The sequence below is a fragment of the Arvicola amphibius genome, chromosome 1, assembly GCF_903992535.2.
Source record: "Arvicola amphibius chromosome 1, mArvAmp1.2, whole genome shotgun sequence".
NCBI classification, from domain to species: Eukaryota; Metazoa; Chordata; class Mammalia; order Rodentia; family Cricetidae; genus Arvicola; species Arvicola amphibius.
In genome coordinates this window covers 141,445,827-141,693,028 of record NC_052047.1, presented here as the reverse complement: position 1 = coordinate 141,693,028, position 247,202 = coordinate 141,445,827, and the positions used below count along the sequence as shown (strand labels likewise).

At 48.2% G+C, this 247,202-nt stretch overlaps 2 protein-coding genes across 2 annotated transcripts; one reads left to right on the top strand and one right to left on the bottom strand.

Annotated features, from left to right (window-relative positions):
* The first annotated feature begins 19,221 nt into the window (after window positions 1-19,221).
* On the top strand, window positions 19,222-20,325 carry Nkx6-2 (NK6 homeobox 2). Its single transcript, XM_038315292.1, has 3 exons — window positions 19,222-19,627; window positions 19,708-19,880; window positions 20,071-20,325. The coding sequence occupies exons 1-3, from the start codon at window positions 19,222-19,224 to the stop codon at window positions 20,323-20,325; spliced, it is 834 nt and encodes a 277-aa protein (XP_038171220.1).
* A 1,861-nt stretch (window positions 20,326-22,186) lies between these two features.
* Window positions 22,187-214,245, bottom strand: Inpp5a (inositol polyphosphate-5-phosphatase A). Its single transcript, XM_038334393.1, has 16 exons — window positions 214,084-214,245; window positions 159,127-159,168; window positions 129,986-130,086; window positions 125,894-125,981; window positions 95,444-95,507; window positions 89,841-89,944; window positions 82,527-82,579; window positions 79,924-80,043; window positions 62,880-62,964; window positions 45,047-45,142; window positions 44,880-44,954; window positions 37,934-38,007; window positions 26,888-26,999; window positions 24,414-24,482; window positions 23,552-23,639; window positions 22,187-23,468 (listed from the first exon to the last, which is right to left on the bottom strand). Exons 1-15 carry the CDS (start codon window positions 214,156-214,158, stop codon window positions 23,559-23,561), a joined length of 1,239 nt encoding a protein of 412 aa, XP_038190321.1. The 5' UTR covers window positions 214,159-214,245; the 3' UTR covers window positions 22,187-23,468; window positions 23,552-23,558.
* Window positions 214,246-247,202: the final 32,957 nt, after the last annotated feature.

Sequence of the window (247,202 nt, the reverse complement as noted above, 5' to 3'; positions counted from 1 at the left end):
TAAACTTTACACATAACTAAATGTGTGGTGTGTTTCTGGAGGTCCAGGACAGGAACTGGGGTGTCTGGCTATGATCACCAGCACATTCGGATGCCGTCAAAGCTGACAGGAGGACATCATCCTTGTGTGAGCTAAGGGCTGCCACACTCACCCCACACGCCTCTGGAGACATGTGTGGTCCTCCTGCCCCCTGCTGTCCTGGCTGCTGTGTCATGACTCTTGGGAAAATACCCATCCTCTACGTGATCCTTCTACAGTTCCCAACAGGCTTTCCCCGATATGGTCATCAAGAGTGGTCCATGAGGTCCCGGAGGGCGCTTTCAGCCATGGACTACAAAGCTTAGCTGTGGGGCCTCTTTGCCCATTCTGGCTCTCTGGCCAGGAAAGGGAGGGGGGGAGAGCAAAGAACAGTCTACAGGGCAGAAGCTCGAAGTCCCAATATTTTTCATGAGCTTCCCTGACTGCTACCTCTGCTAAGGGGTCAGGGTTGAGCTATTTCCCATTTTCTCTGCTAATGACACATGCTACAGAGGGTCATTTCACCTCATAGTTCTTGTGGCCCAGGGGATCGCATCCAGCAATGGCATTCCTGCTGATAAGAGTTCCGTGTCCCAAGGTGCTCCACACATCTGACAGTGAGAGGCAGGGAGTTCACCTTCCCTGGTCTCTGTCCTTCCTTTTGTTAATCCACTAGGATCCAGTCATAGGGTCTACACCATGACCCTGTTAAATCTCAGTCACTTCCCAAGCTGAGCCCCAAACACCCACCTTTTCAAAACTCACAACAGGTGCTGACTTCTGGATACCAGCTCTTGGGGGTGGGGGGCACACAGACCATCTCAGAAGTGGGGCTCTTTCTTCGTTCTGAACTAGAGCAGTGAAAGCAAGGGGTGCAGGGCTGACTGACAGCTGTTCCTCGTCCTAAGCCTAGTGGGGCCCAGAGCTGTCTCCATAGAACTGGTGTCAGATGGATCTCCCTGGGGGAAATATCGCCTCAGGGAATGACAGGGTCTGAAGAAGGCATTCTTGACAGCTGGGTGCATCTCCAGAGCACCACACCTGCTCAGTGCCCCTGTACCTTGCTAGTGTGTGTTCATCTCTCCTTGCCCCTGGCTGTGCACAGAGGGACTTCCTAGGTCAGGCAGGACACATGTGGTCAAAAATTGTGTTTAACAAAGCACAAGTTATTATCTACTAACACCTAGGACTGGTGCCACCATCTCTGTTTGTTATGCAAAGTGTCACCACGGGGGAAGGAGGGGAAGGGACTGAAGGCCTTTTATCCTGAAGGCTGGGATTAAAAGAAAACCACCAAACCCCAGAGGGGAATGTGGGAGACCGGCAAGAGTTGTTGCCAGAGAATACCAAAATCAGCCTCTGCTGGAGATGGGCTCCCTTTTATGTCCTCCTCCCTCTTCGGCGCCACAGATTTGTGCTTTGTTCTATTAGCTGATAGAACAAGTCTTGAGATTCCAGGACAGTGAATCTGACACCCGAGATGGTGGCCCAAGCCTAGCAGGCAGGTAGCATATAGCGAGAGCCACCTTGGTGGGACGCTATGGCGTCATACCTCATGACAGTGACCACATTCAAGGCTACACAGAACAGTGTGCAGTCTCAAGCTGCTGAGCTGTGGGCCTTTCCCCTCGTTATTCCCAGGCTCACTTGAAGTCAGGAGCCTGAAACCATCCACAGTGCCGGATGGGCATGGGGACTGCACACTGTTTTCTGGCTTCAGTGGATCTAAATTTAACCCAGCACATAAATATGTCAAATGAACATCTTCGATGGCGTTGGAGGGTTATGTGCGATTCTCCTCTATTTTGTTTGATTCTTTTCCTTTTAAAAACAAATATGCGGGGCTGGAGAGATGGCTCAGTGGTTAAGAGCACTGACTACTCTTCCCGAGGACCCAGGTTCAATTCCCAGCACCCACATGGCAGCTCACAACTGTCTGAAAATCCAGTTCCAGGGGATCTGACACCTTCACACCAATGCACATAAAATAAAGTTAAATAAACCATAATTTAAAAAAAAAAACAAATATGCATACTTGTTCCAGAATTAGAAAAAATACGCAGAGCTAGCTAATGACCAGGGGATAAATTCAAATCTGAGCTGTACTGGAAATATGAGCTTTCCTCTACAAAGACGTTGGCACGCACCCAAACAACAAGAATAAAAGCTTCTGAAAATATTTCATCTGCAGTATCACATTCTTCACCTCACACCGTGTCTGCTCATGTGAGAAATATTAAACAGTGAGTGCTATTCCATGTATCAAAGGCGTTAAAATAACTTTCTGAATTATGTCCCAGCAACATAACAAATCACATTATCAATTAGCTCCCGCGGCAGAAGTGGCATTCTGTAATATATTCAAGCATGAAAAAATTGCACAGGTGAAATTTATGTAACCCTAAAAACTATGAGGAGAAAAAAGATTGCTTGGGATTTATTGGTCATAATGGGAGACAGGATGTAATTCCAGCGGTGGATGGCCTCCGAGTTAGGCACCCAGCCCTGCCTCTTAAGATGCCTCTCCTGGAGGTAATAGACAGGAGGGGAGGCAGGGGCATCGGACACAAGGGTGATGGCTACGGTCCACATCCAGCTTGGACTTCCCTGATGTCAGGTGACCCTGGCACAGGTGGGTAAGGTAGGGATGGATCCATCTGCAGGCTACTGTCACCTCTGAGCCAGCATGGTGAGAAAGGGGCCAGGCTGGATGGTCTTTACCTCAACCTTAAGCAGGTCACTCAGTAGTCCCACCTTCTCCTCTGGGAAATTCCCAGAAGCAGGAGCCAGGAGTTACCTGTATAGGGCTAAGAAGAGTAGGGGGCCAAAGATCTGACTCTAGTCAGCCCCTTGACAATAGTGAAGGGTGTTGTCCACATAACCATCAGCCCACCATCCACTGTGGATTCTCTGTAAGTGTCTACACCAGGCCAGCCTTCTCCACTACAGCTTGTCAATTAGCTTTTTAAATGTCCCTCTAGTCTCTTACGTGGTGAAATTTTCCAATTTTTAAAATAAATATTTTTGTTCACTGTTTATAGAAGAAAATTTGGAAAAATAAAAAAAAAAAGCATGCATGGGGGTAAAAACCCTCTCGTAGTCCATACCAAAGCTGCATCAAGGCTTGGTGAGCACGTTCCTCCCCGGCCTTGTCTCACCTCCCCCAGAGTCTTCACTTTAGGAGAAGTATACTGTATCCCGTGGTTTTTAACCAAAATCCCATTTAAAACATCCTTTCTTCCAACGTGAGGCAGCCAAAGCTGGGAATAGGCCAGAGGTCCCCAGCAAACCTTTCTACTGACGCTGTAGCCCTTATCTCCTAGGGACTAGATCCCAGTACCTAGAGTTATCTAGGCACAGAGCTTGGGGCTACCTGGTGGACCACCTAAGAGAGGGGCAAGAGGACATGGGGGACAGTGGAGACTACAGTCAAGTGGACTGCAGTCCTGGGCAGAGACACAGATAGGCACATCCCGTGTCTTTGACTTAAGTGTGACCCCAGCAGCCATCTTGCCTCCCTTGTGCCTGGTGCCCCTTGCTCACACTCCTTGTCTATTACTCCCGCCCAAGGAATTTTGAAAGGCAGAGCTGGGTGCCTTCCTCTGGGAAGTTTTAACCCAGCATGAGAGCCAGGCCTTTGGAGATCAGGCCCCCACTCTGCTCCCATCCACTCGAGCCACCCCTGGTTTCTGAAGGGGAGTCACCAGAGTTGAGGCCCACATACTGTACCAACACTTCTCGACCATTTCTCATTATGTTCTCCAGAACATCATTCTTGGGGGTCACCCTGCTTAAGATAGCACTCAGATGGTGGCCCGAGGCCCTTGCTCTGTGGCCTGCTCAACCTAAGGTCACCATCGACTACACAGGAAACCATAACCTCTTCGGCCAAGGTCTGGTTCCTCCAGGTCATTGCATGCAACACACAGAGCTGCTGGTGGAACTTTTGGGGCTCCCTGAATTGCCCCTGGAATTCCAAGTTTAAGACTCCCCTACTTCCGCATGGCCAGACTGCCCATTCACCAGCAGCTTCCCAGAAACCTGCCTGCCCCTGCCCTGCCCATCCTCTCTGCCCTGCCCAACTTCCTCCTGTCCAGTCAATCCAAGCAGTGAAGTTGCAGCCACAGCTAAGGTAGCCTCTGGCTGGTCTGGATTAAGGAATTAGGCAGGTTAATAAAACTAAAATGTTCGTAGACACTTGTATATAAATTTCTATTAAGTTGCCTTGTCCAGCATTGGTCTGTAATAGTTTAATTTCTGTATTAAATAATTAAAACCCTATTTTCAATTGCTGTGAACAATTGTTTGCCTTAATGATCTTCCTAGAGCAGCCAGTAATTTTATATCTTGTAAAAATGATTAAATGGCATCATTATCCCATATCTCTGAAATATAACTCAGCAACTCCCAGAAAGGCCATTTGTATTCAATTAATGCTCCCTCGCATTAAGCCAGCACAATATTACTTCATGCCACACATAACCTCACTGTCCTCTCGTTTTATTATGACGATGATGAAGAGAGAAACAACCGGTTTAATTATCCCATTTCCAACAGAGAAATCAATTTCAATACGTCTTCACCCCTTGTAAAAGAGGCTGCCTGGTCCCTGGGACGGGCAGGGCAGGTGGGTGTGTTCAGGTGACTGCTACAAGCTTGAACGCAGACACAGGGAGCTGACCCCAGCGGGGGCTGAGAAAAGCAGACCCAAGGCTACCCTCCTCAGTGACCTTGGAGATTACCCTTCTCTACGATCAAGGTCAGCAGCCTCTCCAATGTGGGTTATCCTCACGTTTCTTGGCTGTCTTCCACCTATACAATCCCAGGGCCCTATAGTTTCCAGAGATGGGATCTGAGGAACCCCGGGGGCGGCAAGCTTCCAAAGGACACCCCCACTCATTCACTCATTGAGATGGATACCACCCTCACTCCTCAGCTCCCTGCCAAGGTCCTGTGGGGGTTTACCGCCACACAGAGCCGGCTCTCTTGGTCCGGGTGATCAAGGGCTGCTCCCTGCCTGCCATTCAATCACTACAGCGCTGTGACTGGAGTAGTCTAATCATCGGACACTTTGATCACAACTCACAGGAACCCGAGCAATGACCAGATTAATACCCTGGTGCCACCGGCTAATGACCGAGATAGAGCTGATGACCAAATTACAGGGAGTTCTTAAATGTCCTTATTATAGATCTTAATCTTTGTGACAAGAGGTGAGAGACAGAGTTGCCTTGACTAGGAGGAAGCCATCGCCCTCTGCCTGCTGTCCCATCCCCCACTGTCTGCTTTGAGCCAGACTGATGAGGGGAATGGAAACACCGTTGACTTGAGCAGCCAGGCAGAGACCAGGGACGACCCTGCCTGAGTTCTACAGTCTGAGCCTAGAGCGGAGCCTGCAGGGGCTGCTGTCAAGTCTGAGCCAGGATTAAATTGCACGGGGCAAATCGAGTTATATGGGTGTTTTCAATGACTTTAGGGCTTTTCCTTGAGCAGCCAAATCCCTGAACATCCTGCCCATTGGTGAGCTCAGTGATTCCAGACCCTAAACCTTAATGATGGACAGTATGCAGAGAGGCAGCTCAACCCTAGCACCTGGATGCCCATCTTCTGCCAAACCTAGTGTTCCAGGGAAGCCAGGCACACATTGTACTTGCTGCAGCAGGGACAGAGCAGAGGCACTTCAGGGTCCCTGGGCTGCAACCCAGCTTTGTAGGGTTGTAGGAACCAATGAGACTCAGAAGATTCCTCAGTAGCAGAGACAGCATAGCACACTTCTGCCGGACAACAAATATGGCCACTTTACCAAGTTCCTGCAGAGGGCCGCCCCTTTCTACAGGCTGAAGTGAAACCTGGCAGCTGGCGCTTGGCAGTTCTTCATGCAATGAGACAGAATTCACATGCTGAGGATGATAGAGCTATAGAGAGGAACTTGGGCGTCGGAGGCCCTTAGGATTCCCTCTCCCTCCTGAGCATCTCACTAAGGACGACAAAATGACAGTATTCTCTTTCGTTACATCACTAACTAGAACCTTGAAGGCTGTGTCCAAGAGTAGGAGCTTGCCTTCCTTTCTGTTTGTTCGGATCCAAAGTCACTTGAGAGCAGGATATGTATTTGGCTTTAGCCAAGGATTCTACCCAGATGAGAACCGTGAGGGGTGGACAGGGTGTGTGGGAGCTGGCTGGGCTGGGAGGAGGCCCAAGGCCAGGGAGGCCAGGTCTCTGCTCCATTGTTTTGGCGCTCTTCAACTCCCCGCCTCCCATAGCGGACAGCCAGCAGAGATGCTGAGTTCTTGAGCAGCTTCTCAAGACCTACAGAGTCCAGACTCAAGCCTTCAGGGACCCCAGAGCAGTCCTCCTCTCCCTTTGTTTTCAGGGGTCAACTGAGGCTCCTCCTCCTCTTCTGTCCCCAGGCCTGGTTCTTGGCTTCTAAAGGAGTCAAGTATATCTTGCCCCATGGACTCTCAGGCCTGTATCACCCAGAAGAAGGGCTGAGAGTGGACAGCAAGGTGCCTCCCAGCAACACAGGACATATTCGCTGGACACACAGAACAGGTCAGAGTGGATCCTAGGGGCATTCTTTGCTATTTCCCCGGGGACTTAACTGCTCTTACAATTATCGTAAGTAATGTTTTCCATTACCTCCCTTGGTGGCACTACCATTACAAAGAAATGCTGATGGTTTTCTTTCTCCAACCCGTTTACTCAGAAACTTGATGGAATGTTGCATCAGTTCCAACTAGAAGCTACCTAACATCACTGACGAGTAATGACAATATATCTCTCTCCTTCGGTCCCGTGTATTTCATTTTCTTTTCTTGTCCTGTTGGGATGCCCAGGATTCCCATGGCCACATTAGGTAGCATTAGTGTCAGCAGGCATTTAAGTCTCAACCCAAGCCCTAAAATTCCCTTATAAAAAGTGTGGTTTCCCTGGAGACTTATGGGGGACAGGTTAGAGAGGGTTGAGAAAGGGTCTCTTGATGTAGCCCAGGCGATTTTCAACTCACAATCCTCCTGCCTCTACTTCCTGAGTTATGCATCACAATACTTGGCTTACCTTGGGGGTGGGGATTAAAATAAGCTCTATCAATGTAAGAAGGTTCCTTTCTGCTCCTGCTTTTGAAATGAATATAAAAGTCATAAGCAGTCCAGTGCTCCAATGTGGGGCTCAGTCACCTTCCCCATCTGTCGCCAGCTGGAGGTTCCCTCACGGTCCTGACTTTCTTTCTCATGTTCTCTCTCCTTCTGCTCCTCATCAGGACCTTGGGAGCTCAGTCCGGTGCTCCAAGGTGGGGCTCTGTCATTTTCTTCATCTATCGTCAGGTGGAGGTTCTATGGTGATATGCAAGAAATTCATCAGTATGGCTATAGGAACTGGCCTTTTCAGGCTCCCTCTCCTCAGCTGCCCAAGGAACTAACTGGGGGCGTCTCCCTGGAAACCTGGGAACCCCTCTAGGGTCAAGTCTCTTGACAACCCTCAGGTAGCTCCTTAAATTCAGATATATGCTTCCCTGCTCTCATATCCACCCTTCCTATATCCCAAGCACCCCATTCCTCCGAGCTCCCCCCGCTCTCCCCTTCACACTTTTCTCTCCCCATCTTCCCTTGGCCCAGTCTTGCCCAACCCTCAAGGTCCCGATGAGGAGCAGAAGGAGCGAGAACATGAGGGAGAAAGTCAGGAACGAGAGGGGTGCGTTCACTCATGGAGACGGTGGGACAGAACTAATGGGAGATCACCAACTCCAGTTGGAATGGGACTGATGGATCATGCGACCAAACCCGTCTCTCTGAGTGTGGCCAACAGCGGGGGCTGACTGAGAAGCAAAGGACAATGGCTCTGGGCTCTGATTCTTCTTCATGGACGGGCTCTGTGGGAGCCTTCTCAGCTTGGTCGATCACCTTCCTGGACCTGGGGGGAGTTGGGAGGACCTTGGTCTTAGCATAGAGTGGGGAACCCTGATGGCTCCTTGGCCTTGAGAGGGAGGGAGGGGAGGTATGGGTGGAGGGGAGGGGAGGGAAGGGGGAGATGGAGGGGAGAGAAAGGGGAGAAGGAGGGGAGGGAGGGGGGAGGAGGAGGGAAGGAGATGGAAATTTTTAAATATATAAAAAAAATAATAAACCATGAGAAAAAAAAAAAGAAAAAAAAAAAAGAAGTCATAAGCAGGCTACTCCATCATCAAATGCCTTTGGTGAAGTGCTTTTAAAATCTTGTGTGGGTTTTTCTTCCTTTCAGGCCATTAATGTGGCAAATTCATTGAAAGATTTCTGTTGTTGAGTCACGTTGCTGTTCCTGAGTCAAACCGACTAGAGTATTGTGAGATGCTGGTCCCATTTCTACTTTTTTTTTTTATAATTATCAAGCAAGTCTACAACTTGGTTTCCTGACGTACAATACTCTTGTCCCCCATCAGCTCCTTCCTCACAGAGATGATTCACCAGACAGCTACCCCAGATTTCTGATTCCCTCCTTCGGTCCTGTTTTCTCCTCCCCTCCCCCTCAATCCTCTCCTCTTCTCTCCTTCCCTTTCCTAATCACTTTTGCCTCTAACTAGCAAAGGCATGGGAGCAGTCACATGTCGCTTAGCAGGGAAAGGCTTAAATAAAGTAAGGCTGGACTTTGACGGTGGGCGGAGACCTGAGGCTAACCCAGGGGCACGCAGCAGGCTTCCCTCTATGTGAAGCATGATTGACTTTAGGCCACATTGATGTTTGCTTGTGTCTCTGTGGGAAAGCGCCACAGCTTCCCGAGACTCCCCCCTTGAACCCTTCAAGGCAGGGGTAGGCCAAGACTGTAAGGAAACATCTCACCTTTCGGTCACAAAAATTGGAGTCAATTACAATTGTCAGACTTCTCTCTGCCTTGGTTTTCTCACTCTGTAAGGCAACAGTTCCCCTATAAGATCTGATTGAGCCACAAAGTTAAATTGGAAAATGTAGACAGAAAGAAACATGCCTATAATTTACTTCACCTTCTCTCTGCGTGTATTCTGAATCAGGATTTAGCTCTTACATCGGAACAAGGCTCCATTACCCATGAGAGGGTTCAGTAATCTCTTCTCAATCCCTCGGGTGGTTGCCCCCGATGTTATCTACTGCCCACACCCCCTCTCATGGCCTCTATAGGAATAGCCTGCTGTGCTGTCCCCATGGGCCCTTAGGCCTGAATGAACTGTGCAGAGGTGCCCCGGTGATACGCTTAGTCCTGCAGGACCCACGGAGCTTAGGTCCACTGTAAACCCACCAATGAGAACTTCGGGGACGATTATGTGGTGTCTGGACCCTCACCAAGGCCTTCTCACAGACCCATCTTCCTCTAGCCTGCAGGGCAGCACACCGGAGGAAAACCACTGCCCTGGAACTGGGTTGCCTAAAAAAACGAGCTGGTTTAAGCTAATTTAAGGAACCAGAATGTTTGGGTGACAAGGGGGTTTGACTGCTCTGGGATGCTGTTCCTTTCAGTTTGTGTATTTCAGGTGTGACACATTGATCAGTCACATTGTCAGGCTGACTTTTCACTGCCACCTGGAGGCCACATTTGGAATAGCTTCTGGACTCACTACTGCGGTGGGTGGGCCATCCTGAAGCTGTGCCGTGAAACCTGGACTTGGGCAAGTGATGGTGAGAATAATAAGCACAAGGCATTTGGGAAGTGAGAACAGAGCTGGCCAGAAGAGCAGTGTGACAGCAGGTGCTACTAGCCACCAACTCATACATCGGGCTAAACACCGGGTCCCCTGCTTCAGACTGCCTGCCTCCAGGATCTCTGCCCAGTGCCTGGCTATCACCTTCTTCTCCAAGGTCAGCGGTTGCTGAGTGCACACAGTAGAGTCTGAACTGAAGCCTCATCACCTACCTGGAAAGTAGAGACAGATTCTTCTGCTGCGGCCAGATAGTGGTCATCGGGGTTTGGGCCTTGTGAACCACAGCCTGACTTAGACAGACTTCTCCTAGGGCAGCTGCTGGTAGAGACCCAGCCTTTCGATTCTGCTTACTAATTGTTGTGATTGCTATAAAGTAATCTACAGAGTTAGTGGCCTCTGGACCTGGTTTTGATTTGTGAACAGAGGTTTTGATGGGGCTCAAGTCAGGGGGTCAAGCCTGGTTGGCTCAAACCTAGGATTTGGCTCCCAAAGGGCATGAAGGGAGGTCCTGATGGATCCTTTCTGCTCCTCCTGCTCCTCTCAGTACCATCTCCCATGCCTCCCCACCTCCTGGCAGCTCCCTTTCCCTGGAGTCTAGAGGAGGGCTTTGTATAGCTGCTGCTGTGTGGTCAAATGTACACACGATTCCTCAATTTGAGATTTACAAGGACATTGCCCAGAGAAGCCTCTTCTGATTCATCATCCCATAAACAATGGATGGCAGCTGAGGGGCATTTGAATGGGACCTCAGACCTCTCTCAGAGCAGAACATTATAGAACTCCCAGGGACGCAATTTGGGACGTAAAGGATAAGTTCAATGGTGCTCCCAGGGTAAGTGCTCAAGAGTATAACCCACCAAGTGAAGCTCACTTACACCAAAATCCCAGCTCACAGCAGACCCAGGCCCCATGAGTACTCGCCACACTTCCCTACAGGGGACAATCTGGGTGAAGTCCTCTGCTACAGACCAAAGCTATTAGGGAAAAATGCAGGTGTCAGAGAACAACTTTATTCACTCTCTTCCCCGTGAATTGAGAAAATGACGGTCAAAAATAATGCCAAGAACACAGCTGACTCTGTAGGGTCAGCTCTGTGGGGTAGGCAGGATGATCAGGAGTATGGGGATGTGCCAGGGATCCCATGAGACTGACCTGTCAGGGGCTAGAGTTAGAGGTGTAAAGGGTCCCCCAGTTTAACTTTACTACATGCACAGTTTCTTAGTCCTGCATCTGGCCACTGCACCCCCATCCCTCTCAGACACCCGTTCAGGGCCCATAATTCATTCTTTCTCCATCTGATTATGTGCTTACACACAGGTCAGAAATATTCTGTGTGTCCTTCATTTTACGTGTGCATTTTCTTCTTTTCTGTATAGACACAGAGATACACAGACGCGCGTGCGCGCACACACACACACACACACACACACAGAGCACATGCTCACAAGTGCATAGAGTCATCTTTGGCTACAGCAATTGGGTCTGTTTGAACTTAACCTCACTCAAATAAGTCTTTGAGCTTAAACAAACGCAATGCTTCCAGGAACACTCAGAGACTGATCTGTCAGAGAGAAAGAGCCACTTGTCTTCCACTCCCTTCTGAAGACCTGAACTCTCATTGTTTTTTGTTAATGGGAGTGATATGGGCTCTCAGGAAGAAAGCCCTGTGCTAAGCAGCAAAGGCAGCATTGGGCTGTCTGTCCACTAGTCCTGCATGGTACCTTCCTGAGTGTGTGGTGCCCTCAGGGGTTTCCAAGCCTTAACAGAGTAAATGCTGTCTATTTCACAATGACGTATCATAAACCTATTTAAGGAAATATTGAGCGTATTTTTAGAATTGGTTCATCAGACCTGCAATTCTGCCGCCCCCACTTGGCACGTTTGTGGGCACTTCCTGTTCACGCTTGGCCCTCTCCTATGATGGTGGTCACCAAATATGAGCAAGTGTGTCCACTTTGCATTAGTTGGGGCGTCTTCCTTGAGGACATCATGCAGTCTGCTCTAGTAACTGTCACGGTGTTCACACAGTGTCTCAGGACAGAGAGTCTAACATCTTGACCGTTTCCTCCACAATTGATGGGAGCACACGGGCAGGGCAGGGCAGGGCAGGGCAGGGCAGGGGCAGTTCATGACCACAGGGTTTCTGTTCACTAACTATGCTTTCTTGTCATTTCCACCTTTAATGTTATGGTGCCACGCTAGTCCTCAGAACAAGCAGCACCTCTCCCACCAGCATCCACAGGAACAAAACACTACCCCTGTGGTATAATTCTACGGTACATGGTAGTCGGCCTCCATCCTACTATTAGCTTAGTGTCCATCAAAACACCCAGCACAGTTCCCACCCTCCATCTAATCAGATAGGGAGGTGGACAAAAGCCTGGGGGCTGTGGATAAAATGATTACAAGCCAGAACACTCAGACCACACACCTCAGGGGTGATTGTTGCTGGTCCTCCCCATCCCTGACGTGGACAGCTGGGGCTGCAGGGAACCCTGGGCCAGGGCTTTGTGCAAGGTTGCCCAGAAAAAGCATTCCCAAGATACTTGGAGGTTGCCTGCTTCAGAAGGTACAGACTTGGACACCAATTGAATCTCTCATCATCAGAAAAATACCTCCACTCGCAGAGGGCCCTGCTCCTGCCTGAAGCATGCCAAGAGCTCCTCTGGGCACACACACACACACACACACACACACACACACACACACACACACACTTTACCATTTCCCCCAGCCGGTGTGGTCCAATACCATCCCTGTATCACAACAGTGATAGCCAGAGCAGCCTTAACACAAATCTTTTACCAGGCTCAGCACTCAATTAGCTCCTGTGGCACGTGGTCAGACCCCCTGGAGGCCCCAAGAGAGAGCTCATTACAAGCAATTGCACATCTGTGCCTGAGAGGCCCTGGGGAATTAGCTCTGCCCTGTGATTTACAGTCTCTTCTCTTTGTCCTTCCCTGAAGGAGACAAGATTCTTAGACCCCCGGGAAGACTGCACCTTGGGTGGCATGTTACTATCCCCTAGAAAGCCTTAGCTCTCTCCACCTTTTGCCCACTTTCTCCTACGGCAGGTCCTCCTGTGACTTAGGCAGTTCTGTTCCCTGGCCCCCACCTTGCCTCCCACTCAGGTTTCCAGCACATGGGAGAGGGTTGGGAGAGTTCTGCTGCCCAACTTGCTTGGACACAGACAGCTGTGGAGGAGGAAGATGCCCGGGTCTCCAAATGAGAGCCAGGTACTTTCCAACAAATCACAGCAGTGGAAGGAACTGGATACCCAAAGGCAGAGGAGAGAGGGGGCCAGCCCAGGAGATGAGGTCAGAGCTCAGATTTGTTTGGAACAGAACACCTCATCAAACACCACATCCTCAAGTATTCAACTGCCACCTTGGCAGGGTCATTAGCCATTGGTTCATCCAAGCTCCTTGAAACTTGGTACCTGGTAGTCTCAGTGCTAGCTGGGACTAAAGAATCAACTGGATGGGACCAAAACCCAAGCACAGCAGCCCAGGAAAGTTGGAAGCACCAAAGATTTTCATTCTCCCAGAAAAGGGCATCCATAAGGAGGAGTGAAGCCTTTGTCTGGGAACCTTGTGGCAGCTACAGGAACCTGAGGACTAGGGTCCCCAGTGCTGAGCATGTAAGTCAGCCACACAGTGTAAATGATGTATACCCAGCATTATTCTTGGAGACTACAGAAATGGAAGTCTCCTAGCAGGGCTGAGGCTGAGCAAAAGGAGGCCTTTAGATATTTCTGTGTCAGTGGGGTAGTTGGAATGTAATTGGCCCCCCCTAAGCACTATTAGGTATGGCCTTGTTGGAGTGGGTGTGGCCTTGTTGGAGGAAGTGTGTCACTGTAAGGGCAGGAGGTCTCCTATGCTCAAGCTACCCCCAGTGTGGATACAGACTCCCTCTACTGCCTGCGGATCATTGTAGAATTCTCAGTTCTTCTCTAGCACCATGTCTGCCTGTGTGCCACCATGACACACCATGATGATAATGGTCTCAATGTCTGAAACTGTAGGCCATCCCAGTGAAATATTATCCTTTATAAGAGCTGCCATGGTCATGGTGTGTCTTAACAGCAATAGAAACCCTAACTAAGACAGCCAGACAGGCTCCCGGAAGCCACCTGCCCTGACCACAAGTCAGGCCTGAACAGTGTCACAAAAGCCATCTAAACTGAGGCGTTCTAGCCTCTTCTTTGCCCACAGATAGGATCTTTCCTGGTTCTTGAATGACATACAGGACATACAGAGGCAGTGTAATGGAAACGGGTCCCACACATCCTTGTGAGGACCTTCCCTTATCTGTGACTGTCTGACCATCTGCCTCCTTGGTCATTGATCAGTCTGTGGACCACGCTAGCATCCTAGGCATCTTAATGAGGTAGCCTTGGGGTCACCGTAGCCTCTTCCCCATCTAATACCCATCAAGGCAAAGCTAACTCCCTGGCACAGTTGCCCCTCTTTGAGGTCACCCCTATGCAGGGCAAGCAGGGATCTGTCAATCTGGGAATCTGAATCTCTGGGAAAGTAGGAAGACAGACTCTCCTGCCCTGTGCTAGTTATGCCAGCTCTCAGAGGCTCTTCACTGCCCTCGGAGAGTAAGGGCAGTTTCTTCTCCCAGGATCTCAGTGGAAACATTGGAAAGAACTTCCCAGTTCAAGATTCCCTCCTCACCCCTCCTTCTGGAGATGCTGCTCCTGACAGCCTGGGTTGACCTTAATACCCAGAGAGCTACAGGAAAATAGGCTTGAGATAGAGACCAACTCCTCCCGCATTCATGTGGCTGGAAGACTGTGCTGCAGAACAGGCTCCCGGATGCTGCTGGCAGCATTTCCCCTGGAGAAGGTAGTCGGTTCCGCCGAACCATGAAAGAAACTAGGTGGCACAATCTTTAGTTCATTACATTTCCCTGGAAGATGCCGCACATACAAATGCAAACGGCGTGTAAAGGAGAGAACTGGAGTCAGGAGGTGGGAGGGAGTCCGCTGTGGGGCTCACAGGGCAGAAGACACCCGGCCAGGCTCAGCAAAGCCCGAAGGTCTGGGGAAAGAACAAGGGACCCCAATCTCCATGACCAATCTCAGGGGGCTCACCTTTCACTGACACCTGGACCCCTCCAGCCCTTCCTGCTGCTCAGGTGGTTTCCTGTCAAGAGGCAGAGGGCAGACGTCCATCCTGCCTTGGGCCCTCTTTCTAGCTCATCTTCAGCTTCCTCTGGTTCTTGAGTCCCAGAGCCACATGTGCTATTCAAACAAACAGAGGCCCGACTCAGAGCTTCCCTTCCTGGCCCAGCTGTATACTTGGGCCTCTTGTTGGGGGGCGCTGCCACCCTGCTCCCCATCCTCTTTTTCACTTCTCTCTCACCAGCTGTTGGCGGCAGGAAGGTCTCAAATGAAACCTCCACGTGCTGTTTTGTTTTCATCTTGAGACAGTGTCTTCTTTGTAGCCCCCTGCCCTGGCTAGCCTTGAAGTCATGAGAATCTACCTACCTCTGCCTCGTGGCTGCTGAGATTAAAACGATGGACCACCACCTAGCCTCTGGAACACTTTGAAACCCACTGTTCTGGCATATGTTTTGTTTATTTAATCTTTTTTTCTTTTTTCTTTACAGTCCCCGAGTACACAGAACCCGGGGCCCTTCATCAACAAGGGACCTGGGGCGGGCAGCATGGGCCCCAGCCTGTTCTAACTGACCTCTACTGGAAAAGGAGTCAGGCAGGTAGCAGCAATTGAGCAGATGGGAGGTGAAAAGGCCTCTGCCTCAGGCAGGACCTGTAGCCGCCTCCATGGGCCGATGCCCTTCTCCCAGAGCTTCTGCCCGTGCCTGGGGTCTATAACACCCTTAGTCCTCTGCTGCCCGGGTAGGGTTAGGGCACTAGAGGGCGCTGGAGAAAGGAGCGCCCATTTTCTCTTTTGTTGACTTTAAGCAACCCCAGAGCTTCCTGGTTGGCCTCTACAAAAATCCCCCAAATAGTGAAAGGGGGCTCTAGCTTAGGGAATCCTTCGGGGCCTTTGTACCCCACCTCTTCCCTCTTATCCCGAGCCCGGTGAGTGTGGTCAGGAAGTTCAACAGCTGTAGTGACTCAGCGATCGTTTTGCACCCCCAACTCCCCGCACCGGTGAAAGTATCCCAGCCCTGAAGCTAGAACCCTGCTTGCTGGGTCACTCACAGACATTTTGGGAAGTGTTCACACCTGTGCAAAGGACAAAGCCTACCGAAGGGCTGCCAAAACTCCCACCCAGAATGGGCGAGCCCAAAGGCAGGACAACAAGCAACTGCCAAGTTCTAGTCTATCGCTTCAAGGCTAGGGTCTCACCGGCGAGTCTGGCTTCCTTAAAGCATAGTGTCCACAGTGTCTGGGCGCCTCTCATGCTTGCAAGGTCACTGTGACAAGTTGTTCCCTTCCACGAACCCTCTGACAAGGCGATTTCCGGGAGACTCCCACTCTAGGTGGGTCACCTATTCTCCAGGCCTGCACTACTCCGGAATTAAGTTCCATTCACCTCTCCCGTAGCGGAAGGAGACTTGGAAGCCTTAATTAGCTACCTTCGGGGCACTCACCCAGGACACACTAGGCACACGCGGGTGCACGACAAACGTAGACTAATTGAAGTATTGAACGGCGAACAAATGGTCTTCCAATCCGAGCTAAATTTGCTCAGAAAGAGCCAGCAGTCTTCCTCATCAGACATTTTCTTCAAGACCAGGAGATGGCGAACCTCTCCAGAGCCACAGGGAAGGAGCCCCCAGGGATCGCGTCTCCGTGGGCAGGCTGAAGGCTCTTGCACCTTCGGACCGGTTGGAGTGAGCGGGAACGGGAGTTGGGAGGGGAGGGGCATCGTCTTTGGCCCAACCCAGAGGGCAGAGCCTGGGGGTACTGGAGGAGCTCCCGTAGTGGGAACTCTGTGGGGAAGAGGGAGTTTAGTCCCTCTATTCTGACCGGTTGCGCTGGGGGAAGGTGAATTTTGTGCCCAATCCTTTCAGGGGTATGAAGCGCCCCCACGAGTTAGGTAAGACAGCGCCTACAGAGAGCAACACAACTCACTCCACTCCTCAGCCCGTACTCCCGTGCTCCAGCTTCATTCATCGGGCACACTGACCTCACCGCACCCCGAGTCTCTGATCCCAGAGAGAACAACGCAATGTGTATTCAGACAGAACGCGGGTGTCAGACTCAGTGGAGCAAGCCAGGAGGTGTACACAGATCCAGGGCCGCTGAATTTCTCGATTCCTAGGTTTAACGAGGCTAGGACTTGCCTGTGAAAAAAATCAGAGAGTGGAACTGCGGCACTCCTCCTGCCTCACAACCGGGGGCACCGCGTGCATGCGAAAGGTCAGCGCACACCAGCCCTGTCTTGCGGTGCGCCTTTCCGAATACTTTTTCCGAGGACCCACGGTCTTCCTAGCTCGCTTCTATGTGCAGTCTGCTTGAAGTAGGGTAGGAGGTTTCAACACCTCCCACTCGGCCCGCCCTGCATTCTCCCGCCCCATCCCCACGCTGCTCCCAGCTCTGGGTCCCTCTTCGCAAGACCTGGAGTGTCTGGATTCCCTCGTTGTCTCCCGCGAGCCCAGCAAAGTCCGCACTCAACCACCGACTGTCCTTCCGCTCGGAGAGCACCGAGATACTAACCAAAGTGGAGCAAAAGTGAGGCAAAGGGCCGGTCTAAAGGCTGGGTACCATCAGCAGCCCAGGGGGCTAGAGGGCGGCGTGCTCTGCGCCTGTGCGCCGGAGGCAACTCAGCTCCCGCTGATCGCTAGCGCTCAATCCGATCCTGAGAGTGCAGATTCAGCCTAGGAATCCACTACACTGAAACCTCTAGGCGCTAGGGGCCACGAGCCAAGTCTTTCAGTTGCCAGGTTGTGTAGGAGTCAGGGGCCACCACAGAGCTTAGTTCCAGTTCCCATCATAGAATGACTTTCTAAGCCTTGACCTGTTGGAGACCCGTAGCGTCAAGACCCTGGCACAAACTGTAAGAAAACGAAAACGAACTTGTAAGAGGAGCAGCGGGAATGGACGTTAGGCCCCGACGTGGAGCCACTGGGATCATTTTCTTCCATGACAAAGAAACCCTGGAGACCAGGACAAAAAGGGGAAATCGTTATTAGCAATCTGCCCCACAAAGGCACAGGGCCTCCAGATCCCAGGACAGGATCTGTGGCTCTGTGTCCACAGGTTGTGTCACAATCACTAGTAGTTATTACACGGTTCACCGGAAGTGCCACCCAAGAGGACGAAAGAAAGTGTCAGTGTGCATCCTTCTCATAGCCTGCCTGGCTCTGCTCTAGCCCGCTACAATTTCGTTCACCCCAGCAATTCTATGGGGGTGAGAGGCCGCTCTACTAGAAAACGACTTAGAGCCAAGTGAACCCCACAGGCCAGTCTATAGTCCGTGCTCTGCCCTCTAGACTGCAAGCGCACACCCATCTTATGTCACTGAGTGTGGTGATTTTTTTCATCTTGGATCTTGAATTCCGAGGTCGCTGCCTGCATCCTGGGCCTGATCAACTCGCTGGAAACCCACAGGCAGGCGAATCCTAGCCCTGAATCTCAAGTTCTGGCTCAAGTAATCTCCCAGGTGAATGCCTAATAATCAGAAAACCTCGAAGGGAAGTCCGATTTCCCCACCCAACTACAAGGAGTTCGGACCCGCGCTGGGCAATGTATACACTAACAGGCACGTGCATAGTACCAGGGCCACCGGCCTTGCCCGGACGTTACCTGGAGCCAGTGTCAGTTGGAGGATTTTGGTAGATCTGAGAGAGTCAAATATAACCATTTGGTCACTAAGACTCCACCCATTGCGTTCAGAAAAGTGATACCCACAAGTTCACTCCAGTTGACACCACCACAAGTTGGGGAGGCTAAGGAACTGCAGTACGGGGCTTGGGCTCTGGTCCAGGATGGAGCCCCGTGGACCTGTGGCATCCAGCCCTCCCAGGCTTTTCCCTGAGCTGGGCGTACTGAGCTTGCGGAGTGGATCTTGAAATCTACATTCTTTCGGTTGATAAAATATGTTCTCGTATTTTTTCCTGATTTTCTCATTAAAACCTTTGCCTAACTAAACTCCCATCCAACGGGATTTATTTCATCTCTGGGGAGATAAATCAGGGGACAAATTTACAGCCCCTGAGGCACCTGCCGCGCTAATGGGCCCTTCATGGAGTGCACGGCCGGCGGGGGCGCGCGCAGACGGGCGGGACTTTGGCCAATGGCTTGGTCGCCAGTGCTTACAGCCAATCAGCGCGCGCGCCGCGCCCAGGCCCAGCGGTTATCAGTGCGTCCGTCCGGTGCAGCGCTGCTCCGACCTGCCCCGGAGCAGCCGCCGCCGCCGATCCTAGTACCCCTGCCTTCTTTCTGTCCGCTGTCCGTTCCGCGCTGCAGCCGTCGGTCCTCCTGCTTTGCCGCGGGGGCCGTCGGCGTCCGTCTGAACGCGTTCCACGCGTCCCAGTGCAGCCGGCGCCCGTCGGCGCTGCGCTCAAACTTCCCGAATCGGAGGGCGCGGGCGGTGGCAGCGGGGCCCGGATGGGAGCCCGGGTCGGCTGCGGCGGCGCCCATGGACGCTAACCGCCCGGGCGCGTTCGTGCTGAGCAGCGCGCCTCTGGCTGCGCTGCACAACATGGCTGAGATGAAGACGTCGCTGTTCCCCTATGCGCTGCAGGGTCCGGCGGGCTTCAAGGCGCCCACCCTAAGCAGCCTTGGTGCGCAGTTGCCTCTAGGCACTCCGCACGGCATCAGCGACATCCTGGGGCGGCCGGTGGGTGCAACGGGTGGTGGCCTCCTGGGAGGTCTGCCCCGCCTCAACGGGCTCGCCTCGTCGGCAGGTGTTTACTTCGGGCCCGCGGCAGCCGTGGCACGGGGCTACCCCAAGCCGCTGGCGGAATTGCCTGGGCGCCCGCCCATCTTCTGGCCCGGAGTGGTGCAGGGCTCTCCCTGGAGGGACCCGCGCCTGACTGGCTCGGGTAAGTGACCCGCGAGGGTTGCGGTGAGGAGCGGGGCTGGGCGCGGGCCGTGGACGGCGCTCATCGGCTCTTCTTCGCAGCCCAAGCCGGAGGGGTCCTGGACAAGGACGGCAAGAAGAAACACTCGCGGCCGACGTTCTCGGGCCAGCAGATCTTCGCGCTGGAGAAGACTTTCGAGCAGACCAAGTACCTGGCAGGCCCAGAGCGCGCGCGGCTTGCCTACTCTCTGGGAATGACCGAGAGCCAGGTGAAGGTGAGCTCGAATGGGCCGGGGTCCAGCAGTATTGTGGCGGGGCCATGAGCCCGCGTCCTGCGAACGGCGGGAGAGCGGCGGTTCTTCTGCGGCCTGACCGCGGAAAGCGCTGGTGCCAGGCGGGTCCGGAGTGCTGGTCTGGTGTGGTGAGCCTCAGTGCCCGCTTCATGGTCCCTCCCCAACCCCCCAGGTGTGGTTCCAGAATCGGCGGACCAAGTGGCGCAAGCGACACGCGGCAGAGATGGCGTCGGCTAAAAAGAAGCAGGACTCGGATGCCGAGAAGCTGAAGGTGGGTGGCTCAGACGCGGAGGACGATGACGAGTACAACCGGCCCCTGGACCCCAACTCCGACGACGAGAAGATCACGCGGCTACTCAAAAAGCACAAACCCTCGAACTTGGCGCTGGTTAGCCCGTGCGGCGGCAGCGCGGGGGACGCCTTGTGAGGATGCGGCCTGGCCAGAGAACCCGGGAACCGGGTCGCGCGGCATGCCCCGACGCCAGCCGCCCAGCCGCAGTGTGTATATATATATTTTTACAGAATAAGTTATAAAGCGGACATTGGCGCGGCCTCGGCGTGAGGTGCGGAGTGCGGGGTTTGGGCCGGTCACTTTGTATAATCAATAAATTATTTAACACGTCCCCGTCGGAGTTGTGGCTCCCAAGGCTGCACATCGTGTTTCTTCCTTATGGAGCTGGCGCCAGCGGGCGGGCAGGCGGCAGGACCCTCCGGATCCCACCTGTTCCCCATGTGGGCGCCAGGGCCTGGCGCAGTGGGGCACGACAGTGCTTGATGATGACCCTGGGCCCGTGTGCGCCTTGGGTTCAGAGGCTGAGCTCATGGTGACGGTCCCAGAGCGCACAGTGATGGCAGCTTACAGGAGAATGGACCTGGTGAGACTTGAGCGTCTGGAGCCCAGGCCAAGCAAAGGCAGTTTTCGTCGCCCCCGGAAGGGAAGGACACGGCAGCTCAGTGCTTGAACGAGCCGGACCAGCAGGGAACTCGGTGGAAGAGACCCCAAAGCAGGTATGATTTCTATTTCCTGTGGCCAGAAGTATGGCATCCGCTGCACCCCTACCGGAGATGTTCAATGCTGACTCAAATGGATGAAGTTGGGACAGACATTCAATTACACTTGAAGGGGGCCCCAAAGTCCAGCAAGGCTTGCCCACATAGCAAGCAGCGGGCACCCTTGCGCTACTTTTTAATTTTTTTTTCTTTTTGTGCAAGCTGGGGCAATGAGTGTGCCGTTTTTCAGTGCCCTTGTCCTGGTTTGGGCCAAATCAGCACTGCTCAAGCATGGGCTGCGTTCTATCACAAGTATTTCATAATGATTATCATATTATTTAGCCAGAATTCTAAATATTTTGAATATAAGTACTTACTAAAATCCAGCTGCAGGTAATAAGGCCTGAGGCTCTGCGCTCCGCAGGGCCCCAGGCTATCAGTCTTAACAGACTCTAACTGGGGCTTTAAGCAGGGCTGCAGAGCTGGTGAGAATCCCTGCCTGCCGGCCCACCCGGGCAGCTCAAAGCCTTCAGCCTGTTTTAGCCGCCCTGACACCGCCACTGGTTTCTCAGAGGGCCCTCAGCGAGGGTCACTCCTGACTAGCAGCCTGCTTACTGTCACTCCTACCTGAGCTAGCGTGTAAAGCAGCTCTTGCCCAGCCAGGGAAGAGCCTGGCTCCCCTCCACGGTAGACCCTTTCAGGGTTACAATTGTCTGTAGTGGGGAAAATACCCCACCTTCAGCTTTGGTTCTCTCCGCCCTGCACAGCTGCACCTTTTAATGCACTGATCATCAACTGTGTAATTTCAACATGAGCTATTCACGACAATATTTCTATTGCACTGCATTTAAAAGATATTTATTAGAATCACGAGAAGCTAATGTTTTGCCTTTTGTGCTGTGGCTCCATCAACTAAAGTCAAACGCTTCTTTCGATCCACTGGCTGGCTTTCTTTAAAAGGAACCCAAAGATTTTGTTTTCTTAAATGGGGCAGTGTGTTGTTTCTGTGTTGCTTCTCGACCAACGTTCAGAGCAGAGAAATTTTGTTGAAGGTTTTGTTCAAAGCAAAAGAAAAGCATTTGTATAATTCCATTTAAAACAGTGAGGGACCGGGCTTTTTACACTACAGTAAAAAGTCTGAGGTGATTTTTCTGAGGGCTTGGTGCCCTGTGGCAGAAGGGGACACTGAGATTCCCAGAATGAGAATGGGCCAGAGCAAACAGGGCACAAAGGAGCCGGCTCTGGCACTTAGCATTTCAAAGCCACGGGAGAGTGAAGCAAGAGACAGGGCCAAGAACTATTTCACCATGATCAATTTTATTGCTTAGGAACCGAGCAGTCACTTCCGGAGGCCTTCAGAGGAAGGACCCACAGCCGGGACCCACAGACAACCGCTGCGGACATGGCACATTGGTCACAGACCCGACCCTGGCATCAAGGACACAGGCCGGCTTTCGGTGATTTCTAGGGAAACCGACATTAACTCGCGCCTCCGCCCCATCCAGGAACTGTAGTGTTCAGAAGTAAATCAATAAAAGCACGCTGTGTTTCCTCAGCAGGCTCCGCAGGCGCCTTCCGCGGTACTCAGTGCTGGGTGCGAGTAAGGGCAACAGGCTGTGCCCAGTATCACCCATCGCTTCTCTGCCACGTTTACACACAGCCCATGCTAGAAGCGATCTGTGGGAAGTGGACGAGGCTACTTCTAATTCTCCCACGAGATTATGGTTTTAATGTAGGATACTTGGCACCATAAAACGGTAACAAAAGACAGACAAAACGGTTTACAAAATTCTTAAAAGGTACACCCAGGCTAGCTATAAACTTCACATTCAGTTCTCAGTATTACACAGAAAAAGGCAGGAGAGTGACAAGCTGCTAGTGCAGGCATGCCGCAGGAACCCTCTCCCCTGGGCACTCGCTAGGCCCTGTCTCAGGAACCTGTGCTGACTGCGGTTGGACTCGCCATTCAACTAGACTGCGGTTCTGCCTGCTTAGGACACTCGTGCACTCATACTGGAAAGTATATTCAGCGTAAGTTTTGGTAAGATTTATAAATTATTTTTAAAAAGTATATATTTATATGTATTTATATATATAAAAATGGAAAGCAGCTGCAGTGTGATTCAGACGCCATGGAACATGGCAGTAGAGTCAGACCTCGGGGCCTCGGCTTGAGCACACATGGCAGCCTTGCTGCCTGGGCTAATGCCCGGCACACTCCTCCTGGCAGAGAGGGACGCTGGACACCTGGGGCTCTAAATGGAGAAGCTTCCTCCACAGACAATCATTAAAAATGGAAAACTGTGAAGTCTAAAATACAGGCGCTCGGCTGTCTGTTAGAGTTTTGGCAATAGGACTGTGGCTTGATTAAACCCAATATGTCTACAATGTCACGTGACAGACACGACAGTGAGGTATGTGAGGCTTTCCGGAGGTCCGGAGGCTGAAGCGAAGTGTGGGGCCGGCCGTCTAGCAGGTGATGCTTGGGCGGGTTCCGATGCAGCTGTTAGGAGGATGAGTTCGATACACTGCTACAGGGAGGTCTCTCCAGGATCCTCGCATGGCGCTGGCACCTCTTCCCTGGAGTGGAATTAGTAATTTGTTAAAGAATCAAACACACCAGGAAAGCTGCAGAAAAGAGAGCAAGGAGGAGCCATATTTACCACCACGTCACTGCACGACACAACACTTGTGCACATGGGCGTGAGGTTTACCTGCCCCAGGTGCGATTCGGAAGGCCAGGAACACCGGCTGCAGTGGGAGAAAAGGGGGATGTCAGCATGCACAGCTTGCTGTCCACCGTTCCCAGACTCTGGGCCCTCATGTCTCCTGAGCTTCTGGAACTCAGTCTAGAGGAGATGAAGGCAGTCCATGCATATGAAGCAGGGATTGAGACAGCCTGGACCTGGGAGCTAAGAGCTGAGCCATGAAAGGACCCACAGGAACTCTTTGTGCTTATAAGGAGGGTAGGGTTCCAGAGAGGAATCAGTGTAAGGGATTGTGGAGTAAGTTCCAAATGCAGAGGGGTGTATGCACCCGTGACCAGGGTATGCAGTGTCCCTCCCTCAGAGCCCTTAGATATGGAGGATGTGGACTTGTCTAATTTGGCTGAGATTTGTCACCTGGCCTCATGCCACTGGGGTGGTGGGCCACTCTGGGTTCAGGGCAGCCATGCACGGGAAATCTGTGCAGATGGTCAATGCACACACACCTGGTCTGTAACCTCACTCTGACAGGAGCCTAGCAGAGGAAGGAACACAGTCCCAAGTATACTCAAGAATCAGCCTTCAATCATAACCAGCTGACACGATGTTTCCCACACAGTGAGATTATCTTCTGTTATGACTGATCATGTCTTCTGCTTACTCATCCACACATCCTTTGGTATTTTATTAAAATAAAATTAACTCAGGTCAACTTTGCTTGCTTGGTAAAGTCAGACTAAAGGAAATGATATGATGCCCACACACTACCCACCCACAGGGGTTCAGCCCATGGACCTCAGCGGCACACTGCACACATCACCTTGTGGTCTCCCATGCAGACATTAGGCCCGATGTGGTCGTATGTGGCAACTTTCTCCTCGCTCTCTGACTGGAAGCAAACAGAGAGAGGGGGTGTAAGAGGGCTGATGCAATCTGCAGTCCTGCCAGGAGGGGACAGGCAGGGGCTTTTGGGTATCCTTGGGCTAAGAGAGGAGGGGCTGTTGCAAGAAGGCTTGAGGGGGGGCTAGGCTGGCTGGCTATGTGGCTGGCTCTTCTGCTCAGAGGAACCCTGCCTCTAGAGAAGAGGGGTGGCTGGTCAGCCTAGGGGTTGGAACGCCCCAGGTCTCCTCTGCCTGTCTACTGGCAGGCACACTGTCCATAGCCCTGCAACAGTGCCACTTGGAGCTTCCTTCCTAAGGGTGTGTCCTTATCTGAGTAGCTCATCTGTTTCCCATTTTCCCTATTTACACTTGCTTCTGAAAGCCTGCTTTATTAACCTAGCGCAGGCCACGTACGCATATTAATGGACTGCTCCCTGTACTTCCTGGCAGACCCTTGGCTTTGGGTTGGAAAGCAGAGGTTTTGTCAATGCTAATCAGTCAGTCAACTCTGACCAGGCTGGAGTTTTATACCCACAGTTGAAGCATCTACAACGATAAAGTTAAAACTGACTTATCTTTAATGCAGTAGGAAGCTTAAGGTCAGATTTACTCTCCAGCACGATCGCCTGCCAGAAAGTATGAAAACATAACCTTCAGCACCGCATGCATGAGCACTTGCCCATCTTTCAGGAGCATGTGGCCGACTCCTCGGAAGTGGAGGAACATCCATCAAACGCTGCATGGTAATTTACAAAGGCAGCATAAAATCGTGGGTTTTCAGCTGCATAATCTTTGGACAGATAAACAAATTACAGAGGGGCTCAGACAGGACACAGGCACACCTCACTGAGCATTCGTCACCGAGGCTCCCAGGCACCATGCCGCCTCACGTTTTAGGACTCAGGAGGCAGAACAGAACATGATGAGGGCACCAGCGCATGGCGTGATGGATGGTATGGGGAGGCGGGCTGAGCCACTCTGGAGGTGCCTTACTGTGAGCCCCAGGGACTCCAGCCCCCACAGGCGGAAACTCTCCTAAAGGCTGTACTCTCAGTTTAGATAAAGGGCAGAGCTGGTTCTGCCAATGTGGCTTTGAATTATGAATCCGGGGTCTGGAGATGGGAGATGTGAGCGCATGTAAACAAGCTCCATGGCTGCCTTCCCGAAGCTGTACATGCAGGGCGCTGCCTGACCTCACAGGTTCCTGGCAGCCTTTCGGTCACTAACCAGAGTGCACTTATCTTAGGGACGTTACCACAAGGTGCACTTTTTATGATCTTATGTTTTCTCGGTGGATGACATCAGTTTCTTCTGTCCACCCCAGTCCCATGGAGAGGCTGAGGCTGCCGCTGTGGAAAAGCGGGTGACTCTACTGCATGCCTAATTCTTGTGCTCCATGGCTCAAGGGAGCCAATAAACAGGCCCAGGTTACAGATAATGTAGCTTTGGGTTGCCGAGTGGGCTTTCCACAGAGAGGGCATATTGGGGCACAGGACCCGCCCATGAGGCTAGAAGGTAGGGCTGTGTGCTAAGGCTGCTGCAGATCCAAGAGGCTTCTGCCCACCACCCTTGGTTCTGGCATACCTGCCTGCAAACTCCTCTCCACGGCCAAGGCCTGCACACCAGCTGCACCCATGTGTTCTGGAACACAGCAGTGGTGAAAAGCCTGGGACCTGGGCGACAGTGGCTACACAGCAAAGACCAGCATCCTCAGGTAGAGGATGGCAGGCCTATCCCACAAACTTGGGGGAGGACCAAAAGTGTGTATGTGGGTGTTTGGCACAGGGATAGCCAGTGGCAGCTCATGGGGACTACAGTGCAATCCAGCAGCACAGCGAAGGTACGAATCCTCCCTCCCCAGCACAGGACTCCAGCAGTAGGGTCGGAGCAGCAGAACACCAATGCCCCAGTTCACTGTAGGTCCTCCTCTCACTTCCTCCTCACCAAGGGCCCACACCTTGGTCTGACTGTGGCTCTGCACACACTCAGCCCCCAACTGCTGTCCCTGCATGAGTTTGCCCTTTTCACTATGAGATTTACATGGATGGGGCTGTGAGCTAATTCAGATATTGATACTTTTCAAAACATGCAATTTACGTATAAAATATGGGGAGTGAAAATAATAGGAAATCTGAAAACCCTCCCTATCTATGACTCGAGCACATTACCCCTTCATCCTAATCCTGCTGAGCCAAATGGCAACTTGTTTTGCTTTATATAACTTGTAGGTGTTCCTGCGAACCCCCACAAAAACACAGAACACCATACAATAAACTATGGCTAGACTCTGCTGTGAGTAGGGTCTCTGTGCTTCTACTAAGATGACAGCGGCACCTACAGGGGCCTGAGTGCTCTACTCATGTCCCCAGGCTGTGCAGTCCTTCTCCATGGCCAGCTCAGGGTTCCCTCCTACCTTAAGGACCAACTCCTTGGCAGACAGGGACATGAGGATTCGATCACACCATGCAGGGCATCTTGTGTTCATATACTGCTCTCCCTGGCTGGAGTCCTCGCTGTACGGGTAGCTGTGGAGACAAAGGAACAAAGCGTCAACTGTACTCTAGTCCCAGAAATCTTCCAAGTTATGAAGGAAAGGGTGTGTTGCTATCCAGGAAAGAATGCACACAGTGAGGTTTCTAGAATATGAAGCCAAACTTGAAACTCAAGTGTCCCCATCAAACTTAGTTCTCCCTTTCCCTGCATATACCTATAGATTGCATGGGTCAGGCTGGCTGGTTCCTATATACCCATTACTCACACAGAGACCTCACACTCACGGCCTGAGCCTTGTGAAGAGGCCACCTGCCTCCTGTACCTGCCACCCAGGGGACCTACCAATTTACCATAGCTGCAAAACAATAACTCTACAACACATGGGCACACATGCTGGACTGTGCTGCAGAATGAATTCCATGTAGAACTGGCAAGGGGAGAGCCTTTCTCAGAATTTGGGTGGCCCAAGTGTTTGCATATCCACACTCTATATGGTTTTCAGACCATAAAGACTGTCTTTCAGAGTGCAACATGTTTCCTCATGTCAATTCCAGAGCACTGGGTTTATGCTCCAATACTCCTGTTGACTTCAGCTAAGAGAATGTGACTGGCTTTCCAGTCTGTGGCTGTCAGGCCGCTTACCAGCTGGTTCATGGCACCAGCAGGCCTGGCCCCACTCCCACTACCCTAAGGAAGCTGGGAAGCTAATATCTCTGGACCTCAACCATCTAAAACTGGCAGATGCTGCATGAAACATGTATCCTTCATAGAAACCATGACTTATGACCCTTGTCTTCTATAGTAACTACCACTTTACCTGATTAAATTTACCTCAAATTAGGCTAAAAACAAAGTCTATGTAATTCTTGCACATAACATAATCATTTTGAAGAATGTAAAATTTCCCATACTTTCATTTTCAGGAAGAGCAAAAAGGCCAATGGCCAATCCCATTTCTGTCCATCACAGTGACAATGACCTTGTTCAAGTGCTCCTCAGTCCACACCCATGACACAGCCAGAGTCAGAAGGGACATCTCACTGTGAGCACACACATGTTAACATGGTCACCCCGAGCAGAGTTGTAAACTGCAAGATGGGACCACATGGCCTTTCTGGCTTCCATGATGGTGAACAGACATGGCGGTCTCTTTCATAGGGAGAAAGCCTCACAGTGAACATAACCAAGTGGTAAAGGCTAAAATGAGAAAAGCGAGGGTCCAGACAGAGTGGGGCTGAGAAAGCCACAGGCCTGTATGGTTCAATCCTCTTGTGACTCTGTTAGAACAGGAAGCTGGTTGCTTTGGCCAGGTGCTGGGCATCCTAACGCGAGACCCCTTTCTAACTTGCACATGCACTGCAATGGAGTCTCCTTGGAAACAGAGTACTTACTCACTGGCCTTTCCCATGGTCTGGCAGGGTGATGGCCGGCTGGCTCTTCTACAGGGGCTATGTGGTTTCAGGAGTGAGACCTCAGCAGGCGGAGTGCCTTTGTTTGTGCCTACTGCTATAGTTGGCCTTGATCCTGTCTTCAGATGGGAGGTCCAGTGTTCAGCTAAATGCCCAACAGTAGCCCAGTGAGGCCTAACTTGAAAAGCATCGCTGGGAGGTGCCAACTTGGAAACAGGATTGAACAGAACATGCTATTGATTTAAAATAAAAATTAAAACTACATTTATTAGTACGGGACATATGCAATGGTATGTGTGTTTAGGCCCGAGGACAACTTGTAGGAGTTGGTTCTCTCCTGGGAACTGAACTCAGGTCACCAGGCTTGGCAGCCGTGCTCCTATCTGCTGCTCATTTCACTGGTCCTCTGAGGTTTGTTTTTCCTTTTTTGAGGCAGGGCATTCTGTGTCCCAGGCTTCCCTTGAACTGTGTAGTCAAGGATGACCTTGAACTCCTGCTTCTACCTCCTAAGTGTTGGGATTACAAGTATCCATTACCATGTCGTGTACTTAGCATGCTCTTAGAAGTCATCATCTCATGTCTGACATCAGCCCTGACACGGTTCTTAAGCACAGGTCACCATCCCTGGAGAACCTGCTGTCCTGGAGATCTTGCTGGAAGTTCTACTGCTAGCCCAGGACCGGAGTCCAGTGGAAACACTGAGGTCTGGATTTGGACATGACAGGTGACCTGCCAGCGAGTCTGTCCCCCAGGCACAGCAAACAGCATGAGAGCTCACAGACCTAGAAAGCCAGAACAGGCGGGAGGCAAGGAAAAACCCTTACGCCACCAGGGATAGGATCTCCCTGAGTTATAGAAGGGAACAGTGGGAAAGACAGGGATTGATGCTCTCTGTATCCCCCAATACGGTCTACATTTAACAAGTTCTGTGGAGGGTTCTATGTACTACAGGACTCAGGGCAAACTCTGCTGCTGGAGAGGGTTGAGAGGGAGTGCCCTCAGCTCCATAGCCTGAGGTGCTCTACAACACCCAAAATACAAAAGCAGGAAGTTCTGATCTAGGAAGGCCTGGATAGGCCAACTCTGGGTATGGAGTCATTCATTCCATCTTCTATTCATGGGCTAGGGGCTGCTCAGCTGAGTGAAAGGCCTGGATGTGGCCGCATGTAGATGATTAATGCAAGCAGAGCTGTGCATGCAGACTTATCTGGAAGCAAACCCAAAAGGGGTGGGAGCAGGGCAAACCAACCCTATCTCGGCTCCATACAGCTCCAGGAATAATCGTCATAATTAATTGCAGTGCTGATAAAATTAACAATTGCCCACCTGTGCTGCCTCCACGCTGCCTCCCTTCCTCTTCGCCCCTCGAACTTGGTCAGGATGTGGGCAGCGGCCCTTTGCTGGCTGTTTGCTTGCAGCCTGCCTGGCTCTGGTGACAAGGCTAGGCTCAAGATCTGGGCGGGCTAGGCTTGGATAGTGTTGCCATGGCCCCCATGACCACACTATGGGAAGCACAAAGCCTGTTGTGTTTGAGAGTCCTACAGTGCAGGCCTAGGGTGGTGGGGAGAGGAAACCAGTGTAACTCATGCCTTTGCTTCACTTCTTGGCCCTTCTTGGACCATAGGAAAACAAGCATAAGAAGGTCATTAGGTAGACAATAGGGAGAGTGGAAGGGCTGAACCCCATTTTGCCAGGCAGGGAGCCTCTGCTTTCACCTGGCAAAAGGTCATCTGTTCTCAGTCCCTGCACTACTTCTGATGTTGGTTACACAGCACATCGAAGGCCCTGGAGCATGTGCACCGCAGAAGGAATGTCACTAGGGACACGTCTACATGCTCCGAGATCGAGACGCCATGAGCAGACATAGGTTGCAAAGATACTAGCTGCTATTAAAATGTCTGAAAAGGGAGGAACACGTGAGCTAGAGCCAAAGAAAATGAACAGACCACAAGGATTCTGAGCAATGAAGTGCCTAAGTAGAAGATCCTAGCTGCCGAGGTGCCCACAAGTGTCCTGGAGGCTGGAGGTGTGAGGCTGGAGCCTGCCCTGGTTCCCTTTGCTACGGCGTCAGGAACAACTTGCTCATACTGGATCTCAGGTGACCACAGCTTGCAGACATGGCTTTGTTGTCCACTGGTTCACTGACTGTCCCAAGTTGCATGCACAGACTTTGTGCAACCAGGACCCAGTGACAGACCAGTCCCATGGCCTCTTTGCTCCCTGACTGGGTTCTAAGTCACGGATATGTTTGATTTCTGGATTTTTGGCAAACGTGACCAATGCTACTTCCAATGTTGAAGTTACTGGAGGTGAAACATCCATGTTATAAACATAGATGTCATTTAAAAATACTGATCTTATGCCAAGTTTGTCCACTGATGAGGGTGGAGCTCTTCCCATTCAGTGTTCCCTGAGGAAAGGTTCTGGTCTGCATAGCACTTAAACTGCCCTTTCTAAGTTAAGCTTTGTATTAGGCAAAGTGCACACGGGATGGAAATGCATCAGCAGATCCTGCCGAAGGTGGAGGATGTGGAGCTCAGTGCCTCAGCAGGTATGGCTGGTAGTGAAGTGCATACAGGACCCCAAAGGGTCCAATTCACGTGGGATGGCTCATGCACGCTTTGATTGTGGATTTCCTGAAGGTGGTTGCTTATACTCCAAATGTCCATTCCACAGGTCTTGGCATTTTGGTTATTGCTGCTTCGGGGCTACATGGAATCTGGTGTGTGAGCCTCAGGGTGAAGGAACCCTGGATCCTTCCAAGATCCAGGAGGTAAAACCACTCACCACGGCACCAAGATGACAATGGCTTCCATGGTGCTCCTCCTGCACAGATGAGGCAAAGACGACTACGGGAAGAGCAGAGGTGCCTGGGCAAGAAGTGGGCAATGCTCCACATCAGCACCCTCAGTGCTGCAGTCACAGCAGGGCAGATCCTGTGCAGAATAAAGACTTACCCTCCCAACCCCAACCCTGGGAAACATGGTTCCTGGGAGTGAAAGCTGCGAAATGTGAGCATCCAGGCACTTGGTGCCACAGGCCAGGCAGACAGGAGCTCAGGCCAAACATACAGCTGTGCTACTGGACAGCTGCCTGCGTTTGGGCAGTGCCACTTCTGAGGCAGGCTGACAGACAAGTTCAGAGCCTTCACAAGGATGCACAAAAAGAGATGTCTCCCTGGGGTTGGATCTGATGGTGTTTGTTGCCAACCACAAAATTCAGGTGCCCAATGAGCCTGACAGCCCTCCCCTGAGGACGTGTCTGCTGAGATCCATTTGGTCTAGCTCAGTATCCAATACACACTACCACTAAACCCCACGGGGCAGGTCCAATCTGAGCCCAGAGTATGTTCTCAATACAGCACTGTGGTGAGGGGCTAGGTAATCACCACTTCTACAAGTCAGCAGAAAGAAAGCAAAGTACCCATAGCCAGGGGGCGGGTGCTCCCCTGCCACATTCCTGTCACTTGTCTAGTCAAACTTCTATGTAAACTTTTAAATGTGAGACATTGCCATTCTTTTAACATTACTTTTGTTTGAAAAATATTTAATTATAGTGTCACTTAGTTAACATGCAATAAATTTATTATTATTATTTTAAAATAAAGTAATAAATATTTAGGGATCAGAAAGATTAGCATGAAAATGTACTTGCCACCAAGACTGAAAACCCGAGTTTGGTCCCAGAACCCACATGGTAGGGGTTGTGTTCCTCGAGATAAAGCCAAAATAGAAAGAGCTTGGAAAATGGAAGTGAAAATGAAAACCACGGGATAAGGCAGAGCCCTGGGTGGTGGGCAGGAATGCATGTTATGTGGACGCTTCCTAGCTGCCCAGTGTGGCCTGTGCCCTCAAGGATGCATGGAAGCTGGCTGGCTCCTGACACATGCAATCCAGGTACTCAGGAGCACCTTGTTCTACATGAGGGTGGCCACATCTCAAATGGCAGTGATCCTCACTGGTTCCTGGCCATAGAAAAACAGAGCTGAGATGGGAGTTATAGGCCTCAAAAGCTGCTTTTAAAGGTAAGCAGTTTTACTCAGCCACAGTGGTTCTAGTGTTAGCAGAGTAAGAACGTATACTTAGGATTCATTCTGGGCATCTCCGTGATGGGAACACAGGGACTCTGGGGCACCCCAGGGTAGTTGTATGTCAATCAGTCAGACACTAGGCCTAAGTGGTGGCACTAGTCCTTCAACTGAGGGGGACCCAGGCTTCCTGCATGGGCACAGAGTGTGTGGTGGTGGAGTTATTATGAGTCTCCCATATGCTGGCCCACCATACCTGGTGATAAGATGCAGGCAGAAGCCTAGGATGGGAAAGAACTCATAGGGAGAATAGGTACTTCAAGCACTGTTGTCTCCCAGGAAGGCTTCTCCCAGTCCATTTGAAGACCTCCACAGATAACACAGTGATCAGGCTATAGTGCAGTCTCTTGTCTATGGAACAGGGCTACAGCAAAGCTCACATTTCCATTTTCCCTAGACAGTATCCTGTGGTCCACTTCTCTGCTGCAAGTGGAGTGAGTTCTGGATGGACAGGCTGAAGTCCCAATGCATCAGTGACAGGCTGCTGTGTTAGCAACTATACACACACACAACCATACTCACACAGATACATGTGCTTACTTATATACATGCACATTCATGAATTCACTCCTCCCACATCTAAACCTTGTACATGTACCTACATACACATGCCCACGATTTACACATTTATGCACATATGTACACACTTACACAGGCCCTGACGTGTATACATACACACACTGATACACATGTGTGAATACCCATTTTCCAGCAGAAAGGTCTATGCACATATGGACAGACTATATATGCATATACTATACTATACTATACTATACTATACTCATGTATACAAATAGTTCATCATATACAAACATCCTATATATCACATATTCAAACTCCATACAGTGTATGCACATGCACATATATGAGTAAAATATGAACAGCACTTTCTATGCAAACATCATCACCCACGGATATCTACAAACATACACACACTCACTCACACACACACACATACACACACATATTTTTATGCATACAGTATGCCTAAGGTTAGCTTTTTTATTTTTTTATTTTTTTGAGGCAGGGTCTCACTATGTCACTGTGAAGCCCTGGCTGACCTGGAACTCACTGTGTAGATCTAGCTAGCCTCAAACTCAGAGAATGTACTGCCTCTGTCTCACAAGTATTAAATTAAAGATGTGCACCATCACACCTAGGCCAAGACTACCTATTTTATTATAGACTAAGAATGTATCTGGTACATACTGTTAGGTTTAAAACCTGGGACAAGTGGGTGGGGTGTCTACTTAATATATCAAAGCAAACCTGGCTTCCTAGTTCTCCTGGCATCCCTCAGTCCCTACCTGGTACAGGGTTCTCCTAGCTGGCACATCCTGGCCACTACCCTAAACTTCTCCAGCCCAGGGTCTGCGCTTCCCTTCCCTATACAATCCAACCATTTCATTGCTCCATTCCCTTTGAGCCTCCTGGCGGCTGCACCTGGCTCCTCTCTCTCTTGCCCTCCCCTCTCCTCACATGGCTCCTCCTGGCGGCTGCACCTGGCTCCTCTCTCTCTTGCCCTCCCCTCTCCTCACATGGCTCACAGTCATGTCCTCTCTGGACTCTCCCAGATGCCTCCCTTCTGTCTGCACTAAACTCTCTCTCACCACAGCCAGAAACACTCAGGCCTTTCCTTTTTCCTTTGTCATTCACACACCACTTCAGTCACCTGCTCCTTCCCAGCTTACACGTCTGCTTCTGTTCACACTGGAACGGCTCTCCAAACCGCACATGACAACACCACAGGGATGGCGAACTGTTTGATCATCTTAGGTGTTTTGAGACAAGGTCTTCCATGTATTCTTCAGGCTGGCTCCAACTCCTGATCTTCCCAAGTAACTGAGATTACAACCACGGGCCACCATTCCCAGCTTGTCACAGTTTTAAAATGTAGTAGAACCAAATGGAGAAGGAACATCAGTGCTCTCTGGGCATGAGGGGCATCACCCATGAAGTGGTGATGGAGGACACTATGTGCATCCTGAGTTCTGGGGACATGTCTCAGGAGCCTTTGGTGAAGCCCATGCTGAAGAAGCATGTTATGACTGGAAGAGAGCCCAAAGGCCTCTCAGAATGTGAACTAGAGCACACACTGGACATAACAGTTCAATTTAGATCATCTCCTCTTTCTCCCTATCCATTGTGAAAACTTGAATGCTATTTCTAAATAAAGGGAAATATGTGTAAGACTAGCCAACAGGAACTGGTGCCTCCCGTGTGTTCAGTATATAATACTGAACATGTTCAGTTCATGTGGTCTCCATGGAGTATGCCTGCTGGGCTGGCAGCTGGCCTGGGCACACACACCCTCTGATGTGAGATGGTGAAGCCTGAGAGGCAAGATATCCACAGATGCCAGGGAGGGCAACTTACTCAGGCTTCAGGGGCATGAGGGTCTATATGTTCTGTGTCTGGATCCTGCAAGGTAGTAACTGACATAGATAGGTAGGTACCCAACTCCAAGGGGTGGGAGGCAGAGCAGGACCCTGACCACAGTGCAAAGCTCAGTCTCATGACCAAAACAGACAAGGGCCACAAGATGGGAGTATGAGGCTTGCAAGGCAGGTTGCTTCTAAGATAACTGTGACCACTGAGGTAGATGAAGCTTGCTGGTGGGAGCCTCTGTGATCTGACATGGATACAGATGCTCTCACAGCAAACACTCCAAATCCTCCACTAACTTCACCGCTGGCGTCTGTCAGTCTAGCAGACTACCAGTTCACAGAGCAGACTGCCCCTAAGTCTCCCTGGGCTGGGACTACCAGTTCACAGAGCAGACTGCCCCTAAGTCTCCCTGGGCTGGGACTACCAGTTCACAGAGCAGACTGCCCCTAAGTCTCCCTGGGCTGGGACTACCAGTTCACAGAGCAGACTGCCCCTAAGTCTCCCTGGGCTGGGTGCCTGGCTGGACCCAGCTCAGGGTCTCAAAGCCTAAAGAAGAGGCAATAACCCTGTCATGCCTAAGAGTGCCTCTGCCCACTGGGTTGATGGCACATGATTCCATTTCATTACTGGCCTTCCATTGGGTGACTATTGGTTCTCTTCACCTTACAGGCTAGTATGACATGTAAATTCTCTTCACAACTCAGAATGTGACACCCTCACCAAAGAAGCCCTGCTTTTGAGGGCTCACATTATTTGCCTAGCTCTACTCTAATATCCAAGATGCTACCATATTTTAAGGGTATCTTCCTCAGTTGTCTCTGAACATCCCCTATGGTGAGTCACTTAACTAACTCAGTTCTGGAATAAGAATACGGTCATCTTGCTGGGTGGTGGTGGTGCACGCCTTTAATCCCAGAATTTGGGAGGCAGGGACAGGTGGATCTCTGTGAGTTCAATGCTAGCCTGGTCTACAAGAGCTAGTTCCAGGACAGGCTCTAAAGCTACAGAGAAACCCTGTCTTGAAAAACAAAACAAAACAACAACACTACAACAAAAATACGGTCATCTCAGGGGTACTCTGCATAACCAATCTTCCCTGAGTGGGAATATGGGAATCCTGGGCATTGTGCTGTACAAACCTCTCCCCATCTCTGAACACAGGGATGGCTCTTACATTCTTTCCTGTTTATGCCAAAGATTCTGCCTTAAAAATCTATTGCTGTCTTTGCTTCCCACTCTCTACTTCCCTGAGTTTGTCAGGGAATTTGATCCTGACAAACAGGCTGGAGGGGGTGGGCCTACCCCCCACTAGCCTCCGCTTGGCATGGGAATGTTCCTGGGAGGCTTGTGTCTCCAGGTGCTGGGGTCATTGTTTAGGGCCCCTTCTTGATAACATAACATTCAATTGACTAGAACATGCCAGTATGTCAAGATGGCTTCAACCCTGCTCCTGACAGGTGGGGAAAGCAGGTCCCTTGGTTGTCATGTGGGTCAAGGGCTCTCTCTTAGCTGCTTGGGCTTAGACTACAAGGCCCTCTGGGTTTTCAGCCTGGCCAGGTCCTGGTGTTTAGGTGTTTCAAGACTGCAACACTGAGAGAAAAATCTCAAGACAGATGCTAAATTCAGTGCAGAAGTCTTGAGGGGCAGGCATGTCCCCATCCTACTGTAGACCCTGGACTTCTCAGCTCTTGGCCAGGCATATGTATGTTTCCATGAACACCCATGATTCATGGGGGATATTCAGAGAGTCTGAGAGTCACATGAGGGTCAGAGCAGTTCCCTCAAAGCTTGATAGGATGTACCTGGCGAGTCACTTGGTTGCCTATGAATGTGATCCAGGGTTATGCTGGTTACCACTGGCTGTAGGGCCAGGTATTCTGGTCAGAGTCTCATGAGGTTACCTCCTGGAGCCATGCTGCTAAGAACCAATATGTTAAGTGTCTAATATCTTGGCCTGGGCACTAACTAGATGTCTGGGAATTACAAGGGCCTGTGGCCCTGTTTCCCCATCCCCAAAACTCTATCCAGTCCCCTCACCTTAGTCTTCTAGGTCGGGGGTATGGGCTGGCAGCTGAAAAGGAAGGAACCATAGGAGTCTAGTCTGTGCAGGGATGGGTCTCCCCACTGCATGTTTGATTATGTCCAGTTGGCACAGAGATAGAGGATACTGGCAGAGAGGAGAATAGCTGTCTGGCTGTCAGACGCATTGGACGCAGGACCCTCATTCTGAAAAAAAGATCCCCAGTATTTCCTGCCAGACAGGTGTGAAACAGTTACCAGCAGCATGATCAAGTCGCTGGCATAATTCAGTCTGTTGGAAAATTCCCTCAGCACTTTAGGTCACAAGTCTTGGGATCTGACACAATCAAAGGGCTGGGAGGCCGTGCCTGCAACAATCCCTTGTCCTCAGAAGCCACCTTCTGTAGACTGTTTCCAGGAAGATGCAAAGCCTGAGAGGCAAGGCACAGCTGCAGCAGATGGAGGGTAAGCCTGCAGCTTACTTGGGTCCACCACATACCACACACTATGTTCTGTTAGGTCTTTCCCCTTGCTTTACACTACAGCACTCCGAGACCCTGGATGTCTCAAGGGAACCAGTGCCATTGTTGCAGATATCAAGATTCCAGGAGCACCGGACTGAAACACTGAGTACTTATCTGCTTCAGAAAGGTGGATTCAGAACTCCCTGCCACACATGGTGAGTCTAGGTTTCCAGAGATCCTGTGCCTGCAAATCTACAACTTTATTTTTTCACATTGGAAAGGGTTTTTTTTTTTTTTTTTTAAAAAAAATAGAATCATTTATTACTCACAGCCAGTCCTTTCTTCCGGCCATAGAAAAGATGGAAGGAGGTGTAACTGACACACATGGGTATATGCATGCAAACAGATGCACACAACACAGGGACATACATGCAGACAGACACACATGCAAGATGCCATGGTGATATGTACAGAGGACACATACAGATAGATACATGAGCACACATGCACATGGAAGCACACACAGACACTGACACACAGGCACACCTGAGGAGATGCTGGGAAAGTTGCCTGTTCTTGACAGGTACAGGGCTCCTTACCTGGGGGGGAATGAGATGTCCAGTTCATACAGTCTGTCCTTAAAGACAGACAACTCCTTGTCAAATTCCAAGAGCTAAAGAAAAGAAAGAGGAAAACAGAATCACTTGATTTCCTCACTGGAAGGTGGTACTCTGTGTGTACCTGGGTTGTGTGCAAATTCCTAAAAGCAGGAATGACTCAAGAGTCTAGCGTGATCTTGCCCTACTCAGAGAAGATCCATCACTACTGAGACTCTGGGGAGCCAGCCTGGCTCTACCATCCAGCTGCCTCTGCTGTGAGCAGTGCAAAAACAATGCTCAGACTGCCTGGTCCTGCTCACATGAGACACATGAATATGTTTCAGAAAGCATGCACCCGAGTGGGACCTGGATATCCTTTCCAGAGTGAGGGGAAACTGTCCAAAACTGAAAGTGACCCTCAGAGTGATCACAATCAACTCAGCGCATCAGAAGCTGCGGCTGAGCCTGCACACTGGTGAGAGTCTAGAAGCCAGCAGGGTGGAAATATTCACTTCGGCATGCAGGAAAAGTGGCAGGCAGCCTGACTCCCTCAGGAGGCTTCCATCAGAGTCCTATGCCTGCTGGAAGGAGAGATCCCCACAGCCATGGCTCTGTCCAGTCACCATGAACACCCTGTGGGACACTATCCATTAATCATGTCCTACGCCACAGCTGTGTGTAGCCATGGCATCGTGCTGGGGCTCCCCTCAGAACCACACCGTGTCTCCACTTCTTTCTACCACCTCATCCATCATTCTTGAATGCGCAATTACCAGCATGTGTACACTGTAATTACTTGTGTGCCAGTCTGCTACCTGCTCACTGGCATGGCTCTTCTGCCTGCCTGCCCCTTGCAGAGCTGCCTTCATTAGATCAGCACCAGACTGGGTGCCACTCCTATCAACCAGAGTGACTTGGCCCCGGATAAGGGTCAAGTCAGGGCCATTCGAAATCCCCCTCTGAGGTGATTATGTTTATGCGAGAGGAGAAAGGATAAGCTATCACTCCAGACTGAGCCTCCTTATTTAATATCATAACCTCAGAGCCATGCGGTGGCATGCTGAACATTCATAGACTCAAGCCAGAGGGTCTCAGACCATGTCTGGCCTGGCTCCAACATTGGCTTCCATTTGGCACTACCATGGTCTTGACCATATGAAGAAAACAGGAAGAAACAAGTTTGCTTGGAGGTGCTGCCAGTGTGAGTCAGGAGCCAGTGTTCCCCAAAGGTCTCGGCTAAAGCCTGAGGCAGCTCAGAGTTACAAAGTACAATAAGCAACAGGTGCATTGACCCAAAGCACAGAAACACCTGCTCAGAACAGTTTCAGGAGACTGGGTGGAGCACAGCACCCCACTTAAATCCCTTCTCTTTTTCCATGTTTACTGTGGACTTTTAAGGAGGATATGCAACCTCCTGAGGTCTCCTGAATAAGCTCCTGAGAGGTGACTGGAACTCTACTCTTCAATTAAATGACTTCAATGCTTCTGGTTGCCATGGTTCTGGACTGCCTACTGCCTTTTCACGTATTATATGGCAACTTCTTCAGGTTACTGCAAGATTTCTTCCTCCTGGTCAATGCTCTGTTTCACTTGGTGTCTTAATTTTCCATTCTTTCAGCTCAGGATACACCACTTCTGAGGATTTGTGATGTAGACAGGTGTGAGAATCGGCAGCTGATCTCTTCCTGCTGGAAGGGGCCCTCTGTCCACCCATCTTGTCTCCGCTCCATACCGTCTGCCACACCAAGTTTTAGCGCTGTTTCTGGGCCACTCCTCCACTTAGTCTCTAGTTTTTAAATCCTGTCTTCAGCGATGTCTACTCAGTCTGGATGTTCATCCATTTACTTTCAACAACTACAATCTTAGAAGCTCTATATATCCTCAGCTGTCTGACATTTTCGTGGGTCTTCTGTGCCTCTGGCTGTTGTCTTCAGATCCTTGATCAAAAGTAGAGTGCTTCTCCCATGCTCTGCTGACTGGGGCTGTGAGCTTGTCTTTACTGGTTCAAAGCTTGAGAAAATTTCTAGTTGTGAATGTGGTCTACCATCCAGAAGATTCTAATCCACTCACAGAAAATAAACAAATTTTAGAGTCCTCACAAGGAAGTTGTGGGCTGGACATTCACTGACCTGTGGCCACCTGTTGATCTGAGGCCCACGGTACTAGAATGACACCTGCCTGGGCCACAGATATCATCAGGTCAGAGTCTTCTTGCCTTTGTGGGCTCTCAGTCTGCCCTACCTCCCACCCTGGCTCTGTTCAGACTTCTAGAAGCAGAAGGGGGACACAAAAGCTGGGAACACAGACAAGGACCCTGCAGAGCTGGAATTTAGGCCAACGAGACTTATTTAACCTTGAATAATGAAGTACTGTCTTTGTGCATGGTTAAGTGTTGCTCAGGAGTGGGCAGTCACTGCCTCTGACTGCCAAGGTCCACAGGAGTTTGTGAGCACAAGAGGGGCAGATAAAGCATTTGAATCTTTAGGCCATACTTTTCTCTACCTTGCATATTCCTCCTCTGCACCCACAGGCCAGAAGCCTCCTGGATATGAGAGGGACAGATGAACAGGGCTAGCTAAGGGTCCATGCCCACCCACTAGTCATACAGTCTAGGTTTCCAGTTTTTCAGTTCTGCCATGGCCCTGGTACTAAAGCCATGGAATCAACATTAAAGTTCTTTGACAAGCATTCCAATTACATATACTCATATAAATATATATGTGTGTGTGTGTGTGTGTGTGTGTGTGTGTGTGTGTGTGCGCGTGCGTGTACACAATATACATGACTATGAATATGTACATACACAGCACTATATATAGAAACACACATATATATACAAACACATACACACATATACATACACTCATACACATGTACACATGCCTACACACATACACACACACAAATACTTTGTTTCAAAGCTATGGGCTGGGCTGAGGGAGTACATGGGAGACTACTTATATCAGACCACTAAATGCTGACCAGTTCTGGACACTTCTCCAAAGGTGAAGAAACTATAATTCTTGACATGTACACGAGTGTGTCCATATGTGTGTGAGGATATTGAATACCTGTGACTCTGACCTCATGTGTGAGGGTGGCCTTCATTGTCACTCATCCAACACTCTCTAGTTTTCAATATTCTCAAGGCACTGCAGCACTGTGCCAGGATTTCCTGAGAGCCTCTTCAGGGTTAGCACCTATTTCTGGATGGCCAGGGCCTATCTGTTAGGCTCCTGCCTGAAGACACCAATGTGGACATCATGTATCGCCTTCCATGCAGGGAAAAGTGCTGCTGCAAGGATTTGCCAGAAAGACCCAGCTAATAATGACACATCTAAGCATTAATCCACTGCACACACAGGTATATGCTCCAATAAACACAACCATACACAAGTTTGTGAAAAGAACAGTGTGAAAAAAGCCTGGGCTGGAGGAGTGTGTGTGTGTGTGTGTGTGTGTGTGTGTGTGTGTGTGTGTGTGTGCTGGGGGTTCAGACTGATAGAGATTTGGTCTCCCTAGTAATAATCACGCAGGGTCTGTCTATCCTACCTGGGATATTAGACCTGAGGCACCTACAACCAAGGAACTGAGAAAACTGTCACACCATGGCTTCTATTTTTTTGTTTGTTTGTTTGTTTTTTTGTTTTTCGAGACAGGGTTTCTCTGTAGCTTTGGAGTCTGTCCTGGAACTAGCTCTTGTAGACCAGGCTGGTCTCGAACTCACAGAGATCCGCCTGCCTCTGCCTCCCAAGTGCTGGGATTAAAGGCATGTACCACCACCGCCCGGCATGGCTTCTATTCTAAAAGAACCTTTCCTCAGTTTTGTAATGTTTAAAGGAAAAAATATTGAATTTGGAATTTGAATTTTAAAAACTGCTTACATAGTAAGGGAGATCAGAAACAGATGAAGAACCCCCAAGTCTTCTGTCCTTACTTCTTATGCCCTTCTGTCCATGTCCCCCATTACTCCCACATACCCTAACCCCTGTCCCCAGCCTCATGCTGGAGGAGACACACGTGGACCCTGCCCTGCATCCTCCTGCTGGCTGGAGCTGCCTGTTGATAGATGCTCAGGAGCTCGAATGTGCATGCTCTCTGACCGCACATTCACTCAGCTTCTGCTGTGCAGAGGGTAGGTACGGATGGGAGCCACTGGGTCCCTGCTCAACTAGCTGGTTCCGACAGGTTAGTGAAACCCTGGACCTGTGTGACTGGCTTGCAGAATGCTCGAAGCTCCAGGACTGCCACATCAATAGGATGACGGGGTTTAAAGCTGCCGCCACCACCCACACAGGACATCAACTGTGAGGACTTTCTGATTGGAAATTGCACCACACTGCTGGTGAATTGATAATTTGTATCTCTTTGAGATTTTTCACAAACATGATAACCAATTTCACATGTATCTTAAACGTTCTTCTTGATTACAAAGTGAAAAGCAGCCCCGATGTGTGTGGACAATGATAAAGCAGCTGCTGGCCTCATGCATCTGTCAGGAGCCGTCCCAGCTGCACAAATTCCACTGTTGCTGCGTGGACACCGCGCTGATAAAGAAAAAAGGGCTTGGAAAATCAATGCACCCGGAGCCCGGGCGGTTGCTAAACACACAGAAAACATCTCTATCCAACAGGCCAAGCACCTAGAAAATTCCCAAGCCCTGCCCTGGGACAGCCAAGGAAAATTTAATCTCTCCAAATCCTCACCAGGGCACTCCATCCTGCAGCCCTGACAGCCACACTTATAATTAATTATACAATTTCGATGGGAATATCGACTAAACAAAGCTATAAATCATAGAAAAAGTCAATACGCATGGACACATTCAATCATGTCCCGGCCAATGATTACTACTCTTAAAATACAATAATTATTTTCAGGAGCCAGCTTGAATTAAATTTCTGTCAGACGAGTACAAGACCGGTGGTTGATGAAGGATGCGATGGATTTTGGGGGCTGAGTCCGGCTCGGGCACATCCATCCTGCAGACGGTAGTTTGTTTGTAGTGCTTGTGGCACAGCGTGTTCAACCAGGCCATGAGGATGAGATTATCTCCACTGCTCATTAGGTCGAAGGGACTCAGAGTCTGGCTTGAGTGATGGTGGCCAATTCCTTTGAATATGTGTAATCTGGGCAGAGTCTGGGCATTAGCAGTATGCCCGGGACATTTCTGAAAGTATGTCTCAGATTCGGAATAGCAGCCTTTGGAAGCAGGCACCACTTGAGCTCCAGGAACCTGGCAAACCTGATGACTTCTTGGGTGAGATTCTGGCAGATAGGCATGAGTGCCAAGAACTCGGTGGAAATGCTCCCTACTTCAAAGCTGAATTCTTTTATAAGAGAGTCAAGTTTAAAACATTTCCTGGGTATTCAAACTTTTTTTTTTTAAACAACAACAACGCCTTCAAACCCTTCTCCTACTGGGTTGTCTTGTCAAGCCTTGATATGAGGGTTTATGCCTTGTCTTATTGAATCTTGTTATGCGTGTTCAGTTGATGTCCCTGGGAGGTCTGCTCTTTTCTGAAGGGAAATGAGGAGCACTGGATCTGGGGAGAAGGGAGATGGGGTAATGACTGGGAAAAGTGGAGGAAGGGGAGGCTGCGGTCAGAATGTATTATATGAGAGACTAACAAATAAACAAATAAATAAAAGCAAAATTGAAAAAAAATCAATTAAACAAACAAAGCAGCAGGGCCTTTCTTACTATGCAGCCTTCAGTGGCCTCACACTGTGATCTTCTGTCTCATCTCCCAGGTCTGCGATGAGAGACTTGTACCATGTCTCTATATCTATCTGCACATGCCTAATGCAATTTTTCCTTCTCCTTATTCTTTTCCTCTTCTTTAAAAAATATTTTTGTGTGTGTTCATGTATGTGTGTGCTGGAGTGCTTGTATACATCTGTGTGAATATACATGGCGGCCATGGCTCAGTGTGAAGTGTCTTCTTCAGCCATTCTCTAAGTTATTTTGAGAGAGGATCTATCACTGAACCTGGAGCCCACTGATTCAATTAGACTTGCTGGCCAGGGAGTCCCAAAGAGCCTCCCCTTTCTGCCTTCTCAATGCTGAGATATAGATGGAGCGGCGGGGCTGCGTCCTGCCACCCGGCTAGCTTTACACCCGAAATAATTACACGGAAACTGTATTCTTTTAAACACTGCCTGGCCCATTCGTTTCAGCCTCTTAATGGCTAATTAACCCATATTTAGTAATCCGTGTAGCACCACGAGGTGGTCGCTTACCAGGAAAGATCTTAACCTGCGTCCATCTCGGAGAGGAGAGGCATGGCGACTGCATTTGGCGAATGCCTGAAGCGTCTGCCTTCTCTCTCCCAGAATTCTGTTCTGTCTACTCCGCCTACCTAATTTTCTGTCCTATTAAAGGGCCAAGGCAGTTTCTTTATTAATTAACCAATGAAAGCAACAGATAGATAGAAAACACTCCCACATCATTTCCCCCTTTTCTGTTTAAACAAAAAAGAAAAAGCTCTCACTTTAACATAGTAAAATTACATATAACGAAACAGTTATCAAGCAAGAATTACAGTTACAATATTTAGATCTATTTTATCTTTTACCATAACTAAAGAAGCCCGCAAGGACATGAGGGACTTGCTCACTTCCATCACGTGTGGCATACCTGAGGCCATGGACTGACTCTCTAGTATCCACAGTAGCAGGCAGGGTCTTACTTCTCTCACTCAGGAGACTCCAGTGCTCACAGGTCATAGGAACACTGTGCTGCCCATGGACAGGATGACAATCCTGGCAGCCTAGTCTAGCCTGCCCCAGCCCTGTAAGTCACCTCCTCCAAGTCAGCCTGGAGCTCAAGTTGAACTCTGGGTGGCCTGAACACATGTAGATGTGCTTGTGGTACTCCAGGGCCAGGAGTATCTCATGGGATGGATCCAAGATGACCATGTATATGCCTTAAAATAGAACTCACCGCAGTGCCGTTGTTGTCCCGGAAGACATCCTGGTTGAAGTAGTCGAAGAGCTTCTTTTCCAACTGGAGCACAACCTGCCGGGTCAGAGATGTTTCAGTGCCCTGCACAGTTCCCACTCCTCAGGCTGGGGGTGGCTGGTGGCTGCCCTTAGTCATGAGCCACTTACCTTCCGGTCATTGTCTGACTCCCGAAATATCAACTTTACAACCTCATTGGTATCAGCAGCCCGGACTGTCTGCATTGTGGCCTTTGTACAGAGAGTCTGCAAGAAGACAAGGGTGTTCAGTCCCAGTCTGTCCACCCATTGAACCAGCTGGTTTCACCCAAAGCCCATAATCAATGGTTTCCCAGTATCCAATGGGAAGGGAAGGAGATCAGTGTTCCTTGACACAAGGATTTCACATCCATCCAGGAGACCAGTTAGACAGTCCTTATGGGCTATTGCTCAGAAAGCCCTCCACCAGGCTATCCAAGGTTCTGACTGTGGCTGAGAGTGCAACACAGATGCAAGATGCTCTGCTTCTCCAAGAGGCAAGGTTTTGTTAGCAGTGTCCATGGCAGGCAGCGGGTTGAGCCCTTCAAAGGGCTGACTCCTTGTTGGTGCTGTCTCTCCTGAGCCTCCCCAAGCCCTATGGGGCTAGCTAAGGCTATCAAGCTGCAGTATGGGCCAGGGCATAAGGCACTAAGTCCAGGAGGTCCAGAGGAGGACGGTCAAAAGGTCAGAATCTCAGAATGTAAGTCCTGGGCTCTGGCCAGGAGTCAGGAGAACTGAGGGCGGGTGTAACAGGATATAAGAGCAGCAAGTAACCTGATGAAGTTAGCAAATGCTCAGACAGCCTTTTCCACCAAAGGAAGGCTGGCTGTGGAGCAACCACTAACCTTGTTGCATGCTTGGCTGTGCGGTTTTTGGTGCTCCTGAACCAAAAGCAACCAGCTAGAGCATTGGTTGATAATTAAATTCATGCCTGCTTGAATTAGCCTCAATACATGCAGGAAGGGGTCAAAAAGGTCACTCCCCAAAGGCAGGACAAAGTTGGGGACTGCCCCGCCTGCACAGGAGCCACTAGAAGCAATAGCCCTCCCCCTTTGCTGTGCCCCAATACATACACTACAGGGGCCTGGAGCTGACAGGAGGATGAAAACAAGACACTCACAGACACAAGTGACAACACAACACAAGATGCCTAGAGCCAAACGCAAAAGACCTCTTAGACAAATGAAGGTTCTCAGTAACTGCCTCTTGCCTTAATGGCGAAGATAAAGGGGTGGCTACTTTATCAGCCAACCGTTCACTTACACAAAAATGTGTATAAACAGCTGAGTCAAACAGAAAGCAAGAGCCTTGTCATCTGGGCTGGGGTTATAGGAGGAACTACTTGGGGCTAGTGACAGTCTTCAACGGGGCATATGCAAATGAAACATTTTTAGTTTTTATTTTTTTAAACAAAGAGAATGAGTTTTACTTATAAGGAGATCAGTTTACTGGAAGTATCTGACCTTTTAAGGTCTTTATACTGCAGGATCCCTTGGGGGTCTGTGCTGTGAGGACCCAGAAGAACTGCTTAGGTTCAGGGCTCTGCACCCTCATTCCTGACTGGGACCCACTGAGGTGTCAGATACCCACTGAGCACAAACCTCAGGTGCTCCTAGGCAGCTGTGCCAACACAGCACCCATCCTATAAGGTGCATGAAGACAAGGGATGAGTAGAGTTAGCCAGCCCTATGTGCAGCATTCCAGCCCAGGCTTGCCACTCCCCAAGCACACTTCAGGCCAGGCCATTGACATTCAGGGCACAGATCAGCTAACCCAGCCAAGCCCCCAAAGTGGCTTTTGGACTCTGTGTCACAAATCAGTCTGGCTGCCTTGGAACTGTGGAGGATTAGGACAAGTACCCAAACAACCAGGGGCATCAAGGCCACCCAGCCCCCTGCATCCCATGGAGGTCTTGGCCCATCCTGATGCTAATGCGCTTAAGTGGCTTAAGCTGCTTTCTATGAATGGGGGAAAGGCTCTGGGTGGGGGCACACAGGCAGAGGGCCATTGTGGCCACCGCAAGACGGTTCAGGAAATGCTTGGTCGTGTCTCCTTGAAGGCATCTGCCCTCAACTGTTAAAAACCCTGCTTTATCTCACCAAGCTGGCAGCTCCCAAAGGATCGACATCTGAAGGTCCCCCAGAGCTGTGCAGGAGCCAGCCACCCCGCCCCCTTCTCCCACATCCCTTCTCATGGAACCTCCCCATTCACAGGTTGTAAAGGCTCCATCAGGACTGAGCAGGCAAAGCGGCCTTCTCTTGGCCTTTCAAACCGGGGAAGTTGTGACCACTCATGCAGAAAGCTGCCAGGCCCAGCCTTTCCGGCTCAACCTAAGGAAGGGATTTTACTCTTTTGAAAGGAGAAGAAATACTCCAAATGCTATTTTTAAAAACCATCTAAGATCCATTTTTACCACTAAAGGCTGCATCACAGGGCACTGGAAGGGTTGGTTTAGTCCTTAAATGGCTGTTTTGTCTCCTGGAAGATGCTGGGCTCACCATGTGCCAAGGATATGTTCACCTGCCTTTCCTGGTTTCTTCTTCCTTAGACAGCTACCAAAGCATGATGCCTAGTCTGGCATCCCCAAGCCCAGGACACTGGTGACAACAGCAGACAGCTGTTTTTTGTGCTATCAAATCACACAATTTTTACAGCTCATTAGATTTTCACAAAGCTACCTAGTAATCAGATGCCCTCGTGTGAGTGTAGGCATTGGCCAGCTCATCCCAGAAACTAAATCTGCTCATTTCTTCCACTAAGCTGTCACAAACTACTCGCAGGGATCAAAACTCTATTAAGGGCAAATAACTGTTGGTCCTAACAGCAGACCAAGTCTTTCAGGTGTAATGTGAAAGAGTGCTTAGAAAAGCAAAAACTACTGTGCTTTCTTTTTAAGAAAAAAATCTGTCTGTCTGTCTGTCCGTCCATCCATCCATCCATCCTCCAGACAGGGTCTCTCTATTATGTTGCTCTGGCTATGTAGACAGGCCTGGCCTTGAACTCACAAAGCTCTGCCTACCTTTGCCTCCCCCTGCAAAAAAAAAAACAAAAAAAAAAAAACAAAAAACTTTAAAATGGCATTTACTTGTGTGCATGTGCACATGTGAGTGGATATGTGTGTGTCACCACATGCATGTGGAGACAAGAAAACAATCTGTGGGAGTTAGTTCTCTCTCTCTCTCTCTCTCTCTCTCTCTCTCTCTCTCTCTCTCTCTCTCTCTCTCTCTCTCTCTCTCTCTCTCTCTCTTTCTCTCTTTTTTACCATTTATGTTCCTGGGATGGAACTCAGGTCATCAGCCTTGGTGGCTAAGCAAGCTCACTCACTGAGCTGTCTCATTGGTCCTTATCTGTGCTTTTTGACACACAGGTCTACCTGGGGCTAGAGAGTGACAGTCAGCCTCAACTGGCCTTAAACCTCAGAATAACCAGATTGCAGCTCACTCAAAGGTCCTTACCACACTATCTCCTTATAGGGGCAGGGAGGGTACACCTTCAAATGGCCTCTGGACACTTTGGAATCTGCTTTGGTGACCTGGGAAAGGTTTTAAGCATGCTTGCAAGTTTTGGAGCTACTCTTGATAATGGTGGTTGAGGCACATTGTAAAAATACATAAAGAGATTTTTAAAACTTCCTATCGGCAATGGAATCCAAGCAGGACAGCTCTAAGCTCAGTGTGAGTGTATCTGGCTGGGCTGTCCTCCAGCAGTCCCCCAGCTACTAAGCTGCAAAACAAATCAAGCCACACTGCAGCCTCTTTGTGGTACCCAGCACACCAGCCTCCAAAGCCAGCGACTTCTTAAAAAAGCATATTGGTGCATGCTTGTCAGCAACTGGGAGTCCAAAATGGCCTTCACTGGACAGGTTCCCTCTGTACCTTGCCATGGCAGATGGTGTGCTCCATCAGGTTGGGTTTCCAAAGGACCATATAGCCCTGGGCTAGGCAGACAGGGACTCCTAAGTCAAGCTTTCACCACCATTCTCTACTGGTCTCTGGTGCCAGGGCTGCAGTAGGCACTGCAGCCCTGTGTCCACTGACTACCAGGACATGCTACGTGGGCCTCCTTGCCACGCTGCGGGGTTTTTCAGGAAGCCAGTGGTCTCAGCACCCTTGACACTGGCTGCGTATCAGGCAGGTAACTAATGAGGCTCTTGAAGAGGTGGTTGGAGCAAAGCAGATGGGAAGAAACCACAGCCTGAACAAAGGCAGGCTAGGGTGGGGCAGGAGTCTGAGTACAAAGGGAGGGGCTGCAGGAGCCTTTGGGAAGCATGGAGGTGGTAGTGGATACATGAAGCAATGAGGGTCACAAGAGAACCCTGTCTTTAGGCTAAGCCAGTGGAACCGAGGCAAGGGGTATGGAAATGTGAGAAGGGTTGTGGCCATGGCAGAAAGCGCAGAAAGTAGATGGACCAGGACTAAGCTGAGAAGTGATGAGTAGAACCAAAGGTGGAGCCCAGATGTGGGAGCCAGCCTATGGCTCATGAGGCCAGAATAGAAACAGGGGATACATAGCAGACGAAACCAGGGGTCTTTTCACTCCTCAGAGGCAGAGACAATTCAAATGTGTTTCCAAATTGCCTATATTTAGTTCACCCAGAAAGCATAGCACTCCTCAACAGAGCATTTTTTAATTGAAAATTCATATAATATATTCCCCTTCCCCATTTCCTCTCAGATCCCTTCTACCTCCCTACCTTCTTCTTTAGAAAACAAACAAGAAAATTTAAAAAGCAAACAAATCAGAATAAAAAAATGATAAAGGAACAAGAAACATAAATACACAAAAACAAAATCCATGAAAACATAAAACTGAAAAACATAATATCCAAACAAAAGACCAGTAAGATAAATAATCAAATAAACCAATAAGAGACAAAAAAAAATCTACAAAAATACCATTGAGTTCATTTTGTGTTGGCTATCTACTGCTGGGCATGGGGCCTGCCTTTAAATGTGGTTTATATACTTGGTGAGACTCCATTGGAGAGAATTAATTTTTCCTTTGCAAGTGGTTGTCTTTTGGAGATAGCTTTTTGGTTAAGGATGGGAACTTGAGTCTAATTCTCCCTCTCAACGCTGGGACCTGTATAAACCTGTGCAGGCCCAGTGCATGCTGACCATCAAAGTTTTTGTTTATTTGTTCGCCTGCTTTGAGAAAGGTCTCTCTACACAGCCCTGGCTGGCCCAAACTCACAGAGTTCCACCTGCCTCTGCCTCCCTAGTGCTGGGATTAAAGACATGAGCCACCATACTCCACGACAGCTACATTATGCTTGTCTCTTATTTAGATCAGGATATCTACTGGTAGCTAGATGGATGAATGCCCCAGGATGGGTGCCTTCCCTTCGCGACATCCAGGGTTCCCCTGGCATCTCTGCGGAGGGAGGAAGCATCCCAGGAGTGATTCTGCCAGGGTAGTGAGGGACTCTTTGAGGGGATGGAGGCCCCAGTCCTCAGCCAGGGCTTAAGCCAACAAACCACAAGCTGGCCAGCATCAGCATCTGCAGCTCTCCAAGTACCCCTGAATATCTGGAGGGGAACATGGACTCTTCACTGGGCCTGCTTGTCTGGCCTCTGGCTAGAGCACAGAATCTCAGAATTTGTCCCAGGGGAGACATGGGCAGATTGGTGGACAGCTCTGGACCTTGCAAAGCCACCAGACACTCCATTGTCCAGCCAAGGACTGTGCTCTGGGAGGGGTTGACGCCTCCATTGTCTAAGGTAGCCTGTCACTCACCAGTAGCTGCACAAAGCAGTGGGGGCAAGGTTTAATCCTGACTTTAGTCAGCAGATGAAAACCAGAGGCCAGATGTCCCCAGGCTGTTAAAACCCGGAGCCTCCTGGCCTCACTATTTTTTTTTTCTTTCCTTCAAGAAGGTTTGTGGGGTGAGGGGTGGGTCAAGAGTTAATCACAAAGCAGTGACACCCCCTAACAGACATCACGGGCAGCCATTCTAGGGCAGGATAGGAGTTAAATCACCCCCAAGACGATTAGGCATCCCCTCTACTCCAAGTGGAACCTGAAGAGAACCATGTCTGCAACTCCATTTGCAGAATCCAGGAGACCAGGGACTTCAATGCATGAGTTAGCAGAACCAAAGATTCCAGGGCTCCCTCACTGGAGATGTTGCTTGCTCTGCCAAGCCAACGGTGGAGAGACAGCACTCAGACCTAACCAGGCCACAGAAGCACTTATACTTGAGGGTCACACAAAGAACAAGCAACAGTTCTCGGGGGTAAAACCACCTTACAACTGTAAATGACAAAGCAAGCCTACTCCTAGAAGCCGTGACATCCCCTGGTCTTTCAAGCTACAAGCCTTCCGTGGGAACTCTCCTGACGGAGCATTCCCAGCCTGTCCATGCTTTAGGACCTCGCCTCACTAGCACTTTGTGTTGAGACAGCCTGGATGGAGCACAGGCAGGATGGCAGCAACACCACCTCTGTGGAACCCCATCTCACCAGCTGGACACCACGCAACCAAGACCTACAGCTTCCTGTAGTAAAACCTTATTTGGCACATCTGCTTTTCCCCCTACCCAGACAGAGTCTGTGCCACTAAAAACCAGGCAGTTCTGGTTCCCACAGTGGTGGGGACATCCATCTATTGGCAGGCTCAGGCTAGCGTCTGGCAACCTCATCCCAGGATGGTCATACCAAGTTCCAGAGGCTTCTCCATGGGTAAAGGTATCAGATGGTGGGGTAACCAGTAGAAGTCTGTCTGCACACAGAAAGCAGTTAGTAGAGAATGTCTTGCTCTTGAAAATGTTGCTTGGCTCAGGCACATGAACTGCCTGGCACTCACAGGTTTGGCATGTGTCTGTGGCATGATGGTGGAAGGAAGAAGTGGGGTTGCTGGGAGGAAGGAGTGGAGCTCAGCGTGGACTCACTCCAGGTAGAGTGTGGGGTGCTTGTTCCTCACACGAGCCTGCTTTTACTTGCTACTGGCAACAGCTGGTGGGTGGGCTTAAAGATACATCTTACCAATTTTTCATGCCCATCCTCTAAACATGACCCTGTTCCTGAGCCTTTATTCCTCTGACAACTTCATGCAAGAAAAACATGCAGACCCTCTGATAGCGTGAAATCAGGAACAAAGGCCTGGGGACAAAGGGGTGAGGGGTGGCTGTGGCCGGCCAAATTTCAGCCACACACAGATGTTCCTAGGAATGTCGGAAAGCCGATGTTTTAAAAAGAAATGAGCCTTAAAACAGTGTCTACAGCAGGGAGAAGGGAGGTCTATCCCAGTAGCAGGTAATCGGATTCCATTAGGGCCAGAACAACATCACACATTTTAGTGATGGCTGTACTGGGCCCTCACATCCATCTGAGCTGTGTGTCCCACTGTCTGTTCGCTCTTTCCAAGATGAATTTTTCTTCATAGTACTACATTTGAGCTACAATCTCTAAGACTTCCAACAACAGCGGTGACTCAAGACAGGGCACCTTTATGTAGAAACTCTGGTTTGAGGCAACAACTGGAGCACGTTTAGCAAGAGAGGGGCAGCATCTCAGACCAGGAGGGGCGAGGCTGGGAGTGAAGCCAGAATGGCTGTGCTGTGAATGGAGCGGGAACTCTGAAGGAGGTTTGAACTGCTGGGAAAACTGCTCCCTTTGCATGGTGCTGGCACAGAGTGGGGCTAGAAGACGCAGGGACACAGAAGCACTCTTGCCAAGTGAGGCTCTCCTGACTCTGTCCAAACATGCCATCACTCACAAGACCCCTTCAGCATCCATATTCAGTTACAAATATGGTGGCCATATCCCATCTTATCTGTACACGAATCTATTAATGCCACTCATGAACAGTGCCACTCACGGCTGGGAGACACACACAGGAGGACATGTGCAGGGCTCGCATGCCTTCCTAGTCTCTGCCTGATCTGCAGGTAACTGTGAATCTCTCTGACCACAGCCTCTGTGCAAGGGGCCACTGGGTCAGGAGACACAGTCAGCAGGGCACAGGTCACTAACAATGAAGGTTCTGCTTTCACTATGGGACACTTCTGGGTGTGATGGTCTTTGAGGTCTCCTGAACAAGTAAACCCCCCTCTGGCTTAGATAACTAAAGCCCATGTGATGAACCTGTACTGGTCTAGGCAGCCAGACAGATATCAGCTGGTGTGTGGCAAGAAACTGCTTGCGCTAAGGAGGTCCAGCTTATATGTATAGTTGGCACCTTGATAAGAGCATGTGAGCCTAGGACAGGCTTCTCACTGGAATGCTGATCATGGACAGTGCAGAAGATATTCATCTGGTTCAGTCTTTCTTCTTCCCACCCAAGGCTTTTAGCTAAATTCGGTCAAGAAAATGTACAAAGGTAAAGCTCCACAAGCATCACAGGGCAGAGATGATGGACGGGTAGGACAGAAAGGGACTGGCTATAGACAGTTCCCAGCCAATCTGACATTCTGCTGAAGGAGGGAAGGACTCACAGCAAGTGCTCCTAGACACACTGACAGTTTTACATAGATGTCCTTTGAAACATATCAAAGGACAGTTCTTACCACTAAGCTCACATTATGATGTTTCCAAAATGAAGAATTGACCCAGAGAATTACTATTATATAGGTTAAAAATAGTTCTCTTAGGGCTGGCGAGATGGCTCAGTGGTTAAAAGCACTGACTGCTCTTCCAGAGGACCCAGGTTCAATTCCCAGCACCCTCATGGCAGCTCACAGCTGTCTGTAACTCCAGTTCCAGAGAATCTGACATCGTTATACCAATGTACATGAAATAAAGTTAAATAAAGTTTAAAAAAAATAGTTCTCTTAGAATACTGAACATTAATATAAATTTGGATCTACTACATAATATGTTGCTAATTTAATAGAATGTTTTTTCTAGGAATATTTCCTTGGAAATGCTAATGAAAAGCTCTCCCTCGTTGCTGCTGCTGACGCAGAGTACTGACGCAGAGTACTTAGACACTGTAACCCCCTCAAATCGGGCATCTTGGATCCAGAACATACTTGCCTCAGCCTTAAAATAGTGGATGAAGTTCTAGGTCTGGATGCAGGTCACTGAGAAACAGACACCAGAGATTTAAAAGTTAAAACGTGATAGGCCTCACAGTCTGCCACTGTCCTGCCATAGCCACTTGAATTTTAAAACACAAATAAGCAATGTCTAGCCATTCCTTGATAACTGGTATCAACGGACATTATTTCAAATCATATCGTGAAGGAGACAATAAGGCCGATTGGCAAGTCACTCAAGTGACAGCTCCAAAACGGAAGCAGGTGATTTTAAGACTTGTATATATGAAAATAGAATCCAAACAAATTCCCTGACATGAACTGCAACCGAATCAGAAGTCAGCACACATATAAGAGATGCTCATCTTGACTGCTGGTCTATGCCCTTTGTAGCAGAGACCAGCGTCCTAGATCCAGAGACCATGTGGAGAAGCCACTGCCATCCTTACAGAAGTAAAACACCATCTTGGAGCTGGCAAGGATAATATCACACCAGGAATTGTGTCTGATAAAAACTCGTGACTAAATAGCACATACAAACAGTACTGATTCACCCTGCCAACCTTTCATCCGTTGTGCATGCATATAGACACACATAGCTTCTGCACACCCTCATTTCCCTTGAAACCGAGGTTGGAGTCAGTGGGTGACTTGTCCCACAGGGAAGTTGTCTGTGGCCAGGCTGTAGAGACTATATACATAGATGCCAGCATTTCAACCACTACCTGTGGTTGTGGCACTCAGGCCCAAAACATCACATCTGTGGTCTCTCAGGGGCCCCACAAGGCACAGCACATAAAACATTCTCATTGATCCAAACGCTGGGTGTCCCAGAGCTCCTCAATTAGCTCAAGTGTGCTTCACTGGGTGGGGAGGCACAGCAGGACAGCCTCACCTAAAACAGGAAGTAGACTGGCTGCAGGAGCAGGACTGTGGTGTCTGACCCGCCTACCCTCAGCAGAGGATTTGACATGATTTCCTGAGCTTTCTGGAATGGGGTTCCATGTGACACAGGAGGCCTGAGAGCAAAGCAGGTCTGGCCACTGGAGCTTCCTTCAGGCAGGCCCCATCCATCACCCCAGTTCAGCTCCTCTGACTTTCCAAACAAATTCAGTCCAGTTGAAGAGCCTCACCATTTTGGAAATCAGAAGATGCTACCAATGATGGTAGAGGAAACACCGGCTGGCCTGATATCCCTGTAGGTCACAGGGCAGAGCACAAAGGCCTGCAGTGCAAAGTTCACAATACACAAGTGCATCAGCGATGGATGCTGTTTGGGGAACTGTCTATCAGCGGTCACAGAGGCCCATCTTCTGTCCTTCTCCATGCTGGACACTGTCAACCGTGCATATGAAACAGAGTATCATAAAGATCCTGCCATCTCCTGCTTGCAGCAGATGAACAAAGGTGAACATGGCGCTAATGAGCCTGAGTGACTTGTTCGCCTCACCAAGATAGTATGGGACCTACTTTTATAGGAGTATGGGCACAAGCTGAGGCTCACATGTAGCAGGCGCCCATGCCCATGGCCCAGAAGGGTCTCACAAGACTGTGCTGGCCCTGTGGGTCATGTTCTCTGCCTTGGTTGGAGGTATACCTGCAGCAGGACCCCTTCAGGATGTCCCTAGGACCATGAAGCTGGGAAGGATGGACAGAAAGCAGAGCAGAGTGCCCACAGGCTCTTAAGAGCCAGGACAGACCATAAATATGCAGCCAAATCCTTGAGCGGTCTCAGACCAGAGATCTAGCTCCTCTAATAGGGTCTTGGAATAGAAACACAGTAGAAACAGTGGCTAATTAAGCCATGCAAACTGATCTTCGCAGAAGTAAATACTCTAAATATAAAACCCAAACTGTGATATGGATGATACTATCACCCCTATTCAGAAATGGTCCAACTAGGTCTCCTTCTGAGTCATTAAAAATATATCCAATGATTTTAGTTAGGAATTCTGTTACCACCATAACTTTTTAGGGCTCTCAAGTTGGGTGGTACTTTATGTATACCCTATTTGAGGCCCCAGGTCCCAGGCTCCTGCCACCTAAGTGCCCAATCTCCTGCAGGTAAAGGTGGAATGAAATGTCCACTTGGCCCTGTGGGAGGCCTAGCTCAAGAGAAAGAAGGGCTGCTACTATGACTCACTGCAGGGGACGAACTTGAGTGTGCAGAATGTTACAGGAACTGGTGAGAGCCACGGTGCAGATCTGCCTGCACTCTTGACTAGATAGAATTCTGAGGGCTGCTAACCAGGGGAAGCAGGCCCTGAAGAGCTCATGGGAACTCTACTGGACGCTGACACAGCAGTGCCCACTTCACATGAAGGCCAGGTCTTAATGCCTACTCTCCATTAGACAGGGAAAGCTCTGTATCACAAAGGGCTGCTAAGGCTCACCAGGTAAGGTCATGGCCAATCACTGAAACGCTGAGAAACAGGACTTAGTTTTGGCCAATTCACACAGCTGTACAAACACAGCAGGGTGGGCACAGCTACCCCTGTTCAAGTCACACAGCTGTATACACAGCAAGTGGACACGGCTACCCCAGCTACCCCTGTTCAATTCACACAGTTGTACACACACAGCAGGGTGGGCACAGCTACCCCTGTTCAATTCACACAGTTGTACACACACAGCAGGGTGGACACAGCTACCCCAGCTACCCCTGTTCAATTCACACAGTTGTACACACACAGCAGGGTGGACACGGCTACCCCTGTGCATACCCTGGGGATATTCTGGTTAACACCTAGGTCCAAGCTCCTCTTACTATGGTCTGGAACATGCCCACAGTACTCGTAGGCAGTGCACACAGGGGCTCAGCAGAGGATTTGCCAAACAAGAACCCAATGATCACAGGTAGCCAGTACTTCAGCTGGACCCCACACAAAAATAGCCTCCTGGCTAGGGCAAAGGGCTCTCAGAGGGGGTCCTGTGGAGTCACCAAAAGTAATGAGGTGCAATATTACCTCACTGGCTGACTTTCAGGAGCCCCTGAATATCAGTAGTGTCTGGACATCAGGCAGCCTGTACTGGCTTACTGTTGCAATGGTCTTCATCACATTGTGGGTGTGACACTGGGGATCCTCTGAAGTGTTCTTCACAGCTGGCACAGCCACCACTGAGATCACCTCAGTGCCACTCTGTACTGTGTCCCAGGAGTGGGGCCCTCTGGAAGGCTTGTGCTGAGACTGGTGCCTTCACCGGGCCCTGCTCTACAACAGGTACAGTTGGCACCTAAGCACATAGCTGTCAGCAACTGGCAGCAGGACTGTGAAAGACGACCAGCTTCCAAAATGCATCTATCACCACCACTGATAGGGAGGTGATAGACAGCAGGTGTGGTGAGCCCAGACCATGCAGAGACAGGCGCGGCTGTCACCGCTGTCACCCTGCGTCACCGTGGCCAGCTGAACACCCCAGCTGTCAGTTGCCACTGTGCAAGGCATAAAACATACCCTCCAAGCAATCCCAGCAGCAAGACTGCTGGAGGCTGCATTATTAATTAGAGTAATGGCGCGTGGTCCTGTTACACGGCAGGATAATCGTGTTTAATTTGTGTATGTTTTAATTATGGCTTAAGCGGTGCCAAATTTGATCAGAGTATCATCTTTTCAGTTCTGCTCTGCAAGCATGTTTGCATACATTTGCATCTGAAACATAAGAAGCTGCTCTTCCTGGGGGCAGTGCCTCGCAGCTCTGTACACAGAGCCTCTTTCACAGGCCACCCATCCCATCCCCACACTCCTCCCTCGCTGCAAGTGACAAGCAGGTCTCTACTGTGCTCCAAGAGCTCCCAGAGCCTAGAAGCTGGTCCCTTCCTGGATGCACCCCAGAGCCTAAGCCCGCCCTCCCTGCAGGATGAACAATGGCTGCATTTTATACATTTAATTTACTGAGATTGGGCTTAGCTCATTGGCCTTTCATTGTTTTGGAGACGGATTTAATTAACCTCTGATGAATCTTGCCAGCCAGTGTGATGGCATGAGACCCCAAGGGGCAGGGCTATCAAATGAGCCCTATTCCCTGAAAGACGGGAATCTCCTTGCCTGTCTAGGATGGCAGGACAACTGAGAGGGGCTCTGTTCTGAGTGGGGATCCAGTGGCCTAAGAAAACAAAGCAAAAGTCTAGGCTGGGCCAGGCACTAAAAATCAACTGTACTTTCATTTTAGGAGGCGAGCCACCTGTAGATAAACTACTTGTATGTGTCGGGTACCTCAGGCACCAGCCTTCCCTCGGCCCCAGGACTGCTTTTCCAGAAGACACCTTCCTGCAGGGAGGGCATCCTGCATCTGGAGCAGCATACCTTTCTATTCACAACTACATCTGTCTGTGACTCTTCTGATTTCTTACTCTTCTTATTCTTTACTCTGCCTTTCAGAAATATAAAAGTCACTTGGAGGTGATCTGTCAGAAATGAGGGTACAGAAATCCCTAAGAGTACTTGGGCCTCAGCTGGTCTGCAGGTGTGCACACTGAGGTATCCGAGGTCCTTCCTGGAAGGACAAGCACAGAGAGGAGAAGTGAAGATAGGAAAGGCTTGGCACTCCAAGCAGCCATCTCTATGAACTGGTGTCCCAGTCAGAGGCCCCCAGAAGCCATCATAGGCAATGCTCCAGTCAGCATGGGTTGGCTGGGCTGCATGGTTTGTATGGGTATTCAGGCAGTCCTAGGTGTGTGCGTGTGGGGGGGGAGCTTTGCCTTCTTTCTTGGTAGAGTGTGACAGCAGACAGAGCAGTGTGAGTCTGGGAGATGCAGTGGGACAGGCTTCTCAAGGTGGGTCGTGGGACTATGTGCCATGGAATTTTCATAGTGGCATAGTGGATTGGTAATAGTAAAATCATAAGGATATGGGGTCTTTAATCTCAGAGCTACAACCTTTGCTTCACTAAATGGGCTTTTAAAACCTACACTAATAAATTGTTTTCCACTTTTTTTTACCGTTTGCTTTACTTACGTGATAAAGTATATATAGAAGGTAAAGCTAAGCTTTACTGTTTGAATGAACAGCAGCTATCCACAGGCCTTAAAGAGCCTGAAAAGCCCTCCAAGAATTAATGTACAGATCTAAGATATATTCATTTATTTATTGAGCAAATAATCCAGTTTAAAAACTATTGATTTTCCTCCCACTCCTCTGTACGTGCCAGAATGACAGCAGCAGAGACAGGAGTTCCAGGCTTCTAAAGTGGGAAGGGATGTACACGAGAATTAGTGATAGAGGGAAGTGCCACAGCCATCAGGCAGCATACCAGGTCAGCAAGAGCCGGGTGCCAATTGCCCTGCTGTGAGGGCCTCCCTGAGGAGGAGGCTTCCTTGGGGGTGTTACAGCCATGTAGGTCATGCTGTCCCATCCCAATGGCTTTGAGAAGAGCCCAGCAGAACTGATATGACCACAGCACAGCAGTGCCAGGAGCCCTCATGTGGGGACATACAAGCCAAGCTGTGCATGGGGAAAGCACCCACAGAGATGACAAATGGCTGCAGTGGTCCCTCCTCAGGCAAGGCCCAGAGCCCACAGTGGGCACAGTGCATATAGCCCTGTTACTGTGTCATGCAATACCTGGAGGTGGGTGGCACGAAGACAGTGGTGTTTAAAAGACCTGACACTGCGAGTGCCTCACTTATGGCTGAAAGGGTTCCTCCTCTACACTTTTGGGTCCTCTCCCCATTACTGGAGACACTGTCTGTCCCTTCTGTGGGAATCTGTACAGCAGCATGATAGCAAGACCATGGGGACATTTTCTCAAATACAAATGTTCTTGAATTAGTGCTAAAACTTCATCCAGACCTGCCACTGGGGAGCCCAACCACTTGGCTCTATAAAACTTGGGAAAAATGACCCTTGAACTCTAACTGCTTAGCTGCCTGGTATTCCAGGCCATGCATTCTAGAAGGGGTGGTGCAGGCAAAGTCGGTCAACACCACCTGCTCAGGCATGAACGTGGACAGTGTAGGTAAAAGGGGCTAGCAGCAGGCTGGAAGCAGTGAGAGTTCCAGGGACACAGGAACTTTACTTAAGAAACTTAGAGTCCTCTCCCAAAAGCCACCCCTCCTCTTGGAAAACCTCTCTCCAAACAGTGAGGACTGCAGGAGACCTGGATGGCTTTGCAGATGCATCCATCAACCATCAGGTGACATAAACTCACCATCCACAGGGCCAGTGCAATGAGGTCAGAGCTCCAGATACATCTAACACTTAGCAGATTACCATAAAGGCCAACAGTGCTCTAACAGACCAGGAGGTGACACTCATTTTGACGGGTTTCCTAACGACTCACAGAGGTAGACAGCAGCCATGAGACACAAAACCATTCACACCTTGAGAAAAGGGGACTGTGCAGCTAGGTGAGATCTCCTGGTGCTTTCTCTAATTCCCCACAGTTCCATTCTCCAGTCCCCCACCATGGTCTGACCTACAGCAAAGGAGAGGTAGCTGGAAGACAGGGTGTTCCAGTCTCACCATCACTTGGCCTCCCCAGTATCCCTGCTTCCAGCTTAGCAAAGTAGCCAACACAGCTCTGGCTAGAAGCTAATAGGAAGCTATGTGGTACAGGGCAAGCTGAAGACCCCCTGGGCACTTACTAGCTTCCTTAGGGAACACACAAATGCAGAATGCTTCATTTCTATGATAACTAAAGCTGCCCAACTCTGCCCAAGCACTATAAGGAGGCAAAGGGCAGGCAGCAAAGCTAATGGCCGTGGTGAGCTCCTTGCTGACTTTGCATACAGCCCTATTGTATGGAACAACCACGTGTCCACTCACCCACATAGCCAAAGTGTCCTCCCACAGAAACACATCCTGAAGGACAGAATCAGAGAGTGCCCATTAGCCACTCTGAATCTGTTCAGATGGGCTGCTTTCTCTTATGGCCTGTGTTCCACCCAGAAGGAAAAGTCTACTGTGAAGAAGCTCTCTGACTTTCACCAACCACGGGCAGCTTTAGGCTGACCAGCACTGGCCTGATAAGAGTCCTTTCCCTTCACAGTGGCTACTCTGCTCCAAGTGGAAGCCTCTGGGGAGGCAGGGAAACCACCGTGTGCAGCAGAATTGCTGGTCTCCAGCAAGCTGGCAACTCAGGACAGAAGCTTGGGAACAAGAAAGTGGAGGTCTGGGCAGTCTTTAATCTGATTGTTTTAGAAACTGCCCATGCTCTTAGGTATTCCTTCTTCCTTCATGCCTCAGTTAAGGTGCACTGCTACTTCAAGGAAACTGACAATCACGGTTCCTGTACGGGTCTAAGCTAGGTCCTCTGCATATGCTTTATGGTTGTGCAGGTAGGTGTTTTTGTGGGACTCCTAACAGTGGGAGTTGGGGGTATCTCTGACTCTTCTGCCTTCTCTTAGGACCTTTTCTTCCTACTGAGTTGCCTCGTCCAGCCTTGATATAAGGGTTTGTGCCTGGTTTCATTGTAACTTGTTATGCTATGTTTGGTTGATATCCCTGGGAGGCCTGCTCTTTCTTTGATGAGAAATGGAGGAGGAGTGGGTCAGGGGAGAGGGGAGATGCAGAAGTGGGAAGAGGGGGTGGGAAGAGTTGGGGGAGGAGAAACTGCAGTCGGGATGTAATGTATGAGAGAAAAATAAAAGAAAAAATGATGTATTGCTACCAGGAGTCACTGAACACCCGGGATCTCCTTCCCACTACCCACTGAACACCCAGCCAGGAAGACCCCTGCACCCACTGGGCATCTAGAGAGACCCCGTGCACTACAAAGTTCAAATTGTACCCCACGGGCCTGCCCTGATGAGGTACCACCAGCTTAATTAAACACACATGATGTTAACGGCATATCACTCATTTCTATCAACCAAATGGAGACACCTGCTCAACTCTGTCTTTAAAAAATAATTTTCTACTGAGGATGGAAGATTAATGTGTGACAAGATTTGGAACTAATGAGAAGATAGTAATCCAAGGTGCTGCGTGACTTCATGCTGTCTTCACTGGACCCCTGCATATGAATTACCGAGTGCTGAACATGCTTTAAAGAGCCCAGGCAGGGTGGGTATGGAAGGCGAGAGGGGAAGTCTCTAACTTTTTGGCACCTCCAGTTTTCCGCCACCAGAGAAGGTGGTACGTCCTAATCACATAAGAACCACGAAAGAGCTGAAAGAAGCCAGGCACCCAGTTATCTATGCCAGGACTCTGGATGCCTGAGCACTTACCTGGTGGCAGGTATGGCTCTCACTATAGAGAAATCTGAAGCCAACACCACAGACCTGCTTTCCTTGGCAGCACACCCTAGCCACATAGCTTCCTCCCAATCTCAGAGGTTGCATCACTTGTCTTGGTGTCAAAGTGTGCCAGCTGCAGTCACTCAAGGGACTCCAGGACCCTGGCCCCCAGCCCAGAGTCCCCATAGTAGTCAGCTCTAGAGTTCCCTGAACCAAGAGAACTTCAGTGAATTAAATCAAGTAGAACAACCAGTTTCTTGGTGTTTGATGAGGATTAAGCAGTGGAAATCCCAGCGCGAAACAGCCAGAGATCAAGGGTACCCAGCTCTGCAGGTGCCAGAGCAGCAACACACAGTGGTTTACCCCAGGCTGTTGTCTAGAGGGACACTGAGCCAGCAGGACACAGGGAGGCCTTTGTTTTGTTCTGTTTTGTTTTTTTCTGAGAGAGGGTTTCTCTGTTTAGCCCTGGCTGTCCTGGAATGGAGCTAAAGTTGTAGATCAGGCTGGCCTTGAACTCACAGATAATCTGCCTGCCTCGGCCTCCCGAGTGCTGGGACTAAGGGCATGTACCACCACTGACCCGCCGGGATGCCTATTCTTAAAGCCAGTACTGGCTGACTGGCTAAATAACTATACAGACCCCTCCCTCCCCGCCGGGCAAAAATTTTAACTTAAAAAACAAAAAATAAAAAATCACAATCTATAAAAAGGGTGACAATGGAAGTTGCCGAAACAGCATTTCTCTACCATTATTAGTTCTGCCGCAAGGGAATTCAATGCCCAGGCAGAGGAGGAAACCCATGCCTACTTACCTCTACAACAGATTTGGAATCCAGGCGGAAGTTGAAGTCACCAAAGACAAAGTAGGAAACTTTCTCAAATCGCTGGTCGATGATTCTGGGAAGAGAAAAGGAGACAGTGTTGACCTGATGCTGCAATGCTGACCAGCCCCACTGGGCCTGGACCAGCTACTCCTCCATGCTCCCCAAATGTTTCCTGCTATAAAGACACTATGGTGATTGCTTCTTGCAGTCCAAAATCTAGTGCAAAGGCTACCATCAAGCACACTGCAACCAACAGCATTCAACTGTCCTTATTGGCTGGCCAGGAAGATGTGGAAATCTGCAGTGCAGACAGGATCAGACAGACACTTAGTGAGAACAGCATTCAGAAGAAACAAGAAGTGGAGAGCTTGTCCCAGGGAACAGGAATGCTTATGTCTGCATGTGGGACCCTGTGCCCACAGCAGGACCCTGCCTCAGCGCCCACAGCTGCCCTCCTTCTACAGCGTGAGCTCACTTTTACTCTGCAATGTTACTGTGGAGGACTCCTGTAATAATACATGGGCTGAAAGATTTCTATACAAATTCTCTACCAATCACAACCACTTTATGAAGAATTTTCCCATTAAGAGATACAAACACAAACATTTGGCAGAAGGACACACAGCAGCTTCCCTTACAGAGAAGCCGAGTCTCTCAATGGCCCCACTGGGCAGCAAAATATCAACCATTTCCCTGCTCCTGAGGCAGGGTAAGTGATCTTTGTTTCTGATTTGAAAGTGAAGCGAGGACCATTTACAGCACAGATACACTAACCAGATGCAGGAGGACAAAAGTGTGCCTTCTGTTCAGAGGCAGATGACATCCAGTAGTTATTCCAGAACTCAGTGGCCACTTCAGTCTTATCCGTGCTACCTGCTGTGACAAGGTTCAAGGCAGAAAAGAAACAGGCTCATGCTTAATACAAACTAAACTTAATGGACTGTGGAGATGGTTCACTTGCTTGCTCTACAAGCATGAAGACCTGAGTTTGAATCCCCAGCATCCACTTAAAAAGCCACATGTGGCTATGTGTGCATTTAGTTGAAATGGAGAGGTAAAGACAGGCAGAAAGACCCTGAGAGCTTGCTCCCTGGCCAGCCAGCCACACCTAAATGACCAACTTCCAGTTCCATGAGAGACTTTGTCTCCGGGCAACAGGTATACAAGGACAGAGGAAGACACTCAACGCCTTGCTCTGCCTTCAACATGTGTGCTCACACTCACATCCATGTATCACACACATATGCGATACATACAACACACATGAAACAGAAGAGGAGGAGGAATGGGGAGAAAAAAGAAGGGGAGGAAGAGGAGGAAGGAGTGGAGGAGAAATTTGATTACTAGGCAGCGATCAGACAGACTTTCTCAATCACATTGACTCGAATGTCCTTAGGGCCACCAGGAAGCCCAATGGGTCATGCTGTGGCCTGGTTATTGCTACCCCGTTATAGATGTGCTACTGAGTGCCAACAGGTGTAGCCTGGGGGGGGGGCGTGGCTAGAGCTGAAGCTGGACTCCTGTTGCAAAGGAAACCTGGAAGGCAGCAGCCAATGAAGCCCTTGTTCATCAGAAAGTCCATCTCCTATATGAAATGTATATGGCTTGGTGTTACACCGGTTACAAAGGGAAAGTATAAAGGGTGTGCAAACCCTGAGCTGACAGAATGAAGTCACTGGGAGGAAGTCAGTTGCCCTGGAGAGGAAGGTGAAAAGTTCCATGGGTCAGGCCTTCTGAGGGGCTGGAGAACTCTGCTCACTGGCCCAGGCTGAGAACTGGAATCTGATCTTTTGCTTTTATGTCTGTGGAGTACTGTGCTTGGCTATGGCTGTGGTGCCGTCTTGTGGCTCCTTTCTTTCCACGCATAACTTGAACATCTCTGCTTTTACCATGCTGTCTTTCCCAGCGCTGTGTGTAATAGTCTCTGCTCTAAGTCTCCTACAAGGCTGACTGGTCTGTCAGTAACTATTCTACCCACTTCCTATGCAAGCTATCTCACCTCACACAGTACATGGGTCAGCATGGGGCTTTTTGGAGACTATCTACTATTTTCCACAGATTTTAAAATAAACATCTATTCCTATATACTTTAATTCATATGACTTTCAATAAAGATGTTTTGACTTTTTTCTCTCTTTTTTTTTTTTTTTTTTTTTTTTTTTTGGTTTTTCAACACGGGGTTTCTCTGTGTAACAGCCTAGCTGTCCTAGAACTCACTCTGTAGATCAGGGTGGCCTTGAACTTACAAAGATCCACCTACCTGCCTCTGCCTCCCAAAAGCTGGGATTAAAGGCCTACACCACCATGGCCCTGCTTGACATTCTTTTTAAAATTCCTATAGCTCTTTTCATATTCCTCTTATGTGAAATTTGCTGTATCCTTTGGCCAAATTACACACACACACACACACACACACACACACACACACACTCCTGTGTTCCCTCTAATTGTAATTGTATTTAATTTAAATGTTAATTTACAGAGAATGCATATCTTCAGCAGTGTAGCTGGCCAGCAGTTTATCTCCCATTTCCAAGTGTTTCTGTGAGGGAGGTGGCTGAGGAGTGCTGCTCTTTCACAGCAGGGAGGTTGAGTCTGGCTGGCCCACAGGCTGTGCTCAGCTTTGTCCCTTCTGCTCTTCTTCCTGCTAACCCAGTAGGTGCCAGCACTGCTTGGAGTAGTAAGGGGAACTGGACCCATCCCGACAGGACCCTGTTTGTCTCTCAGAGGGAATGTACCCGAATCACCTCTAGGAACTGGCTTTTCTTTTTAACTGAAAAACTACGCCCCCTACACACAGTATACTCTGATCATAGTTCCCCTCCCCCAACTCCTTCTAGATCCTCCCCACTCCCCACCCACCCAACTCCAAGCCCTTTCCTGTCTTTTTAAAAAACAGACAATTTAAAACAAAGAAAATACACATACAAAACCCGTAAAAACACAAAATTGGAAACCATAGTACATGAGCAAAAAATGCCCAAACAAAGCAGTAAGAGACAAAGTCTACAAAAATATCATTGTTTTCTGTTGGTCATCTACTGCTGGGCATGAGCCCTGCCCACATAGTTAATATACCCAGTGAGACTCCACTGGAGCGAAAGAGCTTTTCCTTTGCAAATAGGTACCAAATGGGGATAGGTTCTGTGTTAGGGCTGGGACTTCGTGCCCACTTCCCCTCCTCAGCACTGGAATCCCATCTGTGAACCTGAGCATGCTCTGTGCGTGCTGCCACAGTCTCTGTGAGTTCAGATGTGAATTGGTCTTGTATCTGGAAGAAACTGTTTCCTTGGTGATCTCTCTAAAAGAAAAGGAAAACTATCCCAGACAACCAGTGTGGGTTTTACAAGATAATGCCCATCAAGATCCAGGCCCACAGGCTTTATGGTTATTTCCCTGGAGGGATCGAGGTCCAGGTCCTCCATATTGAAGCCCCAATGGGAAAGGACCAGTCTGTACTTCACCTTTATGAAACCTCAGGGGAACATTCTTTGGAGCCTCAACTCCAGCAGTACAGCTACAATCTCTGCACCAGAATGTAGCAAAGAAACTGTCCCTACGGTATGCCACATTGTTCTTTTTTTGTTTTGTTTTGTTTTTTGTTTTTTGAGACGGTTTCTCTGTAGCTTTGGAGCCTGTCCTGGAACTAGCTCTTGTAGACTAGGCTGACCTCGAACTCAAAGAGATCCGCCTGCCTCTGCCTCCTGAGTGCTGGGATTAAAGGTGTGAGCCACCACTGCCCGGCGCCACATTGTTCTTATACTTATATAAACCTAGAACTTTGTACAAGGAGTACCGTACAATGAGTACACACCAAAACCAAACAAAACCCACAAGATCTGGAAAACATGAGATAACATGGGCCCAGAAAGATAAATGCCACATGTTGTTTCACATGAATTTTAAGATTTGTGAGTTTAACATAAGAATATCTATAGAAATTAGAAAGCCAGAAAAGGCCCATGAGAAGAACAAGGGGAAAAGTCCTAAAGGGGAGAAGGGACAGCCAACATACCTGACAGACAAGGGAAGGAATACTAGGAATTAATGGTTTAATGGAGGATAGCAGCAGTGATGGAGGAGCAGGGTGTGGGTGAAACTCGCTACTTTGTAGGCTAATTTAAAAATACTATAATAATTTAAAAAGAAGTTTAAATAGTGGCACTCTAACGGGTGGACACCACTGCTCCCAGAAAACATAGACTATTAAATGAAAATCTCAGTGTCAAGCATAGGATAGCACTCTACAACTTACTGATCAGGGTGACTCCAGAGTTCTCCCAAACAATATAGACTATTATCTATGCCCTTGATTGCTCACCATAACTACATGACTACATGGTAAAACCCTATTGTCCTATTGTTGCACTTTGGTTGTGGGACAGTGGCCCTTTCACGGGGGTCACTGAAGAAGTGACCATCAGACAACACAGACATTTACATTATGGCTTATAACAGTAGCAAAATTACAGCTATGAAGTAACAACAAAAATAACTATATTGTTGGGGTCACCACTACATGAGGAACTGTATTAAAGGGTTGCAGAATTAGGAAGGATGAGAAGCACTGTTGTAGAACATAGAGAAATCAATCTGCAAATGACCAGGAAAATCCAACCTGTTTCACAGTGCCTCAAAGGTGATATTCAGGTTGCTGGGTTTATCTAGTGCTGGACCCTGCATTGTTACAATAAAACAACAACAACAAAAAAAGCTACTATTAGACCAGCAAGATATGCCCAGTGGTATACAAGTGGCATGATTGTTATGGGAATAACCAATTTTCCCCTTCTAACGAGCCCCAAGCCAAGCCAAACATTTTCTGATGGCATTTGAGGTTGCTCTACAGGGGAAATTCATGCCTGCCACTGTAAACCTGGTCACAAGCCCTCAGCTGTGGAGGTCTTAAGCTCTTGGGGGAACCTTCTACTGTTGTTTGCTCAATGCGCATGTTATCAACCCGCGTTCCAATTAGGTATGTTTATACCCACAGACTGTTCTGCGCTCAACCTTTGTCAGAGAAGCTTCTGTCTGCAGTGGGCAGTGATTAACACAGAGACTCAGGGCTAGTCAAAGACCCGAAGATAAGTAACTGTTGAGTGCTCAGCCCCGAATGGACCGTCTTTATCAACACCAACACCACCCCTGCCCATCAAAACTTGGGAACAGTGTAGAAGGGAAGTTGGGAAGAATAAGATCTGGAGGATGGGGAACAGTGCTGTACAACACTGTCTCCTGGACACGACACATCTGCCATACTCGCGAACCCACATCAGCGGGGGTTACCAGCACAAGATTAAGCCATCTAACAGCTGAGTGAAGATGGAGATGGCCCTCATTACACTCACTAAAGAGCTGCTGGTAACTAATAGCTAGTGGGGAAGGGAGAGTCAATTTTCTTACAAGTGTGGCCCCTGATAGGGTGCCCATGTTCCAGGGGATGACCCCATGCCCACACGCAGGGAGGCAGCCCTAACTGGACTTAGTGAGTTATATTTTGTAAAGGACATGAAGGTGAAGGTGGGAGGGGATGTGGTGGCGTTGGAGGAAGGGACTGTGGAGGATAGATGTATGAAATAAAAATATTTTTATTTTTATTTATTTATTTATTTATTTATTTTTTGGTTTTTCGAGACAGGGTTTCTCTGAAGCTTTTTTAGAGCCTGTCCTGGAACTAGCTCTTGTAGACCAGGTTGGCCTCGAACTCAGAGATCCGCCTGCCTCTGCCTCCCGAGTGCTGGGATTAAAGGCGTGCGCCACCACCGCCCGGCTTGAAATAAAAATATTTTTAATAAACACAAACCACCAACAACAAAACCACTGATTCAAATCGCGACGCTGACTTAGGGTGAGGACACCAGTGCCTCTGCAGGGACACAAGAGTGCTGAGTCATGGGTCCCAAGCTCTGCCAGGAGTCAGGAGGAAGCGGAGAGCCATTCTGACAGTACGCCAGAACCCAGAGGCCTGATGCCCTCCCCCTTTCCCTGCTTGCCTCCTCCTCACCTACTCTCCAAAGGCTGTGGCCTGGCTTGTAACCGGCTCTGTCTCCACACAGTTCCACTGTTCCCATCGCCTCACTCTTGGTTCTGGAGCTCTAGACCACCTTCCCTGACTGTGACCGGCCTGCCCTCCTCCTGGGGGTTGGATGGGGAGCAGGCACTTGAGGCAGGCAGCTTGGGGCTAGTACAGCTGTGAGACTCCCATGGTCTGGACATAGTGATGGGCTCTTTGAAGATGGGCCTGGGCCTCTCTTCCAAGAGAGTGCCGTGTCTATGGCGTTGTGCCATTCATACCCACTTCCTCCTGTCTCTTCTCTTCCTTCTTGTCTGTCCCTCTTCTTCCTGACTCCGTGTTTTAGAAGAAAACCAAAGCAAAGCAAACCTCCAGCTTGAGTAGCTGCAGGGATGGCTGAAAGAAGGAATGATATCACATTCTGGACAGAAACACTTTTTATGTCTGAACATTTACTATTTTATCTTGTAAGCAAAAATATCTACCGTGAGAAAGCAAAAGAACAGAGCTGGTGAGATGTCCCAGCAGTTGAGAGTGTTTGCTGTGCAAGCTTGGAGACCCGAGTTTAATACTTAGGACCGACATAAATGTGGAATGAGAGAACTGACTCCATGTCCTCCCTATGCTCATCATGGAACTCGTGTACCTTAGGAAATCCAGTATCCATAACAATAAAGACTCCCGGGTTAACCAAGTTTACTAGTGTTTTTCCTGTTGTTGTTTGTTTTCTGGTTTGGAGAGTCTTGTTACAAAGACCAGCTTGTCCTAGAACACCTGTCTCAGCCCCAGACTGCAAGAATTGCAGACACACGATTCTTCCTTTACTTACACTTTTCTACCCCTCTTTTCTCCTTTTTGCTTTTGTTTTTTTAATTGCTTTATAAATAATACCATTCAAAATTTCCACTTCCTCCCCCCACTCCCATTTCCCTCCAGCTCCCCCACTCACCCTCCCCCTTTCCTTCCAGTCCTAAGAGGGTATCCTGCCCTGTGGGAAGTCCAAGGCCCTCCCCACTCCATCCAGGCTTAGGAAGGTGTTTGTTTTTGTTTTTTGAGACAGGGTTTCTCTGTGTTGTAGTCCTGGCTGTCCTAGAACTTACTCTGTAGAGCAGGATAGTCTTAAACTCAGAGATCCACCTGCCTCTGCCTCTTGAGTGCCGGTATTAAACGTGTGCACTATCACTGCCTGGCTACTTACACTTCTCTTAATGGGAATGAACATTACAGATGATCTGAACTTTTCATTGTCATGAATGCCTACACACACATGAATGACATACATACTTCAGAAGCTATGTTTCACAAAGGCATATGCTAAGTACATATCACAGACACATCACTAGTATGTTACGTGCACAGGTTGCAGATACGTATATCCAACTTCACATCTAGAATTCATCTCTACAGATAGGGATGCTTTGAAGGACTCATCAGCAAAGCAGAGAAGAGAGTTAACTTGTGTTCATCAGTACTGATTTCTTGAGCCAAATACATCTGACTACACCTTCACTTCAAGGGTTCCCTCTCTTCTAGTACAATCTGCGCAAACGCCTCAAGTTCTGAGCTGGGAAAAGACACTTTGGCTTTTCCTGTGGTCAAAAACAACTCAGCCGGTGTTTAAAGCTGCCCGGAGGTTATGCTGAGGCATCTTGGGAGGCTAATGGCACTCACAGACCAGAGAATGTGGAACAAGTCAAAGTTGATCTCAGTTTGAGGGCATCACAGGAGGAAGTGAATTCACAGGACACTATTGTGTGTCTATGTGGGCACATGGACCTGCAGGCTCGTGTGTGGGACAGTGGAAGCAGGGTCCTTTTCTGTCTCATCAGCTAGTGTGAGCATCAAACATAATGAACTGCACTAAGTTTTGATGATATGCAGACAAAGGCCTGGAGAGCAACGTAAAGGTATAGTCTAAGAAACTGCCAACAGCAACAGTGCACAGCGACTTGGCTAATCAAATGGCAGAATCCATGTTAAAGTAAATTATTTAAAAAGCCTAGTTCAGATTTTAGCTGAGTGCACTAACTTTAGATGCTGTGTGCTTAGTGAGGGAATGCTGCTTTTGGGCCATTCCTCACACGAGAGGTGCTGATGGGTCCTGGCTGCACCCCATGCTGGGCCTGCGATGACCCAGGAAGGCAATTTCACTAGCATGTCTTGATTCCTGTAAGACTATCATTAAAAACCTAAACTTTATCATGCTTTCCTGCCCTGCTCTTTTTGATATAATAGCCCAAGCCAATTAATAACAACGCCCATCTCTGAAGGTCGCACAGAAGCTGCAAGATAAAGGGGCTGTCAGGGCCGAGGCAATCGCCTGAGTGCCAGGCCGGCGGTCCTCACGGCACTCACTTTTAATTTCTACATAGTGCCATTTGGACCAGAAAAAAAAAGAGTTGTTTTAAAATTAATTACCTTGTCAGTGGCTATTATGATTAAAAAGGAGGCCCACATCAATATCATGTGCCTTATTCAGAAAGAGAATTACAAGAAGAGCCATAAAAATCAATTTTTTAGACCTGGAAATGGTGTCTCTTGTTTGACAGGTGATTCCAGGATGTGACAGCCCCACTGGGGGAAGGGTGACGTTTTTCTATCTGGCCAGGGCCTTGTTCCTGATCTAAGGACATTACCTACGACAATGCAATGGGCTCTGGACTTCAGGAGGAAAGTCACAGTGAAAAGTCACCCTTTCAACTGTAGTCACTTCTATGTCACAGAAGCCCTGAGGTACCCTGGACCTGCTGACGGTCCCTATGGCCACTGAGGCTGTAGAGGGCACCAAGGCAACATCCCACAGGGCATGAGAGATGATAGCCTGCAGGCAGCTTGCTTCCTTTTGTATACCAAGGAGCTGCAAAGGTCTGGAAGGCGGACTGAGCCGTGACTTGTCCATGCCGCCCCTGAAGTGCTCGGCTTTCTCCCCTTTTCACTCTTCAACCAGTGGTCGGGACACTAAATCTTTTGGCACCCTACTTTTAACTGCAGAGTCTATATAAACTTAGAGATCAACGAAGGTTGGTTTTGTTCTCAGCTATGGAAGAAACCATCTTATGTAGCTAAAATACTGATAATATAAAGTGACTAAATTATCCAAAATACTTGAGGGTGATTTAATTTCCTAAGTTTCTTTTCCTCATAAGTCATCCAGTCAGAAAAGCAAATTCAGCCAACAAAATAAATGCACAACCAGTCTGAAACCTCCCAGGCCCTCTGTCCTCAACTAACCCCCGGGAACGTGCTGCTGGAGACAAGATTTATCTCCATGAGGTCTGAAACCCTGGGAACCCTCAGTTCAGAGGATCTGACTGAGATATGAGAGTAACACTTCAGAGGCAAAGGGGCAAAAACCCAGCAGTAGTAGGACCACAGAACACCCAACACAGCTTGAGGTGGCTTGCAGGACCTCAGGCCTAGTCCTAGCAAACCACATTCCTCATTCCTGACTAGTCCAATGACCCCAAGCATAGTGCCCTCGCCACACAGACGTCTTCCCACCTTGACAGCCCATTTCATTCCTCCAGCAGCTGCCATCAAGCCCAGGGCACTCTGAGGCCCCTACCCCCAGCACCATATCTGCTTCCTGCAGAAGAACACTGACAGCCTGGACCAATTGGTTCTTGGCAAGTGAGCTACCTTCCCCATCCTGACCTATGGGAACTGCTACCCCCCACCTGAATGGCAGCCTGTACCTTAGCAGGCTTATGGTCCACGCTTGGTACGTTCCTTCTAGGGAATGAGCCTTCTAGGGAATGAGCCTGGCTTGCTGCCCTTAGCTTGAACTTCAGCCTCCAGAATTACAGGAAATGAATCTCAGTCAAGTCCCTGTCTGAAGCCTTTTGCTGAAGCATCCAGCACTACCTGGAACAGTATCCAGCCCTAGTGCACTAGACAAAAGGACAACAGGACAGGCAGGGAAGACATGGGACATACCTATGTCCATACTGTAAGCTATTGGCCAAGGCTCCTTGTAACTTGGACTCCACCTACTATCCCAGTACTCCAGTAAAGAGTAAAATTATTGGTGGAATTTTGAGAGGTTGGATTTTTCCTCTGGACAGGACAGGTTCTATCTCTCAGCGGCAGTGTGTTGGGCATCCACTATATGCTAGGGGCATTCTGGGCCATAACCACATGGGTCTGTCCCAACCTTGCAAAAGCCAGGCTCCTTGGTGATACATGTCACACTCTGCTGGGGAACTCTGTGCCCACTGTGCACCCCTAGAATGAGGGCTCCAAGCCTCTAATTCACACCTTCTGGCTACAGGGCTGGTCCTTTCCGCCAGTCACCATCTCATCTGTTTCCTAAGCACAGGGTCTAGATAGTGAACGGACTACTCCCCTCCTCACATTTAGACAGCTCCACTGGCTACAAAAGCCCCACGGGCCACATGCAAAAACCTTAGCCTCTTGTGAATGCTGTATATTAGGCATCTAGCAGGAAAAACCACAGCAGAGGTTTCCAGAAACGGAGCAGCCCGTAAGCCTCAGGTGTCCATGAGCACTCAAAGCAACGCTTAGCTTCACCAGCTCCAGGTAAATAAAAATCATGCTGCCTCCTCAAGACTGGTCAGAACTTGGGAAGGCACCATTCAGTAAAATACTGAGACCCTCCAAAGGGGTCTCAACAAAAGCATGGTGAGGCTCCACCAAGGGGAAGCTGATGAGAAGCCACCAGAACAGAAACATGCTGTAGATGGAGGCTGAGTGGGAGGAAACCATTTCCGGCATTCTCTGAGCATTGCTGCTAATATTTATATACATGGTACACACACACACACACACACACACACACACAACACAACGTGACAATCTAAACCTGAGGCATGAAAAATAAAGAAATGCACAACTTGTGAGACAATAGCACGGAGCATGCAAAGAAATCCAGACACTGAACTCAGGTGGCACCGTGCAGTCACAGAGGCTCAGGACACAGACACAGGGTACCAACGGTACCTTACTTTGTTTCATTTCTTCAGAAAAGAGAACAAAGGCAAAATGCACATGCCAGTCCCTGAGAGGAGGTGTGTGATTTTCTCGTCACAGCCTTCTACATGCTTTCGGACACCTGGATCCTACTTAGTAAAATGAAGAACATATTGCTCAGGCCTTGGGGTTTCAGGCTGGTGACACACACAGCAAGTCTGGGCTCCAGGCCCTTCAACTTGCTGCGGGAATTCTGTGCTGTGCAGGGTGAGCTCCAGACAGTGGGTACCCTGAGGCCTCCAAAACTTAGGCTGTAGGAACAGTCCACAGAAACACCTGCACTCCTTCTCCAGGGAAGTGGGCAGCAAATGAGGTGCAAGAAACAGCTCTGTGCCAGCCAGCAGAGCATTCCGGAATGACCCAGATCCTTAGCAGGGAGCTCGCCTTTGCCTAGAGACGCAGTGCTTTTCTTCTGCTCACTGAGCAGCAAGGCGAGTTCTGGGAACGGCCTAAAGAGAAACATTTAGATTGGAGGGGTCTTTGAGCAGCCTGACAGCTGACGGATGACCATCCATAAAGCGACAAAGAGGGGCTGTGTGGCAGCCGGCGTCACATAGCCTCTCCCTGGGAAACTAATTGCTCCGGATTGTCCCAAGGAACATTATTTTTCTGGCAATCATTTCCTTTGAATGCCCAAAATGAGCATGAAACAACTCTTTTCACTGGACATAAAAGTTAAATGTCCCAATGTTGATCAAATTAACTTCAGCACTGTGACAATGGACTGTGTTTGTGAGAAAATAATGGGGGGACAGAGGGGTGCTTTATGCCAGGGTTTCACAGTTGTAATGTAAAAATGTCTCTGTTGAACTAGCCAGGCCACATTTCAAAGGGAACACTGAAGGATCCTGTCACTTGGCAGAAAAAAAATCTCATTTCATGGGCTAAGCACTCGGGAAGGTTTTAGGGCATGCTCACAGTTGCTGCCTCAGGGTCCTGGTTTAGTCACCCTAGATGCCCCCAAAAGCTAACCCCGTGTCAAGAAGAATATCGCACTGAGTATCACAGCAGTGTGACCAGCACAGGCACCTCCTGGAGCCACAAGAAGGTAGAGGCCTTTGACATCCCAGCATCCCCAGGCTCTAACACAGATGCCTTCAAAATCCTGGGCCTCTGAACCTGCCTGAATTTCTCAGAACCTGACACTCTCCACCACCTATGGATTTTCTTTAAAATGTTTTCATAACTGGGTGTGGGAGTATACACCTTTAACCCAAATACTCAGATGGCATAGGCAGGCAGATTTCTGTATATTCAAGGCCAGCCTGGTCTACAAAGCAAGTTTCAGGCAGCTAGGACTACACTGTAAGATGCTGTCTCAGAATAAAACAACACCCCATAAATACATATATACACCCTCCCTCCAGCACCACCAACACACACGCACACACACAAAACTTGGGGCTAAAGAGTAGGCTCAGTGGTTAGGAATACTTCCTCTTACAGAGGACCCAAGTTTGAGTCCCAGAATCTTTATGGCAGCTCAGCCCCAGAAGAGACAATGTTCTCTTTTGTCCTCCATGAGTACCAGGCATATGTGTAGTACACATACACACATGCAGGCAAAGCACTCATACACATAAAATAATAAATAAATCTAAAACATTTTAATTTTTTCATAACTATTTAAGGCTAAAAACCCACAAGTCACACAAAAATAGACACATTATCTGACACAAGAAGTCTTGGCTGGCCAGACAAGGTGGTTCATGAGAGCAATACGAGTACTCAGGCAACTAAGGCAGGAGAATTGCTGTGAGTTCCAGACCAGTCTTGGCTACAGAGTAAGTTCCTTTCTCAAAAAACAAGAAAGAAGAGAAAGGAAAGAAGGAAGGGAGGAAGGGAGGAAGGTAGAAAAACAAAACTCCAAAACAAATCTGCAAAGAAAAAGAAAGAATGCAAAGCAAGTTAATTCTAGTCCCTCATTGGCTCCCAGGTGTCTCAGGGACACATGTCTTTGCATGCAATGGTTCTAGTGCAGACAGGCATGCTGCTCACAGCTGAAGCTCCTAGAGAGTTGAGTCAACACTGGCTCTTGGACTTGTTTCCTTATAACTTATTTTAGTATAATCTTAGATTTGGAGGCAAGTTATGACATACTGGTGACTCTTGGTTTTAACACCATCTTTCTTCCCCTTTTGTGGACAGGGATACAAGACTGTCTATCCCTGAGTCTGATGGGACCTACAGGCTGGACAGGGAGATTAAACCAAAGAAGCCAGCCTCTCCATCCCAGCCTCCTCACTGTCTCCTGCAGCTCAGTGGGGCCTGCAGACAATGCTCACACGGTTCCCAGTGCTGCTGTGAATACAGCGCTGTTGGTGGCGGTGTCCATTCAAAGGCCAGTACAGCATTGTCCTCCCCAATCAGCACAGTAGAATGCAGTCTGCTGGTGGCTGCCAAAAGGTTAGCCTCCCGATGAAAGGGTGGGCCATTATTCACCACTCCTGCAGAGTGCCCCTTTGTGCCCAGTGGCCCAGCCCTACGCTGCGGAGGTCCGGATCTGCGGCTGGCTGAGCTCACCACAGAAGCCATTCATTGGAATGCAAAGATGCAGAAAAATGGCCCCCAGACCCCAAGGCTGCTTTTCTGGAGGCATAGTGGTGTAGGGCAATGACACATTCTAATGCCTTACCACAGTGACAAGCTGACCATGGTCACCAGGACTGATGGACATTTGGTTTCTCCCAGCTCCCAGCTCCCTGGGAGGTCCTAGAAAAAGGGCCATGGAGCAAACAGCAGGAAGAACCACTCAGACAAGGCTCTTGCTACTGGCTGCGGATTCACTAGCCCAGGAAGACGACCCCATGAAGGAACGCACCATCACCACAGAGGAACCTGCCAGGAGGGAGGTTCCAGGGGCACCTACCCAAGACTATAGCGATCTCCTTGAGATGTAGACATGCCCCTGAGGTGAGACACTATTGGTCCAGTACTATTCTCAGGGTCTGGTCTTGATGGGGGCAGCATCAGTTACTTTTCCACTCCAGGAACTAGTGGGCAACATTATCATTGTACCTCCACACAAGCATGGCTGGGCAGGGCACACACCAGAGGTACTTGAAAGTGGGGCTGGTGAAGTACAGGGGTCAGGAAGAATGAGTTGAGGACACCAAAGGATGAAGGCCTCTGGGTTCATAGATTAGGTGGGGAAGACAGAAATGCACAGAAATTGGACACTTTGTTGGGGTCAATCACCTAAACCTATCTCCAATTGCCTGAGCTGTGTCCCATAGTGGGTGCTGAGCTCAGGCTCCATGCTTGGTACGGTACCTGCTCGGGCATCAGTCCCAGATGAACGGGTGTGGCTGCATACAGATTTTAAAGACAAGCCCTCAGACTGGGGAAACAATAGGAAAAATATCAGGCCAGTTTCCCACATTTGTGGTTCTTTTGCAGGGACCTGGATGATACCAGTAGCACCAGGGCCTCCGTTATACTGGAGAGGTCAACGAAGGAAAGGAACCAGTAGAAGGACCATAGGCTGACCTCTCTCACATGATGACATGGTCTCTAGAGGTCACTAGCCTTGTGCCTGTCTAATGGTGGCATGATGTGGGAGAGTCTTCTGTTTGTGTTGATTTCATTCGTTAATAAAGAAACTGCCTTGGCCCATTTATTAGGCCAGCCCTTAGGTGGGTGGAGTAGACAGAACAAGAAGGAGGAAGTGAGGTAGATGGCTCAGACAATTGCCCCGCCTCTGCTCTCTGGGACAGATGTGATGAAGCTCCGGCCCAAGATGGATATACACTAGAATCTTCCCGGTAAGGCAATACTTTGTGGTATTACACAGATTATTAGATATGGGTTAATCAAGATGTGAGTAAGAGGATGAAACTAATGGGCCAGGCAGTGTTTAAATGAATATAGTTTGTGTGTTGTTATTTCGGGGCATAAGCTAGCCAGGCGGCTGGGAGCCGGGCGGCGGGATGCAGCCTGCTGCTCCTCATTACAGTGGCACAGGGGTGAGACACTATCTCCTGACTCCTTGTGTAGAGCACCGCTTCAGATGCACATAATAATAATAATAATAATAATAATAATAATAATAATAATAATAATAAACTCATGGAATAAGCTTCTAATGTGCCACTGAAGAGAGAGATGGTAGGGTGCTCAGTGGTTCCAGTCCCACCCTACAGTGACACCATGGTCCAGAGTCCCAGCTTTGCCCCTTACATTAGGGGCACACTGATTATGGCACAGACATACATGTACAAATTTGGCCAGTACAAGCCCCACAAACATATGTGTGTATTCACATATATAAACATGCCCACACTCATCCACACACTGCATGCGTACACACACACACCCAGACACTGCACACACACACAGACACACACACACAAATTCTTTCAAGGCACAAGGAGGAGATAGGTCTTGTGCTCAAGGCTAACATAAGGACCTCCCTAGCAGCTATTCTTTGGGATGTCATCTGATGCCAGGGACCCTCAACACAGTTCCCTAGGCTGCTGGTCATGCTAGGGCAGAAATTTGCACACTCCCTAGGATCTCCCATCATGGGAGTCTACTAGCTCTGCCCTCAAGAATTTCATGGTGTGGGAACAACATGCTACATGTGACTCGAGATGGCTCCCTGGGAGCTCTGGGGACTGTTTTTCCTTCAGGAGCACACATCTTCTAAGAAGCCTGTATAGGTTCAGTAAATGCCCTGCATCCTGCCACTCTTTTCTTGCTGCCTGGGTCAGGACTTGGCTCATCACAACCAGTGTGTTATCTCTCAGGGACGCAGCAACCATCAATACGACTGTCCCAGGGACAGGTGGTGATTTGGGGATTGCAGAATCCTCTGCTCAGCAAAATGCCTGTACTCATAGATGGCTACTTCAGAGACCAGATAGGAAGTGCTCTGTAAAGGTGTGGGGGATGGAAAAGCATAAGGAGACCAGACGCAGGCTAGAGGAAGGCTAAGATCTGAGTGGAGGTCAGGATGGGATGAGGAAAGGAGAGTAAAGTCAAGCCAGATAGAATCCCATTTTCTCTCCTCTGAGCTCAATGTGTCGCCCTTGCTCTGGGGTGAGGACAGAGCCAGGCCTCCAGGAAACAGTGTGAGGCTCAGGAAGAACCAAGACCATCTGCCCTGGTCTGCAGGAAGTGGCTGGAGTAAACCAGAGTTGATCCTTCCCTATCACAAGGCAAGAGGATCAGTTTGAGGACCATAAGGAAAAGTCTAGAATCAAATGTGCTCCCCAGACTGGGCTTCAGAGAATGCCTATCTGTAAGTCAGATGGATACTGGTACCCAGGTCCAGGTTCATTCTATCAGTCAGGGTCACTGGTGTGGGACATCCTTCTGTATGTGTTGTTTTCTTGGGTTAATAAAACAACAACAACTACTACTACTACTTTGGCCTGTGACAGGGCAGAATAGAGCTAGGCGGGAAATCTAAACTGAATGATGGAAGAAGTAGGTAAAGTCAGAGAGAAGCCATGGAGCCCCGCCGGTAGCCTGCCCCAGCAGGCCACCCTCTTCTCTGGATGACAGCCTGACCCATCCAGGATCACACAGGATATCACAGACAGAGGAGCATGGGGGAGTCCCAGAAGAAGGTTGTGATCACTAAGGTCACCATCCCTTCCTCAGGGATCACCCTGTGTCCAGGAAGCACAACCAGGCCTGCTGGCAGGAAAAAGACAAAAGCAGGAAGAGGGCAGCACCAAGGCTGGGCAGCAGAGCTTCCTTGAGTTAACCAGGCAGAGCACCAGAGGTGCCCGTTCTCAAATCCACAACTAAACACAGCCATGGCAATTCTGAGGCGCCACGTCGTCATTGCATTCCCCTCCTCTTCAAGGCCCAGCTCTCTTCATTTTCCCGTAGAACACGGGAAAGTAATGTGCAGTCATTTGCTCGGGGGCTGCTCGGCCAGTGGATGGAGCTGGAGAATTTACATTCCTTATGGGCTGATATTCCAGAGGGCCACTCTCAAACAGGAAAACAGAAACCACCACAAAGTAGCCTCAGAGCAGCCTCAGCCATGCTCAAAGATGGCTAGGGGACAGCACCTACCTGTCGAGCACATAGCCCAGAGCCTTGTGCCTGACACCCGAGTACACCGAGGGACTTGTCTCCCAGGCCACTAAGTTGGATGCATCATGAAAAAGATGGATGTTCACCAAGTCGAAGGCACTGTAATGAACAAAGAAAGGGACGTTATGACCCTGAACAGATCTATGCCTCTCTGTATCCTACCCTCTTCCTCAGTTTAGGATCAAAGTACTGGGCACCCATCCTTAGTCACTCCAGAGTGAACTACAGCATTGTCTCCCCATGGCCAGAAGGCATGAGGCCTTTCAGTTAGATCTCCAATAAATCATCACTCTGGCCAAGTAAACTAGAGTAATAGTAAAATATTTCCTTTAAATAAGAAGATAGTATTATAGAACTTCCTGTAAGCTGTGGGCCCAGCTTCAAGGAGGAGGATGCTTCTCTCTGAGTGCTCCCAAGAGCAAACAAACCAATAGGGATGAACCACTGTTGGGGACCCTGTAAGATGGGGGTACGAAAACAGGCAGGAAAACTGTCTTTCCACTGTCTGAGCATGCAGCCTGGGACTTGATGAGGCCAGAGTGAAGTCTGCATCAGCCTTTTCCAGGACTGGTGAAGTCCCCAGGCATCTCCAGCTACCACGGACCATCTGCCTTACTAGGTAATGGTTTCACACCATCCCAAAGGTACATACTACCATGCTGCATCTTCTACAGGGCACTGGAACTGGACCTCACCATTTCTCTTCAGCTGCAAGGTGAAGGAGCACCCAATAACTCGGCCACTGGCTCCATGCCTAAATGTCCCTCCCATACTATACAGGGAGAAGTTGGTCCCTGAGAATGAGGACAAAGGGCAGCATGGGTAGCCAGCCACCTCCTGGATTGGGTCATTAGCGCTATCTTAGGAACCCTTTGGCTCCTCTCCCCCATGTTCATTCTGGACATTGCCCTGACCAGCTCTAGGGGCCAGTATAGTATAGTATAGTATAGTATAGTATAGTATAGTATAGTATAGTATAGTATAGGGGCTCAACTATAGAAACCAGGGGTTAGTCAAATGTTTCAGGAGCTGAGAACTGAGCCACGCGTCTGTGGTTCTCAGGTGGACATTACTATGGAGAATGCTCATCCAAAGGAAGAATACACTGGGACAAGTAAGTGAAGCTAGGGACTCTTTTGTCTGTGCCCAATAACCTCAGGCTGTCTTTCAGAGCTTAACTTTGTGGCCTGGGACCTAATGGGAGGCCTTCCTACCAGTTCAACTGTGCAGTGGACTCTCTCACACACAGGTCACACTTGAGGATGGATAAGAGGTCTTCTGGCTTTCATTTGTACACCTTACAGGGAACAGGAAACAACTCTGTGCCGTGTGGCATCACCCACCAATCAAAAGAGGTGTTATCAGGCAGTTTGAGCAGCAGGCCCTGCTCTAAGTGAGTAGAGTCTTTGATAACATGTTTGCAACACATACAAAAGAAGGGTAAAAATCAATGTCAAAACTTTGAAGTGGAGGAGTACTACTCAGTGGTGAAAAACGACATCTTGAAATTAGTAGGGAAACAGATGGAACTAGAAAAAAACATCCTGAGTGAGGTAACCCAGACCCAGAAAGACAAACACAGTATGAATTCACTCATAAGTGGATATTAGACATAAAGCAAAGGATAACTAGTCTATAGTCCATGGCCCTGGAGAAGCTAGGGAACAAGGAGAACCCTAAGAGAGACATATATGGATCCCCTGAGAAGAGGAAATAGACAAGCTCTCCTGAGAAAACTGGGAGATTGGGGCGGGGGCGGAGGGTGGGCGTGTAGGGGAGGGAAGAGGAGAACATGGGGAATGGGATGCCCAAGATGGGGGAAGGATAGAGAGGGAGGGCAAGGAGAGAGCTATCTTAATTGAGGGAGCCATTATGGGACTGGCAAGAAACCTGGCACTAGGGAAATTCCCAGGAATTCACATGGATGACCCCAGCTAAGACCCTAAGCAATAGTGAGAGGGTGCCTGAACTGGCCTTCCCCTGAAATCAATCAGATTGATGACGACCCTAATTGTCATCATAGAACGTTCATCTAGTAACTGATGGAAGCAGTTGAAGAGATCCACAGCTAAGCATTGGGCTTAGCTTCCAGAGTCCAGCTGAAGAGAGAGGCAGGCGTGATAATATGAGCAAAGGGTCAAGACCATAATGGGAATACCCAGAGAAACAGCTGACCTGAGCTAATGGGAGCTCACTGACTCTGGACTGACAGCAGGGAAAGCTGCATAGGACCAAACTATGCCTTCTGAATGTGAGTGACATGTGTGTGACTGAGGTAGTCTGTGGGGCCACTGGCAGTGGAACCAGGATTTATCCCTAGTGTTTGAACTGGCTTTCTGGTGCCCATTCTCTATGGAGGAATACCTTGCTCAGCCTAGATCCAGTGGGAGGAACTTGGTCCTGCCTCAAAGTGATGTGCCAGACTTTGTTGACTCCCCATGGAAAGCCTTACCCTCTCTGAGTAGTGGATGGACGATCAGGGGAGCGGAAGAAGGGAGAAAGTGGGAACTGGGATTGGTATGTTAAAAAGAAAAAAGAAAAATTATGGAGTAAAGACAGTAATCAGATGCCATGGAACATACCAATCAGCAATGCACCACCGCGTCCTGATGAAGCCTTTTCTTGACCATTTGCACTGAAAAGTAAAGGTTACAACGTCAGCAACAGAGAAATGGGAAGTCCCAGGGTTCATCTGTGCTCACGGCACAGATAAGAAGCATCCCATCCTTTGCTTGCTTGTTTGTTTTGGGGACAATGCCTTGCTACACAATCTAGGCTGGCCTCAAACTCATGATCTACTAGCTCTAAGGGTCACTCCTAGCAGTTATATAGCGTGCAGTGTTCATCCACATGTGGGGCAGCTACTAGGCAGGGCTGGAGCTGTGGTCTGAATGGCCCCTAAATCCTGATCTTGTCAGCTGACCTCTGATTTGATGGGGCTGAGAGGCAGGGGCCTCTGAAAGGTGATCCTGTCACCAGGGCTGGGCCTTCTTGCAAAGGGGCTTGATGAAGGGGACCTTTTCATCCCTTGCCTGCTTTCTGCCGCAAGGGAACATGTATTTGGGTTTGTGGCGGGCAAGTAGCCAGGTCCTCTTTGGAAGAGGATGCAGCCCTCACCAGATGTTCTGCGAGCTTCTGGATTCTGCACTTGCTGGGATCCAAAACTGTGGGAAAGAACTTTCTGTGGTTGACAAACTACCTAGTGCTCAAGCTAGAACTACTAACTGAAGGCTGGACTAAAGAAAGGATGTGGTCACTTTTGCCCCGTGCTTTCTCCCTCCAAACAAACAACCACTATTCAGTGCTGTGGGAACTCCTTCAGCCAATAGCCTTTAAGATACCAACCCACGTGGGCGTGGTCTCTTATACTATAAATGCAGCCTTAAAGCTTGCATGTGCTCCACTGCTGGATTCAGTCCCCGTTCCCCGCCATGCAGAGGACTGTGATCTGTAAGTCTATCCCTGAATAAAGGACCCTCTATTGTACTCAATTCTGAGCTACTGTGGGATTACTTTATAACATCCATCTTCAATTCAGAGTTTGGGAAGCCCCTGCTTGGTTCTGAAATGATGAAAAAATAGAAAAAGCAGAGAAAGTCATGGGAAGGGGAGGGAAAAAGAGCAGGGAAGAACCTGGACTCGCTCTTGACTCTAGTCTCAGACACACCGCACATACTGCTGGGCCTCCCGAGCGAGCTTCCAGTCCCAGTGTTGCTGCAGCACTGCTACCAACACTGCCCACGTGCACACAAGGCACATGAGGCCGTCTGCTGAAATTAGACCTGCCTGTGGGACAATGGCCTTACCAGCACTCAATGTATATGAATGAAAGAACTGAACTTTAAGTTCTACTTTACTTTTAATTTACACACCTCTACAGAAGAAAGCCACCTCATGGCCTCTCAGTGTTGGGAACAGAATCCCTGTGGGCAGAGAGGAGGTCCTCCCGCACCCCAGGTCAAACGGGAGGCGGGAGCAAGTGTCTCATCTCCCTAGGGAGAGTGCCTGGTACTCTGTCCTGGGGACAGAGGAGAACGGATGAGTCTGGAGAAGCTCGGGTACTTTGTGGCTGGCAGAGGGCCAGGGAAGAGGGCATCTCCTCCATGGTGCCCAGGAGGGCAGGGTATAAGTGACCACAAGGGAATTAATTAATTTCTAAGACATTATCTGCCTTAAGAGGGATGCAAAGAGGGCTAGAGAGATGGCTCATTGGTTAGGAGTACTTGTACTCTTGTAGAGGACCCACCCAAGTTTGGTTCCAAGCACACACATGGTGGTTCACAACCATTTCTAACTCCAGTTCCCAGGGGTTCAGCATTCTCTTCTGACCTCCTTGGGCACCAGGCACATTCATGGTGCACATACATACATGCAGACAAAATATTCATACACAGAAAATAAGAATAAAAGAAAACAAAATGAGGATCCAGAGATGTAGGATAGGGCAGTTTTGTCTTCAGTCTCTTACTGCTCTACATAACAGAAATAGCTCAGTTTAACTCCATGACACTTGAACCACATCCTGTAAATCATTCTATTAAATCCCCTTGATAGATAGATAGATGGATAGATGAATAGATGGATAGATGGATAGATAAGATAGATAAGATATACAGAGATTCATTTTATAAGTTATGTTCCTCTAAAGAACCCTGACTAATAGTCAGCATCATAACTAATATAGAATCTACACTGGATGTCCTTATGGTACAAAGAGACCTGGCCACCTCTCCCAAGCTCAGGTATCACTCTGTGTGGTCCTACACTCACCACGTTCTCAGCACCTTGGGAGTTCATGCTTGCAGAACAGCATGGGTTCCTCTTCATCCAAGGCCAGGCCTACACTTGTCTTAAGGTCCAGTATGCACAGGCTCTCAACATATAAAGCTGGACATAACACAGGGCAGTGTGCTCCACTGGGAGGGTCAGCCATCCTGGGGTCACCCGTCCCTTCCTAAAGGTTCCCCCAGAGAAGCGGCACGCCCAGTTCTCCTGCACTTATTTCCAAGCTCACACCTGTAGTCATACTTCCAAGCTCTGACCCCAAATTGAATACCTGCACTTTGCCTACAATTATATAGCGGGCAACAGCTTCACTGCCACAGCAAATGAAAGGCATTTATGAATTTCAGAACCAGAAATAATTTTCTCCTTAGTTTTCAAACTTGTGTAAGTTAAGGTACACATGTACATTTGTGTATTTTGAATACACACATGCATATTGTTGTAAAAATTAAATTTGCATAACAGGGCACTGACTTCAACATCAAATTACTAATTGAATACACAACAAAAAGTGTACTTTTTCTGTAACAGATATTGGTAATAACTGCAATTAGGATTCTAACTAGATGTGAGACTTTCCATGAGTTATAGGTGAATCTTACAAAATATACAGTTAATATTTGTAAAACCCGACAGTTTGGTAAAATATTTACAGAACATCTTGCCTCTGAGGCCCACTCATCACTACAACTATAATCACTCAGACTTCACTGTCAACACTGTGACAGAATGGCACCCAAAGTGCCACCCAAAGCACTCTGACACGCCCACAGTGTTTGGCCTTGGCTTTGTCTATGTTCTGGGTCTGAGCGGAGATGCATCTCTCTCCTCCCAAGGGCCAGTGGGCTCTACTGAGCTTCAAAAGACAGCCCTCCTTCAGCATCCCACACTCCCTTCAGTGACCTGACAGAGAGTCCACTCCCTTCATGACCTGAAAGGAGGTCTGCAGAGCAAAGCTCTCCCTTCAGCCAGAAAGAAATGAGCCCCAAACTTCCTCAGACTGCCAGCAACCAGAAGGAAACAGAACTGGATCCACTTCCTTGCTTCTGGACCAAGGTTTTATCTTTCTGACAACTCATCTCCCTTTTGTGGTCAAGGATGAGCACTTGGGTAGTTGCTCCATGGGACTAGCCCACAGGGGTACACCCCATCCCCATCAGTGACCATGGGCTGCCTTTTTGACAAGGAGACTCCTTAGTAGGGCCTCCCTGAGACCTTCTATGTACAGTATACACAAATACATGCAAAGAAACTAACCATGCACATGTAAACACAAACACACACCTACTTATGACTATGTTTGGTATGGAGGGTGGGGAAGGACCACACAGACAGGCATAGAGGCAGGAACCCAGGCTATAGTAAAGGCCTTGGAAGGCCTAGAAATTCCCAGCTACAAAGTCGTCCCCTGGCCACTGCAGATGGGAGCAGTGTGCAGAGGGTAGGTGGGGCTTGACTTTGATGGGCCACTTCCAGGAGACCATGTTCTGGGACTTTCCTCCCACTGCTAACCTTCTGAAAGTTTCCCTTATGAACTCCTCTGAGCCAACGGCAAGGTTCTCATGTCTCTGGGGTGATGGTACTCACATGGCTTCTCCTCTCTTAGAGGGACCATGGTCACAGAAATGGAACCCACACAGGCCTAGGAGGAGGACACAGCGCTCACCTCGTGCGGCCTCTGCTCAGTTCCCTGTTAATGGGGTTCCTTGAGCCGGCAGATGGATTGCGAATCCAGGCAGCTTCATCTACTGAGAGAGCATCAATCGCAGCGGAGAACAGAGGGGCTGCAGGAGGTTATCACCACACGGCCCCACTGAGGAAGGCCTGCTTGGAGCATTAGTGGAATTAATTCATCTTTCATGGGCACATGCAGCAGGGCCTGTGATCTATGGTAACAACCAATTTCTCACCACGGCCAAGAGGAAAAAAATGACTCGGTCCGATCGACTACACAAATCTGCTTTTTAAAAATGGCCTCGCGTTATCTGGAGTGTTGCTCCCAGAGGCGTCATTTGAAATTCATACTGAGCCAGAAGCACCCATAAATCAGCAGAGAAAGTTTTGTTAGTTTTAGAAGCAGAGGGCCGTCATTATTTGGAATTGCATTATGCCTCCATCACAGTAATTACATTTAGATTATCCTTAAGTGATGGCAATAAAAGAAAGAGAGATCAGTCTTCAACTAATTTTCTCCCCTAAATGTGCTGGGTGCAGTGACGGCCTGGCATAAGGCATGAAGGGGCAAGCCCAGGAGGGGATACCGAGGGTCTAAATAGAGCTGCTGCTGGTGATTTCTGCACTGGAGCCCCAGGCCCCACCCTGTGGAACACAACGTGCTCTGTGAGCTTCTGTGCGTTAAGAAGCACCACGGAACTGACAGAAGGTGTTGGAGTTTGTGGCTTTCAGACGAGGCTTTGTCTCTGCTCATTGCTGTGGTGAAAGGACGTGTGAGAGCGCGCTGCACAGACAGACTTAAGGGTGCACTCCCCAGCTGAACACGCATGCTCCCTGCAGGCCCAGGAGCCAGCCACCATGGGGGTCTGAGAACCAGCTGACAATCGTGGACAGCAACTTGTTCTAAGTGAAGATAGGGGTCCACCTAAACACATTCTGTAGCCTTCCCAAGATGAGAGTTCATCCTTCAAAGATATCCTAGGGATGCTGCTGCACCCTTAAATCCCACCATTCATGAGGCAGTCAGATCTCTGCGAAGCCAGACAAGACTACACGATGAAACCCTGACTCAACAAAACAACAGGGATGCATCCTTTTCTCTGCCTGCAGACAACGTGAATGAGGCCCTGACCAGCGGTCTGCTAAGTACAGGAAGGGATGGACCCAGGCAGTGGTCACTTTCCTATGGGAAGGAGTCAGCCTCTCATACTCTGTCCTGATGCAGGTTCCACTTTGTCAGTGCTATGAAGGGACAGAGAATTGGCCTTAAGAGCAAAGGGTATCCTCCCTATATGGGTGGTAGGGCATAGCCAAGCCCCTAGATTTCACAGACTTTGATTCCTGAGGCCACCAGGTTCAGTGAAGCAAGAGAACCATTAGTCAGAGAAGCCCCGAGGCTGCAGGCAGGAACAAGGAGGCCCTTGGAAGAATTCTACAAGCAAGGGCTGAGGCTGCTGGGGACCAGAGGCACATCTCTGCAAGAGCCTTTCATTTGGCATCTACAGCCCCAGCCTTTTCCCTACTCCTGCCCACTCAGGATACACTTTGCTGTGACACACATCTTGAGCCTCTAGTACGGTAGATGAAGCTGTGATGGGATTCCAGCTCTGGAATATAAGGAGTGATGTGAGAAAAGGGCAGCAGGGAGGCCACACACGGCTGTGAGGGATGGTGGCTACACGCTGGTTCTTGTGGAGGACACCACATATCTGCTGGTATGTGCAGAGGTACGGGAGACGCACAGTGCAGCTGCATCCCCAAGAATTAAAACACAGAGCACAGTGCAGGGCTGATCAGAAACTAGGCACACTTGGGGCTTTTAGAGAGAGGGCAGACACCGTCCTCAGGAGAACCTACTAGGGAGTACAGGGTAAGGGCCTCAGTAACAGTCACACACAATACACAGGGAGTGTGTATGGGCACAGCTTCACTCTAGTTGGATGGGGCCCACATGTCTGTCTATTTGCCACACTTCTCAGTATGTGAGACAGTTTAAAGAAGTATTTAAAGGGGGAAAAAGAGATGTATGGTGTGGGGAGGGGATGATCTCAAATACTGCCTCCCCAGGGAACTGGAGCATACACCACAGCTTGTGCCTATGCTCAGCACTACCTTTCAGTGAACGCCACCTGCCCACAAGGGAACACCTCAAAGCCAGAGCCCCAGCACCCATCATTTCTACGAGAGCTCCTCAAGCCCTGGCCATTCTGAATGAGAGATGACATAGTGAGAGAGATCCCAGAGACTTCTGGGTAAAGAAATCCAAAATCAGCAGTAACTAGACTCTAAAGCTGGCATTTTGGGTTCATGGCTTTTTCATGGGAACAACATCCATGGAGTCCTTCCGTGTTTATCAGTAACATTCAGATTCAGGTGTCATTATATACAGACACAGAAGATTGAAATCTTCGCTCCCACCATCCTTCACTCTCAGGATGCCTGAAGCAGAAGGGCCAAGAAACTGAGCCAGGGTAGACTTGAGCCAGCAGAGGACAAGAGACTGGGAACATCTCTGGCCTAGGGACAATGGATGAGGAAGCCAAGCCACAAGCTGACAAGAGGCGGCCATGATCCTTTCAGGCAGGACACAATTACAATGCAAGTTAATAAATTTGTGTGTGGCCTTGCTAAAATCCAGATCTGAGCAAGTGTACTACTACACAGTGCAACCATCTCATAAGAGAGAACCACAGAGCAGTCCTCAAGACTGGTCAGAGCGCCTCCAACATCATGACGAAGGTGACATGTATGAACAGCCAGCATCATCAGGGGCCAATTCTCAGTTCTTCCCACCTCGGCACCTAAAAACCTTCCAGCCAGGGCATCCAACATCTACCGAACTTTAACAGACAATTCAGGGCAGGGTATCAAGATGAAGCCTGAAGGAAGCTACTCATATCTGAGTAGAGAGGCAGAAAGCAGCTTTTGGCTTTTTAATTTCTAAACTCTATCAAGCAGGTACAACTGCTAGCATGTATCATGTACCAATTCTGTGTTAGCTTCTGTGACTTCACTGACTGAGGCAAACCAGAGTTTCCCCTGGGTCTTAGCTCTCACTCCAGCAACCCCCAGGAAGGTGAAGGTGTACCATGTGCATAATTCCTGCACAGTATGGCATATATGATACAGAACACAGTGACTCCCAGTCGCAGTATCAGCCCAAGGAAGAATGAAGACATTTTCCTTGCCTTTGGGGAGTGGTTCTCATGCCCACAAGTGATGATGCTCTAAGTTTAGTAACAACAAAACCTGAGCTCTTAGGTTCACTGTGCCCTATCCAGGGCAGCCCAGATCACCCCCAAACTCCAAGAAAAACAGTCCCACAGTGTGACAGTGCTGTGACTGCTGACAGTGGACGACAGTCCGACCTACAACACTTCTAACTCACTCATTCTGATAATCAGTGTGCTGATGAGGAGACACCAGTCCTCACACACCTCGGGAAAGTAGTCCTGTGGGAACTTCTCCTTCTCCAGCATGGGCGTGCTCTCCAAAGTGTCTGAATAGATCTCTTTGCCAGTGACTTTTTTATACTTCTTAGCTGGAAAAGATAGAAAGATACATGAATTAAGGATTCCGTCACTATACCCTACTGACCAGCCACATGTACTGGGGATGCCATGCCCTACCACAGCAGCCCCTGGGTCAGAGGGATGCCTCCAAGCAGGCAAGGGGCCAACGGCTGCTCCAGAGGCGCCTGTGGCTCATAAATTCTTGTTCCATGACCTGGAACCTGACACTCTACTTCATTATCCCCTAAGAGCTCCCAGCCTGCAGATTTACAGGGGCTAATTGGCACCCTCTTTGAAAGCCGTGAATATATTTAAGAGGGCTGTGGAATTACCATTCACTCAGACCTTCACATGAATTTATTTAATAACATCGATTTCCTCTTCACACACGAATGACATTACTCATATTCCAGGGAACAATTTTTACATGAGATATAGACAGGGACACAGGGCAGGTACTCTTCAGGCTTGCCTTGCTAGCTGCCATCCTACCCTTCCTGGATTGACAGCACTGTGACTGGCCCTGGTTTGAGTCCTTCCACAGGCAGGCCTGAGAGAGGTCCTTTCTATGGACAAGTGTTCCACATTCAGTGGTACATGATAAGCATGAGAATGTATTTCTCATAGCCCTTACAGGCAGGGCAAGAGAACTGCTGGCCTCAGCAAGGTGCCAGAAGGGTCAGGAAACATTTGGTTCCCAAGATCAGAACGTAGCCCAGACAGTCTTGTACCCTGGTTACCAGTCACAACACCCCAAGATCCCTGAGCTAAGAATAGAAAGTTCTTGAGTTGTCAAGCAGGTTCTTAGAGACTAGCCTTGGACCAGCGGCTGCCAGGATTTTAGGGATGTTTTCACATTCTAGGAGGACTTTCCCACTCTGGAGTATTTAATGCCCTTTCCTCAGACCCACGAAGCTAAAATGTTCTTGTCATCACATCCATCCCTTGGTGGCCCTGTGCTCTTGAGATGAAAAAATAATGGCAGGGACCCACTCAGACAGGGAAGCAGTGGACAAGGGGAAAGAACACACACGTTGCTTTCAAACACTCAGTCATATGGCTATTCTTGTGGATCAGCCAAACAGTAAGAACAGCCAGCTACACAGTCAGGAAATGTCACACACCAGTGAGAGAACACACCACTTGAAAGCGTGGCTCACTCTGGGCTCCTCAGCAATTATGGCCGCACTGCGACACCTCTCCTAGCAGCCCATGTCTCCGGTGAAGACATACACCAAGGACGAACACCTCATGAGTACAGCAGGGGCTGTGCTCCACGGCTGAGGGCAAGCGGGTCTACATGTAAACACAGGTGAAGGAATGGCAGGGCCTGCGGGAAGCCACTGAGCTTAGAAGGAATCCAGCGAGCATCTTGTTCCCTGGGGATAAGGAAGACATGGGATGGAAGGGCACATCCAAAAAATTTCATTTTCAGAGGCAGTAGAGACTGCACATATACCTGTTCCACACATCTGCATAGAGTGTGCTACCCACTGAAGTCCAGTGTACTTCAGGCTTTGTTTTTCATGCTGCAGTGCTATGGGTTTTGACAAAAGCACACAACTGTCATGTACCATATGACACCAATTTTTCTGTCCAAAATGTCTTCTGTGCCCAGACATATCACATCACTCCACCTGGCCACATTCTCTACATCTCTAGAGTTCCTCCATCTCCAGACAGTCACAGCTGGGATCCTGCAGTGTAGAGCCATCAGACCAGCATCTCCCACCTGCTCACGTCTCTCGGTGGCTAGCCAGCATCCCTCTGTAATGACACTCTCTGTTCATTTTTCCAGGGGTGTTGCAGCTGATTTTCTTGTCCAGTAGAGGATGGTCATCTCTATTCCTAGGTTGCTGAGAACATTTGCTGGATTCTGCCATACACTTTTTCTGCATCTACTGACCCAGCCGTGAGGTTTTCTGTCTTTAACAGATGGTGTGAACAATTTTATTGGCTGATTTTAGAATGTGATGTCAATTGCATGACTAGAGTAAATTCCAACTGTTCATAGTGCATAATCCTCCTTACACACTGCTAACATCTTCCTGAGAACTCTTGCATTTTGTTTTCATGAAGCAGTCTGTCAATCTCCCTCTTTCCAATGTCTCCGTCTGGTTTGGGGATTCAAGCAGTGCTAGCATGCAGGACAAGCCATGAGATGCTCCTTGGCTTGTACCTGGGAACTTCGTAGAGAATGCTGTGGCTTCCTCAGCAGCTCCCCAGTGTACCTGCTGAGCCTGGCGCTGTTTTTCAGGTTTACCTCTGACTTAGCTTCACTCACAGGTATAGGTATTTTCAACTGCAAAGCCCTTGCACAAATGTTCAGCCTGTGCTGTTCCTGCAGTTGCTCCGCCATATTATTAAACTCATAGGCACAGACTTGTTATAAAATTGTTGTTCCCCTGGTATCAGTGGTGGTCCCTTACTCATTTCTGTTATCAAGACTTTGTATCTTCCTTCTTTTTTGTTCTTGGTTCATGGGGCTAACGGTGTATCAATTTGATAGATCTTTTCTAAGAACCAATTTTCTCTGATTTCCTATACTTCTTTTTTTCTGTTTATTGTGGGTTTCACTTTCTACTTTCCTGCACCTCAGTCCTGGGCATCTTAACCACCTTCACTTTAAATCCCCAGCACAGCTGTTCCAGATCTCTGTCATACTTGAGTCTGTGCCAGAGAACTGGTTCATCTCCTTAACCTGACTTTTAAGTCTTTAGCGTGTTGCTGAGGACAGAACATGAGCCACTGGGTTAAAGAAGCAGACAGATGTGCCGGGCTGGGGCCACGTCCCTGGCTGCTATGTGTCAGACACTCCATCTTCCTTTTCCCATCCTTGTGCTTGCCTCTGCTGCCTGAGGATTTCCAGGGAGACATCTCACAGACTAAGAACGCGCCTGTCTTCCACTACACCTGCCCCAGGCTGTGATCTTCCCACTGATTGGCAGCCCTGCATCTCACAAGAAGTAGGCTAGAAGCTGGGTTGACTATCTCAATTTCTTGGCCAGATGGGTTCTAATGAGAGTCTAGTCATCTGGAGACTTGGTTTCCTTGACAGCAGTCTCTGTGAAGCAGAATACAGTACCTGACCTTGCCTGTGAGATCTCTGTGGGACTCCTAGAAGAAAAACTCAAACACATGGATCCTGAAAGCCTTCCTCCTCAAGCGCAGCCTCCTGGACCCAGTCAAATCCTGTTGCATGTACACACCCAGAGGTGTGCCTGCTCCTGGCAACCATGCCCCTGTAACTACCTGGGGGGGGGGGGATGAGTTTGCCCTATTACCTTATTTCCTGTTGGATACAAAAAAAAAAGCTGTTCTGCTTGCATCTGCGAGAATGGAAACCACATCTTCCAAACAATATATACTGGACCAGAAATTAGAAGTCCCCTCTATCTTTCTCTGCTGCACTTTTAGAGACTCCTTAAATTCCCAATTAGGTTCTTACTTTTACAAATCAGATTACTAATTCTTAAATCTATCAAGATTCCTTGCTGTGACTCCCGTCAATCAGGAGAGTGAGTACTGTGTGCCCATGCCAGCCTGAGATGACCAGGTGGGCTCTATCAGTGCCAGCAGCCACTAGATGTTTGCAGCATTGACTCTCATTCCAGAAAGCATGCTAAGCACATGCCTACAATGGCACTGCTTCAGTGGCAATGGGAGGTTTTGCAGGATGAACTGTGCATTTGCAAGGCACAATATGACTAACTTCATTTAGTAGTAAAATATGTATGCAAATGGTTTCTTATGAAAACTGTTCTATGGATTCAGAACCTCTTGAGTTTGGTGTTCTTTTGTATGGGTGTGTGTGGGGGGGGGGTGTCAAGACAGACGTTCTCAGCTGTCCAGGAACTTACTTTGTTGATTAGGTTGACCTCAATCTCAGAGGTCTGCCTACCTCTGCCTCCCGAGAACTGGGATTTAAAGGCCTGTGCGCCACCACCACTCAGATGTTCATGTTTAAGAGGCTATTCTGTGTCTTACCCTAGCATTGCAGAAAAATGCCCATATCTGAATGTTACTGCTGGAGACATGCTCTGGTACCTGATGCTTATGGAGTCCCAGAAAAGCAGCTCTGGTCACCTCATCCTGGCCACATGCTTGTTGAAAACCACAAGTATGTACTGAAGCTGCAGAAGCAGTGACAAGCACTCTGTTGGCAGGAATCCTGCTCATCATAAGGTTGGACAGGCCACTAAAGCAATTCAGAAAAGACAGCTCCTCCGTCTCCTAGGGGGACTCTCTCTGGGTGAACATCAACAGTGAACCTGAACCAGCTGATGAAGGTGGTCACTGGTTACACATACCTGATAAAAAGTAACCTAAAAGAGGATTATTTTGGCTCAGGGTTTGAGAATACACGCCATCATGGCAGAAAGTCTTAGCAGGGGTGTTGGCAGAGGTGGCTTGAGGCTCTAATGGCAAGAACTTGTTCACATTTGGAGATCAAAAAGCAGAAGTGGGCTATATCTCAATGCTAGACTGTAGTGACCCTGCACCCTCTAGAGAGGCCCCACCGTTTTAAGACTCCACAACTACCAACACAAAATAGAATCACCAGGTGGGAACCAAACACTTAAATGTGTGAGAACATTTTATATAACAGCTACTTTTATAATCATCATGAACTTAGTGACATGATCTGCCCCAGACTGGCATTGAATTCAAGAAAGTTCATATACAACAGAAGTGATAGAAAGGAACAGGCAGTTGGGGCCCTGATGAAATCCCTTTAGGGGAGCAAGTGCTCCCAGAGTCCAGATAAGGGAACTGCAGAAAGGGCCATCTCAGCAGTGACACTCAGGCAAACAGCGCAGGACCAGCACCAGTCACTAAATGACAATCAGCATTTTTCACAGCCACAAATATAGCCACTCTGTTTCTGAAATATGCAACTCTTCTATTCCATTTCATATTATTGCATTCCAAAGGACCATGGGTAGAAAACTACTATCTCTTTCGAGTTCCTTTAAGAAATCTAGAGTTAGAAGGTGTGGTAGTACACACATTTAATCCCAGCACTCAGGAGACAAGGCAGGCAGATCTCTGTGAGTCTGAGGCCAGCCTGGTCTACAAATGAGTTTCAGGACAGTCAAGACCATTAAACAGAGAAACCCTGTCTCGAAAAACCAAGAAAAGAAAGAAAAGGAGAGGAAAAGAAAAAGGAAAGGAAAAAGGAAAGGAAAGGAAAGGAAAGGAAAGGAAAGGAAAGGAAAGGAAAGGAAAGGAAAGGAAAGGAAAGGAAAGGAAAGGAAAGGAAAAAAGGAAAGGAAAGGGAACCTAGAGTTCACTAAGATTAGCGGAAGAGGGGCAGAGGCTTTGGCATTTGACTCAGGACAGGCAGAGCATCAGGTCAGCAGCATCTCCCCCCAGGGAAGCCAGGGTGACAGGTTTTAAAAGAATAAGTGACACCAAATCCAGACCATGCAGGCCTTCTTATGACAACAAAGCCAGGGAGACCTGGAGAGGACAGACCAAGGGATGGGCTGAAGAAACAGATCATGGAAGCCGGCATGGAGTCTTACCTTTAAAGTCAAACTGGTAGATGTTTTTTAAGGATTCGTGAAGAAAATAAAAGCTTCCTAGTGCCTGTAGGAGCAAAGAGAAAGACGGGGTCAGGACAGTACTGGTTCTCTACTATGTGAGATTCTGGACCACAAAAGAAGCTTTGGCAAGGAGGGGAGAGGAGACACACTGTCACTCAGTACCAGCAGCTGAGGCAGAGGAGGCCAGGGGATGTTCAGCACCTCCCACCATCTCCCACTTGCCAGCACGGTACAGTGGTGAACTAGTCAGCTCTGAGCAGCATTAATCAACCAACAAGCAAACAGCCACCGTGTTGCTGTCCCAAGCTGCACAGTCCAGGCCACACATGTTTTCAGGAGTGGAATCCTTGGGAGATCTAGGCTCATCTCTCCAAGGTTCACACATTTTATACCACGCCCACCACCATCTACTCCACGACCACACAACAGACACAGATGAGATTTACTATTATGAAAAGTGGAGTTGGAAAACAAATGACTTCAACAATTATGGACTAAGGTATAGAAGTTAATCAGTTCCCACCTCAAATGTCCACACAGGAATAGTCTGGGACCCCACTAGAGTGACCACACAGTAAAGTGTGGTCCCCCAGCTCGGGGTCTCCATGGGAACAGGTCTGGTCCCCAGCTCAAAGTCCACGTAAAGCTGCTCTGACCACCAACTCAACATCCACACAGGAACAGGCTACTTCCCCTGGCCAGAATACCCACAAAGTCTAAGATTTTGTCCCCCAGCTCAATGTCCACACAAGAATGGGTTTGGGCCGGGCGGTGGTGGCGCACGCCTTTAATCCCAGCACTCGGGAGGCAGAGACAGGCGAATCTCTGAGTTCGAGGCCAGCCTGGTCTACAAGAGCTAGTTCCAGGACAGACTCTAGAAACTACAGGGAAACCCTGTCTCGAAAAAAACAAAAAACAAAAAAACAAAACAAAACAACAACAACAAAAAAGAATGGGTTTGGTATTTCCTCCTCAGAATCTACATAGGAATAGCCTGGTCTTTACTTGCCATCAGACCCCAAGGACAGCACAGCAGAAGGCTGAAACCATGTCTGCTGGCAGCACAAATGGCTTCTTTTGGCCTCTCAAAGGTAAAACTCAAATTCTTTTGCAGTAGTGCTTGGTTTTAATTTCCCCTGGCTATCATATGCCACAAAACTCTGATTGTCAATGCAGGAAACTCCACTCCAGTCTTGCAGTCAAGGTGCCTGGTCTATGTGTTTGTACACATGACATTCTCATGAAGCTGGGCCCCATCTGGTATATGCTTATGTGGAATTCTACACCTCCCTCTACCATATTGGCTACTCCACAGTGGGGTGGGGAAGGCTTTATCCAACCCCTTTCTTCCTTATATCATCTTATGTCCTTATCAATCCCCAGGTATCTCCTGACCATGCCCCAGCCCTCTGGCTTCCCACACCGCTCACCTCCATGCTTTCAGCCCCAGCAACTAGTGTCCCCTGGAGCCCTGCAGTTTTCTTTCACTCTTCCTCCCGCCCACCCACATCCTGCCAGGCACCCATTCACAAGGTGCTCTGGGTATCACATCGACCCTTGCCTCTGGAAGATTCCAGGGCTCTGCTGCCTCTCATCCTCTGTCCCCATTTGCACTGTGGCAGGAAGGCGCTCTGCTCTGTGGATAGTCCAGCCAGACCCATAGTCACATTTTCCTCTGGTCACACTTGTGGAGTGAGGCACCTTCACAGCAGAACTTGGAAGCAGCCAGCTTTCAGTTTGCCTTCTTAAGGTTGCATCAATGAGAGAGAGAGAGACTATGCATCATTAAGATGCAGGGACTGAGCCTCCTCTATGGGCCAGAAGAGAAAATTGCAGGGCTGGGCCCAGCATGAACCTAACACTTGCTCCAGGGCTGACACACAGCTCTGAGTAGGATGCCTCTCTACCTGTTTCAGGAGAAGAGGAACTAGAGAGAGAGTGTACTGAAGACCACTTTGAACACTAAGCTTTGTCTCTTACATGAGCAGGCAGACAAGATAGTATAAGGTTTATGATAAACAAACAGAAATAAGCTGTAGTTTTACATCAAAACTGCAGTTCTAGCCAGAAACTCCATGATTAGCGCTAATGAATACCCAAAGTCAAAGCCCAGCCCAGCTTTCCATCATTCCTGCCGCTGTATCAATACAGCCAGGACCCCGCCATCCACCACAGGGTACGAGATCTTGTGGCAGTGTACTATGGCCTGCCGCCAGAAGACCTCTGAGCACAGCGCGTGTTCATAGAACACATCTTGGAGTATTGATTCCTTGCCTCTCCCACTAAAAACAATTAAAATACATTTTACATATTCATAAACCTGTCACCAGTGCTTATTAGTTTTCTGCTAACGAGCAGCCTCCAGCCTCCACGTGTCTCTGCCATAGCTATGAGTGTGGGGTGAAAGCCCTGACACCCTTGAAGACCAAGGCAACACGCAGAGTCCCTGACAAGCTCAGTGTTGGGATGCTGAGGTTGACCTAGCGTAATGCACTCTGGATTCAGACCCCCAGCAGTGCATACATGACAGGGGGTGTGCAGAGGGGAGCTAGTCTGGCCAGGTGGACTGACATTTCAGCAGCCACACTGGCTAGAAATGAAGAGTTGTCAGGCATGTCTCGGGGGAGTGCAGCCATCCAGGCACACTCGAGCCTCAGGAGTGCGGCCACCTGCACAGCTCCATTGACTGAGTGTTACAGTGGTGGGCCCAGCTTGCACATCGGGAGAGTCAGAACAACAGAGGCCAGATACTAGCGACAAGAGTGATGCAGAGTCAAGGTGAGATGCTCCTTGGTTTACTCCTGCTCCAGCTGCACACAAGCCTGAGAGTTTCCTGGTCTAGAGCAGAAGCCCACACAGAAGCGACATAAAGCGCTTAGTAAGTAGCACCTCTATCACTGTGTATTCTCAAACAAATGTGACAAACAAGTTGGCTTGGCTAATCTATCATTTCCATTGGGATGTTGGCAGCAAAGAGCACACCATTAACCTAGGATCCTGTAAGGGGCTCACTCTTCCAGGAAATGGCTGAGTCCTGAATTTAAGCCAAATCGACTCATCAATAGAGACACACAACAGTGCCATTTATCTCTCAGCTCCTATGCATGAGGGAATCACACAAGCATATCCTACATGTGCCCTGAGGTGGGCTACAGCCACTTTATCTGTGGTCAGATGCCCTATGAAAATGTTGGGCAGCTCCCACAGCACTGTGGACTCAACAGTGAAAGTTCCCAGCATGCCCGTGAGGAGGCCCTCCAGGTGCCAGTGCTAGAGCCACTGCTGGGACAGATGAGTACAGGGCAAAAGGCCATAGTAGGAGGACTAGGGGTGTTTAGTAAAGGCAATACGGAATGGGGCAAGCAATACCTCACAAAAGACTGTACCATACTGGTTTTGTTTCTATGGATAAAGCATTTGCAATTCCAGAGCTTTTTTTTTCTTTAAAAAATGAAATCAATCTACAAGCAGGAAAAAAGCTTTGTAAAACATAATAATAACTAATCTTTAGGCCTGCAACCAGAGATTTTAACTGTTCCAATTCGAACTGACAGAATAATAAACCATGAGTAGCTGAACCACTCACACCTCTCCTCCTCCTCACATACACCTCCCCTTTGCCTGACAGATGCCCCAACCCAAGGGAAGGAGGTGGCCTCGCTCCTCTGTGCTGCCTGCCTTCAAGCGCATACACTCTTACAATCAATCTCTGACAGCACTACTCTCTTGAGAACAAACTTCAAGACATCAGAGGCTGAGGCATTACCACTTCCGCATGGTGACATTTAAGTGCCTGTCTTACATTCTGGGCATAAACCCAACTTGGTCTTATTATATTTCCATATCCTGTGGAATTCTGCTTGCTAACACTGTGCTAAAACATTTGCTTCCAGTCTTTCTGCTCTCACCACCACAATATCAGTCTAGTCCAACTCTTCAGTCTGCAAATCAGACAGGCATGTCCTCAGCTACACAGGACTCCTGCCCTGCCCTCCTGCCCTCCCTTTCTTCTTTTTGAAGACAGGATCTTTTCAGATGGCTCAGGCTTGCCTTCTGCATCAGTCTCCGGAGTGATGGGATGATAGGTCTGCACTTTTACTCCTGGGTACCACACTCTCTTCTCTGGAGTCTCCCCCCCCACCCCAACCCGACCCCCAGTGACAACACAATGGATCCGGATAGAGCACCCAATAAAGCCTTTCTGTCTTTCTCTTCCTCCTTCAAGGATGGCCTCCACCCCACCTTTGGTTGATAAGGTCACATGCATTGCACTGGTCCTTTCTAGAAGGTCCTCTGCTGGCTTTATAATCCTCCTAGATCTCTTAAATTGAATCTCCAAATACAGGATGTATGCTATTTCTCCTCTCCTCTTGCTTCCCTGGGAAGGATGGCCTTTCCCAACTCCCGCAGCATCTTCCCATCACCACGTGTCTCCTCTGCACACCAACTCCACTTCATGTGCAAATCTGACAGACCATAGACCCACTGTCTATCTCTAAATCCCATTCTCTCCTCTGCCAACGTTAGGCCATCATCTCTAAATGGGCACTGCTTCTGCCACTGCTATTGCCCCCTCAGTCTTCTCTAAGCAGTAGTGCACCAGCCGTCTACAAGCGCACACCTTCTGCCCTGTGCTCTCACGCAAGTCAGCACACCTGCCATTCACAGGGCTCCAGCACTGCTGGCCATGACGCATGGGCTGGCCAAGATTTCTGTCTCTGGGATTACAACATGCTTTCTTTCTTCTCTTCCAGGTGATTCTCACAGGAACCCCCTGCTATTCCAAGTCTCCATGGAAACACTATCTCCTCCAAGCAGCATAGGCCAACCTAGCACCCCATTATTCCTGCAATACGCTGCCTACTCCAGCTGCCTGAGACTCGCAGCCTTACAGAGGAAGCTCACTGAGGGCAGGAATGTGACAGGAGTCCTCCAGAACAGATTAGTTCCTGGAGGAATTCCATCAGCACATTGCCCTTAGGGTCCAGCTGGCTGAGCAGCTCTGACTTAACTATCTGCTCAAGTCTCAAAAATTACCTAAAGTACAACTTCTGAGAAGCTGTGTACTCACAGAAAATACTCTTCTGATCAGACCCCAAAGGTAAGCCCTGAAAGGACTGGCTTTAAAACAATTTAACAGATTGAGTAATAAATCAAAGCAAAGTTATTTTAGCATTCATTAGATTATAAACAATAATAAATGAAACAAAGCTTTCGTTTCAATCAATGCAGAGCTTTATTGATCCTTCCCTTTATAATAAACTCACAGGCAGCCAATCTAATTGGATGAGGCAGCATTACCGCCTGTCTCCCTAGCATTACTGGTGGTGGGGGCACGTGGGAAAGGCAGCATTTAGCATGTCGCTGTCACAGGGTGTCCTCCTTTGTAACCAGTACAAACTGAGAGCTGACGCATTTCAGCTCCCAGGGCTGGACAGGAGAGATGGCACAAAGCTGCTCCCTCCCCACCTCCTGACCCTAGCCACCAAGCCCCATCCAGGCTGGCTGGTGGCCCAAGAGATGCACACATAATTTCATTCCATCTCCCATCCAACAGCCGACATTAGAAGTTAATTAAATTGGTTGTCCACTGTATTCATCCACTTACAAAGTTAATGATATTCTGTCCCTGAATTAAGGAGCATTTTATAAAGCGTGCACCATGGGAGCTGGCATGTCGTACATGGGGTGCTGAACTCTGTCACAGCTCCTGGTTGTTGCATCTCCAATTAGGCAGCCTGGGAAGGGCAGGGCCCTGTCTGCCAGGGCAAAGCACAAGTCATCCTGACAGTGAGGGTAAACACTACACACAACAGCCACTTAATATCTCGTGTTGGACTACAATAAATTCCACCAGATTAGTAGGCCTGTTAACATTTCACATTACCATAGTGTGGGGCAGTCAAATCAGAACAAGACAGTCTTCAAGACAGGCTGTGGGAGAGGTACATACCCTGAAGGTATGGAAAGGGAAGGGGTAAGACTGGGTTCCTACATGAGACATATGGACTGTATGTTTCTACTGTCAACTAGACACAACTGGAGTCAACTAGAAGAGGGAACCTTAACTAAAGTCTCGATCAGACCAGCCTATAGGCATGACTGGGGGCATTTTCTTGACTGATAATTGATACAGGAGGACCAAAACCAAGACCACTGGGGGCAGTGCCACCCCCAGGCAGGTGGTGCTAGGCTATTTAAGAATGAATGGAGCCTGAGAACAATCTACAGAGCCTGGTAGCCACAATCACCAGGCCTGAAAATGGGAGAAATGGTCAAGGTGGCTGTCTTAGTTAGGGTCACTACTGCTGTTATGAAACAGTGTGACAAGAGCAAGTTGGGGAGGAGCGGGTTTATTCGGCTTCTGTTTCCACAGCACTGTTCCTCATCACAGGAAGTCAGGACAGGAACTCAAGCAAGGCAGGAACCTGGAGGCAGGAGCTGATGCAGAAGCCATGGTGGAGTGCTGCTCACTAGCTTGCTCCCCATGGCTTGCTCAGTCTGCTTTCTTATAGAACCCAGGACCACCATCCCTGGGATGGTATCACCCATAATGGGTTGGGCCCTCCCCCATCAATCAGTAATTTAAAAAATGCCATACAGCCAAATCTTACGGAGGCATTTTCTCAACTGACATTCCCTCCTTCCAAATAACTCTAACCTATGTCAAGTTGACATAAAAGTATCCAACACAGTGGCCAAATCACAGGCCTGGGTAGCCACTGAGTGTGAGAACATGGACAGTTCTGCCATGAAATGATGAAGTTACCAGCAGGAACTAGGGGTGGAGAAGAGAGCAGGGATAAAGGTCCAGACCCAGGGAGCGTCAGGCAAGAAGGAAAATGAATAGATAGTGGAACAAGGGGGTGGGTAAGGGATGAGAAGTGTGGTGGTGGGGGCACAAAGCAGCCAATAGGGATGAGGAGTGATCAATGGGGACAAGGAGTGGCCACAGAAGACAGGAAGCAACCTAGGGGTAAGCCAGGAGGATGACCACAGGAGTACAAAGTGACTGCCATGCCAAGAGCAACGGGGACAAAACATATGCCCAGAAAGCACAGCATGGAAGCCAGTAGTGACGTAAGCAGCCAAATGCACACAGTTAATTTGAACCATTTTGACCATGCATGGCTTAGCTGTCTTTACACTCTCTTCAAGATGTCGGACGGGCTGGACAACTTCTTGCCAGAAGTCAAAAAAATTACTCATAAAAGGAGGGCAGGAAGGGGTTCTCCACTATGTCCTGCAGCTTTGCACGGACAGTGGTCCTCAGGATGGGCCATTTCTAGCTTGACTGAAGACATCGAGTAAGCATGATGTAGATGAACAAGGTACTCCAGCAGAACTGGGACGTCATGTGCACAAGCCAGCAGGTGCCTCCTTGGAGGCATACAGTCACCTGCTTTGCCCAAGTCCATCTATTTTCTGGGTGGCTGAAGACCACAGATGGGAAAAGCAAGTCCTGCTATCTGTTTCACTGTGGCAGAAGGTGTGTGGACAGGAGAATGCAGCCTTGCAAAATTCATACAGCATGCTGTGTCTATTACATGCCTCTGCCATGATAAGAAAGGATAGCAACCCTGAGACTTTCTGCATAGTTAAAGCTATGAAGACCAAGCTATGTAAGGATGGGGCTTCCCATACAGGCATCTAGACCTTCACTGGCACCCCTGAGGTACCTTCCTTCTCAGACTTAGAGCCTATGCACCCTAGAAGTTTTTTGATAACATAGAGCTTGCAAACTGAATTTTGATAATAATATAAAAATCAAAATAACATCGAGGTTTAATTATTAAATTTATTAAGTTATACTTTTTCCATATCTAAATGGTTTCAGAAGTCAATCAATAGACTTTCATACCAATTAAATTATGTGATGAGTTTACATCCCTACAACAGCCCTGACTTCTCTTTTGGCTTTTAAAAATCATTAGCTTTTCAATTACAATCCCAGTTATGAGCATTATGGATATAGGATAATTAAAGCACAATGCACTTTAAGAGAGGCCAGCACCGAGCAAGGGTTGTTTACAAAATACCTCCCACCATTAGTGAAGTGCAGGACACAGAAAACACTGCAGGAAGGCTTTAATTGATTTTTGTACTTCAATTATATTGGGGAACTGCCGTCTACTTCTGTTCCAATCATTTAACTTAGTTCCAAGCTCGAGGAACTGCTGCTGTGGTGCAGCTCTTCCAAGGGTGTTAGGAGGGAGACTCTAGGTCCTAACGGCCACACTCCGGGTCTGACATTCCTTAACTGTCACTCCTTTAGGCTGCAAGGCCTTGAAGCGAGAATGCCTCTTGCTCCTGTCCTTTGTGATGGACCTCTCTCTCACAGATGATCTATCTTACACACCTGACATCCACTTATGGAGACCCTATTTCCCATCTCATCCCTCTTCCTCCCTCCCTTCCTTCTTCACTTGGGCCGCTGTCTAAAGAGCATCCTTCAACATTTATCTTTCCTGCGGATCTGCTGGTCCTGAGTCTTTTCCGATTTCATGTGAATAAGAATGGATTTCTTACTTTGACTGCCCCTCCCTTTGATCTGGGGAGGGGAAGAATCTTGCTATGCAGGCCCAGGCTGACCTACTTACAGGTCCACACCATGGTCTTGGTTAGGCTTTCTATTGCTTTGATGAGACACCATGACCATAAGCAATGTGGGCAGGAAAGGGTTTGTTTCACTTATATGTTTCCACGTCACAGTCCGTCACTGAAGGAAGACAGGACAAGAACTCAAGCAAGGCAGGAACCTGGAGGCAGGAGCTGATGCAGAAGCCATGGAGGGGTGCTGCTTACTGTGCTTGCTCCTCATGGCTTGCTCAGCCTGTTGTCTTATAGCACTCAAGACCACCAGCCCAACTGTGGCATAGGGATAGGCCTCCCCATATCAATCACCAATTAATAAAATGTATCACAAGCTTGCCCACAGGTTATTCTGGTAAGAACATTTTCTCCATTGAGATTTGCTCTTCCCAAATGACTCGAGCTAGTGTCAAGTTGACATAAACTAGCCAGTACAGCTACCATTCCAGCATCTCCTTCACTCTCAGATGATCCTACGAGACAGAACTCTGTATGCAAGGCTCCCTGTGCCATATTCCCTGCTTCTTTGAGTTGTGCTGGAATATGAGCTGTCAGTTAATGGTTAATTCTTTCTTCTTCTCTGCTTTCAATTGCATTTTAATCTATCTGGTATGGCTTTATTTTTCAATTCTGACAGGAACTCCTTGGGATTGCCAGTTCTGTATAAAGACTTTCCATAACTCTAGAAGTTTGTGACTTATCGCCCCTCCCAAAACAATTTCTGGGGCTAAAGAGATGTCTTGGCGGTTAACAGCATCCACTATTCTTGCAGAGGACTGAGGCTTGTTTCCCAGCATCCACATGTCAGCTCACCACTGTCTCCAGTTCCAGGAGATCCAACACTTTCTGGGTTCTTCAGGCACCAGGTACACATGTGGTACATATACACACATGCAGTCAAAACACACACACAAAACAAAAATAAGTAAATTAAAAAAATATTATCTCTATCCTTCATCCTATCTCTGCTTATTTCCAAGGTTCTCCCTATACCAGCCAACTCTGGGCCATGTGTGCTTCACAAAGTGCGCACCCAGAATGTGGCACGCTCCAGATGGTATTTCCTTCTGTCCTATCTGTACCCCACTGAGTATATTTTCATCCCTGCAGCTTCCAGTAAATGCAAAGCATGAATAAAACTTGTTCTACTTTTAAATTCTGCAGTTGCCAGCAGCCCATGAGCCTACCTCTCCCCACTTAGGAGAGTGATAATGGCCACAGAAGCAGAAAAGGTCAGGTGCTTGTTGGGTGAACAAAATCAGGATGCAAGGCTCTCCTCCTGACTCCTCCACCCAGAGAAGGCTGCTGACAGGTCTCAGTGTGCAGGGGCCTGTCCTCAAGATCTAATGTAGTCCCCTAAATATGTGACAACATGTCACCTCCTAGCCGACAGTTTCACTGCTGGAATCACTCCACCCTATCCTGTTTCTGATCATACAACATAGGTCTAGATCGAGGACTCCCTGTGTAATCCTGTGCCTGCCTCTGTTGGGCTGGGAACTGTCATCAAGCTACTGAGAACTTCTGCCTGTGTTTTTCCTACCACACAGGGGGAGTGAAAACACCACTGGATTCTTCAGATCCCCATGGTCACCAAGCACTATGGGCTGATGTCAGGAGCCAATGGGACCCAATGCTCCTATCAGGAGTGTCACCTCTTTCAAACCTATTCCCTCAACACACAGGAGTGTGATGCCAGAATACAAAGGCCCAGCACAAAGTTTCTGGCCTAGAAGGCTCTCCAGCTCCTCGCTCCCCAGCAATCTCAGTGCTTCCAATTCCTCACCTGAACATGCCTCCCTCGGTCGGAAACATGACCTCTGCCTCAACCAGAAAGAAAGAACCAAGGCTACCCCAGAAGAAAAGGGGCTCCTCATATACTATCCCCAACCTGGTACTGAAAGCAGCAGGGCTTGGGGCTTTAACCATCCGCAAGGAGACCTTCACCTCTTTTCTGAGGCAAATCACGAAGAACTCTTACGGGAAAGATGTCCAAAACAAGCTATCTCCCACTAATGGCCTTGTTATAAATTAGACCTTACTGACAAAGACCAAGGAAAAGTGACACCCATCAAGCGGACCTGATGTTTGCACTTTCCCAGACTCAGCACCACTGTACTGACCTCACACGTGTCTGTCATTCTCATTTAGAGAAAGAAATGGTGCCAGAATGGCAGGACAGAAGCAGGCAAGTACAGGTCAAGGGAGAAGGGCACGCCAGCAACCCCAGGGATGTGCCACTGTGGGGCCTCCTGGAAGGCCATTGAGAATGGCACTGGTGCAGCTGAGTCCTGGAGGTCACTTGTGTCCTTTCTTACTGATCAGTCTCATAGGTGAGTGATGACAAGCCTGGGGGAGGGGAAGGTGGCAGGTAACATGTGGGAGTCTAGTGACACAGAGAACCCAGGCTGCAGTGGAAAATTTATTTCGAAATGTTGGGCATCTAGGTTTTGGTGGAGCCAGAGACAAAGATTTTCTGGAGGAGAGTTGTGAGCAGTGAAAGAAGTAGAGATGAAGAGAAGAAAGGCTGAGGAGTGGCATGGGACATGCAGGGTCACAGAACCGGGAGAGACTGCAGGCTGCAGATGGGATTCCCTGCAGTAGCCAGTATACACAGAGCCAGAGGAAAGGGCACCTTAGGTGAGGGAGAAGTAAGCTAGAGGTATCAAGATGGAACTACCACATAAAGACCGGAACGTGGATGAGCCTTGAATAGAAGGGAAGTTGCCCAAGTAGAATGGACTGAGTTTCTGCCAGGCCAGAAATGAAGCACACAGTTGCTTCATTGTAGAGACCCAAGACTAACAGGGTCTCTACAATCTAAAACAAAGTCAGTGTGCAAACACAAAGAAGACAAAGGAGTGGGGAGAGGAGTTGGTAGAACCAGCTCTTCTAGAAATTAAGCTCTGGGATCCTAATCACATTCACATTATCTCAACCACCCTTGCCTCCTGCATGGAGCAGGAGAGAGGGGAGCTCTACATGGCTCCATACCTATGAAGTCGTACCAGTCTGTTCTCATTAGTGGCATACAGTATTCTACAATGGGACACTGGTTATAACCTATCAACTGAAGGAGAAGAGATTTTGAGAAAAGGCTAACCCATTCACATGTAGCTGCCAGTTCCCCAGGGCATCTGAGTCTTGTTACTTCTGACTTATAATGCGGAACTTGAAGCTTCTTTCCCCTTCCTACTACTGCTAATATTCCCAAAGCTACACAGAGGAGAACATGTATTTCCCCATGTTCCAGTTCAAGTTGGGCCTGGTACACTGGCACCATCAGTGGGCCACTTGCCTGAAATCTACTAGCCAGTGCCACATACTCTACGCTCAGCATCCCAGTTTTGCCCTTGGTGACAATGGACAAGGGTTGAAAACAACACCCAGTAGGTTGGCTGTGCTCAGTGTTCATTGGCTGCCAGGAATCATATGGGATCACAGAGGTGCTCATGAAAGGCTATGGAAATCAACACATGAAAAGTACCATCAAAAAGTACCAACCACAAGCTCTGCAACAAGCCTTAACTTCTCAAGAAGAGAGGTCTCCAGGAATAGGAGGCCTTCTAGCACCCTGTGCACACTAGCAATAAGGAGGCCTTCTAGCACCCCTGTACACTAGCAATAAGGAGGCCTTCTAGCACCCCTGTACACTAGCAATAAGGAGGCCTTCTAGCACCCTGTGCACACTAGCAATAAGGAGGCCTTCTAGCACCCTGTGCACTAGCAATAAGGAGGCCTTCTAGCACCCTGTGCACTAGCAATAAGGAGGCCTTCTAGCACCCTGTGCACTAGCAATAAGGAGGCCTTCTAGCACCCTGTACACTAGCAATAAGGAGGCCTTCTAGCACTCTCGTACCTGTGAAACAATGAAACCTAGTGCCTGTATATGCTCACAGTGATGAGCCCTGCCAGCATCCAGTAAAGAATTTGCAATAATGAGCCCTTCGGGGGGTGGAGGCACATACTTTTAATCCCAGTACTCGGGAGGCAGAGGCAAGCAGATCTCTGTGAGTTCAAGGCCAGCCTGGTCTACAGAGTGAGTTCCAGGACAGCCAAGGCTACAGAGAGACCCTGTATAGGAAAAACAAAAGGCCCTTCTAACACCCCATGCACACTCACGTCCACCTTGAGAAACATCGGCACTCTTTCAGTTCCCTGATTATACTTTAATTCAATCTCCAGCCCACAGTTTAAAATAAAGCCATTATGGATAGTGACCAAGAATTTCATCACTCCCTGGTGAGCATAAAAGTCAATCACTTAAGTTTTTATGATGTAATCTAAGAAAAGCAGACCTTTCTGAGGTTAAAAGATTTGATGGGTTCTCATTTTAGCCAAAAAGAATCCATCAGATACACCTGCTTCTGCGACAGAACTGCCTTCTCCCTTCTCACACTATCTACCTAGCATCTAAATAGTTACAGCAACAGGTCCGCACCAGAAAATTTAAAAACCGGGAAGAGGGACAAATGGCTACCACACAAAAACAAAAATGTGGCATCTCATGGCATCTGTCCATACACAGGGATGTGAGACTAAAGTCAGGACTACCCTTGAAATGTCAACAGTAGTGCAGGGACACCTTCCCCCACCTTCCCTCAGATACCTTGCTCTTACCACTGGACCACCTGCGAGGGCCTGTAGACATGAGAACATCTATAACCTGGAGTCACTCTGTTGGACGCCAATTGGAAACAAGAAAAAATAACAAACACTGATAAAAAGTTGCACCTGAAAAATCTCCACTCTAACTTATGCTCAGTGTACTTAGCAAAAGGTCAGAGCTCCGGAATCTGCTGGATAAATAAACGCCGGTGAGGTGGATGAATCACTGGAGAACTGGCGCATGGCAGCGAATGAATAACCTGCAAATGCGTCCCAAACCCCATTATTTCCCCTTTTCCAGAAGCCCAAGATTCATGTCCTCGCATGCCGCCAGTTCATTACTAAGAACTATCATCCCTCTTCCGGCACACGCCAGGCAGTGTGCACAGCCCCTCGAGGACCCTTTAATGTTTAATTCCCCATCATCCGCTCCGCTGAACAGCTTAATCTCTGCTTGTATGATCAATACTATATCAGTGTAAATTAAAATGACAATTTTAAAGTAATTAAGCCTGTTAATGCTCGATTCAAATGTCATTATTTGCACTGGGGATCGAGGAGAAATCACACCGTGTCTGAGGTGACAGGGAGACGCTTGAGCCTCCTCACCCTGCTGTATAGTGCCACTGGAGGCTTTAGCAAAGCGGATTAACTTCTGCCTCGCCCTGCCAGGGTGCCTATCCAATTTCTAAAGAGGATAACACAATTTGATGAATTTAATTCCAGCTACAAACTCAATTATTGTGATAATAGATGAAAACTGGGAGGGACTCTAACAAGACCACGTTTTACAAATACACTTACCTCCACAATGGGATGCGGCAGCAATGGCCTGATTTGATTTGTCCCCTCTCTTTTGAAAACCCTTTAAATAATTATGACGGTTGGAAGGACAGCCAACATTTATTAAAGAGACTTGCTCCAACCCACAGGGACTGTGGCTTAGATAATATGGGTCACATGAAAGCGCTTGCTGTCCCAAGCTGTACAGCAGCATTTATGAGACAAGCTCCGTGTTATCATTGCATTGCTGGGCTCATAAAGAGATACATAAAACTCGCCAGCCATGGACCAGAACTACCTGAACAATCCTGCTGCCCAGCTCCAGCCCAGGAGCCAGGAGCCAGTCATCTTTTCTGGGTAGACAGTGGGGACAGTAATACAAAGAAAATGAAGGGGGAAAATCACCCCTCTGCTCTGATTCCTAGGAGCCAAGTGTGCAGTGGGAGCAGGATATCTATAGTGTTCACACCAGCACTTCTCCGCCCAAGGGCTGGGGCTGCCTCAGGGACAGTGGCCATCACTGGGCTCTATCCATTACACCAGCAATAAAACTGACAACCAAACATTCACTTCAAGATGAAGAGCAAAGTGTAATAATTTCCGTTTGAGAGATGTTTGCACACTGAATGGCCAATCTTTCAGACCTACTCAGATAATTGCAGGCCCTAATCTGCTATAGGAGTTGGATGGGAGGGGTGCCCATGCCAGGGAAGGATGCACACTTAAACTATCTAAACCTCAAACATTCTGCAAGAAGGGACATGTACACTTAGTTTTCACATGCCCCTGCAGAGCTGAAGGGCTATATCATTTCCTCGTCCCCACATACATAATCCCTGTTCCACATGCTTGTGTCCCCCTCTAACAACCATTGGTAGAAATCAGTTTTAACATGAGTAGAAGTGCAGCACATGTTTAGATGTGTCCTCTTTTCTGCTGAGTGTAAGTACTTTCTAGAGTTTACAGATGAGCAACTAGAGAGGAAGTTACCTTCAGTAAGAAGTTCTCATGCTGTGGAGACAGACCCCGAGATATTCTGTTTTAGGAAAATGTCACACAGGAATGGCATGGTTAAGGCATCCTTAACTCTTAACCAAGGGAAAATGTTACACAGAAAATTCCTTCAAATTTTACCACTACTTTGCCTTGTATAAAATGAGAAACTGGGCTAACAAGATGGCTCAATGGGTAGAAATATATGTACCAAGACTGATGACCTGAATTTGATCCCTAGAGTCCACATGGTGGCAGGAGAGAACCGGGTCCTAAGAGTTGTCCTAACTTCCACTTTCAGTCACCTGCACATGACAGACATATGAACAAATATTATAAAAACAACAACAACAAAACTAAGATCTTCTGAAAAAATACAAGAGACAAGAATGTGGGGAAGCTGGCTTTGTTTTGGGAAGGGCATTTTCATGACTGTCAGGAGTAGCTCCCCATGTCCCAAAGGCTTTGTGGTGCATTGCAGCAACCCTGAGACATTTGGGACGATGCTTTCTGGTGATGGCAGCCTGGCACTCATCCTCAGCCTTTATAAGGATGAGGGACATCTGCAGAGGTGGGGCCTGGTCATGTGAGGTTTAAAAATGGGGGCCCATGCCAGATCGGCTATAGCTTACTCTGGGCTGGCAAGCTGGGGCACCAGCCCCGCCACCCGTTTACCACAGTTCTGGAAAAGGAGGGACAACCTCTGACAGTGCAGTTCCTCCCTATAGTAAACTGTGAACTCCACCACAGACAGCATCGACTGGAGAGTAAGAATCCAGGCACAGAAGTCATGAGCTATGTCCTCCTGCATTAACCTCTTCATGTAAGCAGGATTCTGTTTAAAACTGCAAAACAGTGAGCCCAGTCTAAAGGACATGAATCCAAAACAGATGAGGACTAAGTAGAAAGACTAAAGACCAGAACCCTAACCACCTAGTGGAGGCACAGTGAGAGCCCACTCTTGATCACCACACCCTACAGTTATCATACTGACTTACACCCACATGTGTACATACCTTGGCACTGGAGGCTAACCAGAAACAAGAGACTGCTCAGCAAAACTGACCCTGGCCACCATCTCATGGCTAAAGGGTCAGCAGGGTACAACTCTGAAACATGGTTAGAGTACACACTGGTCTATCAGCTGCCCAGACTGCTGCATCTCAAAAGTGGTCAACTGGCCCACAGACAAGAGCATCTCCCTCTAGCTAGGCCTGGCTTTAGAGACACATGCTACACAGACAGGGGCCAGGTCAGATGCTGAAGTTCCCATCGTCCTTTTCCGCAGACCAGTCAAACCTTTTTCTGGGCACTGAGCTATAGACAAGGAAGTGGTGGAGGACTTGGTGAGAGTGCAGAGACCCAGCCACTGAAGCCACATACAGCTGGCACACATGCAGAGACCTTGACCTGAGCCCACTGCAGGAGACCCAGCCACTGAAGCCACATACAGCTGGCACACATGCAGAGACCTTGACCTGAGCCCACTGCAGGAGACCCAGCCACTGAAGCCACATACAGCTGGCACACATGCAGAGACCTTGACCTGAGCCCACTGCAGGAGACCCAGCCACTGAAGCCACATACAGCTGGCACACATGCAGAGACCTTGACCTGAGCCCACTGCAGGAGACCCAGCTAGCATCTACATGAAAACCTTTGGGTCAGAGGAGAAAAGATCCTAGAGTACCCCACGGAGTGCAATAAGGCACTCAAACTGAACTCTGGAGGACAAGGATCCAGAATGCCTCTGCATCTGAAGTCAAGCTTGTCAGGCAGGACAAAGGGGATACACTGCTACACGAGATGCTTGGTCTCTGTCCACAGCACAAAGATACCTCAGGGAGACCAGGCATGGACAAGGCAGAGGCTAGGGTTTGCTGGAACTCCCAGGGAAAACAGAGTCTAGGCAAGCAGGGCAGGGCTCACAGGGGACCCCAAAGAGAAACGTCACTTGAGGCCAAATAAATAGAATGAGCGGCTACACTGTGAGCACCAGCACTATTTTTTTATGTCCACTGCTTCAGTGATTTTCTGTCAAAAAATGCTAACAAGCATCAAAGTCCTTAAGAGCTTTACAATCTTTCAGTTTGTTCACCAATACATTTCCTGCAGTGTATTTGTTTCCGAGGCTCATGTGACATGGCCCTCCATCATGCCTGTCGGCAGCCTGATGGATCTGCCGCCACCAGGCACCTGGCTCAGCTTCACCAAAGACCTGTTAGAGATTTCTCACCAGTGAGCACAGCACAAAGATAGACATATAGTAACTGAGGCCCTAGGTGGGAAGTTGTCAGGCTGGCCTGGATCTGTAGACCACGAGTATCAAGCCTCTAACACCCCTCCCCATACATGCAGTCAGTTTCCAACTCAACACTGTTCTCCTGCTGACAGAAACCAGGGCCCCAGACTCACAGCTGACTGGCATAGGCACCACCAGCAAGTGACCTATGGGAGCAGGAGGGAAGGCCAGGACAGATTAGAAGCCATGATTACAAACACAGGCCTCTGAAGGCTTTGGGGACAATGACCACAGAACCGGCCTTTAATGCAGACACAATGTCCACAGTTTTGGAAGTGGAGGACACCTGGGGGGACAGGCAGGGTCATGGGACCAGGTATCACAATTATCTGGAGCAGACGGGTGGCAGCACATGGCTCCTTGTTACCCTTGGTTGGATGAGGCATCTTCCTGGTCCTCAACCCCCAGCCCCGCCCCATGGACTCCTGGAGCAAACTTCCTAGTACCAGGTACAGGCTCATGTGTGAGGTCTGAAGCTTTATGCATTACACCTTCGATGACAGGTGGGTCCACCTAAAATTGGAGCAGTCCAGAGTCCGGACGGGAGGGGGTTTCCTCACTTGTAAACAGGACACTGTCAGCACACAGCAGGGACAGTGCTTGGTACTGGAAGTTGGGCTGTTGGTTTGAAGGGGCACTCAGAGACAAGGACACTGCCCTTGTGGCCAGCAGGTAAGCACCTTTCACTCTCACCTGCCATTTTTGCTTCTTACTGATAAGTCTGTTCAGATCTCCCCCCATGTTAAAAACCAGGTCCTTTGCCCTACTTTTATTGATTGATAACAGTTGTTGACATGAAGAACTTCCAGTGAAAATTCTTGATCATGTTGTCCCATGGGCTGTCAACTGTCTCTACTCTTGCAAAACCACTAATGTCTCATTTGATGATGACTGCCTTCTTAACACGCCATGCCTGCCACATTCTGTAATCACTTCTCCCTTGGGTTTGTAACCACACGAAGTTAATTTCCACAGTTTCTGGTGAAAGCTGGGATTCTACTCATGGAAAGTGGTCATGAGTAAGGGTCACTCCTCCCTCATGGCTGAACAGCCTGGACACCTTTGTCAAAACTCAAAGGTCGTATGCCCTTGAAATCCCAGCCCTCAGAGGATTGAGGCCAGCCTAACCCAGACGATCTCCAGGGCCTCCTCTCTAGTCCTTGGACTGTTTTGCTGGTTTTATACTAACACTCCATTGTCTTGCCCACTGTAAATTTGTAGCAAGTCATGACCAGGCAAGATGAGCCCTCCAGCTCCATCCAGTTTCAATGCCGCAGTAGGCGCTGTTGATCCTTTATACTTCCATATAAAATGTAAACCCAAATTTTTGATTTCTACAAAAAAACAACTCGGTTCCAACTTTGATTAGAACGGCACTGAAGCATCATGCCAACCTGCGTAAAAAAGATGCATCTATACTGCTGAGCCTCCACCGAGCCTGGTACAGCTCCATATGCTCAGCTCTCTCTGTCTAGAGCAAGCAGCATGCCATGGGTCTCAGGATATGGGTCTTACATAGCACTGACCTAGTGTAGTCCTGAATGGTCCAGATTTCGGTGTTATTGTAAAAGGTAATTTCAGCTTCCCGCAGAACCATTTACAAACTGATAGCTTGCAAGTCATTGGACATGGGACAAAATGTCAGAGATCTAAACAAAATACTTCATGTTAACAAACCCAGTTCTGGGGGCTGGAGAGATGGCTCAGAGGTTAAGAGCACTGATTGTTCTTCCAGAGGTCCTGAGTTCAATTCCCAGCAACCACATGGTGGTTCACAACCATCTGTAATGAAATCTGGTGTCCTCTTCTGGCCTACAGGCATACAAGCAGACAGAATACTGTAAAACAAAATAAATAAATAAATCTTTTTAAAAAAAAAAAAAAAAAAAGACAGTTCTGGCTGCTGGTACTGCACACTGGTGGCTCACTTGAAGGAACCTTGTTCTCCTCATGCCAATGCAGTCAATTCACGAGGTTGATCCTACACTTCAAGAGGTCTTGTTTGTCTCTGGGTTGAATCCTCAAACCACAGCACAAAAGGTGAAGGTGTGCCCCTAGGGACATAGTGTCGAGTTGGATGGAGGAGCAGAGGGCATGTGGGAAAAGGGACTAAAACACAGCTTCACATCCCACTAGGATACGGGAGTTCCCTACTGGTCTCTACCCACCCAGGTCTGAACTTGCATCTCTTTTTTTGAAAGGCAAAAGAATGAAGTCAAGAAAATGAAAACAAATCAGGTTGGATCACTATTTCTAGTCCACTTTGTGAATTTACTTTACTATGAATTTAAGGCTAGATCAGAGAGACATTTAAGTTAGAAACAACCAATCTGTCCCCAGATGACTGCCCCTTCTTCCCCCAAATCCTGCAGCAATCCCCACTGACCACCTCATCACATAATAATTCTTTCTTTGGCCGGGCGGTGGCGCACACCTTTAATCCCAGCACTCGGGAGGCAGAGGCAGGCGGATCTCTGAGTTCGAGGCCAGCCTGGTCTACAAGAGCTAGCTCCAGGACAGGCTCTAGAAACTACAGGGAAACCCTGTCTCGAAAAACCAAAAAAAAAAAAAAAATAAAATAAAATAATTCTTTCTTTGATGCTTCAAGCATGGCATAACTCTGGCTTCCTCTCTACCTGCCAATCATGTTCAGATATTCTATGTGCCAGTGATGCTTGCCTCTTCCTGAGCTGCTCAATGCAACATCTGCTTTCTGGATGCCAGGTCTCCAAGGCATGCTCTACCTATACCATCATGCCAGGTGCTTCCTTTATGTCCTCATGTGTGTTGGTTTAAGTGTCTGTCTGTTTCTTCAAGTGAGAGCATTAGATGTATTATGTATAACATGTCATGTCACATGTAGTGTGTAACATGCTACATGTTATATGTAGTCAGCTCTGTGGCTCAACAGAAAGCATAGGCTTCCACTGTGCTTGCTCTGGTGAGCTACTAAACTTCTCTTGGATCCACGCTGCTAAGGACAGCCTAATGCTCAGCAGCTGTAAGGACCAAGCTCAGGTAGTGTTTGCCACTAAGGGCTCCTTGGTGACTGCCAGAGTGTGAACACTACCTGTCTGGTGTCTTCTAATGTGGCCTGGGTCACCCATGCCTGCACACCGACGTTAACCTGGGACATCAGCTACTGTACCCAGCAAAACACACAAAATGACGCTACAGAAACCCAGACAGCTCTGCTGGAGTGACTGGCCAGGAGGACCAATAGATGCATCTGGCTACAGCCAAGTGCTAGGGCTTCAAGCTCAGTGGAGGCTTTGGTCTTTCTTCTGTGGTCCACACAACCCTAACTGAACTGCCTGGCAAAGAAAACCCCCCTTTTTTTTTTCACAGAAAACCCTTTGAGCAGAGTTCGCTAGCTAGACGAGCTGAGTGAACAACACTCCATACTGATATTCCCTGTCCCTCTTGATAAGATGCTTCTTCAGCAAACTCCTCACCCAAATGTATTCTCCAAGCTTTAGCCAATGTCTCAACCTCACACTCTGCATTCATCAACCTAGAACACAGGTCCTGAGGGCAGAGGTCAGGGTAGCCATCCTTGTGTCCATATCTCAGGCCGGCAGCAGGTCCAACACACAGGAGCACACCCTGGTTTTCCAAGGCCAATAAGTATTATCACCCTCAGGATAGGGAAGCAGGTCCAAGCTCTTGGCTAAGCCTAGTGAACTTTGGTTCCTGAGAAGAAAACCAACACCCCTGTCCTCTCTGCCCTACAAAGAGATGGCTGTCAGTGTCCCAGAACTCCTTTTTGTGGTTACCTGGTGAGCCTCCCTGTGGCATAGGGCATGTGTACCTGTGCCTCCCTCCGAGACTCATCTGACCATGGCCAGAAGTGAGCTAGGCACCCCACTGTCCAGCAAGGGGCAGTCCCATAAGAAGATGCACCATTCCCATCTAGTCATGGGAATCTGGAATTCAGGAGGTGAGTGCTGCCTGGCAGTCACCATATCATCCCAGGGGAGCCAACCATATGTGTAAAAATGACTTGGGTTCTGATCTTCTCCTATTCTAAACCTGGTATTGGTGGACTGGTAGCTTCTCCACAGTACCACACCTGGGAGAGGTAATGCCAGAATGATGTTGAGGAATTGGGAGCGCATACAACACCCTGCACACCAGCCAGCCATTGCCACCTCCTCTTCAGTCAATGCTCCCTAAACCAGGATGGAGTAAGTAGTAAGTAGGTGTATCTCTGTGAGTTTGAGGCTAGCCTGGTCTACAAGAGCTAGTTCCAGAACAGGCTCCAAAAATCCTGTCTTGAAAAAAAAAAGACCACTCATTCATGGCAAGCAGACAACAATGACTACATGACTGGCCAGGGCTTCTCCATCCTTGTGAGAGACCATAGACTCAATCAAGGATACCCAGCCCTGAGCTGATAGCCCCATCCACCTCCCAGCACTGAGTTTTCTCAGAATCCCTGTGGTGTTCCCTCCCTGTTCAAAAAATCCATCAGTAAATATCTCAACCTCTTGTCCCTGGCTACCTAGCTCCAAATATGAGTGACAATGGAGAGGTAGGCTAGCCATGAGTCACATGAGCTCTCTCAGACACTTGTGGATAAACAGATGAAAGCTCTGGCATGAGGACCATGGTACTATAGCTCTTTGCCCCAAACTCCTCCATCAGAAAGTAGACCAAACATGGAAAACAAAGGCAACTACTTCTCATGGTTGACAGAGAACCCTATGAACACAGTTGAGTCTTCCAGTGTCCACAGGGATACATTTTGTCCTTTCCAACGTTCAAAAGGCAATCTGGATCTCCTGACATGCATAGGAACATAGCTAGGTCTTTTCAACACCTACAGGGGCACATCTGGTGTCCTCAGCATCTACAGAGGTATATCTGAAGGTCCTCAACAAGAGGAACCTTGGGGTCTGTCTGGTATCCACAGGGACTTGTCTGGATCTAATGGACACCCACAGGGGCACATCTGCATCTATCTGATGCCCACAGGGGCATGCCTGGGTCTGCCCCATGCTTACCTGGATACATGGGGGTCTACCTCATTCCAACAGCGGCATATCTGGATCTGGTAGACACATGAGCATGGTGCCCGGTGAGCACATATAAGTCTTCCCAATATCCAAGGGGCACATCTTAGTCTGTCTAATGCCTGTAAGGGTGCATTAGGATTTGCCCAATGCCCACAGACATGAAGCTAAGGCTGCCCAGCACCAAGACCAAGAAGCATGAGATGTATCTGGCAGAGCAGAAAGTACTGGACCTTTACTGAAACTGCTTAAGACCAGGGTTACCTCTTCTTCTCTGCAGGCATTTCTCTAGCATCCAACCTGCCTCGCTTCGACAAACTCAGCATCAACTTTTGAGTGTTAGTGAGTAGGATCCCTCACTCCTCAATACAGCAGGATGAGTGACATAGTCATGTTTTCCACCCAGGAAAACCCAGTGAAGATGGGCCAACACAAGGCTCCCACTGTTCCCCTGTGTGGTGCCTAGAATCTGCCTCTCTGGTCTTCCTGCCAGGCCAGGTGGAGGCATGTCTAGGGGTGTGTCTCAGCTGCCTTCTGAAAAGGAAACTTTGTAAGAGGCATGTCTCAGCTTGTCCTTGAGTTCAGGGAATCAGAGTCAACCACTTGCAAATCCTGGGGTCCCTTCAGGCACCACCCCTCCTGGAGACATGAGACACAGCCTGTTCTAAACATATGTCCTGGTCTAGGTAGACTCCCTCCAGGGCCTGGGTTATAGCCAGGAAAAGTCTCACATCTCCTCAGGATGCATGGAGCCCGCAACAAAATTAACCTCGTGGCAATTGTTTCCCCCAGTTTGATAGCCCAATGTCAGCTCATCTGTTACAGGGAAATAAAAAAGTCAAGCCTAAATGTATAAAAAATTATGATGGAAGTCCTAAATAAAGCGTAGACTGCAAGCTCATTGAGTCAAAAATCAATCAATCAATGAGGGAGTGGGTCAGGAGCACCTCATAAGCCCCAAAGAAATCATTTGCCCAAACACTGGGATTTAACGGTGGAGGACCAAATTCCAACACTTTTAGGAAGTAAATAATGAAAAATCAATTCAGAGGAAAAACAGATCAAGAACCCTGACTCTGACGTGCCGACACATTTATTGCTGAATACCATTCCTCGGCTGACCCGAAAACTTCGGAAGGTGTTTATTTACTTTCAACACCTTCCAGGGATCAATATTTTTAATTTGGATCCGAGTTATTATTTTTCACATCACAGCAGCGGGGAGCGGCGTAAAGTGGCTCATATTTTAGTGCTAAAAAGATCGATACGACAGTTTCACCTTCAGTGCAGCCGGGCTGCTGGGGCTGCACATCATCGCATCCCGAAGGGCCGTGGTACCGAGGCAGGAGGGCAGGTCATCACCCGCCAGGGGTGCAGACAGCCATGATTTAACTGAGCACAGAGCGCTCGGTGCCCTCAGAAAACCAATCTTGCTCCTCTCACTTCATCAGGCCTCAGGTGAGGAGGAGGAGGGCAGGGCCCAGTGCACAGGGGGCCACTGCTGGCAAAGATTAGTCCCTCATCATAAATGCATTTGCCTTCCCTTCCTCTTCCTCAAATCAAAGAAAATCAGCAAACTCCATTAATTTCCCACAAATTCCCCTTAACATCTCAAAGCAGTAGCGGGAAGGGGTCTTCCAGGAAGGGGCACCTTCCACACCTCAGTCACACCCTGAACACCAGCACCAGGGCCTCTGCTGGGGTAGTCAGGCCATGCAGGGCAGGGGCCTTCTGAGCTCACTCAGGGAGTGAAGGGACATATGCACATCACGCTGTGACAGCCCCTTGTCAACCTTCAGCATCTCCTGTCCTCCCTAAACCTAATTTAACCATCATTATCCCACCCAAAAATAAGCCCAGGAAAACCTAAGACACCTGGCAAAAACAGATTCGTGTATCTTATGTCCAAGTGCTCTAATTCATTTCTTAGACCTCCAGGAAGCACCTATTCCCACCAGTGCTGGAAGCTACACAGAGGAGAAAGTAAAGAATGGGATCCTGACCTTGTATGAGGGCAGAAAAAGAACTACCTGCCCACATGTGAGCAGCATCCAGATATCTAGGCAATTCTGACTGGCAGGCCCAAGGCCTTCTGCCAGGTAAGAGACCCAAGTAAGCAGACAGCAGGGCTTTTACACTGACAGAGCTGTCCCTAAACCTGAGGTTGGCTTTGCCTACTGGAGCCACCCTAGGCCTGCTACTGTCCCTGAATCAGACAGGTCATTGGGATCTTCAGTCTCTGGCCTGCCCAGGACCCCATTCAACCACCATCACTCCATGGCCCACACAGACTGCTCATGGATAAGAATCCTAGGGGAATAAATGAGACCAGAATCTCCTTAAGCACTCCAATCACCACTGGTGCTACCCATCCTGGCTACCACATCTGTGCCCCTCACCAGCAGCACAGCATGCAAGGTTTTCTTCAGGCACCTACACCTCAAGAAGCATGTGCAACCTCCAGGAATGCCCTACGTCCAGTTATACAGCCTCCTTCCCTGGCCTGAGAAATTCCAGGTACAGGTGGGGCATGGGACTGAGAAACCTACAGATGTCATCTCTTATTAACTGCCCCAATGGCACATAGTCATTCCTGGGGACCTATTACAGCTAGCCAAGCCTTCTCAGACCTCTCAGGAGCTGTGTCATCCATGCATTAAGCCATTAGTAAGGTATGGCGCCTTCAAACTTGCCCTAGCTGGGCAAGAAAGCCCACAGGGAAAGGGGCTATTCCCTTCTGTACCCTGGCCCTGGGGCATCCTTACTCCAGAAACAAAAGCTTTGGCCAAGTCACACCAGCTCTCAAGGTTCCAGCCAGTGCCCTCTCCTGGGAAGCAAAACCAAAGGACTTTTCCAGGTCCCAGCAGGAATGCTGCTGAATCAGCTGCAGCTTCAAGAGGCCACTCGGGGCTCTGATGCCAGGCAAGGACCATAGCCCTGGACCTGAACTTTCGATCCTATACCAGAACTTTAGCTATCAGGTCACCTGGGATGGGAGGTGATAGACGTGGCTGTCCCCAGGCCATGTCTGCAGTCCACCACAGTGAGCACATCCCCTGGCTTCCCAGGCCAGGTGAGCATCGGCCAAGCGTTGATGAACACCCCATGCGGCAATGCTTTCCTTCAGCAGCAAAACAAGACAGCAGGGGAATTATACGAAAATAAATTCCCAATCTCTTCCTCGCTTTGCCATTTTGAAGCTGGAGTACAAGGAAGTCGTTACCTCCCGTACTCTTATTGATGTGCCAGCTTGTCGGGAGTTAAGCGATGTGTTTTCTATGCTCCTCTGAGTGGCTGGCTAAATCAGACACACGATTTCCATGCTGCTAGAGTGCCTGATCAATAGACATAGCACAGACCTAGAAAACTTCACCCAGGTACTTCCTCAGTGTCCAATCTGCTTGGCTGGCTTACTGTGAACTCAACTGCGTCACACTGTGATGCTGAGTGCCCTGGGGAGTGGCCTTCAAAGTTCATCTCCAACGCTGGAGACGAGAGGTATAAACTTGGGGAGGCAGTTCTATCATCCACACCAGACCAAGGCCACACTTCTAAACTCCATCCACATAGCACAGAGCTCAGTTTCCAGCTGGGAGCCTTCCTCAAAGACCCTCCTTCTTGGGCCCATCTCACCTGGCAGGCCCACGAGGGCCATCGTGTGAATAAGCAACCCAGGGCTCTTACCTGGCACACACAAGAAAAAACCCCAACTCTACTGTGAAGTCCAACTTTGTAAAGGTCAGGTTTATTCTCCATTTTGTTCAAATCACTTTTCTTATGAAGTCATAGCTTCATGTTACATGCCAAACGTTTAACACAGATTTCCATGACTCTTCTACCAACATAAATGGTGCACAGGGGCTATGCTGCACCTCTATACCAGGTGGTAGAGCCCTCCTCTAAAGGCAAAGCACTGTCCTCACTGAGACAGTCTCTGGCAGTGAGGCATGGCCCTGGCTAAGGTGTGCCTACCAGGAGAAGAACACTCATTCTAGAAGCAAGAAGTTTCTCAGGAAGAAGACAGAATACAAGTGTCTGAGAAGAATTGGACAGGCAAGTCAGGGTGAAGGCCAGGTAACAGTAAGAGTCACAGGCTGCTAAAATGACTGAAGGGCCAGGAGAGTGGCAATGCTGGCCCCAGCCCACAGAAGCGTGGCTGAATGGCAAGATTCTTCTTTCAGTGCTTCTCTCTGCAGATGTCCTTCAGGAGCATGCCACTGGCACCTGACATGCTAGGGCCCAACAGCAATGCTCTGGTCTGCAGGAGTATGAGTTCCATGTAACCGTACCTCCCACTCCTACCACAGGTAGTGCCTAGGAAAAACGTAAAAAAGGAGTTGATCAGGAATAGCTAAAGGGGAACTCCTGGCCCCAGAGCAGGAAGGACAGAAACAGCGCAGTAGCCTGGATGCCCAGCAGAATTCTCCCACTTGGGGAGCACATCTTTTGCTCCTTTATTCCTGCTACAGGCAACTAACTACAGAGCCACACGCAACCCTTCAACAGTATGTCTCACTTACCTCATGGATGTTTAAACAGGTGGCACCTTGTTCTTTGGGGTTAATACAAAGCATGGGCAGAACACTAACACATGACCAAATATGAAATGTACCTACCATTCTCTGGATGGCACAGGTCTCACAGCCACCACTCCTGCAGTCTCGGCAATGCCAGCTTCCACACACTACACAGACCCCAGGGCCCTCCTACCTGCATGTTGTACGTCATTCTTCTCGGGTCTGGCCTGAAAGGGCAGTGTGAAGAGAGATGTGGCCCCTGCCTCCCTGAAAACCTACCTTGGGGAACTCTTTCTCAACTACACTTTGGCTTCTGGCTCTCCATTCCCTATTTCCCTAATGCCTCCCTGAGTTCATCTCTTCGTATCCATGCTCCTTGTAGCTGGGTCAGGGATGTTCTTTAGTCCCTGATATTAAACACACCCACCAACAGCCTCCACTTCTCTCTTCTGCTCGTGACTGCCTTCTCCATTCCATCCAGAGGGGTTGTGGGTATTTACATTTACTCCGCACTACCGGCCCCCCCAGTGCTCTGCCAGAAGACCAGTTCATTCAATGACTAAACGTGTAAGAATAAGCCTCCACGTGTGATTTATTTGGGAGCTGGGTGGCAGACCCCCCCCCCCCCAAAAAAAAGCCCAGAGAGTAAAAGAGTGAAAAGGAAGCAACACCACACCAACCACGGCCGCTGCCCCGGAAGCAAAGCCAGGCGCCCATAGTGTCCCGGACACACTATGTTCATTCCTGCTCTCTCATGTGATCCACAAGTAACCCATGGTGTTAGCCCAAGGCCAACCCCTCTGCTCAAGTGGAAACATCCAAACACAAGAAACAGGGTGGAAACCTAGACCTTCTAGTGGTAACAACCCAACATGCCATTCTGGCAGAACCTCTGGCGACCCAGACTTCTGACACACAAATTTCTAGCTAGCAAGGACCTGGCCATGACAAAGCCCAGACAGAGGGACCACTTTCAGGGTTTCTATACAGCATAGACAGCAGACATCTATCCCACAGAAACAGACACATATGCTAGTCACAGTAAGCACACAAAATTTAATGTCCTCTTTTAAGCATAAAAATCCTCTTAGGAACAATCCCTGCAGGGAGCACTGTGGCTGCAGGTGCTGCACTGGTGCCACCTCCTGGCAGCAAGGGCCATTTGCAAGTCTCCTATTCTAAGTCCCCAGGGTGTCCCCAGCAACAGAAGCGACAGATCTTACCCCAACAGGTCACCCCATCAGCAGGAGCTCCTCCCCACCCCCCACCCCCACAGCAGCTCATAGAGCAGGTACAGTGCATTCAGTTCAGCAGCCTGCTGGAAAGAGGCCACTATTTTCTGATCCCTATTAATGCCCATGACAGCATTTATGTATAAGATAAATTCATCTCAATTTCCTTTTTCAATTAATGGCCTATTATTTGAACCAGACTCAGCTAAAAACACTCAGCTGATACCATCAATCTTACAAAGATTAAATTTCTCTGTCTGAAGCTATAGGGTATCAGACTGGGCAAGAGGATGGCTACCTGGTAGCCAGATGCTGCCAACTATGTTCAGGAACTCGGGGGTGTAGGTCCTTCCTACCAGGACATCCTAAGGCTCCCACTAAAGACCATGACACACTAAGGGATTGCAGTGAGGCATGAGAAATGGAGCCAATGTAGTTACAATCTGGGATAAGTGAGTATGTGGCCTCTACTCTGTGCTACCTACAGATGTGGAGAGTCCTTGATCATCACCACCCAATCTGACATGGAGGCACTGCCTACCACAGTGTGGCTGATAGGGAAACTGGGCACCAGGATAGGAATGCCAATGCATAGTCACCACTTGACAAGCAACGGAGAGCAAACGATGCTCTATCCTCAAGCAGTGGTCTTCTTCCCTTGTCAGTCAAGCTGTGAAGGTTCTTGTAGTGCCAGACCAGCCTTGTTTGTCTGTGCATATGAGGGTTATCCTCCCTTTCCCTGTATTTTTAGATCATTGTTGTCTATATTTAAAGGGGGTTGTGAAGAAAAGGCCCTTCCTACAGATGATGCCTGCAGTGGAGTAAGGCCTTGATGGAAGAAAGATGGAGGAGAGATAGTGATGAGCCTCTTGCAGCACTGGTACCCCACAGTCTGACAGTGATGTACCTTACTGAGATTCTGTCTGGAGGTTCGGCTGGAAATCCCATTGCCACAATCAGATCTATGAGCTTGTAAGTTTAGTGGAACTGTGGAAACCCTCAGTCATTACTTCTCTGAGCATCTGTTTCCTCTGCCCTCAGGAAGGCCCCATGGACATGATGTCAGGCCATGTGACATCATCTCTGAGGGACACTTTATGTGCTGTTTTCTCCATTTCATTTCTAGCAGTTCCCATTGCTTTCTTCATTTATCTGCTCTTCTTCTGTTGCGTCTACTCTCTTGTCCATCCTCACCAATAGATCTTATCATTTGAATCTATGTAGGCCTGACTTAAAAAGACAAGGAGCTGGGTCCTGGCAGAGGATTTTCAGAAGTTTAAGGGGAGGGGCCTGTTTACAAGAAGGGAGGGAGTACAGAGCTGGGGGGAAGCAGCCAGTAGCAGTATGGGCAAAGGGAAGAAGAGGGAGAAGCAGGAGGACCATATTCTGAGCAGGACAGACCTGAAGGCAAAGGTGGATGGAAGGTGGATGTGGAGAAAACATCTTTGAGAGGTAAGAGAAAACAAACATGGCACTAGGTGCCTAAAGCCCAGAGACTGAAACCTTGACTGGTTCTCTGGCCCAAGAGTGACCCCAGAGTCATATACCATGACCACCATGACACACACCCATGTTACTTCTCTCCATATAGCTCCAACAGAAGGCGAGCAGCCCTCAGGCCAGCCCAAGGAAGAAGATGGGCTGAGAGACAAGGGTCACTGGCAGATCTGCCCTCATGGAGAGGAGGAGCAGCACCTACAAATGTGCCAGTGATAGAGGATGGAGTGAAAGGCACTGGGGAAGAGAGAACGAATGTTAACTCAACCCCTGAAGGTCTGGGCACCCCAGAGTTTGGGACACTGTCCTCCAAACCAACAGTTATTAAAGCTTTCAAACATCTCCAAAGAGTCCCTGGGCCTTCCCGCTGCTCCTACCTCCTAAAGCAGCCATCTTGCACTGGGTCCCAGACCAAGGACCCTTGGAGAAGAGGGACAATTCTAATTGAACTGGTGCTCAGGTACACCTGTCCTGAAGCAGATTCTACTCTAGAGATGCTCGTGGCTTACAGAGTGATAGTGAAGCCCAGAACAGGGGCACTGGTAAAGAGGGCTCACCAGAGCAGCCTAGGTTCCAGTCCAATCTGTCATCTAAGCCAGCTTTGAGACCCTGGACATCTCTTATGTCATACATCCCAAAGCCAGCCTCCCCACTGGCCACCCACATCCCAGCTCCTGCCCATGCTTTGTCTGCACCAGCAATTGAAGATGCAATCTTAAGCCTCAGCCAGCAGTACTGCCAGGCTTCAGTGGACTCAGACCACTCGACAGTCAACAGAATGTGAGAAGTTTTTCAAGTTTTTCATAGGACAGTCACACTGCCTTGTGACAGACATGAAGCCAAGACTCAGGTTGGCCTGGCACTCATGCCACAGCTTAAAGAGGACTCACCGTGAAGTGCTCCTGTGACTTGTAGTTTTCATCCAGGTAGACACGAGCCCTGTTGTATTCTTTCATTGCGTCACTTGATAGTAGTTCCCTGGGGGAGAGAGCAAACACAGTAAGCAAAGACCCAAACGCCATGCCTTTTCAAACGGCCGTGCTTGGAAAAATTTTCCATATACCCAGAGTCCCATACAGCCCCCAACGAGGCAAAGTGGGAGGGAGTGGAAGAGAGAGAGGAGGATCCATGCTAGTCAAGGCGAAACCAAAGTTCAGTGTGTCCTCAGCACACAGAGAGCAGCCGACATGGCAGGCTTGGTCTCCACTCAGGCCTACAAAATGCCTACACTCCAAGGCCTCCCCAGAATGAAGACACTGATGAGAACACCTGGGACTCATTTAGGCCACACACCATGTATAGGTGACTTCTAGCATTTGCTGCTCACACCTGGACCTGACAGAAATGGGATCTACAGAGGTAAGAGGCCAACACCTACTGCTATCCAAGAGCCCAGGCAGCTACAGCCCCTCAGTGAGGACAGGGACAGGGACTGGCATTTCCTTAAAGTAAATAGCAGCCTGTGCTCACCAGTCAATGCAGCAGACTCCCACTGCTCCTCCCAAAACAGTTGATTTTATCGCTGCGTCTAGGCTGCTGGAGAGGAAGCATCACACCTCTAGCCTAGAACGTGGGACAAAGGGCCATCCCTCCTCTGCTGCAGTGAGAAGCAGGCACAGCATACAATCCAAAAGTACACGTTAAAGAAGGACCCCAGAGGAAACCGAGAGTCTAGGAAAGGGAAGGACAGCAGATGAGCTCTGACAGGGGATCCTCGGGGTACTGCTGCTGGAGACCTCAAAGTGCTTGGGGGTGTGAAAAAAATGGAGCTAGAGATGACCAGGCACCAACCCTGAGCACTGGGATTCAGGTCACAAGGAATTGGGGAAAGAAATGACTGGACACCGACCCTGAACACCAGGTACATCTGGAATCACATCAGGGCTGCCTGGCAGGATGTAGAATGATGTCTTGAATTCAACCCCCAAGACACACAAGATGGAAGAAGAGAACCGACGCCTGGAAGTTCTTGTCTGACATCCACACACATGCCAATGGGATACTTGTGCCCCCCCCCCACCTACACATACAGATATGTGATTAAAAATTTACCTGACATGGGAAAGAACAACAAGCTGGTATCAAAAATTTTTAAAAATAAGCTACCAACAGATCTAGACCCAGAAAAACAAAAGTAACGGCATTAGCTGAAAGAATCTTAAAATGGTAAATATAAATAAGATCAGAGACCTAAAGGCAAATAGGAACGTAAAGAAGAAAGGAGCTTCTGGTGCTGACACACGAGAACCGGGGTTTCACAGGACGGACTGAGGGCGAGCACCCTGAAAGCAGTGCAGTAGGGGCTCCCACTCCCTGTGGGATGGCGGAGCCTCTCTGGGCAACACTGAGTCTAAGGGAAAGGGAAGGGGGTGCAAAAAGCAGCACCTGCAGATACAGGGGACTAATGTTCTCCAAACTTGGTCAAACCTATAGACACACAGGTCAGAATAAACAATTTTAAACCAGCACACTGAGCTGTGACAAAGCAGCTGCATGAAGACGAAAGCGAGCCGCCGGGAAAGCACATTATACACAAGAAGATGAAGATGGACACAGGGCTGGGCTCTGGTCAGGAACAATGAAACACAGGAGACAATGACACGGCGTCCTTGAAGTAGTGAGGGAACTGACAAGCTCCCATTCATTCCCAATAAACGCAGCTTTTAAAAATGAGAACAATGGCCTTGTTCAAACAAACAAAGGCTGAGAGAATCAGCAGCAGCTGACTTGTACTGGAATAAACAGTACAGAAAGCTCTATAGCTAAGGAAGATGGTCCAGGTAAAAGCTAAAGCCAGCCAAGAGCAAAGGGGACTGTGCAGGAAATGCACAGGAAGGTACCTGGCAGCCTCCAGATTCTCAAAGGACGGCAGCTCTTTAAAGCCAGAGCAACAAGGCACACAACAAGGCTGCCACACACAGCCACTGAAGGGACAGTAGTGGTGGAACCTCCCTCTTGAAGGGCACTGGCCTGCAGGTGCCCAGTGCTCAGCGCCCACTGCACCTCTCCCTTCAGATGCTCGGCTGCTCAGGCCACAAGCTTTTCTTTTCCTTATCAGCGTGCGGTTCTCAGCAGAAACACTGATTTCAGTCAGTGGCGTGTGCTGCAGATGTTTTTCATAAGGTGATTTAGCTCTTCTTTTGCTCAGAATATCTGTAACAATATGGCTCTTCATGACAAACATGTGAATCCTATTTTCTAAGCTGCACATTCTAAGAGAAACCCTCCCTACCTCAAAGCCACAAAGCTACTCTGATGCATCCCCATCTCCAACTGCTACTTTACAACAACTGAATTCATTCTGAGGCAGGGTAGCCACGTGAGACGTTGTGATGCAGGATCTTCCGGACACAGGATGCGGCACTTCTCAGCCTGCAGGCCATGCACCAGGCGCAGGGGGTGGTGCAGTCTGCCCAGACATTCCACCACCATGTCTCTGCCTATCCTTGTTGTTTCACTGCTGCACCCGGAGCTGGTGCTCTGGCCAGCCGAGCGCGGATTTCCCTCTGGACGGCTTCGGCTGTGCTCCACACTATGCTTCTCCATGCGACCAGTATCTGCTTACAGAGTGTTGGGGAGATGCTCTCAACACTTTCTTAAAACTGCCTTGAAGTTAAGTTACAGACTGTTTGGGAGAAATGAGCAGGTTTCTGACACCTGATCAAACTCCAAGAGCTTGAGTGGTGGGTCTGCAGCACACATTGCCGGGGAGACACTTGGCTGTGAACAGGTTGGCTGAGGATCTTTCTACACACAGGGACCTTGCGGTTCCTGGCTGTCACCAGCAGGGGCATTTGAGCACTGAAGGAGCACTTCTCTTTTCTTGTCAAGTGTAGGCCAGGTGCAAACAGGAGTAAAGGGGCAACAAGGCCAGTAAGATGGCTCCGTGGGTAACGGCGCTTATTGTACAGTTCTGCAAACCTGAATTTGATCCCTAAAACTCACATAAAAGTGGGAAAAACTGACTCCAAAAAGTTATCCTCTGACCTCCACATGAGCTCTGTGGCATGTGCACCTCCCCGAGCCCCACAGGGTGGGTAGCACCTTCGGTGCATGCCAGAAAACTGAGGCAAAGCCACGAATTCAGCACCCAGCTGTGTCCATGTCAAGCTGTTCCACCGGAGGGCAGGTCTCAGGAACACCACACGGACATTTCTTCCCTAACATTCCCCATGGTCAAAGCTGTGGCCTAGCCGACTTCTTTCAAAGCCACACAACAGGAAGAACACATGACCCCAAAGCTACCCTGATGCGGTTCTGCAGTCCTTTCATTACTTCATTTCCCCACTGAAAACTACGTCCAGGACTCCCTAAATTCTGACTGTCTCTCTTCATCCCTAGTCACCTTTCTGATCATCGTTAGGATGCCTCTAGAAGACCAAAAGAGGCAAACTGGGTACAATGGTGTCTGAGGGCAAACAGGGACTTCTGAGCTGGGTTCAAAAGTCACAAAAGAGGAAGAAGGGTCCCAATTCCAGACCTGGAACACAGGGTTGTATGCCTGCTTGCTCCTGTTCCCCTCTGTGTCCATTCACAGAGCTGCCTCAAGAGACCCACTGCCCTTCTTCCTGGGCTGAGCCCAGGCACTTCTGTCCTCTAAAGAGCCACAGAGCACATTTGCACTGGCTCCACACATACAGCGCCTCCTGCCTGGATGACATAATGTTACCTCCCAGGCATTCAAAGCACAGAAGCTGCTGTAGAAGTCAGTCCTTGCCCATCATCCATCATCCACTGCAGCAGGCTGACTAGCATCCATCCACCCTAGGTGCTCTAATGGGTTCCCAAGATCTATCCCTCTAGCCTAGCAGCACAGGTGCTTACTCTTTGGAAGCAAGCAGCTGCCAGACTCTGAGCCACACCTCTGGGGAAAACTGTACCTGCCTCAACACGGCCCACAGATGAGTTTCAAAGGGTGGCATTCAAGACCACATCCCATCCAAAGACCTACCCCCAATCCACAGACTCCAGCTGAGACTTACTTGACAAACTTGTCCACGTGAGACATGGAGGCTTCGTAGTTTTTCCCTCCGAATTCTTGGCAGTGCAAGGCCATGAAGTGAGGCTTGTGTGTGTGCATGACCTAGGGAGAAAGCACAGAGTTAGAGCACAAAACCACAACAAAGCAACATGGCACAGCTCACACGTTATCTCCATAGCCAGAGCATCCCCAGACAGCAGGGCAAAGGCCACACATCTATGCCCACAAGTTCTTAACAGATTCTATGAGTTGCCACCTTTATGCTTCCAACAGTTTATTTCTAGCCTCTTTCCTTAGCAAAGATTCAGAATTTCTGAGAACCCTTTTCAGTAACCTAGAGGCATCTTTCTCTAATTACAACAAAGTAATACTTATGGACAAGAGAACATCTATCTAGAAACCCCTCAACACAAGTCACAACCTCATTACATCAACACTGCTAATGCATACCTGTTGAGAGATGAGTCCCGGCAATCATGTGTGTGACAGCATGTTCTCATGTGCACACACCATGCATGAGGATGTGAGTGTCAGCTTGAGTTAGTGTGAGAGCACTGCCCGTGTGCTGGCATGTGGGCATGAATGTATGGAGTTACTATGCCCAGTCTCATTCTTATCAGGAATCACCAAGGCTGGCTTCCAAGTACATGTCTCATGTCTGAAGCACCAGATATGCACATCCTGTGTTCTCTTTAGCCTTACATGGCATTGCTCTATTGTCTAATTCACAGCAGGAGAGGAGTCTAGTGTATGACAGAAAAACATCCATGATCTCATGGGCATTGAGTGGCATGGCCTGAACTTGTCTATAGCTCACAAACCCTACCTGTGTCGTCATCCCCTCCCCATTAAGGTGCCTAGCACATTGCTGAAGTTACCAGCAAGGATTCTGATTTAACTGACCTCCCCTACCACACATACATTGAGTCCTAAATATTTTAGTCAAAGAATGGTACAATAAAGTGTGTCCAGGCAGTAGTATAGGCCTACATCCACCAGTAATGGGCACTACAACACAGGAAGCTCAAGCATCTCCTAGATAGGAAGGTGCTGAGGCACTTGGTTTTGCCCTCCTGGAGCACAGGAAGGGCAGCAGTGGGGAGGGGAGAATCACTAAAGGGAGGCTGAGCCCCAGCAGCCATTGAGGAACTAGCATAGTGGAAAGGAAGGGCTGGAAGGCAGGATTCAGAGAAGGAACCACTAAGTTGGGGTTATTGTCACCACAGGGCCGAGGTGGTAGCAGGAAAACCCACAAGCAAGGCTGGAAGCCAGTGTGCCTAGAGCCAAATATTTAGATGCAATTTGGGTGCAATGAGCACCCCACCCATGGCCCCGCAGCCTCTGCATTTCCCTGCACTCCAGGTCCCATTCCACAATGCTTCAATACGAGCATCATAAGAAGCCTTGCAGTTGTAGAAGCTGTGAGGCAGCAAGTCCAGCAGCTGTTGCGCAGCCTCGGGGCAGGTGCTCCAGGACAGCACCAGAAGGGAGTGACTGGATCTCAGCAACATAGTCATTACAGTGGGGAACTCCCCCAGGGCCCAGGACCAGCATCAGCACATGATGAAGACCATGTCACATGGGCAGTGGCCACCAATGGACAAAAGCCTTTCCTCTCAAAGATAACAGCCACAAGCTGATCTCTCCCATCCCTGTAGCCCCTAGAAGCCACCTGTCCCAGTTGTGGCCTACCCACAATGCACGCTTTCCTCAAAGAGGTGAGGACTGCGGTTCAGGGGCACAGTGCCCCACCTGAAGTTCTCTGTCACCCTGTGGTTTTATCACTGCATTCCTGACACACAGTGTAGCATAAGAAATGGGGGTGAAGGATGAGCTCATATGATGATTTTCATAGACTCATGACTTCAGCTGAGTCCAGCTTCCTAGAACTCCTCAGGATGTTATTACTTAGCTCTATTAAACTAGAGTGAAGGTGGAGTAACGTGACACTCAGACATGGATGCTAGTATCCATGGTGACGCCCCTGCTTTCTATTAAAGATGAATTAACACCAATGCTAGCAGTCTTCAACTCAGCAGGTGAAAGCTGATGGAAACCACTTTAACAGCCTCCTGTCCAAAGCCTGAACATCCTAGGTCCCTTGTGGGCAGGCACCTGTTGGCTTTTCTGCTCTTCCTTTTGACAGCCCCAGGCCCAATCAGGAGGAATGTCCCCAAAAGTCACAACTTTCACTCTATGAACAGAGTTACACAACACCTCTCCTCATGTCTTCATCTAACTTCCAAGTAACATTTTCCCTTTCTAAATGAGTTTTTATTGTTGTCTAAGCAAACAGCCATTAGTAACACAAAGGTCAGTATTTGGATGACTGGAACTCAAGGTTCAACTATGATCCTACAAAAGAGGATCTACCTATGATCTTCAAGAGAGAAGGATCTAAGATGAACAGCTACATGAAGACTCCCCACCACTATGGACTGCGAGAGAAGGAGCTACAGGCTAGCAAGAAAAACCCCAGCCTAATTAAGTCAGGCACGGCATGGCACCAGGCATAGAAATCCCTCCCCAGACACCATGGGCACTACTTAGAAGGAGCTTAAACTCTGCCAAACACTCCAGAAGAAAAGATAAGCTCACCAGGACAGAGAGGACAATGAACAATGGAGGGAGGTAGATCAGGCCATGTCGCGGCCACAAGATAACTTCAGATATCACCTGAAAGAGGGCTATCTTCCACATGACAGAACAATGGACACAGCAAGATCAGACTCAGGGGGAAAGGTCCAGGAGAAGGAGGAACACAGTAGACTGGTGGGTACTCTGAAGGGTCACACCTACCCAGCAGGCTAGTCTGCTCCACTGAAGGTCCCTGGTTAAAAAGGGCAGCTTCTGGTCTTTAATCTCAGCACTCAAAAGGAAAAAGGCAGGCAGATGTCTGAGTTCGAGGCTAGCCTTGTCTACAAAATGAGTTCCAGGACAGTCAGAGCTGTCACACAGAGAAACACTGTTGATGATAGATAGATAGATAGATAGATAGATAGATAGATAGATAGATAGATAGATAGATAGACAGACAGACAGACAGACAAGTAGATAGATAATGAGCTGTGTCTGACAGGCGGCTACAAACTGAAAGCCAGCAAACACAAGATGCTAACCATACACAGCAGATGTCAGCACAGCCACAGGACCATAGCAGTAATGAGTCCACCTGAGCATCAGCCAAAGCTACAGAAAGCACCAGGGCCAGAGAGAGCACAGCCTTGTGTACCACAGACACTTAGGGCATAAGGGCACTGTGTATATCTGAAAGTACAGGCATCACAAAGAGCCCACCAGATTCACCAGGAAGAACCTCAACCCTACTATGACTGCTTCAGAAAGGGGATTAAGAGCTCATCAAAGAAAACCCTAAACAACCCTGAAAGTCTCGGGGTCCTGAACAGCTGGCTTAGGGGCATGGGACATGGAAGCTGAAGCCTCATACAAATCACAAGAACAACTCTAGAAGGATAGGTGGCTGGCTGACAGGGGTCAAGGGGTACTTTAGCTTTTTCCATTGCAATAAAATTTAAAAAAATAAAGTATGACTAATGTTTCTTGTATAATATCAGCAAAGACTTTTAAAGGAAAGAGGAAGTGATGAGAAGATCTGCATAGGAACTATCAGATGTGGGCCAGCACTGACAAATTCTGACCCGACTCAGGCTGGGCAGGAAGCATCCTTCCTCATCTTATTGTAAGTTCCCAAGCACTGCCTCTGCCAGTGGTGTATGTGGCACAGGCTTTGACTTTCCCTGAAAACCAGGGTGCTTTGCAACTTCAAGGACATGGGCCTGATGAGTGGTGACATGTGCCCAAGGATAGCCCCACGAGCCTTGCCTAAGGCCATGAACATCGACGACTTCACTTTGCCCTGGATTCTACTCTTCATCACTGAGATTTGTCTCCACACTGAATTGGTTAACTGGAGATCACCCCATGGCTATCACTGAGTGCCTTGGGGTCAGTTCCTGCCCTGCATAAGTTGTTTCTAGTGATTAAAGATGAGGCTTGTTCCACAGGTGGTAGAAAGAAGCCATGAGCTGGCAAGAGGAAAAGTCATGGGTCACCACCACCTGGCAGGGCTCCTTTGTTTCATTCATGCCTGGACATTTGACTCGGGTCCTAACTTGTTGTACTTGGGAATATGGAGTCCACAATGACAATTACATTATAACACATCCACCATGGCCAGGGAAGCAATGGGCGCTGTTGTCTCCTGAGATCACAATAGTCTGTGTGACTGGGGTATAGATGAAGAGTGGTCACCTCAGAGGGCCAGGCCAGGATGGCCCCACCTGGTCATAGCAGCAGCACCAGGGGCATGCACTAGGTAGACAGATATTCCTTGTAGGTTCCATGCATTGGCCCCAGCTTGGGCCACTCTGCTAACAGCGCATGCTTCTCTCATGAGAACACACACCTAGGACCTGTCTAACAAGAACTCAAACAGGAGTATCATTCAGAGCTCATTCAGGTGCTCTTCCGGTGTGCCTGCTCTCCTCACGGACTAACATCCAGGTGTTTTGTTGGTGTGCCTGTTCTCCTCATGGACTAAGATCCAGGTGTTTTGCTGTGTGCCCGTTCTCCTCATGGACTTACATCCAGGTGTTTTGTTGGTGTGCCCATTCTCCTTACAGACTTACATCCAGGTGTTTTGTTGGTGTGCCTATTCTCTTTATGGACTTACATCCAGTTGTTTTGTTGGTGTGCCTAATCTCCTCATAGACTGAGAGCCAGGAGCTTTGCTGGGGTGCCTGTTCTCCTCATAAATTTATGTCCAGGGGCTTTGTGGTGTGCCCATCTCCTCACAGATGTACATCAAGATGCTTTGCTGTTGGTGTGTCCATTCTCCTCACGGACTGTATTTCAAGAGGTTTTGCAGTATGCTTACCTTCATAACAGATTCATCTGCAGGCCAGTATCATACCCAGAACTTTCCATGTTAAGAAGGACCTTCCAGGTCAAGTGGTGGTGGTGCACACCTTTAATCCCAGCACTCAGGAGGCAGAGATGGGTGGATCTCTGTGAGCTCAAAGCCAGCCTTATCTACACAGCAAGTTCTTGGACTGTCAGGGCTGTTATACAGAGAAACCCTGTCTCGAAAAGCTAACAACAACAATAAGAGGAGGAGGAGGAGGAGGAGGAGGAGGAGGAGGAGGAGGAGGAGGAGGAGGAGGAGGAGGAGGAGAAGGAGGAAGAAGAGGAGGAGGAGGAGGATAAATAAAAGAAAGGCCCCTCCAAGTGCTCTGGTATTTTCAGGCTCTATGAAGAAAGCTGAAGTCCACTTCTGCTCAGCTTCCATGATGCATGTGCTCAGGGTCCTCCTCCCTCTTCTGTATGCACTCTTCTCTTGCTTCTTCAGCTGTACTTTTCTTGAGTTAGAGGAAATTTTTAGCTGCATGACAGCCTATCTACCATGTGGTACACGTGTCCCTCTTGGGAGAAACACGGATGACTGAACCCTTATGTGGCAGAGGACTGTGACTGGAATACGAAGGAAGAGGAGGAAAAGGGCATTTTACACAACCACAGCTAAATGTCTTCCTAGCTTTCTGAGATTCACAGACTCTAGAGAGTCGATGGATTCCTGGCAAGCTAAGCCAGAAAAAAACCAAACACCACCAAACCTATGAAAGCCAAAGACTAAAAAAGTCCTATGTCCATGTAAAGACAAGAAATAAAACACAGACTCAGTGGAGATACTCCAGTCCCCTGATGTCGTGCAGAGAGAAGATTCATATGCTGACAAGAACACAAACCACATCCATCAAGAACAAATGCAAAATAAATACAACTTCATGGAAGATGAAAATTCAGAAAATCTTAACTACAGACCTGCTCTGTCCTGAGCAACACTGGGGCAGAGGTTTCCAAGAGGTCTCTGGGGTCCTTGGAGTGGAAGAAAAGCCCAGGCAATCAGAAACATGGCTTCTTACTGCTTTAGATATGTAGCTTCCAGGATGGCTGAATTTAATCCCCAAAATTTGACCCTCCAAATTTCAGACAGATAGATAGATAGACATATATAAATACATATTTGTGTATATGTACATATTTACATATATTGAACACATGCTACATATGCACAATACCACATACAAATAATACATGTATTTACACATAAGCAGAATAACCTACACCTCAGCCTCAGTGTGACTGAAAACAATATAGCAGCTACCACCCCACCCTGGATCAGGGCTTCTGGATCAGCAAAAGTTAGATTAGGACACGGGAGATGTCCCAAGGACTATAGGGCAGATTCCAGTGTGTGGGCTCACGGGAAATCTCACAGGTCTGCAACTTAAAGTAGGTAAACACAAAGAAAAGAAAACAAGAAGTCACCCCAGGTAACTGGGCAGTAGAGCATGGAGGAAGAACCCACTCCCCTCCCTCCCCCCCAAAAAAGGAAAGCATTTGACAAGACAAAAACCAAGGAGTTCAAGAAGTAACAATCAGGAAATAACCGGCCAGGGTTGTCACTGACAGGACAGGAGAGGGCGCCAGCACACCAGGAATCTCAGAAACTACCGTCGCCACCACCACCACCAGCAGCAGCAGCAGCAGTGAGAAGTTCTAGGAGTTCCTGCAGTTCTAAGAAAACCCTGAAGGCTAAAAGGTCCTGTCTACAGAGAAGCCTCTGCAGAACAACCACGCAGCAGAGTAAGCTACATCCACTGTGCCTAGAGTCAGAGCCAGTCCAATCAGAAACTAAGAGCCAAACAGACTGAGAGATGAGGACCACAGTAACCTCAAGGAAGGAACAAGTCACAAAGGGCAGCACCAGAAAAGAGCAAGTAAAAGAAAAATTCCACAACCAGCAACATAAGCATGTCTGTGAGAAGTGCCTGGCAGTAAGAAAGAGGGAGGGTGGAATGGAGGCAAGGGAGGCATGATGCCAAGCTGGAACAGGAAAGCCAGAGTGGGGCAGAGCAGCACGGACCACCGCCATCAAGGAAACCAAGACTTGAACTTGCCCAGGAACAGGCTCCTGGAGCACCTGAAACAGAGACTCAGAAGCATCAATTCCAAGATTCACAGGCCTCTGGGGCAGAAAACCTACAAACACTAATGGCAAAGACCTAGGCTAGGGCTGGACTCTGTAAAGCAATGACCAAGGAAGGGAACCACAGAATACCTTCAGAGACATCTCAACAACATAAAATACAGACTGGGAGTACTATCAATGCAGGTTCTCAAGAGAAAATGTAGCATCTCTAGGCCATCAGGGTAGGGACTATCTGTTTGGGCTTACCTGTATAAAAGCTGAGCTTTTCAGGGAAAACACAAGACCAACCATAGGCTGGGCCTCATTTCTGAAATCAAATTTGGCTAGTAGGGGTACAGATCTCAGGTTTGAAGCAATGGTAGTGCCTGTTAGGATCTTCAGCACACACAGATGACATTATAAGCCACATATCACTCTAGACAACCTCAGCACTTCCACACAGCACTCAGGTGCAATAGATCAGACAGAGGAGCATTCCTACCTCTCCTGTCACAAACTCAATGTCTCTGTCAGTGACAAGCCGTGTGTATGACAGTGGTCTTGGTCCAAGACCATAATGGACTGGAAATCCTACCACTTCATCATGTTACAGTGTTTGTATCTGTGGTGATACCAGGACACAGCCAATCCTTCACAGCCAGTACTGCACAAACATTATAGAACAGCTGGCCATAAGATGGCTGTCTCTGGTATACGTATTCAGTGTGTTGTTTCTTCACAGACGGGGGTTCTGCTCCTCCTTACTAAAATAAAAGGCTTCCCTAAATTAGTCGGCCTATTGTGCAGCAACAGCCTCCCCCATCTTTAATCACTGTATCTCCTTACTACATCCAGGGGCCACACCGAATGGCTGGAGTACACGCTGGATACTCGCTTGGCAAAAGGTATCTCATGACAAACTTCTCAGAATGAGTCCCTGCTGTTAACTACACATGACCGTGTATCATAAAACCAGAGTAACCACCCAAAAGGTTGGTTTAAAAAAAAAGACAAACATCTAAAACAGAAAGGAGAACAAAATGCAAAACCCAAAACAGAGCAGGAATGGGAAACAAAGAACAAAAAGCAAAGTGTGCACAGAGCAAGAAGGATGGAGGGAAGAGTCAGCCCAGCAGTAGCAGCGCTCACAGTGACAAGGCTGTGTAGCCTGCTCTATATGATGTGGCTGTGTAAAAGGGAACAGTTCAAGATCCTTCCCAGAACCAAGCCCACTGAGTCACCAGCCTCCCAAGGCCTGTGGCAAGGTACCAGATAACCCTGGAGGAGACATATGTGTTCCTATAGTGCCTAGCCTGGACAGCAAGTAAAAGCAGCAAAGTGCAGGGAGGCCAGGGACGCCTCAGGTGTGCTGCCAGCCAGGGCCCCACGTTAGGAAGATACAGGCTTGAAGCAGTCATACAGAGAAAGACCCACTTCACAGTGAGCATATGGAGCACCGGAGAGGGGAGCAGTACTGATGACAGAAAAGGCCTCAGAAGATGAACACTTCAAAGCCATCAGAGAGGAAGAAAGAAAAACAACCTGGGAGAAGGGGCAATGACACAAAGCACACTGGGCCAAAATGACAGTGAAAGCACATGCACATGCAGACTCACATCACCATAGTCTCATGAATATAAACATAATCAGGACACAGGATAGATAATCATAAGCCAAAACCTATGACAAAACAGAACCACACGCTCAGTGCCTGCAGGATGTGAGCTCTTGTCAGGGCATATTCTCTGAAGAAGTCGCTGCTGCCCATAAACCAAGTCTCAATGGATCTTAAAGGATGGAAGTCACAGAAGCTGTCCTCCGACCACAGGAACAAGAGCCACAAGGAAAAGAACATACATTATTAGGGCCTGTTATACAAATGAAAGAATGAATGAATGAAACTAGAAATGCTGGTTCATCATAGAGCAAGCTAGATGCCTGGTGGTAGCAGAGGAAGAGAAGGGATGACAGACCCCATACCTCCACATGGCAATGCACAATCACATCTTGGTCATGCTGAGGGTTTCGTGAATAGACCTCTATCAGAACCCCTCACTAAATATTCCAATCCTATGAAGTGAGCCACATGTGAAGAATATCCCAATAAAGTCACAAAACTTTAGTTTCTACCAGGAGAGCAATCAAGTCTAACAATGACACAAGGAGCAGTAAGACCCTGGGCATCCGGTTCATGGCTGATGTTCACTAGGACTTGCTGCTGTCCTTCACATGAGTGACAAAAGAGCAGGAGACTCCTTCCTGGTCCTTTGCAGATAATCCCAAGAACATTTGTGGATAACTTGTCCCACAGTCCAGTTTTGCTTGAAGATAATGGAAGCAGAAGAGCTGGTGAGAAAATCACAAATCTGCTGGGCTGGAGAGCTGGCTCCGTGGTTAAGAGCATGGCCTGCTTTTCTAGAGACCTGAGTTTGGTTTCAAGTACCTACATGGTGGCTCACAACCCAGTTCCAAGGGATCCAACACATTCTTATAAAGGGCATACATCATGTATGAGGTACACATACATGAATGTAGGCAAAAAAAACCTCCTGCACATTAGACAGAGAGACAGATAGATGGATGATAAACAGATAGATAGTAGATAGATAGATAGATAGATAGATAGATAGATAGATAGATAGATAGATAGATAGATAGATAGGCAGGCAGGCAGGCAGGCAGACGATAGACAGACAGATGATAGACAGACAGACAGATGAACAAAGAAACAGACAAACAAGCAGAGATGGAGTGTGGGGCTGGTGGCCTGGAGTTCATACCATTACCCTCTACATCCACAGGCTTGATACTGACCAGGCAAATGTGCTGAATACACGCATAGTCTAACTGAGTCGAAGCAAAGCCAGAGAGACCCAAGCTTGCATCTCCTTGGCCAGTGACCACACAGTCCCTGCTGGAGCACTGGAAAGGAATTAAAACACTGCCAAGTGTCACAGTGAGCATGTCTGGATGGTAGAAAATTCTGATCTCCTTCAGGATCTCTGTCCTCTTCTAGTTTGCTGATGAGAAGGCAGGTTCCTTACAACTGTCCTGTTGTGACATTCAGCACGGAATTTGCATCCTGCATCCCCAGCTGCCTAAAAGGCTAGCACAAGGGCCAAACTGCACACGCCAATGAAAGCACATTCAAAACTCTCCCCACCACTGTACACAACAAGGAATTCAAAGGAACTTATCAGAAGATGCTAATTTTAGTGACATGCTGTTGGACATTTTTGGATAACATAAAAAAAGAACTATTTCTTTTACGAGGGAATGAAGCCATGTAGTAATTTGTAAGGCACATGTAAACACTATGCTGAGAAAGCAGAAAGTCCCAAGGGCACAAGAATAGGATATTGCCACTCTCTGTGGGAAGACAGGGAGAGAGCCAGCCAGCGCCAGGGGTTCTGAGACAGCTAAGCAATTTAGCTACAATGTCATGAGACAAAGCAGGCTCACAATCTTCTCTCTAAAACATCCCAGGAATCACTGCCCTAGGGAACAAACTTACATCTTCTCAGTGGTCAAATGAGAATGCTTTCTCAACTCACTATGTAGGCAATGGTAAGCTGGAAAGGGTTGGACACAGCACTGACCCCTTTCCCTGTGACCAATTCCCCCAGTCCACTAATACACACCAGCATCCTGGGGATGAAAACACCAGTAATTCATTGCAATGCATCAATTCCAGACTCACAGCACATCAGGTCAACTAGGGCCACAGGCAAAGACAGCACAAGAAAGTCATTAAGAAGAGATGAGCCTGAAGCAATTACTAACTTCAGTTTTACTGTCACTTACTTCATTATGGGTTCAGATAATTTGATTCTTAATAACAGCAATAATGAACGTCTAGTCTAAAAGCTCCTGAGCACTTCTGTAGGCTCCAGTGTGCAAGTCAGCCAGCTGTATCTGCCCATTTAGCAATGGGTAGGGTCAGCAGAGGAAAAGCAAACTCTGTCCAGGAACTACACAGAACTATGATTCTTGCTTTTCCACTTGTTTCATAGGCCCAGGCATCAGTTGAGGGTCTGTAGTGTAATTGCCCTCCTTAGAAAATTGTTGTAGGAACTGATGAAAATATAGGTACCAAGTTGAAGGCTGGTGGTCCTGATGAAAAAGTACAACTACATTTGGCACCCAACCTGGGGCTCAAACGTTCACATAGGGCCTGAGAAAGCCATCTCTCCGGTAGGCTCAGTGTACAGAGGTATGGCTCTTTGAAGAGGCCCTGCTTTGCAGCTGAGCACTTGAGCAGTTGACACTGAATACAAACTCCTGCTTCAGGCAGACATAACAAATTCCCAGTGCTGGGGAGAGTAAATGCAGCTCCAGGGCCAGTACCCACTGGCATGATACATGAGGCTAGTCTCATGAGGGGGGTAGAGGCAGTTGCCAGTACCACTCCACGGCAGTAGCCTAGCAGTTTAAGATTTATCTCCCATGGTCAGAAAATGCTGCAAGGGTATGGCTTTAGATTTGCAAAAAGCCAGATGCAGACACACACACACACATACACACACACACACACACACACACACACACCTCTAAAAAGGTATGATATACTTTAAAAAGTGCTTAGGTACTGAAAAAAAAAGAAAATAGGTATAGACAGTTATAAAACATAATTTAAAAATAATAGTCTTTAAAGAGAAAGTAAAGTAATATAAAAATTAAGCCATGTAAGGATGAAAAATATTGTAACACAGGGAGTTTGGACCTTTTATGGCTGCTTTGTTAATTCTGAATTGTTTAAATGCTAATGAAAAGAGAATGGCAGCTGCTGAGAGACACTGGATTATGAAAGGGGCTGATAAATTAAACCAGTCTATATACGTTAGAGATTCCAAGATATTCTTGGACTCAGAATGGAAGTCAGGAAATGTGTTGCCTTGGGGAAGAGGTTGTGCTTTTGTTTTCACGGGAAACAAAAAGCTATGGATTCTGTCAAAATTAATAAAGATCATGTTTGATCAGGGGAGACCTCCTGGGGATCTTGGCTATAGACATGAGGAAAAAGTCAAGAAAGTCTACAGGACAGGTGACATATATGCTGATCCCTCAATATGGGAGCACTCTAAGACTGGATGAGATATGATAACTCTTGTTGGTTACAGTCTTCATGACGTAAGATATTACAGTTTGGATCTATAATCCAAACGGATTTATAAAGTTGACAGATGCCTTTTACCTATTCAAACATAGAACAAAAAAAATCATCTTTAGCTTGTGACTTGTGCACACCACACATCCCATACTCATGTGTGTGTGTGTATATATATGTATGTATGTATATATATATATATATATATATATATATATATATATATATATCTCAAAAGTTTGTGCATTTTCAGAAAAAAAGGACCAGATACCAAAAAAGACAAGTAGCCCCAGGTGATCCAGCCTCTCAGAATGTCTCTATTGCAGTTTCCTCAAAATTCTGCATCTAGAACAACTTCAAAGTTGCTAGCTGAGATGGTCCAGCCTCACAGACTACTCCAGTCAAGACTTCAGATAAGATACTGAGCTATACTTTACCATCACACAGAGACTAAACAAAAAAATAATACAGTTAGCTTTCCCAGGACTTGACCATTATCCCAATTTTCTCAGGGTCTCACAAAGATACTATCACCCCCAGACAACAGGAAGCAGTCTAGAGAACATAACATCCACATTCCCAAGAGGTGGGGTTTAATGAATTTATCATTGTTTATGGGGTGTTTGTCATTGTATATGGGGTTTGGCTACAAATTGTTATTGGTCATAGTATGGAAGGAAACTAAGCAAAGAAGATTAGATTCAGGGCTCTTGTTCTGAAAAGAAAAGGAATAAAGGAATGATAAGATAAAAGGGTAGATTATTGAATCTACTTTTAAACTAATAAAGCAACTACTAGTCTTAAATATTTTATATTTTATATTGGTATAAGTTTAAGGTTATTTTTATTTTTGTTATACTGTATATATGTTTCTACTCTTGTTTAAGGTATAGTGCCAATGCAGCTCATTTAACAATTTAATGTAAATTTCTAGTCCTTAAGAGTTATTTAACTCCTTGAAACTATTATTTAGGATAAGTGAGAAATATAAGTTAGCAGTTAGTCATCTAACAATCAAATTTGTGACCAGGTTAGGTATGTTTTCAAGGTCAAACAGATATATTTTAGATAAGCAGACAGTCTTAAAATACTTCAAAGACCTACAAAATATGGCATGTAAGGTATTTTAATAACATAGGTTTTTCATGATAGTGAGACATGTCTGCTCCTGGCAGCACCAATTTTCTTCAAAAAAAAAAAAAAAAAAAACGAAAGGCATTAAAGTACCTCTATATAGAGTTTGCTTTCATTGTAACAAATTAACCACTGGTTAAGAAACTGCCCTTGCCTTAAATACTGCAGTATGCTGTCTAAATTGTACAAGCAGAACAAAAAAAGAAGTGACTACCAAACTTTGCTAAGACAAGGCAGAGAAGTCCTTCAAAATTCCAGATTCACAGAAAAGTCTGTCAGATATTCTAGGCCTGTAGATCAAAGATGGATGCCCCAACACTGCAGAAGAATCTTGGGAGAATGTCTAGGCAGTCAGCTGTTTCTGTCGTGTCTACAGTTTTGGAAGTTGCTTGTTCTGACTTCCTATTTACTCAGGTCTTTATCCTTCTCAGGTTTTTGAAAGAGTTGAAGACTAAATAGTTATAGTTACACTTTTCCTTGTTACCAAATTCAAAAAAGAAACTCATAAGAGAGGTGTAAAGTTTAAAAAGTTGAGAGACATAAAAGCTTAAGATGTTTATCTAAGATGTTTTAAGGTTTAAAAAGATATTTTTAGGATGGTAATACAAGTTATGATGAAAAGTAGTTTAGGTATAAAACTTTTAACTCACTAAGATATGATAGATAATAGAGTACTTTCTCCGTATTTACCAAATTCACAAATGGACATTGTGAATTTAATTCTTACCTTATAATTGTCCTTGTTGTATAAAGTTTTACTGTATTAGAATTAAAAACTTTCCTTCTTATTTAGACAATACCTGATAATTGTTCTTATTATATATAATTTTACTCTGTTAGAGTTAAACCTTTTCTATTTAGACAAAAAGGAGGAAATGTTGTGGGATATGTGTACACTGTGTGAAGATGTATTGCTGTGATTGATGTAATAAAGAGCTGAATGGTCAATAGCTAGGCAGGAGGTAAAGGCAGGACTTTGGGCAGAGAAAAAGAATGTGGAGAGGAAGAAAGATGGAGTCATCAGCCAGATGCCAATAAGACTCTGAAGAAGTTAGATATTTGGTACAGAGCTGAGCCACATGACAGAATGTAGATTAATAGAAGGAGGTTAAATTAGTTAGAATAGCTAGTTGGGGACAAGCCTAAGCTAACAACCAAACTTTCATAATTGATAAGTCTGTGTGTCATTATTTGCAGGCTGGCAGTCCCAACAAAAAATGTACAACTACACCAAGTACTCAGAGCACAGGAAGATAAGTGGTATTGCTTTCACCTCAGCATTCATGCCAAAAACTGCATCAAGGGCTAGAGAGATGCCAACATGATGGGCACAGAGCTGCCTCACTCAGGACTAGGGAGGGTGGACACCTCATATAAAGTCTTCACAAGCTACAAGACAATCAACTGGATCCTGGGATGCCCTTAACTGGCCAATGGAAGGAACTCTGTGCCCTTGAAGAACCTGGGCAAGCAATGTAGCTGGCTTGAGAGCAGTAAGATCAGTTTTCTTGGCGAAGCCAGTAGACCTCATAGGCTATCTCATGGCAGGATGTCTGCAGGATAGAGTGTAAAGTCAGCTGGTTACAACACTCAGGAGAACAGGCCCTGCACCTCATTAGGGCAACACAATCGAGCCAACTCTGTTTGTGAAGGGATAGGTTAGCCAACCCCAATAGCTGTTAGCATGAGAGAGATGCTCCCATTTCTCATCTGTCTTGAGGTAGCATGGGCAGGAGAAAGTAGCCCCCCCCCATGCCTCTCAACACCTGGGGCAGGTAGGAGAGCTGGTCATATGGTCATAAGAGTGGAAGAGTTGTTTCTGACTCCCAGCTGCAACACTTGGGAGAACAGGTCCTGAAGCTCAACAGAGTGGCCCAAAAGAGTCAACCCTGTTAGTGCAATGTGAGTGAACCAGGCCTAAAGATGTGATTGTGAGAGAGTGGCCCCATTTCCCATCTGCCTTGTGGCAGCATGGGCAGGGCTAAGAAGCCCTCCCTCCTGCCCACTAATGCCTGGGGTACATGGGAGATCAGGCTCTGCCCCCAACAGGTAGTACAACAGATTCAACCCTGTTAGTGGTGGTGTGAGTGAGCCACCCCTGAAACTGTGAGCATGAGACAGCTGTCCCCATTTCCCATCTGACAGACCAACCCTACAGCTGCCTAGGCCCAGACCCAGGGTTATGACTTGGCCTGCCCCAACTTCCACCCCATCTATGATCTGCTGGAGCATAGGTGACCCACAGACCTGAAGCTGCAGGATATTCACAACTCAGGGCGCCAGCAGATGTTCAAGAAGAGTCCTAGTGGGTGCCCAGTACTGAACGTGTAGAAGAGACCACAGTCCTCAAACCAGACCAATGATTCTTTGTAAAGAACACTTGCAAGTAGAGATGTATTGACCAAAGAGTTACAGTGTGACTTGATCACATAACAGTTTCCATTGTAAGATTTTTAATTCCTCCCCCTTCCTTTTAAAAAAAAAATTTCTCACTTTATTTTCTTCATTTTTTTCTCTTGAATTTTGTTTTATTCTGGGGGAGGGTGCAAGTGTGGAGGGCAGACGCAAAGGGATGGGAAATCAATAGCATCAAGATACATGATGTGAAAACACATAGAATAAATTTTATTAATTAAAAAATGCAAAGTCAGCTGGTATAGAATGTCACATCATGACACCACTGGCAGGAAGCACACTGCAAAACAAACTCCAATCCTCCATAGGGTGTGGCTGTATACTGTATGGAGCTCCATTCAACACTGCCCTTGCCTAACAATGGAACTAACAGGTCTTCTCCAGGAAACAAGAAACTGCTTCTGACTTAAAGATAACACAGTTGGTACAGGGGTTCTAGTGCCATTTCCTTGAACAATATTCTTCAAGGAAAGCTCAAAAATATATTAAATAATATTTGATATTAAATATATTAAAAATATTTTGAAAAGAGTGGACTAGACATTTTGGCTAGAAAAAGCACAGGGAATTAAATACACTGAAGCAGGTTGGTGCACAGCCTTCCAACAATAAGTCCCTTCTCTGTGACACTGTGCAGATGCCCAAACACAGGGCTGTACTTAGTTCCCAGGAAGCTTGCAGTGTGAGCCTGTGGTCACCAACCCTGTACACTGCCAAGAGCAGAGTTAAAAATAGCAACAACCAGGCCTTGTTAGGTAGGTTTCCTCCAAAGAGGAGTGTTGGTGACCTAAAAAGGAATTACATCCTACAGGCCATATCACAGGAGGCTCACCACCAGAATAAGCAGAGGGACAAAGAGCTCACCGGCCCTGCTACAATGCCAGGCTCTAAACACGCACAGCCCTTAGGCTCAGGTGTGGGCTCTCCTACATCCCTGTGGGCTAAGTAACAGGTACCCTGCACTTGGGTCTATGGCTTTCTAGTTTGGGATCCACTAGGTGCAGCTCCTACTTGGCTCCTCTCTCAAGTCCATGCCTAGCACAGGGGGTCATCTGGGATGGAGGTATCTCACTGCTCTGCATAGGACACTGAATTTCCCTGACCTCATGGACAGGCAACATGGATGGCCTTAGAACACAGCCTAAGGCTACTTGATAAGGCCAGGGGCTCTTGCTGTGTTCTTTCCTTATGTGCGGTTCGCCTGGGGACCTGAGAGATGCCTGTAGCCTGTGAAGAGTGGCAGATGAGTCAGCTGGGGATCTAGGGACTGTCCTTGGACCCTCTGCGTAAGGAATTCTAAGCTATAGAGACTGATCCATTTCATATAAAAAGTATGTGCCTCCAACCAAGATAAGGGCAAAATCAAACTGAAAACCAAACAGCACAGCAAGGCTTCCATGTATTTTCCTGGATTCTAGCAGGAAGTCATGGCCTTGTAAGATCAGCCAGAGAAGCAGTGTGACTACTGAACACCTCTCTCGGGAAGCTGCTTACCACACAGAATCTCATAAAATCCTTCTGGCAACTTCTAGCTCACTGGTGTTATAGACACACAGTAGAGAGGGGGCTCCCATATGTGAAGTCCAGAGCCCCTAAGGTCCCCAAGGTCCCTGTCAGCTCCTTGAGCCCTAACTACAGCCTGATCTCCATATCAGTAGTCTCAGCTTCTCCCACCTTGACTCCATCAACACTTTTTAGACCTGGGTCCTCAGAACCAAACTGTACTCTTCCAGGCTCATCTGAGTCACTAGGACAGCTGACACGGGAGAGTTTTCTAAGGGCTGCACAGAGAGTTCTTGGCTAGGTTGTCAGAAACTCATAAGACACTCTGCCCTGGGTCTTGTCTTGGGCTTTCTGTTGCTGCGATGAAACACCAAAAAGCAAGTTGGAAGGAAAGGGCTTATCTGGCTTACACTTCTACAGCACTGACACATCACCAAAGGAAGTCAGGACAGGAACGCAAGGGGGGCAGGAACCTGGAGGCAGGAGCTGATGCAGAGGCCATGGAGAGGAGCTGCTTACTAGCTTGCTCTCCATAGCTTGCTCAGTCTGCTTTGTTATAGAATCCAGGACCACCCAGGACCAACAGTCCAGAGAAGGCACCACCCACAAAGGGCTGGGTCCTCCCCCATCAATCACTAATTAAGAAATTCCTTACAACGAGATTTTATTTTCTCAATTGAGATTCCTATCTGTCAGATGACTTCTAGCCTGTGTCAAGTTGACATAAAGCCATCCAACACAGTCTTCATGGCTCAGTCAACTTTCTTTTTCTTTGTGTCCCACTCTATCCATTTTCCTCTGGCACAACAACCTATGCTGCAGAGAAAGGCTAACAGTGCTATGAGTCTCCCATCTCCTTCTGCTCCACCCAACTATAGGAAGTCACAAGGATCCTCTTCGGCACCTACTTCCCACATCCCGACTCAACTCTGAGAACTTCCACCAGCCCTCCATAGTACCACCAAGCCTCAGTCCTGCACCTCCTCGCTCCAAGTCTTGCTTGCCTCTTCTTTCAATTCTTGCTGCTGGCAAGCATGGCTTTGGGACAGCAGTGACAGGGCTCTTTTCCTGACAACAGATCAGTTTTGTAGCTACATGAACATCTCATAGCCTCTTTAAACCTCAAGTTTCTTATCTATAAAATTGGGTATGAAGAGTGACTCAATCACCAAACTTCTGAGAAAGCTGGAAGGAAGGGCTGAGCACAGCATCAAAACCCAGGGACACCAGGCTTGACAGAGCACAGGAGCACCCAGAGCAGTGCAGCGCAGAGGGACCTAGCACTCTACAGCCCTTGGATACCCAGAGCACTGCAGACAAGGGGCATCCAGCATGTTGCAGCCTATGACACCATTACTGACTTAGGAAATGGGAAACAAAAGGAAGGACAGAGACATAAGAGACTATGAGACCTGCCACCACACCAATCTTTCCAATGTATATGAAGGAACACAGTTGGTGTCCAATAATTTCTCCCAGACAAGTATCTTCACATGTTCATAGTTATATGACTGAGTAATCAACCACCTCAATGGCAGACTGTGTTAGCCTGGGGTTGAGCTGCTGGACCTCTGATCCAGATCACTTGGGTGACCCCACACATCTGGAATTCTGCTAAAGAGTGTGCCCTAAGAGAGGACATGAGCAAACGAAATGTCCTTGATGTAAACCCACATACTCCTTCCAAAAAATACTGTGCTGGCCAATTTTATGTCAACCCAACACAAGCGAAAGCCATTTGAGAGGATGGAAACACCATTAGAATGGGTTCTAGGGAAGCCGGTGGGACATTTTTTAAATTCGTGATGGATGGGAAAGTGCCCAGCCCATTATGGGTGGTGCCATTTCTGAGCTGGTAGTCCTAGATTCTATAAGAAAGCAGGCCAAACAAGCTATGAGGAGCAAGGCAGTAGGCAGCACTCCTCCATGGCCTCTGCATCAGCTTCTTCCCCCTAGGGTCCTGCCCTGTTTGAGTTCTTGCCCTGATTTCCTTCAGGGATGGACTACAGTGTAGAAGTGTAAGCCAAAGAAACTCTTTCCTCCCCAACTTGCTTTGGTCATGGTTTTTCATCACAGCAATAGAAACCATAATAGGACAAATACTGACCACACCCAGCCCTGATATGCCTCATGCTGCTATGGCAACAGGCTCATCAATACAACTCTCAAGTAAAAAAGTAGAAAAAGGAAGCTAAGGGCACATGGAGACACTCGGCAGCCAGCCACCTTTCCTGGTGACTGGCTGTCCTACACAGAGGTACCTTAAGCCTAAAACATACTCGATTCCCGAAATACATAAAGTTTTATTCTAACTATGCTGATCACATGCCAAAGCAATAACAGCTTAGAATTACCGAGTTAAATCCAACATAATATTAAATAAATTCATGCACTCAAAAGGCACAGTCAGGCAGATCTCTGTGAGTTCAAGACAGCCTGGCCTGGTCTATATAGCGAGTTCCAGGTCAACTGTGTAGTAAGGCCCTGCCTCAAAAACAAGAGCAACAGAAACAATCCATTGCATTTTTTCTTTCCATTTTGTTAACTGTGGTCCTGGAAAATTTGAAAGTGCGTTAAATTCCCACATGGTATTTCTAGTGGGGCAGAAGACAGGCCCTGGTCTCCTTGCCAGCAGAGGGCTTAATTGTCTTTCTCCAGAACTGCAAATCCTGAGTGAGCTGATGTCCTTCCAACATGTGCTTGGCCTGTCTTTCAATAACACTGACTCTTTCCAAGACCAGAGGGACCTTGCTAGCTCTGCTAAGTCACACCCAGACCCTTTCTTCTGAGAGCTCTTCAACTACCAGAAGCCCAGGGCGGCCTGTTCCATACAGCGCACACCTACGTTCATCCCACATCACCCAGAGTCCCCGGAACAAATGAGTGACTGAGAAGGGCAGGTGACAGGTGGTGCAGAAAGCACCTTGTCTGTGTCCTCTATGTCCTCACAGAACCGAGCCAGGAAGATTCACAGGTACTTTCTTTGCAATATCTTCACTAATCCTTACTCTAATGGCGTGGGTACCATTACCTTAGGACAGGAGGTGCAGAGAGGTTGCAAAGCTTGCTTCGAGTCACATAGCAAGGATAGCTATGGTGAGAACGGAACATTTCCTGTCCGACTCCTGGGCCTGCATTGGGCTTTGCAGCCATGCCCTGAAGCCTCTTCCTGGTAGGCATGAAAGGGCCTGTGACCTACACTGTGCCAGGAGATCACTTAGGACAGAAACACAACCTTGGCATGCAGGATCACTTCCTTCACAGAAGACATGGTTGGCAGATCTGCTTTCAGGATTTTCTGCTAGAGATAAATTTCTAGAAAAGTATTTATCCACACTCGGGATTACTTCACAAAAGGTGTGTGTGATCACTGCTCAGAGTGAAGCAAGATGGCGGCACCTGTGCTCCTGCTACTCAGGAAGCTGAGGTGGGAAAACCACTTGAGTTCACAAGTTCAAGATCAACCTATGCAACAAAGCAAGACCCCATCCTCAAATAAAAAAGGGCTGTCAATCAGAGCCATGTGCCCTACTTGTCAACAATGGCAACTGAAATAAATCTCTAGCAGTAATGTCTTCAAATTAGACAGACCCATCCATCACCTTCAACTCCTCTCCATGCTTAGAAGGGTCATGTTGCCCAAGAGGGCCATGCTAGCAGGGTACTTCCCATGCTGCCAGCTCCCTTCAACAAGTTTTCCATCCCAACCCACAGTTGTAGCAGATCTGACCCCAGCATTTCCACTGTACTAGGCCTGCCCCCACAGGAAGGGCCAAGCTCTCCATGGTCCCTGAGGCCTCTTCTGCAAGCTTCTGCCCCATCTCCCTATATTCCAAGCTATTCCTTGTCCCAGCCACAAACCGTTTTCAGCACTGTTCATGCTGGAAGTAATTCCAGCCTCAGTAATTTATTCTTTCATTCATCCATTCATCCCTTCCACAGTTATGCAAAGAGAAGGACCAGGATCTTTCCAACAGAGAGGGATAGAGCGAACATAGGCATAAAAAGCCTACTTCTATAAGAGACAAATTGCTTAGCGAGTCAGCCAACAGAGGACAGCAGCATCCTTTGGAGGCATGACACACAATACCTCAATTATGCTGACCCCAGTTTCCCTCCCAAAGCACCCAAGGTTGACTTTCTCAGGACAGGCACAAAGCCAACATTAGCTCCCAGCTTCAGCTCCCCCAAAAGCCTTCTGGCAGCATAGGCAGTACCCTCACCACTCTGCCTTAGCATAGTCAGTTGGACAAAATGCTGCAGAAGGGGCAACTTAAACACACTCACACTTCTGAGGACAGAAGCACAAGGTCAAGATGCCAGTTCATTTGGGGTTGGTGAGGTAGTCCTGCCTCAGCTCAAAACACTACCTTTGTGCCATGCCTTCATGTGTGAGAAACAGATGATCCCTGCTGTCTCCTGTTGACAAGGGCATTAATCCCATTTCAGGCCCATTCTCAAAACCTCATTTAACCCTCATCATCCCCTAGGTCCCATCATTAGTACCCTAACAATGTAGAGTTTGATTTCAAGTGACAGAATCACAGTGAAGACTGAATGCTTGAATCCTCCAGCAACTGTGACCATATAAAGGATCTAAACACAGACCAACAAAAGCTCCCTCAGAACAGGAGCTGCTCGGGAGCCTGGCAGACTCGGATACTTCTTTTTGGCTGTGCCTGCCTATATGCTGCTCTCTTGGGTGGGTACTGCCACAATGAGCCTCCCAGAGTCGGGGAGCAAGAGTGACCAGCCATACCACCACCTGTGGCTTTTCCTAAGGATAGGGCACCCTTACCTGGCTACATTGTTATGGCTTTTGGCACACAGTACTGAAGTGGACTGAGAGGAGTGAGCCCATGTGTTCAAAAAGTCACACTGGCAGTAGAAAAAGACACAGGCAGCTCCTGGACTACCCTCAAGACTGGTACCACCGATTCCAGGACCCCTGTTTTAAGCCAGCAACCAAATCCGCCTCATATCTATTGAGCCATGGCTCATGGCTCTTGCCAAGGCACTTCCGGAACCTCAAAGAGACAATCTGAGAGCAAAGGAGCCTGACCTTATCAGAAACAGAAATATGCAGCTGATATCACTCTAAACATCTATTTGGGAATCGTCATCATCATGATTTTCTAGGTGGTCAGCAATGCCTTCTGCCAGCAGAGGGTTTTGTTTCTTCTGTTTCATTTCTTGCTGCACGGCAGCAACATGGTCCTTCAACACCACAATAAAAAGAGAGACAACACTACCCTACTCCAGTCTTCAGATAAGAAGTCATTATGCAAGCTGGGCAGTGGTGGCACACACCTTTAATTCCAGCACTTAGGAAACAGAGGCTCAAGTCTGTGAGTTCAAGGCCAGCCTGGTCTACAGAGTGAGTTCTGGGACAGCCAGGGCTGCACAGAGAAACTGGTCTCAAAAAAAGTGTTTATACTTGTCACCATTAGATACAAGTGAACTGAGGGGAGTGAACATGCTTCTCACAGTTCTGAGGAGGTTGTTTTCTATATTATTCTATTTATTTGTTCATTTACTTTGAGAGAAGGTTTCACTCTGTAGCCTTTGGCTGGCCCGAACTAGCTATGTAGATTGGGCTAGCCTCAAACTCATTGAGATCCACCGGCCTCTGCCTCCTGATTAAAGGTGTTCACCACCACACCTGGCTGTTTTCTCAGTAGCTTTAGATTTTTAATCAAACACATTACATGATTTTTTTCAAAGGAATTTCTACATTTCTGAAAAAATACGAGTTTTTTTTTCTTCAAACATAGTAAATTATAGTCATTGATACTTGAATGTTAAGCTGGCCTTGAATTCCTAAGTCATTATATATTAACAACATCTGTGTTTCTACCTGCATGGATTCAATCATCCACAAACTGAAAATACCTGGAGGAACTGCCTCTGTACTGAACATATACAGACTTTGTCTTGTTGCTATTCTCTAAACAATATAAATAATAACTATTTATACAGTATCTGCATTGTGTTAGATATTAAACCATGTGGGAAGATGTACACAAATTCTATGAAATATTGAGCCATTTTATAGAGGGATCCATATCCATGGGATGCATCAGAACCCATCCCCCATAGAAACCAAGGAAAAATTATCTTTGTGATGTATGTGTATTTTCATGTTTATAGCTTTGATTTGTTCAATCTTTTAAAAATAGAATACCTTCTACTTAATATATGACAATTTCATACATGTAAGCAATGCACCTTGATCATATGCTCCCCCAATTCTCCCTTCCACTCCCTCCAGGCATCCCCAAAACATCCCTCTCCCTGTTTTATGCCCTCTCCTTTTTTAGGTTAATAATCTGCTTAGTCTAATTAGTTGGACTGTTGGAGTGCTGAGTGATCGTGTGCAGTTAATCACAGCTGCAGGGAGTTCATGGGTGCGATGGCCGTGTCATGTCCTTAAGACAGGGTTGCACGTTCCTCCCCATTTTCCAGCTCTTAGTTCTTCCTGCCCCTCTTCTGTGATGTCCCTGATCATGGGGGGTGAGAACTGCTATGAAGTCTCACTTAGGGCTGAGCATTCACTAGACACCAGTCCTAGCCCCCTGATTAGCTGCTGACCCTGCAAAGAGAAGCTTCTCTGGCGAATGTGGAGCACGGCAGTTTAGAAGACGTCCTGGCAACACGTCATTCTGATTACTGAACCTTTAAGGATCGCTGTACTTGTTCCCAGGGTGGATACTGATATGTGTTTTTCTTGTCATGTAATGTCTGTCTACTTTGGGTGCCAGGATAATTAGTGTTCATGTCACAGGCTGAGTTAGGAAGCAAACTGTGACTCAGTTTTCTTGGAAAGTTCCTGTAGAACTGCTATTGCTTCTTGCTGAAATGTTGGACAGAACTCACCAGTGAAGCCATCTGGACCTGGAGGGTTTGAGGGAAATATATGAGCAAAATTTTAATCTAATGAGTACAGGACCAAGATCATTTACTATAGGGCCACATTCATTTACTGTCTCTAAAGTAAACACTGACACTATGTTTTTCCAAGAATTTGCTCACTTCACATAAAATTTCAAATCTGTTGGCATAAAGGTTCAGTGCTGTTCCCTATAATATCTTTTACTTCCCATAGGATCTTGAGTGTAATATTTCATGCTGCATTCTGATTTTTTTTTTCATTTTGTCTTCCATCTTCAGAAACTAGATATAAAAGAACAGAATGAACCCAGAGTAAGGAAAAGAAAGAGCAAAAATTAGTGAAATGAGGAAGTAGGCAACAATGAGGAAAGCTAAGGCAGGATCTTCAGAGTTGACACAAATGGCAGCCCCAGACCACATTAATGGCTGCTTTTCCTCACTGCAGACCATGCTCTCCTGCATCTTCCCCTGCTGAGTAATTTGTGACTGGTTGTTAAACTCTCTTTAAGAGGCTGTTAGCTGCTGCCATGGAAATTCTCTCTACTACAGGCTAAGTGAGCAAAGTGCTTTTCTCATGCTCTCCCTCCCACAGGGACCACTGTCCAAGGATGTGTGCTGTCTAGTGCTTGAACATGACTGCATACACCTTGCCCAGTTCTGGTTTTCTTAAGGCAGGAGGATAAACTGACAACTGTTCTTTTGTGTTCGCTGGACACAGCTATGACCCATCACATCATTCTCTAAACTCCTGTGAGGAAAGGCCTGGGAAGACCTTTAAGATGGCTCTCAGCATCTGTTTAGCTCATCTTTTGCTATCTCACCTTTGGTATCTGTGACTGTTTTAGAAGTCTGTGTAGTTGAAGACACAGCAATGCACATGCCCCACAATCATAGAAAGGCCTGCTGTGAGGGATGCAGGAGGGGAGGGATGTAGGAGGGAGGGGATGCAGGAGGGGAGGGATGCAGGAGGGGAGGGATGCAGGAGGGGAGGGATGCAGGAGGGGAAGGATGCAGGAGGGGAGGGATGCAGGAGGGATGCTCGTGATGACTGCCCTGCTGTAGATACTGGTTCTTTCCACATAGATTAACCTAGTTCACTTCAGAACTGTTGAGGGGAGGAAATCTGTGTACTGGCTTCTTTTCTGAATCATTTTACATCTTTTTGGTTCTTCTTAATAAATACAAAATAGCTCTCATATCAATCTTAAAATCTTTAATACCTGGGTGGTGGCTTGAATGAGAATGCCCCCCACCATCCTTAGAGGTGCATATCTTTAATACTTAGGCCCAAGTGGGTGGAACTATTTGGGAAGAATTGTAGTCTTGTTGGAGGAAGTGTGTCACTGGGAGTGGGCTTTGAGGGTTCAAAAGACTTGCACCATTCTCAATGTGTGCACGCATGTGCACGTGTGGTGTGTCTGTATCCTTCCTGTGGATCAAGATGTGAACTCTCAGCTATTCCTATCTCAGTGCCTTTGTTCCACCATCAAAACCCTTTGAAATTGTAAGCGCCAAATTAAATGCTTTCTTTTATAAGTTGCCTTGGTTGTGGTATTTTATTAAAACAATAAAAAAGAAACTAAGTCAACCCTCTTGCTTTATATTTGTAAAAAAACATTATATCCTGTTTTGTTTAAAATTATCCTTATACTGCTACCAAATTCAAACAACCTAAGAGCTCTGTTAATAGAAAAATGATTTCAAAAACTCAAAATATATCCTATAAGGAAATACCTCTAAGCTACTGAGACAGTTCTGAATATTAATTTACAGAAAAGGATTTATCTGTGAACCACTTATGGAAGATATAATGTATTCCCCTGTAGCCCCACATAGACAGACACATACATATTAAGGTGCATGTGTGTATATCAAATTGAATGTAGAATGTAGGAGAGAAAGCATAGGAAATATTTTTTAACCTTTTTATCTTTGTTCAATCTCTTCAGAATATTTGACTAACAACCGCCCTCCCCTTGACTCTCTCTTTCTCTCTCTGTCTCTCTCTATCTCTGTCTCTCTCTCTCTATCACACACACACACACACACACACACACACACACTATGTGTCTGGCAAGCAACTGCTTGGGCACACCAACACACAAGGCAAGAGTCCCCTTATTCCTGAGAGCTCAACACTAAGGTTGAGCCTTAACAGTAAAACTGAAGCTAATTTTCTACCTACCTCACCTATAAGGGTGGAAGAAACAAAATCAGCACAAGGCCAGCAAGGGCTCCTCCTAATCCCTCAGGTTTCAATCTGTGACTACACTAAGAAAAAGGCTCCTCATCCCCCACCATGATGCATGGATGCTCAAGAGTGCAATGGGTGCCCTGTTTGTGCTGGTGCCTCTCAGATGAATGAAATTCATATGAATGACTGATGAATGAACAAATAAACTAATGAATGAGTGGGCTGAGGCAATGGCTCTGAAATTTACTATGGTATGTACATTTGGCACTATAATTGCAATGACAAGCTTAAATATGTAGAAGAGGCTTTATTTCTCATTCTCCCCAGTTTTTACAACACAAACCCTTTGTCCTCACCATACATTCGGAGCACAAGCTGCAAGCCCATTCATGCTCCCTCCTAAAAGGGTGAGGGCCCAGGGTTCCCAGAACATAAGGGCATGGCCAAACAGTCAGTGGTGAGTGAGGATAAGAATGCAACACCAGCAAGACCCCTCAGATCACAGTGAGAGCCTGCCTTTGAAGGCAGGTAGCCAGAGGAAATTCATCAAATAGACATGGTTCAAGCCAGACCTAGCTCTCGTCACACAGCTCCTGTACTGGCTTTCTCTGGTGAGTACCCCAGAACCAAGCTCATATGCACCACCTCTGTACTCAGGCCTAGCCCCAGATTCACAGTTCTGGCTTCATATGATGGCATCCTGGAACAGCACCGACCAGTGTTATCCTCAGATACCCATACCTAACTCCCACTTGTTCTTGTTGCTGCTAAGCAGGACTTCTGTTCTCCCAGAAAAGTCCTGGCCTCACCTTGCAGGAGTCTATCACTTCACCGCTTCATGCCTTCATCGCTCACCAAGAAACCAGGAACAGAGACTCAGAGGGCCAGGTGAGCCATCTGGGGCCCTAGTGAAGGCTGCATCTTCCACCCAACCAAATACCTGGGGAAGGTACAGACAGCTATTTTCCATAAGCCAATCCCTATTCCTAGATAGCAAGACCAAGACCCTTCTACAGGGGAGACAAACTCAGGCAGAATCTTTCTGTATCACATGTAACACCAGCTAGACAGTGTGCCATCAAATCTGGGACCAAAGTTTCAGGAGAGCCCTGTATCCATGCTGTTCCTTATGCCTCTCCCCCCACCCCAAACCATATCCCTCTATCAACCCATCTATGCTGACACCATGGCATGCTGGGAACTCTGTTCCCTTGTACCTCGGAGTAATCCTAGATATGGCCCTCCCTGCACCAATCACTCTTAGAACTGGTTATAACCAAGAGAGTGATGTCATCTGTACTGTGGCCATCCACCCATACCAAGGTCCATCAGCTCCCTGGTCTAACCTAAGAACATGTACCACATGATACAGAGACTATGAGAACAGGAGGAACACATGTCAACCACCTTGTGGGTATCCACGCAATCATATGCGCTCATAAAACAATCTCAAGGCAACACCACACCATCTTCACAGGACCCAGGCCTGGCACTCCAGAGCCAAGGTTCATGGATTTCAGACCCTAACCCCAACTGGTCCCTCACAACCTACAATCATCCTCTGACATGGCTCTCCTTTGCTTACTCACTGACGTCTTCTTCTGACAGAGGCCTCCACATTCTCTTACCACCTCAGAACCTTCCATGGAAGGTCTCTTGCCCTGTCTTTGCTACCTTCTATGCAAGACCCTCCCATGACAGGGTCCTGACCAGCCCCTCACTAAATCAGGCCCTCCTATGGCAAAGCCCATTCCCTTACTCCTTAGATCTTTAAATGGCAAGGCCCTGATCCTTACTGTCTTGGGCCCTCCCCTGACTATCAAGTCCTTATCTATCCCAACCCCAAATCAGGGCCTTTCCTTCCTTGACCTTAAAAACACACCAAACATCTGCCTTACATCACTAACCAGAACCAAGTGTAAAACCTGGACAATGGGAAGCTCACATATGCTAGATTCTGAGTGAATGACCCCACTTCCAAATGCCTCGCAGACATATGTGGTGGCCAGCAGGACAGGAGAGTTGCCAAAGGTTGTATGGGTTCAAAAGACTCAGTCCCAGAAGATGCACATCATCATACCCAGGATGACCAGCAAGAACTGTGATTCCCCAACCCTGTCCCCACCCAGCCTACAGCTCCAGCAAGCTGCAGAGTACACCATGGGCCCTGGGATATCTATAATCCCCTGCCTATTTGACTCCTTCATGGCTTGGGGCCCACCCTTGTTTGCCTCCACCCAACAAATAAGCAAAGCTGAGAGAATTAAACACCGCAGTCCTGGCCTAACCCTGTGAAAACCTCATGGGAACTTTTGTGTGCATATGCAGCATGTCTTGCTGTCCTCTGGGCTGTAGCTACTTACCCATTTACCTTGGTTTACCCTTCTTGGCTGCTCAGCCCTTCTCATACTCCAGATCCACATATCATCTGCTCAGAGATCTGTCATTCACCCAGAGCCAACTGTAGAACCAGGAGGCTGCTTGCTACATCCTACTAGGATGCGCGCAGAGACTGCTGCCTGTCTATCTATTCAGAGTGACACCCGCATTGGCTTTCCACCCAGACCTATAGCAGGCCCTGTGTGGTCATGCCACCTGTATGGGTCTGTCCATGCTTCATGCTACAGCTAGGGGAACCCTCCTGAAAAGCACTATTCATTATAGTACAGATGCCCAACCTCAAAAAGCCCCAACCAGGTCCTCTGTTCTCTGTTTCCCTCCCTTCCAGGTGGGAGCCAAAGAGCAAATCATTAGGAGATGATAAGTGCTTCCTAGGTCTGACCTAATGACAGCCTTTTCTGCTCTCCATGTAGCCAAGATGTAACTTTCACATAAAAATGCCACAATGAGAAGAGATACCCACCACCCAAGTGGCTACTCGCAAAGTGCTTGCTCACAGGCTCTTACCTGGTAAAATTCGCGAAGCCAGTTCTTCTGCAGGTTTTCTGGCTGTAAATGAAGAGGAAAAAGTAAATTAGAGCACAGCCACTACACCAAACAGGGAGAACAGGCTCCAGTGAGGAAACCTAAGGGCGGGTCTCACAGTGGGGAACAGGGGCTGTGCATGGGGGACCTCTCTCCACATGGGGTCTGTATTCCTCAGAGGGAGACCATGGGATATATGGAATGCCCGTGATACAAAACTGAGCAATCGTCACCTAGCCAGAGTCAGGCGCACAGCACCTACGTCCCGCTGACCCACATCCTTGTTCTGTCCCCAGCTGGGCTGTAGGAAAGGAGACAGGAAGATCACCTTATATCTGCTTCCAAAGGCAACAAGAAGGGCAGCAGCACCCCTGCCTGAGCCAGAGCCACTCTGCAGAGCTATATGAGCATACACCATCAGACGCCACGAGGCTCTTCTATGTGCTGAGGCAGGAGAGGATGGTGTAGGGAGGGATTTGGAGAATCAGTCCCAATGTTTGGAACTTTCAAGAAACAAAGCACAGATAGAAACCCCACACCATGTGTGTACATGTGCTCCCAAACTAGAAGCAGGACTAGAAGAGTCAAGTGTGAGCCATGACAAGCCCTGCTCAGAGAAGCAAGAAGGAGCTGTGGCCACACTTAAAGGCCCCCAAACCTTGACCCTGCTCCCTTACACTCTGTGTCAGTCATGTCCAGGGCAGTGTAGCCCAACCAAGTGTGGGACTCAGCCATAGCCTGGTGTGAGGAAGCATGATTTGCCCTGGGTAGGACCTCATCGAATGCTGGCATAGAGAGAGAGCCAGAGTCTCAGGAGCTGACTAATGCTGCCCCAGGAGTGTCACACCATCCAATAACGCAGATGTAAATTGAAAAAGACTATAAACACACTGGTGTATGCTTATCTGTCTGTCAGTTGGTTGGTTAGGTTTTTAACAAGGTATTCATTCCTCTTCCACTAAAACTGAAGCTGCTTCCAGATAGGCAGAACTCGAACACCCACAAGCAAGGCTCAGAAGAGCAAAGCCCAGGCTGCCTATCCACGGCTAGGCCCTAAACTACTCCTAGCACATTGCCCACTGAGTGTCCTGAAAATCATGGAGAGAAAACTGTAGAAAAATTAATGATGAGACCATACAAGGTGCACAGAGGAAACCAGACATCCACCAACCTTGAAACAGATGCCTTAGTAGGACTTCCAGATTGGTTTCACACACACAGGAGACACTACCTCCCTGCCTTATCCCCACAGAAGGCAGGAACAGGGCACGACAAAGACAAGTCAGAGCTGGGCAAGGACATGAACAGAATAGCCAAGCACAGGCAAAGAAGCTCAGCACCATTTGCCTCTAGAGAAATGCCAATCCAAACTACAGAGGATCCTGGGATGGTAGGGTACACTGTAATCCTAGCATTAGAAAGCAGAGGCAGGGGCGTCACTGCAAGTATGATGGTAGCCTCATTCACGAATGAGTTCTAGGCCTGCAGGGGCTACATAGACAGAGTCGGTCTTAAAAAAAAAATTGGGGGCTGAAGAGAAGGCTCAGAGGTTAAGAGCACTGCCTGCTCTTCCTAAAGGTCCTGAGTTCAATTCCCAGCAACCACATGGTGGCTCGCAACCACCTGTAATAAGGTCTGGTGCCCTCTTCTGGCCTGCAGACATACAGACAGAATATTGTATACATAATAAATAAATATTTTTTTTGTTTTTCGAGACAGGGTTTCCCTGTAGTTTCTAGAGTCTGTCCCAGAACTAGCTCTAGTAGACCAGGCTGGCCTTGAACTCAGAGATCCGCCTGCCTCTGCCTCCCGAGTGCTGGGATTAAAGGCGTGCGCCACCACCGCCCGGCTTAAATAAATATTTTTTAAAAAAAATCAAAAGCAAATAATCAACCGATCAAGGCAGATTACATAATCTAATGCTAAAACAGTAAACTCTCTCCAATGCTGGAGGGAACAGGAAGGCTGGTCCTTGAAAGTCAAATCTGCACCACCATTTAAGGAGCAAGTCCTCAGCATAGTCTCCAGATAAGTTTAAAAAAAATGCTTTCCACATGGAAATACATGTTGAGAGCAGCCATGAGGCAGAATGGGGCAGGAAACGGGGCATCTGCACAAAGAGGAAGACCTCAGCAGCCCTGGCCCTCAGGCCTCACTGTTCCTCTGGGCCTATGTAGTCGAAGCTGAGTCATGACGGGCAGCCCTGGCCAGGCCTCTAAGCAGAGTCTCGGTGGGTCTGTGGATGGTGAGGATTACGGGCAGGGAGAAGGCAAGAGCAGGGGGGCCTCCGAACCTCTCGGGGCAACATCATCACTGCACCGTCTCTACAGCAGCCAGTTTCCAGGACAGTAACCCTGCTGTTTCTTTCCTAAGTAGCCACCAATTCCAGCACATGACACAGCTAGGGGTCCCACCTGCCACACTTTCTCCTTATTCTCACCCAGGGAGCTCCCTGTCAACACCCCAAGTGCCCTTCAGTATTAGAAGCAGGAACATCATGAAACAAAATGTAAAGTCCTCTAACCAAATCTTCAGTCTGATCATAGGCAAGGCCCAGCTATGATCTCTCAGGCTCTGCTACCTAGTCCAAGAGCCCCCACCCAGATAACCTCTGCAAAGGGGCTCCGTGGTGCAGAGCCCTGCTAAACATGGACTTCCACTGAGCTTACTGCCAGTCTCTCAGTGGGGACACTGGCAACCCAGTACAATCCTCTCCAAGCTGTTTGTGGTAGGAGCCACAACCCACATAGCCCCATTTGCCCAATACTTCCACCTCTCACACAAATGGCCACATGTGTCATTAGGCTTCAGAACCAGAGAATGGGATCCTTAAGTGGGGACAAGAGGAAATGCCGCACTTCAGGCCAGGCCAGCAGGAATGGTCTGAACAGAGCAAGGACAAGGGAAGCCCAGGTTCCAGACTCAGTTCTTATTTCAATAGCACCTGAGCACGCTGTCATCTCTGCACTGCCTCTTCAGAAGAAGTAAATGAGAAGCTGGCTGGAGGGTACTTTCCCCAGCCTGAAGCATATAGCACTGAGCTCTTCTGTCACTCACACACATGAGCTTGGCATATAACAATGGCACTGAGGGACACCTGCCTAGGAACATGGGGTGATGATACCAGTCCTAGCGCAAGCCTGTACTGCCAGAGCTCTGGCATGGTGACACATGTGCACCTGTGTCTCACGACTACTCAGTTAACTAGACATGGATTCGGCATGGCTAGACACTAACATGGCACACCTTTAAGCCTGAGACCCCCACCCCTTCTGTGTAAAAGAAAATGCACTTTTCAGTCTCCATGAGAAGCAGCTGAGCACCTCCACAACCAGCACCTTCCCCTTGTGTCTGCATCTCAGTGCCTCACTATCCACAGAAGCCAGAGATCCCAACACCCACTCAGCCTCCACCTTTGCTCATCTCCTCACATGAGCATAAAACCACCCAGAAAGAAGTGGAGGGGAGGGGAGGCAAGCAATACTCGGCGCAACTTGGATCTGCCACGGTGACACACCCACAGGCCCAAATGCTCCCTAGTTCTGGCTCACACAAGGAAGTCCAGCCATGTAAGACATGGACCCCACGGCCACTTCAGCTGCTCTGTCAGTGCGGCACCTGCCTCATTTGGAAATGGATCAGAACCAGAGTGATATTGCCAGAGATCCAGTTTTATCCTGTATAGAGCCTGCAAGTCCCTCCAAAGGGGCCTTGGCAGGAGTCTGCTCAAGGCCTCATGGCTGTGAGAGCATGTGCTGGCATCTCGGGAAGAGCTCTGGAACTGCAGGACCCTCCAATCCAGTGTTTGGATCATGGCCTTGTTGAGAACATTAATCTTTTCCCCAACTTTCGCTGTAGATCCACAAGAACTATGAACCAGACAATACCAAGAAAATGCTTTAGACCAAGGTAACCCCTTGGTTTACTATCTGTAGGATGTCACCCGCAGTTGTGAAGAATTAGACATGACTGAAAATACTCTAACTTGAAAAGGACAAGGTCAGCACCACAAGCCACAGGAAGTGCCCACCAGGTTCCTCTGGGCAGGCCCCCTCACCCGTGGCCAACCTCCTCTGGGTCCTCTTTCCTGCTCTCCTTCACACACTCTCACAGGCGCCATACACAGTGCCACGCATGCGCACTCTTACCAGCGCTACACTCCTTTGTGCCCACACTCAGGCACACACATGCTCACTCTCACAGCTCCACACTCACCCGTCTGTGCCCACACTCACTCTCACACATGTGTGCTCTCACAGGCTCACACTTACCCACGCCCATGCCCACTCTCACAAACTCCATGCTCACCTGTGCCCATATGCTGTCTCACCTACTCAAATGTTTGTTCTATCATACCACCATATAGTCGCTTCTCTCAAACCATCACACTCACACAACCTTTCCCCTCAGGTGACCATCACTGAAGTGGTGTCCCATTCCTCAGTTCATCATGGATCTTCCCATGTGCAGCCCTTTCCCATGTCCTCTGCTTTCACCATGGAAGCAGGCCGAGCACCATGCCGGCTACACTGCCCAGCCCCACGCTGCTACATTTCTCCCTCCAAAGCACCGCCTTCCTGCTCTTCCCTCTCATCCTGTTCTGCTACAGCACAGTAGCCTCCAGAAGACAGTCTGTCAGCCCTCCAGAGCACAGTGCCTCTCGTCCCTAAGTAAAAGACAACCTCAGATCTTCAGAGCCACCAGGCCTAAGCTCCTGACCCTCAGTCCATATCACATAGTGCACACCCTGCTTCTCTAACATCAGGGCCTCTACATTTTGTCCTCAGAGTCTTAGAAGCTCAACACTGCTGCCATGCATGACCACAGGCCATCTCCTCCCCTCGCATGCCATCCCGAGGCTCCCCGACCAACTGTCAATCAATCCTGAGCCTGTATTTTTCCATTCCAAGCAAGCAAGCTCCATAATATTCCTGCCCTGCCTTCCTTCAGGGACTGCCAACTCCTAGCTCCTACACATTTCTTCCTAGCCCCACATAAGCTATAAGATTTAGTATGACAGTAATTTCAACCATTATCAAGTTCTGAGACAGAGACAACCAATCAGAGCTAGGTTGAGAGACGGCTGTACTTGAAACAATAAAATAGTAGTGGGGGCACCTTCCTGCCTCACCTGGGAGAGTGCAGTCAAGGAGTAGGGAGAAGGTGCTACTGGGAGGGGTCCCTGACAAACACAACAGCCAAGGGGTGAAGACACCAGGGCAAATGCAGGAGGCAGAAAACTGCAGAACAAATACCACGTCAAAATGTCCTGGAGGGAAAAGAAACCAACCAGGCCAGGTAGAGGATAGTGACCCTAAAATGCTGGAGTAGAAAGATGGCAGCAGACCACCAAGCCCATCAGCATAAAGAGCCCCAAGCTGTGGTAAAGCACCATGTGACTGAGAACAGTCACAGAGGGCACAGGGCGTGAGCTAGTGCAAGCACTAGTGACAGCAAGCATATGAGAAAGCTGAGAGGAGGAGGCTGGCTTCAAGTGGTCACCACCCAGCACACGGGCATTCACAAACATGGCCCAAGATGAAAATGCGGTTCAAAACTCCGTTTCCAGCTGACTGTTAGAAGAACTGTAGAGGTTTCTCTCAAATTCAGCAATTCCTCTGCCTTAGTTCTGTGCTCTTCCCTGTGATCCCAGAAAAGCAGAATCTAACCCTTTGTGTTGGGGTCAGAGGACACTGTCAGGTAACCTGTTGCCCACCTGTGATGTCAGCCATCACAAAGATGGAGATTTCTCAGAGGAGGAATCTGTAGGTGATTGGCAGTTTTCTGTGAGGCTTTTTCTAAGGAAGGAAAGAGGACCTGCACGAAGTGGTTTCATTTTAATGGGGAACATGTAAGAGTTGAGACTGGCCTTTTAGCATGTTTATCACATATCCCTAGCAGAAAACATGTGCAAATGCCAAGGCAGTCTGACGACACTGTCCCCAGAAGACCTAGGGAGTGAAAGCTGGCAGAAGGAACCGCGTACTTCTCACTGGTGACATCAAGCAACAGACAAGGATACCAGGTCAGTGGACAAGTGCTTTTCCCAGAATGACAGACAGACAGACAGACAGACAGACAGACACACACACACACACACACACACACAGAGAGACAGAGTCAAAAGCACAAGCTCATGCTGGTGCTGGGGTATGGCTCAGTAGTGTTGAAGTCCTGGGTTCAATTTCCAGTACTACAATAACAATACTTTAATTTTTTTTAATAGAGGGACAATTCTTTCTGAATACAAAAAGCAAAGAGACTGGAGAGATGGCTCAGCAGTTAAAAGCACTGACTTCACCGGGTGGTGTTGGTGGTGCACGCCTTTAATCCCAGCACTTGGGAGGCAGAGGCAGGAGGATCTCTGTGAGTTCGAGGCCAGCTTGGTCTACTAGAGCTAGTTACAGGACAGGCTCCAAAACTACAAAAAAACTCTATCTCGAAAAAACAAAAATAAAAAAAAAAAAGAGCACTGACTGCTTTTCCAGAGGACCAAGGTTCAATTCCCAGCACCCACATGGCAGCTAAAAACTGTAACTCCAATCCCAGGACATCTGATACCCTCTTCTATCCTCTGCAGACACTGCATACATGTGCTGCACAGAGATGTATGTCAGGAAAAATACTCATACACATAAAAATAAATAAAATGTAATAAAGTTTTAATTACAAAAAGCAAAGATAAGATGCTGAGGAACTGTCCATAATTTCACCATCCAACACCCTAAAGATCCACAGCAAAGCATACCAACCACAGAAAGAGTTGTTCTGCTGAGGCCAGGAATGAGCAAATATGCCCACACCCTTCTGTACAACCCAGCAATTTGTGCCCCAGTAAGAAAAGTCAAGCAAGAAAAAGAAAAATGTCTAACTAAAAAGGGAAAGAGAAATGATCTCACCTCAAAGACAACATGATCTTGGATATACAAAATTCAAAAATTATACACAAACAGAAAACTCTTAGAACCAATACATTTAGCAAAACAGCAAGATAAAGAATCAACACACGCACACACACACACTGTATTTCTTATACCCATAATAAACAATCCAAAAATCAAGCTAAAAAACCATTTCACTTAGGATAACATCATAAGGAACAAACAGGAAGTAAACAAGGAAGCCACAGTGCAAAATACCACCCAAAGAACCTAAATACACAGCAACAGCTGCACAGGCTGGTGATAACTGCGTAAGCTGGGAGACCATGAATAAGCCAATGAGGCCCAAAGGGGTCCACGGCCAGTGCAGCAGGCAGCAAAAGCCCCATAGTATTTTTCACAAAAATAGAAAACTCCATTCTATCATTCACATGGAACTCTCAAGGAACCCCAAATATCCAAAATAATCTTTAAAAAATAAATAAGAACAAATTGTGTCAGGCATGGTAGCATACACCTATAATCCTGGTTCTATGGAGTCTGAGAAAGGAGATGGAGAAGGAGAAGGTGAAGGGGGAGAAGAAGGATGAGGAGTAAGGAAGGGGCACGGGGAAAGGAAGGATGAGGAGGAAGGGGGAAGGAAGAAAGAGAGGGAAATGAAAAGAGGAAGAGGGAGAAGGGAGGAGAAGAAGCAGCAGCAAGAAGTTGGCATTCTCACTACTTAGTGTCAACTTTCTTTAGTCCTACAGAACACAAGTTGGCATGGACTGGCACAAAAGACGACCGCAGATTAACTGCACAGACCAGAGAGCCTAAGAACAAGCCCTGACTGACACTGCCCTGGAAGTTTAACGAGGGTACCAAAGCCACTCAGCGGGGAAAGTGGTAACTTACTCAGTGCACACTGACTACAATAAAGCCGGTAGGGAGACACAAATAGCAGTAATGTTACCAAAACGCTCTCCCCTGTGCTGTGCAGGTAGGGCCAGGTCAGCTAAGCTGTTTCTAGTCTCGACTACAGTTTATTCTCATTTTATAAAAACTAGGGGGAGGAGGTTTCAGGGCCAGCAATAACAAGAGTCCCCATAAATTCAACTCAATAAAGGTGAAGAGAATTCTGGGTCCAAGATAAAGTACATTTGTAACCTCGGAACTCAGGAGGCTGCGGCAAAAGGATTGACAGCCAGCAGACAGCTACTGCTACATTGCAGTCCCTATCTCAGAGAGGGGTGATAAGGAGAGAAAGGGGGAAATCTGGACTAGAACAGCAAAGCCCGCCTGCAGCAACCTTACACACACAGCAAAAGCGGGATAAGCCGGAAATAAACACAGGAATAAGGAGACATACCACAATTCCACAGTTACAGACTTGAATACAGTCTTGAATCCTTAAAGTCCCTTAATGGGGCTGGGCATGGTGGCATACTCTTTTGATCCTAGCGCTAAGGGAGGCAGAGACAGACAGATTTCTGAAATTCAAGGCCAGCTGGTCTATATAGCAAGTTCCAAGCCAGCCAGGAGTGAAACCCTGTCTTACAAAAGCAAAATACAAAATAAAATAAAATAAAACCCTGCATAAAGGACCAGCAAGTTGGTTCTCTGAGTTCTCAGGTCACTGAGTTCAATCCCTGGAACCCATGTAAAGGCAGACAGAGAGAAGCAACTCCACAGAGCTGTCCTCTCGCCTCCATGTCTGTACTACAGCATGTCCATATTACACACACAGATAATCTTTTTAAAAAATGAAAAACTCTGTATAAAAAGATAGTCCCACAACCCTACTATTTTCCCATGTTCCTACAGATGTATGGGAGACACGATCTCCTGAAGGTCACAGCAGAAAGCACCATTCAACACCCTCACATTTGCCTCTAATCTCCTCCCACCAAATATAAGGGTTGTAATAGCACAGACAAGAAAATCCCAGCTCCTGTGGAGTGGGGCAGGCACTCTGAAGCTCTGCTGAGTCCTCTCTCGTCACACCTGGACAGGAAGCCCTCCCAAGGCTGGGGGGAGCAGGAGGAGAAAGGCAGGGCTCAGAGGAATGGCACACATTTCTACCTCTTAAACCCTGGAGAACATAAAATAATGGTTTATGATAGCACCCATCAACATGGAAGTCTCCATCTTAAAGAAGCCAACAAAATCCCAGTACTTGGGAGGTAAAGGCAAGAGAGTTACAAATTTGAGGTCAGCCTGGGCTACAGAGCCAGAGAAAGGGAAGGAGGAAGTAAGGGAGGGAAGGTGGGCAAAATATACCTTGCCTTCAGATTAAGTCCCAGCAGCAAGGCTCAGGCAGCAAGCTCCTTCCCACCCCACCCCAGGATCCTTTCCACCCCATTCTAAATAGGAAAGGAGAAAACACAAATTTTGGAACAGTTGTCCTTTCGGCAGTGGTTACTTCTTTCTCTTTCTTTTATTCTTATAATTACCATGCACTGCTTTCATATTTTTAACTCTTTTCAAGGTCTCAGAAAGAAAACAACTGAAGCATTCAGAATGCTTTAGCCAACACTGTGAATAACTACTAGTGGCTGAAAGGAGCAATAAAAGACAAGAGACGGAGAGGGAAAATATTTGCAGCTTCTGTGAAAGCTGCTGGGCCAATTTCCTGGCTATATAAAAAGCTGCTAAGAATAAGTGAGAAAAAGATCATCAGCTCAGACACACACACGCATACACACACACAGAGAGAGAGAGAGAGAGAGAGACAGAGAGAGAGAGAGAGAGAGAGAGAGAGAGAGAGAGAGAGAGACTATGTGCAAACCCATACACAGCACGTGCATGAGATACATGTCCGTAAGGACAGGAGTTCACATCAACTCAAGCACAGGCTTTGTCTCCCTGTGAGGACAGAAATGTTCTACATCTGCAGGGGCCACATCTGTGGACATGTGCTAGTAGGGCTGAGTATTTTATGCAATATTTATTGTTTAAACCTAATTAGAGGGCTGGAGGCTATGTTCTTAGAAAGGAGGGTTCTAGGTTACAGAAAGAGGAAGCTCTGAGCATCCTATGATACACTAATATATTGACATATAAACATGACAAGCAAAGCACACACAAACAAAAATAACAAACCAATCACATTACAGCTATAACACATATCCAACACACCCAGCAGTAATTACAGCTTCACGTGCCACATTCAGTAGAAAAATCAAGACCACCTGCACAGTTTCCTACTGGGGAAAAAACTAAGCAAACTATCAAAGAAGATCAAGCAATCATCTCCACAGTTCACTCCAACCAAGCTCTACACAGATAGAGTTCAAGGCCCTTGCCCTTCCTTGCTCCTGTCCTCAGGGGAAGGAGTCAACCAAGTGAGTACCAACAGCCCAGGAAAAGCCTCGGGGGCTGGGGAGTTAGAACAGAGACTGAAGACAAGCACACAGAGGAGTCACAGCCAAGAGCAGCTAGCAGGAACAGCCCTGGGAAGCATGGTGGCAGAAGGGTACTGATAGGAATCTGTATAAGCCACTGGAGGCTGGGTGCAGACTAGTGTGATAAAGGGGAAGTCCACGCCACCATGTTTTGGGTGTGTTGGTTACTTTTCCATCGCTGTGACCAAATATCTGACAAGCAACTTGAAGGGAGCTGTTTGTTTTGGCTCGTGGTCACGCAGTATTCAGCTCACAGTTGCTTGGTTCCATGGACTTGGGCAGAACATCATGGCTGCAAGAGCCTGAAGTTCAGAGAGAAGGAGGCAGAAAGGGGCAAGGGACAGGATACCCCCAAAGACCTGCCCCGGTGACCTACTTCCTATAGCTAGATCCTATCACCAGAAGTTTCCAGAACCTCCCCCAAACAGTGCCACAAGCTAGAAATAGGGTTAGCATACAAGCCTGTGGGAGACACTTCATATTTAAAGATGGACTGGGCATTCCACACGCTGTGGGCTTTACCTCCTTCCTGGTTCTCAGTAAAGAGATGGGAAAGATCCTTGCAGGCCCTGAGAGGAAGATGGAAGCAATGTGGTGAAATGCACCCTGAGCACCCCAGAGCCAAAGCCTATCCCAGGGGGTCAAGATTCTAACAGACACCTAGCCCACCTGCAAGGGCTCCTCCCTCACAAAGCCTTCCACCTCACCAGGGAAGAGCAGACAAGAAGCAGAGGACAATCTAGGCACAGGACCACCAGGGCTGAGAGTTAACCACAGACTACAGACCACTCCCCCACACGACAGCAGCACCACCGTGGCTCCTGAAACAGCCTTTCTGAAGACTCGGAGAAACCAAAGGCATCTGAAGAAAAGGAGACAAAGGTATTGGAGAGATTTGAACCCTTTGCGGAGACTCCAACAAACATCAGAAACAGCCAGCCCCAGATGCCAATCCACCTCAACTCGCTCCACCTCACACACCATGTCCGCACTCCAGCAAAACTCACAAGGTATGTGAAAGGCAAGAGCCCAAAGACATAAAACACACTCCACACCAAATTCAGCTACAACGTATGTCGAAAACAGTGGAAACATGCACACTAAGGAGTCTAAAGGGAGAGCGAGAACAGACCATATGACAAAATGATGGAACAGAAATGCACACACTGCAGTGGAAAAAATGCCAGGCCATGGGGACTTCGCCACAGAGGGAACCACCAGTAAGCACAGAGAAATGTCAACAGGAACGTCCCAGACTGAAACACACAGAGAAAAAAGATCTTAAAATAAACAGAGCAGGGCTGGAAGGAGGGGGGGCAGAGGGTAAGCTTATTTGCTAAAATGCTTCCCACACAAACCGGAGGACCCAAGTTCAAGTCCCAGAACCAATGCAACAGCTTAATGTGACTAACTTGTAATCCTAGTGCTGGGGACATTCAGACAGCAGATCCCTTGGGCTCACAAGTCAGACAGCCTAGCTTAATCCTAGAACCCAAGACAGTGAGAGATTCTCTAGCAAAAAAAGAAGGGAGGGGGTGCTGGAGAGATGGCTCAGCAGTAAAGAGTACTAGCTGCTCTTCCAGAAGATCAGGCTTGGCTTCCAGCACCCACATGGTGGTTCACAACTGCAACTCCATTCTCAAAGATCTGACACCCTCTTCTGGTCTCCCTGGACACAAACACGGTGAAGACATACATGCAGACAAAACACCAATATGTATAAAATTTTAATTTTTTTTAGGTAAAAATAAAAGGTAAATGGCTCCTGATGAATAACACCTAAGGCTGACCTCTGGCTGCGAGAGGGAGAAAAAGGAGGCTATCTGGAAATGGGTGATTTCAAAGGCTATGAGTACATAATATACCAAGAGTATCAGGAAGAAAGGATAGCAGAAATATAAAGTAGCAATGACTGAGAAGTTTTTAAGATTAATGACAAGCAGAACAAACCACAGATGTGATAAATTCAGCAAACACCATATATAAATATGAAGACATCCAAACTTGAGTGTGTCTCATTCAAACTTCAGGACAGTAATAATAGGGGAAAGTCTTGAAGGAGGCAAGGAAAAAAACACATCTTAACTACAGAGAACAGTGAAAAGAATTACAGTCAACTTCTCAGCACACCATGCAAATAAAACAGTAAACCACTTTAAGCATTGAAATATTTTTTTACAAAAAATAAAAGCCATCTAGAATTATGTGTGCAGAAAATCACCCTTCAAATGTGGAAGAATGAGAAAGGTTTCTCAGACAAGAACCACCCAGCAAGAAAAAGAAAAGGACTAAAGGAGGGGAACTGCAAAAGCTGAGTGTCCCATGCTCAGAAATGGGGGTGGGGTGGCCAACAAAAACTAACTCTATGGTTTTTCTGGTCGTTTTTTTTTTTCATTTGGGCATTTTTTTCTTATTGGTGTTTGTTTGGTTTTTGTTTTGCTTTGTGGAGTAGGGAGTTTTTGAGTGGGTAGGGAGATAGGGAGGATCTTAGAGGAACTGGGGAAGGGGAAACATGATCAAAATATATGAAAAAATTAATTTAAAAAAAGAGTACTAAGTATTTTTTCAATAATAGCCAACATGTCTGGAGAGATGGCTCAGTGCTTAAGAAAACTGACTGCTCTTCCAGAGGGCCTGGATTCAACTCCCAATATCCACATGGTGACTCAAAGCCATCTCTTAACTCCGGTCTAGGGTCTAATGCCCTCTTCTGGCCTCTGTGGACACTGCATGCATGCAGTGCAAAGAGAGGTATATAGGCAAAATATCCATATACATAAATACACTTTCAAAAATAACAATAAAGGCCAAGAACCATCTGTGATAAGGCTGTGTGCAGAGACTACAGGCACTTCCTGTGTGGGCAGGACGGCAGCAGTGCTCAACCTCTCACGATGGTGTTCTCTCCAGGATAACACTCGCCTACAGCCACGACAGGGCCTGTGAACAGGGAAGAAGCTCCCACAAAGGGCCTCTACAGATGTAAGTAAGCACCCCTGGATGGCTCTTAAGTTGATGGGTGGGAGAAATCCCAGGTAGACTTGGTCTCATCAAATGGCCATTTCTGAGTCTGAAGGCAAGACACTGGAAAGCAAGCACCACAGTAGGTGCCTTCCAGGAATCCCACAGTCAGGGTGTCAGCACAAACCCACCCAGGAACAGAAGTGCAGGCCCCGCCCTGGTGAGAACAACCCCACCTACAGACTGACTGCCTCAAGAGACGCAGGCAGAGGGCCCAGTTGAGTGAAGCCTGACTCCCACCCATAGAAACACGACAATAAATTAGTACTTGTCATATAGCACAGAAAACTGTCATAAATTGTAAGTGTGTATAGCAGAACACAAGAAATATTTCAAGTATTTGTCCCAACCAGGTTTGTTTTGGCATAATGTCTATGGTCAGGATTTAATTTAAAACTTTACCTAATGTTACCCTGCGTGCTATTAAAGGGCAACTACTATCAGACTGTTCATCTGCCTTCTTTCCATCTTGCCAAATACTTGCTGTCCACGTCCTCAAACAAACAACCCTTGACATTTCCTTAACTTATGGTTCTTCTGTCTTTTCAACTCAGGAACACTAGGATCTGTCTCCCTCTTTACACTCCTTCAGGTAAGATGGAGTTCTATATTCTAGCTTTGAATTTGATTATTGATTATTACATTGTGCTTTATAGCAACAACTTTAAACATTGTGAAATATATGTTATAAATATTGTATGCCATGTTTGTCTGTATCTTAAAGTCAGCCCATCCTCAGCAAAACACTAGGGTCAAAATGAGGTTCAGAAGTCTGTTACTTACAGAACAACAAAATGAGGTCAGATAACAAGGCCAAAGAAGCAATACTAGAGCCAGCAATTGGGGTGGAGATATGGCACCTGCAAGCGGGCAAGGACAACATGCACAGAAACCCAGGCATCAGTGGTAAAACTAAAGCAACCTATAATAAAGACAATAAGGAAATGATGAGGACAGCAGTTTCTAAAACATCACACAACATCAGCAGCCATCAGACATACATATGAAAAAAGACAAAACAAACAACAACAAAAAAAAAAAACAGCAGAAAACACCTTGGTAAAGAAAACCTTTTTGAAGGGTAACACACAAACTTTTAAATGTGAAATTTTACATGACAAAAAAGGAAGACTCTTAAAAGCTATTCCTACAAGAGGGAGGAAAAATAACACAAGTCTACAGGATAATTCCTGCTGTCCGTCAAGAATGAACCCCATCAAGCCCCAGCTCTTCCATGTCAGGGAAAGAACACACTCAACACATCTCTTACTCGCCTGACAACCAGGTGGTGCACCCTGGGAGGTAGCACGTATGACAGGACACAGGAGCCCCCACCCTACTGCCTGGCAGGAACCACTGTGCACGAGCAAAGATAAACTGTGACTCAAAGTCCACACAACTTTTAAGAAGGGTACATTTCACTCCCATAGTGCTGTATGGCAAACCAACCATCAGCGGAGTGGAAACACTTACAGTGTGCATCCCAGTGGATCTTCCTTATAACTGAACAGCTTTCAAATGCTAAGGAAAGAAAGGTAGAAAAATAGACAAATATCTATCAGGTATTACAAAAGATCTCAGAGTGACCTTACATGGTGGAAGGGTGTCACCCCATCTTTATGAGACAACGCTGCCTGGCCCACTCCACTGAGTCAATACAAAGCCTATACTCACCCCAGTGGTATTCTTGCCAAAAATGCCTAGCTGGATACCAGGCAATTTCCAGAATGGTCCAAACAATCATACACCCTATAAGATATATATCCAAGACCAGGTATCAGAGAGATGATGAGGGCTGGGATGCAATTCAGTTGGTAGAATGCTTGCCTAGCATGCAGAAAGTCCCGGGTTCAATTCTAGCACCACATAAAATCATGCATAGTGACTCATGTCTACAATCCCAGCACTCAGGAGTTCAAGGTCATCCTTAGCTACACAGCAAGTTCAAGTCCAGCCTGACCTATATAAGACCCTACTTAAGAAAGGAAGGGAGGGAGAGAATAATGCCTGAAGAATATAATACTCCACATACCCCAAATGACCCAGAGTATTCTCTGGGAGGAAGAACACACACAGCAGTTGAGGGCACAGGCAACTGGAAAGACTACATAAACAACATGGTGATGGCTGCATGGGGACAAGGACCACAGCAGTGCTGGCTGTTGGTGTCTCACTATAGGCTGCATGTCCATTTGTAGTTAACTTGCAAACAGAGTCCCCTCTGCATCCTGAGAGGTGACATGTGCAGATGGCCTTCTTGCCAGTTGAGACAGGACACAGTGTATCTCCCACCTTGCTATCATTGGTCAGCAGCTATGCTCAATAGAACCTCAGCTTTTTCCCAGGAGCCTCTATATTCATTCACTTCTCCCCAGGCCCAGGAATGCTTCCTACCCGCAAGCATCACCCACGCTCTACATTCTGCCTGCTGGAAGCCTCCTCACTGCGGATGTAAGCATGAGCATCAACCCCACAGGCCCCTGTTTCTGCAGAAAGGCACTCAGCATTCTGTACCCCTACAGGCAGTCAAGGTGCTGTCTACACACAAGAATGGAGGGCAAAGAAAAGTCATGAGAACTGCCTAGCAAGCAGGCTAAGATCTCCATCAAAGTTCTCCCACAAGGTACTAGGCAGAGTGCTGGCCAACAGGCTTGGATCCCATCTAAGATGAAGGTGACAGCACTGCCTTCTGTAGCCTGGTGTCAGACCATGAGAATGAATGAACCCCTTCCGTGGCACAGAACACCAATCAATACTTGCACCCTCTGATCCTGCCATCCTGGCAGCTACCTCGTGAGCTCACAACTTTTTAGACCCTTTCCTTTCTTGGAAATACTAAATAACAAAAACAGGCACACACACTCTAGAACAGTCTGAGTCGTCTGAGCACTCATAAGGTGGTGCTGCTATCTACTCTTCCAGCTCATTAGTACCAGCACCTGAGTCCTGCTCTGTGACTCCCTGGTATAAGAGCTCCAGGTATTCACCTTCAGAGGCCCCCTCTAAGGCCCCTGAGCCAGGCTGCACTAGCTACTCCCAAGGCCGTGGGTCAGCACAGTGAGTGTGGAGAGAACAGGCCACTCACACTCACCCTTCCTGCCAAGACCCAGGGGGCAGCCATACAGTTCACACCTGACTGACCAAGTGCATAGTTCCACCAATGCAATAACTTCTAAGGAAGCAAACACAGACCAGAGCAGTTTGACTTTACCCAGCTTTGAGGAATATGAGGTAGTGGGACTCTAAGAGGCCTGAGAAGGGGGCCCCAGTTTCACCTCTGTGCAGCCCCCAAAAGGGTCAGGGCTGGCAAAACCTTTAAGGGAAGGAGGACTCTCAGAGAGGGTGGCTGGGCATATGTGTCCAGCTGAGGGAAGTCCAACACCACATTCAAAACAGATAATATCAACACACCCCCAGGGGTCTCACTTTCTCCTAGGCCTCTCAGGCCTGGGGCCATAGTCTCACACTCAGATCCCACCATCTGGTACCTTCCACACTTCCAGGATACCTTCACCTCAAGGATCACCACACCCAGGAAGGAACCGACAGCCACCCTTGTGGCTACTCAGCATATGCAGTGGCATCTTTCAGAGACACCCCTCTGCCTCGACGGAAGAACACTACCTCTCACACAGGAAAGGGGCAGTTTCCAAGGGCTGGAACCCACGCTTAGGACAGACCTGGATACAAACTACAGAAGCCCTTGCACCCAGCACACTGGGCAGTCATACGGCCAGCTGTGGTGAGACCACATCCCACAGCGCAGTCAACAACTGAAAACAGCCATCTTCAGCGTGAATTCATCTCTCCTCAAACACTTCTTCAGATCTTCCACACACAAGCCATAAACTACTGTCATGGGTTCCCAAACCCTGTGGAAGTCACACACCGAGGCTTCCTAAGAACCGGATTGCACCCCACAGCAGCTTAGGGACCCAGGGTGGAGCTGTTGGATTCTTCAGGAAATCCTGCCCCATGACACCCTTATCCCTGCGGAAAACCATTTCCTCTCGTGGGGAACGCAAGCTTGTCTACGCAGTCACGAAAACACTGAAGCTAAAAATAGTTTATAAAAGGAAGTGCTGATTGGGCCTCCCCACACCAATGACAAGTGCAAGCTGTATCCCCATGGATGGGAGAGAAGCTTCTGCTGATTGGGGAAAAGCCAAGAAAGGGAGCCACCAGAGAGTGCTAGGCCCCGGAGCCCTCCTGGATCCAGCTTCCTCTATGACAGCGGTTCTTTGCATGGAGGCCTGACAGCATAGCTGGAAAGACAGCAAGGAGCAGACGCCTTCCTCTGAAAGACAATTAGGAAATCTCTCCTCCTTCATTAAATTAAAGATTAAAGCAGCCTGACTGTCTGTGAAGTGTGCTGAGCTTCCCCAGAGGAAACACAGGCTGAGAACCTTAATCCACTGGGAAAAAAACGCTGGGTAAATTTTAAACCAAATAAAGACTTTATCACAGGAAAAAAAAAAAAGTGCTCTGGACCAAAATTTTAAATGATTATTTTTCATTAGAGAAGGTCAAATCCTATGAAATAAAGTCAAACTATGAAATAGTAGCATACAAAAACTGAGTAAACCAGGGCTGCAAAATGGCTCATCAGAAAAAGGTGTTTCCTGCTCTCTGAGAGAATCCAAGTTCCATCCCCAGCGCCCATAGTTGGCAGTTCAGAACTGCCTGCAACTCTAGCTCTAGAGTATGTGGCACCCTCTTCTGGCCTCTGAAGGCAACACTCACACACACACACACACACACACACACACACACACACACACACACACACACACTACACACACACACACAAATAAAATTTTAAAAATGAATGAAGCCATTTATCTTTTAGGCATAGTACAGGCTCTGGCTGGGCTGAGACCAAAAGCTTGGTCCCACTTCTTACCATCCCTGTCTAGCTAGAGTCCAGGTACCAGACACACAGACGACAGGGTAAAAGACCAGAACACAGGCAGGCATCCTAGTTTGCTTCCTACTGGGGTCACAGACACAGGACTAAAAACAGTCTGTGGAGAAAAGGGTTTATTTCCTCTTACAGCTGATAGTCCATCAAGAAGGGAAGTCAGGGCAGAAACTCACGGCAGGAACCTAGAGGCAGAAACTGATGCAGAGACCATGGAAGAATACCTACCACTTATTGGTTTGGTCTCCATGGCTTGTTCAGCCTGCTTTCTTATACACCCAGGCACACCTGCCCAGGAGTGGTACTGTCCATCGTGGACTGGGACCTCTGACATCAATCATTAATCAAAAAAAGTTCCCACAGACTTTGCTTACAGGCCAATCCAATGGAGGCATTTCCACAATCGAGATTCCCTTTTCCCAGATGACCCTAGCTGTGCCATGTTGACAGAAAAGGGAGAAGGGGGGAGGGGAAAGAGGAGGAGAAAAAAGAGAAAGAAAGGGAAGGAAAAGAAAGAAAAGGGAAAGGAAAGAAAAGAAAAGAAAAAAGAAAAGAAAGCACTACAGCAGGTTGACATAGCAACACTTAAATGTCAGCCGCTCCTCTGATAGTAACATACCCCCAGTTACAGGCCCAATGCCCTTCAGACAAGAGCTTCCCTCACACAGGCCACCTCTGTCTCCAGCTCCTGCCAGCTCCACACAGTGCAGCAGGCGCAGAGGAGGCGGCGTTTGTGTCCTCTTTATTTTCTAAATATGTTCATCTCTTGAAAAATATTGAAAACAAATCATAACAAGCCAGCCATAGCACACTATGTGGCCTTGTGGCGAACAATATGCTCATGGTCCTCTTACTGTAAACAAAGCATGGAGTGAGGATGGGGAAGGGGAACCTTCAAGGGGCAGGGCCAGTTAAGTCATGACAGTCTACAGTCAAAAGATGGTGAGAAGTTAGCCAGAAAACCAAGTTGCCACCTCGTCATTTACATTTGAAAATCAGAACTTGGAAAATGTACAGGGTGGACTAGAGGAGGGGTGTCCAGCAAATTCTCCACATTCTCTGCCACAGCATGAGTAGACACTTCTAGGTCCAACAGCAAATAGACTGTTTTCTAACATGAACTGCACTGATTTTAAAAATTTTTGGAAAGTCATCAAGAGGACAAGAAGAAAGTCTCAACTGTGGTAATGGTGATACCATTGCCCTGGGGTTCTCTGTGACAAACCTTTGTCTACACATCAGAAAACTACCTAGCAGAAATGCACCGGCCTTCCTACACCCTCCCACATCCATGGCAGCCTCCAACCCAATGGGGCCATTCCCATACCATGTGCCTATAGAGACAGCCCTGCCAGCAACCCTTGGAGCCCTATTTGCCAGATGGGAAGCTAGGTGAGAGTCTGACCTTTATGGAGGACAACTGCTTTGTTCTGCTGGGGATAGGCCTGCTGTAGTCAGACACAGAGACTAGGAAAGGACAATGACCCTGACTCTTCTAAAGGAGTACTGGCCTCAACATATGCCTGCCCACGTGGGGTTGGCCTCTACTCTAAAATGTGTCTGGAAAATTCCAGTCATCATTCTAAGCTCTGCAGATGGGCCTGTTCCTCTGTGACCCAAAGAAAAGACCTGGCATAGCAGTGTGACTGCCTCAGCCTACAGTCACACTGACCACTAGGTACCTCAGCTAACAGGTGTTTCCACCTCATGAGCTGGGAAACAATGTCTGTGGAGAATTAGCAAAAGCTGAAGCTTGTTCCTAGGGCTAAAACCCAGCTGTGGGGCTAAATACTTCTTATCCAAAATGCTTGGCCCAGGGTGTTTCTGATTCTGAATCAGAATAAGGGGTAGTTGCATACACATTATGGCCTATCTTGAGATAGGATCCAAATCTAAGCACAGAATTTACCTGTTTCTAGTTCATCTCATACAAATTATCAGAAAGCATGCTACACTATGTAAAAATAGATAGTCCCTGGCAGGCCTGGAACTCATGTAGACCAGGCTGGCTGCAAACTCTCAGAGATCTGCTTATTTTTGCCTCCCAGGTACTGGGATTAAAGGAATGTGCCACTATGCCTGGCAAATAAATATGGGTTTGTTTCATTTTGTTTTGTTTTGCTTTTGTATAATAGAGTAACTTTTTTTCCTATTGAAAACAGACTCTTTCTCATGCATCCTGATTATACTTTACCCTCCCTCTACTCCTCCCAGTTCCTCTCCACCTCTTCTCTCCTCCAAATCCACCCTCTTTCTGTCTCTCATTAGAAAAGAACAGGCTTCTAAAAGGTAACAACCAAATGCGACAAAATTAAATATAATAAGATGAAACAAAACTTTCCTATTGGAGTTGGGCACAGCAACCCAACAGGAGGAAAAGAGTCCCAATGGCAAGCATTAGAGTCAGAGACCCACTCGTTCTCACAGTAAAAACACTAAGCTAATAGCTATCATATGTAAGCAGCAGACCCAGAAGGCCCTTTGCTTGCTCCTTCAGTCTCTGTAAACTCGTATATGTCTTACTTGATTCAGAAGGCCTTGTTCCCCTGTGTCATCCATCCCCACTCTTACAATCTTTCTGCATCTTCTGAAGGATTCCCTGATCTCTGAGGGAAGGGATCTCTTAATGGAGAGCTCCAATGTACACTCTCACTCTGCATAAAGTCTGATCATGGGTCTCTGCATCTATTCCCATCTACTGCCAGAGGAAGCCTCTCTGATGAAGACTGGATGAAGCACTGATACCTGAGTATAGCAGAATATCATTACAAATCATTTTGCAGATTTTTTTTTAAAGATCAGTCATGTTTGGTTTTATCCTAGGCCTCTGTGCTATCTAGTCTATGGTTCTTGGTCACCCAAGCAGTGTCAATATGGGTTCCTTCTCATGGAGTGGGTTTAAGTCAAATCAGAGATCGGTTTGCTACTCCCACAGTTGCCCTAGCGTATTTTGCAAGCAGGATAGACTGTAGGTCAGAGGTTTTGTGGCTAGGTTGGTGTCCATGTTTCTCTTTCAGTAGCCTGTAGAATACCTTCCCACATCAAAAAGACTTGAATAGAACATAGGGATGAAAGCTCCATGTAGGCATCAACTCGACTTCTCCATGTTCAATGAGTTGTGTAGACACTGTCCTCAGCAATGGAGCCCCACTGTCAATTTTTGGAGAGCAACCCTTTGTCTTAGCATCAGCTTGGGATGTTTGAGGATTTCCATGGGACCCCCTTGGCCAACAACTCAAATGAATGCAATCCAGTCCCACTATGCCCAGCAAATAAATGTATTTTTTAATTGAAAATAATCAAAGTTTTCATACTAGAAACAATTCAAATGGTACCTCTATCAGCCAAACACAGAAGGCAACATGGGCTTCCTTCAGATCCTTCATGTGGCAAGTAGCCTCAGGCCAAGAACCCAGATAGACAGAGGCCCTCATTCCATACCCATAAAAGAAACAGACAAGAAAGTAGTGAGCAATGTCAAAGGCTGGTTTCCTGGGCAGAGAAGCTGGTTCCCTAGAGAAGACAACATAGAGAAGGACACAAATGGCCAGCTCAGGACTACAGGGGCCATCACAACAGACATGACAGAGGAACAACTTATGAATTCTTAACAAATGGACATATTATTCCTTTAAAATGTGAATTTTTCATTAAAACTTATTTTTCTAATAAAGTTTGCTAATCATTTGGGGTTTTTTTCCCCTTAAAATATAAAATTTAGGAGATGGAGAGATAGGATGGCTCAGTATTTTTGAGCATACACCTTTCTTCTGTTGGACCTGAGTTCAGATCCCAGCAAACACTAATAACTGCCTGTAACTCTAGCTGCAAGGGATCTGACACATTCTTCTGGCCTCACAAGTACTACATTCAGGTGCACATACCTGCATACTCTCTCTCTCACACACACACCTGCACATGCACACAAATTAATTTTTAACACATAAAACCTAACATGCAATAAAACAGAAAACTCTTATCTTAAAAAAAAATCTCAAATAGTGTCAAAGAAAAAAACTTTGCCACAAAAAAATGGCAGAGATGGCTTCACTGCTGAATACCATAGACACGGAAGGAAGAAAACCGTCGGTCTCACACAGCTCTTTCCAAGTCTGCAATATGAAAGACACCTGAACCAGACAACATAGCTGCCAACGCTGCAAATGCAGGCAGAAAGAAAGCCACAGGCAGAGGTCCCTGCCAAGGGGTCCTCAACTCCAGGGAAAGGAGCAGGAGCAGTGTAGCCAAGGAGTGATTAGCCTGGGATAACTAGAGTATCTAACAGTCAAGATCACTGTGATCCACCGAGTCAGACAGAAGGAAAGCTCCCGACTCCTTTTGATGGACACAGAAAAGCATGTGGCAGCATTCAACACTCCGTAACAAAAACGTTCAGTGTCAGGGGAAACAGGAGGAAATACCCTCTGTTTGATAAGGGACATCAAAACCCCCACAGAGATGCTACATCTTTACTGGTGAGCTACTAAACACAGAAGCACTTCATGTATGTCCAGGGTCCTCGGAGCATGCACTGTTCACAAAGAAACTGGAAGAGCTACACAACACTTGCGATTGCACAAAGGTCAGGGACACAAGAGTAATGTCCTAAAGCTCCTCTTCCTTTCTACACACTAATGAACACAACTGGAAAACGAAGTGAAAAGAGCACTTGCTACCCATGGTAGCTGACTGCATGCATTCCATAGGACAGTGTACAACAAAAGACACACAAGACCAAGGGCTACAGACTACCCGAGGGAGACTGAAGCTGCCTCAACAAACAAAGCAACCTACCACTAGTGTCGATCAGAAGACGGCTCCTTGGACCCTCCTGCTGATCCTCAGATTTAGCACATGTGGATCATGAACTTGAGGCCAGATTGGGTTTAATAGCAAGATTTTGTCTAAGAAAACAATGAGTGACACATTGCTGGTGGTGAAGCATACCTTTAACTCCAGCATTTGGGAGGCAGAGGCAGACAGATCTCTATAAATACTAGGATAGCCTGGTCTACAGAGCAAGTTCCAGGACAGTCAAGGCTACACAGAGAAATCCTGGAGAAAGAGGGGGGAGGAGCATAATCACTGTAAAATAAACACATGCTAAATCTCCCTTCCTCTCTTTTCCACACTGATATTCATTAGTGAGGTGCTGCAGTGGCATCACTAAGCTATGTGCCCTAGCCTACAAAGGAGGGGGAGGGCTACTGGGGCCTATATCCTCAGATGCATGGCAAGACTACAAACCACATGTCTAAGAATGAAATTCAACCCTCAGGTCTCCAGTACCCTGCATCCTACTCTTCCCCGTAAGTTAGGATGCCCAGAGTTCCGCTCCCACACTGTGATGTTATTCAAGTAAACAGATTCCCCAGGTACACTTTCCATGGGGCTAAGGGACCAGCCTCTTCCCACAGGAGGTCAGCTTCCTCTATCCCCCAAACCAAATGGCATCTGAGGGCCTCCCCTTCATACACTCACTCAACCCAATTGTAACTAGAATCCAACTAATTTCCCAGCTCAGCTTCTACATGGAGCCTGCTGCCCAGAAATCAACACAGGTCCAAGAAAAGGGACAAGTAAAGCAAAAGAACCCTGCCTAACTCTGAAGGAAGTAGCAGGGGGACTGGTCCTGCCTTGGTGCTAAATGCCCACTGTCCTGTCTCTTTTTCCCCTAGATCTTGTTCTTGGGATGCACACACAAGTAACTGGGAAAGGCAAGTGTGCCCTCTAGTAAGAGAGAACCAGAGCCTCTGAGTACCCTTCTACCCCAAAGTGACCGTCAGCCATGTGCAGTATTCCTACTGGGGAGCAGTTCCACACAGCCCCAGATCACATAGCCAGTGAGTGAGAGGCTCCGTTGAGAATGCTGGGACATGGCCGGGACCCTGATCACAGCCCACACTGAATCCAAAATTAGGTGAGATCCTGGCTAGCTGGCTACCAGGACCCAGCTGGGAACAGCAGGGGTACAGAGGAGACAACTGTTCTACCGGGAGATATGTGGTAGGCATACTCACAGCAGAGAGCCTGCATCAAAGTCATGAAGGCACCCAAGGGAGAGACATAGGTACCCAAGGGAGAGCAATCTTGGCCCATATAGTACATATCTATTCAGACTTGCAATTGTCCCCCAACTGTGAGGTGAGACAAGAGATGTGTGGTAATGTATATGCTGCACTTCTGACCCATAGGCAGGGCTACAGCATCTTTCCCACCAGGATGGGGCCACCTCCCCCACAACCACCTACCCCAAAGTCTGTGACTGGCTCATGCAAACCAATCTAAAACCATCAAATCAGAGACATATGTAGCACCTACACTCAAGCACTAGGGACATGGCCTCCCTATCCATCTCCTTTAACCAGAGCTCCTGAACTATAGTCAATGTACAATGTAGCTGGAGCCTAGGCTAAGAAGCTGGAGGGACATTAAGAACAGGGCTTCACCGGTATTTGTAGATCAAAGGGCACAGTTACCTGCCCAGTGGGGCCTGCTGTGTGTTAGTCAGGTGCAATGGAGGGCAGAGGTTTCTTTCATTGGCTGCCCCGCCCCTACCCCCAGTCTTCCACAAGGCTCCATGAAAAGTGCCTAGAGAGAAACAGTTCTGCCAAGGGGCTTCTCCATGATGGATAGTGACAAAATTTAATTATTTGATTTTCCTCCTAGAGAGATAGCCCATTTAAAGAGTTCAACATCAAGCCTGCTGCACCAGTGAGCAATGAATGTTACCGGACTGCTGGAAGAGCCACCGGCAGTGTCTCTCAGGATCGCCAAGAGACACACTCAATGTCACAGGTCTCTGAACAGCCCATAGCAGAACCCTCCTTCACAGAACTGAAGCTATCCCAGTCCCAGAGCCAAGCAGAGCTGCCAGACCAAAACCTATGCAATCTGACAGTGCCACCCCATCTGTGCACAGAGCACAGGATCCAGTGCCTCCTACTGTCTGGCCAGCAAAGGCCTCCAGTCCACTGACCTCCCACCATTGCTTATCTTGCTTCTGTACGTGTGAGCACATGTGTAGGTGGGCATGCACACATGCCTACACACATCCCAAAGAAGGCACCTGTAAGGTCTTACCCATCAATCATCCCACATGAGCCCAGAATGAAAACATTTTTTGATGACACATATGCAACCTAGAAACTACCCTGGAACCTGCCAGGCAGCAGGAGAACTCAGAACTCAGAAAGGAGTAAAGCCTCTCCAGCTGGGCTCCTCTGGAAGTCCAGAAACACTTGCAACATCCTTTACTCACCAATTTGTGCTATTCACAGACATCCTGTTTTGAAGTGAGGACAGTTTTCCACCCTGTCCTGAGGAATGCTGCACAGACATCCACATTTCCAAGGCCACTGGGCACTCAGTGCCAGGACTGCAGCCTGTATATAACCCAGTATGGAAGCAAGCCCCACCTCCCCCTTAAGGGAACCAGCACTCACCCATGTCTTCTGGAGCCCCTGAAAGATACCTACCCTTCTGTCTGTATAACTCAGTACAGCCCAGGGGCAGGTGCCTGCTACTAGGAGAAGCCAGGCCTTCTCCAGAAAAACCAGGCCTCTGTCATCCACAAAATAAAGCCACACTATGGGAGCCCATAGAAAGACTATGAACCAAAGCCAGATAGATACCAGGAAAAGGAACCATCTATGCCTCCTCTGTGCCCAGATATCCACCTGCAACCAACACTCCACTGCAAGACTGTGCCATCCCTGTACCTCCCAGGAGCCCTACCTCCTGCCCAGGAGCACCGCTGGGTGTTTAAGAGACTGGGAAATCCAGGCCAGTCTGCTCCATATGTCCCTACCATCTTAGACTCAGCCAGTGGCAATTCTCCCCCTTTTAGCAGCTTCTACCTAAAACCACACCTCTTCATTGCTATGGACTGAATCACACCCTCTAGAATTTATGCTGAGGCTTTAGCCCCAGGTGTGGCTACATGAGGGGACAGGGCCAAGAGGAAGCTAATTAAGGTCAAAGAGGTCCTTAGAGCACAGGGCCAGCTGTCCTTCTAAAAGGAAGAGGTGCCAGCAGAGCGCTCTCTTACATATGCAGGGAGATTAGGTGGGGACACAATGGGGAAGCAGCCAGCAGCAACCCAAGCAGAGGTCTGCAATGCTGGATCCAGGGCTATTAGGAGCCCCTGCTGTGGGACTTGACTTCACAGCTAAGCCACCACTCCTGCCCCCTGCTCAATTCTCCTAAAACTTGCCATCTCACACACTCCACGACCATGGGCCCAGATGAGTCACTGTCCCCTTCCTGCTTCCCTCCCCATTTCTATGATGGCCCCTCCAGGGACAACTGTCCACCCTCACAGTCATATCTGTCCTCTTAAGCCTGAGTCACAATCTGTTCCCAAAAGCTGTCTAGAACAACTCAACGCCAACCTGCCTCGCACAATTCGGCCCTAGCTTCTCTCTACAAAACAGTATGACTTTCTTAGTCACCCAAAAGGGGACCCTCTGACCTTGAGATAAAAGTTGGCAGTCTCCAGAAAGAAGCCAGGGAGGTGACAGTGACTGTCCTGGGAAGGTATTTCACAGTCCACAGAGACTGCAGACAGATATACTATTGATGTGGGAGAGTCTTCTGTTTGAGTTGATTTCATTGGCTAATAAAGAAACTGCCTGGCCCATTTGATAGACCGCCCCTTAGGTGGGTGGAGTAGACAGAACAGGAAGAGGAAGTGAGGTAGAAGGATCAGTCAGATGCTACACCTCTCCTAAGTTAGTCAGACTGCCGTGCCTCTGCTCAGAGAGATGCCAGATGCCATGAAGCCAGCCACCAGGTCAGATGTGCTGAATCTTTCCCGGTAAGACACCACTCGTGGTGTTACAAAGATTATTAGATATGGGTTAGTCAAGATATGAGAATGAGGCTGAAACTAATGAGCCAGGCAGTATTTAAAAGAATACAGTTTGTGTGTTGTTATTTCGGGGCATAAGCTAGCCGGTGGCCGGGAGCCGGGCAGGATGAAAAGCAGCCCTGCCCGCAGCTCTCACTACATACTATGTCAAGCTTCAGTCCACCAATGAGTACACACCATTGAATCCTTTTCAACATGGCTCTACAAGAAAAACATTTAGGGCAGATGGTTTAAAAATATTGAGAAAGGCCAGGCAGTGGTGGTAGATGCCTTTAATCCCAGCACTCAGGAGGCAGAGGCAGGTGGATCTCTGTGAGTTCAAGGCCAACCTAGTCTACAGAGGTAATTCTAGGACAGTCAAGGCTACACAGAAAAACCCTGTTTCAAAAACAAAACAAACCTAAGAAAGCCACCAATATTAACCCCTGCTATTCCCTTGTGCCCCACAGAAAAATATCACAAAAATGAAGCAAGTTAACCCAGGCATTCCGAGTCTGCTACACCCACTTGCAGGCTCTGCTCCAACTCCCTGCTTGAATGGCTGACTGCAAGAGGATGCCTCCTAAGTGGGGCTCACACTGAATGACCACTCTCCTCAAACATGCTGCCATCTGAGAAACTAAAGACAGTGTTCACACTTCCACTTGCTTCTTGAATCTGGTTCTTCCTGACTCCCCATTCTCCTCCATTAAGCCATAATATTCTGGAAGCCAAAGAGTAAGAGCAAGGACCAAAGTATGGCTCAGTAGGAAAGCACCTGCCCATCATGCAAAAGCCTTGGGTTGGAGGCCCAGTACTGTAATAAATGGATAGATAGATGATAGATAGATAGATAGATAGATAGATAGATAGATAGATAGATAGATAGATAGATAGATGTTTAATTAAAAATTTACCAAGCTCACTTACTGGTAAATGTCATCACTTAGGGAGTACCGATAGCCATGACCAGTTGTCCCCACAGAAGATAGAGAGAAGGCTGTGCATCTGTCAGCCTTGCTGAGGGATGCCTGTATCATATCATGATTCTAACTACCCATTCTTCCCCACTGCAAGCCCTTTCCTCTAGGCATCTCCTGCCCTGTTTTTCTCAGAGCAAAGGGCACTTCCCAAAGATTCCAATCCCCATCTTCCCTGAAAGGATCAGACCCTTCTTCTGGCTCACTCTAACCCTGCTTCAACTAAATCTCACAGAACAGGAGCCATGTGTCTATCGTGGCCACATCTTGTTCTTCAGCTCAGTGACAGACAAGTCATAGCGATGTGATAAGCAAAACTCACAAACAAAGGAATTCATGAAACTCAGGTCCATCCCACCTCAGCAACACAGCCTCTAGAGTCAACCAGAACCCTGCAAGAAAGCTTGACAGGAAACACAGAAGACAACAGACATGTCAAAGTAAGGCCCTATGCCTCTGGCTTTGCCTACTGAGCTTTGCTCTGAGTGTAGTGGCCCTGCCAGGGAGTGTCCCTGTACTTTCTACCTCCCCTGTTCTCTTTCCATTGGATCCCTGCCAAAAGTCATTCCACAGCCAGCTACGTCTCTAAGGTCCACTCCAGTTTAAGTTTCTGGGAAGCAAACACGACATCTGCCCTCTAAGATTCTAAGGTGCTCTGGACAGAGATTCTTCTAGATGTGGGTGCAAGTCATAAGATCAGTTGACCAGACTTTAGAGGAAGCAGGAGGAACCAAGTAACACCTATGGAGCAAAGCAGAGGTCTATGTAAGTTATTCTGAAACCAGAGTTCCAAGGTAAGGGTGTGGCAGAACTGGCAGCCAAGCGACAGTTAATTTCTTGTCCCAATCAAGTCTCAGGACAAAGCCTAGGGCCTCCCACGCGTAGGCAGGTACATGGGTACCCACAGGCATCTTTTGGTTTCAGTGAGAGTGGACAAGGTGCCAATTTAAGAACACAAATGTCCAACTGTATGTGCAGGTGAACACCACCCATGTTTATGAGCACTCAGACGATTCCAAACTTCCTCTAATTAGCCAAGGAAAAAGTGATGGTGTATCTTGTGCCCTATAAATTCAAGGAGCGAGGGCTGCAGTTGAAAGATGACCTCCAGCCACGAAACCTCCAACATGATACAGCCTTGGGGGTCACTGTGACCTTTCTTCCCTCTTTCAACATCTAGGACGAGGGATGCCTCACCCCCATGCCAGGACCAAATGAAGAACCCTCTAGAATTTGCATCTGCACACCTAGAAAGAAAAGCAGCATGTGGTCCTACCCAGAACTTCATGGGGCTTCTTCTAAACCCCTTCTCCCTACAAACAAAACCATATCCCACAGGACAGACATGCTGTGATCTGGGGAGAAGCAAAGGGTTCCAGTTCCAAGGTGTTCTCTTGACTTCTATGGGAGCCTGGAAACGCCCATCCAACCATGGCTTCTGGGAGCCACACCAATGTCAGTTCAATACTGGAGCCTGGGACTTGGCCTTCAAAGTCCAAGCACATACACTAAGCAGAGAAGGACAAATCTGGCCTACCAGGCTACCACAACAGTAGTGCAAAAAGCTGTTGCGGGCTGGTGGCATCTGTGGGCAGAGAAATGTGTAGTGAAACCACTTCCTTAAACACTACTTGTGGCCCAGGCATGGACAGGAGCCACAGGCTCTAAAGTGCACACGAGCCACATTGTCAATGACATCAGACACTTTGGCAGAAAATAAGAGGCAGAAAATTACACTAGAAAGAAAAGGCCAGCACGGGTAGCCCTTCTGGACACTCCATGGGCCCCCTGGCCACTGGAATCGCAGCCAGCACAGGAAGGGCGACACTAGCAGAAAGGCCTGTCAGAGAGCTCACCCAAAGCATCCCTGAGCCCTCTGTCCAAGTCCATGCTTGACTCGCCCTTACTAACATAAACATCACACACAGAACTTCAAATAAACAGATTTCTGCAGGAAGAGCCTGAGAGTAAACATTCTCCACAGCCTCAGCAGCTGGGGGAGGTGGGTACCGCTGGGTTTTCTCCGCTTCGCTGGTTTCCAAGTGACTGTGAACGTGGCTAGATGGGTTTGATTACTAGTCTGATGGTTTGTAAACAGACTGAGAATGCTGGTAGGTGGGCTCTACCAGCACCAAGCCTGTCCTCCCCTCCAACCCACTTTTTGGCTCATGGGAACTGGCTAATGTCCATGGCACCAAACGATGGCAAAAGCCAGCCAGCTCTTTCCAGATACGATTTGTATCAGGAAAAAGGACCAACCCACTGAAACAGAAAGTACATGTCACCAACATGCACAGGCCTGTTTTGGAGACCATTCTTCAGGAACGTACAGGTTCTAGGCCACTGAGAAATAGCACAGGCCTTCATATGGTGCACAAAACCCCCAACACAGGACAACAAGCCTGGGAGCGTTAACTCTGCCATGACTTTAGTCACTACTGTTTGGGTCTGAAAATTAACATTAAAACTGCCTAAGGTGCTATTGATATTCCAGGAAACAGAATCTTAGCAGGTGCATGTGCCAGGAATGCTTTGCACACTGCAGAGTCAGCACCACCTGTTTGCCAAGGTACCTGACACCTGAGCCACTATGAAGCCACCCTAGACAGCATGTGCAGAGGTGCTTCACAGCCTCGGCCACCATCGAGATGCAAGGCTGACAGGTAACCAGCTATGACCAGCCAGTCTCCTTACCACCTGATGCCCTTCAGGAAGGACTGGAAATACTGTCCTAAGAACCTCGTTCATTCCACCTCACCCCCAGTGAGAGGCATATATGAATACAAGGAAAACTGTCCACTGGAAGCTCACGGGACGCATACACGTTTCAGTAAAATTTCAGCATGTAACAAGAAGCACGAAAGAAATAAACTCAGCCGAGAATGCCTTCCGAGAGGCACTTTCAGCCAGGTGTGGAGGGCACATACCTGTAATCCCAGCACTGAGGACGCTGAGGCAAAAAGAAAGAGAGGTCAAGGCCAGCCTGGGCATACAATGAGTTCCATCCCAGCACCTTAGTCTCCATTCTAGAGAGAACCAAGACCCAAGGTTCAACCAGCAGCAGAGTGGAAAAACTCTCTGAGGCTGCCTACAAATGGAAGGGCAACATAAGCAACCCAGAAACCAAAAAGCTGCAGCATTCTGCTCAGTCAAAGCTCCTCTGCATTTTCTCTTAGGTCTTAGAAAAAGCTACAAAGAGAAGCTGAAACAAGCATACAAGACCAGTAACAAACAATACTAACACCATTTTGCATAAGCCAGATACATGGTGAAGCATGAATAGAAAACAACACCCCCCCCCCCCCCCCCCCCCGGGCTGGGAACTTGAAACCCTTCAAGCTTGTAAGTCCCTCAAACCCATTGACAAGCTACTTATAGCCCCATTACCCTGAATACCCCAACTCCCAGCCAGAGCCAACAGGACACACAGTGGGCATCAGAGTACTCCTTAGGAGGCTGTTGTCCAATCACCTGCCATGTTGGCTAGACTGTACCCCAGACTAAACACATGAGTCCTGAGTTTTCTGGGTAGATTGTGTTCAGGGTAACTCACAAACTCTAGATCACCTCTATGCTATCTGCATCAGAGAATGTGTCTCTGAGAACCATGCCAAGGCTTGGGCAGAGGCAGGAGAGAGACTTCACCTTGTCTATGGTCTCTATCTTGAGCATTTTCGGTTTCAGATCTTAAAGTCAGATATGTCCAACTCCAACCGATGTAATGTGCAGTGGCTTTTCACACCCTGGGCCTGGCACAGTCGTGAAGAATGCTAGAACTGTGTCTTCCCAGTTTAAGTGTTCTCCTATAAGACACAGCTAGGTGGCCAGCAAGAGGTCCCGTGTGTCCAAAGCACCACGCAGAGCCAAGGGTGCCTCCCACAGTCAGGCTGGGCTTTGAACCACAGCACACACTCCCAGAACACTAACAGCGACCTTGACATAAAAAGTGGTATAACACACCCACTTCCAGAGCTCCAGACTGGCCTAGGAGCAGCAGCCTCTGGCAGAGCCTGGTGTACACAAGAGTCACACTGAGGTCTCCTTTCTCTCCTATCCTTGGCTCTCCATTTGAGTTTAGTCAAGTGTTTGGCCACTTAACATTACTCTGGATGTACACTTCCAAACCACAAGGAAACTTGGAACCAGTATTGAATTCTATGAGCTGTTTCTCAGCTGAGACTCCTGACTGACAGAGGTGAGCTCAGAACCAGGCCACATGCAGCAGGGAGGAGGGATATGTCAAGAAAGCTCTGAGAATATCACTGGCCACCATGCAAGCCTCAAGTCACATGTCCACATGTGCAGACCACAGCACATGGCAGAGGAAACTCAAAACTATCAAGATGCATAATACTGAACCCAGAGGGGAAGTAAGCAATCACCTCTTCAAGACACTAGATCAGTAAAATGAACCTATACAAATCACCATCTTTCCCAATGGCTGGCTGCCGGACAACCAGCCATGGACTCCCACTAATGACAGCCACCAGCCCAGCATAGGAGCCTCTCACCTCATTCCCCAAACATGCAGATGGGGGGCAACAAATGGAAGTCCTAGAGCAGTGAGGAGGGGACAAAGGTAGTATTGCCAGGCGGCAGCTTGTCAGCACCCAGACAGCTGCACTGGTCTTACTGGCAAGGAGTTGCCTGGTCCAGCCCTATTCTGACAAATCAGAAGTATCTTTGGGAGTTCACAAACCTAGTTTCCATCCAGTCTCCCGACCCAATGACAAACCAAGGCCGACCTTAACTACCAATGGGAAACCATCAGTGTAGAGTGGACACAGAGATGTCCAGGAGAAAGAAAAACATTGCTGACAAGTAGATACGTTGTGGCAAGTAAAGGGGGGGGAGGATGATGAGTGTTGTTACTAACAAGTCCCTCAAGAAACATCTGGCCAGCAGTCCCAGTGAAAGCAAGGGGTCCAACCACAAGGCCACTTCCCCTCTTTCCTTTCCCCTCTGGCTTCAGTTTTCCTAGAAGACACCAGTTCACACTTCACCTGCCACAGTTCTCCTGAGAAAAGAGCTCCTTTTAACTTAAAATCACTTAGCAGTTTAGCAGCAGCAATATGACCTTTGCAAATACAAGGATACTGTGTTGGTTTTTTCTACCCTGCACATGTTCCTATCCACTCAACTTCACACCAAACAAAATTCCCCAAAGGGAATGTGCTGGGGTCTACTTTCCTGGTTAAGCAGGTGCAGCTGAAACACCCAATCCTTAGGGAAGAAGGTAGAATCCTTTGCCCCACAAGGCTCCCCTCGCAGGCTGCCCCAGACCAGCAACAACACCAAAACCCAAGCTCTGGGGAAAACAGAGGGTGCGAGTACTCGGGAGGCATCCATGTGGCTGCTGGTTAGGCCAGTCTCACTGTCCTGATTCTAAACAAGGCATCAATCCAGTCTGGCCAGATCCCTGATCACACTATTATCACTGCCAATCCACTTTCACCACAGATTCGGGGGCTAAGAAGGATCTAGATAGAAGAAACAGATCAACACAGACTATCAAAAGGAAAAGGTCAGAGGTCACATGAATCATACCCTACAGCCACGTATCAAGGCCATAGGCCTAAAAGGAAAAGGCAAGGCAGAGCAACAGAGCTGGGGGTAGGGAGTACTTTGAAGAAGAGAAAGGGAAGGAAAGGGAAAGAGGAAGAAGGGGGAGGGTAAGAGTAAGGAGGAAGACAAGGATGCTGAAGGGCAGGATGAGAAGGAACAGGAAGAAGACGGTAAGAAGAGTAAGGAAAAAGAGGAGGAGGAATGGGAGAAGGACCAGGTAGAGAGAAGTCAATCATCTATCCCAACTCCCGACCTCTCCACCCTCCTCCTTTTGTCACACACAGGGAAAACCAAGTTAGACCCATGGAACTGGTGACATCCTATCTGTCATGCCTAGACTCGAGGAAAAGCCACAGCCTCCCTCTGTGATTTACTCAGGTTTCTTCTAGGACAAAGAGCAAGATGCAGCAAAGTCACAGGTCAACATCCAAACTTTCTCTACAGCATGTAAGACTAGTGCCCTCAGGTCCTCCCCCTGGGCTAAAAGTTGTTAGTAGTAGCATGTAAATGGACAGAGCACAGCCAGGTGTGACCACAGTAAGCAGATGTTACGAGCAGACAGGTCAGCAGAAAGACAGATGTCACGACCCAGCCACAATCGTAAGGGCTACAAAGAGCAGAAGAGGCTGGGTGCATGGGACTAAGCTCTGGTGATGTAGAAAATGAAAGAAGAGACGAAGCTAAAGGTAGAAAATGGTATCAATTGGCCAAGAACATGACAGGCAATAGCACATGCTCCAACCCAAGGGGCCCCAAAGGCTCTGGCCCTCAGATGGTCATCCATGACTGATGCACCTAGAATCTCTCACACACCCAGGCTGCAATGGTGAGTGCTGGGCCCCACCATACCCAGATAGCAGCTGGAGGAAAGTCTGGGTCTGTACAGGCTGGGATCTGTACTGGGGACCTGGATCCACATGACAGGGATAAATTCACACAGACCACAATGGTGTCTCCAGCTAGACGAGAGGAATGGCTGAACCAAAAGTCCAATGTGAATCCATTGAGATTCTCAGGGAGGAAGAAGGGAGGGTGGGACATCCTGAGGGATGTGAAAAAAAGGTCTTCAAAGCGTCATGAACAGAATCTAAAGTTGCAAAGGAACACAGTGCAGACTGGAAAGTAGAGAACAAGTGGAAGGTAGTTGAGGCAGGCAATGACCTGAGATCTCTATGTGACTAGTTAGGAGGAAAGGGAAGCAGAGCCTGGGGCTGCAGGGTTGAGGGTTCAGTGCTGGGGTCCCTGTCACCCAGATGCATGCTGCTTCTCTGGGAAGCTCATAGCAAAGCAAATTTTTGGAAAGGTGAAAAAGGAGAAAACACACACACACACTGTCAAGCCTTTAGAATGAGTGTAGCTGCCGAGGACCAGAAAAGGCGCAAGGGCAGCAGACAGTAGGATCAAGAAAGGAAGACGCAATCAGAGAGAAGCAGGGGAAGGATTTGGAGAGAAAAGTCTTGCTCCCATGCCATGGTCTACCTAGAGCAGAGCAAGCCTGGATACTGCCCTACCCTCAGGACTTGAGTATACTCAAATAGGGTAATAGACAGGCCAAAATATGGGGTGAGGGTTACAGAGCCACTAGCACAGAAAGAGGAGGAAATGTTACCCTGAGCCTTCCCTGAGCTCCATCCTGTCTCCTGATCAGCAGCAGCCTGCCATCTCAGATGGCCTCAGTTCTTCCTCTATGGACATCCAACCCTGCAGGCTCTTTGGTCAGGGACTTGGAGCTGCAGAAGCACTTGGCCACTGATCAGGGCACACCCGAGAACCAGCTCTAACTTATCTAGTCCTCAGCTGGCACCATGGCACATCTATAGGACCTCGCAGCAGGGAGCTGAACCAGTCACCGCAATACCCCAAAGTAGTCTCTGCACTCGTAGATGCATGCACGCTGGACATGCAGAGAGCCAGGCCCGCACATCTCACCAGGAACCCCACTAACTGCCCAGATGCAGTATCCAGGTGGAAACCACACATCAAAGGAGCACCCCACATCCTGGTCTGCCTACAGTGTTTCTGCCCCGACTTCAGAACAGATGTGAGGAGCAGGAGCAACATTTCATTTTGTCAATCATCTGGCCTGGTAGCTTTGTGTTCTGAGGAACAGATGGCCCTGAGCTTTGCATTCCCAGGTGCACCACATCCTGGAGCTCTGCATACCTGGCTGCCACATACCTGACAGTCAGACCATACACCTGAAAACTAATCCCAGATTTGCAAGCTGCCATGAACCAAAGAGCTGATCGTGGACATGCAAGCTGATCATGAACCTGAGAGCTAACCATAGACCTACAAGTTGGTCACAGACCTGAGAACCGACAGATCTAAGAGCTGACCACAAACCTGAGAACTGACTATAAATTTAAGTACTGACCATGGACCTGAGACCAGACCACAGACATAAAATGTAGCCATAGATCTAAGGGCTGACCACAGATCTGAGAGCTGATCATAAAGTGGAGAGTGGACCATGGTTGTGAGAGCTGACCATGGGCTTAAGAGCTTACCATGGATGTGAGAAGTTTACCATGGATGTGAAAGCTGACCATATCCACAAGCATAAGACTTTTGCATGTTCACGTTCCTGACATCACATTTCACATCTGGTCCAACAAAGCTCTTAACCTCAAAACACTAGGAAGAGCTTCCTTTAGAATCACTGTGGAGCTCACCTAGACAGTAAAATCTTTACAGGGGTGTCTATCCTCATAGCGTATCACATCAGGATGCCTGCCCAGGGATGCCTTCGGGCACAGTATAAAAGAAAAAAGGCTGAGATGCCATGGTAAGCCATGAAGGTAGCAACTTTTCCCTTGGGGCCTTGCCCCTCACCCTCCCTGTAAAAGTGGGGATGGGCACTGTACCCACCAGGTCAGCCATTCTCCCTGGCCAGTTCTAGAATAAGCTCAGGATCCCCACACAACAGCAGAAACTTCCTTGGGGTATAGGTCAATCCCTGCTGGTGATGAACTCAAAAAAAGACCCAGCGGCTGTCTGAACACAGAGACAGGGTTGGAGCCAGGGTGTTGGCAGGGGTCACACATACATGGTAGCAGCACCTGGGACAAGCAGAGAAACAGAAACTAGGAGTGGGCCCTGGAAGGGGAAGCCATTGCCTCCTGCTACCAGAACTGTGCTCTTGGCTGCAGGACATGTGTCATCTTCCTTGGAAGTATTGCCAGGGTACTGTCCATGACATGAGTGAGTTCACCATAGACCAGAGGTTCTAGACTCCAGCCTACCCACAGAGCCAATCTCTGGACACAGTGGCATGCACAGGTACCCGGCACATCTCAGAAAGAACAGTGGACATAAGAAAGAACAGGAGCTTTCAGCCCTAACGAACAGTAAAAGATGAACACTGAGACTTCCTCACGAGAGGCATGGGGTTTGGTGCAACAAACTAGGTCTCCGGCTTGTCCTAGAAACTATCCAATGGCTTGCTTCTAAACCTCTTCTTTTGCTTAAGCTACCCTTGGGCTGACAGGTAGCTCAGGGATTCTGTACTATATAATCCTTCCAATTACACCCCAGGGCCTGAAGAAGCCCAGTTGTTGTCACTAGGAAATGGAACAGCACCTGCCGTTCACACATAAGATAGAGCCAGCAAATGGGGGTCAACCTGGACAAGAAGACTCACATCTGCGGAGAGCAAGACGACCACGTGACATCGATAACCATGCCCACAACCTGAAAGAAGACACAACACACACCAGAGCCAGATGTATTTTCTACACATTCTTCTGGATGACAGATGTAAGATCAGCCTATAATCTAGAAGGGCTCAAGCCACACTGACCAAGGTTGCAGCCAACAAAAAGCAAGGCCCCTGTGACAGGTGTCACATCTTAAGGCTCAGTGAGAAGGCTATCTCACATCACCCAAAAAGGTACTCCATACCTCAGGAGCTTAGGTCCTGACCTTCAGGGCCTCTAAGCAACTTAGTAATTGCAGTCTCAGAGGAGACACCAGCAGGCCTGCATCAATTAGAAGCAGTAGCAGGAAAAAACACTGGATCAGTTTGCTGCAAGATATTGCACTTTAACTCAGCTCAAACCAATCTCTTTCAAAGAAAGCAATTAATTGTGCACGAAAAGATGAATCACACTGCAAGAAGCAATTCCTGCTCCTGCAAGGGGCAGAGGCAGCACAGGGCAGTGCAGAAGGGAGCAAACACACACAAGTAGAGAAGGAAACCAGGCCAACAGCCACCTCTGGTCCCAATAAGGCTTTTGGTAAGCAGCCCCAGGCCAGTAAGTGTCAATGTTCCCTAAGGCCTAGGACCTCCAGCAAGGTCATCTTCAGGAATAAGACAAGCAGATGAGTCACAACCCAAGTAAGGCAGGTTGACCTGACCACTGACTTCTCCAAGCCCACAGGAAGTACACACAAATCATAACCCCTGGGTACTCACAGCCAAGGGCTACTGAGTAGAAAGTGTTCAGAGGACGTTTCTGCAAGAGTCGTCCTGACATGCTGCTCTCTTCCTACTGAGCTGCAATGGTCAACGGTGAGAGGGTGCAGGTTAGTTTGTCAACTGAACAAAAGCTAGGGTCATCTGGGAAGAGGGAACCTCAAATGAAAAAAAAAAATGCCTCCATCAATTTGTGAACCATTCTCTTGATTAATGATCAATGTGGAAGGACTCAGCCTACTGTGGGCAGAACAAACCTGGGCAGATGAGTCTAGAAAGAAAGCTGAGCAAGACATGGGAGCACACCAGTAAGCAGCATCCTTCCATGGTCTCTGCTTCAGCTCCTCCTCCTTGAGTTCTTGATTTGGCTTTTCCTTCGTGATGGACTATGAGCTGTTAGATTAAGAGAATCCTTTCTTCCCTGAGTTGCTTTTGGTCATGATGGCTACACAATAGAAACCTTGTTAGGCCAGAGGAGAACTCACTAGAACATGGCAACTCTGCAGGTATATGGTCCGCGGAGCAGGAGTGCAATGTTCTCTCACACACCTGGAGCTGCTGGTACAGTGCTGCAGGACAGCTGGCTCGGAAGACACCCAGGGCATTCATCTTTCTGTTGAAGCTGACCCTTACCTGGTACACACTTATTCCATCAACACAGTAAATCAACAAAAGCGCCCCCGATGAGATTCCCCCAAGGCTTATGCAAACAGGAGCAAAGCCTCGAACTTAAGAGTCATGACCCAGGATACTCAGAAGAGAATGGAGCCTGCACAGGAGAAACAGTTAGCTCAGCTGTTTCCAAGGCATCAGCTTAGTATCTACCAACTACAAGAAAGGAAGGCAGAGAGGTGAAATAGGAACACTCAAGAAAGGCTTCCATGTGGTTTAAATCTGAATGCATCCAACACCAACCAGAAGACCTAGGAAGCCAAAAGATCAGCAAAACTGGCAAAGCTGAATTATACTGGTGAGAAAAAGACTCGATTACTAAGATCAGGAATGAAGGACAAGACAATCCAGCCTCACAGAAATGAAAGGAAAAGAGTTACCAGTGACAATCAGGGAGCAATGAGTTAATCAGCCAGGTGCAGTAAGAATTCCTAGCACTATACAAACAGTAAAGCTGACTCAGAACTCAGAAAGAAGGAAAACTCTCAATAGATCACACACAAACACAATGATTAAGATTAAATTTAACCTAAGTTCAAGACCTGTAAAATAATTCTTAAAACATCAGTGAAATTAATTGAAGAGATGGGAAAGATGGTGGGAGAGTGGATAAGAAAGATGCAATGGTAAGAGAGAGGGGGGGAAGAGTATTTTGTATGTTAACTTTAAAAAAATCAATAAAATGAGAAATTAAGATGAACTCAGCATGATTGGAAGCATACCACTGCAATGGTAAAACTCCCCTGAAGAACCGACAGACTCGTGATTACCTCTGTCCAAGTTCAGGCTGGCTTTTTGTGGAAACTGACAAGCTAAGCCTGAAATTCATATCAAAATGATAGGAAATGGCCAAGGCAAGACTTAGAAGGACAACAAAACAAAAAAAATTAAGGGACTCACATTCTGACTCCAAAGCTTACTACAAAGCTACAGTAATCAAGAGAGTCTGATGCCAGCAAAAGATGGGCATGTCAACCAATCAAATACAAATGAGTCCAGAAAAAGTTTGTATGTTCACAGTCAATTAAATTTTCAACACATGTAGTAAGATGGTTCAGTAGAGAATAAGACTCTTTCCAATAAATGCTACTGAATGACTAGATAGTCACATACAAAAGAAGCAAGACCCCCTACCTTGCTTGACTACAGGTCTTAAAACAGATATCTTTGTAACCTCAAATTAGATTCAAGCAACCAAACAAAAAGCAAGGCATAGTCCATCAAAATTAATACCACTAATGCCTCAAATAACATTCAAGAAATGAATACAATAAACCAAATGGGAAAACAAATCATGAATCACACAGTTGGTAAGGGTCTAACACCTAAAATATATATAGAATTCTAATAACTCAACAACTTTTTCAAAAAGATAAATGTGCTGTGGATTTGAATCTTCAAAGTAGACATATAAATACCCAATAAGCTCATGAAGAAACTCAACGTCAGGGAAATGCACATCAAACCACAGAGATGTCACTTTATCCCTACCGGGACAGTTATTATCAAAGACGAGCAATAACAAGTGCTGTTTGGGGATGTGGAAACATTGGAACCGTCACTCACTGCTAGTGGAACGTGAAACAACCTGGTTGTGGAAAGCACCCAGCAGTTCCTCAAAAGCTAAGCTCACTTGGCCAGCACCTCCACAGCTGGGTTTACACCCAAGAAAACAGAAACCTATGTTCAAACAAAAGCTTGAACATGGACGTTTACAGCAGCCCTACCTATAACAGACAACTGTCCATCAATACCACACAAAATGCAATATGTATCTATACAAAGAAATAGCACTGGGTCATAAAAGCAAATGAAGTATTGCCAATGACACACCATGGGCCATCCCAGAAAATATTGTGCAGAGTCAAAGCATCTGACAGGACACAGACTGCTGAATCCCATTCAAAGGAAACATCTAGAACCAGTGACCCAGAGACAAAAAGTAAATTCATGGTTGCCAGGGTTTCAGGGGGAATGGAAATGGGGGTGACTACAAATCAGCTTTAGTTTTCTTTTCAGGGTGCGAAAATACCCTGAAATTAGAGAGTGCTAGTGGTCACACAAGCTGGTGAACACAAGGAAACGCTGAGCTGTATATTTTAGAACAGTATTTTTATGTTATCTGAACTTTATAAATTATAGATAATAGTAAAAGACACCAGTACAGACTCTTCCAAATGAAAAGAAGGAATGTTCCACAGATATGCACACACACACACACACACACACACACACACACACACATGAAACAAATATTCAAGAGGTAGGGCCTCAGTTACCCACGTGCTCAGTCAGTGGGGCTGAGATAAGGAAAACCCTGGTCCTAAGGAAGCAGCTGGTTTAGGCCACACCCACACCATGTGCACAAAAGCAGAACCCATTGCTTCACAAACTGCAAGCAGCCATGGAATGACGAAACCTCTCCATGAAGACTTCTCCAGACTGGTAATGCAGCTCCAAGGCAAGGGCCACAAGATGCAAGATGAAAGCTGAGGAAGCTAAAGACCCATAGCATTTGGCCAGCCAAGGTGAATGACAAGGACCAGGGCTCAGAAGAACATCCTGGAGGAGGCAACACTGAGCAAGTCTGGGATGGACATTGAATCGACTCAACTCAGTCGAGGCTGGGCACAATGGGCACAGATGCAGAAGTGACTACACCTTCTCATTAGTTAAGACAGGCCCTAATGCAAACACCACTGAAAGACTATGAAGTTCTCCCACTGCACACCTGTGTACGCCACGCAGCTCATGCCATTTTGCCCTCCAGAAGGTGAATAGGGAGGGCAGCGTTGCATCTATCCTACATACCACTGCAGGAGAATATGGTCATTGAGGTCATCAAAGCATAGGTGTTGGATTCCTTTTAACACTGGGGTATATGGGACCTCTCCCCAAGTAGAATTTTATTCAAAACAATAAAATGGAAGAAAAATCATACATTAATGTCTTTGGGACTGTTATTCACAGCCCCTAGGTATACCACCATGTCCCTATTGTCCAGGATTCTGTCGATCACAGAGACACCCCCACAGCCCAGAAGTCCCAGGTCACTTGGAGCTCCTATACTTCCCCAACTCCACCTCCAGTGCAACCTCTTCCATGGAAGCATCTGCTTATCTGCATATAAAGACACAATTTACAGTCAGCTCAGGGACTCAACCAGACTCAAATCCCCACTCTCAGGAACAACAACAGCAATGGAGCAGACATGGCACCCCACAACTCACCACACCTTCCCACTAATGCAAACCCAGACCAAGGACCGTGTTCACTGAAAAGAAAGCAAAGGCCTGAGAACCAAGAGCAGGCAGCTCCTCTTAGCCCACAGTGCTTGTTCCTACTACTGTCCGCCATATCAGACACAGAGCTCCCCATTTCCTGACTTTGCTCCTGTGTCACAGTACCCCAACAGTCACCCCTTCCTTGCCTCTCCAGCTGGCTCTGAAGCTCCAAAGCAAAGCCTTAAGGACTCAGCTTCTGCCATCTGCACCAGGGCCCATGTGCTCTCCACACCAGGGCATCTCTGGCACTAGGCCATTCGAGACTGGCTCCGTGAAGAGTCTTAGTCAGAATTATGCTCTAAGGCTAGAGGAGTAGGGTCCCAGGCTGTGGGGAAGATGGGTCACCAGTGTCCTTGCAGGGGGAGGCAAAACCCCCAGAGCCATGAAGGTGACAGGCCTGACATGCAAAGTACCTTGGAAAGCATACAGTAGACCAAGGCCCTCCGGTCAGGGGCCTCTCCTCACTTCCCAGCATGCCCTCCCCAGGTCCTGTTTTTCCTTTAAGATCCAGCAGAGCCAAGGGAAATTGGAACTCTGTAAAGATAACAGCAAGCTGGTCTGGGGAAACCCCAAAGCTTCTGCACCAAGTAAGGCAGGATGGTGGAAGTGAGACCCCATCTGACCCAGTGGAGGGTCTCAGACAGCTTCATGTCTGTCACAGGGCACTGTTTTGTTTACCTTATTGGTCAGTTGCCAAGGCTCACTCCTGTCTCCCACACATGACCTGGTGCTTTCCTCCCACCTGGACAGTGCAGAGTACACCATCTGACTGCAACAGTGAGGGCCCCCAGGTCGTTATAACAAAACAGGAAGTTATGACAGACCTGAAAAACCCCAACTGTGATGAAGGAGAAAAGCAGCAAAACATGTCCTAAGAAATCTGCCTGCTCCTCGGACAGATGCCATCCCAACAGAACAAGCCCTAGGAGAGTGACTCCAAATGACCCTAGATCATGCACAGCAAGGGTGGGCCTCAGCTCCAAGATGCGAGGAACACTTGACACTGAGCTGGACAAAGCAAGTGTTCATTGAACCCCCTCCCCCCCCAACAAAGCTCTGTAGCAACCCCCAAACACCCCAGGAGCTCACTGACCAATGAGAGTAGCAACTTTTCTTCCAGGAGAAGGCTCTCAGAGTCCACAGGAGGAGCTGCTGGCTCTCAACACCTACATGTGTGTCACCCGGGTGATCAGAGCCAGCAGCCCAAAGATGTCCCTACTCATCATGCAGTCAGCAACAATCACCAAAAGGTAGACGAGAGAAGCTGCTCAGGGCTGAAGAGTATGCCTCCCTGGCTCCTACTAAGGACCTCAGATAGGGCCTAGTATAATGGAGCCACAAGCCCAAATGGACCCAGGACCACACACCCAAACCATGCCAACAGCAAACTCCCAGAGAGGCAACAACCAGGCTCAGCAAAATGGCCCTGAAATACCAAGGAGGCCACCCTCAGAAACAAGAAAAGGTACAATGGGCCAGCAAGCCTGACAGCCCATCATCCCACAGCCTTAGACAAGGTCAGGGATCCTCCTAAATAAACAAGACCAAATTTAGCCTTCCTCTAGTTCTCCTACCCCTGAGGCAGCCAGATGCCTCCCAACTGCAGTTAACACCCCTACTCTCCTACAGTGGCTGCCCAGGTTGACAGGCCTAAGCCAAGATAGCTACCTGCTACCAAGAACGCCAGACCATCCCATCACACACACAGACAGATGTTTCCCACGTAACCTCAAGGAATGCCACTGCCAAGCCCAAAGAAGCACCTGCCTGGTGGCAATGCTCCCTCCCAGCATGCCATGACCTATCTACCACAGAACCACCATCCTGCAAAGGTTCTGGGGGACAGGTCCACAGAGTTATAGTCACAAAGTGCCTCTCAGACTTGTGCATAGATGTACAAACACAAATCCAGACCCCAGGGAGAAGGTAACTGGGAAAGGGCAAGAATACTAGGTCAGTAGCCAGTGAGGGTCCTGGAAATCCCACCTCACCCCCAGAGACTGACAGGCATGGCTTGAACTGCAGGATTCCTTTCCCCCTCGACAGCGGCATGTTCCCTGCACCTGTAGGCAACAGGAGAGGATCTCCCACTGAGTTTTCCTGGGAAAACACCTACTCCTGCTTCACCTGAATGAACTGCACTCAAGGGAGGAGCATTATCAAACCTGCCTGTTTGTCCAAGTACATGGGGCCTTCAGTGGGGGGGGGGGTCCCAGAACCCTGAACCCCTCCTAGAGAGGTGAGCAGAAGGACAGCAGCCATGGAGCTGCCAACCACAGTCACTGCCAAAAGCCATTATTAATATAGCAAAGGAACAAACTTGTAGGATGCCTACTATCAAAAAGAAGAGACGAGAAAGACATAGGGCACCCCATGCACAATCATCATCAGGAAGGCACCACCAGATGCTTGCATGGCGAAGGGCTGAACCCTACTAATGGAAGGGTATGAAATAGTGCACACCCAAAAATACACACACACTGAATGTTCAATCAGTCCCAGGAAAACGAGCACCCATACCCACACAGAAGTGGAAGCCCCAGGAAGGCAAGAACTTATTAGAACCAATGTTTAGTAACTCACTGTACCCCAAAGGCCTGCCTACTGGGAATGAATGAACCATGTGACCATACAGTGCAATACAACTCAGTCATGAGCCAGGTCAACTGTTGACACACAAAACTGAGGAACCTCAAAATCATCACACCATGCTCAGTGAGAGAAAACAGACATCAAACTGAACATCGTATGAGTCCATGATGTGAAAACATCATGAAAGACAGAATCTAACAGGACAGCAGAGCTGAAGTGGGTGGGGCTAGGAGCTGGGGCCAGGAGCTGGGGCCGAGCACTGCAGAGGGCCAGGCGGGAAGTGTTGCAAAACCGCTTCATGGCAACAGCTGCATAAATGCAGGCATTTTCCAAAAGTCATTGACCTGTACAGCCTCCTAGGTAAATCAAATGGTATGCACATTTGTTATTCCTCAATAAAAGTGTTTAAAGGAAAAGGGGGGAAAGTTACAGTTCAAGAACTTTTAGACTTTTCCACTAACCACAAAAGTGTGTCTGACCATACTTATCCCTATGGCACATGAGGTGCAAGCAGAGCCAATGCTAACGACACTGTGGCAGGACAACACATTGCCTTTGGTGTCAGCTGACTTAGACACTTCCCACCCTGTCTCCACCTTCATCCTGACATGGGTATCAGCAACTTCAAGGAAACCCACCAGGGTCCACTCTGCCCTCTATCCACTCGTGGAGAACCCCAAACCACGCACAGGGTTACTGTCAGAGGCCAAGCACCTGGATGTAATGCATACGTCGAAAGCTGTCAACAGGGAAAAAAAAAAAAACATGACAAAGCAAAGCCTGGAATCCCTTCAGGCTGGAGAAGAGAGGGGCAGGAAAGAAGAGCTCTAAACATATTACCGAAAGCCAGGACATAAGCTGGTCCTGGAAGGATCAGTGAGAGCCACCTGCCCCTGCAGGGATCTGGAGCCAGGCGTCCCTAGGAAAAAACAGTGGTTCAGAGGCCACAGATGTAGAAATGTGTTCTACTTGAGCAACAAGCACTGTGAGGGAGAAGAGGGAACAAGAGCAGGGGAGCCCGCACCAGTGCAGAAGCAAGACTTCTGGGGAGTCCCAAGTGTTCCAGCAGGCCAAGGCAGCCAGAGAGCAAAGCTGCAGGAGATGAGGTTCCTCGGGGACCAGTGCCAGGTCATACAGGAGGCTATAACCGTTAGCCACATGCGTTCAGGCTCAGTGAATGGTTGGCCAGCCATGTGGCAGCAGCTCAGCACACAGAGATAAAGTGAAGATGAGGCTGCTGTCCCTAGGGACTCATCAAGTTCCACACATCAAGCTAGGAGGGCAGAGGCAAGGCCTCAAGAGCCTTGTGCTTGCCCAGCAGCACTGGCAGACAGGCAGCCTCCTCTCCGCTTTAGCATACTTAACCAGATTTCCAGGTGATTCTGGCTTGCTGAAGCATCAACAGGCAGGAGCAGAAGATGATCCAGGGTCACATGTCTGACAAGAGAGGGCATGGGGCACTGAAGAGATGGCTCAGCAGTTCAGAACACACTGCTCTCCTAGAAAACCCATTTGGTTCCCAGCACCCATGTTCCCAGCACTCACAACCACCTGAAGCTCTAGCTCCAGGGATCCAGTGCCCTCTCCGTGGGCACCTACACACACATACACAAACACACACACACACACACGGAAATAAATATATTTTTAAAGAAAGGTAGCAGACGGCAAGGTCAATGCTGACTCGGGATGTGGTCTACCTAAGCCTCTAAGGGGAGAGAAAGGCCTGGGAACAATCTGAACAGGCAAGCGCACCAGCTGGAAAGTCCAACCATGTGAGGTTGAATGAGAATGGTAAGAGTCAGATTCATCATGGAGACTGTGTTTTGAAGTATAGCCAGTTTAGAGGAGGAATAGGGCCAGATCAGAAGGCAGGAGCTGGTCCAACAGTTCCAATGTGAAAAGGCAGCTAGCTCTGTTCTACACGCATACCCCAGGACAAAGGGCAGGGAGAATAACCCAGAGCCTCAGCAAACTTCAAGGGAAAGCACCATACCCTCATTAGAGAGCTAATCAAGAAGACAAATGGCTCATGGTCACAATGGTCAATCAGTATATCAGAACTCTGCCGTAACTAGTCCATGGAGATACTCCTGGAAATGATTTGAAGGCATTCCATTTACAAAAGGAAAAACAAACCCAGACGCAGTGTGTTCTGGACTTGTAAAGCACTGGTGTCCGGATATCACACCCAGGGTAGGATCCCCTTACATAAAACATTAAGCCCTGCCCACCCAGAGCCCCGGCCAGGGCCTAAGACCCTTTGCATCATAAAGGTTGACCTATACAAGATAACTACCCAAGCATCCTACAGAGGACCAGCTGATACAGCTTCTCTATGTGGTGTGGGGCATCCAGCAATCACTCCTCTAGTGGCATACCACCTCTCAAAACAACCCTTCACAGTTTAAATGTTGGAGGAGCCACACAGGCACCAGGGTATTGTTATCACTAATGCCAAGCAGAAGCACAACAGTGACTCAAGTATCTCAGAGAGAAAGTCCAAAGACATGCTCACAAAACAGAGCAGTTGTGAGAAACTGTGGGCTAAGGACCAACAGTGAGGAGCCAGCCTCCCACAGAGCCCACAGGGATGCTGCATTAAGCTGGTGCATGCCACTCCCAATCTGCCAATACTAGAGTATTATTAAATCAGAGTAGGATTTCCATGTCTGGATCAAAATTATCCTAGCATCAACATAGACAATGGCCTCTCATCGGTCTTACACTGTGGATGCTCCACTGTCATTCATCATTAAGGAAAGCCCAGAAAGTTTTCTCACACTGTATCTTGTCAGGAGGTTTGCACCAGGGTCCTTAGTCGACTGAGGAACTCAAGACCAGGCTGGGTGAAACAGTTCAGTACTGCCTTCCCAGAGAATTAGTTCTGGACCTTTCTAGGTTTCACTATGCCTGAAGGCCAAAACCTAATCTACTCTCCAGGAAAGAGGAGAGGCCAGACCTTCCAAATTCCCTCCCTGCAACTCCAAAGGTAGTGCTTGCAAGGCAGACCTAGCTGGCCAAGGCCTTACCTGACTACCTAATAGCACCAGGAGCCTGGCCAGCGTAGGCACCTCCCCAGGCCTTTGGAGAGTCTGTCAGTGTAGGAGATTCCCAAGTATCCTCACAAATGAAAAGGGCTCAGTCACTGCACTGGGAGGGGCACAAGTCAGCCTTCCCTGTCTCAGTCATACTGATCATTCCGTGAGTTCACATCAGGGCAGGACATCCAGTGTGAGCTGTCACTGAACAGCACAGGATAGAAAGTGAACACCTCAGAGCTAAGGCCATTTCCAGAGAGAGCTCACACTCTTCTAACTGTAACGTAGGGAAGCTGGCTCCTCTTCATGAGTCAAAGACTCTCAGCTGTAGTCTCACTGCTGGGGACAGGAACTCCCAAGACCCTTCACAGAGGCATATCTGGGCTGGGTTTCTGTGACTTCCCAATCAGACCATGAAAACACCCATCAGATTCCAAATCCAAGCAGAGAGCCCCTCCCTGTGTCTATGTGGACCATGTGAACCACAAATGCCCCCAAATGCCACTGGGCCATCCAACAGCTCTACTCAAAGTGCTTACTTCAAATATGGAAAATATTTACTATTTCAAACCGCCCCCATGCACCCAGGCCCCTCAACACCTCTGGAGCAATTAAAGTAGGCCACAGGGAAGATGGCAGTCCAACAGAGAGACACTGCACTCTCAAAGGCTAGTCAATAACAGAGAGACACATGGTTCCACTGGGACAGATCTGGGGTTGGCGACAAGCATAGCATGGAAGCAGACGACCACCAGGTGGATCTCTAAATTCTAAACATTGTATCTCAAAACCCTAAACATTGAAAGCAGCCAGGAAATGATGTCTGTGGAAAGTCACCTGTGTTTACAAATCAGAAATGGTTTCATACAGTGGTCAGAAGCACCAGCAACAGTAACATAAATGTTGCAATACGGTCTCACTTGATCCTATCACTCTGGGAGAGGAGAGCCGCCCTGTCTTACTTTTGGGGGGATAAATGGGGATGGAGACAAGGGTCCTCTTGCTATCTTGGAACTCATTCTGTAGTTCAGGCTGTCCATGAACTCAGAAATCCAACTGCCTCTGCCTCCAGAGTTTTGGGATTGCAGGTGTGCACCCCCACTGCCCGGTGATCCTGTCTTACATATTCAGGAATCTGACCATAATTCAGACTGCCTGATGAAATCTCTGATCACAAACAGCAGTGTCAAATGGAGGACCACTGTGACTTCTTAGCTACTACCTACCTATCCTGAGACTAAATGGAGGGACACATAGTCCCAGTCCCTTCACATTGGGACAGTTGTAAGGAGAGGCAGTCACAGCATGGAAACAGATAACCACCAGCTGTATCTCAAAAATTTTTTTTTTTTTTGATTTTTCGAGACAGGGTTTCCCTGTAGTTTCTAGAGCCTGTCCTGGACCTAGCTCTTGTAGACCAGGCTGGTCTCGAACTCACAGAGATCCGCCTGCCTCTGCCTCCCGAGTGCTGGGATTAAAGGCGTGCGCCACCACCGCCCGGCTTCTCAAAATTTTAAATACTGAAAATAGCCTGTTCCAGCAGGAAAGGCCAGGCCACATGCTCTAACAATGAATAAAGAGACAAGTGAGCCAATCCCACTTCAAGAAAGTGCTAGAAAGAATGGTTCACTGGTTAAGAGCACGTCCTGCTCTTACAAAGGACCCAAGTTTGATTCCTAGCACACAGTTCCAGGGGATAAATGCCCTCTTTTGACCTCCATAGGCACCATACTCATGTACTCACACGTGTATACACACACACACACACACACACACACACACACACTTAAGAAAAATGTGTTTTGATGTTGTATGTATGTGTGGTTTGGGAGGGTTGTTATTTTGTTTTGTTTTGTTTTTTGGACAGGGCTTCTCTGTGTAAATCTGACAGTTCTGAAGAAGACCAGGCTGTCTTCAAACTCACAGAGATCCACCTGCCTCTGCTTCCCCAGTGCTGAGATTAAAGGCTTGGACTACCATTGCCCAGTAAAAATAACTTTTTAAAAAGAGTGCTGGTCTTCTGTGGAGGCTGGCTGCAGTGGGCCTGGCTGGGTCCTCTGTGCTGCACAGCCCATCTTAGCCTCAGTCTCAGCTTCAGCCTCTCCTGCAGCTTTGAACATCACAAAGACAAATGGAATCTAGGTGAGGACTAGGAAGTAAGCATGGCCAGAGAAGGTGTGGCTTAATCTGGGTATACCATCCTGAGAAGTGGGAAAGGAGAAGCAACTACAGAATTTCCAAGAAGTCAAGCCTTAAGGGGAAAAAAAGCAGATGCTGGAGAGATGGTTCAGCAGTTAAGAGCACTAACTGCTCTTTCAGAGGACTCGGGTTCAACTCCCAGCACCCACATGGCAGCTTACAACTGTCTATAACTCCGGTTCCAGGGGACCTGACACCCATGGCAAAACACCAATGTACATAAAGAAAAAGAGCAATAGGTTAGGTACTGGGAAGGATGTGGAGAAACCAAGAACCACAAGGGGGATGTGAAATGACTGCGGTCAGGGGGCTGGAGAGTTGGATCAGCAGTTAAGAGCACATGTTGCTCTTAAATAGGACCCTAGTTTGATTCCTAGCACCCACATAGCTCAGAACTGTTTGTAACTCACAAGGAATCCAAGGCCCTCTTCCGACCTCTGTGGGCACCAAGTACACACTTGCTACACAGACATACATTCAGACAAAACACACACCTAGAATAGTAACGTAATATATGTGAGCGTGTGTATATTATGTTACATAAATATATATATACATATATACGAGAGAGAGAGAGAGAGAGAGAGAGAGAGAGAGAGAGAGAGAGAGAGAGAGAGAGAGAGAAGAAATGGGACAGCATGGTAGCACCTCCAGAGGCAGGACACAGTTTCTTCAGGACTCAGCAAGTCCTCTGCAAGGCCCTGAGAGCAGAAAACACCCATGCACAAGAACACATACACCAGAGTCACAACAGTTTTCACAAACAAGATGCAAAAACAGTCCAATGCTCACTAACTGATCACTGGACAAACACAAGCACACAGGGACAACTGTCCATCCACAGATAGTAATGAAGCACACTGATGTATGCTATGACAGGAAAGATTCTGATGACTCCTTGCTAAGTTAAAAAAAGAAAAAAGCCAGACACAAAAGCCACATGCTCCACAGGTCCACTTCCAGGAACCGGGAACCTCCAGAATAGACAAATCCTCAGAGGTGGCAAACATACAATTGGTGGGCAGAAGCAACGGAGGGTGCCAGCCAATGCATGGAGCTTCCCTTTGAGGTGACTGAATTTTCCTGCATTGAGTGCAAGGAAATAATGCTAGTCCTGGCACCAAGAGTCCCAGAGTGAAGTGTGGGCAGAATCTGGAAAGAGTAAAGTGGAGACTGCCCTTGTGAAGGCTGCTAGGAGGACAGAACCGACCTCAGGAAGTCAGAACTACAGCCCCTTCCACACTAGTGGGAAAACCTAGCAGTGGAGATAAATCCGAAGAGGCAGGAGGGAGAAGAAAGCAGGCCAGGCTGTCTGCCTGAGTCTATCCATCCACAGCAGTTCTGACCTGCCTCTCCCTATCCCATGGCCCAAGAACACCTGCTGACTAGGGACCCTTGGTCCCCACTAACTCACTGCCAGTTCTCCAAGACCATGACTGCCTGGAAAAGGCCACTTGGGAGTATACTAAGCAAAGCAGGAAACCAGCTCCAAATGACATCTGACTCTGAATACAAAGCAGGACCAAGGGCCAGCACAGCCTAACCATGTAAGGGTGAGAAGAACTCTGAAGCAAGCTCTCCAGCATTTACCTTCTCCGCCCGCTGCCAGTCAATGAGTGAGGAGCTTAGAGCTAAAAGCACACTGTTAAAACACCGACCAGATCAGCAGAGCAGTAACATGCATGACCCAGGTCACCCACTCCTCTCCCAGGGACACCAAGTCAAACTAGGAGTCAGTCAGAGGCAATGTGGCAGTCACTACTAGTAAGACAGAAAGTTGCAGGTTCCCCTGGCTACCTGGAAAACTACTTCTGAAGGGTCACCAGCTGGGACAAGGGTCCTCAGAAAATGGACCAAAGACTCTCTCTCAAAGAGTGGCTGAGCCACGACTGCTTTTTTTCCTAACACTGTGCAATGACTTCAACTCTCTCACTCCCACTAAAGGGACCATGGAGCTTCCCTGCCCTGGCACCGGGTTAAAGTGACCAATTCCTCTGCCAGCAAACGGAGTGTCAGCTGAGTGTTCTGTGCTTAACATTTTCAGTTTTGACATCTAACACAATGACTACTGATAGTACAACACACACACACACACACACACACATGAGCTTCCACAGTTTTTTAAAAACACAAGACAAAAGTCTGCCTACAGTGATGCATTTGGACAACACTATAAGGTCAAAGGGCTAGAAGCAACCTGAAGGCCCTCAGCAGCACAGCTCAGTAACTGCAGTGGGCCACCCTGCCAGGCAAGGATGCCAGCCAGGATTGCTGGTGAGACAAGAGCAGGCTGAACAAGATGTTCTGGAGATCCCAGGGTGCTGACGACAAAGCTATGATTAAAATTTACATACATGGGCTGGGGCCTATAGCTAAGGAGGGAAGTCTGGGGTTCAAGCCCAATGTAAAAAAAAAAAAAAATTACGTGTTGTTTTAAGAGGGGTCGCCTCTGGATTAGGAAGAGGAGGGGGGTATCAGAGAGAAGACTGTCAAAACTACAAATGCAGAAACAAACTACCTACTGCTTGTGCATAAAAGGAAAAAATGCCTTCAGAGCCCGCGTGACTATTTCAAATCGGACACTTTCCTCCTGGGAACCAACTCCCTTAGGCAGCAGCTAAGGCGCTGTGCTGTGCTGGGCAGAACCGAGCTTGTTTCCCACAGTGAAAACTCCTTTCCAGTCCCGAACACGGATGGAGAAGTCCGTCTGTCATCAGGGGCACACGCTCACCAAGGAGCACAGTCAATCACAAGCACGTTTTCTGAGTCTAGTATAACCAACGAATTAAAATCTACCTCACTTGAGAATTCGCCACTTTCTCTCCCCAGCTTCTTTCCTATAGCACCCAAACCCCCACCAAGGAAGCAGGCCCCAGAATACAAGTATGCCCTTCGTGGTCATTCCATTGAGGGTATGACTGCCCCTGGGGACTGGTTCGGAATTAACTTAGGTACAATTCACCAAGACAAATACTTCTTCTACATACAGATGCAGTGCAAAACTCCAGAGAGCCAAAAAAAATAAATAAATAAAAATAAAATAAAAATTCAGAGAACATGTTGCTAAACAAAAGTGAGGCAAGCTGGGCATGGTGGTGTGCCATTCTTCAATCCCAGCAGACGCAAGTGGATCTCTGTCTACCTGATGTACACAGTGAGTTCCAGGCCAGCCACGACTACCTGATAAGTTCCTGTTCCTAGAAGAAGGTGAAGTACGACCCCCCCCTTTAATGTCATCGGAAAGAAGTGCGCGTGTGCGTGATCGAAACACAACAGAACCTCCAGAACTCAGAATCAGAAATTACTAGAAAGAATGTTTTCACAGCAAAATTCTTTTCCCTAGGAGATGAAAGTGCCCTCCCGTGCCTAATTTTCCTGACATTTCTGAGGCTTTGAAGCCACAGCGAACGGATCTGAATCATCTGAACAAAACCACGCTACAGTGACATGTTACTGGAAGGCCTAGAATAGAATGCTAAATATACGGGCACACACCCATACAGGCCCTTGTAGAAAACGATCACACGTGAAACTACAGCAAGCTGTCCACACCTTGAGAGGACAGACAGTGTCTCTCCAGCAGGGGACTAGAACACTCGCATGTTTATAAGTTAAATCACAAAATACAGCAACAACGCCTGCTTTTTACTTATAATAAAAATCAAGCCTCCGCTGTCTTGAGAACTCAGCTCAATGAAACTCTTCTCTCATGCCTCCTGCCAGGAAGGAAACAAGACCCTCCCCTGAAATCTACATCAGGCCTGTATCCAAGCCCTGGCATTGGCCCAACTGTTCACCTAGGCAAGGAGAGGAGAGGGGAGTACGTGGCTTCATAGTTCCATCTGTGACATTACCCTTTCTTCTTAAACAAGCATGCCACTTGGAGCCACATTCTGCTTTATTTGGGTTGGCAGTTTAAGTACCAACAGTGGGGTGGCACCATGGCTGCAATGCTGAACTAGGTCAGCCCCAGCCTGCTCCCCGGAGCTCCCGGTGTCCCAGGCCTCAGCTCCCCTCTGCCTCCCAGAGGAGAGAACCCAGGGTTTCAGGGTGGGACTAAGGACTGGAGGAGCAGCCCTAGAAGATAAAGGGCTTTGGCATCATTTTTGGCCTTGAAGAGCTTTTCAACACCTTTTCATTTAGTAAACAAGGATTATAAAGTCCTCCAGGGCTTGAATAGAGCTGCTTCATTTGAGAACTAGTGTGATTACACGTTACATGCTAAAATAAGTGTGCTTCACACCTCAGGACCCCCACCACCACCAGAAAACAGGGCCAAGGAATGAATCTAGGGACCAGGCAGGACTCAGACAATGGAGCTCAAGATTTGGGGGTGAGGTCTATTGTGACTTCATGAGGAAAGCTCAGGGATAGGGCCAGGGAGCAGAATTAGAGGCCAGGATTCATGCTCAGAGGCCAAGGGTAGATGCAGGATCTGAGGTTTTAGGGTAGGGACTCAGAATTCAGGGTCAGTGTGGTCTGGGTTGAGAGGACAAGGGACCAAAATTTGAAAGCTGGGTTTCTGTTGTCAGAATTCAGACTTTGAAAAATCTGAGTCAGAAACTGGGGGGTCGAGATTGAATCAGGAGACCTGTGGTCAGCATGTGGTGAGGTTTAGAGGCCAGGGCATCCAAGTACCAGGATTCTGGGTCAAAATTCCAGATCAGTACTGTGGCTCTGGAGTTAGGGAGCGGAAGCGGGATAGGGATTTGCTCTGTCTGGATCACAGCAAGGTACCAGCATCAGGACTCAAAGATCCAGACTTAGGCTAGGTTCCTGTAGTCTGGGTTAAGACGGGGGGGTTCAAAAGTCAGGTCTTCGAGTTTGGCCTCGGGGACCAAAAAAGCGGTGTCAAGGTCCGGGATGGGTTGCTGCAAGTTTCCTGGTCTAGGGTCCTACTATGGGGTCAGAGTCTGGGGCCTGGGGGATTCCTGGTCCGTGTCCCCCCACTGTGGGTAAGGAGCATCAGAGTCACACGTCCAAAAGACAACTGGCCCGGGGTCCGTGGCTGTAGAAGGCGCTGTAGAGGCAGGAATTTAGGGTCTCCAGCTGGAAATGGGGATGTCAGGGTCCGGGGCTGGGAGACTCCTGGCCCGCAGCCGCCCCTCCCTAGCCGACGGCGCGGCACTTACGTCGTCGAAGAGCGAGCCCACGTTGGCCGTGACCAGCAGGACCGCGGTGCCGGGGGCGGCCGCCTTCCCCGCCATGGTGCCCGGGCGGAGCGGGCGCTGGACTGGGTGGCGGCGGCCGCTTCCTGCGGGGCCGGGCGGGCTGGGGTCTCGCGGGGCCGCGGGGCGTCAGCTGCGCCGGGGGACAGCACCGGGGCGCATCGCGGGCTCCGCGGGTCGGACCGGGCCTGGCCGGGGCTCCAGCCTCGCGGTCGCTGGCTCTTCGCTGCTCCGCGGCCCCGCGCCCGCTCGCCGCCGCGCCTCACAGCGGCCCGCGCGCAGCCATTAGACCCGCCGGGAAAGTTCCCGCAGCCGCCGCCGCCGACTCCGGCTGGGGCAAGTCCCGCCCCACAGAGGGTGGGACCGTAGGAGGCGGAGCTAGTGGTCGCGCCGGGGGCGGGGCCTAAGGGTGGGGAGGGGCCTGCGGGCAGCCTACTGCCTGAGGGCCTCCGCGCCCCCGCTCAGGGTCCGCTGGAAGGGCGGGGCCTCGGGCCAGAGCCAGACTGAGGGGCGGGGCCTGAGCAGGGGCGGGGTCTTCCTACAGGAGCTGAGCCTAGGGAGGGGCGGAACCAACACCAGACAGAGGCGAGGCCTATGGGGTATTTCTGTCAGTCAGAACCCTGGGTCCTCCCCTGGCTTTGCCCCGCCCTGCCGCGGTTACGCGCACATTCCACCCTCCTCTCCCATGACGTCACGACCCCGCTACCAAGGCACCTCTTAAAGGAGCCGCGAGCTCAGATACATGCAACCCGCTCACTCTTGTTGGGAGCCTGGAGCTCCGGGACCTTCGGTCCTAGCCCAGAAGGGGAACGCGACTTCAGCCGAGGTCCTGCCCCTTACGAGTACGGGGAATCGGACGTTGGCGAATCGTGGAAGAGACCGAGATCACGGAGAATTGGGGAGGAGCCTCCTTTAGCCCGGGCTCTGGGTCTGCAAAGAGTGGGACTGCAGACCAAGTGTATGGGATTTTGCAATTTCCTAACACGTCCGCCCAGTTCCTTAAGTAGGAAGGATTTTGCTTACAAGACAGAAAGTTGTTGGCATCCAGAAACAGAAAAATTAATAATCCTTTTAAGAAACAAGTGTATTGGTGTGCTCCTGTAATCGCAGCACTCAGAGGCGTTGGCAGGTTTGTTGAGTTTGAGGCCAGCCTGGGCTATAGCTTGAGACTGTGCAAAAAAAAGAAAGAAAGGAAGGAAGGAAGGAAAGAAGGAAGGAAGGAAGGAAGGAAGGAAGGAAGGAAGGAAGGAAGGAAGGAAAAGAAAGAGAGAGAGAGAGAGAGAAAGAAAGAAAGAAAGAAAGAACAAAAGGGAGGGAGGGAGGGAAGGAGAAAGGAAAGGAAGAAAGGAGAGAGAGAGAGAGAGAGAGAGAGAGAGAGAATATGTTCAGAGTAAGTGCTTGCCAGCTGCCATCCACATGCCATACCCAGGGACAGTTCCCAGAGTTGGGGATGTAGTCAGTTGGGAATTTTAACCACCATAGAGAGCTGGGATGGATGGAAGGAATGCTGGTTGGAAGAGCAGAGTTACTTTAGTCCTAGATGTAGATGGAATCAAGAAATTTCTCTGAGGCAGAGCCAGTTAGTTGATCTGGAAGTGGGACAGAGCTGCTAGCGAAATAGTGAGCTGGGTTGTCCTAGCTAGTCTAGACCACCAGAAAGCCCTGGCCCATGGGGCTGCTGCATCTTAGACTTAGGGAAGGCATTCTCCTTAAAAAAAACAGTGCTACAGATACACCAGAACCCTTTTGCAATGAGAGTTCTCCCAGTGGGTTCATTCTTCAAATTTTTATTTAATTTGTATGTATGGTGTATAGTAGTTCAGGCACACATTCTACCGAGATCAGAGGACACATTCCAGTTATCAGTTCTCTCTTTACATCATTGGTTCTGGGATTTGAACTCTGGTCATCAGGTTTGATGGCAAGTGCTCTTACCCATTGAGCCATCTTGCTGGCTATAGATGTACTTTTCAAAGTAGCAGGTAACAAACAAAATTAATTTTGCAGCACATTTACTTAACCCAGTAGATATAAACACCACCTAGTGCATAACTAACATTTAGAGCTTCCCACAGCAAGGCTTTGAAACGAGTATCTGGTACTTGCAGCACAGTGCCCAGTATCCACATGATCTCAACCTAGTGTTTTCCAACTCTTGGCACCATCCAAGAAAGGTTTCAGAGATGAGGCAGAGGAGGGAATTAAGAGCAAGTATTAGAGAGGGAAGGTATATACTCAAGGAGTAAACTGGACAGGCTTCTCAAGAAAAGCCTGTGACCATGACTTGAATATCATGTCTTATGGGTAAGCTTTAGAAGAGCTTATTGAAGAGTTAAAGTGGGGGAAAAATTGCAAGAATGAATTGACATTTTCCCTGAGTAAGGTTTATTCTCACCTCTGTCCTCATGGATTTGGGGATGTCCTGATGACAGATGTATGATGGGACCAGACAAATTTGCATGGCCAATGACATAGAAGTGCTGTTATAGATTCAAAGAATAGTCAGTGGCCGTCCTCGTCCCTGTGTTCTGGGTTGTTTTGTCTACACTTTGCACAGTCACTTAATGGACTGCTACGCCTACAGCATAGTCTGCAGGAGCATCAGACTCAAGCTGCAGTGCAGTTTGCCTCTTTCCCCCTCTCCCTGCATAGTCTACCTCACAACCCTTTGTATCGCACCAACATCCATCCATCAGCCGATGTTCGCACCATTCAGTAGGAGATGTCTCCTGTGAACTTAATTGTGCGCCCCGCCCAGAATCAATAGACTTATGCTCTAATTTCCCATGTGCTATTGAGAAATAAGGCCCATCCTGAAACCTCTAAAGTTACTTGGGGCCTGAAGGGCGGCATTCTATCTAACGGGATCAGTGTCCTTATAAGAAGTAGGATCAGAGAGCCCCCAGTCCTCTATAGCACCTCCAGGTGCACACAAAAGTCATGTGAACACAGCAATGGACCATTGCCTAACACCGGGAGCACCCTGAGCTGGAACTTGAAATTCCAGCTTCTGGAACTGTAGGACACAAACTTCTGCTGTCAGATTCGCTCAGTCTGTGTCACTTTGCCATCCCAGGCAAGCTGGATAATACAGTCTTTATTTTTATTTTTTTAACAAAGCAAACATGTTTTTTGTTTGTTTGGTTTGGTTTGTTTGTCTTTATGGGGGGGGGGCACAAGGTCTCACACAACTAGAATGACCCTGAACTCCTAATCATCTTGTCTCCACCTCCCAAGAGCTGAAGAAGAGTGTACCACTATACCTGGCAAACAGACTCTTTTTTTTTTTTTTTTTTTGGTTTTTCGAGACAGAGTTTCCCTGTAGTTTCTAGAGCCTGACCTGGAACTAGCTCTTATAGACCAGGCTGGCCTCGAACTCACAGAGATCCGCCTGCCTCTGCCTCCCGAGTACTGGGATTAAAGGCGTGCGCCACCACCGCCCGGCTCCAAACAGACTCTTAATAGAACCCAAATATAGGGCACGCTGTTCCCTGTAACCTGCTCTGAAAGTGGTGGTACTGCTTCCTTGCCTCCCCTCAGGCCACCTTCTCCATCATATCCCATCACTCCCTGACCAAGGTGGATAGTGTCCTAACCTCCTTTCGTAACATCAGAGTCTGTCCTTTCTTTATCCTTCCAAGCATGGCTCACCCACAGTCTTAGCCCTCTCTTGTACTTCTTATCCTGAGACCGTTCTGGACTCCTCCAGTACCCTAGTGAGTAGTCCTAATCCCACTTCAACACCCCTACCCTACCATAGCCTCATTCCTCATAGCATCAGTAACCACACTACCTCCAAGTCTAAGCTCCTGCCCCTACACACACACACACACACACACACACACACACACACACTTTCAAAGCGCATCCTTTAGCATGCCCACAAGCTACCCACACAGACACACATGCACGTGCCTCAGCTTCCAGCTTCCTCTGCTTCTCCAGGGTGCCATCATTCTCATGCACCCCCCCCTTGCCTCTCCCTGCTCTCCCTCACCTCTCCCTGCTCTCCCTGCTCCTTACACTTTGGGGCTGATCCCCAAGACTGATTATGTGTCCTACACATTTGCTCTGAGTCTACCCTCAAAGTAGAGAAAAGTCAGCTAGAAAAACAACTATAGAACATACTCCTCCATCCAAGGCACCCTCCTCATACTCGGGGGCACATCCATTGAGCCCCAGACCCCTGGCTTCCCACACTTAGTCCTCATCAGTAAAGACTGTCAACAAAAATCCTGTCCCCTTCTCTGGACCACCAGCCACCCTGTCCCCTCCCTCTGCACCACCAGCCACCTAGCAGTTCTTACTCTTCTCTGTGGAAACAATTTGCAGTCTGATCATGCTGCTGCAGCAGCAAACTGTTCATATCTGGTAGCTACTCAGACTGCTCTGCCCTTCCGGGAGATGAGGCACCAATCTCACACCCAGGACACCCCTCCTGGGTGGTGTCATCAGCTCACAGCAGGGCTGTGACTCTGCTTGTGCAAAAGCCTCCTTTATCCTGTACCTTGCTTTGTCCCTGCGTCTTTCTGCCCTTATTGCAGCATTGCCCTAAAGGTGTCCTGGAGTCTCTGCCTAGCATGCCAAGGAGCCATGTCTTGCAGAGCTCAGGTCTGCTCCTCGTGTCCACATGCTATCAAGGATCCTACTGGCCTCCTGATGCAGTGGTCAGTTTCCAGACTGCATCTCAGCCAGCTTTCCAACATGGCTAAAACCTCTAATCACTCCTGGATGCTTGTTCTAACATCCATGACACGCCTGCCAGCACCTACACTAAGAATCGCATTCCTCTCATCCTCCCCCCTCACCCACTTTACTAGGTCCTCTCTGGGCCCCACCCAGGTCCTGGGGTCCTGGCTGTGTACTTTCTGGGGGCATTCTTCCTCCTGGCTGACCTCTTGGGATCCACACCCTGCCTTTGGTCTTTCTTCACAACCAAATGTGACTCGGGGAGGGTTGTCACAAACCTATATGCCCCATTCCTTCTCCAGTTCATATCTCAAACATCCCCTCAATGACAACCGACCTCTGGCCTCAGAACCATGGCAATCACATAGCTCGTTAGCCTGGCTGGTCTCCTCTTCTCTCAGGCCCCACACTGGCCCCTGCCTCCAGGTGACCTCCCGTCACACTATCATCACAGTGTTATGGAGCTGGCTATACAAAAAGTTCTCAACAAATATTGATTGTATGAATCAGTGAGATGTCAGGCCCAACACAAAGCTGCACCCAGAGCCATACAATCTTCAGAAAGACAGGGTGCTCCCATCACCCAAGTTCAAAGCCACATCTCTAAAGCAGGAAAGAGGCTCCTTTCCCTGGGCTTCCCTCGTCTCTTGGATGAGGTCCAGGGTCTCCATGTAACCAGGACCAAGACAAAATGAGAAGGGCTGCAAAGCCCTGCTCTGCCATTCGGGAGAGACTGAGCCCACCTGGACAGTGAAGGGCAGAAGATGGAAATGGTGGGAGAGACTGGGTGAATCCTGCTGTGGTGACATCCACCCCTCTTTGGCCAAAGGGTTTAGGGCCCCCAGGAAGGAAATTAGGCCCAAGCCATTTGTTACACTGTATGTTGTAACCTTCCTAGAAAGAGCAACACACTAGCCACATTGTTACTAAGAAAATACAAGTCTATTTACAGATTCAGAACTAGCCAAAACTTGAAGGTTTACAACCCACATTCCTTGTGAGTATTCTCAGTTCCATTCAGAAGGCACCCTTAGCATATGTAGTTATGGCACCTCGCATGATTAAGTACATTTCACTCTTTCGATAGCCAGACTTCATTATCCCCACCACTGTGTGGCTGTAACTTCAGCACAGTGACTGCATCTTAATCTATCAGCCAGCAATTGTGACTCCACAGTTTCTAGCCTGCTACTCTGGCTCTAGCCTGGCTACTCAGGTGGCAGTCTGGCAAGATTCTGTTTCTGTAGGCACTGGCTCTGTTGCTGTTGCTAAAGGTAGCTTTACCTAAACCTCTGTCACTTTACTTACAAACCAGACTTGAGATTCAAAGGCTGGGGTGAAAACCTGATAGCTCAGAGAGGCTGGGTTGCAACTAGCTAGCCTTCTCTCCTTGCTGGTGTCTCCCAAAGAGAGAGCATCCTTCCACTTGGCCAAAACAAAAACAAAAACAAAAAAATCCATACGGCTCCAAACCTCTCCCTGCTACATCCTGTGTGTCTATGTCTCCCAGATGCCCTCTGGTGCTCTATGATTACTTTCTGACAACCAGTTGCTAACTCAGCCTCCTGACCCAAGGTTAATTTTTTTAATTAAAACAAATACAAACTCAAGTTTCACAGTGTGATTGAATATCCTCCAACACCACTGTATATAAAAACACTGAGGCTAAGTGACTTACTGGATAATTTTCTGTAGATAGAGAGCCTAACTAGATTCACAATGAAAAGGACTCAAGGTCCTGGTCTCTTTTAGTAGGGGGGGGGGGGCTTCAGAGTCCCTTAAGCTAGTATATGTTTTTATTTATATATGTAAATATGTATCTAGTGAGTCTGTGTGTGTACAACCTGCATAACCTGTGAGAGTCAGTTCTTTCTTTCCAGTATGTGGATCCTGAGCATCAAACTCAGATTGTCAGACTTGGCAACAGGCACCTTCACCCACTTTTAATTTTCTAGTTGGACATGTTTGCTTGCTTGCTTGCTTTGAGACAAGGACTCATTTTGTGGCCAAAGCTGGCCTTGAACACACGATGATCCACCTGCTTCAAAATTCTAAAATTACAGGTGTGGATCCGCATGCCCAGTTGAGTCTGGAATTTGCTGATGGAACACGTGTTGTCACCTGAAAGTCCTGCCGGAAAGGAGGTTCCTAAGTCTCATGGGTCTTCTCCTCGCTGATGTGCCTGGTAACAGGGCTCCAGTTGCATGAGAGTGGATCACAATGCATGCTGCTGCTCCTCAGCACTGTCTTTAAGAGCTGTTTCTGTTCTGCACATGAGAAAATGAGGGCTGGGGAGATGGCTCAGTGGTTAAGAGACCGTACTGTCTTCCTGAGGACCTGAGTTTGATTCCCAGCACCCATATCAGGTGGCTTTCAACTGTCTGTCTATAATCCCAGTTCCAGGGGAATATGATTCTGTGGCATTTGCATTCATGTGCATAGATCCACATACCAATACATATAATTAAAATAATAAAAACGAGACTTCCAGACTAAGGAGCACAGGGCCAGGGCAGGGCTCAGGCAGGACTCCAGATCAGCGGCTCTGAGCAGCACCGTGCAGCCTTAACCTGAATGCTATCTCCACACTACTCATTTGGCAAATATTTATTAGGTATTGTTGTATAGCTGTTTCCTCCTGATGGTAACATTCTCTCAGGGCTGGGTGGGGAATTACCAGGCTCATGAGGCTTTTGAAACTCACAAGAAGTTCAAAAGACTCATGGGTTCATAACATTTACAAAATTTTGAGGCCTCCCCCTGAGATTATGTTAGCAGTCAACACCATTGTAGCAAATCGTTCACACAATCATGCCGCTTTTGTGGATCATCACACATGATGGGGTGGTCTTTGCAGCAATGCAACTCCCCAAGTCATTCAATGTTTCTGTAGGTTACTCCAGTAAATTCACTGATTCACCAAGCTGGACTTGGATGGAATTATTTGTTTCTTAGGTCTCTCCAGCTTCTCTGCCTCGTTTGAATACAAACAGTTTCCCCGGGAAAAGTCACATGTTGCTATGCATTCTTGAAATGGTGAAGACTAAAGACCTGATCTTCAGAGAGCTGAGATTCCCAGTGGTGTAGGCAAGGAACATGTGTACTATATGTCAGCGGGTGAATGTATTGTGGCTTTCGGAACTTTCCCATCTAAGAATCATATGGTAGGGGCTGGGAAGATGACTCAATTGGGAATACACTTGTTCTGAAAGCATGAGTTTGATCATGTTTGGTCCCCAGCTCCCACATAAAAGCCAGGCATGGGGGTGCATGTGTGTAATTCTAGTGCTGGGGAGACTGAAACTGATGGATTCCTGGGGCTCAGTGACCACGCAGCCCAGCCTAATTGGCCAGTCCCAATTTCTAATAAGAAACCCTGTCTCAAAAGAACAAAAAACAAACCAAAAACTAAGGTATGGCTAAGCCACTGTTTCTCCTCCAAAGAACCCTGGTTTGATTCCCAGCACTCACATGGTGACTCACAACCCTCTGTCACTCTAGTCTCAAGACCTCCAACACCATCTTCTAGACTTTGTGAGCACCAGGAACACATGTGATGCAAAGACATAGGTGCAGACAAAACACCATTCTACATAGATACATATAAAATAAATACATTTTTAAAAGGTAAACAACTCCTGAAGATTGGCGCCTGAGGCTAATCTTTGCCATACATATGTGCCTACACATATATGTGCATATACACACATATACACATATGAACATGCACACGCACATCTGGACATACATGAAACAGTCAAACATTGATCAAAGAACATTAGAAAACTACAGCACTGCACTGAGTGTGACAAATTGAGCACCCACTTATAACATATTTAACATATTATTTTGACAGTATTTTTTGGTTTTGCTTAATCCTACAGGATGCACTCCGATTATGTCTTACACACAGTTTTTGGTTCCTTACTTAAGCCCAATATTGTACTGTAAGTGCTTTCTGATAAGCTAAAAAGTCTTTCTAGATGTTTCTGATGGCTGTATAAATAAAGGCCACCTAATACCCACACGGTAATTCACCTAACTGGTTACCTCCTTTTGTTGTGAGCTTGTCTCCACTACCACAGAATTAGAAAAATGGTGTGCTAAGCTAAGTGTGGTGGCTCAGGTCTATAATGCCGGTACTTGGGGATCAAGAATCCCAGGTCACACTGGACCACATACCCTTGAATCAAACGGGGGTGGGAAGGAATTAAAAAAAGTAGAAAATAAAAGTTGTAATAAGTGTGAAGCATCTTTGGCTTTTAGGATCGTTTTAGGACCTGGAGAAATAGCTCATTAATTAAGGATGCTTACTGCTCTTACAGAGAGAATCTAAGCTGGGTTCTCAGCATCTACATGGCACTTCACAATTTTCTGTGACTCCAATTCCAAGGTATCAGAAACCTGGCCTCAGTGGCCACCATACGCATGTAGTGCATACACTAGGAATTTACCAGCTTAAGGAAGGTAATAAATAGGACATAAGAGGTGACTAATTTTCCTCCACAAAGCAGCCTCTTTGATCTAACACTGAACAAAGGAATGTATCATGTGTATAGATGGAAGAATCAATGATGACAAATCATGAATTTTTCCCTATTGATCTTCAGAAGCAATGTTATCCCAACTTACATTTCCTTTGTTTCCTCTTCCTCCTCCTTCACAGATTCCTCATCCCTTTCCTCCTTTCCCTCCCCCCCTTTCTCTCCGTTATAGAAGTAGATACTGAAACACACAGACACAGGCCTAGAGCAGTCAGGAGAGTCTAGAGAAAGAACAAAGTTTGGATACTCAGACTGCCTGGTTTGGATACCCACACTGCCTGGTTTGGGTACTCACACTGCCTGGTTTGGATACCCACACTGCCTGGTTTGGGTACCCACACTGCCTGGTTTGGGTACCCACACTGCCTGGTTTGGACACTCACACTGCCTGGTTTGGACACTCACACTGCCTGGTTTTGCCTGGTTTGGATACTCACACTGCCTGGTTTGGGTACCCACACTGCCTGGTTTGGATACCCACACTGCCTGGTTTGGGTACCCACACTGCCTGGTTTGGACACCCACACTGCCTGGTTTGGACACTCACACTGCCTGGTTTGGGTACCCACACTGCCTGGTTTGGATACTCACACTGCCTGGTTTGGATACTCACACTGCCTGGTTTGGACACCCACACTGCCTGGTTTGGACACTCACACTGCCTGGTTTGGGTACTCACACTGCCTGGTTTGGGTACCCACACTGCCTGGTTTGGACACTCACACTGCCTGGTTTGGACACTCACACTGCCTGGTTTGGACACTCACACTGCCTGGTTTGGGTACCCACACTGCCTGGTTTGGACACCCACACTGCCTGGTTTGGACACTCACACTGCCTGGTTTGGGTACCCACACTGCCTGGTTTGGACACTCACACTGCCTGGTTTGGACACTCACACTGCCTGGTTTGGGTACCCACACTGCCTGGTTTGGATACTCACACTGCCTGGTTTGGATACTCACACTGCCTGGTTTGGATACCCACACTGCCTGGTTTGGGTACCCACACTGCCTGGTTTGGGTACCCACACTGCCTGGTTTGGACACTCACACTGCCTGGTTTGGACACTCACACTGCCTGGTTTGGACACCCACACTGCCTGGTTTGGGTACCCACACTGCCTGGTTTGGGTACCCACACTGCCTGGTTTGGGTACCCACACTGCCTGGTTTGGACACTCACACTGCCTGGTTTGGACACTCACACTGCCTGGTTTGGACACTCACACTGCCTGGTTTCAGGACTTGTCATAAAACTGCAGTCAAAGTCCTTTCAAGCGAGTAAGGATGAGAAGCCAAGGGTGGCAATGCCATGGGGAACGAAAGTCTCTTCAGCAAATGCCACTGGGAACAGTTGGCTCCCTGTCTGGAGCAGACTAAAGCTGGACTGTCCTGCATACTGTGCCAAAGGGGGCACACCAAGCTGACACTATGAAACTTTTAGGAAGTGAACTCACGATGATGTGTATGTACGTATACTGACAATCTTTATGAGCATTAATATAAACCATCATCCTTTATACATAGGAAGTTGTAAATTCATTTGCTGGTCTAAGTGGAAGTAAAGGAAAACAGAGTCTGTGTGTACTAAGGTAGAGACAGACTGTCCTTTCTGAGGCAAGGAAACACCCAGGTGTGCAGATGCCCTTTGTATGTATATAATGGCCAATGTATGATCTGTGTGGACTACTGCCCTTAGGGGTAAATCTGAATTCTCAATAGTATCTGGTCCTGAGAACTTCAGAAAAGGTGCTGCACCCTTTCCATTGCAGCAGACCCTGGTCACATTTCATTCTTTAGAGAAACTCAAAGAATGAGGCCTCGGGAAACAGAGTGGCAAGCGACAGATGCTCATTTTGACCCCAAACCTGGGGTGTCTGGGTAAGAGAGGCTTGAAGAATACCTGGTCCTCAACAGCGCCCATCTGGTGTCAACTGGGAGGAGGATGCAGGCAGGCACTGAAGTGTACGAGTTCCAGAAGAGGCTCTAAAAAGACCTGGCCCTTGCATAGGTGGTTGTTGTGAAATATTATTTTAACTAGGTAAAAACGTATTTCATTTGTTTATGCTGCAGACTAATATTTTAATCCTGTAAAGGTGTCTTACCATTTGTTTCCGTTGCCTTTGTTAACGATGTAAAGATGCATTACATTTGCTTCACCTTGCCTGCCTAAGGCACCTGATTGATCTAATAAAGAGCTGAATGGCTAATAGCTAGGCAGAAAAAGGATAGGCAGGGATGGGGGGGGGCAGAAAAAAATAAGTAGGAGGATAAATCTAGGAACAAGAGAGAAGAGAACTAGAGAGAAAGAAAGGAACACACCCAGGGCCAGAAGCCAAGTAGCTTCCAGTCAGCTACGAAGACAACAGGAAAGTAAGATACACAGAAAGAAAGGGGAAAGGCTCTGAGGCAAAACATAGATGAAGAGAAACAGGTTAAGTTATAAGAAAGAGCTAGCAAGAAATGAGCCTAAGCTAAGAGCAAGTATTCATCACTAATAATAAGTCTCCATGTCATGATTTGGGAGCTGGTTGGTGGCCCCAAAGGAAAAGCCTGGTACAGGTGGTAGTAATGCTTGCCTTTAATCCCAGCATTCAGGAGACAGAGACAGGCAGATCTCTGAGTTCAAGGCCAGCCTGGCCTACAGAGTGAGTTCCAGGACAGCCAGGGCTACACAGAGAAACCCTGTCTCAAAAAAAAAAAAAAAAAAAAAAAAAAAAAAAAAAAAAAAAAAAAAAAAGCCTGGCTCCCAGCACAGCATTGACATAGGAGACAGACTCTTCCCTGGAAGGAAGCCCCTTGGCGGAGGAGAGTTGTAAACTCACTACACATTTACAGGCCTTTCACAAATCATTAGTCACCAGAGAACTTGCAGCACAGGCAATAACACCAATAACCAGACACTCAGTTCTGCAAAGTTTCCCTTTTGCCCTCAGGGCCCCCTTCTGCTGGATTGATGTCTGTCTGTCCCCACCCTAACCCAAGTGTTCTACCAGCTAGCTCCATTCCCAGCCCTACTCCTTTGCATTTAACCGGCTCCATAAAAATCACTGATGCTGATTTAGTGCTCCCAAAAGGAGGAAGGCAACCTGTTCAGGCACACCTTGCAACTTGGGCTTCCCCAGACGTCCAGATCTAGAGCTTTCTCTCAGTGCCTCAAGATAGTGGTTGAGGAGATACACGGTAATTTTGATCCTTCCTGACCATCTTGGGGTGCTCTCTGTAGGATGGTGGTGAGTTCAGCCGTTGCTCTTCTGGGTAAGGAAATCAGTTCCTCTGCTTTGTCTTTATGGGCAGGGCCAAATTATCTACATAAATCAGCAGGCAGAAAGCATCATTCTGCACTGTGAGTCAGTCAGACAGACAGATACACACATACACACACACATACACACACACACACACACACACACACACACACACAGGGTCATCAAGGCTCACTGTAGCAGACTTGGCAGAAACAGGACCTCTGTGGAAGGATGGATCTTCAGTGAGGGGATAAGTCTTTGTGGCCAAAAGAACACATAGGTCCCTAAACAACTAATTCCCCACCCAAAAAGTAACTAAATGGAAGTCAGAAAAAAAGTATACAGACAGTATTTGCCTTTGTGCTGGAAATGCTCTATAAAGATGCCAAAGCTGCTGCTGCTGCTTCCTCTTCCTCCTCCTCCTCCTCCTCCTCCTCCTCCTCCTCCTCCTCCTCCCCCCTCCTCCTCCTTCTCCTCCTCCTCCTCTTCTCTTCTTCTCCTCCTCCTCCCCTCTCCCCCTCCCTATCTCTCTCCTTCTCCTTCTGCTTCTAGTGTTAAAGTAAGAATGGTTTTGAAGATACCCACATTTTAATATAATAATTGACAAGTTAACAATCCATCCACAGATTCTCTGATCAGCCATAATTTCCATTCTTCCCTTTGTGTTTCAATAAACCATTTCTGTAAAGATCCGTTTCCATTGTGCATTGTTGAGTCTACAGAAGACTTCAAAAATATACTCAATTCGTTATAAAAGGAAAGAACTAAAAATAACAAGTTTTAAAAAGCTGAAAATCTGGGTGTGGTGGCACATGTCTTTAATTCCAGCACTTAGGAGGCAGGAACAAATGGATCTCTGTGAATTCAAGGCCTTCAGAGTGAGTTCCAGGTCATACTGTGTAGTCCAAGGCTATGTAGTGAGACTTTATCGCAAAACCAAACAAACAAACTGAACAAGAGCAGGCCTTCGCTACACTGTAGTGGAAACTTTGTTTCTCATATCCTCTAAATAGTATGCCTGGGGGGTGCCAGTTTCATTTGCTAGTGTATCCAGAGTGCTAAGTGTGGTCCCTGGCATACACATGGGAAGCTTGAGCCCTGGAAGATGCATAAACTAGTAGGCATGGAACCCACTGAGCTGAAATGTTCTAGTGAGAAGATGCTATTCACTTACATTGTTTTACTATTTGAGGCATGGTCCATTCAAAAATAAGTCTCACCATATATACACATTATACACCTTTCTGTATTTTTTTTTTTTTTGGTTTTTCGAGACAGGGTTTCTCTGTGGCTTTGGAGCCTGTCCTGGAACTAGCTCTTGTAGACCAGGCTGGTCTCGAACTCACAGAGATCCGCCTGCCTCTGCCTCCCGAGTGCTGGGATTAAAGGCGTGCGCCACCACCGCCCGGCACCTTTCTGTATTAAAAGTAACTTTCTTGTGGTGTCCTTATGGTGGCCCATGCTGGGTAGAATTTTCTGAAGGAGGCAGAGGCTAGAGGACCATGAGTTCAAGGCCATTCTGGGCTACACATTCAAAATAACAAACAAAAAACAAACAAACCTAGATTTAGGCCAGTCAGTGGTGGCACCTACTTTTAATCCCAGCACTCAGGAGGCAGAAGTTGGTAGATATCTGTGAATTTGAGGCCAGCCTGGCCTTCAAAGATAGTTCCAAGAGAGAGAGAGAGAGAGAGAGAGAGAGAGAGAGAGAGAGAGAGGGAGGGAGGGAGGGAGGGAGGGAGGGAGAGAGAGAGAGAGAGAGAGAGAGAGAGAGAGAGAGAGAGAGAGAGAGGACAAAGAGAGAAGAAAAGAAAAAGAAGAGAAAAGAAAAAATGAATAAACCTCTACCATGACTTTTTCCTGTCAGATGGTTTTCTTCGCTTCAGTTGAATCTGGTGATACTGTCTGCCATCGTATGTCTTCTATCCTTCAGGAGATTGAATAAATGCTCTTGGCTGTCTGTATCCAGTCCAGTGACAGTCCAGAGAGGAGCCAGGCGTGCAGGCTGGAGGTTCCCACCTGGCTTTGGGATGGGCCACTCTTTGTTTCTTGGAAAATAGTTCTGGTAACAAAGCAGTGTGAAGGAAAGACTGGTCGCTCTGATGCCTCCCTGGGTCCTCTTCGAGGAATTTGAGCTGCAAGCGGGAGAAAGGGGAAGTGCGGCCTCCTCAGTCACACACACCCAGAGTTCTGTGTCAACGCAGAAGGGCTGTGTCAGGACTGGGTGGTGGGGAGAACATCCACAACACCCACGTGTAACAGACATGGCCAGAAATACTTGTTCTGTGCTCAGGCTACAATCACCGTACCATATAATCCCAGCACTCAGGAGGCAGAGGCAGGTGGATCTCTGAGTTTGAAGACAGCTTGGTCAACAAAGCAAGTTCCAGGACAGCTAGGGCTGCACAGAGAAACCCTGTCTTGGAAAAACAAACAAGCAAATAAACAAACAAAAGGAAAGAAAAGAAAAGAAAAATAAAAGCCCAAAGAAAAAGCAGTTGATCACTTCCATTTCTGAATCCTTTGAATTTGTGCCTGCCTGCTCACTGTTGAGCACAACCCCAGTGTGGTCCCAGGAATTCACAATGGGAACATTTCCAAACCTCCGTTTCAACCACTACACTTATTGACTTCCAGACAGTGCTACCTTAACTCATGAAAATAGGCTTGTTCCTAAAAATGGGAACATCTTGCAAAAGTTACAATTAAGACAGACACTTCCTCCCCGACTTACAGTGACTATTTTAATTCACCATTAATTCAAGTCTAATAGCTAAGTTTTTAAAAATAACATATTTAATTATTAATTGTGTTTGTGTTTTTTCAATCTTGTTAGTTAAGCAGAAATCATGAGTATTCTAGTGGGTACCTGTCCTCACAACCCTCAGAAAGCAAAGGTAGAAGGGGTTTGGAAAGGTTGAAGCCAGCATGGTCTATACAGAGAAGGGCTCAGAAACAACAGGGGCTGGAGAAATGGCTCAGTGAAGAGCACTGGCTGTTCTTGCCAAGGACATGGGTTCAATTCTTAGTACCCACATGATGACTCAGAACCATCTGTAACTCCAATCCCAGGGGATCCAAAGCCTTCTTCTTCTGAGGGCACCACACGCACATGTGATTAGCAGACATACATGCAGGCAAAACATTCATACACATAAAATAAAATCATTTAATCTTAAAAAGAACAACAGCAGGGGCTGGAGAGACGGCTCAGTGGTTAAGAGCACTGACTGCCCTTCCAGAAGACCCGGGTTCAATTCCCAGCACCCACATGGCAGCTCACAACTGTCTGAAGATCCAGTTCCAGGGGATCTGACACCTTCATACCAATGCACATAAAATAAAGTTAAATAAACTATAAGAAATATTAAAAAGAACAACAAAACACCAGAAGTAGTCTATGATGCAAAGCATTTCTTTCCTTTGTATAAAACTTGTCTTTCGTCTTTAAGTTATAAAATTAAATCTAATATAAAATATTCCTCATTGTGTAAGAGTTCTATATCTCTTTCAGGGCAGTTTTTGTTCCTGTATTTTCTTTAAATTGATATATAAAACATAAAAGTTATGCACATTAATGGAGCACCACATGGCTTGTTTGTCTTATTTTATTTGACATACGATCTCTCTCTATGCAGCCCTGGCTGTCCTGAAGCTCCCATGTAGACCAGACTGGCCTCAAACTCACAGAGATCAGCCTGCCTCTGCCTGGGATTAAAGGCGTGAGCCACCATATCTATTCTTTTTTCCCTCTCTCTCTTTTATTTTTTGAGATTATAATACAATTACATTATTTCTCCTTTCCTTTCTTCCCTCCAAACCCTCACTATACCTTTCTTTGCTCTCTTTCAAATTTATGACCTCTCTTTTTAGATTCTTACATACACATACATGTATAAATAGATAATTTCTAAATACATAAATACAACCTTCTCTGTTTGTATAACGTTACTTATACGTAGATGTTTTCAGAGCTGACCATTTGGTATTGAGCCAACTGGTATGCTCTCCCCTAGGGAAAACTATTTCTCCTATGGTCAGCTTTCCTTAGCTGCCTATCATTCACAGTGTAGGGTGGGACCTCATGAGCTTGCCTCCGTCCATGTTAGCAAGTCTACTGGTGTCATCTTTATCCATATCTATTCTTTTTAATATCATATATCTCTTAGTTATTCCTGGGCATTTTGTGTTTTTCACTGACCCTGGGATTATCTTCTACCACATGTTCAAACTGGCTGAAGTTTATAAGCAGAAGAATATTTAACATTTGAAAATGGTCACTTCTGATTTTCCCTCCTTTATGATTTATTAGACATCCTCTTGAATGTTTCAGGTGGACAATCTATCACAAGTTTGAAATGCAAACTGTAATGCTATTTAAAGCTAAATTACAATAGGCCTGAAAATGGAAAATACATAAGAGATTTTTTTCAAACCACAAATAAATTTAATTAAAATTGTTTATTTTTTGAAATATGAGTCAAGAAAACTATTTGCTTTGGAATTCACATGATCATAATTTTTAAGATGAAGTAAAAATCTTAAGGGACATGGTGGCGCACACCTTTAATTGCAGTGTTTGGGAGGCAGAGGAGGCAAATATCTGATTTCAAGGCCAGTCAGGTCTACAAAGCAAGTTCCAGAACAGCGAGGGCTACACAGAAAAACCCTGTCTCAGAAAACCAAAGGACAACAATCAATCAATCAATAAATGCCGCACCTGGTTTGCCCGGTGGTACTGGTCTCGCAGAGAAAAGTGCAACAGACTTCCTGTCTCAACGTCCTGGCTGCGCTGTCCCTCTTCCTGTGCCTCCCTTCTATCATTTTGTTTCCTCCTGCCCAAGAGCAGAACTGCAGATGGCACAGCTGCCCACAGGCAGCTGCTGCCTTCACCTTTCAACACTCAAACAAGTATAGATAGAATCAAGTAGCGGGAACCAGAGTAGCTGGACTAACTAGAAGAGTCATGGGGAACCCAAGGCCCCTTCGAAATGACCCCTTTTCTAACCAAAGCCCAGAAAACAACACAGACCTGAGACCATGAATTTTCCAGAGAAAATAAAGAGCCATTCTGCTGACCTGCTATTGGACATTTGCCCTTCACAAAAGGGGAGCTGCTCTGAGGTCTCCCAGGCCGTGAGATTCTCCATCTGCCCCAGACATTCAAGCATCCACACTTGGCTTTATAACAAGCCCCTTATAACAGGGTTCTCAAGCCCCTTTCCTTTTGAATATCTTGGGATGGCAGCGCCTCGGCTAGGAAGGCAAAAAGGAGCCACATGCAAATGGTTCAGGGCAAAGGTGGGCAGATCAGAAGAGGCATCACTGCATGCGGGCAGCCTAGAGCCTGATCGGAACTCAGATCCTGAGCCTGCAGCAATACACAGCTTGCTATGCTTCTAAATACACACAGGACTTCAAGAAAGACCCATGGTGCTAGCTAGGTTCCTCCAGCAGACCTCTCCAGGGTGGGTTCCTTACCTGAGCTATGGAGCACAAAAAAAAAAAAAAAAAAAAAAAAAAGGTTCAAGTTTCCAGGTCTCCAAAGCTTTGGAGCCCAAATCCTCCTGGGCAGGAAGAAGGGTTTCCTTGGGTATTGCAAATACACACACTGGGGGGTGGGGGCATCACCTCTGGGAGATCTAGTCCCTCCTTTCTCAGCACACTCAAGCTCCTTAAACCCTTCCAGACTCAGGATGCTTGTCTGATGGGCTCTCTCTCCTGGGCATCTTCTATCTTCTCCCTCCCTTTGTTGGCTTCACCCTAGGTAAGCTAGGTGTAGTCCAGGCTGTACATCATTCAGGGAACTACCTCGCTATGGGAAAGATAGCCTGCAACCTACTTCCCACAACCAGGAGGGCAACTATCTGAAGAAAGGTGAAGAGCCTACACTCAGAGAGAGAGGGAGGGAGAGACGGAGGGAGGGAGGGAGAGACGGAAGGAGGGAGGGAGAGAGAGAGAGAGAGAGAGAGAGAGAGAGAGAGAGAGAGAGAGAGAGAGAGAGAGGAAGAAGCAGCAGCAGCAGCAGCAGCAGCAAAATCTGAAGTGGCCCAGAGAAGGAAGACTGGAGTGTAATGCTTAAAACTAATTTCACCTTGACAGGATGTAGAATCCCCATGGAAACAAACATCTGGGAGTGTCTTTGAGGGAGTTTTTGGGTTAAGCTAATCAAGATGGGAAATCCAGCCGTGACTATAGGCGGCACAAACTTCTGGTCTGGGGTCTGGAGAGAGCAAGCTGAGCACTAGCATTCACCGCCCTCTGCTTCCTGACTGCAAGAGCAGTGTGACCCATCACCTCAAGCTCCTGAAGCCATGCCTTACCCACCATGGCGGACTATGCCCTCAGACTGCAAGCCAAAACAAACCCTTCCTTCTTTAAATTTATTTTGGCAGGGATTTTGCCACAGCAACTTGAAAAAGAACTAATCCCAGCACTCGGGAGGCAGAGGCAGATGGATCTCTGGGAGTTCAAGGCCAGCCTGATCTACAGAGCGAGTTCCAGGACAGCCAGGACTACACAGAGAAAGCCTGTCATGAAAAATAGAAACAAAACAAGATAAAATAAAGAAGGGAAGAAAGGTAAGTAATGCAGAGAGTTTTAGGTATAGAGCAGTGGAAAGCTGCGTGTCTCCTCTCCATAGCTGGCTCGCCCCACATGGTCTCCTGGATTTGTCCGGTTGGACCCAGCCCAGAAACCTCAGAGTGGATAGCATCACCTGGAAATCGGCACCGACTGAGATTTTCTGTTGGTCCAGGCACTGGCATGCATCTTCTCCAAATCCACGTAGCGCCAGCCCACAGGGCAGCACTCTCAGTAGAAGGGGCTCTCAGTGCGCTTGCACTCATGCGAGCTGAAGTCTAGGGACAGACCATACATCCGGGTGATGATAGGACCTTGAAGCTTCTTTTGTCAAGGACTGACAGTGGGTCTGACTGTAGGGGACAGCAGTTGTCAACTGAAGATGGAAGCAAAAGATACCGCTGCTGATAAGTCTGAAGTGAAATATTCATAAGACCAGAAAAGAACCTTCATAAGAACAGAATATGAGTCACAGACAAGCCATGGGTAACAGTGAGTATTGTTAGCCAGCTGATAGGACAGGGTATTTACTAAAGGGACTGTCACCCGAGTGGAGGCAGTTGCTCAACCTGGGCGCAGTGAAGACTGGGTGTATGAGTCAGTTTCTGCAGGGATCGAAAAGGAGGCCACCCTCACTAGAGCCCTAGATAACTGCATGTGGAGGACGGATACCTACCCAGGGGTTTGTGATCAGGACAGCCCAGCCCAGGGAGGACAGGGAAGAAGTACACAGCTCCTTTCTCCATGGCTCTCCTCTGTGTTGAATCCTTCTAGAAGTTAGTAAAAGTGAACCTTTGTTTAGCCACCAGGGCCATCGGTAGAGGATGCAGGGCAGGGCTGATGGAACAGAGATGGGAGCCCAACATTGTGGGAACAGCCCCTCCCCTCCCTAACTTGAGGAGCAGCCTGCCAAGAGAGGGCAGGGAGGAGACACCCTCCCACCTGCAGCTCACTGTCTCATACCTACACAAGATAAGCAGTGAATCAGGCCTGAGTCACCTGGGCTCCTCTGTCTGTTTTGGGGTGGTGATCGAATGGCCACTCCCTTCCACTCAGGGCAGCCATCTGAAGTGAGGGATTCTCTTGTTAAGCGTGTGCCCAGCCTTGAAAGGCTTTCTCTCAAGAAAGAATCATGTTAGTCCTTTATGTGACAGCTAACAGAAGCTCCGAGAACTGGCTCCCACACATTTCTCTACAGACCCTTCTATGAGGAAGCCAAACAGAGCCAGGTGTGGCCAAAATATTAGCATGGGGCTGTGAGGTTCAGGCCTTGTGCTGAGGGCAGTGGTTTACGCTTGGGACGCAGGACTTCTCCGGAAGACCCACCCCCAGGCAGCCCCTGCCTAACCCTGGTTGGGCTTCAGCTCATGAGTATCCCTGACCAAGAGCAGACTTCTCCTCCCAGGTCCTGGGTTCTCAGCACTGTGATACAGGTTTGCACCACTCTGCCGTTCCCTGGAATTCACTGTCTAGGCTCCTATCCTGTTCCTCGGGGGACCTTGATTACAACCCTAATGGCTGTGTGACCGCGAGATCGTACCACCAGGAACTGTAAACCTGCTCTGTGTGGCCAGCAGCAAGCTACCCAGGCTGGGTTACGGGACATGGTGCCTAAGACTTCTATCTCCTTTCTAGTAGATCCAGGCTCCGTGGGGCCCAGGCTGCCCAGCTGCTGCAGTCATCTGAGCTAGTAAAGGTATAGTTACAGTCCCGGGGACAAAGGAGGGGTGATGATGGGTGGAGAGATCGTGGTGGGGAGGGGGGAGAAACAGAATGAGACAAAGAGATAGTACAAATACAGCAAGCAGGCTCTGTAGCATCCATAGCACCTAGCACAGCTGGCCATGAAAGCAAGCTCAGGGAGACATGGCTCTGGGCATGACTTGGAAGATCCTTGGTGTGGCCAGGGTTATAACCTGGGAGCTGCAGGACAGGGAAAGAGAACTCAGGAGCAGGATGAACTTGGGGCAGCTGCTGGCCTGAGTGGTGGGCTATCAGGTAGCATGTGTGGCTGGGTCCTAGCGACCCTCCCTTGCCAGGGGAGCATATGACACAGTCCCTTCCCCAGCTTCGGTGGCTAGATGTCTGAGCTCAGACAGCCAAGCAGCAGCTCCACCCACGTCTGGGATCCAGCCAGTGCTAACTAAAAGGGGCATGCACGCATTTCTCCACAGCCTCTCAGTCTAGAACTCTCCCTTATGGCCGGCCGTTCCTGTCTTCCGAGCAGCGCTCTGATTCCCACCCCAACTACACCAAGCTCCTCTATGTCCTGTCTCCAGTGTGGAGCTTCTGAGCCACCTGTCTAGGCCTGACTCCTGTCACAAACTCTGCCATCCCTCAGCAGTGTTGTACAATTGATCAGATAGCTAAGGGCCTGCCTCACTTCCTCCTCTCAAGGGAAATCTTGGCTAAGAACTTAAGAGCCCCATCTATGAGCCTAGGCACTGCAGCAAGCCCTCCAAGAACTAGAAGGTGCCAGTCTTGTGAACTCTGTATGGAGGATAAATTTGAATAGATGAAGTCCTGTAGTTCTCATGGCCATGGAGGCCTGGCAAGAGCATGATATGATTCAGGCTCTGAGTGCCAACTTTCCAGGTGTCTGCTAAAGTGCCTTGGCGCCCACCAGCCACTTGTTATGGGGTAGTACTCAGTGGTGGAAACCAGCCTACCTCTGCCTTGCACCTGTGGGGTTGAGGCTTCCTCTCCTAGGACTGCCTAGTTCAGGGCACAGCTCAGGGCGGGACAGGGGCGGAGGGGAGCACCATGGCGCTAATGAGCTCATTCTACCCCAAGGTTCTGTCTTGTCCACTGAATTCTGTGAACAGGAAGCCAGAGCTCCCAAGATGTGACCAGCTCAGGAGACTCATCCCAAGGATGAGACTTCAGGGCTTTACGACATCCTATGACTTTAGGACACGTAAGCCCAACTGGTATGTGGGAGACTCTGCCAGTCTGGTCTCCGGTTATTCTCCTCTGGGGCTACCTGAAAGTTGACAATAGCCTCTCAGTAGGCAAGGGTTTCTACCATCCTCACATTGGACTATCTCGGCCAGGCTGGCTTGGGTAGGACCTTCGGGAATTGTTCCTCAGTATTTATCCTCGATAGTCATGTGACTTCGGCTCAAGCACCGAATCTGCCAGCCTCAGTTTCCCCACCTGTAAGATGATGTACTCCAGTCACACTCTCCCTTGAGATTAATATAGGACAGAGGCTTGAATGGACGGCCCTCATCCAATTTCTGGATCCAGCCCCTGTAGCATTTTGTGAGGGGATGTCAGGGCGTCTTTTTGTCACAGTTAACTCATGTACAACCCCTTCTAAGTCTGCATAGAAAAAAATAAGTTTCAAGAATGAATACAGTATTTACTTAACTTTCAAAATATAAGCGTCACAGGCAAGAGTTATATAAAAAGAAGAAACACTTTCCGGCCAACCTTTTCCCCCTCCCTGCCTTCTCCCTCAGGCTCCTGACAGTGCAGAGCCACAGAGCTGACTGCTTTTAACCTCAGGAAAGGTAAACCAGAGGCCCCACTCAGAGCTATTTTAAGCAGAGACTTATAAAGTAAAAGCAGCTGTAAAATGAAAAGCTGCAGGCACATTTCCATTTCCTGGAGCGATGGGACAAAGAGCTTGCCAGCAGGCCCCACAGCTGGATCAGCCCTTGGCCAGAGCTGGGTCTCCAGGCCTCAACCAACTCCACCTGGCACAGGGCAAGGCCCAGCTTTAGAACAAGGATCCTGGCCAACACCAGTGCCAAGTTTCCGTAATTCATCGGGCAGAGAGGCAGCAAAGGCCATGGTGGGCGTGTCTGGCAGGGGCTTGCTCTCCCTGGCTCTGCTGCATGCTGGGGCTCAGAGCTGGCCCAGCTGCTCCTGCATGACTCCTTCCTGCTGGTTTTCCTTCACTACCTCTAGCCTAGGACAGAGTCTGGCCAGGAGACTCATTTCTTTGCCTCCTATCTGGGGCCTACTTGGAACCCAGTGACTAGATCGAAGAGGCAGACTTTAAGATTATCAAACTGCCCTCTTTCAGGCAGACTGTCTCCCACCCCAGGGCACCCTGCTCAAGCCACCAGTCACCAGGTCTCCCCCCCAAACACACACACACACACACTGGACGCGCTGCCCTGAAGGGTGAGCTGGAAATCAGAGACTGCTGTAAGCCCTATCCAAGAGGCCCCATGCTGTGCATGCTTGCCCCTTTCGGTTAGCGCGGCTGAATCCTAGGCTCTGGCAAGGGAGGCTTTACAGGACTCAGGCACACAGGGGACCTACCCAACCCACCCCTCAAGCCTGCAGCTGCCCCAAGTTCAGTCTGCTCTTGAGCTTGCGCCCCCAAGAGCAGGGAAGGTCACCAGCCACCAGGGCATAATGTCCACTTAAATGGTCTCAGAAATGTTCTTCTCAGCCTGGGAGCCTGATGTGGGAGTCCCCTCTGTATGCTGCGAATACGATTGGTGAATAAAGAAACTGCTTTGGACCTATAGCAGGGCAGAACTTAGCTAGGCAGGGAAAACTAAGCTGAATGCTGGGAGAAAGGAGATGGAGTAAAAAAGAAGCCATGGAGCCACGGCCAGACACAGACACGCTGAAACTTTCCTGGTAGTCCACCACCTCGTGGTGATGCACAGATTAATGGAGATGGGTTAAATTAAGATATAAGAGTTAGCCAATAAAAAGCTAGAGCTAATGGGACAAGCCGTGATTTAAATAATATAGTTTCTGTGTGATTATTTCAGGGCTGAGCTGCTGAGCAGCTGGGAACCAACAAATGGCCTCTCACAACAGGAGTCAACCTCCTTCGTTCTCTGTGCCCCTACCTCTTTATTTGTATGCAGTGCTGCTGGACACATAGACTAGGCACAGATGAACTGTGGAACCAGTGGACATTACATCATAGAACTAGCTTTGCTCGTGGCCAGAGAAGGTGTTTGCTTCCAAGGTGTCCCACCTTGTGATTTCCAGGGATCCACACAGATGTGAATCCAGCAGATGTCTTCGGCAAGCACATGCTGTGGGGGTAGAGAAATGGGGGGGGGGCGCAACATACTCTAGGTTGGGTCCACAGCATTTCTTCCTTCCCCTGTAGCCACTCATTTCCAGAGTTTGTCCTGCGTAATCAACATGAGCTGCTACACAGCTTCCCCAAACCTCCAGTGTCTCTGGTCTGTCTGTTTTGCTGGCTCTTGCTTCTCCATAGCTCTCTCAGCCAGCTCTCTGCCTCCAGCCATAGTACCCTAGAGGCCTGAATGTGTGAGGTTCTGTTACAGATGTCCTCGGTCCCAGTTAAATCCAACTTGCCCCGTGAGAGACACTTAACAGTCACTGCTCAGTGGCTTTGTGTCCCATGACTGCCTCAGTTTCCCCTCAGTAAACAAACTCACGGCTTTCAGCAATAAAGTCCAGAGTGGCAGCTGGGCCCTCAGTGGACTTGATCTCAGGAATGAAGGATTTGTGAGCAGCTGAGATGCTGGTAAAAGGTGTGCTTGCAAGCTCACCCTGCCATGGGGATTAGACTGTCAGTCACCACCATGTAGAACGGCAGAGGGGTGGCAGCCCTCTAGGCTGGCACCCAGCAGGGGTTCTTCTCTACCAGGTGACTCCACTGAACAGGAACCGGTCACAGTCAGTGCCCGTGTGTACAGCTGTATGGTGTGACAATAATGCTGTAGAGCCCAACATCCCCAAGGCAGATAGATAGCAGGGGGGACAGCTTGCTGTTCCCTTTGGCCCACAATAACTCTTCATGAGGATGTGGACAATAGTAGATTTGGCTTCTTCTTTTTCATATGTGACAGAATTCAAGAAGGACATCTAGAACGTTCTAATGGGTATCAGCTGAGAAACCATATGACCCTGTGTCTGACTCATTCCTCTGAAAGCCAGACTAGGGGCCAGGCCCTGGCTGTGGGTATTCGGAAGATAGCACAGAAAAGGTGCTGTCTGGATAGAAACTATACCCCAGCCCCTAGCATCCATCTATCCAAAGAGTCTGGAATGTTCGGTGGAAGTTCCACCCCAAACCCCCTCCCCTGGGATTTGCCTCACTCCAGATTCTGCCCCTGAGAAAGCCCGCCAAATGATGAGACCCCTTCCCCAGGGAGGCTCAAAACCACTCCCGTGAGGTATTTAAACTGCCCCCCCCCAGAGAACAAACTTGTGGTTTTCTGGTCTTCTTTTCCTGTCTCCGGGGGGAGGGGGGGCGCTGGAAAGCCATCCAGAAGCATCGGTATCTATAATTCAGTTTGACTTAGTCTGATTTGGATTATGTGTCAGTGGAGGGACTTATTGGGGTGCAGAGACTTTTCATCTGGAGGTTCCACCAAGGGGCTGTTTTTCTCACAGGCCCAGGGCCACGTGGTAAGAAAACACCCTCCCTCACACCTACTCCCTGCCAGGCTAAGATGGGCTTCGTCAGGTTAAGTTGTCCTTTCCAAGTCATTGCCTTAGAGGCCCAGGGCTTCCTGCAGTTTTCAGGCTGCCCTGTGAAAGATGCAGCCGACTGACCTGTTACCAGGACAAGGGCCTGCCTTGTCCTGTGGATCCCCTTTTCAGGAGACGTTCTGTCCAAGGGAATTTCTCACACCCCTCTGGTTTTTTGACCCCAAGTCTACCACAGTGGACACGTTGCTCTCGGGGCCCAGCATAGACCTGCAAAATGGGTATCTACAGTTCAAAGTCCCATCCCCAACACCCTTGGGCTGCCTTTCACGCAATCTTTTTAAATCGAGGCTATCTGACACCATACACCCTTGACACCTAAAATTTTTTTGCTGGCATGGAAACAAGTAAACAAAATCCCCATATGCCCGTGGTTTCTGGATACTGTGTTCCACACCCCCCATACCCGCTTCTCTCGCTGTTTGCTGTTTGTCTGTATTCCTGGCAAGCGATCTGGTCACTCTTGAGATTCTCACTGCTACTGATTCATTCCTCCTGCCCTCCCACTCTGAGCTGCATAGGTGCTCCGTCCTTTAGTTTCTGTTCTCCTTTACAGCACCTGCTGATCTGGCCCTCAGTGGGACCACCTGTGTGCCAACCTGGCCTCTGCAGCCTACTCCAGGATTTTTAAGTTGGTCAGCTGACACAGATTCCTGGAAAAAAATTGTTCATCTGCCTGTTAATATATATGTGGAAATAATATAGCCACAGTATGTTTGTTTATGTCTGTGTATGTCTGTCTGTCTCTCTCTCTCTCTCTCTCTCTCTCTCTCTCTCTCTCTCTCTGTGTGTGTGTGTGTGTGTGTGTGTGTGTGTGTGTGCTTGTTTTAAAAATCTGTAAAACTTGTAACTCCAGATTACAACAGCTCTGGAAAAATGCCATTTTTGGTTGAGGTCAAAACAAAAACCTCAGCACCGTCATTAGTAAGGGTACCCACATGCGCTGGCCCTACTAAGGATACATTCTGCCTCCATATATACTTTGACTTACTAAAATATTCCTTCTAATCTTCTTGCTTCTAGTGACATTGGTAAGCTATAACTGATTGGGTAAACCGTATGTCCAAATTTAACATATTTAGATATACCGACAGGTAATGGTACCCTGATGCTCCAATGCCTTTACAGATCTGAGAGTATGGCATTTAACAAAAAAGCTTCTTATCAGAGAGACATGCCAGCTCCTGCAGCATCCTGCATGGTTGCAGAAGACCCTCCTGGAGGCTTGCCTTTGAATATTGCAAAGTCATTCACACAACAAAAAGCTTTCTTTCACCTCATCAGCTCCCTGGGCCCTGCCTGAAATGGACAGCACTACATTGGGGGGATCGATCATCTCATCCTGCCAAGACAAGTAGACTGAACCCTACCCCCACAGGAAAATCTGCCAGGTCTCCTGGCCTTAGCTAAAAGCAAGTACTGCTTCTAAGAATGGTGTTCGCCAAAGACCACGGAGAGACTTGGGATAGCCTGGGAAGTGGAAAAAGTTGTCTCACTTCTGCTCATTTACTTATCCCTCTCAGATGTCTGATGGCATTGGATGACTTAAGGTACTGCTAACTCATTACTTCATTTGTTAAGTTTCCTGCTTTAAAAAAAAAAAATACAGACAGGTGTGCCTTTTTCACAGGCTTCGTAGTCCAGGACTAACAGGTTTCAGATGCAACTTCAGTGGTTCGAGTTTTCAATTTCCTTTGTCTTCTAAAATGTCCATGCCTTATAACCTAAAGCCATAGCTTTTTGCTATAACACCAAGATGTAAATCTGTTCCAGCTGTTTTACAGATACCCGCAGGTTCCTCAGGAAATCTGGTCTGATGAAAACTAACAGTCTCCAGAGCCTATTTTTGACCCCACTCATTTTCAAGCATATTTTACAGGTCACCCCTGCTGTTTGGGCCAAGACCAACTCAAAGAGGGCTCTCCAGATAACGCCAGCACCTGCACCAGCTCCTGGGACTTCACCATTGGTACCACCTCTCCTGGCTCTAATGGACCCAGCAACTGAAATCTGGTTTTAAAGGGCAACACGTCTGCTCTCATCTCACTCATTCACCCTTGCCTCTCCTGTACAACCAGGGCACTCTCTGTCCCATTCTTTCTGGCAGTTAATCACCCTTCCCATGGCTAGCCCTATTCTTAGGACCGATAATAATCAATTTTTTCTCCTAGCAACCTGCCTTCTCATCTCTCTAAAGGAACAGATGCCCGAGGTCTCCAAGATGGCAGTTAGCCAGATGCCTCTCCAGTCACAATTCCCACTGAGCATGAGCCCACCAACTCCCAACTCTCCTTCCCCAAATCGTCCCATGCACACAGGAAGTAGCCAGACTTAAACCAACGCCCCTATACCCAAGGAGTCTGGGATGTTTGAATGGAAGCCACACCCCAGCCCCTGGTATCCATATCCAAAGGGTCTGGAATGTTCGGTGGAAGTTCCACCCCAAACCCCCTCCCCTGGGAGTTGTCTCGCTCCAGAGTCCACTCCCGAGAAAGCCCACCAAATGATGATCCCTCCCCAGGGATGCTCAAGACCACTCCCACAGGTGTTTAAACTGTCCCCTTCTCCCGCCAGAGAACAAATGCCTGGATCAGATCTTTCTTTCCCATCTCCTTTCTAGGGGGCTGGAAAGCCATCCTGGGGCATTGGTATCTATCAAACCTGGGCTTTTTCTAATTCAGTTTGATTTGATCTGATTTGGATTATTGTGTCGGCGGAGGGGCTTATCAGGGTGCAGAAACTTTTCAGGTGCCCCCTTAAACACAGAGATACCCAGAGACTCCCAACCTCAGCTACTAGACTCTCAGCATTGTCTTAGTGGCCGTGTGTATAGGGCTGCACTTCCCAGGGGTGATCACAGATGACCTTATCTTCTGCACCCCACAAGCCGGAGTCTCTCTGGATGGTGTTTATCGTCAGCAGAAATTTCCTGGACAGCCTTCTTAGGGGATATCCGTGTTAGTATTTGCTAAGGCACTGCAATCCCCCGGTTCACTTACCCACCCAGTGGAATTCTGGGGACGTATCTCAAGCTGGGGAGGAGTTCCTGCTTCCCTTGGGACTTCCTGAGGAACCAGGGTGCTGAGGCCAAGCCGGGCAGTGTTGATGTAAACTACAGCGTTTGTGCCAAAGGGAATAGAAGTCTGAGTGGCCATGGCTGGGGAATATATGTTCTGCCGTGATAGTGATCACCTGTGATAGTGAGAACCTGTGGGGTTCTTCAATCTGCAGACATCTCCCAGAATGTCCTCATGGTCGGCAGCTCTGTGCTCCAGGATTTGTTCTCACTGTCCAGGGACAGATCTTTTGCAGAAGATCTGAAACTAGCCCTCAGGGGAGGACTGCGTCCCAGGTCCTGCCTGCCTGACCTCTACTCTAAGCAGGCTTGGTGATAACGCCCTTCATAAAGATCTTCTCTTGTGGACAGTTCTGGAGGCTAAGTCTGAACCACAGAGTGCAGAGGCCAGAGGTGAGATGGTTATCCAGACTGAGAAGGACCTCCTACCCTCCAGGCAGCTGGCCATTGCACTGTGTCAATGGCCTACACTGATCTCCCAGGTGTATCCCACAACCCTGGGGAAAGAACAAACAAAACCACAACAAAACACTTTTCGTTTTACAGCAGAGGTTTAAATAGAGCTGGAGGCAGGAAGAGGGGAGTTGGTCGAAGCCAGTAGTCCCTCTGTCTACCACCTACCAGGGACGATAAGTAAAAGATCAGACTTCATGTCCCCAACAGTTTCAGAGTCTTAACAGGGGGCCGGGAAAGTGGAGCACAGCTCTGATCCCAATGCTCCAGCACAGAGAAGTGGATTCCCGAGTTCAAGAACAGCCTGGTCTACAGATCGAACATACAGATCTACACATAAAAACCCTGTTTGGGGGAGAAAAAAATCAAATCAAATTAACAGAGACGATCTCTAAGAGACCCATGTCTTCTTAGGAAGTTTATCTGAGAAAAATTAGAAAGTGGCTAGAGATGGAGGCAGGCTGCTGACGGAACTCAGTGGAAGAGTGTTTGCCTACCCAAGGCAAGGCCCTGGATTTAAGCCCCAATACTGAGAAAAAGGAAACAGCAACAAAAATGCAGACCCACAAAAATGTCGACTGACAGATATGAGCCAAGCACATTGGCCCAACTATAGGTTTATTCAAACAGAATGGCACAGGAACCGTTCCTGTTGGATTGGAGATGCCGACATTTCCTGTCATGTCCCTCCTATACATACAGACAGGGCCGCCGCACGCTTTAGGAGGCTCTGGTAGAGCACATTTCCTACTTTTTTTTTTTTAGTGGTTTTTATTGTCTACAGAGGACAATATCTTTTTTAATAGCCCAAAAGCTGTTTTCAGGATGAGAGGCTCATCCTACACTGTTCCTGTGCTGGGTGCAAGGCTTGCCTGCAGAGGTCTGAATTGAAGGTTGCTGAGGGCTGTGGAGGTTCAGCTGAGGCTGGCCTTATCTGGTTCCCTAGTCCTTGGTTACAAAAGTGCCACTGTTTGAGATAGGAAAGTGGCCCCTGGTGGGTCGGTCTGGGGACAGTGTACTACCCAGGGCCTAACTAACTTCAAGATTGGCTGACGGTTCAAGACCCTGTCCAGTGTAAGGCTTCTGGGGGCCTTACACTAGGGTAAGAGCCTGGGGTGGGGTTGTGGGGGAGTCCTTTCTCTGAAGTTAATGTGTGCAATAACTGAGGTGTAGCGGTTTTGCCCGTGGCTGTTGTCCCATGGAAACGAGTTATAGATCCAGGTGTTCCCTGACTGTATCAGATGACCCTTGAACCCTGAAGGCCAAATGACCTCAGGAGAAGGATATAGGTTGGCTTCCTGGCCTGTGACCTGGGCATGAACACTGCCCTCAGGTTCCAAGCTCGCCTTCAACTTCTTAATCATTTTTAAACAAGGATCCGATATTCTGCTTTGCACCACTTCCTCCTGCCAAATGAAAGAACCCCAGAACTGAGTGGTTCCTTGTGTCCAGAAAAAGACCCCACAGATATTGGTAAATTCCTGGGATCAGAGCCAAAGGTCTGAAGGTTTTTCCTGACCAGAGATTAGAGTCAAGAGCAGCCCCATCGTCACAGTTATCACGGGGCTTCAGGATGGAGGTCAGGCCAAGGAACCAGGGTGTAAATTGGACTTGAGCTACCATCCTGAGCAACCAAGGCAGGATACCGGAGCCCCACAGCCCCTGGCCGAACCCCTGGTTCTTCAGCAGCTCTGAATAGTGAGAGCTGCCCAGGAGGATGGCTCCATCCACTCCTAATTATAACTTCTAGCGCTGGCCCAGCTAGCCGCCAGCTATTTTTAGCGTTCTCTAATCCAGCCCCCTTGTGACTCAGCAAGGTCCGGCTGGGATGGGAAAGTTGCCGTTGCCAGGGATGCTTCAGAGAAAAGAACTGGGCAGCAAGGACCTGGAGGTGGCGGGTGGGCCATAAAGCCTTCCCTTCCTTGGACATTGGGCCTACGATGTCTGAGACAGCCTCAGCTGCCCTGCCCTCCCCCCATCTGCCACTCCTGCACTTCTGGCTCCAAGCCTGCTCCTCCCCCACAGGCGAGCATGGAAAATCTGATGTCAGAATTCCAGCTTCAGCAAGGAATGTGGCCTGACCTTCACCTCCCAGGGAGCCATCTTGCCTGAGGCTCAAGGGGGTGGGCACGTCCCCACTAGGCATCTGGGGCACCCTGAAGCCCACTCTACTTAGAGAATAGCACCCATCCTTCCCCCCCTTCCTGCCCCCCCCCCCCCCGCCTGCTGCAGCCCTGGCCTTCTGGTTTCTGCATCTTGCCCTATTGCTGAGCACCCAAAAGTACCAGGCAGCATGTCACTGAGTTGGCCTCACCCCAACAGCTCAGTTAGTTACAGCTGCCCAGAAAAACAGCTTCCGAAGCGGGTCACAGGGTGAGTGTGGAGCGGTGCTTGTTCCTACCCCAGCCAAGATCCCTGAACCTTGGCTGCATAAAAACCTCAATCCGTCCAATCCTGGAAAGGGTCTCCGGGATGGGGAAGAGCAGGCAGCAGAATCAGAAGAAAGCTGGGGGTTCATATGTGTGCTTATATTTGACATATATCTATAGATGTGCTATCTACTACACACGTATACATGTGTGTCCACAAACACAGTTTCTGTGTTTATACTCAACCTCTTAGGGTCAGACTCAGGGTTGAGTAGGAATGCCACCCCAACAGGAGTGGGCACTGGGGACCCTTCTACAGATTGGGAAGGCTTTGCAATGGGCAGAGATGTAACTGTCCGGGAGTTGGAATGGTGACAGGCAGACCTGCCTGAAGCCTTCCAAGTCCCAGTCCTTACACGTTCTTAGAAGCCCTGGCTCTCTGCCTCCCTGGCAGTGCTGCAGACTGACACGGGCGGGCAGGCGGGCAAAGGTGGAGATGGATGACCTGCCCAGCTCTGCAGGGGACACTGGCACCCCCAGCCACTTCCTGCCTTCCTGCCTTTCCTGTGAAGTGTCTCTGACTAGGTCTTGGAAGAGGAGGTTGGTTATACACCACCAGCTTGCAGGGGTCCACACTGGAGTCATTCGGCATCAGCCCTTTGGTTCTGTGCTTCCGTGTCAGGGTGCTTTTAGATTTAAGGGAGAAAATCGCTCCCCAAGCCAGTCCCACCCTGTTCATCCTGCACCTGTTTGCTGTCCCCTAAGTCTGGCTTTAATGAAGCAAGAAAAATAGGAAGATTTATAAAAAGCCACTTCAGAGAATGAAGATGGTACAATGTTTTTCATTAACTTCAAAATCACTTAGCGAACGATTTCCATTTGAAACACCTGGCTAGCCGCCCCTGCTGCAGGCTTGCTTCCCCACGAAACTTCCCACTCAGGTGCCCCCGAAGACAAAATAATACAAATCAGGCCACACCTGTTAAAACCAGGGTTTGCTGTCTTTTGTTAAAATCTGACAGGAATTTGGGCCAACAAGGAGATTGACAGGTATCTATGGCAAATGTGACTGAGTCCCCTCTGCTCCTGGCAGGCTGGGGGCTGGAGGCTGTTTTGGGGGTGCCTGGGATGAGCTCCTCGACATTCACATTTCATCAGATGCAGCAGGTGAGAAGCAGCACAATGTGCCACTGGATCTAGGCACTTCCAGGAGGGCACTGGAGTCCAGGAGCAAGCGGCCACCAGGAGATGGGCACACAGGCTGACCTGATCTCACTTGAGTGATGGCTACAACAAAGACATTCAGAGGACAGAGGAGCTGTGCCGGACATAGCCAGGTGCCCAGGAAGAGGCTTCCTGAGGGCAGCGTCGAGCCCTGGTTCTGAGACAACCCCCCCAGTGGGTTCCAAATTGACTCCAGAGGCAGAAGCCATCTGATGTGTCATACTGATTCCCCACTTCTCACAGGTATACACACACATACACATACTGCATATATGCACACCACACATGGGTATGAAGTTGCACATAGGTGCACACATACGTACACAAAGCACACACAGCACACATGTATTCAAACTTCCCATATACATGCACATACAGCACACATAAGTACAGACGCAGGTCCATGCACATATACAAATATACTACATAGAGGTATACATGTGCACACACATCAC

Coding starts and splice junctions, on each gene's coding strand:
- Inpp5a (XM_038334393.1), bottom strand. CDS start 214,158: ATGGCGGGGAAGGCGGCCGCCCCCGGCACCGCGGTCCTGCTGGTCACG. Junction 130,087..159,126: donor GGCTTCGCGAATTTTACCAG/GTAAGAGCCTGT, acceptor CTTTCTCCCTAG/GTCATGCACACACACAAGCC. Junction 27,000..37,933: donor GACATCTCATTCCCCCCCAG/GTAAGGAGCCCT, acceptor TTGTCTCCACAG/CTACCCGTACAGCGAGGACT.
- Nkx6-2 (XM_038315292.1), top strand. CDS start 19,222: ATGGACGCTAACCGCCCGGGCGCGTTCGTGCTGAGCAGCGCGCCTCTG. Junction 19,628..19,707: donor CCCGCGCCTGACTGGCTCGG/GTAAGTGACCCG, acceptor TCTTCTTCGCAG/CCCAAGCCGGAGGGGTCCTG. Junction 19,881..20,070: donor TGACCGAGAGCCAGGTGAAG/GTGAGCTCGAAT, acceptor CCAACCCCCCAG/GTGTGGTTCCAGAATCGGCG.